Here is a 273,314-nt window from a genome sequence, read left to right as displayed (position 1 = left end):
GATAGGACGCACTCATTGGTTCCTGACCTGTGATTGACAAGTCATTAACCAATAGGTGAGCGCTTTCTGTTTGAGTGCCTCTGACGGCCCAAACCAACCACAGCTCACATTTATTATTGGGGGTCTAATAATGAAGTGGCGTGCTTCACTGGAAGGACAGAGACGCTGCTGAAGCAAAGCAGACACAGGACAGATGTTTGTGATAGGAAAGGCTTAGTGGGATGTCCACAGTCCACTGCTAACATTTGCTCGTGCAAAGAAGCTGCAGGTACACAAACTGTAAAATCCACCAAATCAGAGCGTGTTTGTTTTCAGCTGTTTAATGAGCTGCTCTCGTCGCTCTCAAAGCTCATTCCCTCGTCACTGATTTAATTCAGACCGTAATGCCTCAGAGCAAAGGTTTATGGGAAAAATGTGCACCCTGAGTAATTCATGTTTGTGTCTTTACTTTCATAAATCTCTTTGTCACTGGACATCAGCATAACTGATGCTCACTGACTGTCACTTTAATGAGCTCTCGCGGGAACACTCTGGCTCCCAGGTTGACTTTTCTGCACCTCATCATATCTAATATTGTCACAAATGAGAGTTATTATGACAAGGTTGTGTTTAAAGACATGCGACAGCACAGTTTCAGCTCCCAGCTCGTCACACGTCCACACGCCAGACGAGCGTCATTCATCAGTGTGGAGAGCGATTTGGACTCAAACCACAACCGCTGGTGAAACCTCACCAAGTGTCTTTCAGAGCAGTAAAGCAGCCACATGCTAGTTTGTAGCAGGACCCTTAGACTGAGCCTTTCAGTGCACAAACCTAACCAAGTAAATCTAAGAACATCAACCTCACCACTTCTGCATCCCTGCATAACACTTACCGAGTGCTCCTCAGTCCTTCAGTCCAACCACATCGCCTTCATTCATGGACTGTCAGGAAGCATCGCAATGATGCTCAATGACATCCAATCAAAATCCCAGAATTTCACTGTGCACCAAAACTGGAGGTCAGCCTTCTAGTACGATAACCTCCCGGCCAGAGCAGCAGACAGCTAACAGCTACAGCTGCCTGTGCCACCACGCACCTGCCAATCAAACAGGCCACACCCCTACAAATGCATTTAAACAGGTGAGTCCTGACTCACTGCTGGAGCTTCAGCTATGCGGCTGATTTTCTGTCAGCTGATGATGAATTTAATACGAGGCTCAGCAGAAATGCCTTGAAAAGCAGAAGTGAAGGTTAATAATCACACTCATCATGTTGAAAATAATTTTTCAAGTTCAAGGTTTTCTTCTCAGACGTGGAAGAAAATGAAGAAGAGTCTACTTAACATAAATACCGTCTTAAATTCATCTCCTCACCTGAAATGAAAAGCGCTTGAACTATTTAGAGGCCATTTTTTAAAATCACTTATTCACCGACTGCAGCGCATATACATCTGTAAATTTTAAAGAAAAAAACTTCCCGAGTGAAAGAAAACGAAGGGAACCCCGGCACCGCAGCAGGGATGGAGGGAGGCTGCTGAGGTTAGAGGTGCAGCTGCTGCAGAGTGGAAGCAAGTGAGCGCCAGGCAGCCAAAGGAGGGGGAGGAAGACAATCTGTGTGTTTGGGGACTTGAGATGATAGCGTGGGAGAAGGTGAAGGCTTGTTGTTCGCTGGGACCGAGGGAGAGGAGCGGGTGGGGTTGGGGGGGAGGTGAAGAGGAGGAGGAAGAAGAAAAGAATGAGCCGAGAGAGAGAAATGTATAAGGGAGGAGAGGTTGTATTGGTGGTGTACTGGGAGTAAGAAAGAGGAGGAATAACAAGCTTCAGCCTACTTATGTACAGTACAGAGTGTGTGTGTGTGTGTGTGTGTGTGTGTGTGTGTGTGTGTGTGTGTGTGTGTGTGAGATACTCGGGTCTTTGGAACAGGATGACAAATGTGCCAGACATGAAAGACCAGGGCACACACAAACCCACAGGGAGCCTCTTTACCTGCGCGCGCACGCACGCACACACACACACACACACACACACACACACACACACACACACACACACACACACACACACACACACACACACACAACAGTAGCTTCAGGGGATAAACACACACACACACACACAGTGTGTATTGCTGTGTTTGTAAGACTAGATTCGGCTCCTCATTGTTAAACCAGCACAGGGTTTTAAAATCACACCTCCCCTCGTTACTCCCCACAGTCATAGACAAAAATCTGTTAATCAATATTTCCTCAAACCGAAATCAGATTCATACCTGTGAGGTGACGCGTGCTGCTCACCGAGACAAATCCATGGAGATGTGTCACCTGATTCAGCAGGAAGTCCCCTCAGCTTAGGGGGGATTTTTTCATATTTACGATAAAAAGTTGTCAGTAAAATCGACACAAACACTGCACATTTACACTTTTACAATTAAATATAAAAATATGATATCCTGTAAGAATGTCTGTTGCACCTTATATTTCAGCTCAGTAAATATGCGATGGGTAATAATTTGGATACACAGTATTGTATTGCACATTTTTCATCACTAAATGTGTTACATCTTACTTTAGTGTTACTTAATTGCTAGCTGGACAAAGTCCTTCGTTACATTACTCGTTACATTACTTTCTCGGTAAAATGTCCTGAAACTTATTGTCTCTTAATCACCATTGAATGATATAAGCTGAGCCTACAGACCAGTGTTGCCAACTTAGCGACTTTATCGCTATATTTAGCGAGTTTTCAGACCCCCTTAGCGACTTTTTTTCTAAAAAGCGACTAGCGACAAATCTGGCGACTTTTTCTGGTATTATTGGAGACTTATTTACTGTATGACGACTTTTTGACGTGAAAACACGTATGGCTCTTACTCTCAACAGGCAGCGGTGCTGCCTTGGGCACCTCACCGGTGCCAAAGCACTCCTAGGCGGAGGATAGTCCTCCCCCAGCTGCTATCAGGGCATGAGACGTTCACACCAAACGGCAAATGAATCGCGCATGACTGTAACGCAGTCAGTTCTTTTGCTGTTATGCTGTTTCGTGGATCACAAGGTTTAAAACTACTTATAAACAAACACTCTCACACACAAAGTAACTCCACCAGAGTGCCAATTTCAGGTCACTTTTGCCGGTCCAGGCCCGGATAAAGGAGCAGGATTGGAATTGTGACATTAAAAAAACAATAATTGCTAAAAGAAATTTAATTTGTAGTTCTAAATAAATTCTAACTGCATTTAGGACGTTTTTTACTCACTTTATGTGTCTTCCATGATAGGTTACAATTACATTAGCATGACCAATTATGCAAATTAGACGATGACGTCATTTGGCGACTTCTAGCGACTTTTAGGACAGCCAATCCGATTATTAAGTGATGACGTGACGAATCCTACTTCCGGGCCTAAAGTAGTCTGCGTTTAATATGGCTTTTGTGTTGTTAACATGTTTAATGCTTTGAATTTTCTTCTATTTAATCTGAAAAAGCATCTAAAAAAAGTCAGTGATTACCGTTGACCATTTATTTAAGCTCAGTTTTTAAAACCTTAGGATGTAGCTACAGCCCAGCCCATGCAGCAGTATATGAATGACTAACCTCGTATTGTGGATGGATTATCTCAGTTGTTCTCCTGGCTGAAGTTTGGTCCTTTTACAGCATCCTGCCATGCGATTACATTTGTTCCTGACCACCGAGAACACTCACATTAACTTTTATCGAGTGGAAAAAAAGTTAGCTTGTTTATATTATGCTAACATTGCTGTGTCGCTAGCGGTCACGTAGCACATCATTAAATACCAGCTAGCCAAACTTCAGTAACCCTACAAACGTCACTGCTGTTTAGTTTTCTGTCTTCATTTATGTTGGAAGTGATAGCAGAGCTGTACGTTTGAATTTGTTTCGAAAACCCCACAGTCAGGACATGCTATATTGTATTTAGATAGAAGCTAGCGAGCTAACTTCTAAGTCTGTTAAATGTCATAAATTCCGTTTTCATGGATGCCTGGATGTTAAACTCAATTGTTACACCTGGTAGAGAAGAACGCTGATCATTTTATTAAAGATGAAGGACTTTAGACAGTGTTTTAACTCTCAGTAATGCCATAGTGACCGTTTGATATATGGACCTGCAGCAGAGTTTAGGCCCAGACACGGCTAGTGACGTCAGACTGAACAATCAGATAGCGATTTTCCTTACTGAGGAGTTGGCAACACTGCTACAGACCCACACACCGCACACATCCCCACCCTAACGAGGACACAGGTGATCCTTCTCTTAGCATTTAGGTGTGAACACAAAGAAAAGATGAAACCAGCACAAAGATGCCTCAAAGGCAGAATCATGGTGATTCTGCTGTAGCAGTCTGTTACCTGTTGACGTGCATGCTCTGGCTGCGGGGCTGGAGTCTGCGTATGCTCAGCTTTGACGTCACTCTGGGCTCTTAGCTAGTTAGCTACTTAGCGTTAGCATGCTGTGCATACAATGAGCCCACATTATCTTAGCAGCTGGGCTGCAGAGAACCAACGCTAGCAAGGACATAAGGTGTACAGCCTCACTCCAAAAATGAGTCCCCGAGAAACACGAAGCAATAAGTCTGAATAATAATAAATAATGTTAATAATAAAATGTTCACTGAAATATATGAAATCAAAGGTTTATTTATAGAAAAAATTAATCATCAAGTATAACCAGACTGGATTAAATGTAATGTTTTATTACATTTACAGACCAACGCAGAAACATTTCACGGAGAATTCATTTTTTTCAGTGCATAAAATATCACATAATTATCGAAGAAACAACCAAGTAACAATATCAGCCAGGGTTTTTAGCAGATGAAGTGATATTGATAAATGCTACAAACTATAGAATCAAAACATCAGTAACATGACAATTATATGTCTTTTTACATTACACCATTGTTCCCATGTTTGACCAAACTGTAAGATAAAGCGATGCTCACAGTGGGTATATTTTAATGAAAAAAAAAACCAGATGATAATATTCAGTCTTTCCTCTACACTCATCTAGGCAGGACACTCAGGTACAGTATATTTACAGCTAAACTATATTTGGTTATTCATTTTAGCTTTTCTCTGTTTTATTTTTTATTTGTTCAACACAGTCATCCTGTACTGGACAATCCCTGACTCTTATTTTGAAAGTTTACCCACTGAGAATCCCTTCAGTGTTTTCACACAGGCACGTGGACCAGGGCCACTCTGACTCTTACTGCTCCACGAGCCTCCCTGTTGAGACAGCTTTGCATAGAGCTGTGGTGTCTGGGGAAAAGCTCCTGACTGAGTCCTGCGAGACAAACTGGTCCAAGGAGAGGGGGCCGGACTGAGAGCAATCGGACAAGTCAGAGCTGGGAAACCTCAACAAAAAGCTGGAAGTTTCTGTCGCTCCTGTAGCCGGACCTGGGTGTGGATCTCCTGGGAGCAGAGCCTGAGACAGATCCAGAACTCGCTGGAGAGAATACATCTAATCTGATCCAGGATGGCCTCAAGACTCCCCCGGAAGAGCTGGACGAGGTGTCTGAGGAGGAGGAGGTCTGGAATACCTTCCGAGTGTACTGAAACCACAACCTCAGATAGGAAAAAAAGGATGGACGCGTGGATTGCAGATCCGGTATGTTAGAACGGCAGCGATGCTGTTCCTCGTGTTCCTCTTATTCGTGCAGTGCAAACAGGCCTTTACTCTGAGATCTGAAACCCAAAATACCAACAGATCCCACAAACACACATCCACACCTACGAAAACACACACTCACACGAGCAGTTTGCAAACAAAGTGACTACACGCAGCCATGACGACGGGTACGTACACAAACATGCTCAGAGGCACGTGCTGATGGAAATTCAAAAGCATCGGCGTGAGAACAAAAGCGTGGCAAGAGGGCATACATAAACATTACATGTGCATGCATTATGCAGACACATGCACACATCCCAGCACAAACACACAGCCCATTTACCTCACTCGCAGAGGTAAGAGCACGCATCATTTCACCCCCTCACTCCCTCTCTCCAGTCCCCAAATCTGTGGCATATGACCTTCTGTGGGACAGATAAAGAATGTGCTTATCAGTCATGCAAATGAGGCTGAATTCATTTTCCACAACAGATGGCCCCATAGATAATGATGATGGAGGAGAGAAAATTAAATGTCTCTCGCTCGGTGACCATGGCAACCGTGCCTCTGCGGCGTAATATCAATAATAAGTGTGCCGCATAATAAGGTTGTCAGTCCTGTGAATCAAAACCTCCCATGATGGGATAGGCTACAGGGGGTACGGTGGGGGGGGGTGAAGTGTCTTAGAAAGTTTGGCTGACTCCATAGGGCGCAGCGGGGGGCCGGGCTGAACCGCCGCCATGCTCACGTTAAAAGGAACCCCGACTATATCAGCTTGTTGGCTTTTGCTCGTATGTTAAAAATGCAAGATGCACACATCCTTAATCTCGCTGTGTGCAGTGCACTCTGGGTACATAAACTGGTTTCATACCAGTGCTACTGTTTCTAGCAGGCCTGAAACATGGCGTGCTTCCCGTGGACACGAGGAGGAGTAAGGAGCGAGACCTCCCACAGCCTCTCCATAAGAGCCGCGGCTCTTTTGTGAGCCCTCTCCCTGATGATGGAGATGGAGCAGCATTTGTAAAGCTTTAAACACTTTAGCTCACATCCATGACCAGTTGAGAACCAGTTTGTTTAGTGTTGGGAGATGATGATGGGTTGAATTCAGACGCAGCCTTTTACAGCCGCTGCTCAACCCTGGCTCACTGCGGTCCTTCCCGTAGTTTCTGTTTCCTTTGATGGTTGGTTGTCATAGTTTCATTCTGGCTGGACTCAGATTAAAGGTTCATTTATAAAGTGAACAGGCAGCTGTTTAACCATCAAGCAGCTAAGATGTTGCAGAGAGCGCGCAAACGTTAGCGCTGCTGGCATCATGATGTTTGAGTCACGTCCTGCTTGTGTCTTTGCCACACTGTCGGTGTTTCCTGTTGTTCCCGGACGTTTATGCTTTATTTGTGTGTTGACGTATTTTTGGATCATTCTCCTTACAGACACGATTGTTCCTGCAACTCCAGGCCTCGAGTGCCAGTGTCCTGGAGGTTTTAGATGTGTCCATGATCCATCACAGCTGATCTAAAGGGCTAAATGACTCCTCAGCATTTCTTGTAGTTCTCCAGAGGCCTGGTAATGAACTAATCATTTGATTCAGGTGTGTTAACCCAGGGTGCGATCTAAAACCTGCAGGACACCGGTACTCGAGGCCTGCAGTTGCCTACCCCTGTCGTAGTCTAAGGAGCTTGGAAAGAAAAGCGTCTGGACTTCTTTAAACTGCTTGGTGTCGTAAGCTTTGAACAAGGGTGGTGGCTTATGACACCAACTTTAGAGGAGTTTGCTGTCGTGTTTTTGCTCTGGAGCTGCTGTAACTCAGATCCTCTGCTGTGTTATATTTGAGCTTTATTGAACTTAAACATGACGAGTCTGAGCCACTTATAATTACTAATGATAATTCACAGGCCTGGCTGTAACTTGTGACTTTATTTTGGTGGTTTAAACCACATTGCCGTCACCGTGTGTCTGATTCTTTCATTTCTGAGCTCTCTAACATTCCAGCAGCACGTGTGCAGCATCTCTGTGGTTCACACATGTAATAAGCCGTCATTATTCACTCATTTTTGGTGACGTGAGCGTCGCTTTCTTACTGAAAGCTCATGAGTTCTCGAGTCTGTGCAGCCAGCAGGTCCTCAGATTAGCGTAGCTTAGCATAATGACTTGAAACAAAGGGAAACTGCTAGCCAGGCTGTGCTTCAAATCCAAACAAAGCACCTGTTTCAGCAGGCGTTACCTTTGCTTTTAGAGCTCCTCGAGTGCTCGTAAACTTTCGCCTGACTGCACAGACGTGCCATCTTCCTGCATCACAAAGTCTATGAACACTGCCTGTGATTGGCAGAGGTGGCCGTCGGTGTGTTGTCTGTTGCGATTCGAGCGTAAACCAGCAGCTCTGCTTGTGACATACACTCAACAAAAATATAAACGCAACACCTTTGTTACTGCTCCCATTCCCCATGGGATGGACGTAGAGACCTAAAATTCATTCCAGATACACAATATAACCATCCCTCCCAAACAGTGGTCACAAATCAGTCCAAATGTGTGGTAGTGGGCACATCTGCTATATTGAGATAATCCATCCCACCTCACAGGTGTGCCACATCAGGATGCTGATCTGACATCATGAGTAGTGCACAGGTGTACCTCAGACTGCCCACAACAAAAGGCCACCCTGGAATGTGCAGTTTTTTGCGCTATTGGGGGTCTGGGGACCCAGAACCGGTCAGTATCTGGTGTGACCACCATTTGCCTCATGCAGTGCAACACATCGTCGCATGGAGTCTATCAGATTGTCAATTGTGGCCTGTGGAATGTTGGTCCACTCCACTTCAATGGCTGTGCGAGGTTGTTGGATATTCGTGGGAACTGGTACACGCTGTCGTATACGCCGGTCAAGCACATCCCGAACATGCTCAATGGGTGACATGTCCGGTGAGTATGCTGGCCATGCAAGAACTGGGACATTCTCAGCTGCCATCTGCCCTGAACAATGTGAACCATGATTCATCCGTGAAGCGCACACCTCTCCAACGTGCCAGACGCCATCGAATGTGAGCATTTGCCCACACAAGTCTGTTACGGCGACGAGCTGGAGTCAGGTCAAGACCCCGATGAGGACGACGGGCATGCAGTCAAGCGTCCCTGAGACGGTTTCTGACAGTTTGTGCAGAAATTGTTTGGTTGTGCAAACCAATTGTTCCAGCAGCTGTCTGGGTGGCTGGTCTCAGACGATCTTGGAGGTGAACCTGCTGGATGTGGAGGTCCTGGGCTGGTGTGGTTACAAGAGGTCTGCGGTTGTGAGGCCGGTTGGATGTGCTGCCATATTCTCTGAAACGCCTGTGGAGACGGCTTATGGTTGAGAAATGAACATTCAATGCACGGGCGACAGATCTGGTTGACATTCCTGCTGTCAGCATGCCAATTGCACGCTCCCTCATTGCTTGTGGCATCTGTGGCATTTTGCTGTGAGACAAAACTGCACATTCCAGGGTGGCCTTTTGTTGTGGGCAGTCTGAGGTACACCTGTGCATTACTCATGATGTCAGATCAGCATCCTGATGTGGCACACCTGTGAGGTGGGATGGATTATCTCAATATAGCAGATGTGCCCACTACCACACATTTGGACTGATTTGTGACCACTGTTTGGGAGGGATGGTTATATTGTGTATCTGGAATGAATTTTAGGTCTCTACGTCCATCCCATGGGGAATGGGAGCAGTAACAAAGGTGTTGCGTTTATATTTTTGTTGAGTGTATATCAGCTGAAATTAGAACGACAGAGATTGGGCCTTGGACTTTTATAGTAAATGTCTGAAATATGAATTGATCCCAGCTCTCATTACTAAACTTAATAGCTACACACTCGTGTGAAAATTAAAAAATCTGAGCGATAAGGCTCTCAGATCAGCGTTTATCCTTTAGAGCAGATCAGATCCTCTTCAAGTATTCTGCATTTCTGTGCTCCGTGCTTCACTTTGCAGCTTTGTGCTCCACTTTTTAATTGAAACGCAGGTTTGACAGAGCCAGCGCTTATTTAACTTTAAACGTATGGAATTCAGACTAATGCTGCTGTTTCTGTGCCGTTGAGCAGGAGCAGAGATCTCGTGAAGAACGGCATTAAATCTGTGAAAAGCATCTCATTTTGCAGCACGTACGTTTGCAGAGAGACGTGGCGCTCGGCTCTCGTTTGCATCGCAGCTCGCCTAATTACAGATCTGATTTATTTGCTCCATTATTAAAACTCGAGCCTGAGCGTTCCCGATGAAAACAGAGATTATGGCTGAGTGTGGGACTGGATCTGGGATGGAAATGTCATTCCTGAGAAGTGGGAAAGACGGGAATTGTTCAAAACTGGTGCAGGGATCTTCAGAAACGATGTGATTCTGAATTTCCATGAAGTGACCTTGGGGGCTGCTTCCTACATCATCTTTCTTTATTGACCAGTTGCTCAATCACATATGGTTGAGTACTCCTGCTCCCCCTCGCTTCAGCAAACACCTGCTCGAAGCACAAATACCACACGCCTGCTCCACTGCACACGAGTGTGCCTCACACACAGCCAATGACCCACCGCTGCAGGACTGCTCCTCCTGGATGTCTCCATTCGACGTCTAACGTCTAAGACGGCGCATCAGGGAGCAAAACCCCCACAAACGCTCAAATTCACAAGAGAAAACGTCAGATTTTAAAGAAATAAACTCTGTGTTTTGTTGTTTAACAGTCTGGTTAGAAGATGATGTTCTTATAAGTTGAGCACTTCCGACCTAACTGTGAAAAGTAACATTACTCGTATTAAACTGCTGCCTTTTTGTGGTAAATGAGTTTTACTTCACAAACATCACTTCATCTGTTGCTTCACTGTTTTTCTCTCATACATTTTTTCATGTAAAGCTCTCAGTTTTTTCCTTCTGAATTTAACATTTTTATATTTATTCAAACTTTTAAATGTTAATCTGTGAAATTTAGAAATGCTTTTTCTCCCTAGAATCTCACCCCGCCTTACCCACTCCCTCGTCTCCTTTTTAACGCTCGTTGGTGAACAGCACGCTGCTGTGGGGTCAGTTTCCTGTGCTGATGTCACTCTGCAGTCTGAACTCTGAGGAATTTTTCAGTCGAAGAAAAAAAGCCTGCAGCTCTTAGAAGGGTGAAGGAGGTGGAAATGTGACTCTGTGAAGCCTGAAGGATGTTTAGATCTGCTGACCAGTGTTGGTCAAGTTACTTGAAAAAAGTAATCAGTAACTAATTACTGATTACTTCCCCCAAAAAGTAATCCCGTTACTTTACTGATTACTTATTTAATTAATTACTTATTTACTTAATTAAGTAATTAATTACTTAGCTACTTAGTTACTTTTTAAAAACATGATTTACAACCTGAATAGGTGATAAAGCGATAGATCTTTCAGCCCAATTCTACTTTTTCTACATAATCCATCATACACAATGTAATCAAATGGAAAATTCTCTTTTTTTAAACTTGTTTTATCAGTTTTAATCTTTTAACTTTATGCATTAAGACAAAATTTATTTATATGCAACATTCTCTGAGTTGAATAAATTAGTTTAACATGTAAACCTATTTTCTGCACATTCCAGCACATAAAATAAAATATTTTTTGTGTTTTCACTCACTCTTTCAAACAGATGTAAGTAAAACACAGCAGAAAATAAATAAAGTCAAAGACTCAGCGGTCCTGTTGCTCTATTTTCATCTGTAAAGCAGGAGTGGGTTAGGCGGAGGTTTACCCTGGTGCATGTGTGCTGCGGTCAGTTGAAGAATCCGCGAGTTTCTCTGTGAATTTCCCATTACGTCGTTGCGCACTTGGCGCTTGCTTGGAAGTTTAGGGGGTTTTTTCGCTGTAAAAAGAAGTTTTCTTCCCACGCACAACAGACGCTAATGTTTTTGTCACTTTTTATGGAATCAAACTCAAAGTAAGGTCAGTACTTCCACGCTTTAAACGCTGCACGCTCATACTCTCTCCCACAATCGATATATGATCCATTGTTGATCTGCACACAGCTGTTGTCACTAACGGCGCACTTGCTTACGTCATTGTCGTGAGATATTCTCGCAAAAAAATCACGGTTTTAGTAACGCAGTAACGCAGCGTTCCTACGGGAAAGTAACGGTAATCTAATTACCATTTTTGCAATAGTAATCCCTTACTTTACTCGTTACTTGAAAAAAGTAATCAGATTACGCGTTACTGCCCATCTCTGCTGCTGACCATCATGGAAGCCAGGTACAAGCTCATCACCATCACCATCATCATCCTGTAACGCTCATGTTTATCAAGCAGTGCATGAGCTCCTCTTTGTAATAAAACCACCAAACAACAAGTGTGATTCAGACCAGCATCATCTGTCTGATTAATCTGAACCCAGCCTCTGCTGTGCTGCCGGAGAAATTATTATTTAACCTTTATTTAACGAGGAAAACGACTCTTGAGATTAAAAATCTAATTTACAAGACTGTCCTGGCCGAGATATGCAGCGGTTCAATCAGCACTGGTCACAACGACACGAACATACACTGAGTAAGTGACAGAGCCACGACGACAAGAGCCGGAAAACATCTGGATTTTGATTCAAAGCTCGGGAGACTCAGAGTAGGTGAGCGCAGCCTGCAGGTCAAAGTGACGCTAGATTCATTCGGTGACAGAAACTAAAGGTTTGATGTGTTTTTCAGAGGATTCCCAGCTGATGATGGAAGGACACATCAGAGTAAAGGACCGAAAACAAAGACTGGAAAACAGAGGCAGAAGCAGAACAATTCAGTGGAGGGTAAGAGCGATAAGATTACTGATGAATGTCAGCGGTCCAGGGTGGACGGTAACAGGACAAACATCCAACATGTTCATAAAAGGTCTGTTTGTAGTTTGGTCTCAACTAGGGATGGGTATCGAAAACCGGTTCTTGTTGAGAACCGGTTCCCACTGTTTCAATTCCTTGGAATCATTTGCCACTTTTAAAAACGATTCCCTTATCGATTCCAGTCGCCCCGAATGACGTCATCACGTTGAGTAGCGTCTTTTACCCAGTAGGAAACACGGCGCCTGAGCGGCACAAACGCTCAAAAGTTTGGTTACACTTTATGAGAAAGGATGACAACAGGGCAACGTGCAATACTTGCAAAGTAGAGATTTCATCAAAGGGAGGAAACACTACGAATATGCAAAAGCATTTGCTCAAAAAACACGCGATTGCTTTCAACGAATGTCGTGTTTTTGATCCGCTCCGGACTAGCGAAGCTCAACCCAGCAGCAGCGGTAGCGTTTCCACGTCCTCTCCCGTTAATACTGCAGGTAACTAATCAATTAGCATTGCATATTATGTTAGCGCGATTTACCTTATTACAAAACCTGCCATTACTGTGCATTTAGATAACCATGATGAGAGAGACAGAGTCTGGCTGGCTCAGATGCTGGCAGTTCTCGCTGCAGTCTACCGGTAGCGTCTCCTTTCAGGCCAGGATAGACGAATGTCACCCAGCAGTGTCTAAGTTTGTGGTCAAAGGCTTGCACCCATTTGCCGCAGCAGATGCCCCCGATTTCACTTTGGTAAGTGAATGTGTTTAATTGTAGGCAGGGACATTACTGGATATTCTTGTGTAATTGCTGCAGAATAATTTATGTTAAACTTTGTTATTGCTACAGGAGAATATTTATTTTATTATTTTACATATACATTTTTTTTCCTGGGGACCCTGTGACACCCCATTGAAGAGCCGTAGGCTGTGAATCTCTTAAGATCTCACTGTTGGGTTTGTAAGGCCATGTTACTCCTAAATTTCTATCTTGTTCAAAGAGAAGATATAAAACACAGTTCTAAGCTAATCGACTTTAGTGTTCTCCTTTTAAAAAAAAAAAGAATCGATAAGAGAATCGATAAGGAATCGAATCGTTAAACAGAATCGAAAATGGAATCGGAATCGTTAAAATCTTATCAATACCCATCCCTAGTCTCAACTTTTTACCTCCTGCTGCTCAGTGTGAGGGTTTAAGAGCCCAAACATTTGAGCCTTTAGCTTTCCTGATGCAGGCGAGAGGGTCGGAGATTCTGATTGTGCACCTGCGAGCATCATCAGTTTACTTTTGTCGTTTGCAATCACACAGGTTACACAGGGGGCCGAGAGCCGGGACAGGAGCTGCACCAGCTCAGCCTCTGCTGTAGCACCACACCTGTCCTGGAGCACAGGTAATGTGCACGTCCCCCTTCTCTGGTTAAAGTACAGCTGTTGGTCTGAGACCCAGAACAACCAGCAGATATGCAGCTGTTTCATCCATGCGTTCATTGTTCGTGAATGCAGATGCATTTAAAACTATCATCAAGGATGGATCTCCATCCCAACAGCCTGCAGTCTGACTGCAAACAGGAGCCAGACAGTCCTTCCTGGAGATTCTTTACATTCATATACAGATTTGTGTTTACACAGATTACCGAGTGAAACTGAGCTGTGTGCAGGAAGCCTTTAAACAAATGCACATTACACCATTTAGTGGCCTCACTGCTGCCCTAAACTACACCCACCGTGATTTAAAGCTTAAGCCTTGTGCTCGTGCTGAGGCCCAGCAGTGCTTTCAGACTCTTTACGACCTTATAAAGGTGATAATACAGATTTTATTGTAGAGTTTTCAAAGATGTCTAAAGGTTCTGGTCTGGTCCAGTTCCCAGTCTGAGAGTTTGGTTTTGCACGTCCTCGTTTTTTCATCTTCCAGCTGTTGTAAGAGTTTGGCTGAAGAATCCGAGAGTCCGGCTGGTGGTCCTACAACTTTTGCTGGCAGATAAACAAAGAGCGTTGGGGACATTTTGATCTGTGACTGTCGTATGAAACACTCAGTCTTCGGCTCTCTGTCGGGACTTTGGTCTCCTCTGGCTTTTGTTTGAGTTCGCAGATGTTCAGGAGAGCTCAGCAATAAGAGAAAAATGAAAGGAGAGCTGGATTTGCTGCAATAGGACGAAGCCGGTTTTGTAATATGGCCTCAGTTGTATTCTGCCTGTGGCGAGGAGCGCTTGCAGTAATCAAACACAAACTTTCCAGCTAATGATTCACTTCAGCTGCTGCCATTACACACCCACCTCCATCTTTAATAGATACTCGGAGCTGGAGGCTTCTTTTTGTCTTCCTCCAAATATAAACCCAAGGATGGAGGGGAAAGATGGCATGACTCATCAGATGATTGTCTTTGCTCGGGGCTGCAGGTCTTCAGCTGGTTACACATCTCAGTGGTAGGACTTCAGACAGAAGCAGGAGTCAGAAAGCTAAGGCAGGAAACTGAAACTGATACCAGCACGCCTGCAATGATCCGGAAATTTGAGTCCTTTCAACCTGAGTTAGTGTTGCTTTCTGTTCCTCTTCACGTCGGTGTAAACTATGGCTGCGTCCTGCTTCAGCTCTGGCAGTGTAGTAGGGTGGGAACGTCACTGCAAACACGACATTTGAAACTCTGAAACTATAAAATGCATTTAAATGTGGGAACTTATCTATGAACATTTATTTATATGTAATAAAACCTCACTACAGCTTTAAGTAATTGAGCAATCTACCAATGTAATTATTATAATTTTGAAAATGTTATACAGTAAAATCATAGTAGTTACTTTGTGTCGTATCCTAACTGATGGATAATACAGTAAAGTTTGTAACAAAGAAAGAGCCAATTTTTAATAGACCACATTATTAGCATTTAATTTCTTCATTCATCTTCTGTTGCTTAGTCAGTGCTCACCCATCCATCCATTCATTAGCCTACTCCAGCTACCACATGCTGGAGAGGTCGCCATCCTGTTGCACTCACATTCACACCTATCGGCAATTTAGGATCACGTCACTGAGTCTTTATGTCTTTAAGACATTCCTGCAGTTTAACTAATTGGTGTGTGTTATCTGGCTTCATGGACAGATAGAGCTGGGTGTCATCTGCATAGCAGTGTAAATGTATAAGATAAGATAAGATAAGATAAGATAACCTTTATTAGTCCCACACGTGGGAAATTTGTTTTGTCACAGCAGGAAGTGGACAGTGCAAGAGTTATGACGCAAAAATTAGAATACAATAAGAATAAATACGGTACACAACTGTACAGAATAGAATAAAATAATATACTATATACAGTAGAATAAAATAGAATAAAAATATACAATAAGATAAAAATAGAATACGAATGCTATATACAACTGAGTAAAAATACAACGATGACAGAAAGGATTATTGCACTTAGTGTTATTGCACATGTGTGGATGTGTGTGTTTGTTCAGTTAAAGTCTTTGTTGTGGAGTCTGACAGCAGTGGGGAAGAAAGACCTGCGAAATCTCTCCGTCCCACACCGTGGGTGCCGCAGTCTCCCACTGAAGGAGCTGCTCAGTGCTGTCACAGTCTGCTGCATGGGGTGGGAGACGTTGTCCAACAGGGATGACAGCTTAGCCGCCATTCTCCTGTCACTCACCACCTCCACTGGGTCCAGAGGGCATCCTAGAACAGAGCTGGCCCTTCGGATCACCCTGTTCAGTCTCTTCCTGTCCCCAGCAGAGATGCTGCCGCCCCAGCAGACCACACCATAAAAGATAGCAGAAGCCACCACAGAGTCATAGAAGGTCTTCAGGAGTGGGCCCTCCACTCCAAACGACCTGAGTCTCCGCAGCAGGTACAGCCTGCTCTGCCCTTTCCTGTAGAGGGCGTCTGAGTTATGAGTCCAGTCCAGTCTGTTGTTCAGATGAACACCAAGGTACCTGTAGCTGTCCACAGCCTCAATGTCCATACCCTGGATGTTCAGTGGTTGCAGTGGAGAATGCTTGTGCCTGCGGAAGTCTACCACCAGCTCCTTGGTTTTACTGGCGTTGATCTGGAGGTAGTTCAGCTGGCACCAGTCCACAAAGTCTTGAGTCAGTCCTCTGTACTCCTTGTCGTCCCCATCAGTGATGAGGCCGACTATTGCAGAGTCATCAGAGAACTTCTGCAGGAAGCACTGGGTGGAATTGTGGGAGAAGTCTGCAGTGTAGATGGTGAAGAGGAACGGAGCCAGAACCGTTCCCTGTGGGGCCCCCGTACTGCAGACGACCCTGTCCGACACACAGCCCTGAGTCCTCACATACTGTGGTCGGTCGGTGAGGTAGTCCAAAATCCAGGTAGTGAGGTGATGGTCCACTCCAGAGTTCTCCAGCTTGTCCTTCAGAACCGAGGGAAGAATAGTGTTGAAGGCACTGGAGAAATCAAAGAACATGATTCTCACAGTGCTTCCAGCGGTCTCCAGGTGAGCGAGGGAACGATGTAGGAGGTGAATGACGGCATCATCCGCTCCAATGCCAGGCTGGTAGGCAAACTGAAGTGGGTCCAGTGATGAGCTTGTTAGGCGCCGAAGCTGAGCCAGGACCAACCGCTCCAGGGTCTTCATCAGGTGGGATGTCAGAGCCACCGGCCTGTAGCTGTTGAGGTCCTTGGGGCGTGAAGTCTTTGGCACTGGTACAACACAGGAGGTTTTCCAGAGCTGTGGGACTCTTCCCAACCTCAGGCTCAGGTTGAAGAGGTATGCTATGTCTTCTAATGATGCTGCCTAAGGGAAGCATGTATAAACAGAATTGGTCCTAGCACTGAACCCTGTGGAACTCCATAATTAACCTCAGTGTGTGAAGAGGACTCTCCATTTACATGCACAAACTGGAGTCTATTAGATAGATATGATACAAACCACTGCAGTGCAGTACCTGTAATACCTACAGCATGTTCTAATCGCTCTAATAGGATATTATGGTCGACAGTATCGAACGCTGCACTGAGGTCTAGCAGGACAAGCACAGAGATGAGTCCACTGTCAGAGGCCATAAGAAGATCATTTGTAACCTTCACTAAAGCTGTTTCTGTGCTGTGATGAGCTCTGAAACCTGACTGAAACTCTTCAATAAGCCATTCCTCTGCAGATGATCTGTTAGCTGTTTGTTTTAAAAATGTTTGAAATGAGTCTATAATGAGGTCAAACAGCTGGATCAAGTATGAGGCCAGGAACACAGACCAAGCAGTAGATTATCAGCCACTGTGATTGGTTGAAACACTGTCACTGACTTCAACAGACCAATCAACTTGCTGATCAAGATGCGTCTCACAAACCCACACGTATACGTTTATAGCGTGCCTAATGAAACGGCCGGCTCTGTGGCGGATCAGAGAACCTTTCTGGACTATTAAAGCAAAACAAGTTAAAGATGATGAAATGTTCCTCTGAGGTGATCAGAGCTGCAGAGTCAGATACCTGATTCAGGTTAAATGTAGTCATATTAAATCAATAGCTGCGATGCTGATATGCAGATATCGATTTGCGCCACTTTGAGCAGCCATTGATTCCCCTGAGCGTTTAATTTCTCTTCTGTGGTGGCATTTGGCCACATTTAGATTATTTCTCCTCTTTTCATTGTCTCGGATTGATCAGAAAACGTTTTATTGCGCCAGATGTAAAAGGCATTGATCGGTCGCATGTATGCATGTATGTTTGAGCTCCATTATCTAACCCGCTTTCTATCTTGGTCGCGCCTGCCCTCCATCCCTCTCTCCTCTGGCTTCATCGTGCACTCTCGCCCCCTCTTTTCCTCTGTGTCTACCAGCCAGACGCTCTCAATATAGCTCTGCTCATAAACACAGAGACAAAGAGAGAGAGAGAAAGGCTCCTGTGGCAGTCATAAAAATGAGTGAGGGGCAGGGGAGAGGGGGAGACTGGGGTGAATGAGTGGGAGGAGAGAAGGAGGGAGGAGAGGACATACTCATGTAGAGCAGCAGGAAGAGAGTGTGTGTGATGGAGAGAGCGAGGGGCAGAAGGAGATGAATCAAGCAAAGCAGAAAGATAAGTCAATGAGCGAGACAGTGGGGGTGAGGAGAGGGGGGAGGGAGGGAGGCAAGAAATGATGCAAGATAGCAGCAGAGAGAAAACGAGAGAGGAGAAAACAGGAAGGGGGAGACAGACGAGGAGATACCAGAGCTGATCGGTCAGTTTAGGCAGTCATGTAAGCAATAAATCCACAGCCTGGGGACCACACACACACACACACACACACACACACACACGCTAACATCACCTGACAGCACAATTACAAACACAGAACGCACTGCGATGCAGCGGACAGGTCATAAACCGAGCTGTGATTAATCCAAGATTCATGCGCCTCCAAGACCGCCTCATCAATATTTCCCACATCAACAATGAGACGAGGCGGCTGCGATAACGAAGCCGAGGAGGTTCATTCAGGCTTCGAGTCGGAGCAGATTTCATTAAAAAAAGCTGAAACTGTTTTTACAGAGAGACCAACACAGAGATGAAAGCTGGAGGACTTTTTCGTGCAATCAGCTGAAAGCACCAGCGGCTGCAGTACCTCTAACGTCCACTGTGCGTCGTGAGAGCAGGCACGTCGAGACATGTCGTCTCTCCAGCGTGTCCCGGGTCTGTCCCAGGGCCTCCGCCTCCTCTAAGGACGTACAGGAACACCTCACCCAACAGGTACCTGGGAGGCATCCTTTCCACCTGCCCAAACCAACTCAGCTACCTCCTTTCGATGTGGAGCAGCAGCAGCTCTGCATGCTTCACCGGAGCCTATCCCACCCTGACAGGGCCGACGCAGTATGGTCACAAACCCAAAACAACATGGCAGCAGCCACAAAGCCAAAGTCTGTGACTCAAAACTTCAGGAACAAATGCAGCTACTTCCACCTTTGACATGCAGCTTTTGTTCCCTCATTGTTGCCTCATTAACTCGCTTAATTATCTCATTACTACTAATATAACAACTTATTGATCTTGAAGCGTGCATTTTTCTCACCTACGTCACCCGACGGGGGCCACTGAGATGGTTTCTCCCAAACACTCTAAGAAACATCAGGCTCTTCAGCTGTAAAAGGCAGCAGTGACGATGAATGACACTTTCATCGTGCAGTACAGGAAAGGTTACGGCCAGTCGCATTGACCAATGAATAAAAGCCAGAGTCTGAAAAAGTTGGAATACTTTTTTATTAATGCGCATTTGTTGCAGGTACCTGTAGAGTCAGATCATCGCTTTTCTCCAGGTGTTACCATAAAGTTTAACATCCATGAAAAACAGAGTTTATGAGGCTGCGTTAGATGTAGCAGGAAGTTATCAGCTTCCATTGAAAGACTCACACCACGTTCTGACTGCAGGACCAAGAATGATGAGTGAGCTGAAGCCTCAGAGCAGAAACTTGCTTTTTTAACATGTATAACCAAAAACACAAAGAGGCATGTGACAGTCTGAAATCAAGTGTCCTGAATGTCTTTATTTAGCCTTCCCTTGCATTAACCTTGAGCACACGGGCATGTAAAGCAGGAAGGTGTGAATGGCTGCGAGCCTGAGAGCGAGAGAGGGAACACAACGTTGTAATTACCGGCTACACGCTGGCTGGCAATCATAGCCTCTCTGCTCCTCGCCTGTGCTTCCTCCCTCCATCCTCCTCTCATGCAGACCTCCGACATCTCTTCCTGCCTCTCTCTCTAACTGTCGCGCTCACAGGAGGGGTCCGAGCGGGCCGGTGCAGGTGGGGTGCAGCTCCAGCACGGCGGCCTGCTGGGCAGCTATCAAGGTAGATATTCACTTTAGCCATCAGACGTCTACTTACTGCTCTGGTGCATAAAATTGCAGACACTGAGGACGGCAGAGACTGAATAATTAGTATGCACATCTGTGCAGAGCTGCCCTCTGCAGGCCTGTGCATCATGTGAAGGTCCGTTCTGCACGTTTTATGTCTGCGATGGAGAAAAGGTGCAATATAAGAGACAAGGGGTTTTTGTATCGACCCGCAAAAAGTTTGCAGTCTATGTGAACTGACTCGCTGCTGGAGCCCCTGCTGGACGGTAGAGGAACTGCAGATTTTGGTGATAGCTTCATGTTTTAGGCCCGATTGGTCCCAAATCTCCTGTACGGGTTCAGCTGCAGAGAGACAACCTCCATCACAACAAAGGTAAGCACGCCCCTCACATTATAGAGCCACTGCATCTCCTCACTGTAAAGGTCAAGGGTTAATTTCTCCTTTGGTTTGCATGATTGGTCAACATTTTATACACAGTCTGTCATGTTGTCTATCATATTACATCCTCTACCAGAGTCCTCCTGTCAGGTAGCTCCTACAGGGGCTGCGTGGCATGGTTCAGCGAGTGTGGAGACGTATGTGTGCAGCTGCTCTGTGATGCTCACTCCGTCCTGCAGACAAAGCAGCGTGTTAGTGTGAGCAAGTCAAAGAAAGCAGTGCAGGGATGAGTCGGTGCAATCAGAATCGCACATTGGAGCTCACTACATGCTGAATGCTTCAGGTGGTGTGTTTAGTTGTAGTTGTAGCTACGCCTCACACACAGACACACCAAACCTTCAGCTCTGCAGCTCTTTACACACTCTCAAAATATTAATTACAGCCACTGCTGCGTTTAATGTCCGCACAGCAGCTCGAGTGAAGAATGAAAATACTCACAGCTGATCTGAGTTAACGTCCACGGAAACAAAATACACCGTCTATAAGGTGTCCATCATTTATATACAGTGTATGGTCATTCGGATGTTGCCTCCGTCGTCTGTTTTCTGCCCTTTGTCCAGGTCGGACTCTCGGGGGCGGGGGGACCACCTCCTGCATGCACATGAACACCAATCAGCTCAAAGAACAGATAAAGATTTAAATACAGAAACACAAACATGCTACTTCACACGCAACGGTGCGACTGCGTGGACATGGCGAGGGACAGAGGCGGGTTGCGTCCATCCTTGCCGAGAGTGGAGGGAGCAGCGACCTGTGGCTCTTCAGCTCAGGGTCACAGCTTTCAGATATGGGCTTCAAAGACGGCCACGCGGCGCAGGAGCTCTGACTCGACCTGAACTCTTCTTACTTTCATGAACCTGTGTGCTGAAGCTCGGGCTGCGCTCAGGTGTGAGCGTGTTTGAGGTGCATTGTGAGGCCGTGCTGCAGCAAACAGAAGTGAAGGCAGACCCGCAGCTCGGCCTCATACAGGAGCTACTCAGCTATTCATTAGCAGAGCAGCCTCCTGTTCCCTCTCACCGAGAGCGTGAGCTGAGACAGAAGGCTGGCGGGAGGAGGGTCGGACGCCGCTGCGCTTTCTGCTGCAGAGTTTGAAGGAAACGAAGGGCAAGTTTCCTCTTTGCAGCTGCGACGGAGGTTAGAGACGTCAGGTCTCTGTGTGGCGTTGGACACGATGAGCAGCGGGGATTTCTCCGAGGACAGATCAGGGGATCTGCAGCCCAGCGTGGGCGCGCACAGCAAACTGAGACTGCTAATGAGTTTATTGAACGTGGCCGTGTGTGAGCTCACGGTGCTGAGAGCTCTGTGGAAAGTTGGGGATTAAACTGTATTTTTTATGAAGCTGGGGGTCAGTGTGACCTGTGAGGGATGAGACGGGGTCCAGGTGAAGCACCTGGGCCCCGCTGATCCATTTATCGATTGAGGTTTTAATCCATTGAGTTATTGGATCGGTCCCAACTGCAAGGTCAAAGATGCTCAAGAGCACGAGTACGTACCAAACTTAAACCCAAGCATCGATATTTCACCTGGACACAATGCGCGCAGCACGTCACGTACACATCACGTACGCATTTGTGATATCACGAAAAAACCCCAAAATGCAGAGCAGGATTTCATCCACAGGCAGCGAAGAAGCAAGGAAGGGTTTCTGTCTCTGTTTGTTTACAAGCTGACTCTTTGTTCAGCCACCCAACGGCCATCTTTTATTTACAGCTGTAACGTGTGTCACCTCTCTGCGTGTGTGTGTCTGTGTGTGTTTGTGTGTGTGTGTGTCTGGGCCACAGACATGAGAGCCGATTGGCCAACTGTCCCCAGACATCTGACGAGGCATTCTGTCTGAGCGCGCTCACACACAGCGGGTCACCTCATTTCCATCGACACGTACACACAGAAATGAGAACACGCCAGCACATGTGGTCAAACACACACACACAGACACGCACACACACACACGCGTGCGGTAGAACATAAATCAGTGTCAGAGCTGCAGTTTTTCAGCTGCTCTGTAAATGGAAGCTTGTTGTTATTTACATCTCTGGGCTTGTTTACCTCTGCCATCGATCTCGGCTCTGCTGACTCGCAGCACATTCGGCACTTCACTCAGCGCCGCGTCCTCCAGCACGCTAACGTACAAGTAAAGCTGTTTTTTCAAGGAGCCGAATGTTTTGGGAAACAGAGAGGATCCAGATGTTCATTTTACAGCTGCTAACGTCCTCCTGAAGCCCACAAACACACGTGCTACAGGACTGTTCCACTTTACCTTTGCATGTTGGAGTGTCAGGTGAAGGTAGGCCGAGGAGCAGATGTGGGCGGGGCATTGGCGGTCACCTCAGTGGAAACACCTCAGAGCATCTCAGGACCTCCTCTCTGCTCGTTGCAGATCATGTTGCCCTCTGGCTTCATCAGTCGGTGACCTCCAGCTGCGGGGCATTAGCACCTGCAGCTCTGAGGCCATGGTTGGAAAAGGGTGGAGCACCAACTTAGAGCTGCAGTTATCTGGATAAAGGATGGATGTACTGGTTGGTCTGTTGAAGAGACAGAAGCTGTCGTCTTACTGGTAAAGTTGCACTTCTGCTCTGGGTGAGGAAGGAGCAGGAAGGAGCTTCCTCTGAAGGTGGAGGACACACGGGGAGGAGATCAGAGATCCGGTCATTCAGCTTCAGCTGCCCTCAACAGCATCATTTAGCTCCTCCTCCATGTCTGACTGGAGATTTGGAGTTTTTGTGCAAACCTGAAGAATTTACCTGAACGAACACAGATGCAGCTGGATGAACTGATGTGTTTGCACCAGCACCGTAACCATCGATGCTTCACTTCTTCTGGTTATTTGTTCCGTGAATTGCTTTGAATTATGGCGTGGAGTGAAATTCTTACCCGTCACAAAGTGTCTGCTCTGCTCAGAGAGGTGAGAAGGAGGCACAGGAGCACATTTCTGCAATATTTAAAGAAGCGATCGAGCTCTCACTGTGTCCAGAAACAAGAGAAGCTCTCTTCCTTTGCAGATTGGAGAAACTTGTAAACTCTATCACAGCTTCGTTACAGCTGGAAGTGCAGACGTTGTTGTTTTCTGTTCACTGTAAATCCAAATCGAAGACTTTACGGAATTTTCTCGTTTAACGACGGAATAATTAGGAATAATTTTGTGTCTGTGACGGTTTGGGGCGGGGCTTCAAACTGCAATATGTGCATGCTGGGAGATGTGGTGGGCTTGTATTAAAAAGTCAAGTGTGCGTGTGTGGGATGGCACCTCCGGCTCTGTGGTGTTGATTTTTAGGGGAAACTTTAGATTTTAGTTGCTGAGTTGTGTGTGTGTGTGGGTGGTGGACTTATTCAGCTTTTGTTTAGTTTTATGACTTTTTAGGTTTGAGGAGTGAAGCCGTGAGTAGGCAGTGGAGTCAGGGAAGGTTTCTGGTCTTCGAGCTGATTTTTGCTCGTGCGTACAGATCACACCGTCACTTCTGTCAGCTCTCTTGGCGTTCCTCAATTTGATCGTTTCAGCCCAACCAGGTACGAGCACGCACTCTCTCAGCCAATCGTCATCATGCTACTACAGGACGCCACAGGAAGTCCTGCTCCAGGTCAAATCCATCTCGCTCCACAGATGGAGATCAGTTCCAGGGAAAAATGTCTTTGCACAGTGCGACTGCAGGGTCATGTGAGGTCACTGCCAAACAATGATGAATGCTCAGCGTGGAAGCAGGAGCTCAAAGGACTCAGGGAGTTAACATTAACAATAATTATCTCACTGTTCATTCTTCTTACAGCATCTTCAGACTGAAATGGAAAAGGAAAAAAACGAGAAAGTGAGAACACAACAACACACACTGCACTGTGTGGCAGGAAAACCCAATTCACCAACAACATGCAAAAGCAACAGGGACGGCTGGGGAGGACTCAGGGACAGAGAGATGACAACCATGTGGACGTGGACACCAGGGAGAGGGGAAATAAGACACCGGTGAACCCAATACAACAGCAACAGAGAGGAAAAGGAAAGAACAGAGACACAGGTGAAAGCAACATGAGGAAATCACGGGATGGTAACACACAGGTGAACCAATCAGAACGATAACAATGGTGGTAAAGGAAGAGAGGAAAACAAGACACGTGGAAATAAAGGGTTAATAATCCCAAGTTAACACCATAAGAAGGAATAGAGGAGGAAAACGAGATGATGAAAATAAGAGTAAATAAATCAATATTAGGGTTCAGGTAGAGTCAGTCAACACCACCAGGTACAAGATACAGAAACACAAAGAGTACATAACAAGTTAAGATCACAGAAACATTGCACACTGAAGTGTGTTAAACGACATTTAAACACAATGAGACAAAGGCAGGAAATGGAAGGGAGGAAGTTAAAAAATGAAGTATTGACGTATAATGCTGTCGGTAACGGAACGATCCACAGGTAGACTCTTTGGCGTGTGTTGATGCGCTCAGCAACACTGAGGCCACGAGAAGTCAAAAATGAGGCATTGGGAGGATGCTCGTCAGGAAACTCTGGTCTGTGCACAGACAGCTTCGTGCTTTTCGCTTCACTGTGTTCAGTTTTCCCATGAAAAGCTGCTGAAGTTACTACGTGACAGGAGATCCTGAACAGCGCTGCGCTGTGACGAGCCGCGAGCGAGACTCGTTATTGTGAATCAAAGAAGAGATGCTAAACGGATGGGTGGTGCTCCGGCTCCGGTATCCGCCACCCTGTGAAAGAGAACGCGCTGGATTACAGTACACGGTCCGATGTTTACAAGAGATAAAATGCCTGATGGGACATCTGCAGCTGCTCGTGTTACCGAGAACTGCTGTCTTCAGACTGACTGCAGAGCGGCAGCGTGAGACGCTCTGACTCAGCCGCTTCACGGGACCTTTAGGATATTATCACGCTCTGAGTGCGTGATGAATTCTCAGCTCCGATCAGCTGGTCTCCTCAGATCTGTTAAAACCGCCCGTCTCATGTTGAATACCATCCAGACAGGTCTGACAAACCGAAGCAGGCCAGTGGGAGCGCCTCCAACTCTGATCCTGAGTTTCAGCAGGTCGTGCCTGTGTGTGGGGACAAGTTCTCCTTTTTATCTTCATCATGATGATGGCATTAACATTGTGATGCACCGAGTAACAGCAACAGCCAGAGGAATCTGCCACTCCCAGCTCATTACGTCTGCACCTCACCTTTGCCCCACATGTAAATGTACTGAATGTTGTGAAAGGACAGAAAGTTTTCTTAAATATAAACAAGTAGTTAACTTACATTTTAAATAAACCTAAAATGTAAGTTAAAATGACGCTCAATAGCTTCAGCTTCCTTAAAAATACATCATACTAACAGTGAGAAATAAAAGCAAAGTAAATTTAGCCTGGATAGATAAATATATGTACATATACACACATCGGTATCAGAAGAAGGCTTCATGACTGGAGAGTGTAGAGCAGCACCATCCTGAGACCTCATTGGACAGAAAGTTCCCAGCAGGATGATTCACGTCTTTGTCAACCACTCCAGCCTCCAAGTCCATTTTCTCCCCTCACTTTCTGTCCACTGAAATCAATCAGACAATAAATCCTGTCCCACGTCCAACTGTCCCCCCGCTGTGCAGACACCTCCATACCTGGTCAGCACCTGCTGGCCGATCAGTTTATTGGTGGCGTCTCAGGTTCTGTTTTGAATAGATCTGCAGATTAGCTCCTGTAATGTTTCCAGTGTTTGCTGCGATATTATGCATGCAGCGAGTTTCACTGTGCGCAGCGAACTGCTCCCCCACAGGTCAGGTGGCATTCTGCATTTGTTTGAATTATTTATGTTCTGCTTTATCGTTCTAAACGGCAAAATGTACAATTTCTGGGGGAGGACCGCTGGACTCCAGATGTAAATGGTCCGCCCCCAGAAAGCATGAATCACGATGCACATCAGCAGCGTTTCAGCACCTTATTTGTCTGCGTAGGTGTGCACGTCTGATTGACAGCGGGTGCGTGGAGATTCATCTTTCAGCCCAACACAGAAATAGGTTGGACTGTATGTTGGTGTGGAAACAGACGTATGTATCCATGCACACACACACACACACACACACACACACACACACCAGTATCTTGGCAACAGCAGTGGTCAGGTCATTGGCAGGGGTGCTAGACGGCTGCAGGGACTGACACACACACACACACACACACACACACACACACACACACACACACACTTGGCTGATTGTATAGCAGGGTCAGTTTTATAATGTGTGCACATGTATGTACATAGGAAGAGGGAGGGTGAGCGAGGTTGCATGAGGATAAAGTCATAAAGATTCCAGACACATACATGCAGAAGAAACAAGAGGCAGTGGAGTCAAAATAGAGTCAAATACAGTAAAACAGAGTCAAAATAGAGTAAAATGAACTCAAATAGACATTATTTAAGTCTCTAAATTCAATTAGAGTAAAAAACAAACAGTAGAGTCAAAATGGAATAAAAATACAGTAAAATTGGGTCAAAATAGAGTAAAATTCAGTAAAACAGATTCAAAATAGAATAACATTCATCAAAACAGAGTCAAATAGAGTAAGATAGAGTCGAAATAGAGTCAAATATAGTAAAACAGTAAAATAGAGTCAGATACAGTAAAATAGAATACAGTAAAGTTGGATTAAAAAAAAGAGTAAAATTCATCAAAATAGAGTCAAATACAGTAAAATAGAGTCAAATACAGTAAAATAGAGTCAAATATAGTAAAACAGTAAAATAGAGTCAGATACAGTAAAATAGAATACAGTAAAGTTGGGTTAAAAAAAGAGTAAAATTCATCAAAATAGAGTCAAATTCAGTAAAACAGATTGAAATAGAATACAATCAAATCGAGTCAAATAGAGGAATATCTAGTCAACTAGAGTAAAATAGAGTCAAAATATAGTTAAAATGCAGTAAAATAGAGCAAAATAAAGTCAAATAGAATTTATTTAACTCTGTAAATTCAAATAGGGTAAAATAGAGTAAAATAGAGTCAAAATAGAGTCACATAGGGTAAAATAGAGTCAAACAGAGTCCAAACAGACTCAAATAAAGTCAAATAGAATTTATTTAAGTCTCTAAATTCAAATAGAGTAAAATGCAGTAAAATAGAGCCCAAATAGAATACAGTAAAATAGAGTAAAATACACTAGAGTCAAAATAAAGTTAAAATACAGTCAAATAGAGTCAAAGTGTGACATGGACACAGTGCACAGGAGTGTCCAGCTTTGCCGTGATATCACGTTGCTGTGATTGTTGGAGATTAATTGAAAGTAGTTGCAAAGACCACCTGGTCAATCGGAGGTTGGACACGCAACACCGTCAACCTCTGGAAGACGCTTTCAATCACAGGAAGATTACGCCGGTCACCTGGTGGGAGGAACACGTCTCCAAACGGTCTGACTCAGACTGCAGCTGTTTGGAGACAGGTTTCCTCCCACCAGGTGATCGGTGCAGTCACCAGGTGATGGAAAGTGACCACCCAGAGGTCAAAGATGTTACATTTGAATCTCTGGGTAACCATCTGATTGCAGCTGTTTGCAATCAGTCTGAGACAGCAAAGCGAATCAACACAATCACAGATGTTTGCCGTTTGACTCGAGCTCTGTTCCCATCATCTTTAAGTTCTAACTTTGGGCTCTTAACTGCACTTTTCAGCCTAGCAGCTGGTTCTTCCAGCAAACAGGAAGCGATGTAGAAAATTTGAATGAATTCATTCAAATTCATTAACAGAAAAAATATTGGCAGTTTGAACAAACTTGAACTTCAGCTCGTTGAACTTATTTCACAGTCTTGGTATAATCTGCTCAGCAGAAACCAGCTGACTCCGACCTCGCTCCCTCGCTCAGATGATGCTGTGAGTTCGGGATTAGGAGCCGATCCGGCGCGCACGCTTACTGTAAACATCTCAGAAGTGATCTGTCACAGCGTTTATTTCATGTCCAGCTCTCAACCACCACATCCTCTCAGGCGCTCAGTGGTTTACCGGCCCTCCAGAGTGGGCTGCAAACAGAGACTCCAGCACTTCGTTTAGAGGCTTTGAGATTAGCACAATACGGCGGTGACGCCGAGAAATGGCAAACGTGTCGAGGATTAGAGGAGATTTCAGTTTCACTGCCGCTCCTCAGGAGAGACGCACAGCAACAGAAGTCAAATATGAAGTTTTGAATGGTGGAAATTTGGACAAATAACTGACATTTTCACGTGTGTGTGTGTGTGTGTGTGTGTGTGTGTGTGTGTGTGTGTGTGTGTGTGTGTGTGTGTGTGTGTGTGTGTGTGTGTGTGTGTGTGTGTGTGTTGTGCAGGGGAGAATTGTTGGTTGTGTGTGTTTGGTTGCGGCAGAAACACAGGTGCAAACATGCAAACCCCGTAATTTACAGTTTTCTTTCTGTCTCACTGTTTGCAGAGCACACACACTCACAGAGTCACAAACACACACACAGACTCACACACAAACAGCTCGACAAACACTCATTCCTAATTATGCGCACACACACTCATTTCTTGAAGGACAGCCAAACCACACAGAGAGGCTGCACAGTGGCAACTAGATCAGGGCTATACTGTGTGTGTGTGTGTGTGTGTGTGTGTGTGTGTGTGTGTGTGTGTGTGTGTGTGTGTGTGTGTGTGTGTGTGTGTGTGTGTTTTAAAGGGTGCCAGCTACCAAACCAGGGCAAAGCTATTTATATTTGGCTGATGCTGATGGCGTCTTCTCTAGCACCCCCCTCCTCTCCTCACACACACCCCGTTATCCACGCACACACTTCACACATTAACAGTGCGAGTTCCCCCCTTTAACCACGTGTCAGGGCTTCTCAGCCACAGCAGCAGCAGCGGCAGGTTTGGGCGGCGTCCAGAACGGAAAGATGTGAGTGTCTGTCGGGGGACGAGGCGGATTCTAACTGCTCGCTAATTAAGCGAGCGGCACTGTTTGCAGGGCTGATCGCAGGTGATGTGTTACACTGAATATAGTTTGTAGCACCTCCGGGTGTCAGTGACAGAGCGCGAGCATCCCTGATGGGTGTAAAGGTCCACGTGTGGCTAGGAGAAAGGTTCAGAGGAAGCCTCCAGAAGCTTCCCAGCCCCTTCTGATGACGTCTCTCAGTCCACAGCAGAAGCTCACTTTAGAGGAAAACAGCATTCTTCCAAACTTTACTTGCCGTCTCTGGTATTTTAATAATGACTGCGACATGTTCCTCCACAGAATATATTTGGTCTCCAACGTTCTCTATTCAAACCAGAAGCTGGCAGGGTCTTTTATTTTGAAAATCTATCCAGACATTTTCCATTCCTTGTCATTCCCAAACGAGCTGAGAGACATAATCCCTGCAGCGTGTCCCAGGACTCGCTGTGCCTGAAACACGTCACCGAGAAGGCACCAGCTCTACTCCGAGCGAGGAGATATCCATACGTAGTCGCACAAAAGCCCCGCCCTCTTGTGGTTTACACTGTATGAGGGGCAGCCAATCAGAAGAAGGTTGGCTTAAAAGCAGGAGGAGGGGCTTGTTTCAGTGAGAGTTTGAAGTGAGGGGCTGCACCGAGGCTCAGTATGAGACAAAGGATTATTATGAACTGTGAATCATGCAAAGCTGTTCTAGAAGAGTCAAAGAATAAAAATGTAAACCACAGAAATAATGAAGTCACCATAAAACACCAGTTTTCCTTTCATTTGTCGCCCGTCTGTAGTTCGTGTCGTGTGATCGTGATGCTGAATCTACATTATGGGATGTCAGTTGTTAACATTTGCACTAATTGGTGATGACAGTTCGTCAGGGAGGCCGATCGACCGGCCGTGTCTGCTGGAGCGCGGCGTGGCGGTGATGGATGCGTGCGCGATGGGGGATGGCCATGTTGAATTTGTTTAAAAATCCGTGGATTGACGCCGTCGCCCGTTTGAACAGCTGTTACTTTAGGGACGGAGAGCAGTGGAAGGCTCGATGTTTGCAGGCAGCAGGTCGAGCTGCCCTCACCTTCAGCTTCGCTGCCCCACTTGGATGGTGCTGGTGGGTAGAGGGTGGGGAGAGTAGATAAATGGCCTCTCCTCCCTCTGCTAGCTCTACCTCTTTCCAGAAGGTCAGCGAGTCGGAGGGAGGGGGGAGCACTCTCCTCTCCCACTTTGTCCTAAATAAGGTGTCCTGCTTAGTGCACTGCAGAGAGAGCACTACAGCGGAGACCTGAGCACCACCTCGCACAATAACACAACACACCGCTCGACAACCGAGTGCGCTTAAAGGATGATCAGTGTTATTTTCCAGCCTGGCTCTTTGTTTTTGTAGCTGGTGCAGATATGACATCAATGTTTCATCACTTACCTCACTGCACAGAGAGCATCACAACGAGCTCTGTCAGGACTCGTCCAGCTAATTAAACCGTCTGATGCCTTTTCTATCTACGAATCTCTACTGATAGGCAGGAGACTGTACATAAAAGATGGAAATTGAGCCAGCACCCGGGAGAATCGAGTGTTGTGTCGATTATTCCATCGATTAATCAAGTAATCAGATTACTAAAAAATATTTTTAATAATTTTTAAATTTAAAAAATGTTAAATTTAAAAAATATTTTTAATATTTTTTATTAATGAGCAAAAAAATAATCCAAAGTATGTCAAATAAAAGAGGCCACGCCCCTATAAGTACAAACACAAAGCCTTAATACAATTGAACCAGATGAGGCGTACAGCTTACTGACTCACTGCTGGCACCTCTGTTGGACATAAGAGGAACTGCAGGCTTGGATGTTAGGAAGTAAAAGTAAAGAACAATGAAACAAAAATACTGGGAAATATAGAATTTGAATCCTTTCTTGCTTTTGCTCTGAGGCGCGGGGGTAAAAATATCGACAAGTCGATGAATATCATCTACAGATATATTCGGTAAATGCAAAGGACATCCATAGAAATGTAAGTGGCCACTTGATTCGTCCATTTGGTTGACTTCTTTTGGAAAACCCGACTGTAAACAAGGAGCGAATATCACACCGTAAACAAAGCCCTACAGGAGTTTCCCCACCGGAAGTAGCACATGCTAAGGTGCCCATAGTCTATAATGAATATACACTTTTCCAAGGGTTAACATCCTGCAAATGTTTCAAAATAAAAGTCCTGTTTTAAGGAGTGAAGGGAACATCTCAAATGGCATTCTGTAGAGCTTTTAATTTGAAACATACACAGGAAATGTTGAGGTTATATTAACAACACACCTTAGCATTACTTTAAATGTTCTTATCAAACAGAAGGAATGAAAAATGTACCTTCAGTAGGAGATAAACGTCAAAGGTCACTGATCATGGGGGTGTCATTATGGCGCACCTGGGACGGTAAGTTTCTAACGTCAGCAGGGTGATGCTGTGTTTTTCCTATCCGAAGAGGAACGAGCGCACACACACACACACACACACACACACACAGTCCTCAGCTTGAGTCGTGAGGCGGCGCGTGCAGCTGGCTCGCCTTCCTCCTGACAGAAGCAGAGGAAGGCTAATTTCAGCCTGTCTCCAGTCTGCAGTGCAGCCACTGAGCCACAACACCAGCACGCCGCAGACACCACCTCACAGCAGCACGCCACCCCTCTCTCTGTGCAAGCCGGTCAACTCCAGCTCCACAACCATCATTAAAGCGTTCTGGCTGATCACACGCTTTAATTGGACCGTACCAGCCGCACGGGCAAAATGGCGCCTTGTTAGCTCAGCTGCAGAGCGCAGCGATCGCACAAACAAACAGGCAAACAAATGAGGATATAAACAAACCCAGCGGAAGCTCACTTGGAACGCCGAGCATGTTAGGAAGCGCGCACGAGGCTGACCTGCAAATACACGAGCTGACGAGTAGACGTGTAGTAAAACAGCGTCGGAGGATCAGGGGCTTTCCTCAACGCTGCTTTTATTTTGACGGGTTTCTCCTGGCACTGTGGAGCAATGCTCCCCGAGCAGTTTGTTTAAGAGAAGCCCCCGATATACACGACATGCTCGGCATTCAGAGGAAAATTAGCATCCAATAAGTAGCAGGCATTCATTAGCAGCACTGATGGCCCTGAGGGATTTCTAATGTGGGCAATAAAGCTGCGCTTTACCCACCGAAGGGATGTTTTCTTATTCCTAACGTTTCAGACATACAGCTTCCTCTAAGTATTCCACAGTTGTCCTCCTCCTCCTCCTCCTCGCGGCATTTAATTTGGAGGTGGAAGTGTGTGCATTGTAATATTTTCCCATTTAGCGCTGAGGGACTGGGAGAATTCGGCGGGTCGTTTCGCTTTCACGCTTTGCTGAAGAAAAAGCGAGGACCATCTGACAATAGTTGCTACGAGTCACCTTGGCGCTGCTTTTATCCCGACGTGGTGGCAGATAATTCAAGGTTGTTAATGCCACACAGGCGCTGCTAAATCAGGAGCTGGAGGGGCAGCGCGGCTCCTCTAATCACTGACGGCAGCGTGTTGCTGTTGTTGCTTCTCTGATTAAAACCATTACAGTGCTCGCAGTTTCTCCCTCGCATTACCGCACACGCCCATCTGCCCATGGGGCAAAGGTCATTGCAGAGGTATTAATGTGAAATCCTGACGGCCAACTTCCACAATTCTGCCCTTCATGAGACGCTTTTACACACGAAGGCATAGAAACAAGATCGGATCGTTTAACCCTACTGTAATCACTACTGTATGCTACAGTCACAGCGGGGAAAGCTGTGGTTGGAGGCCGCAGCACGGACAAAATTACTGCAACTGGGGGCAATAACCTGGCAATCTTGTTGCCTTTGAAATGGTTGCTCCGGGGACAGGGAGCAGCTCTGCAACCGCTCACAGTCCGCTGCTGTCTGTGAAACAGCTGTGACTGATGCCATCAGAGGTCTGACTCAGGTCAAACTGGCTCCTCCCACTAGGTGACCTGTGGCTGGTTGTGATTGAGACTGAGGCTGTTGCACGTGCAACCTCTGGAGTGCCGGTCGGTCACCTCAGCAACTCACAGTCCGCCTCACGCAGCATTCATTCATCGCAACCAGCGGCCGAGTGAGAACATCTGAGACAGAAACATCTTAGCAATGATTGCTTGTTTGTTACAATCAGACAGAAAAAAAAGAAACATTTTAAAAGTTCATTTTTATTTATGTGCAGTCCCTCCTGAATGTAAAATTCGACCTGTGTATGCAAAAGATTTATAATAATAAAATTATAAAGCTGCAGTCATTGGCTAACGACCTGTCACTCGCAAGCTGTTAGCCAATGAGCACAGATCCTCCTCTCGGAGAGGCCCGTCCTCGCTGCAGACGTTCACATCGACCACGTCATTTCACAGGATTCTTTTTTTTCAGCTCGATTTTTCTGTTTGTTCACATGCGGATAAACAGATCTGACCAATCAGACGGTTGCATTTGGCAACAAGCGCAGTGATCCTGAACGACCTGCGTCCCTCAGACTCACGGCTGTCTGCTGCTCCCTGATATGATTCCTCTGCCTCAGATGTGGAGCTCCGACCGTCCCGCTGACATCCTGAAGTACGAGCGAACGCGTCGACTCTGGAATCAACCAGGAAACTTTCCTGTCTCCGTCTTTCTTCTCACAGCTCATCGTCTCTTCACGTCCACTCTGTTTTTTAACAGTGTGTTCTTACGTTAAACCACAAACTCACATCTAAACTTTGTATTGTGCTGTTCGCTGTGTGACGGCTCCGTTTGTTCAACTCCAAATGAGGAGACCAGCACGGTGCTTGCAGAGGTCAGGGCCGTGGTGTCATGAGGTAAAGGAAAGAAAATGATTTGGATCCAGAAGCTTCGGTTTGTAAAAGTGTTTGTCTGAAAACATGACTGTACGAGGACTGACAATGAAATGGTTAAAAAGCACAATATTTGGGCCCACCTCGTGTACTTAGTGCAAGAACATTCACAGCATGAAGGTAACATTTTGATTTTTGGAGCGACATTTCTGAGAAAACGTCTCTTTTCACAGCGAAGGTTGCCGAGCCCTGCCGCGGGGCTTTGATACAGGTAATCGCTCCTCCTGTTTGCAGTCGTGGCAGAGCTGCCGCTGTAATCCACAGCCTCTGCTCTCTGCAAACACACATTCACAGGTTTTCCCTTCCCATCCCTCGCCAGTTTTCCAGGAAAACACAAAGCGACGTCTGCTCTGCAGAAGCCTCGTTATCTTCACATAAACCCTGAAATGTGTTTCTGCACAGATTTTGTCAACATCTCATACGGAGGAACCCACGCTGTGAAATTTGGTCAAATTACACGTAGCGACGTCCTCTGAGATGAAGCTGACTGTTAGTCTGTGACATGTGAAAAGCTGCCAGCCAATCATGTGACGGCAGAGCGATTTAAAAAGTTTAAAAGATTCAAATTCATCAGATCACGTCGTGGCTGCTCACCCACAGCATGAGCGCTGCATTATGAAATGCCCTCACATACACGTGCCATCTGAAGCTACAGTGTGTGTGTGTGTGTGTGTGTGTGTGTGTGTGTGTGTGTGTGTGTGTGTGTGGCGTTCGACCCCTGGCTCTCAGCAGATGCCAGCGTCTGTTGTGGAGCCCTCTAATGGACGCCCAGCTGGAGTCAGGCACATACAAGGGCAGCCAAGGTCACAGCCACGGCCTCTCAGGACCCCTCATTTGGCAGAGCCATGCAGCCTGTGTGTGTGTGTGTGTGTGTGTGTGTGTGTGTGTCCGCTTGGGTATGACGGGTGTTCTTGTGTGTGTTTGATTCGATTTTCTCGTGTTTGAGACGACGTAACAAAAGGGGCCGTCTCAGGTCGAGAGCCGCTCGCTCATCCTCTCACCTCTGAGCACGTGTGAGTTTATCGTCGCTCAAAGAGGAAACATCCCGAACGTTCTGCAGATCGTCTTTAATCCGTGTCCACACACTCGGTTTGCCGTGAGAAGTCAGTGCTGAGAGCTTGAGGGGAAGCTGATATATGCCGACCTGGTGGGTGTAGTGGGAGCCGTGGTTTTGATCAGCCGTGCGGGCTGCAGGAGTTGAAGGGCGGAGCATCAAACATAATGCCACAGATGGGCCCAGCTCCTCAGCGAGGGTTGAGCGTGGCGCTCAGAGCAGACCTGCTGATTTCTGTAGGTCAAACTTTCAGTTGCAGGATTTTGGGTTTCAACTAAAGACTAAAAGGAAACTCGTTCTTCACGTTTAGTTTAACGTCCGACTTCAGATTGGTGGATGCTGCCACTGCTCCTCCAGCCCAGAACATCACAGTGACCATGCAGCACGGTCCTCACAACAGCACAACCTGCTGCACGGACATCGCCTGCAGCCTGGTTCAGAAACGTGTCCTCGTTATTCTACAGAAAAGTTTACATTCACTGAATCTGCATTTCCAGGATTTACCGTCACATTTAGTCAGAGTACCGACAGCCGCGGGAGCCGTCTGTCATTATTAAAGGTCAGACAGTAATAACTGCACCAGCTGACTGGATGGCAGTGGCTGCTGCACCAAAAACCTCTCAGTGATTACTAGGGGTGCAACGATATTCGTATCGATATTGAACCGTTCGATACAGTGCTTTCGGTTCGGTACGCATATGTATCGAACAATACAACATTTGTAATTTATTTTATCAACTTTCCTTCTGACGATGCTGTCTGTGTCGACCGCTCAGTGAATCTGCGTTCGACTACTCCGCCTAGGCTGCACTGTCGAGCGCAGATCCGCTGAGCGCTCAACACTGACAGCATCATCAGAAGGAAGAGCACAGGGCAAGCTAGCGAGACAGAAGTTAAGCTCTCCATTTGCAACATGGCAAATTGAAACTCCCCCACCCTCATTCAGAGCTGGCGTTTGGAATTATTTTGGTTTTCATGTGACGTATGACCCTGAAGGTAAGCGAGTCATGGACTAAAGTAAAACAGTATGTTGGATGTGCCACGCAATGCTTAATTACATGGGTGGGAACTAGTGTGTTAGCGCAGTTAGCTCGTTAACGTGTTGGCCGTCTAGCCCCATGCACTGGGCGATCAGGGGTAGCTCGTTAACGGAGATTTGCCGTGTTGTGGCGTTAAGGTCATTTCAACGAGATTAACCTGAAAGCACTAGTGGGAACACAACGAATATGACTGCACATTTACGCCGACATCATCCTAGTGCAAAGACAAGTGGAAGCAGACAAAAACAACAAGCATGCATGCTACAAACTTTACCCGAGTCATTTAGACAGCCGTTAGCGCATGATTCTCCTTATGGGGACCTGATATGTTTAATATGCTGCTGAGAATATAGCCCAGAAGAAGCGGATAGTATAGCTTTTTATTTTGGAAAGAGACATTTCTCTGTAATAAACTCTCTTTTCCAAAGATGAGTGATTCCTCAATCAGATACAGGGCTCGCAATATCGCTAGCCCGACGTCCCGGGGCTAGCGATTTTTCCAGTCGGGCTACCAAAATCTATCTCTGCCCTGCCCGTCAGGCTATTGTAGGAAGGAAAAATATATGTCAATGCTTTTGCATTCTTTCGGAAATGTAGCTGGGTAATTATGTCATTGGCATCGGTGAGCCACTGTCAATATGTGACATATTGCAATCGCGTTTGAATTTGCGCTTGTTTTTTGCTTTCACTTTGCAATCGCGCGAACTATGTATAGAGAGCGACAGCACTGATTGGTGAGTGATGATAATTTGCGCACCAATTCCTCTGACATCGTCTTATCAATCGTTAGCTTACTACGCAAACACGACGAGTGAAATCTCCCGCAGCAAGCTTAAACGTGTAAGAGGATGCAGAGAATCGCTGAGCTTATGTGAGTGTGTGTGTAAAAGCAGCAGAATATATATTTTAGTTCTGCTGAGCCAAATAAGAGAGGTCAGGGTGAAGAAGTGACAGCCAAAGAAAAGCTTACCACAAAACATAAAAGTTATGACAAATCAGACTATAAGGCAAAAAGAAAGTGCAGCTTTATGGTTTCATGGACAAAATAATTTCTGTGGCTGCGATATGATGAGCTATATAACCGGGGCTGCACATAAGTGGTCCGCATTCGCTGTCAAAATAAAAAACACGCAAAGGGTTAGGGTTAAATTTAAAAACTTTAACTTTTGAGTTAAAATATATATTTATAATTTTAATAAATGACAAATTAAAAAGACATGAACATTTTTTTTGTATCGAAAAAATATCGAACCGTGACACCAAAGTATCGAACCGAACCGAACCGTGAATTTTGTGTATCGTTGCACCCCTAGTGATTACGTTGGTTACTAGTTGCTTTTAGTTTTCCCTGTTGTCTGCAAACACTGCTAGCTACTATCCTAGCTGGGGTAAAACTCGAGAAAGAGCGACAAAAATCAGAAATGTAGAAGGTTCGCCTTCAAAGTAAAAGTTGTGAAACAAGTAAAGCCTGAAATAATCAAACGCAATGATTCCCAAAGTGTACGCTGGGGTCCCCTTGTGGGCGATGAAGGTACTGCAGGGGTGCTGCTGTAATAACAGAAAATGTAGTTTGTGTACATGTACAGCTACAGACTTATTTAAATAAAAAGTTAATGTAAAACTGGTAACAGGAGATGTTCAGTTTGTGATATTCAACAGTTTGTGCTGTTCATGGTTTTTGCGTAAATTTGACAAAGAAATGCGTCACTCTCTTTGATTAGAGTGAAAATTTGGGAGGGATTTTCTGTTTTGAGTTTGAGTTTCTTTCATGAAAGAAATCAAGAAACGTTTTTACAAATACAGAAATTTGACAAGTACTTTCTGCAAACTCAAAGTGCTGCACAGATGTTTCTGTCATTATTGTTCTCATTTCCTCAACAGAAGATGATTTGTCTTTGAACGGACTATTAGCATAAATAAAATCAGTCTGCTGGATATCACCAGATTAGAAGAGACTCCATTTTTGAGCTAGCGTTAGCTTATCACTAAAAACCAAATGTCATACAGACTCGACCACAAACTACAAATATGTACAGGGCTCTCAAAATTTCAAAATCCCTGGTAGCCCTTCGGGCAGGGACTCTTCAGTTTTTGCTAGCCCAAAATAAATGTAAGTAGCCCGAATAAAAAAAGAGAGCAATTTTTTGATTGATGTTTTGTTTCCTTTACAATATTATACATTAAAGTATAATATTGTAAAGGAAACAAAACATTAATCAAAAAATTGTTGAAAAACAAATTACAACATTGTATAAAAATTACAATCATCAACTCAAATACTTGGTTCTAATTGAACAGAAATTTCTATGAATTTGTAAGAACTGTGTAGGACATGAATCAGTCTGTGTCAGATCCTGAATTTGAAATTTCCACCGAAGTCACGGGTAAGAGGCAAGTGGAACCAAGATCGAGGCCATTTGCTTTTTGAAGTTTGCAAAGACTGCTAAATGTTGCCAGTGGTAGTTCACTCTTTGCAACATAGTACGCTGTTCTAAACAGATTTTTCAGGTTTATTTTTAGTATGTTATTTGCAATTGGTGTTTGTTCTGGGAAAGATATTGCAGACTGAGCAATAATGCATTTCTTGCATTTCTCATGGGTTCTAATGGGGGCCTTTCTTAAAATGACTGGTCCCAGTAACAAAGGCGCTTGTCGACTCAGAAATCGAGAGAAAACCAACAACACACCCGGCAGAACATTATGTTATTTACACGGGTGCACATAAGTGGTCCGCATGTGCGCATTCGCTGTCAAAATAAAAGACGCGCACCAGATCAGAAGTTGCAACGCGTGTTTGCGTCCATATAAAAGGCAGTGTTTTTGTGCGCTAGAGTGGGATTTTCACGGCACATTCTGCACCACATCTCTGTGCGTTCATCATTTGTTTGAAGCCAGCTCACCTCCTGCAACCACTTTTCCGAGAATACGTGCTTCTTTTGTGGTTCGGACTCCTTCTGACATTTCTTTGGAGGTAGAGGAACACCAAAGTAATTGCTTAAAGGAGCTTCTTCGACATCTTTAAGAGTTCTAAACAAATGTCTGTCCTCCTCCAGAAAATCTTATGTATGCAAACACGCGTTTCAACTTCATATCTTGTGCGCGTTTTTTTTTTTTTTTTTGACAGCGAATGCGCACCTGCGGACCACTTATGTGCAGCCCCGGTTATATAGCTCATCATATCGCAGCCACAGAAATTCTTTTGTCCATGAAACCATAAAGTTGCACTTTCTTTTTGCCTTATAGTCTGATTTGTCATAACTTCTCCGTTTTGTGGTAAGCTTTTCTTTGGCTGTCACTTCTTCACCCTGACCTGTCTTATTTGGCTCAGCAGAACTAAAATATGTATCTTGCTGCTTTTACACACACACATAACGGTCAGCGATTCTCTGCGCGATCAACCTCTCATATGTTTAAGCTTGCTGCGGGAGATTTCACTTGTCATGTTTGCGTAGTAAGCTAACGATTGATAAGACGATGTCAGAGGAATTGGTGCACAAATTATCATCACTCACAGATCAGTGCTGTCGCTCTCTATACACAGTTCGTGCGATTGCAAAGTGAAAGCAAAAAACAAGCGCAAATTCAAACGCGATTGCAATATGTCACATATTGACAGTGGCTCACCGATGCCAATGACATAATTACCCAGCTACATTTCCGAAAGAATGCAAAAGCATTGACATATATTTTTCCTTCCTACAATAGCCCGACGGGCAGGGCAGAGATAGATTTTGGTAGCCCGACTGGAAAAATCGCTAGCCCCGGGACGTCGGGCTAGCGATTTTGCAAGCCCTGATGTACCAGAAAGGAAATTTAGTAACATCCACGCTCCGGGGCGCCAGATGAAATTATAAGCTGTAGCTAACAATTCGTCCACATTAGCAGGTGAAGTAACATTAGCTAACATTAGCCAGGAGCCAAAACTCTGGTGAGCATCAGCAGAACATTCTTTGAGTCAGGGTCAGATCTCCAACTCCAAACTGTCTGTTCAGTCTGTTGCCCGTTTGCAGAACATCCTGCCAGCGTAACAACCAGCACAGCTCGCCAGCTATCAGCTGACCGGGTGGTCGGGGCTCCCGATGCTCCTGCAGCTGTTCTCAAACTTTCTCTGACCTCTGAGTGAAGGTTAAAGGCAGAGTGAATCTTTACTCCCTGATAAATAAACGTGTTATAGCTGTTTTAAGAACTGGAATTAAAGTTTAAATTTGGGAGGAAGATGCAGAAACATGTGAACCAGCATGTTGACGGATCTCCAGAAATGAACAAATGATGTGTCTTAATATTTATTCAGCTGTATTCTAAACACCAGCTGTTTGTTAAAAGAAGACTCGTAGAATAAAAAGAAAATAACTTGAACATCTGACCTGTTTGTCTTTTGTTCAGTGAGCTCTGTACGTTATAAAGTTTATTGATTCAGTAAAGCCGCACACCACTCCGTATCACAGCCTTTCATTAATGATCAGAACATTGAGCAGATCAGTCCTGTGTTTACAGCAAGCTTTCAAACTTATTTCTCCTTAATGATCCTTTTCTAGCCGAACATCTTGTTAAAGGGCCTATAAATATTTTTTAGATGTTTTAATGAACGCAGGTGATTAACCATCTTATTTACCATCGTCAGTGTGAATCCACACTGACATTAATCACAGTAAAAATAAAAGGAAATGATGTCACCAGCTAACCCGATCCAAGACAGTGACTTACGTAGGGCTGGACCGCTAATCTGGCATAGCGGACATTTTCCCGGTGGGCTGACACACAAGCACTGACAGCAGCTCATTAATTACTGACACCGGATTGTCCAATCAGATCTCTCAATGTCACCGGCCCCTCCCCTACCTTTGCTATGCTCTCACGCAGCTCGTAGGTTTAGTGTGGAATAGTGATGGTAAATTTGATTCTTTTTACTGAATCGAGTTTTAATGAGTCACTCACCAAAGTGAATCGGGTTTTTTGAGTCATTTGATCCACTGAGTCAGTTGACCAGAGAGTGCAAAAAATTTACATTTTCACTCAAACTTAATTTGTTTCTCTTTTCATGTAAATCCCACTGCTAAGATGAATGATTCTAAAAAAACCCAACTATTTTATAGAGCAAAAAAGAGCAAAAACATTTCTAAAATTAAGCAATTTCCTATCAAAATTGCTTAATAAACATTTATTTTGTTTATTTTTATTTTATTAGTATTTTCCTTAAATGTGTTAAATATATATTTTCTCATCTAAATGTCCACTGACCTGTGAGCCGGGGGCGGTAATGCGCCTTAACATTGATTGCCAACCAAGAAGAAGAAGCTGTGAGCCAGGAGGGAGGGGGTTAGTGAGTCCTGAGTGATTTGCTTACGCTTACGATTCAACACAGGAAGGGAGGGGGTTGTCAATACCCGATCCGTACCCTGCATGCGCAAATCTTACGTCACTTCCTCTCTTTGCCAACATTGCGACATTCAATATATTTGAATGATACGGTTAGCGCCCAGTTAGCTCCCAGCATTTCTCAACAGCTCTGCCTCCTTTTCGACTACCGGGACATTTAAACAATGGATAATCCGTATCCGCAACAAATTTTTGCTTTTCTCCTCAAGAGAGAGCGTTCCCCGATTGAACAACAGCGCCGTAAAATAAGAAGAATGGCGCCTAATGACAGAGTTAATAATACAGACTTTATAATATGTCACACGAAGATTCAGCAGCCAGATTAAGTGTTTACTGGCAATTGACAGTGACAGCAGACATTATCATCACTATTCCAACAATCCTCTCCACACAGACAAGCATAAACACACTCGACTATCACTAAATCACATTTAACACACGTTTGTAATGACGCTAATTCAGTTTACAGTAGGGTTCATTCGCTCAGTCAGCAGGTGGCGGTATCCTCGTACACTGGGGAGTACACTGCCATTAAAATTCAGGCCAGATGAATGGCAGCGTTGAGCATGAGCCGCTGCTAACAGCTAAAGTTTAGCCTTTAATTATTCTAATCATTAATTATTTAATTATTGCTGCTACGAACCCAACAAACAACCGTAAAAACCTGATTAAAACCTGTTTCAATATCTATAATCAAACAAAATCCAATAAATACGTCACTGGGCTGGCTGGACCACAAAGGCCAGTCTCAGTGCAGCATTGGACAGTCTGCTGCAGAGACCCGCCGTCCCTCCCAGCTGCAGGTGTTGTCCTTTAGAAAACGTTATCGTGAGCACGGGATCATTTGCATGCAGAGTTTACGAGCTGTTTACAGACCAATGGACGGGAATGAGAGGTCGCGTCAGCCACAGCTGCCTCTGTGATGCAGCGCAACAGCATCAGCGCACTGACATGTAAACAGGCTGCTGCACTATATGAGTGTGTTAGCTGAAGTCCATCCATGCAGAAACGTGACCAAATACGCATGAATACGTGTGTGTGTGTGTGTGTGTGTGTGTACGGTGATCTGTGGCAGAGATAAGTGAGGTTTAGCTCACAGACCAGGACACACGTCTCTAACACGACCTCCTCATGAACGCAGCACCGTGACCACAGAAGCCCCGCCCACCTGTCTAATGTTCAAATTCGGTTTATGAAGAGCAGCCAATCAGAGGAAGGTTGCTGTGAAGGGTGTGATTAAATCACCAATGTCACATATCAAAATCCCATTTCCTCCAGTTCCTTTCACAATAAGAGTCCTTGACATATAAAGTTATAAAGTTACTGTTGTATATGAAAAGTTTAACAGACACAGCTGCAACATATCAAAGACGTGCTTTTGCATTTCTGTCTTCGTGCAAGTTTGCAGCAGTGCATCTGCACTTTTTCCACTCCGGCCCCCGATGTGTTGCTGCTAAAGGTGAGCCGACGGTCTGTGGTTAAAACTCTGAGTGGTTTAAATCACTTCCCCCTCAGATCCTGTGTACATCTTTCATGAAGCTGGTGGGCAGTTTGCTCCTAACTGCAGCAAAAACGTTCAAATGTTTTGCAGTCCTGATTCACCCTCGGCCTCCCTTCACGTCGCTACACGACGTTTTCAGGAGTTTAAAGAGGCGTGCAGGAAATCAAAGCTTTTATCAGGAACAGATTTGGTGCTGAAACACTGGATTTGATTATGAGGTCCATGGTTGACCAGTGTGTTTCATGAAAGTGTCTGCACGAGAGTTAAACCATGTTTTATGCTGAATTATTGCTGTACAGCAGGATGAAAGAGAGATCCTCAAATAACAGTGCAGAATATAAATGTAGTGAAAAGAAGCCATGATGCAGATCACAGCAGCACTTTGCAGTCAGAGCGCCGTCCTGCAGCAGCTACGTCACTGTTTTTGGTGTGATTTATCAATTTGTGTTTCATATCTGGGACTCTGACTATAAGCAACCTTTCACTGATTTATCACAAACAGATTGCAGCTAACTCCTGACTCGCCTCCATTCAGTTGCAGACAGCAGACTGCGAGTGCTCCCCGTCTCCAGTCCAGTCCACGGTTTTCCGAGTGTGACTGAGGAGATCCTCAAGGTTGCACAAAGACATCTGGCTACAAAAGGCCCCTCCCCTTTTTCTGTGACCTCAGCCAACTCTCTCCTGATGAGTTTATGATCTCGGCCGCAGCTTTCAGGTCGTGCTGAATAAGATAAGAAGCTGTTTGTAAATTTTGGTCAGTTCTGGAGTGAGAAAGGAGGCGTGGCCGTTATGTGACCATGAACACGCTCATGCTGAGGGTTCATCACTGATTACCAGGTGATGCTACGATGTGTGTCCATGTTTGGTGCTGCTTCCAGTGACAGCAGCAGCCTGTCGGTGACCGTGGATGCTGAATCTTCTCAGAAACTCGATGGTTAAATGATCTGGAGAAAGCTCTGCTCAGCTCGAGCTCCTCGCCGCAGCTTCGTGACCTGCGCTCGTTTAGCAGACGTACCGTGTGAGCAAACAAGCACGCAGCGATGTCGATGTCTTGTTACCGGCAATGGTGACATCATTCCTCACCTCCAGCAACTTCCAGGTCTAATTCTGTACATGTGATCCCAGTAGACCCGAGCTACCGCCGGGCTGCGTTTCTGTCACCGTCAGCACTCTCTTTCATGCAGCCCGTGGGCTTTGACACGCTCCCGTGTTCGTTTTTTTGGCTTTCCGCTGGAGCACAAACGCACCCGGAGCACATTTCATCGCCAGTGAGCTCTGATCAAACAACAGTTGGCACGCAGGTGAAAGGAACGCGAGTATGTGTGTGTGTGTGTGTGTGTGAGAAAAGTCAACATCGTCTTTCATGTCTGTTTGACGCCGCTCTGCGCCCGCCGTCCCTCTGATCTGCCGACTCTTCCTGTATATCTAGCACGGCTGCCGGCCGTGTGAGTAAATGCCAGGCTCGCCGCCCCCCGCCCTTTAACAAACACCCCGCTGGGACTGCAACCACACACGTCAGCGATTCCTCAACTTCACTTCTGCGTCCCAGACCACAGGAAACAGTCTTAATTCTAATTATTCAAGATCAAATTTACAGAAATGAGGTTGTCCGTCAGCAGGCTGGCGCTCCTCACTTCCTGTCACATTTCTGCAGTTCCTGTGCCCCCAGCGTCTGCGCAGAAATCCATGCTCTAAACACGCGTTTCTTTTTTTATGTCAAGCATAGTGGAAGCCCCACCCACCCGTTTACAAGGAGCAGCCAATCAGAAAAGAATTGGTTTAATAGTGTTAAGTTTTGTATTGTTCATTGTCATTTATGCTTAGAAATATTTAACCATATATGCTTAGAGGTGTATAATCATTTGAAGATTGAAAGAATGTCTCATCCTAGGAGGTCTGTAACAACTCTGTGTAGCATGAAGAGGGGAGTGCGTTCACTCCTCTACAGAGTGTTCTGGCATAGATCCGTATCTTCTCTTGTTGATATATGGCATAGCAAACACACGTATATCTGTCTAAGTATAAGAGCCTTTTGTTCAGATGGACCCGCTAGACACAGGGTCACATCTTGACCTCACACAAATCACACACACACACACACACACACACACACACACACACACACACACACACACACACAGTATTCTTTGTTCACATGTATACCTATGTAAGATGTTATATGTTAATGACCCTATATTCATGTAACCACAATAAAAGGAGTGCTATGGGGAACCTGGCTGAGAGTCTGACGGAGGTCAAGTGGTGGAACGACACTTGGCTCCAGGCAGGACTCCCTCATGCATGAGTAACATGAAGAACTTTGCCTACTTCGGGTCTTGCTTGCTGTGTAATTATATTGCCTTCAACGTTCCAACGAATAGGTTCAAGCTACAAACCTATCAAATAGGGCGGAGCTAAGAGGGCTTGTTTCAGACAGGATGAACTGCCAAGGACAAAAGGATTATTATGAACTGTGAATCATGCAAAGCTGATCTAGTACAGGAATAAAAACAAGTCTCCTTCTAGCTTCACAGATCAACGATTGGACGCTTTGTTAGTACAGTGACCTCACAGCAGCCATGTCATTGGTCAGCTAGCTGCTGTGGCCACCTGTGACATCATCCACCTGTCAGTCAAAGAGGCCACGCTCCCAGTAATGCAAACTTTAAACTTTTATATAACAACAGTTTTCATGAAGGGGGAAATTCTCCAGAGAAACCAGAACATGTTTCTGCGCCCATGTTTGTCCTGAAAAAGTTATTGATGAATAACTTGACATTCATGTTCCCCAAGTTGCAAACTCACCTGTGCACACTGCATGCGTCTCTCACTGCACAACGAAGTGTGCAGCTACTATGAGTCAGACCACATAGATGCTCCGTACTGAAGCTGCTTCACTGCTTTTCCAGAGACACAGTCGAGAGCGACGCTTTAACCCTTTAACACTAAGAGTTTCATATCTGACACGAGGTTTGTGAGACCTCTGCGTCATCGGTGGGATTTTATTAATCTGAAGAATTTGAATAAATTTCCAAAATTATTCAAATGCCAGAAGTTTAGATGTGAATGAAGCCAAAAACTAAAGAGCAGCAATGTTTGGAGTGCTGGTGACGTCCTCGCTGATACTGTGCTGATGAAACACGATCACAGGAGGATGGGGAACTGAGGTTAAACTGCTCTTATTAAAGGTTTTTGGGGAGACAAATGTCTGAACACAGAGAATCTGAGTTGATGCGTCCGCAGCACCAGTTCAGTCACTGCTGCCGTGAGAAATCCTGATCCTCAGCTTCACGCCCGCTCGTAGATGAGCTGTGCGCTCAGCTTTCCCAGCTCGCCGTCGTCCCGTGTTTACCTCCTCCATCCCTCTCTGTGACTCACAGTTTCAGTGTCCTCGTGTCCTTCAGACAGCATCGCTGTAACCTGCTCCCCTCCCCTGGGCCCGGCCTGCTCAGGCAAAGACAGTAACAGAGCACCATGAAATGAGAGCGTTTCCACTGTGGAGCACAGCGAGACACTCGGCTCAGCAACAGCAGCACCGCCAACAAACACCAACCCACTGAACTTGGTGCTGAATCTGTTATTAAAGAAAGGTTTGATCACGTTTGTATTGAGTGGGTTCTGTTCAGGTTTCGCATGGCGGGAGGTCACAAACACACAAAAAGCCTGCACTCATTATATTAGGGCAGCTTTTCAGCCTGGAAGCTGCAAAAAGCTCAAAAAGATTCACATGAAATGTGTCTCGTACTCATTAGAGGAAGAGCAAAGGCTCATGGGAGTGCGGCGGCTCGGGTTCGGTCGGGGAAGCTGTTTAACACGCCGGGATAACTTTCACTTATCTGGATCTTCTTAACCTCCTCAGCAAGCAGTCGAGCTACAGTGCTGAGCTGTGTTTCACAGATTAACCAGGTCACCTCACCTGTTTCTGGGGATCATCGCCATGGTAACTGATGAGCAGGTTGGGTTTGAGTAAGATCGGTACTCTCAGTCTGTGCCGTACCTCACAGATGTATTAAGAAATCCCCGATCAGGCGCGTTATCTGTGCGTACAACGCCATCAGCTGTGCGCCGTGCGAGGGTTACTGCTACCCCTCCCCACTGTCCTCACCTAAACCTGGGTGTAACACAGCAGACTGGCGCCCCTCAGCATCCTGCTGTAGCGCCGGTATCTCTTTGCAGCCCGTTCTTCCACAGCCGGCACGCCAACATGCGGACACCAGCGCGCAGCTTCTCCGTGAGATAAGATCTTAGAAATGAGCTGGATGCTGTTATGAACGTCGTTCTGGAGCTTTTCTGTTGATCTCGACGAGGCGACCTGCTCAGACAGCGATTTCTGACAGCGGCTCTCATCAGGCTGATTGATGCTGCTGAGGATGTGCTGGCACACCGATGCACTCTGCAGCATGTTCCTGCAGAACATGTGTGCGCATCCTTAAGCAGCTTGTCCTTCCTCATAAATCATTTGCAAAGATGATTTTGGAGAAGAGCTGCAGAGGTGATGGGACTTCTTTTCTCCGTCACCTGCAGTGTTACTACCACCTGTAGCTCACCTGCAGAGCGCCCTCCCCCCACGCTACAGCAGCATACATGTATGAGATAAACCAAAGCGGGACCCGCCCAGACACCAGCTCCACCGTCAGAGCCTTTAAAGTCGTTTTTAGTCACCACTTTTATCCAGTTTGTTCCCTGAGCACTAAGAAGTCGGAGGAAACTACTGAGGCACAAAAGGCCAAATGTGCCAATATATGTACGCACACCTCTCCACATGCTGAGGAGAAGCAAAGGAGACCGCCAACAAATAAATGAAAAGAATATTTTGCTTCTCCACATTGTTTTGTGTCACATGACTGACTTACCTTTGAGATCACTTTGCATCAGCAGTCATTCAAAGGAAATTCCTCTGCAGTACTTTGGTCTGATGCAGAACACATTCTCAGCTCTGTGGAAGTCACCATGTCACCAAACATACAGCTGAGGTAAAGGTCGGCTGTAAACTCAAAGGCTGCTCACACAGGGTCAACATGTCTGCCTATATTTGGTCCTCAGTGTTAGCTACAATTAGCTCAGGTGAAGCTTAGCACACAGCTAGCAGCTACAGCCACCTGTGTCATTCACCTGTCAGTCAAAGAGGCCACGCCCCTAATAATGCAGATTGTAAGTCCAACTAGCGATCAGCTGCTTGTGCCTTTCTAATTTCTTTTTTACAGAAATATCGCTGACATCTGCCGAGCTTCTACTTTGTGACCTGCATGTAAAAAACCTCAGTAAAGCGGCGCTAACCTGCTTCTATTTGCTCCCCGAGGCTGCAGGAAGAACTCACTTATCCGAGCAGATTGACTGTATACTCGCCTTGAGCTGCAATTAAAAAAGAGCATTTGGCCCCCTGATATTTTAAGAAGGATTGGGTTATGAGGAAGACTGACATTTTTTAAGCCAGCTAAGGGTTTTTTGTTTTTTTTAAAGGTGTTTTCTCAGCATACAAAGAGAGCAAACAGCATCAGGCACGATTTTCTGGTTTAAACGTGGACTTTTTAATAAAAAAATGACAATTTCTGGTTGTGATTTTGAGGTTAAACGGTAAGCAGGCAGGAAAGGACCAGATTTAAAATGAAAAAGTGACAGCTGGTGGTAAAAAAAAAAAGAGCTAACACAGTGAGGTGATGTGATCATATTTCTTGGTTGAGATATCAGGATGTAATGCTCTCGGTAAGCAGGCTCGCAGTGCTTTTTTTAAGGATACAGGACAGAAGAGAGCCATAAATAATGAGAAAAAGCAGGATGGAAATATGCCGCGGACACCAGACGGTGATGAAGAACATAGAGGAGGAGGGGAAGACAGGCATGGAAAAAGAAAAGGATGAGCGAGATGAAAGGAGGAAGAGGGAGCGAGGGAGAGGAAGCCGCTAATTCGGTGGCCAGGCAGGCAGGCGTGGAGGAAGGGATTTGGAATGAGCTCTGGTCCAGATCCCTGCCTGTTAGACTGACACAGCAACAACCCTGCCACGGGCCTAATCCTCCAAATCAGCCCTCCACCACGGGAGCAGAGACGAGCAAGGATTGGAGGGGAGGACTGCGAAGGGGAGAGGAAGTAAGGAACGAGGGGAGGATGAAACATGGGAAGAAGTGGAGGGAAAAGATAAAGGATGGAGGGACGAGAGCGGGGAGAAGTGAAAGGAGGAACGGGAAAACAACAGAGGGCCAATTTGGCTGAGAAGGATGGAGCGGGGAGAGACAGGCGAGAGGAGGAGAGGCGGGCGAGAGACACCAGGGGAGAATGGAGGAGAAGGGAAGAGAGAGAGGCTGTTTGAGCTGGCGTTTCAGCTCCATCCAACAGCAGGTCTGCCCGGCACTAATGAGTGTGGCTGCTGCATGTGTGTGTTGTGAGGGTGGGGAGGAGGAGTTGGTGGAGAAGCCTGGCACTGCCAACCACCTCCACCACTTCAATCCTTGTTTCTGCCCCCCCCCCCCCCCCTCGCTCATTAGTATGATTGAATGCCCCCCTCCCTCTCTCGTCTGCTATCTGCCAGGGTCAGTGTGCATGCACAGCTTCTCCAAACCCACCACCCATCTCTTGCTATCTCTCTCCCCACAAAGCAGGCACTGCCTCTGGGCGCTTCTTGCAGCTCGGCTGGCCTCGCTCCCAACATCCGAGGAGTTAGAGGTTGTGGCCTTGAGTCACTCCCGCCTCTTTCACCTCCTCCGGGGGAGAAAAGCAGCTTCTCACTTGAGATGGTTTCCTCATCAGCCTCCTCCAGTTCCCTGAAACCACGTCCATCATTGATTGGTTAAAGGTGTCAAAGGGCAACGAGGCCGCCTCGGTGAGCACGGAGACGGGGGCCAGGTCAAACTGACTTTAGATCCCGGGCCACAGATTTGATCTCACTGCTTAAAACACTTTTTTCTTCTGAACACACTCACATCCATAACACAATGACACATCTGAGATGAGCAGCTATGGGTTTATTTTTGGTGCTTTCAGAGGTGTCTGGCTTCCATGAACTCTAAAAAACAAGATCTGGATCTCGTTTCTTCTCTCGGGTTAGAAGTCAGCACCTTCCTCTCCCTTGCCGCAGGGTTTCTTCTCCCCTCTCTGGAGGCTCCGTCTCTGGTTGGTGAGGTCGTTGCAGCAGAAACAAAAGTCCTAAAGGTTCTGCAGATGAACCTGTTGAAGGATTGTGAGCAGTTGCAGCTGACTCCCTCCGGCTCTATGACGGGGTCTCACCTGTGCAGCTTTCCTGAGGATGAATGATGTGGATGCTGTAGCGGTTTGTTTCGGTAAAAAGGAAGCTGAGCCTGAAGGTCAAAGCTCCCATCCTCACTCGTGACCTTGAGCTGTGCGCAGAGGCTGAAACAGGCTGGGCTTTCCCTTAGAGACGGGGAGGAGCTGTTACTTCTCCACATGGCTGAGGTAGTTCAGCATGTGACCAGGATGAATCCTGGACGAGGTGTTTCAGGCTCGTAGAACAGGGAAAGTCCGAGCACTGCCCCTGCAGCCCACCCACAAAAGGATGGACGGATTAAATGTTCCTGTTCTGACGCTTTAAGTTTGAAGTTGGAGATTTCTGATGTGTCACATTTCACTTTTTCTGTCACAAACGTGGGGGTAGATTTGGTTTGAGCATGGAGGAGGGTCTGAAAGATGCTACCAGGACACTTTGGGAGTCAGACACTTCTTTCCTGTTTTTATGAGCTGATTTATGGTATCAATGAAATGAAGCACACTGACAACAAGGACAGGTGAGTCGCCGGCTCTCTTAGCTGTCTGTGTGTTAATAAAGATTTTGTGATGTGATATTTTCCTTATTTAAACTTCAGTCCTACTGCAGTAAACGGTCTGAGAGTAAAGCTATCCTTCTCTGCAGTTCTCACTATGAGCAGAGCCATCCAGCAGGCCGGATCGGACCCTTCGGTGGCCAGCTTTTAGTCCACACGCCACATGTTTGACAGCCGTACTGTGGAGACAGGATGATGGAAATGAAGCTCAGGTGTGGGGAGCATTTCTGTTGATGGAAAGAGAAAAGCAGGAGTGCAGTGTTGTGGGATGGTGCTCAGTATGGCGTTACACAGTCACACGGAGAGGCGCGCTACCCCCCCACCGAGGGCCCTCTTTAAAAATTCATTCAGTCAATAATGACCCTTCGCCCTCCCAGCCTCTCTGAGGAGCTCGCATGGCTGCCTCCTCCCACACCGCCACCCTCTTCCTCAGCCTCACACACACACACACACTCCTCTGTGTCTCACATTAACCGAGCCGCAGCAGCGCCATTAGCTCTGCTATCACGTACGGCTAACTGCTAGCTGCGCGCTGCAGTCACATCTCTCATGATTAACTGCTTCTTCTGCGTCTGACAGATGTTGGAGTCGATTTTCCCTCAAACGACACGAGCAAAGAGACACCTTCTGATTCGCCACTGGCTCAACAAATTAGCAATCTATGTGGCGGTGAAGCTAGGCGAGATAAGCGTCACGCCACGGTGAGGATGGGACTTTGATCCAGTCGGCCATGTTGCCGGCTCTCCTCTGAGATAATTCCCATTTATCTGATTACTCTCTGCTGCATCTTGGAGCAGGAGAAGACAGTAAATTATATGTTTCGGGGACGTTGGAGTGGCACCGGGACCTGGATGAGAAGCAACAAATTGGATGTAGTGAAAGTCTGGGCGGAGAGCCAAGCTGTTCCTCGCAGCGGTGTCACCGAGACTGAGCGCGAGCCATGTTTGAACTTCATTTGGCGGTTATGCAGAGTAGGACTTCTTCTCTTGTTTCCTCATTCACAGCCGATGAATAAAACGGACGTTTAATTGCCCGAGCGAAGCTAATACACTCTGCAGAAACAGGAAGTCCACTTCTATTTAAACTTCAAGGCCACAACCTTAAAAACAGCAGTCAATAAGAATAAAAACAGCCTACCATCACCTCAGCGAACATCCCAGAGCTGCCCACTGCGTCCTGCAGGGGGCGCTGTGGAGACGATTGTGATTTTACATCTCTCATTAAATGGATTCCTGTCAGCAACATTAAAGTAACTAATAAATTAAGAATAAATTGTGTTATGAGTAGAGATGGACCGATCCGATATTACGTATCGGTATCGGTCCGATACTGATCTAAATTACTGGATCGGATATCGGAGAAAAATAAAAAATGTAATCCGATCCATTAAATATCACGAAAGCACCTCACAAAACTTGCAACACGCCGTAACTCACCTCAGAACGTATGCATCACGTGATAGAGCGGCTGTGGCATGCGGGACCTGTCGGTGGTCTGGATAGCATGTGGAGCTTCGCTAGCAACCTGGCATTTCATCTCCGACAAAGTTATCCCCGAGAGAAGTAAAGCAAGTGTGTAAGTCCATCTCTGAATGTTTGTAAAGCATTCCTGCGTTAAGCTTAACAAGCGACTGCCTCTCGCTCTCCGGCTGCTACTTCAATCGTGAAACTGCTTAATGATCAGCTGATCGGCTTTTCTGTCGCGAGTCCGTCTCTCTTGTTTGTTTTTGGCCCACTTTGCACCAGAAAGAGGAAACCAGCGGCTGAACAACAGCAGCACGTTTAAGCTTGATAAGCTGTTGTTAGAATGTATTTAATATTACTTTCTACACCAGGATCTTTTTCTACAGCTGACGGCTGGTAACTGTGCAGGGGCGGATCTAGCAAAGTTTAGCCAGGGGGGCCGATAGGGCATTAACAAGGAAAAGGGGGCACAAAGACATACTTTTCTTTCTTATTCTCATTTAAAATGTCTAGCTTTTAATAAATAATTATCTGACACCCAAAGTTTTAATTTGATGTAAAATGAATAGAAGTCAATTACTGTATATAGTGACTATTAAGTCTAATATATATACCCTAGTAAGCTATAGTACTTTTTCCTTTGGGAAGGTACCATCTGTGCAGTCTGCAATTTTGTTGAAGAAAGATGTTGAATCTATTTAATATTTCTTGAAAAATAATTGATTTCTGTGCATTTTTTTTCACACTGCATCAAATTAAGGTTGATTACGTCGATTAAGCATCATGAGGTGGAGCGTGAGGGGTGGTTCCCTATTTTTTATTTATTTATTTTTGTTGTTGCTGGGAGTTGGAACCCTATTAGTTAGGTTGCTTAATATTTACGCTAAGTACTCTTTAAAATACCAGAATAGGGAGGATGGTGTAGGTCTAAGTTTATTAGATTGATCAGTATTGCTGAACTATGAAATATTTTTTTTGTATACAGGTATAACAGAATAGCTTTAGTGTAGTTGTTGTTTTAAACTTGAGTATGAACTTGCAGACTTGCAAAATGCAGCAAGATATTTTAAAAAACAGTTTTGTTGATTAAAAAACACTATATCGGATTCATATCGGTATCGGCAGATATCCAAATTTATGATATCGGAATCGGTATCGGACATAAAAAAGTGGTATCGTGCCATCTCTAGTTATGAGCAGTGTTGGGTAAGTTACTTTAAATTAGTAACTTAGTTACATTACTAGTTACTTCCATCAAAAGTAACTCAGTTACTTCAAGTTACTCGTTACTTTCAAAGTAACTAGTTACTAGGGAAAGTAGCTTTGGTTTTACTCAGAATTATCTTGTTAATGTGTTGCTTCTGTAACTGGATACCCAGCCAGATTGCCAGTCTTCTAGCTTGCTTACTTGCCACAGTGCACTGTGCCACCTACCAACAGACAGGAAAAGATAATGTTCATATTTCCACGAGAGAAATCCCACGCCTGTACCGTCGCTGACCACCGCCAAGATTCTAGCCTACGTCACAGCGTCATGTGCGCTTTTTACATCCAACACAAAAACTGCAGTCGTGGTGCTTTTGATTGTACTCAGAACTCAGAAATTCTGCCTTCTGAATAGGAAGATGTAGGCAACACCAGACTGCAGATGAGCTGCCCGGGCGTTTTGACTAGAGACCGGCCGCCATTATAGGAAAAATCATAAAGCCTTTGAATGAAAACAAACGCTGATGTGACAGTGATGTACACTGTTCTGATGGTATATATGCATCAATCTATAAATCGTTTGTTGTAAGACTCAGATAATTATTTATTAAGAGCGAGACATTTTAAATGAGAATAAGAAAGTATTTCTTTGTGCCCCCCTCTCCCTGTTAATGCCCTACATGCCCCCTGGCAACACTTTGCTAGACCCGCCCCTGCACAGTTACCAGCTGTCAGCTACATAAAAAAGGATCCTGGTGTTATTTGTCTCTCAGAAACAGTTCATAACTTCCCTTCAACTCATTCATGTTAACTAAAAGGTAAACCTGTTTCTCCATCACCTGTTCAGCTCTGATGATCCAGTAAGGACATCTCCTGGTTTCATCTTCATGTTTCCCTCTCACCACATAACCAAACCAATATCATGACCAGCAGGTTTACAGCTGTGGCTCCAGCAAACATCAGCTGATACTAGAAATTAATATTAAATAAATTCTAACAACAGCTGATCAAGCTTAAACATGCTGCTGTTGTTTAGCGCGACATCCGCTGGTTTCCTCTTTCTGGCGCAAAGTGAGCGATAAACACACAAGAGAGAAAAGCCGATCAGCTGATCATTGATCAGTTTCATGATTGAAGTAGAAACAGGAGAGGGAGGGGAGAGAATGAGAGAAGAAGAGGCAGCTGTGCAGCAAAGACACAGAATAACTCCAGCTTTGTATCTTTTTCATTGTAGCTGAAGTCCGGGACAAACTGTGTTTCTTTTCACCTCAACAGGAAACGTGTAATATTTTCTCTGAATACCAGACGATTCCGTTTTTTACAGGATGGTTGGCAACTCTACTAACTAACCTTATGAATAAAATAAAGTTCACTATCAGTAACATCATAGCACCCACCCAGCTGTATAGAAACTCCGTCATTTATTATTATTATTAACCTTTATTTAACCAGGAAGATCCCATTGAGATTAAAAACCTCTTTTTCAAGGGAGACCTGGCCAAGATAGGCAGCAGCAGATGTCTCACAGTTACAGAAATTACTGAAACACAGGCAGCAACAACACACATGCAACAATAAGTGAAAGAATACAAATAAAATAAAATTCAATAAAATTCTAATAAAATAAATAAATAAATAAAAAGGTCAGTTAAAATGACAATCTAATTGAAACAGTTGCATGTTATGGACTTGGCCTCAAGGATCCGTAGTTTAGATTTAAAAGCACTTAATGAAATTAATTCAGTCATTTTCCTTCTGCAGTTTGTTCCAAGCCGAGGGTGCTAAATGGACAAAAGCTCTTTTACCAAGTTCAGTTCGGGCAAATGGAACAGAAAGCAACAAGTAGCCATGCGGACGAAGAGAATACCGACCAGCATGTTTCATTACAAGCAGGGAACATAAATAAGAAGGCAGCAACCCAAGTATCGCCTTATATATAAAACTGTATAGATGAGAGTTCCTCCGACTTACCAAAGCAGGCCGTCCTACCTGAGAGTATAACTCACAGTGGTGAGTCTGAAATTTACAGTTAGTGATGAACCTCAGAGAAGCATGATACACAGAATCGACCATTTGAAGACATTGAGCAGAAGCATTCATATATAGAATATCACCATAATCCAGCACAGGCAAGAATGTTGCAGCAACAAGCTGCTTCTTTGTATCAACACACAACTTATTTTGAAAATAAAATCTCAGTTTTAACTTCAGGTTTTTTACAAGATTCTCTACATGTGGTTTGAAGGTAAGCGAGTCATCAATTAAGATTCCCAGATATTTATAGGTGTGAACCAACTCTATTTTATTACCTTCAAGAGTGGTTACTGATGGGATTGTTTGGGCTCGTCTGTTAGGATGCCTGGTTCGTTGACCCAGGGTTTTTGAGTTTATTATTTATTATTTCTAGTCTTTGGTTTCTTTGAATTCTGTCTTATGGTTTATGTCTCTGTCTTCTCTAGTTGCTCTGTCTCCCCTGTCAGCTGTATCCCCTTGTCTAGTTCCCGTCTCTGTGTATCCTTAGTTGCTATATCCCCGTGTCCAGTCAGTGTCTGTGTTTGCCCTGGTCCCACGTCTCTGTTCCCTCTGTTGTAGTGCGTGCATGTGAGTCTGTGTCTTTTGTTCAGTCTGTGTTATGGGTTTCCTGTTTTACTTTGAAAGTCCATGTCTGATGTTAATGTGTCTGGTTTTGCTTCCCCTTGTCTCGTTAGGCCTGATTTGCCCCAGCTGTGTTTCCCTCCTGTTACCCATTCCCTGATTGCTCCCTCTGTGTATTTGAGCCCTGTGTTTCTTTGTGGCTGTGTTGCGATCCACCGTTTACCTAGCTGTGTGTTCTGTCAGTCCTCCGGTGTAAGTTTATTTTGATTTTTTCCAGTTATGTTATATTTGAGTTTAACATTAAAGCTGTTTTGAGTTCACATCTGCAGACACACACCGGAGTCTGCACACAGCCTACACATAACATCATCTCCTTGATTTAGAAAACAACATGAGTTTTGTTTTGTCTGCATTGAGAACAAGTTTAAGCTGAAGTAATGAGTGCTGGACAGCAAAAAAGGCTTTCTGCAAGGAGTCAATGGCTTGGACAAGAGTTGAACCACAGCTGTAAATAACTGTATCATCAGCATAGAAGTACAAGTTTGCATCTGGCACATGTAGACTAAGATTGTTTACGTACAGTGGGGCAAAAAAGTATTTAGTCAGCCACCGATTGTGCAAGTTCCCCCACCTAAAATGATGACAGAGGTCAGTAATTTGCACCAGAGGTACACTTCAACTGTGAGAGACAGAATGTGAAAAAAAAAATCCATGAATCCACATGGTAGGATTTGTAAAGAATTTATTCGTAAATCAGGGTGGAAAATAAGTATTTGGTCAATAACAAAAATACAACTCAATACTTTGTAACATAACCTTTGTTGGCAATAACAGAGGTCAAACGTTTACTATAGGTCTTTACCAGGTTTGCACACACAGTAGCTGGTATTTTGGCCCATTCCTCCATGCAGATCTTCTCGAGAGCAGTGATGTTTTGGGGCTGTCGCCGAGCAACACGGACTTTCAACTCACGCCACAGATTTTCTATGGGGTTGAGGTCTGGAGACTGGCTAGGCCACTCCAGGACTTTCAAATGCTTCTTACGGAGCCACTCCTTTGTTGCCCGGGCGGTGTGTTTTGGATCATTGTCATGTTGGAAGACCCAGCCTCGTTTCATCTTCAAAGTTCTCACTGATGGAAGGAGGCTTTGGCTCAAAATCTCACGATACATGGCCCCATTCATTCTGTCCTTAACACGGATCAGTCGTCCTGTCCCCTTGGCAGAAAAACGGCCCCATAGCATGATGTTTCCACCCCCATGCTTCACAGTAGGTATGGTGTTCTTGGGATGCAACTCAGTATTCTTCTTCCTCCAAACACAACGAGTTGAGTTTATACCAAAAAGTTCTACTTTGGTTTCATCTGACCACATGACATTCTCCCAATCCTCTGCTGTATCATCCATGTGCTCTCTGGCAAACTTCAGACGGGCCTGGACATGCACTGGCTTCAGCAGCGGAACACGTCTGGCACTGCGGGATTTGATTCCCTGCCGTTGTAGTGTGTTACTGATGGTGACCTTTGTTACTTTGGTCCCAGCTCTCTGCAGGTCATTCACCAGGTCCCCCCGTGTGGTTCTGGGATCTTTGCTCACCGTTCTCATGATCATTTTGACCCCACGGGATGAGATCTTGCGTGGAGCCCCAGATCGAGGGAGATTATCAGTGGTCTTGTATGTCTTCCATTTTCTGATGATTGCTCCCACAGTTGATTTTTTCACACCAAGCTGCTTGCCTATTGTAGATTCACTCTTCCCAGTCTGGTGCAGGTCTACAATACTTTTCCTGGTATCCTTCGAAAGCTCTTTGGTCTTGGCCATGGCGGAGTTTGGAGTCTGACTGTTTGAGGCTGTGGACAGGTGTCTTTTATACAGATGATGAGTTCAAACAGGTGCCATTCATACAGGTAACGAGTGGGGAACAGAAAAGCTTCTTACAGAAGACGTTACAGGTCTGTGAGAGCCAGAGATTTTCCTTGTTTGAGGTGACCAAATACTTATTTTCCACCCTGATTTACGAATAAATTCTTTACAAATCCTACCATGTGAATTCATGGATTTTTTTTTCCACATTCTGTCTCTCACAGTTCAAGTGTACCTCTGGTGCAAATTACTGACCTCTGTCATCATTTTAAGTGGGGGAACTTGCACAATCGGTGGCTGACTAAATACTTTTTTGCCCCACTGTAAATGATAAATAGAAGGGGACCTAATACCGAACCCTGTGGCACTCCGTTGTGCACTGTAACAAAGTCAGAACATAGACCGTCAGATTTAATGCACTGAGTCCTGTTACTGAGGTAGTTTGAGAACCATGCCACTGCTCTCTCAGAGAGTCCTGACTGGAAGAGTCTACGTTTTAAAATGCAATGATCAACAGCGTCAAATGCTTTTGACAAATCAATAAAAAGGGATGCACAGTGTTGTTTTTTTATCAAGTGCAATAGTAATATCATTTACCACTAATTGCAGCTGTGATAGTACTGTGATTCTTCCTAAAGCCTTATTGATATTCAGATAAAATGGCATTGGTGTGTAAAAACTCCTTTAACTGCTCACACACAAGAGCTTCAAGAACTTTAGCCAGCACAGATTAGATATTGGTCTGTAATTAGTTAACACTGCTGGGTCGCCCCCTTTTAATAGTGGAATAACAAAAGCTGATTTCCATACTGAGGGAATTTTATTCGTATCCAGTGTGAGGTTGAAAAGTGTTGTGAGAGGCTCTGCCACAAAATCAGCTGCCAGTTTCAAGAAGTAAGGATGTAGTAAGTCTGGCCCTGGAGATATTCTAGGATCTAACAGTTTAAGAGCTTTACAGACCTCCTGCACAGAGAAAGGAACAAAGTTAAATGGCTGACCAGTGTACACCGGAAGGTTTGTGCCAGATTTTACAGAGACTGGGTTCAGAGAGTCAAACAAAGAGCCAGAAGATATAAAGTGCTTGTTAAAGCAATTCATAATCTCCTTCCTATCATAAACAGGAACAGAATCCTTAAAAACATAGGTGGGTAGAGCGTGGGAGCCTTTACTCACTAGCTAGAACGCAGTACAAGTTATTGTAAATGACTGTAAAAAGTCAGCACAGCTAAAATAAACTCCACCTAAACTTGGTTTATATCTGACCCAGATAGACTGCAGGTCATAACTTCTTACCTGAAGTTCAGTTCACCTGACACTCGGACCGGCGGCCGCCTCGGGTCTCTGCTCCTGCCTCCCCTTTCTCTCATCCACCTGCTGGCCTCCACCACTTGCGGAAGCTCCGCCATAGCCACCACCAAACAACTGAGTTATTTTTACACATCTGCCAGCATCTGGCTAATCCACCACCTCTCAGTGTTTATACCGTTACGGGAAAAAAGAAGAAAAAGAAAACACTGGCCCATCAAAACGAAAAATCACCATCGGCCCACTGAGTCCAGCTATGGCTGCATGTGTGTTTAGTAGTAATTGTTTTTTGTAGAGAGCTAGCAAAACAACCGTTTTCGAGGGCGTCGTCATATTGGAATCCCAACTTCTCTGACGAGGCTAACCAGAACGCCGTTTACTCGAGTGTGACATCATTCCCAGGTCCGTGTTCTGATTTCCGAGGTCAGTAACGAATAACGAGCCTAAATCTAAATCCCAGTAACGAGTTCCTAGTTTTGGTATAATAACTACTTACCATGCTCGTTACCACAATAATAATGTAGTTACTGTAACGCGTTACTTAATAACGTGTTAGTCCCAACACTGGTCATGAGTACTTTAAATTCTCTACTCTAAATTCTTTCAGCGCTTTTTAAAACATTTATTTATCATGAGCCAGGTTTAAACTCTTGTGTAACCACTTTCCCTGTAAAACCATCTGTATGAGGACACGGAGCCTCCAAATCACACCAGAATTTATTTTCTACACTCAATTTATATCTAAACTCATCTTCTGCCTTGCTGTGATATGTGGGGGCTTGTCTGGGATCTTTGGGACAGTTTGTGGACACGTCATCAGAGGCTGGCTGATGGTAGCATTATGTCCAGGGGCCCGTTCTTCGTACGTCGCTTACTACATCCAAGATCAAATGACACATCCAAGACCAAATCATCGCGCTAACCGTGAGCTCGCTAATCCGGTTCTCCGAACACACCTGCTGTTGACGATTAGTACAGCTGGATGAAGTAATGTGAGATCACTGGGTGTCGTAAAAGGGGCTACGCATCCATAGTAGAAACATTGATCGGCAACCCTCTGATTGGTCGGCGAAAATGTCGAAGGAGCGCGCTCGGTATTTTTCGGCAGCAGAGCAAGAACCCTTGAGTGAGGGATTTCAGGAGTTTAATCAGAACGCAAGGGAACACTGCAAAGGCTGCAAAGCAAGGAGAGAGGGCTGGCAGAAAGTTGCTGACAAATCAAACTCGTAAGTAATTTAATAATAACAATAATAATGGAGTGGATTTACATAGCGCTTTTCAAGGCACCCAAAGCGCTTTACAATGCCACTATTCAGTCACTCTCACATTCACACACTGGTGGAGGCAGCTACGGTTGTAGCCACAGCTGCCCTGGGGCAGACTGACAGAAGCCAGGCTGCCATATCGCGCCATCGGCCCCTCTGGCCAACACCAGTAGGCGGTAGGGTAAATTTATTATATTACACTATATTATCCAATATTATATTACATTATATTATATTATATTATATTATATTACATTATATCCTCTTTCACATTAGAGCCACAACAGGACCCACTAGAACATGGGAACAAGTAAAAGTGAAATATAAGAATATTCTACAGAATGGTAATATTTATCACTTATATTGCTTTTCGTCTCTTGGAAAGAGACCCTGGAATAATCTGTTTGTTTGTTTATAACAGCAACCAAGAAAAGGGCAGAGCAAAAAAAGATAGGTGGTGGTCCTGCACCCCCTCGTCAACAAGTTGGTTAAGTAAATAATACCCTCACGGGAATATCGATATCTCTCAATGAGCACACTGTCGCGCTGAGCTAAAGGATCCTGTCTGTCCCGCAATATACGCTGAATTCTGAGGACTCTCCTTATCAATCTTGCACCTTCCGCAATGGGTGGCTCGCGTATACGGACAGGACATGGCTGCGACAGGCTTCCCAAATCCACCTTCGCTTTTATAGCCGTGGTCTCCCATCTTGATTACACGAAGTAATTTACAATTACTACTCTGAAATATGAATTACATCTGTAATAATCACATACATGTAATAGAATGTTAATAGTACATTTCCCGTTTTTAGGAAATGACTTGTATGTATCTGTGTGAAATCAATAAAAGGATCAAGTGCTGCATTATCTTTAGTTACATTGATGTTATTTATTTATGGTGAAACAGTGGTGGAATATCGCTGTTGCTTTCGTATAAATGAAGCGGACATACCTGAGTGGCCGCGATCTAATCCTGTTTACATGAAGTAAGCCTGCTCCCAAGCAGGTTTACGCTTACGGCTCTGTTGCTATGACAGCAAGTCCCGGATGAGCTTCGGGGAACCGAACGATCCAAGATCACGCAAAATCGTCAACAATCAAATCCAGCTAACTTACTTAGCGAGGTACGAAGAACGGGCCCCTGGCCTTGGGTTTTCCAGCCAGTGTTTGAGTTGTGATCTCTTATTCTTAGTTTAGAATATTCTTTCTTTTGTATTCTTATTTTGGGTTTTTGTAAGTTTGAAGTTTGTTTTCTGTGTCTTCTTTGTTTCCCAGTCGTGTCTGTTTTTCTGTCTGTATGTCTCATTCTCAGTGTTAGTTTCCTGTTTTATTTTGATAGTCTCCTGTCTGCGTCACATTCAGTTTTGTTTTCCCTGTCATCAGTGACGTAGTTCACCTGTGTCTTGTTATTTTCCAGCTGTGTTCCATCTCCATAATTACCTCCTGTTTCCATCTGTTCTGTTTGGCGATGCTGCCAGCTCACGAGTTCAGCGTTTAAAGCTGACTCAAACCTGGTGCAGCAGTGTAGGCGAGGCTGGCTAGGCTCAATGCTGGTTTCTCCAACCTTATAAACAGTATGTTTACACAATGACCCAAAGAGTTTACTTCCATGACTGTTACTATGCAAAATGTGGTGACCATTGATCAGAGCTGAGGAGCGGCTGCAGGGAGCCAGACGTCTGTGATGGCTGGAGTTAGATTCCCACCCTGAGTCCTTTCTTCTGTTATACATAACAGAGCTCTCAGGGTCAAAATTACATGTTAAGATCATGTAGTTAGGGTTAAAACACAAATCGAGGGTCACAGGCAGTGTTGGGAAGGTTACTTTAAAAATGTAACCTACTACAGATTACAGATTACATGCCCCAAAATGTATTTTGTAACGTATTTGGTTACGTTACTTAATGAGAGTAACGTATTCTGAATACTTTGGATTACTTAATATATTATCATGGTTTTTACAACTACATGAATGTGATTTATTACTATTACTGAAGGTCCACGGCTCCGAACCGTAGTAAAGGGACCTCTGGCTAATACGTCGGGTTCGTGTCGGGCTCGTAGCTGAAAATTAGCTTTACTTTGTTGTCTGGGTCAACTTTGCTAGAGAGAGACAGAGAGAGGCGTTGAAAGGCTGCTGCAACGGAGCTTATTGTTTCAGAGGAAAACACGAACACGGTGTACAGTCGAGTCTTAGTAGCTTACTTATAGCTGGGCTCGTCAGGCACTCTTCTTGGCTGCAGTGGTTATTATTATATTTACATGCTTCCAGCTCCCGTTTCTGCTCGGTGACAGCTCGTACTTTTCCTTTTTCTCCCTCCTCGCTCACAGACACATAACGGGTATGGCAGTCCATTCTCCCTGCAACACGGACTACACTGCCCATGAGGCTACATTCTTTAGAGCTATGCTTGTAGCATTCTGCCTGTTAGCTTAGCACAACAACAACAACAACAACGAAAAGGCGCTCTCTCACCCAGGAAACACACAGTCCCAGAGCGCGTCACCCTGTAACCATGGCAACCGTAATGCTGCCGCCTGGAACAACAGAACAAACGAAACCCAAACAGTCCTGACCCGCGACAATATGAAACAGGAAAGTACCGCCGTGTAATCCATTTATTTCAACAAAGTAACTGTATTCTAAATACCACCTTATAAATCAGTAACTGTAACGGAATACAGTTACTCATATTTTGTATTTTAAATACGTAACGGCGGTACATGTATTTCGTTACTCCCCAACACTGGGCGCAGGTACATCATTAGGTGGGGTTAGTCCTTTTTGGGTGGAGGTGCTGCAGTCTTTGGGTGTTACCTGGGCTTACCTGTAGGAGGGGAGGCACTGCTTTCTGCCAGGCCCCATCAGGCTCCATTAGCTGTCCTTGTAGCTGAGATGATTAAATAATTTAAAATAAGACCAAAGTTCCTACAGACTCTGGTGGTACAGACAGACAGACCTCCTCTCAGCCTCTGAGACTGAAGACGTCACCTGGATGATGATGATGATGTTTCTCCCACTGACATCTAGATGATCAGCGTTTTGAGATTTCCTCACCTGGATGATTGAGCACGCATCACGACGAGTTGACTGAAACATATTCAATCATTGCCTTTTGGTCAGGCTCCCCAAACTAGAACATTAATTGGATAATCTCCCCGAGGCCACGCCTACACCTGTGCGCCGAAGGCAGAGACTGCAGATTCGTTGACCTCCTTTAAATGACACAAACCCACTGAACTCCAGTCTCAGAGCAGTTCTATATTTTAATGCACAGATATTTTTCTCTTTAAACCATATTCAGAAATAAAAGCACATTATTTAAAATCCTATGCACTGTGCCTTCTCTCATTCTTCCACTAAAAGCTTTGGGGAATGCCGACCTAAAGCAGCGGGATCACCTTTGACCCCACCTGTGTCCGCTCCCATTACATCCCATTACCACCATTCACGGCTCTGAGAGGAGGTCCCTGGTGGCAGCGTGTTCTCGCGATGCACTCCGGGGGGGGAGGGTTCAGCTTCTCCTCTCCATCACTTCGTCCCTCCATTCATCCATCATCAGCGGGCTGCTAAATGGAGCAGAGCGCCTCGCTTCTGACCCCTTTCAATGAGCCACGGGGTCTTCCAGGGGTGCCGCGCTCCCTGTGGTCCCGGGGGGTGCAATTTGGATCAAGCCGCTCACGTCGGTAATGTCCTGTTGCTTTCAGGCTACATTAAGCCTCTGGACATAGCCTCCATCTACTCCACGCAGACCTCTGCACCTCCGTCTGTCTGCATACAGACGTCCTTTCACTCGGCAGCCTCAGGTTTGGTTCACGAGAGGAGAAAGAAAGCAGAAGGAAAAGGGAAATAAATCTGTCTTAACTTAATGCATTCGAGGAGAAAGTCGCACATTTTAATTGTGACACAAATTTTCCTTGGAGAGCTGTAAATCCCAATCTTTCCATTATTCCCGAATCTCCGTGCATCTCTGCCTACCCGTACATACTCGCTCATCTACCACCTCTCTATCCCATCAACAAGTCCTCACGCTCCCCTCTCAACACTTCTCCTGCCACTCATCCATCCACTTGTCTCCCCCCATCCATCAGTGCATTTACTCCCTCTGTGCCTTTAGCACTTCCGCGCTCCCCCGTCCATTATTTCATCCCTCCCTTCTTATTTTCCTCGGACCATTCAGTCTCTCCATCCATCTATGCCAGCCTCCGTCCATTCCTCATTTCAACCATCCATCCTTTACTGCTGTCACCTTCTTCTTCGCTCAGAGGTCATTTCTGTCCAGCGGCAGTCTGCCTGTCAGAGCCCTTAAACCCCGGCGAGTGAAGAGAAGCTCATCAAAGATATCGAGATCTGAGCCGAGCAGCCTGAGCTCACGGGGATTACTGCACCCAGACCGAGCACATTATTAGGAAATACTGCCATGTTCAACATTCACCATAGGACATATATGACAGGAAGTGAAGACAAGTAGGATATTTAGACTGTGTACCTCAGTAGGAGTCGCTGGCATGTTGAAGAGACTGATCGAGGATGTGTCAGCTGCAGGTCTGAGGAGGGAAGCCTGTGAATCCCACAGACGTTTGCAGCTGGGAGCCACTGGATTCCTCCTGAGGTCAACGTCCTGTTTCAGGACGAAACACCTGATGATCCCACGGTCTGTCAGCTGTGGACTGGCTGGCGTGGGATCATCAGAAGACAGAAGAGCTCTGAGTGTCCTTCAAGAAGCCTGGAGAACTTTTCCTGAAGATACTTAACAAGATGATAGAAAAGCTGCTCACACCAAACAATTTTAAACTCACAAATGTATTAATTTATTATAAATGAATCGAGGGCCCACTGACATAGACTGTACGTAAAAGATGGACAGAGCCACCCAGCGAGTCTCGTTTTGAAGCCTCGAGCTCGAGTCATCTGTTGTGTCACCTGTGCTTGAACGGAAAGGAAGCTGCCACCAATCACATCAGTGTGTCCATCTTTTAGATACAGTCAGTGACGGCGGCACTTTCTTTACACTTTTTATATTTGATTCTTTGGTTTATTTGATGTTTTTTTTAAAGACTCGAGGGTTCGTCCTCGCTCATGTTTCAATTAAAACAAACGAATCCTCACATAAAATTCTGTCCATTACTTTCTGGAGCTTTTGATCCTTCCTCACAAAGAAGACATTGATCATTTTTGTGTTATTGGCCGACACTCAGCTCCAGATTATTGGATTTGTGACAATCATCCAAAAAGCATACGGAGGAAAATTAACATCCAGCCCGGGACCGCCGCGCAGTCACGGAGCCGGGTTTAGTTCAAATAATTCCCGGTGCGGAACAATCAGACCCACCTAAACACACTCATCTAACAAACACACAATCAGCCTGTTTTAGATGCAGCACCTGGATTCTCCCGCAAATCCCCTCGACGCACCGAGCAGCACAACGCAAAACAAAGAGTCGGCGTCGTCAGCCTGCGATTCAATCCTCCATTGTAATCCCCGAGTTTTTAATCAAGCCGTGTAATTACTGCCTATGATATAGCATTAGTTCTCGTAGCCTAAATTATGATTGCAGAGAAACTGTGATTATTTCTCTGGATCTAACTCTTCCTCCACTGGTGTCATTATGGCCATATTCGCTCTCAGCAATGGGATAACATCCACCCGCAGGTCAGCCCATTTTCTGCCTCGTTCCACGGGTGTCCACGCCGTTCTTAACAAATGTACCTCTGCAGCGCCTCACGGAGCGAGAATAGCTCCAGATGAATGAAGCAATCAGTGCTTGGTGGGTACCAAAGAGTCATAGAGGCTGATTGCACGGTGGGAGCCGCAGAGCGCAGCTCCTCAGACTCTCTCCATGCTCGGAATAACAAGCTCCATCGCCCACAGTGTGAAACAACAGACTGCTAATTGGAATCAGCACGCCTCTCCCCGAGTCTATTCTAATATCTGCCGGCTCCCTGCTTCATCTTATAGGTGAGGCCTGGGGGCGTGCTGACGCGTGTGGCGCAGACATCCGCCGTGGCGCATTTGGCAACGCGTCAAGCCAGAACGCCAGAAAGGGGATCCTACCGTACGCACGCACGCAGCGAGTCTGACCTCGGTTTGTCTCACACGGACCGTCGACGAAACACGCCCGCATCAGTCCCTGAGGCTAAGACAAGAGTCTGTGGACGCTTACGTTCAGCCGACCCCGTCGCCACGATCCAGTCTCACGCTACACGACCCCGACTGGCTGCACAGCTGCTCATAAACTGTGGAAACCGATGAATACACACATTTATTTACATACAGCAACATTATCAGCGGAGACGCTACATTTAAAGACTTCCTGGAGAGTTTCTGCAAACACTCGATGACTGCTCTGCAAACTGGAAACGTTCCCTTTCAAAGTAAAGGTTGTGCCTTCCTGCCAAAAACAACACGTGTCTCTGCAGCGAGCGTGTCTGCGTCAGTGTTTGAGTCGACACTGAGGATTTCATCCACAGAGATGTAGAGTCACATTCATGGTAATGAACATTTGAGCTGTAGTTTGGAATGACAGCTGAAGGACGTCGTTTGGGTGGAGCTGGACCTTGGTGGATGCGCCGCAGAACTCTCTCCTCCTGATCGCGGACGCTCGTCGTTCTCTCGTGTTTTCCAGCTGAATGCAGAGCAGCTGTTTCCGAGCCTACGCTCGATGTGCGTGTTCAACACAGCAGCTTTAAGATCAAACTGTTCCTGCAAACACAACCCACACAAACTCACAGCCGCACACGTGCAGGGCTTGTAGACATGCTCATACACATGCAAAACATGTACGAGCTGGAAGCGGAGCGAAGCCACGACTCACTGACTGCAGGGCTGCGTTACATTACAGCTGGGAAACATGCAGGCGGCTGCATGCCCAAATCCATCATCCATCTTCTTAACAACTTACCCAAAATCAGGGTGGGAGGGGCTGCACCCTGGACAGGACCAACACAGAGAGACACTCACTGGCCCTCTCACTGCCACAACTACAGTAACATCATAACTAAGCAGAAGTTTAATAAAAGGAAAATTAAGAAGTGATATGTGAGTCTCCCACACACAGGCTGCTGAACGTGTCCCCCTCCCTCCTCGAGCCAAACCCACACCAGTGTCAGAGGTCAACTGGAACATCTGGAGAAATCCCACACAGGCGTGTTCAGGTTAAACCACGGGGAGGTGAACCAAGAAAAACTCAGAAAACACGGGAACAGAGTGAAACTGAGAAAACAAGGGTGACTCTGATTGGTTAAAGACGTCACTGGGAGGTAAACTGGTGAGCTGACAGAGAAACGCTGAACAACACGAAGCAAAGATCGAGGACAGACACAGTGAAGCTGAGCTTGAAGGCTCTGCCTCCCATTCTACTTTTAAATACTCCAGGAACAACAAGCAGGCCTGCAGTGTGAGAGCGAAGTGCTCTAATAGGGTGATATGGTACTACAAGGTCATTAAGATAAGATGGGGCCTGATTACTGTACACAAGTACTGCCATTGCAGCATTTTGGATTAACTGAAGGCTTTTCAGGGAATTTTAGGACTTCCTGATAATAATGAATTACAGTCGTCCAGCCTTTCTCAGCGTCACTCTGAGACAGGATATTTCTAACTTTAGAGATGCTGATCAGATGACAGCGAGAGCAGTCGTACATATGTGTCTGATGTCGTGTTGGGCTGCAAGGTAACGCCACTGTGGGTTTATCACATCGGTCGGTCAGCGGAGAGGGAAACGTGAGCTGGAGCTCATCTTGCTCCAGGATGATGAATTACCTGGTTTGACGATGGTGGGTGGAGCCACTGTTCTCCATATCTTTACAGCTTAACAAGAGTTATCATACGCAGGAGCAGCGAGAGAGCGAGAGACAATGGTGGGTGGAGCCACTGTTTGTCGTGATCCTGGGCCATGTTGGCCCAGCATTCTTAGTTTTCGTGTGTTTTGTTCTTTATTTATGCCTTCGTTTCTAGGTTGCTCTGTTAAGATGTCCCTTATTTGATTACCCCCTGTGTGCGCCTTTGTGTATCTGTAGATCCTCGTTTTTTACCTCGTGTTTTATTTCATGCTTTCCCCAGCCCGTCATGTCGTGCACTCGCTCCTCCTGTCCGAACCTCTGTACTTCATGTTTTACTTTGCCCGTCTCCCGTCAGTGTTGCGTTCACTCCTGCCGTGTCTTGTTATGATTATCTGTGTCACCTGTGTTCCCCGTGTGCTCCCACTTCCCTCGTTAACCCTCTGTGTATTTATGTCTGCGTCTCCCTCAGTTCAGTGTCGCGTTCTCCCTCATGACTGTGTGCCCCTCTGTGTGTTTCCTTGTGAGTCAGTTCCTTAGTACTTCCCAGTTTAGTTTCATGTTATTTTGTATCGCCTTTATCCTCTGTCAGGAATAAAGCTGTATTTTGAGTTCAGTCTTGTTTTCCCGTGAGTTTGCGTTTGGGTCCTCTCCTGCCTGCACACAGCCTGATCATGACACTGTTCTTCATATCTTTACAGCTTAACAAGGGTTATCATACGCAGGAGCAGCGAGAGAGCGACGGCAAGGGTGGAGGCGTGCGTGTTTCCTCATCACACACACACACACCAGTGCCACCACAGTCTGCCATGTGCTGATCACCTGATATGTGGGCGGAGCTGAACTGGTGGCAGGAAGTAACAGTTCTGCAGTATCATTATAAATATTAAATATTGGGAAAAAACAGACATCAGAAAAAGGCAGAGGTGTGTGTGTGTGGGTGACGTTGTGCAGCCTGTAGCTCGAGGTGTGGAATATCTGCCACAGCTTCCACAGACTGTCACTCCAAGACGAACAGTGTGGGTTCTGTGGGTCTGCTCATGGTGCACCTGTCGCTTTAAGAAGTGATCGACCCATAAAAATAAAACTGATTTTAAACTAATTTTAAATTCAAGATCAGCCTCTCGTGCTTCAGAGCTCAAACATCACAGTATAGAGTTTCACGTGGAGGATCGTCTGTGGCTCGTTACAGTTTTTAGTTTTTAGTCTCAGTCTATGAATCCTCCTGATCGTGCTGATCTTCGCCAACATCCTGTGGGATCTGAACGCCGGCCTCTGGGGCAGATTATACGCTGTGTCCACACAGTCTCCAGACAAAACTACATGTAGCAGAGCTGGATTTTACTTATTTACTTTTCTGGGTTTGCTGACCGTTCAAAGAGCTTTAGAGTTTACTAACACATTCATCCAGAGCTTTATTCTCTAAATTAGGGAACCCTGCCAAACTGCACCTTTCCAGGATCTCATCTCATTTCAGAAGTGATGGGAAAAGCTGTCAGAGACCCGTCTCGAACACTGGGTCGGCTTTAAGAGTGAAGCCGTTCAGCTGGTGTGGTACAGACGGGGATTTCTCCGTGTCTGCTGGTCAGTGTTTCTCATCCTCTGCTTCCTTTTCTAGCGGTGTTCCTCAGGGTCCAGCCTCTGGGGGATGTTAGTAGGAGGTATAACATCGGTGTTCACTTCTACGCTGATGACCTACAGGTTTATCTTCCACTAACGTCTCAGGATACGCTGTTAAAGGCTGGATGACTAATGAACGATAATCTGTGGTTCAACCACACCTGCTGCCAGCTTCGTCTCACACAAAAGACCCGTGTGTTTGCTTCAACAAAGATATTTGTCACCAGCTAAGACTGGTGACAAACACATCCACGTCCCGACTGCTTTAACTCTCGTGTCTCTTTGAACGCGTTGGCCTTATTGCTTCCTGTTGTAGAACGCACCTGTTATATCACTGATTCATTTACGTTCAGCTCCCAGGTCTCTCTCCTCAAACTCAAAGCAGAGTTTGCTGCTGCATGATTGTGGAGTCAGAGCACCTGCTCTTTGCTTTCAACTCTAAAACTGAGCTTTACTCTGAGGCCTGACCGGCGCTGTCATTACGTGTCTGCTCATTGTCTTAATCCTGCACTCGGTGTGTCCACGTTTGACCTTTTTTAAATGTAACTGCATGTCTTCGTGCGCCTTCAGCATGGGTTTGCTTTATTGCAACGATCTGACTCGTGTGTTTCTGTAAGAGAGGACCTTTACAGTTTCTGCAGCTGCACCTTGACCCTCGGCAGGTGAGATAACATCCACGTTTCACCTGTGATTGCCGAGTTACTACGATCGCATCGATTCCTCATTAAAACTAAAAATACAGACCGAGGTGGCTGCCATCCACCTGAGGAGTGCAAACTCTGAGCTGAAAACCTGCACAGCTAAAAATATGAAAACACGCACCCACCTGCAATCGTACGCCACAAACACGTTCACACAGCATCCACCCTTTGTGTTACTGAGCGCGTGCAACCCTTCTTGTTTTTTCTTCCTTTTCCCACCCCTCCTCACCCCTTTTTAATTAAAGCATGCAGTAAGTGTGAAATTAACTCTCTCCTACACCAGGCCTGACAGCTCCAAGCGGGAGGAGGGAGAGTCAGACGCCTTTGTCTCGGCACATAATTAGTGAGATGGAGAGAAAGAGATGGGAAGAGCAAGGAAGAGAGGAGCAGTCGGTCAACCGGCAGCAAGAGATAAAGGAAAAGGAGGAGAGGAGGTGATAAAGTGGAGGGAGGAAGATAAAGTAAGATGGAGAGGGGCATCAAGAGGAGAAGAGATCTGGGGATAGGAGAGGTTAAAGAAAGAAAGAAGGTATGTGGGGGGTTTGTGAAGGGGTCATTACCACCTGCATTAAAAAAAAAGCTCACGGCGAGGATAATGTGGCGACGAGCTGCCGCGCTGCCTCGATCTGCAGAGAAGAAGGAGAAGGCAGAGGTAGCGGAGTCGTGCCCGACTTGATAGATGGCACAATTTGGAAAAGGAGAGAGGCAGGGAGTCTTATGAGTTTAAGAATTGATGAAGACAAAATGGGCCCGGGTAGCAGGGGTAATAACTTGTGGGCTGCGTGCTGCTCCTTATGGGCCGCGTCCCCGGCTCGGCCCGCCTCTGATAGACGGTTTCCCCACCTTCCTCCATCCGGCAGCGCCTCCCCTCTGCAGCTGGGATGAGAAAAGGGAGGAGTGTGATGCCGGGTTGCAGGAGGACGAGGCTGAGTGTGGTGGAAAGGTTGTGCTGCAGATCGGGCTGCGTTACCCATCTGTCTTCATGATTGGAGCTTTAGCTCAGAAGCTCCTGTGAGTCCGACTTCTCTGGTTTTAACCGAGGGCTGAAGCACGAGCGACGAGAAAATAACAACACACGACCAAGAAGTGCAGACTGGTTCAGAATACTTGATCTCACTGGTCAGTGAACTTGTGACAGCGGCTTAAAAATTAGAGACGATTTTTAGTTGCTGAGCTTCAGCTGAGCTGGAGCTTTGTAATCTCCTCATAACCGAGTGTTTGGGAACTCAAAGAGCCTGCAGAGCTCTCCCGGGATCACCGCCTCTCAGTGGTTTCCTACAGAGATGGATTTATAGACCACCTGATCGCATATTACTGTCGACGCAGTTTTTCCTGCGTCCACGCACAGCTGAGAACCAGTTACCTGTTTTATTCTGAACATGTTTAAATTGTTTAGAGTGCATGATTGTTTTCTGCTGTTCAGGCACAAACCATCAGTTTTCTCAAAGTTCCGTCATTTGGTTTTGCCCACTGAGCACAGATCAGTCAGCGCTTTGAATGCACGGGTTCCTTTCTCCTGTTTCTACAGCATGTTTCTATGGCCATTCAAGTCTTCACCAGGCGTCAAACCACCAACCTTCCAACTAGTAGAAGCCCTGCTCCAGCTCCTGACCACAGCCACGCGCCGCTGAGATATAAGTCTAGCACATCTGGAAGGCGCGTGCTCAGCATTCCTGAACCTGCGCGACGAATGACTGAGCAGTAAAACTGTTGTGGTGTGTGTGAAAGCGCACATGTGGCAGGATTGGTGCAACAAGTTACAAAGTAATGTGTTACTGTAATCACATTACACAGTAACTACATGTTGTTACCCTGAGGTTATCTGCACATTTACAAGAACTCAAACAAACACACACTGAACGTTTGTGTGCTGTGGAGGAAAATGGTGGAGAGGTCTCCACCTGACGAGGGGTGGAGATACAGACTTTATTTTAATTGCACAAAAGGATGAGAGTTCAACCTACAACTGGACAGAAACAGCTGCATGATGCTGCTAACACAACGTTGGCTCTTTGCTAACATCTGCACAGCATGCTAACAGTAAGCTAGCAGCTAATGTTAGAGCTGAGTGTACGCAGCCAGAGCCTGAACGCAACAGGTAACAATGGAGGATTTTCCAGGTGTGTGTGAGTGTGTGTGTGTGAGTGTGAGAGTGTGTGTTTGTGAGTGTGTGAGTGTGTGTGTGTGTGTGTGTGAGAGTGTGTGTGTGTCTGTGCGTGTGTGTGTGTGTATGCGTGTGTGTGTGTGAGTGTGTGTGTGTGTGTGAGAGTGTGTGTGTGTGAGTGTGTGTGTGTCTGTGTGTGTGTGTGTGTGTGTGTGCGTGCGTGTGCGTGCGTGCGCGTGTGCGTGTGCGTGTGTGTGTGAGTGTTGGGAATGATAAACTAATGTCAGTAGTTCAACATGCAGGATTTTATGAAGCTGCAGGTGTTTCACAGACTGACAGCAACAAACACAACTTCAGACGATATTCACAGGTGAGGCTGATTAATAACCTCTCACAGACAGGTGTGTGTCTGGGAGGTCTAACACGCGCACACACCCTGTAGTGCATTGTGTTTCCAGACCAGTGCTGGTGCTGAACAAGCCTCAGGATGCAAACAAGCACAGCCTGATACTCATTCAGTAATTATTGACTGGGAGACCTAATCCATTTAAAAGCACACAGGCTGTACACAGCTCTCTGTTCTGCTGTCCGCCGTGTGCGCGCCGCTTCTTTCTTTTTCTTCTCTTATTAAAGATGCTTTCACTCTGAGAGGCACAATCGTACCATCAGCACTCAGGGTTGGTCGAGGTCAGCCGAAGCTATTGTTGGATATTCAAACTCTCGCACTCGCCCCCACACACCGTTCTGATATTTGTATTTGAGATAAATGGGATCATTGAAGGTTTTATGCAGCCAGGCTGCAGGACTCTCGATTCAGGTGTTGTGACTGAATCACCGGTGTGTAAAGACGACCCAAAAGATAGAGGATAGGTCACGGAGTAACACGATTATTATAATCTAGACTGAAGAGAGGCACACCTTGCATTTGACACACAGTCACACACAGAGTGTTTTTCCAGCCGCTCTCCGGGTCGGCTGCGAGCTGAGAGCGTGAAGGATAAAAGTGGGAGGAATGGATGTCATGCGGTGGTGGGGAGAGAAACAGAGAGAGAGGCAGAGGATGTCAACAGTAATCCCGAGTGGATATCTCACCCCTGAGGGCATCCTGCCCTGCGGCGAGAGGGAGAGAGCGCGAGAGAGAGACCCTCGCGCTGCTCTGAGAGTCGAGTAACAACCAGCGAGCAGCTCAGCTGTTCGACACAATATTTTCTACCTGAAACTTGGAACAGAAACGACCTTAAGATTATCGAACCCTACAAAGACGAGACATCCCACACATAACTGCCGTTTCCACCGACACGCACACACTGAATGACAGACAGGCCACCGTTAGAGTCACATTGCTAGGCAACCCCACAAATTCTCATCTCTTCTTATAACACAACAGAAACGGATACGTGTAAACTCGCTCTGAAAAAGACGTCCCCGTAACCCTCAATCAGCCAAGCGCTTTCAGCCGCTAAACGAGTGGGCTCGTTAGATTTCACACAACAATCCTTTTTAACGTTCCCTTTATCTGTGGCACATACAGTGGGGCAAAAAAGTATTTAGTCAGCCACCGATTGTGCAAGTTCCCCCACTTAGGTCAGTAATTTGCACCAGAGGTACACTTCAACTGTGAGAGACAGAATGTGAAAAAAAAATCCATGAATTCACATGGTAGGATTTGTAAAGAATTTATTCGTAAATTAGGGTGGAAAATAAGTATTTGGTCACCTCAAACAAGGAAAATCTCTGGCTCTCACAGACCTGTAACGTCTTCTGTAAGAAGCTTTTCTGTCCCCCACTCGTTACCTGTATGAATGGCACCTATTTGAACTCATCATCTGTATAAAAGACACCTGTCCACAGCCTCAAACAGTCAGACTCCAAACGCCGCCATGGCCAAGACCAAAGAGCTTTCGAAGGACACCAGGAAAAGTATTGTAGACCTGCACCAGACTGGGAAGAGTGAATCTACAATAGGCAAGCAGCTTGGTGTGAAAAAATCAACTGTGGGAGCAATCATCAGAAAATGGAAGACATACAAGACCACTGATAATCTCCCTCGATCTGGGGCTCCACGCAAGATCTCATCCCGTGGGGTCAAAATGATCATGAGAACGGTGAGCAAAGATCCCAGAACCACACGGGGGGACCTGGTGAATGACCTGCAGAGAGCTGGGACCAAAGTAACAAAGGTCACCATCAGTAACACACTACAACGGCAGGGAATCAAATCCCGCAGTGCCAGACGTGTCCCGCTGCTGAAGCCAGTGCATGTCCAGGCCCGTCTGAAGTTTGCCAGAGAGCACATGGATGATACAGCAGAGGATTGGGAGAATGTCATGTGGTCAGATGAAACCAAAGTAGAACTTTTTGGTATAAACTCAACTCGTCGTGTTTGGAGGAAGAAGAATACTGAGTTGCATCCCAAGAACACCATACCTACTGTGAAGCATGGGGGTGGAAACATCATGCTATGGGGCTGTTTTTCTGCCAAGGGGACAGGACGACTGATCCGTGTTAAGGACAGAATGAATGGGGCCATGTATCGTGAGATTTTGAGCCAAAACCTCCTTCCATCAGTGAGAACTTTGAAGATGAAACGAGGCTGGGTCTTCCAATATGACAATGATCCACAACTCACCGCCCGGGCAACAAAGGAGTGGCTCCGTAAGAAGCATTTGAAAGTCCTGGAGTGGCCTAGCCAGTCTCCAGACCTCAACCCCATAGAAAATCTGTGGCGGGAGTTGAAAGTCCGTGTTGCTCGGCGACAGCTCCAAAACATCACTGCTCTCGAGAAGATCTGCATGGAGGAATGGGCCAAAATACCAGCTACTGTGTGTGCAAACCTGGTAAAGACCTATAGTAAACGTTTGACCTCTGTTATTGCCAACAAAGGTTATGTTACAAAGTATTGAGTTGTATTTTTGTTATTGACCAAATACTTATTTTCCACCCTGATTTACAAATAAATTCTTTACAAATCCTACCATGTGGATTCATGGATTTTTTTTTCACATTCTGTCTCTCACAGTTGAAGTGTACCTCTGGTGCAAATTACTGACCTCTGTCATCATTTTAGGTGGGGGAACTTGCACAATCGGTGGCTGACTAAATACTTTTTTGCCCCACTGTATCCTAGGACATCTCACGACATCATTGATTTTCAGTCATTTTTATGCAAGAAGTTAACCTGTCTCATCTCCATCGGCTGAGCCACTTTCATCGTCACTTTGGGCTTCAAGATTACAGTCAAAAATATTTCACTCAGCTCCGCCCCTCACTGTGTTGTGGTCCTGCGTCTTTGGACTTCATCATGAAATATCTTCGATTTGATTATCAGTTTGCTTATTTGGGAGGTTTTCACCTTCATGTAGCCCCTCAGAGTTTCCTGCCTTTTGCTTATGTGCCAATGTTTAGTTTATTTCTGCATCTGTTCACTTCCTGTTTTATTTTGGTATCACATTTAGTTTTACTTCCTGCTCTGCCTCGTTGAGGTGATTGTCTTCACTTGTGCTGGTTTGCCTCAGCTGTTTCCACTTCCTCCTCGGCCTCCCATGTTGTGCTTTGATCTTTGTTTCTTTGATTGTCAGACTCAGTTTTGGAGTTTTTAGCTCAGTGTTGTTTTTAAACTCCGTCTTTGGGTCCTGATTCCTCACAGTCCACATCACGCTTTAACCATGAAAAGTTGTAGATGTTCATTGACAAATTCCCAGAAGGAAACATTTTAATGATTGAAAATATTTTATGTGAGCGTGAAAGCTGTAGCTTTCTAAAGATGTGTTCAAAATGCTGGATTTGGAGCCACTGTGCACTTCGAGACCTCTAACTCTGAAAATAATTGTCGTATGAGCTATAAGAAATAAATAATAAAGTAATTGTACCAAAGGAAAGACTATCAGCTGATTCAGACTTCCTGGACGGTCTGTTAGTACAGTGACCTCACAGCAGCCATATTGTTGGTCACATGATGTCATTAAAAATGCTTCAGCAGTACAAACACGGTCCAGAGGTCCAGCTAGCAGACAGCTAGCTGCTATGACCGCCTGTGACATCATCCAGCTGTCGGTCAAAGAGGCCACGCCCCCAACAATGCATTAATGTGAGCTATAACCCCCCCCCCAAGCACGCACACACACACACACACACACACACACAGAACCCCATATGGTTGTTATAAAGGCGGAAACAATCGATACAGACTAAAGGAGGGTTTTTGTATCGGTTACGTTTTAACATGGGACTGACTCACTGCTGCCTCTGCTGGACATCAGAGGACCTGTGGCGTTTTTGCTCCCCAGAGTTTAAGTTTTCACTTCCTGTTTTTGCCACTTTTCTCCTCTTCATTTGCTGAATTTGTCTCCTTTGTTTTCCTTTGACCCATTTTTGTTCTCAGTGGTCATTTCCCAGCATTCCTCTTGTTCTTCGTCATGCATGCCTGTCTGTAATAGCTGATTTTACATATAAGACTTGTTTTGGGACTTTTGTGTCCTACAGTTAGGTCTTCTGACTTTCTCTGAAACTGTTACGGCCTCGCAGTCTTTCCCTCGATTTGGAAGATGGCTGAGACAGCTCAGTGCAGTTTGGTCGTACGTGGTCACGGCGGCGCTGAGCTCTGACTCTTAATAAAGAATGCCTCGCCGCTCTCAAACAGCCGCTGACTGGTTTAATGTTGCATCCACAGAAAACAAGCTGCCATTCATATTCAGCAGCTTCAACACTCGGCCGTAAATATGACAACTTGTTTGTATGGAAACGACTGTGAATGTATGTAATTACAGGGCAGACGGTTTTTAGGATGCATTTACTGTCTGGGGTTCATTTATTCAGGTTCTGTCAGTGTTTCCCAGTAATGGGAGCTCTGATCAACAACGCGTGTGATGGAACAAAAGCCCCGAAACGGCCCAACGTGAAGAAAACAGGAATATTGAGTTATGCACCACACAATGAATTTTGGTCAACTCTTCGATCGGCTCTCAGTCGACCACTTAAGCTGTCTGAAGTGTGAAAGGAGGGCTGTCAGAGCGCTGAGAGCAAAATCAGCTGGTGACGCGGCGCCGCTCTCCGCCATTGATCCCAGCGTCCATCTGTCCGGCCCTCACGCCACCCTCTCCTTCATGTTTACGACGTCCCAGCTCTCGGGGTCGGCATCGTCCCGGCCCGTCCAAGCCGTCTATCAAAACGCCTGCCCAGCCCCGCCCCCTTTCCCCTCCATTAGCTGCACACAAACCCCTGGCGGCTCCACGGGACCAGACAGCCCGCCTCTGGCCCTGGCTCCGCGTATCGATTGGTTCTTATGGTAATGGCCGTCTGTCTCCCTATAGTCTAATTGGCTAAGTGATGGGATTGATCCTCAAGATTGTTCACTAAGTTCATTTGCTGCGGCCACCATCGAGACCAGCGAGTGGACTGCATGCATGTTCAGAGCTGCTGCGAGGCATTCAGGGTAATGGCTCTGTAATTGATCAGCTGCGAGCGCAGGTGGGAGGGGCCGGTACATTAGTGCAGGAGGATGTTCGGAGAATGTTGATTAAGGCTCGTTATGGCCGTCATTATGTGATAATCGATTGAGGCGCGCGTGTTGTATACGGGCCGGTGCGCCCTCTTTTTGGAGCAAACCTTTTATGTGACGTCTGGTCTGCAGAGCGGCTGTAACCGAAGACGCCGTCGCGAGTCACGTCACGGCTCCTCGTTTCAAACCTGGTTATAGTCCTGTTTAAACAGCTACTTCCTCTCCGCTGTAACTCCAGAACTTTCTCACCACCTATTTACACAAATATTTAAGCGTCACGGCAGCGTGCACGTGCTCTTTTATTTTATCCGCAGCCAAAACAGCGAGTGCAGGCCGCCGCCAGCCTCCTGTCCCAGTAGTAATAACACGTACTTAATTCCATATCTGAGTCTCACCTTGCTACTCCCACACTCTTATTGTTCCTCTCTCTGCGTACACAGAGCGGGCAGCGAGCAGAAACAGACGCGTGCACGCCGCTCATTGATTATGACACCTCTGAGCACACGCACACACTCATGCACGCCACACGTGTGCGCTCACCGGCAGCGTGCACACCAGTCCGTGTTATCTCCCGCACATATGTTTACCTCAGGGCCGTCCCCGGTCCCTGTAATGAACTCAGTCAGTCTGAGCTGTGCTGGAGGGATTGTGGGATGTGTGTGTGTGTGTGTGTGGGGGGGGGGGGGTCGCCTGTCACTCTCCTATAAAACAATTAAATCTGAAATCCTACCCCACCCCGCCTCGCTGCAGTGGCCCGCAGTGACTGCGACAGACACACACCGCAGATCTGTGTGTGTGTGAATATGCATGACGCCGCGTTCAGCTTTATCAGCCTCATTATGACTCATCGACATGATGCGAAGCTTCATTCACATTCAGGTGAATGCTGCACGTCTCCGGTACGATCCCGTCGTGTCAAGAGCACACATACGGCGCCACTTGGAGGAGAGTTCAGCGCCCCGGCCCACGTCAGCCCTCCGGTCTCCTGTGCATGTCAGTCTGCTATCAGTAATGCTTGAGCCTGAAGGGTGAAGATTTCCTCGCAGCAGGAGAAGAGGAGCAAAATAGCGAGCGTGGGATGAGGCGGCAAAGGGAAGGAGAGATAAGATAGGAGAGGGAGGGGAAAGGAGGTGACACGGTGATGCACAGCGATATGTCGTCACAGAGGGAAAAAAGGTTAATCCGTTTAATGTGCTGCATATGATCCCAAAAGCTGAACGGCTGCGATGCTATCGCGCACACAGAACACACCCTTTAAAAATAAACATGAGAACAATTACCCTCCAGAGGACGTGGGGGGACGGTGGGGCTCCCACTGTCTCCATTTGTAATGAGAACATTTTGACAACAAGCAGGTCGCCGCTGAGGTCAAGACATCCTGAGACTGGGACAATTATAACGCCGGGGCAACGTGGACACATCGACTAGTCTGAAATACAGAAATTAGAGTTTCATTTGAAAAGAAAACGAATGTGGAGAAAAACAGAAACGTTAGTTACATGAAAGAAACAGGATGATGTTATTTGCATCATGGGTGACATGAAAATGTAGGAACATTTTAGTTGTTAAGCACCAAGATAAATATCACTAGCTGCTTACAAAGATGAGTTTTTATTGGCTTTTAAAAGGGACCACGAGGCTGCAGCTCAGTCTCAGAGAGAGAGACGTGTGGAGTTCACTGATGGAGGAGCTGTGTCTCCTTTAGGTAGCAGCCTCGTGCGCTGCACAACCAGCTCTGATCGCATGACCTCAGGGTCCTCCGGGAACATAAGGGTGTAAGTTCTCGGACATAAGCTGCTGCGTGTCCATGCAGCTCAAAAACCCAAAACCAGAATCTTCAAGGGAAGACTCTGCGTTCTGCACATGTTGCAAACAAGCTTCGCTAAGACAAGTGAACACTGAATGACCACGATGATGAAATGAGTGCACGAATAACAATCTCCAGTGACGTGACTCCACATGGCAGTATTTCTCAAGTGATCCAAACAGAAGCGAAGCATTCAGAGAGAGGATTCAGGCGACCAAGACTTCCCGTCACCTTTGACACAAATCTGTCAGGGACACAAACAACAACCTGTTTTCTCTTCATCAGTTTGGAGAAAACTGTCAGCCGTCCAGCTTCAGTAGAGTCTAAGCAGCTTTGCAGCATCTCCAGCTCAGGAACATCTCGAGACATACAACAAGATGTCGTTGGCATAGAAGCGAACAGAAATGTTCTTAAAACTGCTCAAAATGTGCTGATGAGGGAGCAGGAATGACAGAAACATTAAAGGTGTCACGGTTTGCAAGCCGTGTGAATTATTTAGGACCAGGACGCGGCAGCTCTGGTGCAGGTGAGTATTTATTAACAAAGGAAATACAAACAACAAAGGCACTGGGAACATGAAACTGGAACCTAAACTGGGTAAAACTAACAAAACAAACCAGAAACAAAGGTGCAGGGAGGTCCGGGGAACTACACATGGAGCGATGCAGGGAGACCGAGGGAAACCAACACAGATGAACCAGCAACTACTATGACAGAAGACACAACTTAAATACACTCAGAGAATACAGGGAGATTACACACAGGTGGGGAACACAGCTGGGAGTGATTAACGTGACGAGACTAGGGAGGCAAACTGAAAACACTCACATAAGACGCAGACCTTCACAATAAAACAGGAACTTACACATGAAAGGACACAAACTAAGAAACGCGGACTAGATACAGGAACACACGGGCAGAACAGAGTAACACTAAACAGAGGAAGAACAGAACCAAAATCGCAAGAAGAGAAAACACAAAACGCTGGGTCAAAAGGACCCAGGATCATGACAAAAGGCACTGAAAGAGAACCTTGTGGCACACCACAGAGAAGGATATGAAGCTCCACCCGATACACCCACCCAGTATCTATTAGCTAAGCATACTGGATAAACTCATGAATGAAATTCACTGGAAGTATACTCGGAGGTTATTAGATTAATTTAAGCTAGCTTAGATAAGGTTATAATCATTATTATGATATTAAAACTAAAGATAAACTGCGATACTTGATTAAAATTAGCGGTAAAATGATCTGAATGTACGACTGGTGGAAAGAGCTCGGACTGAATACAGCTGTTCATGTAAGTGATAAATCAAACTAGTGACTTAGACTGATGACACAGTCACCTCATAGGCACAGAGCAGCCGAGCTGGAATCAAAGCTAATCGTTAGCTTCTGAAAAGCGACACTGCAATACCCAAACAGACTGAACTCATGGCGACCTCTGACCTTTGTCAGCAAGTTCCTGCACCTGCTGCTGCAACCAAACTCAAAGTGTTGTAATAAAACCATATGTAATGAAAGCCATTATCGAGACTACTGTTATTTAAGGGTACAAGTTGTTGAAAGTGCAAAGTCGAAGCTGTAAGTGTCCACGACGTCCTGCAGTCGTTTGTGATTCATCGCCACAAATGAAGTGACTGTTTCTGCGTCCGTGTGGATCACCCTCCTGTTAGCATGTTAGCTACATGATAGCAAGAACAACATGCCGGCGACTACCCAGAATCCACTGCAATCCCTAAGTCCCATTAAACAGTTAGCTAAACGTACGGGTGAATAAAACTTTAAATAGATTATAAATAGAGAAATGGTAAACTGCAAGCTCATAGTATGGCTAAAGGTTTAAATTATTAACACAAAGTTGGTTTTTTAACAGTTTTTGTTTGCTAAAAGTTGAAGGTTTGAGCTAATAGTGAGCCAACAGTTGTGGATAAATGGTTGAGACACTTTGCTGCCATAAACGTTACCCTGAATATCCGATCTTACCCCGAGAGGCGATGTTGGTGACGGAGCGCCGCCATCCTGATGGAAAAGGTTGGAAACAGGTGAGTTTGGCCAAAGGAACGAAGTGTGATGAACGAAATTCCCTGCGATTGTTTAGGCTGACATGTGACTAACGGTCCTGATTAAGAGCAAAGTTAGAGCACGCAGGATTCACCAAGTGTGTGTTAATGGTGTCCAGCAGTGCATCAGTGTGTGCGTGCGTGTTCGATGGCCGGCACGCCAATTACAGACGGCAGCAATATCTATAGGTCATTACTGTGATACAGAGCGTGGCTGGTTCCTATGTATTTAATGGACACAGGGGTGTTTGGACCATTAGGCGGCTTCTCTGCAGCCATCTGGTCATCTGAAGAAACTCCTGTAACAACCCAACACTGCACATCATTACAGAGTGTGTGTGTGTGTGTGTGTGTGTGTGTGTGTGTGTGTGTGTGTGTGTGTGTGTGTGCGTGCGTCAGGAAACGGAGGTTAGCGCTCGGCCGATGATAGAATCAGCAAATGGACGCCACCTTTTGCAGCAGGAGGACAAGTCATTTTAGCAGCATAATGGAATTTCGCAGCACTGGAATACAGTGTGTAGAAGAAGATATCATCTGGTGCAATAGGAGGAGCTGTGTGCTGCGGGGAATTCTGATATTTCTATTTATTCACTCACAGTGGAAGATGAAACTTATTTCCAGGTGAGGTTAACACAGATGAGACTCGGCTGCGGGACTTAACCCTCGCTCTGAGAGGAAGCCGGCCTGCAGGTGGAGCGCGCGCTCGTTGGCTCAAAGGTAAATTTCAGGGGCGTTTACAGCTCGTCGAGCGCCACGTCTCGCTTTTTAATAAGCAAAGCGTGCAGCTGTAAATAACTGCCAGATTCACTCAATCATTAGCCACTAGCTGCTATGTTATCAAAGGGTTTGCAGGTGAGGTTTATGTGTGTTTATTGGCACTGTGAATTTTTAAGGAGGGCTTCGCTGAGGGCAGGAGATCAATAGCTTTTCTATATACAAGTTCTGCTCTAAATCATTTCGCACTGCGAATCAGGTTACAGCTCTGTGACATGCTGATGATGGAAGTTATGAGCAGCAGTATTGCTGCCAGAATAAAAAGCCAAGTACCATTACCAGGAGGGGGATAAACTTCACTTTGATGCAATTAAAATGTGCGGAGCTGCATAACTGTGGACGCTAACATAGCAGAGTGGGACTAATCACACACAGCACAGCCAGAGGTGGCTGTTCAATCTCTGCTTGGTTTTTGTTCGTGAACGGACCTTCAGCAGGAGGCAGCGCTGCTGAAAATCTAAAACTCCAGTTCTTCTTTGGCCCTCTAAACAAGGCCTGCTGATTGGTCCGGTCTTCCTCAGGTCATTTAGGTCTGCAGCATTCGTTCATGCACAGCTCTCTGAGCTCTGCAGCAGCTCCGTTCTTTCCTTTTTCAGCCGTTCTGTTGGATCTTTGTCCTGCTGATGACCCAGTTTGGTCCCAGCTTTATCTGTGGGACAGACGTCCTCACACTGACTCTGGGACAGTTCATCATCCCTCCTCCACGTGCTCACAGCTGTTGTCAGGTCTTTATGCACAAACATCTGCACTTTGGTCCGTTTGCTCCTGAACTCGTTGCTCTGTTCAGATGCAGCTTTGCAAAAATAAGCCATGTTCTTGTAGACAGACGAGGCTTTTTCCTTCCTAACTTTGACCTTTAACCTGTAGAGTCTGAGGTGTGACCTCGGGGTGAATTTCCTGGCCTGCCCACTCCTGTGGGATGTGCTAACACACCTGAATGCTGCAGACCCGCAAACTGTCCAAGCTCATTCAGCTGTGCTCACAGTGGTGACGATCACGGCGCTGCTGCAGGAGCAACTGTGAAAATAAATCACTGAAACAGCTGAAGTTAACTGACTCTTAAAGTGTGTCCTGCAGTCAGAACTGTTAGCATCCAGATAAACAGCTGCCGCACGCCGCTCTGCCTCGTCTTTATTTCTTCTTCTTTGGTATTGGGGTTGGTTGGAATCCTTTGCAGGCAGCACGAGCGATGACAGTCTGCTGAGGATGGGCACTTCGCACACTTGCTGCCAGAAACACGCTTCTTTACCAAAGTCTGCTAACCACTTCAGGTCGCCAAGAGCCGATCACTACAGCACCGAGACGTCCTTATCTCCTCAGCAGCACGCCGCTTTAGCCGGCCTTCAGAGGGGAGGAGACCGGCTGTGCATACAAAATATTCAGTCACAGATAAACAGAGGAGGGGAGATTTGTCTTTCTCCTCTTTCCTCCACGTCTCCTCTTACCCACGAGGCTGTGGGAGATGCGATGTTGGAACAGAAGGCGTGTGCAGCAAACCATGAGAAACACAACCAGTGTCACCCGTCGCCTAATTGCGGTGCTGCTAGCGTGAGGGCAGCGCCGCAGGAAACAAACTGCAAACAGTCGAATGAGATTTTATTCAAATGTGGCTCCTCTGGGGCGCCGCTGAGGTTCACCTGACCTCCGTTTTGGACCGCTTTCTGATTGTTGACATGTTTCACGCTGAAACTTCCTGTTTACTCCCCAAAGAGGAGTTTTTGTGTAAACTCCCTCAGCACCTTTGCACTTCCAATTTGCAGTATTAAGTCGATTTGAGCGATCATTCTATTAAGCTGTCAGGTCCCAGAGTCCCAGCACTAGTTTGGGAGGATGAGATATTTCCAGACCTGTAAACAGAGAAAAAAACTGCTTTTTACTTTGTGAGGAAGCAAAAAAATGGCTGCTTATGGTTTCATGTTATAGTAAAATCTGGGCTGATGCACTGACTACAGCTCTGAGAGAACTGGGGAAAAATATAGAATAATCAAACTGGCTGAGCCGGTCAGTGAGAGCACCTGAGAACCACATGAAAGGAAGCAATAAAAAGGAAAAAAGAGCTGAAAGATGAAGTAACCTCCACAGTGGCAAATGTGCGTTACAGCTTCTCCTCCAACAAATGATCGGCTGTTCCTGCCCTCTGTTTTCCATCCTTTAAAGTGACTCTATTTTGTATTCAGTGTGATCTTAAACTGAAGGCTGGGCCCATAAAATCACCTCCACCAGGAGCAGCTCAGCACGAAGCTCTCGGTTTGGAGGCGCACGTCAGCGCTCGCAAACGCCTCTGTGAAGGGGTCCTCTTCTTCTGAGCAGCAGCAGTCTGTGGACGCTCTGATCCACGGCTCACGGCCCTCAGTCTGGTCGGACAAAGAGCCACAGGCCACGCCCACGCAAGTGTCCCAGAGTAAGATACAGGGCAGCAAAGTCGGTGTTAGGAGTCAGGCTGGTGACAGTGCGAAAACAGGAGTTCGAGCCATCACACGTGAACCATTTCCTTTGATTTTTCCAGTTTCTTCCACAGATTGTTTGTCACTGTAACTGTTTCACAGGGACACAAGCGTCACCTGTGAGAACAGAGCAGCGTTAATAGGATTGTTACAGTTTTACATTAATAATCTGAATCAGTAAAAATAAAATCTGAAGCTTTAAAGCCGACGTGGTGAAGATGTGCGCCTGCACGCTGCAGTTTGCCACAAACAGACACGTGAGCTGAGCTCAGATGGTGACAAACTCAAACTTTCATTTCATGAAGGATTTTATTGTGAAAGTCCCGCCCACCCACGGCTGACCCTGATGTCGAACTTTCTGATTTTGACCCCGGGCGGATGTTTGAATACGAGGACATAAGAAGGCATATCGGCTGTAATCTACTGCTTTCACACCTTGTTGCAGGCGCGCTTACATGATTAAGATTTATAGATGCAGTAAATATTGCCTGCTGATGAAAATTAATTGCACATCTGTCCGTTTTTTATTATTATTATTTATTGAAACACCGACTGTAGGTTCCCGTCCCAAAGAGCCTGTGTTGTTGCTCCGTGAGTTGCTGTGAGACTCCAGGGTCTACAAGTTGTGCGGCGCTGAAACTTGTCCGACTCATCCATCATTGCCAGGGAGACTTCCCACCTCTGGTGGCACAGCTGTTTGGGCAGTGACACCGGCGTGCCCGCCGTGGCCCGTACATCTGCTGCCGGGTGGGCGCCGACAGAGTCATCGTGGTTTTTTGGAACACAACAGGCAGCGCGGCGCCGCCTGCAGCAGACGAACCGAGACACAAAAGACGGGGTCGGGGGGCTGGAAGTGATATTTTGGGTGGAATGAGTTTGAGATGGAAGCTGATCAAGAGGAAAATGGACTGAAAAGAAACGTAAAGGCTTCATTTTGGGGTTCTTTCTCCTTTCTTGGAGCTTCTTGAGGAAAATATTCACTCTGCTGATCAAAGTAATGAGGTGAACATTCAGTTACAGGAAAGTGAGCACCCAAGTGAAGCTTCACAGGTCATCTGTGCATGTTAAAGCGTGGTTTTAAACTTCAGCTGAGTCATGCTGACGTTTTCTTTTCTGTAAATTTTTATTTAATATTCATTTATTTTCACGTAATAATTGATTTAATATTTATTAAAGGCTCTGTCACTACGAGGCCTCCAGCAGAGTCGCGCTAACCTTTCACTGAGCAGGAATCCACATTTGGAGGCACAAACACGAGTGTGGCTAACGTTAGCAGCAGCCGCCTGTCCCTGCAGGTGAACACACCTGTGCTGAACGTGATGATGCGAGGGGTTCATCAGCATGGTTTCAAATCCTGTAGGTAACATGCATGTGCCTCTGTGGTGGGAAGGGCTTATAACGGCCAGCGAACAGTGATTGGTTGTTCCTTCTTCCTTCTTGTTCCTGCCTGCTGCAGCTCTCAGTCCTGTCGGTCCAGATGCTTGTGTTGTAGCTCTGCAGCAGCACTGCGCTGAAGCCCATCAAATATTCTGTCTTCCTCCAGGTCCTCTGAAACCTCGCTGACTCTCATCACGCTGTGTTAGCTTCACATCACGTTCCTCTTTTTACTCTGGGGTCACATTAGTGAGAGAAACCACCCACGCACCAACAGAACAGGTGGATTTTATAGCAATTTGAGGGCATCATTATGGGCATCATCAAGTACTTTATAGTTTATGCAGTTATGAAAGTTTGTGTTCATGAACAAACTACACACAAACGAAGCGAAAGTTAACTCAGAGAGGACGAGACGGAAAAGTTTCCAGAAGCTAAATTCATGTCTGTGGTGGAGATTTGAAAGCATCCTAATTTATATTAGCTGTCATGAGGCTTTTATTTTGATAGTCACACCTATCTATCAAAATAAAAGCCTCTGTCTATGCTGTGATCAACAGAAAAGTTAACTGAGGCTATTCTTTTAGAAAAATTATAGTCTTCCATCAGGAAACTGTGAGATCTACTTTGAAATGTGAGACATTTAAAACATCGATAAGTATCCCGCAGTTTTCAGCAGGGGCGCCTCTGTCTGACCGGATACAAGTAAGTAAACTTCTTCCTGGAGAGTTTATTCTTATTGAATAAAATATGATGCATGATGGGTAATATTTTCTCTGGGGGAGGGCTCTGAACACTCTGCTGGGTTACATGAGTTAAGTCAGTGTGGTTACTGCCATCTTTTATATACAGTTTATGGGCTAATTTTAGAGCAGTTTGGATATTTTTGGAGTCGTAAAAAACTTTTTAACTAAAACAAGAAATCAGCTCTGAGGCTGTCAGCGTTACCTCCGGTGCGGCGGTCGATCTTCTCACAGATGCACACAGGTGAAGCTCTCTTTTTGAGACTCTTGTAGCTCCTACTTTTTTATCCACAGACTGACGATTTCACACCAGGGATGGAAGGAGGGGGATGGTACGACTGGTATGTGGGTCCTTCATGGCAGATCATCAGAGTGTGGTCTGTTTGGCACCAGCAGGTTTGGAGCCACAAAGAACTGAAGGACGGCGACACTGCAGAGGCTCTTATCGTCAGGATGCCACAAAAAACTCGGCAGAAGGTAAAATCTCACATTTTCATGATTAAACCTGCAGTGCCACTAATGTCTCCTCTGCATCATATCGAGCATTCTCATTATCACTGTGTGGTTCCCAAAATGTATTTCTATAGTTCGCTTAATATCAGACGCAGCAAAACAAACTGCTCACCAATAAAAGATTAAAAACACAACATTCATTCCAACTAACATGTTAAAAATCAGCATTAAATATAATCGCTCATCAAACATCGATACAGCAAAGAGCACAGGTGAGACCTCAGCTGTGTGACGCCGTGGTCAGCTTCTTAAAGGGAACAAAAAACTCTCGCCAGTAACATAATCAAAAATCTGAGACCTGAAAATCTGCAAAAAAAAGCTGAAAACCATCCATCACATGTGCTGTGACGGTGTCACCTCCCTGACTGATACCTGCATTATTCAAACAGCTGAACCCAGAGCAGGTTCATTACTTTATTGTTATTAAGCTTTTTACTTTATACATACAGTTTACACACGGACCAACCAATGATGCTGAACCAGTGACATGAGGCCTGAGGAGCTACTGAAGAGATGCAGGGCTGAAACTATAAGCTGCCATCATGCAGATGCTGAATGCGACAGTGCTGTGCAGCTCAAACTGCATTACAAATACTCCACGCCTTTCATACGTCGGCACAGAGATCAGCCTGTAAACATGTTAATTTCTGCTTTAGAGCCTCCGGTGGACATTAGAGGAACTGCACGTATTGATGGCTCACCTGCATACCTACAGGAGCCCTTTGGGGACATTTCACTACAGCCTAGCGTGTATTTTATAGTTTTCTTCAATTCTTTCTGCGACTCTCTGACTCCATAATTTCCCAAATAACTTCATGTTTTCTTCAGTCAGACTTAAGTCAGCTGACGCGTAAACTCATCATCATCACTGAGCTTACAGATCAGCTGAGCAGGACGCTCACGTTCTCAGACTTCTATCCAATCAGACTTCAGAGGAGTCGCCCCCTGCTGGACTCTAGAAGGAGTGTAGGTTTCAGGGCCCGTGATGATAAAAACAAAGTCAAGAAGACATGTTTACGTTGCAGGCGTGTTTATGGTCGTATGCATATTTTGGTTGGAACGCAGCTGTCGGGAACACGATCGCTGAAACGAGACGCTGTTTTTTCCCTTTTGTCAGACATGAATGTCTAAACTGAAAGAGGAGGAGCCTCCAGTCAGCGTGATAAAGTGGTCAAAGAGGGGAAACAGACAGAGGGATGCTGTGAACACACTTGGAGGAGGAGGAGGAGGAAGGATGAAGTCATTTTAGAGTTCAAACCCACAAACAGCCTGAAGAGCTGAAGGGAGGCGAGCTGCTCCTCTCCTCAGCTGCTCCACCCCAGCGAGCTTCTCCTCGCACCTCCCCTGCTGAGAAGTCAGCTTTCATGTTCTTTTCAAAGTCTCAGGTAATATTACCCAGAGCAAGCCTGACAGAGCCCGGGGCAAAGGCAGCGCTCGCTCTCACCTGCAAGCACGCAGGCGCGCTCGCCACGCACGCACGCCATTACCCAGGCATCACCGCTGCGCCCTGCCTACCCACCCACACACTGCCTGCACGCACACACACGTACAATAACACACAACCACACACACTTTGATTGTCTCCACGCTGTGGCTGTCATTAAGACTCATTAAGGGGGATGGTTTTATTGAAGGCGGCCATGTTGAGGCATCCGCTGAATTATTCATTTCCACCATGCGCACACGCACACACACAGACGCACACACACAGACGCACACACGGTGGAGAGGCAGGAAGCTGGAGCAGACTGAAGAGAGAGAGAGATGCAGCCTATATAGGTCACTTCCTCCTCCACCCGCATCGCTCAGAGAAGTGGAACTGGAAGGCAGGAGGGAGGGAGATGGAGAGAGAGGCTTATTATAGCAGGCGCACACACAGAAACAGGGAGGCCGTGGAGATAAAGGAGGCGCACCTCAGAGAGTCGACTGTCACAGGCATGAATGAAGCTTCAGCGCAGCACTAATTCACAGAGGGAGACGGGAAACGGTGTTTAGAAAGGTTTCAGCGTTGAATAACCGTCTCTCCCGGTTACGATAAAAAATCACGTCATCATCTGCTGCGGGTCTTTGTTGGACGTCCTAACCAAAGGAAGTTTGTGTGCACGTGAGACGCTCCTGCTCAAGAAAACAGGAAAGATAAACATCTGTGCATGCGAAACACAGACTGTATATAAAAGATGGACGTGGTCACTGTGACATCACCTGGAAGCATTTTCACCATCGCCATCTTCAAACGCGATGAAGCCAGGGTGACTCTGACTGTGGAGAGGAGAGGATTACAGCCACTGCCCCCCCGCCCCCCACACCCACCTCACAGGAGCCTCACAGGAAGTTTTTCCTTCCTGCTGTTGCCGAGTGCTCGCTCATAGAGGTTAATCTCATTGGTGGGGTTTCTCTGTGTTATTGTAGGTCCTTACCTTACAGTATAAAGCACCTTGACGCAACTGTTGTTGTGAATTAGCGCTGTATAAGTGAATTTAACTGAATTAAGTTTATTGGGGCATGGTGGTTAGCACTGTCGCCTCACAGCAGGAAGGTCCTGGGTTTGAATCCTGGGCTTTTCTGTGTTTGATAAACAGGCAGCGAGTTTGCACGTTCCTCCTGCGTCTGCGTGGGTTCACTGCGCGTACTCCAGCCCCAAGTTAGGATCGGCTGACCTTAAGCTGCACATAGGTGTGAGTGTGAGCAGGAATGAGTGGCGACCTGTCCGGGGGGTTACCCTCCCCTCTCGTGTCATGGCTGCGGGGTCGTACATGTTTGTTGTGCAGACGGAGATGAATCCAGAAGTGAGGCTGGTGTTTTGGACTTGGTGGCATAGGCTACCACAGAGGGTCCACCTGGGCAAAACGTTATGAGTCTGGGACCGAGGAGCAGAAAACATTTTTGAGAAGAAAGATGAAAACGTTCCAGACATAGAAAGATGGAGATCTGCTGCTGATGCGACTGTTTTCACTTTTCCACCTCCGACACTGAATCTGACTTTAATGTTCGGGTCCAAATCAGAGCAGATTTCTGTCACAAGAGGAAGACGTGGAAAACTGGAGACTTTCTGCCTTTATTCCAACAGTAAGGTCGATGCTTCTTCTCTGTTTTCTGTGGATTTCCAGTTTTGCTGTTTTGCCTGGAGAAATGTTCTCCATGTTTGCTGGGTAGTGGAGGCTTAAAGGCAAAGGACAGACTCCACGGACCTGAAGGAAGTGATGATCATTTCTCCACCCCCTCCTGCACTAAACCCACAGTGTGAATGGAGCTGGGCACACGTTTACATTTAGTTTGATCAAATATTCATCACATACAATCAGGGCTAATATGACTCAGCACCACGTGGCTGCAGAAGGAGGAGCTGAGTGTTGGGGTAAATGCACACTGGAGGCTAAAATAATTACACTGTGGTGTTGATTATGGTTCCACAGTGTGGCTCTTATTTCTGTTTTTCCACTCCTGTTTCCAACGATGTGCTCGCACGTTTCTTTCTTAGCTTTAACGATGCAGAGCGTAATCCCACAGCGAGGCTGTGGAAACCAGAAAACAGACCACGAGAAATCTTGGAGTGAGAGTGCGTCCCGGATTCAATCATCCTTGTCTGAGGTGCCTTTTGGAGTGGATAGGGAGGAGCCGTTTCCTTGGGCCCTTTGTGTGATGCCACAGGTGGAGGAATAATCCTGGTGGTCCTCACACGCCATCGAGCGTCTGCGTTTCAGTCGTGTTTCTGCTGCTTCGTCTTCAGGCTGGTTTCTGTCTTTAGCCCACTTGTGTGGCGGCGGCGCTTTGAACTCTCGGGCCGTAAATCTGTGACGTTACCTGCACGGAGGCGCCGGCAGCTGAGAGATGACAGAGATCTGTTTGAAGAAGCAAACCCATGCTGAATGACAGGTGAAAAAATAACCCTGAGCCATGCTCTCGAGAGTCTCTGAGCAACGCACGCTGCACCAAACGAGGATGAGGAGGAGCTCCCGCCTCCTCCCGAGGAAGATCTGTGGTTTGGTGGCACGCAGCAGGTTCCTCACATCGAAACTTTCAGTCCCGGAGCAGAAAAATCATCGTGAAGAAAAGAGAAAAAGTGTGTTTTTTAAATATCAGAGCAGCCTGTGCTCTCACTGAGAGCACTCTGCAGCATGTAGTAATGAATGGCTCCATAATAAGGCTCAGCAATCAAGAGAAACCACTAAAGTTTGAAAATCCATCATTAATTCACCAGAGCTGAGCGTTCATGGAGCTCTGAGCCGGGCAAATGAGTTTTAATGGATTTCACGGGGCGCCGTGTGACTGACGAACACCTACGCCTTACCTGTTGGTCGCCGGCGAGTCTGCTGCCGAGGTGTACGTCGAGCCGAAACACAACGCCTAAAGAACATAAAGCGGCAGTCCTGACGTCAAAGTTTCTGGATTTCTATAGAAAATAAACTAAAAGTGAGGAAAAGTTTACGACGCTCCATTACGAAGCACCTGATCATGGGAAGAGTCAGAAAAGGGATCATCCAGGAAATTTGTTCGCCAATAAGCATTCCCGACAGGAGTGACCAATCCCGTAAACTCAGCAGGAACGTGTTTCCAGAGGCATGCCGTGTTCCCAACACCTCCTCTAACAGCAGAAGTCTTTTTGCACCCTCCTCGGTGACGGCGGTGCGTCTGTGGTGAGAAAGGTTAACAAGTAATGTGTGAAAGACCCCGGGGCCGCTGCGCTCTGAGGGCCGCTGTAGTGCCGGAAAGTGAATTCCAGTGTTTCCGTGTCAGTTTTAGGTCTAATATCTTTGAAATGACCCATGTTACCTCTGTGTTTTTGTGTCTGCAGCGCAGTTTAAATATCGTTATGGGGCTGTGATTGCTGTTGCTGCCCTGGTGATCCGAGCTCTCTGGAATCAGACTTTTTACGCGGATAAATAAAGGATCTATATTAAAGCTGTGCCCCGTGATACGGTTGTTCTTAGGGGCTCAGAACGACTCGATGGCGTTAAGGAGAGATATCTGACTTCATCACGTTACAGCAGTTTAAATGGAGGCGAAGAGTTTTTGGCACAGCATCAGAAACTTTGAGTTCCATAAATCCAGCATCACCTGTCAATAAGTCAAGTGGTTTAAAATCATCAACACTAACATTAATCTTACTTTTTATTCGACTCTAAATGTGCTCACCCGGCACATTCTTTACATGCATTGTTGCTTTTAAGAAAACAGGGCGTCCGTACAACCTGATCATCTGTGATCGAAGGATCAGTGACCAGAAAGAACTGGAATGAAAACCAAATCTAAAAGTAAACAAGTGTAAATGCACAAACCGGATGTAATGACAACATCCCGTCATCCACTTCCTGATTGGCTGTTCAAAGGAGGACAAATAACAAACACGCCTCTGAGTCAGGCCTCCAAAGCCACGAAAAAAAAGAGTGCCTCCATTCCTGACAGGCAAACACGGCGTGGAGACGAGCGTGAGCGTGTTCACGGGCTCACAGGGCCGATATCACAGCAAAGGTTCACTGCTTCTCTCCGTCACCTGGGCTCCTCTGTCCTCACCTGATGTCCTGTCAGAGACCCAAATGTCAAGTGTGTGTGTGTGTGTGTGTGTGTGTGTGTGTGTGTGTGTGTGTGTGTGGTCAACTGGGCAAAGAAGACAGATCTGGGTCAGGCGGCTCCCACGAGTGTGTCCGAGCGCTCTGCGGCAGATGACATGTCTGATATGAGCGAGTGAGCAAGGAGGAGAGAGAGAGCAGCATGACAGAGGAACAGCCGGGGGGGTCAGAGGAGGACACACACACACACACACACGCACGCACACACACACACACACACACACACACACACACACACACACACATGCACACACACGCACACACACGCACGCACGCACGCACGCACACACACACACACACAGCCCTGCTGCCTGGTAGCTCATCCACATGCATCAGTGCGTCAGCGCTATGACAGTCACGCAGCGGTGTGTGCGTGCAGCACAGACGAGGAGAAGCACTGAGAGCAGGTAACGTGCAGAATACAGTATGTTAGCTCACATGAGAAAAAGGTATCGCCAGATTTATTCACCTGAATAAACCAAAACAGGAGCCGAGGCTGAAGCGAAGGCTGGACAGGAAATGTCCGCAGTTCATTCATCAGAGCAGCGAGAAGAGTTTCAGTTTCAGGCCACGTGTGTTTAACATGAACAGGCTGCAGCTGCAGCGAGCTGAGGCTGGTGATGCTGCAACACCGTTTTCATACGGCGTTTTTGGAGGGCGCCATCCAGAAGACTCTGGGGTCATTTGTACAATATGTACATACTTGTTTGTGGGTCTGCAGTCATTCGAGCTCACGTTTTCCTGCCTGTTTGACCTCCTGCTGCGTGTCACGGGTCCAGACAGAGGTTGACCGGTGCAACACTTCAACAGTGCAGTGCAAACATCAGTGAACCCTCCTTGTGTTAGCCTTAAAAATGAAAGAAAACAGAGACTGAAGCTGGCTTTATTAGCCTCATATGTGACGGAGCAAATATGACATGTGGCTCATCAGCCTCCGGTTTCCCCTCCACTTGCCACGAAGCAGTGAAGGAGCGTGAGGGGAAAGGAGACGAGGCGGAAACTGGATCAGGAGAAAATAAAAGAGCACAAGACGTGATGCTGAGCTGCTGCTAGCTGTGGAAATGCAAACAGGAAAAAAGGAAGGAAGGTGTCTCCCATCTGGGAACACCTAGCTGTCCCCTGTGGACAGGTGGAGGTGAGGGTGTTGCTGCCCACCCCCGAGACCCTGGAGCTACAAAAACACAACAGATAGTTACAGGGCAGACATTCGGTCTCCTTTAGGACCAAACGCATCTGCAAACTCGACCTTTGCTTTAAAGTAGATCAAGTCTGCTCTAATTTGTCATTGGTGGACCAGAGCAGCTTTGTACGACTCACAGCTCACAATAATCCTTCTTTATCTGATTCTGGGCCTCAGTTCATGCTTCGTCTGAAACAAGCTCCTCCCTCCTTTAAGCCAACGTTCTGATTGCCCGGCCTTCATAATGGGTGGGGCTTCTGGGACAACCTTAATAGAGATATCCCCTCTCTGGGACGTCATACAGATCCATGAGTAGAAAAACTGTGATTCAGTGAGTGTTTGAAACCATCTGCAGCATGAACATCGAGCTCAGTGGAACAGGAAGCAGGAAATATGACAACATGTTTGTATATAATCCTGCTGTTTCTATCAAGATAGAAACGATTACACTTTCAAAGAGTCACCTGTGACATTTTTTCTTTTGTGTTCGCCCAAGTTTTGTACATTTGTTGGATTTTCTGATTTTCGACTTCCTGAGAGGCCTAACATTTCAAATCAAATCCGTATTTTTGTACCTGTCAGAGCTTTAACGATCAATAGACTGAGCTCTAAGTGAGGTGAAAGTTTTACCTTTTGGACAGGTAAATAAGTTACAGTCCAGAAGCAGCAGCACTTTATAGAAATAGTTTCTGAGTCAGAAGAATGTTACCGGGGGGGAATCAAAAGGAAGTCGGTCCATCAATCAGCCCATCCCCTCACTCGACAGAACAGCAGAATTATTTTGTAAGAGCAAAGGAAATGGAACAAAAAACACAGTTTTTAAAATCAGATCAGCCTGTATGGACTTGATGTTGAGCAATCCCTCACTGAGAGCGCTTTTCAACACATAATAATGAATGACACACCAGGTCGTGGAAATAATACTCAGCAATCAGCTCAAACCACCAAAGTTTTGAAAATCCATCATTAATTCACCATGGGCTGAGCGTTCATGGAGCTCTGAGCTGTGCAGCTCGGGCTAAATTGGTTTTAATGGATTTCATGGGGTGCCGTTCGAGGGCCGTTTGATTGACAAAGAGGTTTGAGAGTCGCCGTAGCCCCTGCTCTCGCTCTGTCCCCGAGCTATGCACCATTGATCAAACACATACAAACTGTCACTCTGTATTGCCGGGATGCCAGTGACGAACTCAGCAGTCACTTCAATCATTAGTCAATCAGCCTCACATCCAAAAGCTGAGGTCACAAAGGGAAGCACAAGGAGGATGTTGCGTGTATTTCTAGCTGGTTCAAGGCGAAAACAAAAATAATTAATTCATGTTATATGAAGAATTTTGGTTTGTTAAGATTTTTTTCTGGCATGTGATAAGAAAAAAGGGACAAAAGCATGTGGACACAGTATTTTTTAGCAATGAAGCAAACTAAGGTTCACCAAGTATGTTGGTATCAGACAGTTTTTCCATGTTAGTGGGGTTCCCTCGGGGCAAGCACGGCAGGCAGAGCATGCCCAGTGAAATCTAAAAATAGACATGAATTAAAAACTAACTGAATCTAATTTCTCTAACTGAAAATTCATTAAAGTTTCACTGAACATGGATGAAAATTCACTTTTACACACTCAATTATGATTGAAATAATACAGAAAGTGATGATCGACAGGAATCCAACAAATTAAACCTGATAGTCGCGTTTAATTGAATCAATGTTGAATTTTGAGATTTATCGTTTTTGCACCATGATTAACAGTGAAACACCACTGACATCATCACCAAGAAAATAGTATACTTTCTTATCTCCAGCCAGGATAAATGTTTTAGTGATGTTGAGTAAATATATTTAACCTATTAAACATTAGAATCTATCTAATGCAGGCGTGCCCAATCCCAGTCCACGAGGACCGGTGTCCCTGCAGGTTTTAGATGTGTCCCTGATCCATCACAGCCGATTTAAATTGATAAATGACCTCCTCAACCCTCATGGACTGGGATTGGGGACCCCTGATCTAATGTTTAAATAATAACAGACGGCTTGACATCTGTGAGGAAGTTGGGGTTCTGTCAGGGCAAGCAAGGCAGGCAGTGCTTGCCCAGTGAACTACAAAAGATTGAATCCTCCTGTCTCTGCTATTTGCCCTGACCGTCTCAGTTAATGGTACAGAATGGTACGGCTGCACCAGTCATAAAACTTGCCAGTACTTAAAATATTTGTGAAACCCTTCGGTGACAGTTGAAACATACTTTTATAAAGCATATGAACGTGTAAAGATTGTATGGTATTCATGTATTTTGTGTCAAAACAGTGTACATTCATTTAGCAGCCTCGATCACACAGTTTCTACAAACACAGTAAAGAAACACACTTTTTATTTGTAGTAAATAATTGAATCAATGACAGATGCTACAAACCAAAGCAGTTACAATCATTATGATGATTGTACCTCTTTGTCTCCAGCCAGGATAAATGTCTGGATGTGGATTAAAATATATTTAACCTTACTATTGAACATTAGGCTCAGTAGGTTCATTTATTTAATCAACATTATTAATAAGTTTAAAGCAAGGTTAGAAAAACTGACCTGTGCACGATGAGACGAATCACGGCAGATATAATGGACTCATAATGCCCCACAGGTAAGAAGGCGTCTTATGGCTGGTTTGACTTGATATCTGACAAAAAGTAATCCTTCTTTATGTTCAGTGACATTAACAATGGTATCTGTTAATGAGTGATTTTTGTGTGAGTGTGTGAAGTCGTGTTAAATGTGTTTGAAGTAACAGAGAACCTGCGTATGGACGTGAACTACAGCTGCAGAAACCTGCAGAGCTGCACGGCTCGTGGCGTGGACGTGTTTCGATCGGCAGACCGCAGATCACAAACAAATCACTTTAAAGATTAAAACCAGAAAAAAGAAGAAACAAACCAAACTTGGTGATTTCAACAGTTTACAGACCTCTGCCTGCACAGATGCACGTGCACAAGTCGAGGGAGAAAAAACAATCGTTTTATTGTAACATATGAACAAGCAGCTTCTCCTCTCCAACCTACCATCAAATAATCCAATCCAACATTCAACCTATGACCCGTGATGTCCTTCAACAGCAACCGCCTCTCAATCTCCATGGAGACACCACGAGGGCACAGGGGGGCGAGTGTCGGCACTGGACATGAGAAATGAGCGCAATTACGCCGTTTGAGAGGTAATTACATGTGCGTCGTGGTAGCGAGGCCCATAAATAACCCTGGATCTACTCTGTGTGCTTGTTCAATAATTGAAGAACAGCAAGGTGGGAGAAGGGAGGTGGGCGCACGCCGCAGCGCTATAGCTCATCATCCATTGTGGTCCCTTTCACCCCGGAAGAAAGGAGGGTCGGTCAGCCAGACAAAGCCGGACAATGACGAGCACCGAGGCTACGAGCCGGGCCGAGGGCGCTCCTGACAGCAGGCTGGAGGACAGAAGAGTCACAGAGACTGGAGAAACAGCTTCAGGCACTAATACGTGTCCCAACAAAAGGTCCATACAGTTTTAAAGTGCTGGGAAACCCACAGTGGGCCACAGTGGACTGTAAGGGCTTCCTTCTAAACCTAAATACAGACTCCTCCTGTAATTTTGATGGCTTAATAGTCTCAGTTCTAAAGCACTTTATCTCCTCCGGAAGCGATAGGATGGTAAATAAGTAGCTTACGGCACACACAGGAGCTTTTCCCCGACTACAGGGTGGTTGTCAGTGTTAAGTAGCTATCCTCGCACGCTCTGAGCTAACATCAAAAGTGATGGGACCGCGTTTCAGTGGCACTAAGAGCCTGAGAGTCCCAACAAAGAGCTCCCAGCAGCTGGGTGCAAGGAGGTTAGCGTCTAACAGATTTCTTCCCCTGTACAGAAAATCCCCGCACATTTCAAACCCTTTGTTTACTTTCAGTCGTCCAAAGGCTCATCTCTGGGTTTCGGGGGCGGGGGGCACCATCTTGAAAAATGATCATCCCCCTTCGCGTTGCTTTGCAGCGTGCGGCTCAGGATTCACAGCGAAGCGCTTTTAAAAGCACAAACGTAAAAGCGGGATCTGCACGAGTATCAGTGAGCTCGCCGTGAAGCCCCGGAGGACCACGCGTGGCCTCTCCTTCTTCTTCTGCGCACATAAATAATGGTGAACGTACGTTTGTCTGCTCCCGCGGGCGCCTTCCTCAGACCTCTGAAGTCTCTCCTGCTCTCCGTCGCTCTGTCTTCCTGCAGAGAGCGCCGTGTTTGTGCATAATTTTCATTTCGAGGGGTCACATAAATTCTCTTCCATGCAAATGAGTCGAACTCTCAGAGGTAATAATCACCTGAAAGCCCCGCTCGCGCTCACGCTCATAACACACACACAAACACCCCAGGTGGCTCCATATCGCATTGCTGACATGAATAAATAATTAAATGAAATCCCATTTTTTAAAATTTCATTTCCACAGCAGCCCAATCTAATTCCGCCTCCACCCTCGGAGGACGACGCCCGGGTGACCCTCAGGTACAATTACCTCCATTCAAGGCAAACACTTGTGTTTCAGGAGCATTTCCTGTGTAACACATGACACACGCAGCAGACGGCACGCGTGGTATTTGCAGGAGGAACAAAGACGTGCAGTCATCACGTCTCTGTGGCAGTTTCCTCCTCGGTTTGATTGCAGAAGCTTCAAAAACATACTTCTGTCATAGGTGCGGAGAAAACGGCATCCCGTTTCCCGGCGTCGTGAATATTTCAGCGGTTATCCCCGTCTCCTGAGTGACTGCACTAGCACGCATGAGGCTCCCGGCAGCCACAGCAATGCTGTCACGTTGCATCAGGGTCAAAAGGGTCGCGACCCGAGGAGGCCCAGGTGGCCGCCGCGTACAGCGCCTCGGTCACGTGACCTGCAGCACTCCATTCGTGTCGAGGAGCAGCTTCAGGATGGGAGACATCAGCTTCACACCAATAAGTGAACACAGCTGCCTTAATTCTCATTGGCTCAGATTCAACAAGCCTCTGGTCCATGATGTCATGACATCATCATGACATCATCACACATGCCGCATCCATCATGAGAATCTCAGGATCCACAGCCCAAAGGCGCTTAGATGGACAGACTGAACAGACTAATACACAGAGGTCACACAGAGGTCACACAGAGGTCACTCGGGGAGGCGGTGGAGTTGCAGTTTGGCTGTTTGAGCTTCGGTCGTCTTTGTCGTGAGGCGTGTGGATGTGGACACAGCGCAGTTAAATAACCAAGAACTAAGACGTCACTCTGCTGCAGGAGGCCGACATGGCAGAAACGCTCACAGGCAGGAAACAAAGAGCACGACGAGGAGCTGAGGCTGTGACGCACTGATATAACAGGAAACAAACAGAGCTGACGCTAATCATGGTGGACGAGACACAGGAAGTAAAAGTAAATATCTAAATGTCACCATCAACTTCCCCCTCTGGGAAAAAAGCCCTCTGAACGCCCTGAATCAGCGTCGTTCTCCGTTGGAAATCTCTGTGGACTCACCAGGATCTGCCTCCTTTCCTTCAGTGAACTCGTCCCCAGACCTGGAACGAGCTTCCATGTTCTCCTTGTGTCCTGTCTTTGCATCATCGGCTCTATAACTATTGGCTGAGCTGACCGTGACATCACCCTTCCAGTTTGAAAGACCTTCCCACTCTCGGGTAACAAGCATGGTTTCTGGTCTTCGGTGGAGGTCTTGGCTTTGTCCCGGTGCCTTTTTGTTCTTATATGAACCAAAGGATCCAGGGACGGCCTGTGTCCACGTCACGGCATTCTCAGGATTCGGTGGTTTTCCTTTTGAAGGATGGCTCGGTGTCTCTTTGTTGGTGATGTCATACTATGATCACATCGTGAGAATCTGACAGCCCCTCAGTCAGAAGACCTTTGGTGATCCTCGCTGATGCCCTCCAAACTGGTGCGGACGATGGTGGAGCAGGTGGAGCTGGATCTTGATGCTGGCAGAACAGCCACAGACTCTGGGTGGCGTTTGACTCGGAGGAGGCTCAGAGTTTGATTCTGGAAACAGAACCGCTCTGAAGAAGAGGATTAAGTGTGAGAAAGCACGTGAGCGGTTTGATGTTGGAGGGTAATGACAGATCCCTGCTTCACCCACCAGCTGACATCACGTGTTCTTGGCCGGGAAAACGCCGCAGGCTGTAAATAGCAGCCAAATATGATGCAGGTTATTCACGCTGTCAGCACGCATCCAGATCTCCACATCGACCATCGATGCATCACAGCTAATGTAATTTGTCGCAGGCATACTAAAAAGGTGCTGTCATCGATTGGCATGCAAACACTCAGCGGTTATTAGCAGGCGGATTGACTGATGGGTCAGAAAGCCGCATTCATAATTTCATACTGTGTCACACTCGCCCTCACACGTCTGCACGCGACAGGAAGGAGGCGACACTCACCGTCCCTCTGCATCTCCACCCTGATCCCTCTTCTTAATAATTGACTGCGGGGCAACGAGGCCTCCGAGTGTGTGTGTGAGCAGCCTCTGTGATTAGACAGATGCATACGTTGAGTATTCAGCCACAGCTCTGCTGGTGCTGACTGGCATACCTAATGAAGTGCACGGCTCCTCCTTCATTGTGTGTGTGGAGCTGTGATGGTTGGAGTCGAGCTGCAATTAAAAGGCCCGTCAGAGCCGTCTGAACTGTCGCCGCCATCGATCGGCTTCGGCACGCACTGTACGAATCCACAGAGAGGGGAGGACTACGGCGTGGGCGGCAGGGGAGCGAGGACCGAAGTTAGAGGAAGCGGAAATATTTCCTGTTCTGATGCTGGTGCGCTGATGGGCCAAAACCACAGACTGTATATAAAAGATGGAGGTAGCCACAGTGACATCACTGCTTAATGACATCGCATTGTTAAGACGTGTGGTGTGTTTTGTAACTTTTACACCTTTAATTAAACTGAGTCGAGTTTAGACTAAAGCTAGCTTACATGCTGAAATTATGACAAGAACTAAACAACACTTTTGTTAAAGATTTGTTGTCATGAAGAAAAGACGGCGCCGTCTCAGCCGTGTTTGGATCTGTAGCCCTGCGTACCTGTGACCCCGCCCACTGACGTCACAGCCAACGTTAAAGAAGCACACAAACACAAACTTCATCCAACGGCCAGTTTTTACTTCTAAGCAACACAGATATTTTTTACAGTGGTCAGCATCAACACAGCCTGTCACACACAGACACACACACACACACACACACAGGCAGCACGACCCCGCTCAGAGCAGGATGCGGTATTTGAGGGCGCGCGGGACTCTGTTGATGACGAGCCGTCCGTCATAACTGAGTGAAGCAAAGAGCCACGGGTCGGCCGATGACCACTCCGCCGCGTACACGCTGTCCTCGTGCTCCTCGTAGGTGGACACCACGCTGTCTTTCAGCGGCTCCTTACCCCTGCGGCGCACACACACACACACACACACACACACACACACACACACACACACACACACACACACACACACAGGTGAGCTGTGAAATACCAGGCAGCCTCATTTGTCTTATTTTCACTGAAAGGTTGACTTAGATAATGTTTCCAACACAATGATGGGCAGTATCCATAGAAACAAGCATCATGAGGTCAGCAGCAGCATCAGCACCACGAGTGCCGACAGAGACGCTGCTCTGAACGCTGGAGGAGCAAATCTGTCGCCATCAGTCAGAGCAAGGCACCTTTGACCTGCGAGGTTCGAACCCGCGACCGTTCTGATGTGAACCTCAGCGTTCCCGGCTTCATCGACTCAAACCTTCAGGGAACCTTAAACCTATTCAGAATTGGAGGAATCAGCATCCCGGCGTCGTTCACTCAGGTCGCCGTGTGACGTGAGCGTTCCTCCCTCCATCGCCTGTGTGTTTAATTCTTTTATCGACTCGTGTTCATGGTACGAACGCCTGTTTGTACCTAAATATAATAACACAGCAATAAAATCAATAATGCAGGAAAAATACGCACAACGCGACTTTATGGTCGTGAGCGCGCAGACGTTTGGAGATTCTCCCGACTTAAAAAAAGATGAGCTGCTGAGTGTCTGTGAGGTCACTTCCTGTCTCGACCTGAGATGATGGTGGCTGAGCTGTAAAGCAGCGCTCTCTTCCTGCCGCCGCACAGACTAAATCAGACTTCAGCGTTAGCGCCGTCCCCACTTCCTCCCGAGCCCGCTGCTGTTAGCGCTCCTGAGGGGAAATCCTGACATCATATTTCACGTTAACCGTTTCACGCCGGCTCGAGCGGCTCCCTCCGGGCTGTGCCCCGAAATAAAATCACTCCTCAGCTCATCACTCGTGCGGATCCATCAGGAGGAGAAACGGGGACGAGCGCGTCTGATAAATACTCAGCCCGGCGCCAGTTAGTCTAACGGACCAGAGGGTTTAGGTCTCGTGTCATTGGATGGACACCGCCGTGACATTTGACTGTTTCAGGGGAGCAGCAGGTACGCTGATGATGTCACCAGGCACGCCTCTGCAGCCTGCACGTGCACGCTCGTCAGGGTCTTTGTGGCCTGTGTTCATGTTTTCAGTCAGGCTGTGAGCTAAACGCTGCGCAGCAGACGGAGCGCCACGGCGATGAACGTAGCAGTCACAGCAGTCTGTCAGATCGTTGCGGTTGCAGGGAGGTCGCCGTCCTCTTTTTGGTCTAGTGTGACTGAAGCTCCCCAAGCCCCGCCCACAATCAAGCCTCTGTCATTATTATTATCTTTATGGTCGAGTCTAATTCCTGCACACGCCGTGAGGTTTGCCTTCACGGTTCGACAGTAAGACTGAACAGATCCTTTTCACCAGAAACAAAATGTACAGTCTGAAAAAAATACCCACAAACCCACGGGAGGAACTGTGGAGTGGACACGCAGCGCACAGACGAGAGGGTCAGCGGCTGCAGTGGGAGGGTTCAAACTGGAGCTGAGTGCTGGTGATTAGGAAGGAGAGCTGATAATTGTGGATGAGAGTCGGTCATTGACGATGAGAGGCGGCGGCCGAGGCTGAGAGGGGGACTGGGAGCGTAATGGATGGAGGACGGCGGCAGGTTTGGAACCATTACAGACGATCTCCCTGCTGTGTGGGAATCAGCTCTAAACGCCACGGAGAAAAACTCCTGAAGTGTTTGACAGCAACACATTTTTAATGTTTCCACTTTTATCACCGCGAGCGCCGCAGAGCCGGAGAGTTCAGCCCATCAGCTTTCATCTGAGAGGATGATTATCAAATAATGCGCTCAGAATATGCCGCGCTCGCGTCATCAGGCTCCTGATGGGCTCCTGACAGCGTGCCTTTACACAGAGCTGATGTGAAGGATAACATCGCAGCATCGGCACAGAGGTCAGAGTTCACGAGGGCCTGGGGAAAACTCAAAGATGTGAATCCAGAATAATAAAGTTGCACCTGATCATGTTTAAAGGAGGTGTGGAGAAGGAAATAACATGATAGCAGCGCCGATCAAACACCTTTAAACCCCGCCCACGCACGTACAGATCACCTGCAGCTGATGGCTGTTTGCACAGGTGTCCACCCTCCCTCCTCTCACACCAACAGAGGTCACGTGAGGAAATAATAGCGTGTTAATAAGAAGGCCGTCCAAAACCAAACGGACCCTGAGGGCGGCGGGAAGCGTGCCGTGCCCCCGACGGCTGCGTTAGGTTAGTCACAGTCACTCAGACGCCGCTGCAGGTACGGCGAGCTTTAAGCCTACGGCGGCTAACCTCTGACCCCTAACCCAAGGTTTTGCAGTGTTCCATCAAAGTCATGTGACCTGTCTGAAGTCAAAGGCAGTGTTCTCTCTTACTTGTCCTCCTGGTGAAGCTCCTCCCCCTCGCTGAGCTCCTCGTCATCCACCAGATGTCCAAATGGCTCCGAGGAGATGGACACCATGTTGGAGAGGATGAGGCGGCTGTCGCTGCTGGCCGTCAACACCAGCTGGTCGTGGCTGTGGTTGTAGCGGACGCTCCAAACCCTGAGGCCACACCCACACACACACACACACACCGAGGCGCTGGTTAGATTAAGAGTGGTGCTTTTTACGACCTCGCTGCACTTCCAAACAGGGTCTCCCAGAACCACCCGCCAGCAGGCCCCTCCCCTACAGCACAGGTAAGATCCAGGCGATCACCTGGATCAGTCACAGCCGCCTGCACGCACGTTTCCACTGTGACCGAGGCTCTGAGGGAGGCTGCTCTCATGTTATAATCGCTCACAGCTACACGCCCTGCAGCCGACTCACTCATGATGGAGCTTTAACAAGCCACACCCCCAGACCCACATCCATCTTTCAGACAGCTCACCGCAGACCAAATATGAAAACATGGCATCAGAGGCTCCGCCTCCGCTCCCAGTGAGTCTGGTGTGAAGTGTATTTCGGTCGCACTCACTACAGCTGCAGCCTGTAAACACTTACAGTTATTGTATATTCATAACATAACTTCATACAGCATACACTGTAACATACCTATGATCAGTGTTGGTCAAGTTACTTGAAAAAAGTAATCAGTAACTAATTACCAATTACTTCCCCCAAAAAGTAATCCCGTTACTTTACTGATTACTTATAATCAGTAATTAATTACTTAGTTACTTCTTAAAAACACGATTTACAACCTGAATAGGTGATAAAGTGATAGATCTTTCAGCCCAATTCTACTTTTTCTGCATAATCCATCATACAAAATGTAATCAAATGGAAAAGTCTCTTTTTAAAACTTGTTTTATTAGTTTTAATCTTTTAACTTTATACATCAAGCAAAAATTTAATTATATGCAACATTCTCTGACTGGAAGAAATTTGTTTAATACTTAAACCTATTTTCTGCACATTCCAGCACATAAAATAATTATTTTTTTGTGTTTACACTCAGTCTTTCAAATAGATGCAAGTAAAACACAGCAGAAATAAAATAAAGTCAAAGACTCAGCGGTCCTTTTGCTCTATTTTCATCTGTAAAGCAGGAGTGGGTAGGCGGAGGTTTACCCTGGTGCAGGTGTGCCGCGGCGGTCAGTGGAAGAATCCGCGAGTTTCTCTGTGAATTTCCCATTACGTGGTAGCTACTCGGTGCTTGCTTGGAAGTTTAGGGTTTTTTTCGCTGTAAAAAGTTTTCTTCCCACGCACAACGGACACTAATGTTTTTGCCACTTTTCAACTCAAAGTAAGGTCAGTACTTCCACGCTTTAAACGCTGCACGCTCATACTCTCTCCCGCACTCGATATATGATCCACTGTTGATCTGCACACAGCTGCTGTCACTAACGGCGCACTCGCTTACGTCACTGTCATGAGACACTCTCGCAATAAAATCACGGTTTTAGTAACGCAATAACACAGCGTTCCTACGGGAAAGTAACGGTAATCTAATTACCATTTTTGCAATAGTAATCCCTTACTTTACTCGTTACCTGAAAAAAGTAATCAGATTAATGCCCATCTCTGCCTATGATCCATATTCTGTAATATATCTGTATTATTGCTAAAGCACTTAAAGTAATCTGACGCATTTATTTGACTTTAAGCCCAAAGAGTCGATAAACTGAGACGCACTGATGAAGTGACTCCTCCTTATCTTATATTATCATCTCTCACAGCTGTGTGGTTTCACTCGCCCACACACCTGAGTCTGACCTCGGCACCATGTTGGGCTTTGAACCAGCAGGAGGTCCCCTTCAGTCTGAAATGAGCTAAGTTTTCCAGCAGCACCGGGGAGCCAGGCGGGCTTTAGAGGAGCGGCGCAGAGCTTCCCAGCAGTAACTGAGCTCGCCTTAGTGGGAAGGACATCATGGTGACAAAACCTGAGGACCAATCACTGGTGAACGTCTAACATTAGCCCCTCCCATCCCTGTGTTTTTGGTGTTTTTTTGTAGAGAGGGGCTCTGTGCCTGTATTTGTAAGAGCGCTGCGTGTGAGAGCCAAACGCTCGGACCAATCGTGCGTGAGGAGACCACACGAGAAGCTCCTGCATCCATCTCGTTCACGCACTCGCGCCCACACCCATCATGCGGTAAACACGGCGACTCCACAGTGTGTCTCTGCGAGCGTTCACGTGCCAGCAATGGGGATTCTGTTCCTCGCGGCCGACGTCTGAGCTTCTCATGAGCTGATGATATCATAAATGATGCTTTCTTTCTCTCCTCCCCACCTTTCCCCTCGCTCTCTCTGATTGGTCACTCCGACTCCCGCCTTGCTCTCTCTCTGCGAGCCCGGGGGTGCAGCTCAGAGTCCCAGTTCCCTCACAGGGAGGGATTGAGGGATAACCGAGGCTGTTGACAGAAAATCAGCCACGGCCACGCCGTTCCCCGCGCTCCCCTAATCCGCTTCCCTGCTAAAAAATAGTCCCTAATACCCCCAGCAGCCCTGAGGCCATATCCTGACTGCGCTCCGAAAAACGAGCACACACACACACACACACACAGACACACACATGCACTACACAAAAGATGCGTGAACATGCAGAAACCACACACAGAGATAAAAAGAAAACATGTCCAGAAAGACAGATTAGATGCTCACGCACGCACGCACGCACGCACGCACGCACGCACGCACGCACGCACACACACACACACACACACACACACACACCTACCTATATCTCGTATCACAAGAGATCCCATCTGCAGCCATGGATATGTTTGCCAACTCTACTTTGGTTTGGAGATAACGGCTGCTCTTGAGTGTGTGTCTCTGTGTGTGTGTGTGTGTGTGTATCAGGTAAGGGTTGGTGTGCTGCAGCAGTAGCCCAGTTTGGCTCTCAGACACACTGATCATCTATTCAGCTCACACACACACACACACACACACACACACACACACAGAGCGGACGACCCCGAGCAGGCTGGGTGGCGCTGCGCTCCGGTCCTCAGTGACAAAGCGAGTGGCTGCGTGTTTAATTAGTAATGAGGGCGTGACGAACTTTTTCTGCAGCGGGAGCGGTCAGGCCGTTTCATTAGCTGGGAGATAAAGGTGTTAATAAAAGCAGGAGCCAATGAGCAGCACGGCCATGTTTCTCCTCACTGCGGCTCAAGTGTCCTGCGACTAGGGATGGGTATCGTTTAAGTTTTATCCGATACCGGTGCCAAACCGGTACTTTTGAAACGGTGCCGGTGCTCAAACCGGTGCTTAAAGAATGGAGAACACAAAATTGGTCCAAAAACCTCTCATGTTCAGCTGGTTTTTGTAAAAAGATAACAATGTTAGCCTTTTCTGCAGCTATGGGGCATATATGGTATCACTCTTGGATGGAAGCAGTGCTTAAACAATGGAAAGAACACAAACTTTGTCCAAAAACCTCTCATGTTTAACTGTTTTCCACTTTTTTTTGGTCATTTTAGCCTTTTTGGCCAGGGTGAAGGGAGCATCTGCCATCAAACAAGAAGACAGCCGCATGTAACTACGACGGTGTTTGCTAGTTCACCTTACATGCATTGATGTAATAACGTGGTTAGCCTACTCAACGTAAATTACACACGAACAACATTAAGCTACTCACGCAGAGAAGAACGGCTGCTGCTGCATCATCATCCGTCATCATTTCTGCTACACTGGCAGGGCTAGGGGCCAGGACTCTCCTCTTCGGGTTTTTGGGGGATGTTGCTAACTCCGGGTCGATAACAGGCACCACACCCGCAGTAGATGTACTCGGTGTGAGGTCTCGCAGCACGCTATCAAATACGGCGCATTTCTGGGCTTTAAAAAAACCCACTATGCGTCGCCAGGTGTTTCATCGGATTTGAGGAGTTACCTCCTTTGACAGTATCACAGTATCAGCTTAAAGCACTTGTTGCAGGCTGCTGAGTTTGCATCTTTTGCTGTGAAGTACAGCCAGCCTTTGACCGCTTCGCTTTGGGCATTTTTAATCTGTAGCTCTGCTCTAAAAGAACGTACGTACCTGGCCCCGCCTACTATCCTCGGAAACGTAAAATGATTGGCTAGAAGTGTATCACAGCTCAGGAAAAAAAGCACCGAAATAAAGCACCGAAATGTGCGCTGCTTTTCGATCTGGTTACTACCGTTTATGTCAGAACCGGTGCCATGATGGCACCGGACACCGGTACCCATCCCTACCTGCGACCCTACAGTTGGTTCTGCAGATGAAGTCAGGAGAGGTTTGCACACGTGCACACAGGAAGCTTTAATGAAAGAATCACTGCTTCCTGTCAGAGCGTCTCAAATATTAAAGCTCATGTTTGCTTCCCGTCGCTGTCTGCATCTGTTTTATTTTGCCAGTGACTTTCTTTGCCTTCCACTTCCTGTCCTTGTCTGTGTTCCCACCTTTGTCATGTGCTGCCCCGCCCTCATCGTTCACCTCTGACTCTGGTTTTTCTGCTGAGCTTCATTAAAGCTCGTCTAAAGATAATGAAGCAAAGGCCAAACGTGACATTAACGCGGTGACACCACATCCTGAGCACAGGTCAGCACATCTCGCTGCTCGTTCTGGAGGCGGGTGGAAAACATCCCCCTCAGAATCAGCTGTTATATTTAATGAGGCCGTGCAGATGATCCTGCAGGTTACGAACACATGCTTCACCTGCTCTATCGTCTTCTGAGCAGACACCTCTGCCACAGGCTGAGGAGAGCCCTGAAAGTTTACCCAGAATGCACTTTGGGATCAAACATGAGGCACCAGCGCTGCTTCCTGCAGATATTAAACTGCTGCAGGTTATTCTCGGCCTTGGTGTAAATGTGATTGTTTTTTTAAAAAAGCTGAAATTAATTTTTAGCCCTGAAATGTTCACCTGGAGGTCTGCTGCAGGTGTGACGTCACGACTCCAAATGCTTAAATACTTACAGCTCCACATTTGTACTCCTGAAACTGTGAAAATAAAGACTGTTACAGCTCTGTGGCAGACTGGAGCTGGGGATGGAACCTCCTGAGCTGCAGCCACGTCGGGCTACATGAAGGTTAAAGGTCGCATGGCTACATTAAATAAACTGAAGTAACTGTATTTAAAGAAAACTACAATAACTTGGGGACTACTTTCAGATTTGAGCCCAAATTAAAGAAAAATCTGCAACACTTCACTTCATGGGCTCCAGCTGGAACTCCACCCACATATGGGCACGGTTCAGGTGTTGGACACCCGCCCTGACCTCTCTGCATCCACCCACCAGTGCGAGTGTTCCTCCAGCGTCTTCACGGGCTCCTGCACGCTGCGGACGTCCCAGAACTTGACCTTGCAGTCGTCCCCGCAGCTGGCCAGGTAGTACTGGCGGTTTGGGTTAAAGTCCAGGTCGCGCACCAGCTGACCGTGGGCGTTCTCTATACAGTAGATCTGACTGGATAGAGAGGGAGAGAGAGCGGTTAGAGGCATGAAGGCAAATGCACAAGAGCAGAAACGAGCAGGATGAGAGTGAGAGGAAGCAACGAATGAGAGGAACAGGAGGAGGCGTAACAACAAGAGCAGATATGAGGGAGAGGAAGCTTCACCGAGGCTTCCCGGGTAAATCAAAGCCTCTCTGTGTCGCCATCAGCGAAGGCCAGCCTCAATAAAGCGGCCAACACCGGTAGTGGTAAATTACAAAGGCGAGCCTCACAACGGCACAGCCTCGACTTCCTGCTAACAGACACGACAGCGCCTCCACCTCCTTTTATCTCCCTCAAACACACCTTTAAAAGAAAAACCGTCCCGCTCTCACACCCTTCCTCCTCTGACCTCAGAGCAGCGACTCCTCTGTGGTTACCGCTGTAAGAGGCGAATTCAGGCCGTCACCCGTGAAGCGCTGCCAACGTTCAGCTCGGTCAGCCGGAGCGCAGCGTGAGCACAATGACAGCAAACGCCGCGCTCTTAAAGATTCTCATTAGTGGAGCATCACCAGGGAAGAACCAGTGCTCCCAGAGCTCACGGGTGGAGGCTGAGGTTTTTACACCACCCTGAGAATGAATGCATTTAAAATGTTATTAAAAAGACAGCGCGCCCAACAAAAGCCTGGAGCTGCAACATTTAAAGCTGCTGTTCTTCACTGAAAAATACAACATCGATTAAATGGAACAGGTCGGGGTGGGTTCCAAAGCAGCTTGCAGAGAATAAAGCAGCTTAAACACTCTGAACTGTACATGATTTGTTACTCGCCTGCACCGGCAGGTATGAGCTGAGCCACAAGCTGATGTGGGTGGGGCCCGAGGTCAGCTGATCCATCAGGACCGCCTCTGCAGTGGCAGGTGGACTCAAAGAAGCTCATCTGAAGTGGGGAGGGGGTAGAAATCTGGTAAATGTACAGGCATCATTGTGCTTTTCTGCTCCATGTGACCCCACTGAAGCAGCCGGACATCGAACGCCCAACCTTCACGTCCAGGAAGATGACTCGTTAGATCAAAAGTTTCCTGACGGGCCCGACTCACAGAGAGACCACTGTTACACGGTTATCACTCAGTAACATGCTGCATTTGTCAAAACTCTAAGTTTAGTCCAGGAATGATCTCAGCGTTTGGTCTTTAGTGCCGGCTCCGTTCTTTCTGAGAGGCTGCAGAATTCAAAACGACGACTTAATTGAGACAAATGAAGACGACATTTATGGAACGTTTTACCTGCTGCTTGCTTTGGTTTGCTCCGGAGTCGGAGGTAATAGTTGGAGCAGACAATCACACTCTGCGTGCAGGCTACCGGCCAGCAGCCATCGCACGGCTTCTTTTGTTTCCGCCTCCAACCCAGACCTGGTCAGAGGGATCAGCCTGTGGTCTGGCTTCAGCTCTGGTCACTTCCTGTTTTATGTCTTTGTTTCTCTGAGCTTCTGTTCAGTGATTTTCCCTTTGTTTTCATTACTTTTTGCCTGTTGTGTCCACATTTCCACAAACGTGACACCCGAGCGTGCAAATTATGCACGAGTAGATGGAAACCTGCGTGAGTGAAGTGGTGGCGCCTCGGCCACAAATGCAGCGCAGTGTTGCAGAAACTGCAGGTTTTCTGCAGGCCGGCTTGGCCCGGCACGGCTCGGCTTTGTTCGTCTGCGTGGAAAGCCTCTGTGTTGTGGCGCAGCTGGATGCCAACAGCAGCTAGCCAGCTAGCTCGTCGCCCCACTGATTGCGATAGGCAATTAACATGCTAATTAAAAATCTCATTAAAATAAGGAAGGAATAAGAGAACGACCCGAGGCAGACCGTTGGGCTCCAATTAGGTCGAGACGGCTCGGGGACTGTGTGCGACTCAGGAAATGTCAAACAACGAGGAAGAAGTTGAAGCCCACAGAGAGCGAGGGGACGCACGGCCGGCGTGACCCCTCGCTCTGCTCACACCTGCAGATCTGAGTTGATGCCGGACATAGAGCCGTCACCCTGAAGGTCTGACGTGCGCCACGTCGGTCACGGCATGCTTCAAGTTTTTTATTATTTAGCATCATCACACATGACAGACTCACTGCTCCACCCACTGAAGCCACTCAAGCAGGAGAAGACGGAGGATGGACCAAACATGGCGCCTCTCATGTCTTCTCCTTGGACACTTGGCCTGGAGCCACGTGACCACGCCCACCCTTAGATGTATCTGGATGAAATGGTCGTTTCTGTTTTTTTCTACATGTCTGAATTATTTCTCCGATGGAGGCCACGAGCGTTGCTGATGTTCTGATGAGCTGACAGATGTTTTCCATCTCGCTGAAGATAAACAGGCTTCAGAGGGCCTGATGCTTTTATAAATGAGCGGCTCTCATTTCCTGTGTGATGTGATGCCATCAGTGTTTCTAACCATGAGGACACTCCTACTCCAGCTCGGTACGATTGGTGTCAATAACATGCGTCACCATGGTTACGTCTTTACGTGTCACTCCAACATAAAGACAGCACCATCAGTGAGGATAAGTCGTACCTGCCTTCGACGACAGCGTTCCTCCTGACCTGCCTGTGACATCACTTTCCTGGATGCTGATGCATGTGCGGGTCACGGGGATGTTGGGTCGCCGGTAGGAATAAATACGCCCGAGCTCGTCAAGCAGCAGCTTCCTGATCCGAGCTGACTCGGAACTTCTGGTGAACTCCCAAAATAGCAATTTCATGAGTAATTTCGAGTCGCAGCACATGATTTATTTACAGCGCCGCCTCCCTGTCCTGCGTACGACTCTGAGGTATAAGGCGTGACCTGGGGCTGTAGGGTGGCTGGTGTTCAACCCGGCCCGCTGTGGAATGGGACGCGCCCGCCGCGTGAAAAGGAAATGGAGCAGGAAATTGGGTTAGTTTCGCTCTTTCCCTCTCTGGTGTCTCTGAGCGATCCCCCCGCCAAGCACGCAGGCACACACCGGCACACGCAACCCTGCCCCCCCCCGGCCCGGCCTAATGGAGGAGGGACCTGGGACTGTGTGTGTGTGTGTCTGTGTGTTTATGTTTGCATGAGCAGGATTAGAGCTACAGTCGACCCATCAAACACGCTCAATCTTAAGTCATCCAACGAGTGTGTGTGATGGGGGGCTGACGAGGGGACGGGGACCTATTACACACACTGTTACACACACACGCAGATAAAAACATAAAACCGGGAAAACACACTCCCACAAATACCATTTATGTGTGTAAATACAGGCAGAGTGTGAGCAGGAAGCTACAAAGGTAGAGACGCACACACACACAGGCTTAGTCTGGGTGATAAATCTCTCTGCTGAGGGGATCGACAATCTCACACACACACACATACACACACATCCCTGTTTCCATGGCAACCACAGCAAGATGGGAGGGGGAAGAAAAGAAAAATCGAAAGAGGAGAGCAATCATTTCATCGCTGATCAAAATTAAAGCCTGGCTTTGAGATGGAGCTGGCAGAGAAAGAAAGATGGGAGCAGGAGAGGGAGGCAGGGAGGGGGGAGGAGGGGGAGGAGCCTGCAAACGAACAAAAAGTAAAGGATCGTGGCATCAAGCAGGCTAAACGATGGAGGAGAGCACAGAGGTTCGTGTGAAGCAAAGAGTCCAAACTTCCAACATAAACGAAGTTTAAACACCTGAAACCTGCGTTTGTTATACTGCCCAGCAGGGGGCGACGCCCCCGATCATAAACACAAAGGAGAAAATGAGCTCGCTGCTCACCTGATCTCTGAGCTCGCTGAACTCTTTCATGATGATTTTATGTTCTCAGGTCTTACTGAATAAAACATCTGACCGATCACGTGACTGCGGTGAGGTTACTGTCCCAACTGATAACCAATCAGTGCAGGAAACAAAGGCCAAAGAGTGCAAATATTCACCCAGTTTCCCCCTTTCTCCCTGTAACCTCCGTCCAGCGTGTGCTGCAGCAGGTGGAGCAGCTAAATAAGCACGGCGGTGGGGGTGTTAAACGTAAAGGTGTTCTCTGTAATTATTTCAAAGCCTGCATAAGGTCCCGACCCCTCCATTATGAGAGCTACAGCGGGATGTCTGGTTCGTGTCTTCCGAGGAAAAGCCCGGAGCGCGGGAAAAGGTCACGGATGATCGATCTGACAGCGGCAGGGTTCAAAAGGTCACCCTCAAATCAACAGTGGCATATGGAAGAGCACTATTTCAAAAACAGCTGACATCTTTTGCATAATGGCCCGTATTTGAATGTGAAATATGATACTTTGAACAGCCAACACTTTTTGCATAATAGAGCCAGATTTGAATATGTGAATAAAATATGCTAACCTCGGCTAACCTATCATCACGGCACGCCGAGGCGCTGATGGGTAGGTGGAATGGAAACGCTGGTTTTGGTCAGGCAGCGTTCGGGCTGATCCGGGCGAGGAGGTTTGACGATGTCCGCTCGTCGTCTTTGAACCAGCAGAGAGCCGGCGTTTAAAGAAGCAAATGGCACCGCCATCAATCATTTCGGCTTCTTTCGCTTTGCTCTACATATCTGCTCGTTCTGCACATGCTCACATACACACCACAGGGGAGATGTACAGGATCCATGCTTCACTGCAACACGGCACTGCTGTTCAGTATGCACCCTGCAGAGCATGGTATGGCTGCAGGCCTGACAGCTATTACACAGCTCAGTGTGCGTCTGTGTGTGTCTCACTGTGGACTGTGGGTCCAAAAGGGAACTCAGAGTCGATGCAGAGTAAGAACATCTCCAGTGACAGGCCTCTCTCCCTCACAGAGAGGCACAGCTACATGCCCAGTGGCGAGTACTACATGGCTGTTAGCTAGCCTAATATTATTCAAAGGCTTAAAGCCACCCGGTGGGCCCACAGTCAGATCCTCACAAACTAACAACTTGTTTTCATCTTTCCTCTTTAAAGACGTTTTTAACTTACAAACAGCAGTTACTGGTTGTCCAAAGTGGGAAGTTATTTTTAAAAAAAGTTATTTCTTTGTCTCTGGGAACAGTCCATTTACTCTCTGCAGTCAGCAAGACTTCACATCCGAGTTATTCCACATGGAAGTATGGTTTGTGCCTCTGTGGGGAGACGAGTTACCCGCACAAACAGGAAGCAGCTATGAGAAAGGAGGAAATGGGGCACTTTGAACCAATCCATGATTCCTATAGTGCGCCAAAGCATCCTCGTCACCCAGGCCTGCAGACCGGGGACAGACCAGACCAAAGAAAGTCTTCTTCTGCCTTGGAAACTTGGAAACTGAGAATGTTTGCCTTCAAAATAAAAGTTGACCTTACCAGTGCCACAAACATGCTTCAAAAGGCACTTATTTTGAAGGGCACCAAAGAAATCTCAAGCTTTTTGGTGTAGCATGTTCTTCGCCACTGAATTCAACCAATGACAGAAACGTGGGGGAACCGTTCACCAACCGGTTGGGTTGAATCCATGTTTTTCCCTGGTGACTGCAGGTCGCCCAGCAGTCTGCATGGCTGCGTGCCTGAGACGTAAATCTGTTTCATCACCTAAACCAGGGGTGGGGGAACTCCAGGTCTCAAGGGCCAGTGTCCTTGGTTAAAAGACCTCCTCAACAGTTCTCCAGAGGCCTGGTGATGAACTAAACATTTGATTCAGGTGTGTTGACCCAGGGTGAGATCTAAAACCTGCAGGGCTTGGCCCTCGAGGCCCGGAGTTCCCCACCTCTTACCTAAACTAACAGAGAAGTCTCGATGCATGAACACAGCCAAATAGTTTTACAGGTTAACCCGACCAAGAAATCCTGCTGCCTCTACCAACTGAGTAGCTGTGCTGCTTAAACCTAAACACACGTGGAGGATCACGCGACCTTTACACGAGTGGAACTGTACCGAAAACAAGTAAATACCAAACATCCTGACGAAACTGGTCCCAGTTCTTGAACTGGTTGGGAACATGACTCCAGCCCAGACATCTGGCAGTAGCTCCGATGGAGCTGTTGACTGACCAAGAAACACAGCGATTGGAAGAAGAAACCAAAGTAATGCAGACTGGATCCCGAATCACATACGTCGCTACATGCTTTTAGAAATACTGACAGTGTGGAGAGAGCCGCCTTTCTCAGAACAAACTGCGTGATTGGCTTGTCCAAAGAACACAATGAGTAGGCGGTCCTTCAAGGCGGCCCAGGACGCAGTGAACCGCCTCTGAATGAAGCCTCAGGCATCAGTGCAGCGTCACCCGAGCGCCTTCGGGGCGCCTTCGGAGCACTGCGTAGAGCGATCGGCGTCCTCTCACAGGTGCTGTGAGCAGGTCTCTGTGGGGTCATACGCTTTACATTTTTATGACCGGCTGCATGTTTCGGGTTGTCGTGTCACGCTGGATAAACCTGGAGTGAGCGACTGCAGATAAGTGCATGAGACTTTTGCATAGCTCTGCTGCCTGTTCTCAGTTTTTATGTCCTTCAGCACCAGCAACCATGGTTACACTCCAGCGCTGTGAGCCCTTTAATTAGAGACAATCACACTCTGAATTCTATTGTTGTAAACCGATGACTCTGACTTTATTGACGAGCTCCACATGGCTTTAGGAATCAAAAATGTGCGAGTAAAGCTGAATTACTGACATTTTAGTTATTCTGACATTGAGCTGGATCCTTTCTGGACTGTTTGTGTACACATCACCAGCTCCAATCTGCAGGATAATTAATCTGCTGTATATAATTATGTGATATTTGTTACAGCCCACATGCTCCACTCTGTGAGCTGATGCACATTTTGCACACATTGTTCATCTCTGCAACAATGCTGCCCAGCTCTCACTAACGACCTGTGGCACAACTGAAATAAGACCTTTTAAAAATACATTAATGAAACAGACCTGCCTAAAAAAAAAAATAAAAAAAAAAAATCACAACAGCAGCTCAGTACAGCAGGGATTACTCTGTGAATAATGTAAAAGCAAAGGTGCAGTGAGAACAGCCGGCTGAGGAGGAGTGAGAGTGTGTCAGGATTTTCCATTAAACACAGTTTTCTGTCCCCGTATCAGAGCCGAGTATTCCATAATTTACATAATGCTGCATATTACATCAGTACAAAGTGGAACAGGCATCATATATGTTTTATAAGCAGCACTATCTTTGCTTTTTTTTTTTTTTTTTAAAGAAAAAAGCTATGCATCTGGGAGGCAAGAGGGTGCTGTAGAGACCAAGCTCCTCTCCAGGGTGTTAGATAACCAGCTCGAGGCGTCTGCTGCTGGTGGAGCTGCACTCCCAGTCCTTATTTTAGAGAAGAGGAGAAAAAGAATGCTATAGTCACACCAGAGAACCACTGTTGACTGAATGCACAACCAAAATTATTGCCATCGTGCGCAATTAACTTGCAACCAGTTTAGAACTGGTCTGCATCTGGTCTGTAACTGGTCTGCATCCAGTCTGTAACCAGCCTGCATCCAGTCTGTAACCCGTCTGCATCCAGTCTGTAACCGGTATGCATCCAGTCAGTAACCGGTATGCATCCAGTCTGTAACCGGTATGCATCCAGTCTGTAACCAGCCTGCATCCAGTCTGTAACCCGTCTGCATCCAGTCTGTAACCGGTATGCATCCGGTATGCATCCAGTCTGTAACCAGCCTGCATCCAGTCTGTAACCCGTCTGCATCCAGTCTGTAATCGGTCTGTAACCAGCCTGCATCCAGTCTGTAACCGGTATGCATCCGGTATGCATCCAGTCTGTAACCAGCCTGCATCCAGTCTGTAACCGGTCTGTAACCAGCCTGCATCCAGTCCGTAACCGGTATGCATCCAGTCTGTAACCGGTATGCATCCAGTCTGTAACCGGTATGCATCCAGTCTGTAACCGGTATGCATCCAGTCTGTAACCGGTATGCATCCAGTCTGTAACCGGTCTGTAACAGGTCTGCATCCAGTCTGTAACCAGCCTGCATCCAGTCCGTAACCGGCCTGCATCCAGTCCGTAACCGGTATGCATCCAGTCTGTAACCAGCCTGCATCCAGTCCGTAACCGGCCTGCATCCAGTCCGTAACCGGTATGCATCCAGTCTGTAACCAGCCAGGAGAGTGTTGCACCATCATCTCAGCCTAAGAAAATACGAGCAGTCAGTCAGTGAATGGAAACAAATTCAAAGCAGTGAGAGGAAACCACCGATGGGTCGGTCTATTTTTACTCTGTGTGTCAGAGAGAAGTGGGGGGAGACACCTCAGAGGTCACCTGCAGAGGTAGTGGAGCATGATGATAGGCTGACACACACAGACACACACACGCGCACACAGACACAAAGACTGCTCTTTCACACTTGCAGCCACTTCACACATGCACAGACAGTGAAACACAAACACGACATGCTGTGACCTCGGTGTGTGTGTGTGTGTCTCTCTGTGTGTGTCTGTGTCTACTGAAGCATCTGAATGTTTTTTATTCTTTTACATTTTTAGATTTGTGTATCAATTTTGTGCCGTTAAAGCAGAGCTCAGAGAAAACAAACCATCACTGTTTGTGATCCAACAGGAAGAGTCACTGTTTTGACATGTCAGCATATCAGAGTGGCAGACATCGCTTCAATTTATATATACATTGTTGAAAAATTCGACCACGTGTGTCGGGGTCTCAGTTGGTCGTACAGACGTCAAACAGTAAGTAAATGATGTTTGTTTGTTTTGTTTTTTAAACACAAGCACTTTTTCTTTTTACTGATGAATGGTCAAGGTTTGGGTTTCTGCTCGTCTCTCAATGTAAGGTGATCTAACAAACACAGCTGTGACACACGCATGCTGATCTGACATGTAACACGGGCAAAAGGCTCGATCAGGAACTGCTGCACTTTCCAGTATTCGGCCCAAACCATCGTCCAGCAAACTCCTCGGCTACAGGAGCGGCATTTGTCATTAACAAATGAGTATTTGTCCGTTTGCAAAGTTACTAAACCACAAAACCTCAGACAGCAGGCGGTCTGACGTCTTCAGAAAAGACTGAAAAATGAAATCTGTGGTTTTTTCCATGTTCATTCAGAAGTTTGGAATTTTAAGGAAACAATAAAAATAAATGACAGTTTTGGACTGTAGTCGGGTTTTCAGATGATGTACATGTTATTTATTCTCTGTGCTTGTTTGCTGCATTAGTCCTTTTTTTGTTGGCACATCAAACATGTGCAGATGAGACTCTTTTTTTGTTTCCTTTGCAGAGTTAAAATGATTTTGTCTGTGCTGAGCTGATGGAGGACTGCTCTGAGATCAGCTACTAAAATACTTAATGATTATTTTTCTGTCAGTTTAATCTAATAAATGGATCACAGGTCTGGAGGGACAAACACAGGTCATGAGCTTCCTGGATCTCTGAATATGAGGCCACTCAGGTGTCGTCCTCCGGTCAGGTGGAGGTATAAATTCAAAGAGGAGAAGATTAGGTTTGACTTTAACTGTAACTGAAATGTGGTTTGTTAGTTTGATGTTTGGTTGTCTCTTGCCTCCACCCCGACCTCCTCTGTGCATCTCTTTACCTGCTGTTGGTTCAGACACTTTGGACCAAACGAATCAAACGAGGAGACAAATACGTCCTAATCCAAGAAAAAAAACAAATGTGCTGCAAGAGCTCCTCATTTCCAAGTTTCAGCTTATTTTTAAAAAAACATGAACCGCATACTTAAAATGAAAAAATGAATCAAAGTGCAGATTTTCAGTCCTGACAGCACTTGGATATATTCCTGCACAAACATCTTACTTTATTTAAACCAACGAAAAAGTCGATCGTCCTTATCGGACCATTTTATTGTTTTTCTTTAAAACGTCTGTCATGGTGCGCCCTCTGCTGGCTGCACGTGTCCCTGCAGACTATAATGGTGTGTTTTCACAGCGATATCAGGGATGAGGCTGCTCTCTGCTAACAAGCCCCGCTCCACCGCCCCCTCCTTCCCTTTGTGCCGATGGCTAAATCAGTACTGTTGCATCCTTCAAAACAGCACAGCGGGAGGAGAGCGGCCAAAACGGGGTGTGCAGGAGCTCTTTAATTTGTTATGGGGCTGACGGGGAGCGATATCAATGATTCAACTATCTTATCTGGCCCTGTGATACGCATCGTGTAAATACATTCTCACTCTCTCCTCCTCTCTCCTTCACCCGGCACCCCTCTCAGTCTCTTCAGCACTTTGCTGTTATCATGGCGATCGATGTCGAGGTGATTATTATTCCTGCAGCACAGCCCACACGTAAACACACGCTGACCTCACTCATCAAGTGCTGCAGAAACACACACACACACACACACACACACACACACACACACACACACACACACAGTGAGAGGTCGGGAGGTGGGCTGCTGATAACCTGCAGTTACAAGGTTAATGTGTGGTAGTACACATGCTCCATGTCACACAGGAACATTAGTGCTCAGCCGCCTCGCACTTCATCATCTGGCGAGCAGAAGAACGCGCTTGACTCGATTCACGGGCGTCCGCAGAGAGCCGACAGACACACCTGGATGCAAATACGAGCACAGACCGCTCAGGTTTGTGTGTTCGTCTTTGTTAGAGACACAAAGCTGACAGCTACGACAACAAGCTGCAGCCACAGCTCATAATAATCCCTCCATCCTTTGTCTGAAACAAGCTGTGTTAGCTCCGCCCCTTTCAGACAGCCTTCTTCTGATTGGCTGGCTGAACTACATGTGGGTGTGTCGTCTCCACTCAAGATGGACTACTAAAAGCTGCAAGCCACTTTACAACCCGCTCCTGAGCATACTGATTTAATCAGTGTCATCTCTGATGAATGCATAAACAGCTCCAGGCCAGGTGCTCACAGGCAGGTAACGGTTACTGTAGAGCCAACAGAGCTCCTCACTGTGGGTCAGGACTCCAGTTTTTCCTTTAATTCGAGCCAGCAGAACAACTAATCTCACTAATCGTGAATGAATTTGATTCGTGGAGCAGTTCTGGCTTTGGGTGGACAATGTAACATCTGATTCCCCTTAAGCCTCGTTTCATTGCCAGTCCTTTATTGACTTATGCATTATAAGAGTCCATGTGCTAATTAACTGCAGCCGAGTGCCGTGTTACCACTCCGCTGCCTGTAGTGTCGCAGGTTTCTAACTGCTTTATCACATCAGCAAAGCCTCTGATGTAACTGTGCAAAAAATATTATTTCATAATGTTGGAATCTGATAAAGACCCGCAGGCCACGATCGATGAGTGTTTAAACAGCAGTTGAAGGTTCGAAATATTACGGTTCTTTTTAAATAAAGGCACATTTATTTTTATGTACAATTACCTAAAAGTGATCAAAAATATTACAAAATACTCTTAATTGTTCATCATAAATCACTTTGATTTTTTATGAAACTCTATGGAGGCTTTTGTCCTGGTGGCACCTTCTTACCTGATGCAAGTTCATATGTAGTTTAATATTATATTTCAGTATATTTGTAATTAAACGCACTCATTGTCTTTGTCTTGGAAATACTTTCTTTGAAGATAAAACACAATTTCAATTTGAAAGAAAAGACAATGTGTAATAAAAAAAAAGTGAGGTCAGAGGTCAAATGTGACATACCGTAATTGTCGGGCTATAAGCCGCTACTTTTTGCACAAGCTTTGAACCCTGCGGCTTTTAGTCAGGTGCGGCTTTTCTATGGATTGTCCATGATTTTTGTCATATCGTAAGACGATTTGTTTTGTTTGTTCCGCTGTTGTACGGCACTACGTTGCCTGGCGGAAGGGCATGTGATCAGACACACAGTATCGGGGTTCAAGAGTGGTATGTTGGTCACATGTCCATCCGCCAGGCAACATAGTGCCGTACAAGTAGCGCGAAAAACAAACTTCAAATTAACGCTATGCGTTCAGCGGGAGTCGTCGATGACGAGCGGCGATAAACTTGTGAAAAGCAAGTTATGCTCAACTCCACCGGTGAAATCTGACAGCGTGGAAAAGTGTGAAAACATCCATGATCACCAACGGATTTCGAAGGGCTGGACTGCTGCATGATGGAGAGGAGGAGACCGCCACGGCCCTTCAGAGGGTGTTTGACTCTGACACTGACAACGAGGATTTGTTTGGTTTTGAAAGTGACAACGAAGGAAAGAAGCGGAGAGTGGATGACGAAGCCATCCTGAGCCTGTTCGTATCCGACACTGGAGGAGAGGACTTTGGTGGTTTTAGTGCGCAGGAAGAAGAGAAAGATGGTGGTGAATGACTGACTTTTCTTCTTGTTAAAGCCGTGTCACTGCACCTGAGCCTAAAAGGTAGTCTGAATCTATTTTTCTGGTGTGCTGTAGGTTATTGTTATGTACTACATTTGTTACTCATTTATGAAGCACAGTACATGTTTCGTACTTGTAATTACCAGTACTTGTACATATACCTAAAAAGTTATGCAAATATGTACCCATAACTTGTTTTTCAAAATATTAATAAAAGTGATGTCTCCAAACAGCCATCTCTTTCCTGACAATTCCCTTTGTGCATATTCTCTTACATATGATAAGTCAACATTGAAACACCTGCGGCTTTTAGTCAGGTGCGGCTAATGTATGTACAAAACAGGATTTTCCCCTGATTTTAGCTTGTGCGGCTAATATTCAGGTGCGCTTTGTAGTCCGGGAAATACGGTATATTTAATCTGTATGTTACTTTCTATATGCTATGCTAACGCTAAGCTAGCCAAGAGCTGAGTGTGTGCAGACTGCAGCCCTGCAGCCAGAGCCTGAACATCCACAGGTGACAGGCGTGTTTCTACAGCAGAATCACCATGACGACCGCTTTGAAGTGTCTGTGCTGGTTTCATCTTTGAGTAACAGCCCCAACACCAATCACAACAGAGCAGAAATATCTCCAACATGCACAAACATTTCACCTAAGCATGAATGAAGAGATGGCGGTGACTCTGACGCCAATGAGAACCCACTGAGAATCAGTGACATCGATATTGGACTCCCATCAGCACCGCTACAGAGTTCGATCAGAATTCATTCAAAACTTTTTCAGCAGTCGAGTTTTCAGACAGAATGAAAAACGGGATAAATGGTTTGCGACTATGATACGATATCCAGGCGGATACTCCGGACACTCGGCTAACCTGATGTATCGCTTCTTACGTCAGTATGACAGTTTTCAGCTTTGCTAGCATAATTAGCTCCCTACTCAAAATGATGACAAGTACATTAAAGCATATGATGGTTTGAGCAGAGCAAAAAGCCTGCACTGCAAACATCTCAAAGTCGGTTTAAAATGAAAGAAGAATCAAAATGCATACACAGAAAATAACTATTGTTTTACCGCCCGGCGAGCGAGCTGGCTCGGTGGAGGTTTGTGTTCTCGGAGGGCCTTTTATCACGATATCCAATAACGACTCAGTCATTAATCGCATTTATGACGCTGCTCGTTTCCAACGGTTACACAAAGTTTTCATCAGAACCAGAAAAAAATCTGCTCACAGCATGAGGAGATGATGTGAACCTGCTCTGAAGCTGTAATATGAAGACACGCATGTGTTTCCTGATGCACGGAGAGGCAGTCGTGACAAAACTCCCTCAGCATGATGAGTAATATTAAACACACAGCTCTGTGTAGTGCATTCAAATGTCTGCATGTAATGACATGCAAACACCCAGTAAAACCAGTAAGCCCAGAGTTTAACGTACACGACTCATTTCGGTCAGATTTACACAGACGGCAGCTCCTTTTAATCAGGTGCAAAGAAAAAAGCAGAGCATTAACGCTGACTGGCAAATAAGAATAAAAAAAAAAAAACACCAACCGTCAGTGACACCTCAGCTCAGCGGCTGCTGTGGGACTTATTCCATCAGATTCAGCGATCAATGCCGTGAAAAAGGAGGTGAAGTCTACACGTCACCTAAATAAAGCACCTAAAGGATCTCTCGGGCAGCGGCGCTCACCTCATGGTGCGGAGGTCCCAGCCTCGTATGGCCGTGTCGTTGGCTGTGGCGAGCTGGCTGCAGTTGTGGTGGGGGCTCCACTTGCCGGAGGTGAACTTCAGCTGACCTTTACCCTCGAGGGTGGCGGTGCTGGAGACCTGCGAAGGAACGGGGGCGCCTTTGTTAGCGGGGACGAGAATTCATCTGTACGTGTGTGACAGGTCGAGCGGAGCAGTTCATTAAATCAGCATAATGAGGCTTTATTAGGAGTCATTTTCTCTGCTGGCCGCTCTCAAAACTACAATCGCTCGCTAACAACTGTAGTAATATTTGGGGTATTAGTGGCACGCCAGCTGCCTGCATCACGCCGGCGTGTACACTCCTGCAAACACACCTCAACTCGTGCTGTTGGAGTTACACTGATTCACTATTCGTTTAAAGACTCTAATAATAATCATTTCACAGTATCTGCATATAAAGAAAGGCTGTGCAGTTTGATGGGGGCATGTCTGCGCACGGCTTTTTAGCCTCGTTTAGCTTCACATGGTCCCGTCATCAGTTATTAAGTCCGCTGTCCTGAGACGTGTGTCGGGAACAAGTTACAGATTTAATTTACTGGAAAAAAGAGGAAGCTGAGAGGGAGACAGACCACATGCACAGGAGGAGATCAGGGCAGAGTGGACACACGTGGGGACACAGCTGGACAGAATCTAACCAACATGATCACACACAAGAGGGACTGTCAAAATAAAACAGGAAGTGACTAACACAGAGACCAGACTAAGACATATGACCTTGACAAAACAACAGTGGAGACAGACACGGGGACATGAAGGAGAACCAACATCAAACAAGAACCGAGAACTAGAAAATAAAAGTGATAAAACTCCAGAAGTCCACAGGCGTCAATCTGGGCTTTGATATGTTGCTTTGTGATTCGAGCTTACGTTATTGCCCCCCAGCACAACAAACACACTGAAACAAAGTTCCTCACACCGCAGATCCAGATTTCTACTTTTTATGAAGAACACATTATGAGAAATATTAAAACGTTATAGATAATTACCAAAGCTTCTTTCCAAAAACAGTTGGATGTCGACCTCGTCTGTCAAATAACAAACACGTGTCTTTTCCAAAACTCTCTCCAGCTCCAGGAATTAGCATTTAAAAGCTGTTTGAAAGTATTGAAAAGCCTGATTCTTTCTCCCATCGTTGTTTCGCCTCCTCTGCATCGTCCTTGGTCAAAGTGATGCTATGATACAGTTTATGACGAATCTTTTGGTCCTAACAGAATCATGCACATCAGTGACGTTCTGTCGCGTCCACATCCTTAAACCTCTTTCAGAAATATAAAAGTCCTGCTTTCCAAACACAAACGTCTGAGTTCCTTCCACCATCCTGCATATGGAGTAAGGTTGGACAAATTTATCGACCATTGATGACAGACTGAGCCGTTCGCCGAATGGTTTTGCAAGAGGGACTTATGTATTTCCCGTCAGTAAGTTAGCTTCAACCAACATTATTAGAAAAAATAATCTGTTTTAAAGCACGCTCTTGCAGCTGCGAACACATGCACCCTCCTCAGAGTGCGCTGGCTGAAAAGCTTTTCCACAGCTTGTTGAGCTGCATGCAGCTGCAGGATTGCTCCACCCATCAAAAAGTCACCTGTGTGAATACAGTGGGGCAAAAAAGTATTTAGTCAGCCACCGATTGTGCAAGTTCCCCCACTTAAAATGATGACAGAGGTCAGTAATTTGCACCAGAGGTACACTTCAACTGTGAGAGACAGAATGTGGAAAAAAAAAAAATCCATGAATTCACATGGTAGGATTTGTAAAGAATTTATTCGTAAATTAGGGTGGAAAATGAGTATTTGGTCACCTCAAACATGGAAAATCTCTGGCTCTCACAGACCTGTAACGCTTTTCTGTCCCCCACTCGTTACCTGTATGAATGGCACCTGTTTGAACTCATCATCTGTATAAAAGACACCTGTCCACAGCCTCAAACAGTCAGACTCCAAACTCCGCCATGGCCAAGACCAAAGAGCTTTCGAAGGACACCAGGAAAAGTATTGTAGACCTGCACCAGACTGGGAAGAGTGAATCTACAATAGGCAAGCAGCTTGGTGTGAAAAAATCAACTGTGGGAGCAATCATCAGAAAATGGAAGACATACAAGACCACTGATAATCTCCCTCGATCTGGGGCTCCACGCAAGATCTCATCCCGTGGGGTCAAAATGATCATGAGAACGGTGAGCAAAGATCCCAGAACCACACGGGGGGACCTGGTGAATGACCTGCAGAGAGCTGGGACCAAAGTAACAAAGGTCACCATCAGTAACACACTACAACGGCAGGGAATCAAATCCCGCAGTGCCAGACGTGTTCGCTGCTGAAGCCAGTGCATGTCCAGGCCCGTCTGAAGTTTGCCAGAGAGCACATGGATGATACAGCAGAGGATTGGGAGAATGGTTTCATCTGACCACATGACAAAGTAGAACTTTTTGGTATAAACTCAACTCGTCGTGTTTGGAGGAAGAAGAATACTGAGTTGCATCCCAAGAACACCATACCTACTGTGAAGCATGGGGGTGGAAACATCATGCTATGGGGCTGTTTTTCTGCCAAGGGGACAGGACGACTGATCCGTGTTAAGGACAGAATGAATGGGGCCATGTATCGTGAGATTTTGAGCCAAAACCTCCTTCCATCAGTGAGAACTTTGAAGATGAAACGAGGCTGGGTCTTCCAACATGACAATGATCCAAAACACACCGCCCGGGCAACAAAGGAGTGGCTCCGTAAGAAGCATTTGAAAGTCCTGGAGTGGCCTAGCCAGTCTCCAGACCTCAACCCCATAGAAAATCTGTGGCGGGAGTTGAAAGTCTGTGTTGCTCGGCAACAGCCCCAAAACATCACTGCTCTCGAGAAGATCTGCATGGAGGAATGGGCCAAAATACCAGCTACTGTGTGTGCAAACCTGGTAAAGACCTATAGTAAACGTTTGACCTCTGTTATTGCCAACAAAGGTTATGTTACAAAGTATTGAGTTGTATTTTTGTTATTGACCAAATACTTATTTTCCACCCTGATTTACGAATAAATTCTTTACAAATCCCACCATGTGGATTCATGGATTTTTTTTCACATTCTGTCTCTCACAGTTGAAGTGTACCTCTAGTGCAAATTACTGACCTCTGTCATCATTTTAAGTGGGGAAACTTGCACAATCGGTGGCTGACTAAATACTTTTTTGCCCCACTGTATATCGCCCAACCTTAATATGGAACAGGTACCAAGTCCACAGCTGTCTTATAGCGCTGGTGCAGAGCCAGGGTGATTTGAGCAGATCTGTCCAGATGTTTAAAGAAGATTAATCCATTGTCTGGATGTCTCAAGTACTTTTATTAACACAGTCGAGCAGGGATTAGAGGGTCGAGCCCGAGAGTCTCGCAGAGTTTCTGTATTTGCAAAACTTCAAGTTTGATTTGAGGATATTTTCATCATAGAAGAAAACAGCCAGAAGACGCATTCCTCATCTTCGCACAGTGGTTTGTTCTGCTTACAACAACACTGAACACGCTTGGTTTGAATCTGAACGTCCAGAAACCGTCACCGGCATGACGAGAGCACGCCAAAGCTCGGGCAAAGCTGCGGCGATGAGCAGAGTAACGCTGATTAGCTCGAATGCTGCTCTCGATAGCGCAGCTCACCCATCAGTGTAAAATTTAAGACTGATAGCTGAAAGCCAAATCAAAGGGCTTTAAAGACTGCAATTGATTGCACCGTCTTTGGTTTTTAACACAAACACATTAAAGTGACAAAATGTCAGCGGAGAGGAGCTCAGCTGAAAGGTGGCAGGTTAAACTGCAGCCGGCGACGTATATTTATCAAACCTGCTGCACATACTTCACACGGCAACAATGAAGGTGAAATGAATCAAAGTCAAAATACTTCAAGGACTCTGAATTATAAAGCGTATCACTTCATCGGCTACTTTAAAAATGGAATCCAATTAATTCAGCGGGCCGCTTTGGAAATGATTATCTTTCCTTTAAACTGCGATGCATCCAACAATTCAAACAGCAGCTCTGCACCGCTTCATTTTTCTCTGCTCTATCTGCAGGTTTTATCCTCACCCCCTCCACCACCCCTGCCTGTTGGAGCAAGGATCATCGATCGGCCCGTCACCGCACAGCGCCGCGGTACACTCTCATTATTTCAGCTAGAGAGGATAAACAGAGGGAGGCAGAGGGAGGAAGGCCGGCTGAGCGGGGAGGTTTGAAGGAAGGAGACCAAAGTAGGCAGAAGGGGAGAAGAAAGGGAGGAAATCTAAAGACAGGAGCTGAGGAGGAGGGGAGGAAGAGAACAAAGAGGAGAGGAGCACGGCTTCCTCCGCGGCCTTGAAAAATATTTCCACGACTATTTCATGAATGTCCACTCGTAAACCTCGGCTTCTCAGTCTATGAAAAATATCATTTACACATTATTTGTAACCAGAGTTTCCACGCCGCAGCCGTGTCCATGCCGCAGCCGTGTCCACGCCAAATCCTCAGCCTCAAAAAGGAAAAGCTGGACACCGCCATCGTGACATCACTCGCCTTATGTCAGAGGCACCGGAAACAGACTGCAGATAAAACAGACACGCCTACAGTGACGTCATGCTGTAGGTGCTCAACGTTAGCATTTTGACCGACAACACTGATCATCGCCTCACCTGTCAGTGGGCGGGACCCGTCACAGAGCAGGTGAACATTTTGTCCTCAGAGTTTATGTCTGAAGCAACGTGAGGTGTCGTGAGGATTTGGCTGTGTGGGCGTTCCCGGTCGGCAGGGCTCAGCATCCATCAAAGACGGTCCAAAGGTCCAAGGAAAGAACGGCGGCGAGTCACGGCCGCGGGGAGCCGAGGCTGGCGCATGTGCAGACGAGCTGAAAAGGTTCATGCTGGTTCTGATGGACAGGTGTCAGGACACACTTACCTGGAGAACACCTGTCACCAGGATGCATTATGGGAAGAAGGCGAGCGGACGGGGGCAGTGTGATGCTTTGGTTGATGTTCTCCTGGGAAACTCCTTCCGTCCATGTGGATGTTTGACATGTAGCAAATACCTAAGCGTTCCTGCAGACCATGTACGCCCGCACACGGACACGGTGCTCCCTGATGACACTCTGCCATAAAGCAGAAATGTTTCAGGAATAGTTTCAGGCGTTGACTTGGTCTCCAGTGGAGCATCTGTGGGATGTGCTGATAAAGTGATGGGTGTATATCCAGCTGTATCACACAGACACCTGCTAATCAATAAGATCCACATAAAATCACTCAAACTGGAGCACAGCCTCTGGGAGGGTCTGTTAGTACAGTGACCTCACAGCAGCCATATTACTGGTCAGATGATGTCACCACAAACGCTCCGAAAGGCTCCAGCAGCACAAACACAGCGTTCCACGTAGCTTTTTTAGCGCTTGGCTTTCACAACAACGTAGCGTCGGAGGACGTGTTGCCAGCGCTCTTTAAACAAGCATGAAATAAAGTCTCCTTCTTCCTGCGAAGCGATTCCTCTCCCAAATGTGCAGACAGACTCTGAGCTCTTCAAAGAGCAGACGCGCTCCCCAACTCAAGACTCTGGAAACCCGTCCAGCAGCACAGCCGGGGCGCCGTGCATCCCAGGTTCCCAGCTTTATTAGCACACTAACCAAATTAGGGGCCCTAACAAGGCAGCACACACAACACTGGGGGACGCATTCATTTAGGATGCAAGCGGCACTAATGCAGAGCTATCTGTCAAAGCGGCGCGCAGCCGTGCCTCCTCTGCACGCCGAGAGAGCATTAGTGTGCGTTTGTGGAGCAGATGTGCAGGACAAGGTGTGTGTGAGTCAACCAAGATGTTTTCACTCAGTCCCACCAGCTGGGCTAATTGATGAGCGCCACACACACACACACACACACACACACACACACACACACACACACACACACACACACACACACAGTAATCTAGCACAGGCCCTGGAGACAGACATGGACGCTGCAGCTGGACATGCTGGAGATGAACACGCCACCATGTGACAGACAGGCACCGAAGGAATCCCTCTCTCCTCATCGGGCTTCTTTCCCGATCGCTGGTTCCATATTTGATTATTGTGTCTCTAATTCAGTTCCAGGTGACTTTAGGTGGATTAGTTTCCTTTAGTGTTCCCTTTAGTGTTCCCTTCCTCCTCCGTTTAGTTGTGTCGGGTTGTAAATGTATGTGTAGTTAACTTCCTGTTTTATTTTGATAGTCTTTGGTCTCTTGTGCTTTGAGATTACTTCCTTGTTCCTGCTCTGTATCCTCCCGTCTGCCTCTCATCATCATCATCTTATGAACACCTCAGTTGTCTCCTTGCCCTCTGCCGTGTCCTCCCTCTAGGTCGTGGTGTTCCGTGTTTTCCGACTGTTGAAACTTCCTGTCTGTGAAACACAAAGATGCAAACTCTACGCTGAACGTGTGGAATATGTGCCGCCCTTCATTTTTGATGTACAGGGAGCATCTTCCACTTATAGAGCATTAAACATTGACTTGAGCTGGTCTTGACCTCCAGACCTGGGAAACTGAGGTAGCCTGCAGATACGAACTTCCCCCCGGGACAGCATCCTGCAGGAGTCTGCAGGTCCTCCTGCGACGTGTCCTCCTGCGACGTGTCTGTGGAGGCCATCGGTAATCGGTGAGGATGATTTGAAGCATTTCTAACCTGATGGTAAATGGACTGGTTCTTATATAGCGCTTTTCTACTCTATCTGAGCACCAAACTTTATACAACTAATTCATTCACCGAATCAGGCCCTGGAGATGGACGCTGCAGCTGCAGCCAATCACACCCATTCATCCCACAAGCACTTCTTGTGTGCTTTAAGTGCTGAGTATCTAACATTCATACACATTCACACTCCGATGGATGCATCGGAGAGCAACATGGGGTTAGTATCTTGCCCAAGGATGTTTGGCATGCAGCCTGGAGCAGAACCACCGACCTTCTGGTTAGTAGCTGATCTTCTCTGCCACCTGAGCTACACCCCACACACACACACACACACACACACACACACACACACACACACACGCCCATGATAATGACGTGAACTGACTGTCCCGTCAAATCAAACACACTCACCTGCCACTTTATAAGGTACACCTGCTCAGCTTCTCATCAACTCAAACATCTAATCAGCCAATCACAGGGCAGAAACTCATGCTGAAGATGACCTGTTGCTCCTCTGCCCGGAGACCTGTCCCTACGTCTGATTGGTCAGCTGCTGGTGAATGCAGCTCGACTGATAAACCCTGGAACGACTTCTCCAACAGTGCAGCTCGTGAATGACCACACACACACACACACACACACACACACACACACACACACACACAAAAACACGTACAGGTGTGTGTGACCTGGTTGGCCTTTATGTGAATCACTAAACGAGTGCATGAATCACTAATGACTCATCTAGAATCATCGGATGGAACAACACACTCATGAAAGCCGGGGCCGACCCACGCCGCCGCTCTATTACTTCTTCCGCGCGCGCCCGACGCACGCCATTATTTCCAGGCTTTAAACACATAATGGGCCTTTTGAGGGCAAAGCTGGCAGGTTGGAAGACTGAGAGCTTACAGTGAAGAGCCTCTTCACCCTGCATTAGGAAGGTCCACGCACGATTCAGCCACACACTTGACGCTTTATTTTTACTGCAGTGAAAGTCTCGAGTGTGAGGCGTCTGCAGCGTAACAGGGGATCCTGGTCTGAAGTGGGTTCTCCCAGTTTGCACTGGTAGAACCAGAAGAGTCCAGGACTTCTCTCCTTCACAGAGCTCTTAACTCTGCCCCTCGTGCTTCACTACATCCGTGAATCTTCTCTGAGGTCTTCCTTCATCATGTTTTCTCCAATATAGCCAGTCTGACTGTGAGCATCGGCAGCTCGTCCACCTCTGCAGGCTCTCCTCACTGTAAACGCTTCTCTGATGAGTTCACGGACTTCAGGTCAAAGTTCTAAGTGTCAGAATGACGGATTATCTGAGGCATGGAATAAATATCTGAGTAAACTGTATATGAGACCGCAGACCGGCCTGTGCAGGCCTCTAACCTCTAACTTGCACGAGCTAACGGTCACTGCAGTGCATCACAGTGCAGAGACAGACGCCATCACAGGGCAGGAAGAAGACGCCAAAAATGGATCCAGGAGAAGGTGTGAGACGATCCACCCAGAGCACGAGGCCGGTCACTAATCTGCTGCTGCCTGGTTTGGATTACTGGCTGTGGAGAAGTCCTGATCCTCAGTTTCACATCCACGCTGAGTGGATTCTCTTATGAAGGTTTCAGAGCTGCAGGACGTTACAGGAAAACAGGCGCTTGAACCGCGACCGCGGTGGGTAAATGAATAAACGAGGGGATAAAGTTTATGCAACAATTCTGATTTCATCGTCTGTTAACACAAAACAACGACTAACTAAAGCGTCATTAACGAAAGTCGGTCTTACTGAAGCAGCAGAGCGGCGTCCGCGCGCGCTTCGAGAGACGCTGGGCTTCACGCGTGGTGTGTAATGTTCCTCACACATACATCAGGTTGTGTACTGCAGCGCCTGTAAGTGAAACTTAATGTATAACTGCAGCAGCTCTACTTCAGTGAACTGTGAAAGGAGATGGAGCGATTTCCCTCGTACGTATTAAACAAGACTATTACTGTCACAGCAGGAGCAGCTTGACCAGAATAATATTAAAGCAGCCACAGTGCACGTGTGTGTGTGTGTGTGTGTGTGTGTGTGTGTGTGTGTGTGTGTGTGTGTGTGTGTGTGTGTGTGTGTGTGTGTCAGGATGAATAGTGGACGCTGTGCTGTTGTCGCACACAGGGAGGATGTGTGCGTCTGATAACACCAGGACGATATGGCAGTTATCAAATAATGAGTTAGCTATTGTGCGATACGGCGTGCGTGCCTCTGGTTTACAGTTTCCTCACCGTGGCCTGTGTGGAGCTCTCCTGCAGGTCCCAGAGCAGCGCATGGTTATCAGCCAATGAAATCATGTGCTTGCCGTCCCCCATGGGCTCCCACAGCACGCTGTACATACACAAAAGACACACAAACACAGAAGCACAGGGCCACAGTCAAATCGAGCGCAAACATGCTGCAGACACACAGGGGGCGGGGTCTGTGACATCCGCAGCGATGGTCACACAGCTGTGTTCTGCATGTTTAAAGAAGATGAATGTGTTTCAAAATCATTTGTAGTAAAAAAATTTATAAGAAATCAGTTAAAATAATAAGGATTGACCTCGAAACCTGCAGTCCCTCTAGTGTCCAGCAGGGGCAGCAGGGGGTCGGTCCCCACAGACTCATGTTAAAACTTTAGAGCAGAAACAAACATGTTTACAGCCTGATGCACAAACTCTTTGGACTCTTAGATCATTTCCTCTTTCACAACAGCTGTTTAAGGCTTAAATCTTGCATTATTAGCGGCGTGGCCTCTTTGACTGACAGCTGCACGGCGACACAGGCAGCTGTCGGTTGCCATTGGATGTTGGTTGGACTTTTGTTTTATGCTGCCCTCCTTTTTACTTACAGTTAGTCATTTGTGTTTGAGTTCTTTCTTCTTTTCCCCCGACCGCCTGACTCACCTTTATTCTTCCCACCTATGTCTCGATTGCTAACTGACCCTCTGTGCACACCAGTCTGTTTACTTCCTGTGTCCATCACGTGTTTCTCTTCTTCTTATCTTTGTCACCATCTGACCATTCGGATCAATAATGCGGCTGCTGTGAGTTTACCTGTACCATCCATGAAGTGTCAGCTCATATTAGCACGTATCTCTGGCAGTGAAACCTCAAACATGCTATTGTTGGTGTGGATGACATCACAGTGGTTGCTTGTACTTCCAGCAAACAAAACCAACTTCAGGTTCTTTGAATCTGCGTTTAATGATGTCAGGAGTTTTGAGGAGCAGAGCAGAACCATCAGCGGTGATTTTCTGTGTAGCAGAGCTGCGATACGCCTCACTCCTCCGTGCCATGGAGCCCTGTTGTTGTCTAAACTATTGAAAACCCATCAGTGAGTCATTCTGTTGCACTGGGCTACACGCTCCTTTGTTAACATAAGCTCGCTGTAGTTTATTTTGAGCCAAATCCACACACGCTGTTCTGCTGCCACCAATACTCACCGGAGCGCCAAACTGGTATTGACCTACCCATTTACAGAAAAACCAAACACACCAAACAGAAACAAAAGAAAAATAATACCTTTAAAAAATGCCAAATCCTTTAATCCGCCTGTCGGGTACAAACAACCGGAGCCGGATGCTGGAGGCAGATTTTTAAATAAAGCTGGAGCGAGGCTGTAGTCACGCTTTAACACAATTTAGGGTGAACTCATAAACCAGCTGTTCCCAGCAGGTGGCACTATGACGACTGTGGTATTCCTGCCTCTCCGGACTCTCAGGTGCTCATGAAACATGAACGCCTCCAGCACAGCTTCAGTCAGGTAAAACCTTTGGTGCACTCTGCTTCCAGCATGATTAGCCTAAATAGATCGTGACAAGGTATCACGTGCTCTCCTACAGCAGCTTTGCATGATCCACAGGTCATAATAATCCTTCTGTATCTCACACTGATCCTCAGCACAGCCCCTCTGAAACAAGCAGCCTTAGCTCCTTCTTTAAAGACAACTCTCTTCTGATTGGCTGTCCCGGTATGCCAGCCGTACCCTCACGGTGACATCACGCAGTGTGTGTTTGATTGCTGAGCATACGCTCATCTCATTATTAGAAACCCTGGCCATGTTTAAACTCGTACAGGTGAAACTCCTCCCACAATTTAAGTTTGGACGCTCTCATCGTGCCACGCCCCTCTGGCCCCTCTGAAGCACGGCTGCTACTCTGACATCACTCACACGGCACACAAAGTTTGTGTTTGCGCGTCCATAAGGCCTCCTGAGTGCTCACGGTGCTTTGAACCGCTATGAGAAGGCACGCGCTGAACTTCAGATCCATCTCCTCTGAACGTCCCTCCGGTGTCTCAGGGCGTTACCGTGGATCCCCACGCCGACAAGTGCAGGGACCATCGGGACAAGTTAAAGATGGCAGCAGTGCCGAGACCAGTCCAGAGGTGCACGAGTAGGTGATCTGATCAAATCAGCATCAGGACTTTCTGATCACACTCATAAAAAGGAGAAAAAAGCCCATTAGTGCACTTTAAACGCTGCTCTGTGAGTGCTCTTAGTCACATTAGCAGCTTTCTGCACAACAGCCACGAGAGTGACAAAAGCACATAAGCTCAGCCCGGTGAGCACAGAGGACCCAGTTCTGTCAGTCTACTCTGCAGCAGTAAAGTACAGTAGAGCGTTTACTGCACGCTTTGATTCCTCCTGCGCACGCCCGTCTGCAGAGTATCGACCTTTTGCTGCAGCTTCTTTAGGCGAGCCTCTCCTCTGCGCTCTACTTAAACTCTGTATTCTGGAGAGACCTTGCACACCACACTAACTGTTGTTCATCATTCCCTGGATACTTGTTTGCTTTTGTTCCCTCCTCTTAGTTTGGATGGTTTAGCAGCTAAATCGAGACAGAAAGCGACCGCGTGGTCAAAGAAAGACGACAGCCCGAGCGAGAAAGCTCTGCTTTTAACCCGAGTCCTGCCAGCTCTAAAAGCAATGTGTCAGTGCAGTCAGAGACCTGGCAATAAGCTAAATACAACCTTGGCCGGGAAAAGCTGCTATATGCTCGTTAGGGTTTTGATTTAGTGTGACTTTTCAGCTGCGTCTAATCTGGGTTAGAGGATGTAAAATGTCAGCAGCGCGATGCAGACGTGGTCTGGCTGAAGATCTGGATGTCTGTCACGGCTAGAGAACCGCTGCGATTAGAGCTTTACTAAATGATGCCATTTATTTAAGGAGTTCATCAATTAGACAACTTCATTTCCTTGGACTCATCTGTCAGCGGCAGCAACAATGCCAGCGTTTGAAAAGGAGAGAGAGGAGGTGAGAGTGTTCAGGGGAGATAAAAGAAATGACAGGGGAAAGGAGGGGAAGTTAAAGTTTGCTTTTGGGCTTAATCCAGGCTTCAAATACGCACAGTGCTATTAGAAAAGGTGGAGCAGCGACGGAAGGAGGGAGGGGAGTTTATAAGGGCTGTGAAATCACAGCTGCTGAGGGCGGCTTTTACTGCCCTCCTGAGGAGCAGCGAGTCATGGACGCACTCACAGCACGCAGCCTTCGTTTTGTCATTTAGGAGCACTTCACACTGACTCACAGTCAGACCCTGCAGCCTGAAAGGGAAGATGGTTTTCTAAATCTCCCTTAATGCATTTCTCACACTCGGTGAAGAACCTGTGCAGCAGGCCACCTTCAAAGGCCGGACAACTAAATGTAGCCATAAACAAACTGCATCGCTAAACGGTAGGCTGAGCAGATTGCAACAAACTACAAGTGAAAACAAAGATGGGCCATAATCTGGAAACACTGCATTTTACAGGACAGCAGAGCACGAATATATCTGCATCCATCCACGGTGCAACAGCTCATCACATGATGCTCATCCTGGATTATTCTTAATCTTCACTGATAACACTTCACTGTCCGTCCACTGTTTAGAAACAGAGAATATGCACTGAGGTAGTAAATACCAGCAGCACGTATCACACCAAGTAATCTTTCCACATGAATAATCCTCCCAACCAAGTTCTTTAGTATGTTTAATCTCAATCTAAAAAAAACCAAAACGTAAAACTGAATTCACTATCCGGTCGTTAAGTCTGACGTCACTAGTAGAGATGGACCGATCCGATATTACGTATCAGTATCGGTCCGATACTGACCTAAATTACTGGATCGGATATCGGAGAAAAATAAAAAATGTAATCCGATCCATTAAATATCACGAAAGCACCTCACAAAACTTGCAACACGCCGTAACTCACCTCAGAACGTTAGCACGTCGGAGCAGTATGCATCACGTGATAGAGCGGCTGTGGCATGCGGGACCTGTCGGTGGTCTGGATAGCATTTGGAGCTTCGCTAGCAACCCGGCATTTCATCTCTGACAAAGTTATCCCGAGAGAAGTAAAGCAAGTGTGTAAGTCCATCTCTGAAAGTTTGTAAAGCTTTCCTGCATTTAGCTTAACAAACGATATATGGAGCGACTGCCTCTTCTTGCTGCTACTTCAATCATGAAACTGCTTAATGATCAGCTGATCGGCTTTTCTGTCGCGAGTCCGTCTCTCTGGTTTGTTTTTGGCCCACTTTGCACCAGAAAGAGGAAACCACGTTTAAGCTTGATCAGCTGTTGTTAGAATGTATTTATTATTACTTTCTACTCGAGGATCTTTTTCTACGTAGCTGACAGCTGGTAACTGTGCAGGGGTGGATCTAGCAAAGTTTAGCCAGGGGGGCCGATAGGGCATTAACAAGGAAAAGGGGGCACAAAGACATACTTTTCTTTCTTATTCTCATTTAAAATGTCTAGCTTTTAATAAATAATTATCTGACACCCAAAGTTTTAATTTGATGTAAAATGAATAGAAGTCAATTACTGTATATAGTGACTATTAAGTCTAATATATATACCCTAGTAAGCTATAGTACTTTTTCCTTTGGGAAGGTACCATCTGTGCAGTCTGCAATTCTGTTGAAGAAAGATGTTGAATCTATTTAATATTTCTTGAAAAATAATTGATTTCTGTGCATTTTTTTCCACACTGCATCAAATTAAGGTTGATTACGTCGATTAACCCTTTACAGCCGATCGGAGCGGGCACGCTCTGTTTTGCGTAACTATTTTTAAATCCCGGTAGCACTGCAACCACGTAAGCTAGCGCAAAAATTTTTTTTGCATATGAAACCGGAGGATTTGTACTTACATCTTATGCCATCAGCTTGTCCTAGGTCACGGTTTCCTTCCACATAAAGCTTTGCAAAATCTGCATAAAAAGCGCTTGCAGGAACAAAAACATAATATTCCAGAAACACGCTTTACCGATCCAATCAGCTGGTCATAACACTTCCTACGTTGGAATAGACGTCAGCGCGAACTTTTGCATTTCCGCCATTACCTGCCCGAAACCGGAAGTGACGTCGTTTTCGCGGAAATGTAGTCTTTTTTACTATCAGGGCCTCAGGGCCTATACTCGTCTTTTTAAAAGTTATCTTTGACTTTATGACTTTCTGTGTCGTTTCTGGGATGCTTAGGACTCATATTGCACTGCTGGAAATAGTTTATTTTGATGCATATGCTGCTGTTTTGCAAATTTGCAGTATAATATTTATTTTCGTTTTTCCTGCAGTGTATAAAAATTGGTGTATTTCAAAAATAAAACTATGAAGACACTCAAAATAAATTTCCTGTGGTGGGAAACTATTTTGTGCAACTTTTTTGTATTTATATTTTTGCGGGATTAGCCTCTTAAATTTCTCTAACTACAAATATATGTTAAAAAAGCGAAAACGATTTTCAATTTTTTTGTAGTTTATTGCACTTTTTTGCAATTTATGTAATTACTATGCACTTAATGAATACATATTATTAAAATCTGGGCTATAATGGTTGTATTGATGTATAGCAACTTGAAATGCTCCCAAAAATGGTTCCACAGCATGTAAAAATATAATATAAGCTCTGGCGGACTTGGTTCTATGGTAGGTCTTAAAGGGTTAAGCATCATGAGGTGGAGCGTGAGGGGTGGTTCCCTATTTTTTATTTATTTATTTTTGTTGTTGCTGGGAGTTGGAACCCTATTAGTTAGGTTGCTTAATATTTATGCTAAGTACTCTTTAAAATACCAGAATAGGGAGGATGGTGTAGGTTTGAGTTTATTAGATTGATCAGTATTGCTGAACTATGAAATTTTTTTTTTTTTTGCATACAGGTATAACAGAATAGCTTTAGTGTAGTTGTTGTTTTAAACTTGAGTATGAACTTATACAAAATGCAGCAAGATATTTTAAAAAACAGTTTTGTTGATTAAAACACACTATATCGGATTCATATCGGTATCGGCAGATATCCAAATTTATGATATCGGAATCGGTATCGGACATAAAAAAGTGGTATCGTGCCATCTCTAGTCACTAGCCATGTCTGGGCCTAAACTCTGCTGCAGGTCCATATATCAAACGAGTTGAAAAACTGTCTAAAGTCTTTCATCTTTAATAAAATGATCAGCGTTCTGCTCTACCAGGTGTAACAATTGAGTTTAACATCCAGGCATCCATGAAAACGGAATTTATGACATTTAACGGAGTTAGAAGTTAGCAGGGAGTTAGCTCGCTAGCTTCTATCTAAATACAATATAGCATGTCCTGATTGCGGGGTTTGGGAAACAAATTCAAACGTACAGCTCTGTTATCACTTCCAACATAAATGAAGACAGAAAACTAAACAGCAGTGACGTTTGTAGGGTTACTGAAGTTTGGCTAGCTGGTATATAATGATGTGCTACGTGACCGCTAGCGACACAGCTATGTTAGCATAATATAAACAAGATAACTTTTTTCCACTCGATAAAAGTTAACGTGAGTGTTCTCGGTGGTCAGGAACAAATGTAATCGCATGGCAGGATGCTGTAAAAGGACCAAACTTCAGCCAGGAGAACAACTGAGATAATCCATCCACAATACGAGGTTAGTCATTCATATACTGTTGCATGGGCTGGGCTGTAGTTACATCCTAAGGTTTTAAAAACCGAGCTTAAATAAATGATTAGTGGTAATAAAAGCCGAGGGAGGTCAACAGTGATCACTGACTGTTTTAGGAGCTTTTTGAGATCAAATAGAAGAAAATACAAAACATTAAACATGTTAACAACACAAAAGCCATATTAAACGCAGACTACTTTAGGCCCAGAAGTAGGATTCGTCACGTCATCACTTAACGACCGGATAAGATTAACTCAAGGGTAGACTTAAGCAAACCCCTACTCAAGCTAGCATAATCCAAAAACTCGTGAACCCAACTGTAACTGTTGGAAGCCAAACTAACAATCAAAGGTAACATCTGATCAATCGATTGATGCTTTGTGTCCCCAAAAGAAAGGCAAGTCCCCACAAAAGCCCTGTGAACACTCTGTCCCCTTAATGTAGCAAAACAAGTACACACACACACACTGAGGGCTCCACATAGACCTTGTCGATAGCGACTGCAGCATGTTCGATACCACCGCTCCTTCCTTCCTAAACACACACTTCAGCACACCACAGGACCAATTAAAACACACTCCGCTTTGGGATTCACAGCCCATCGTTCCCTGTAGGATCAATTAATTCATGCAATACTGAGAGGCAGACAGTTCGCCTCCCTCCATCTCTCTCTCTTATGAAACACTCCAAGTTATGTGCGTTTGACCTTGAGCTCTGCAACAAGCTGGCACGCTGTGTACTGGAATGTATGCTGGGAGAGCTTTTACAGCCCCATATATCCACGTCGAGCCATGCACTCTCTCTCTGCTCGCCCACTCTGCTGTGCTTTGCATCCATATGAGTTTAATCCCCCGTTACAGAGAAGCCAACACAAATACTCCCTGGTCCTTCTTGGGCATGAACACAGGGACAAACAGAGCATCTGGAGCTGCAGGACGGACGGACAAATGCAGTGTTGCTACGTACAAACTCGCCACATCTGCATCTCCACCACTTCACTTCCTGACATCACCAGTGGGACGATCTAAGCTACAACCTCCACCCAAACTGAAAAGAGTCAAGAATCTGGATATTTACATGCTATTACCATGACGCAGGCTCAAACCTGTTTCCTTTGTTTAGTGTAAAGCAGTCAGAACGCCGTCAGCACAGCTCAGACTTACAGACACACGTTACCCTGGAACTTAAAAGAAGACGTTTTCAGTCCTGCTTTTCCTTCACAGTAGAATCCCGAATGAAAAAAATAAAATAAATAGAAACCTCCACAATGAAAAACCTAAACTGTTCTGTTATTTAACGTTTATTTGGCTGTATGTCAGCAACAGGTGATTTTTTGTGACGGTCCCTGGGCCTTATGTTTAGACCCTCTGGGTCAGGACACCGCTTGATTTTAACATCTTCCACCTGTGGACTGTTTCCTGTGTGTCTTTGTGTCCTGGATGCTAGAAAGCTTCAGTTTTCAGCCCCAGAGGTTTCAGTCTGCTTTGCAGTGCCGACCGTGCAGGAGTCCCATAAACCACCCTGTGGAAAACAGCCAAACCCCACCTCCACCTGTAATGATACAGGTGGAGGTGGGGTTCACAATAAACTGGAATTACCATTTAAGGTAACTGCGAGCTCAGCCGCAGACAGATTATTTCTTTGTGCAGCAGCTGCCGTCACAGACGGGAAAAAAGCAGCAGAGCTACAAGCTTCAGCCCAGCGCCTGCACACACACACACACGCACACACACATACACGGCTGATAGTCCACATGACAGCCCACGTCGGGGGTCCAATTGATTGAGACGAGGCGACGCTCACAGTGAAAATAAGGCTCACAAAGACTCTTTGCATGACGGGGCTGGGACGCAGACAGAGAGCAGAGCCCATCGGGCCTTACAAACGACCACACAACAATAACACACATGGCTGCATCCGTGTGTGTGCGCACAAACACACACAATCACCCCATAAACACCTCCTACCCCCTCCTGTCACACCCCACTTTAGAAAATCAACCTCGCTGCCTTTTGCGCTTTACCGCTCCCTCCTAGGGCCGTGATTGGCTCAAATGGCTCCACGGGAATCGATGCACTCATCTGGCAAGGCTCCCAATCGAAACCAAGTGCAGGAAGAGGGGGGAAAAAAAACACAACATGATTTTTCCCGAGGTTTGTTTAGTCCCGTTATTTTTATTTTTTTGGGTGTGCTTTGCCGATATTTCCATTCAGAGCACGCTTCACGACGGGCAGAGGCTCGAATGTTTGCCCACCCAAACAATGAGGGGATTTGGGGAAGAAAAAAGTGTTATTGTTGCTGAGAGTGGAGTGACTTGCCGGCAACCGGAAAACGCACACATGAAGGATGCGGACACGCTACAGTGGACACACAAGCAGGTGAACAAACACACAAAACAGACAAAAGCCTCATAAGAACTCAGATCTCTTTACTCTTTGTCTTCTTACACACACAAACATGCATGGGTGGTGCAAGCTGCCAGCATTATCACTGTGTGTGTGTGTGTGTGTGTGTGTGTGTGTGTGTGTGTGTGTGTGTGTGTGTGTGTGTGTGTGTGTGTGTACTTGCGTTGCTATCTAACCGTGGACTGCTGTGTCATTACAAATCCACAGACACAGGACCGACAGTGAGGACATTCTTCCAGTCCTGTGTTGGTCCTGCTTTAAATGAGATTAAATGATTTTTAACAAATTCATTTTAGTAAATCAGGCACAGCTGTGATTGATGACTAAATATACAGTTAGAGAAAAGATTAATAATTACTGTGGGGCTGTACAGGGCGTGGCTAACAGTGACTTCCTGTATTTAAACTGCTGTAAATGACTTATCAAACATATCTCATGGATGATCCACAGAGAACAATCCTGCCACAAGCTGCAATCAGTTTTTATCTAAATCACTGTCAGAAGCTCTTTATTTGTCCAGAGGGCAGAAATTACAGCAATGTGTAATTTTCTATAGCGATATTTTAAATGGTCATAAAGATATATATTATTTACTGATGTATATCATTTATATATAGCCAATCCGTAACTGCTGTTGACTACAGTCTATGTACCAACACAAGCAGAGGCTCACCGTGGCAGAGTGGGGAGTGCGTGAGCGATGGAGGAGCAGTGGGCCATCAGATGGTTTCAGCTAATGTGATCTGAGCTTTGTCGTCTGTGACAAAATGATCCACATCATTTATAAAACTAATAAAGAGCCAAAATTAATCCCACATGCTCGTTTTGTCAAAATGTCCTTAAAATGACAAAAAAGTTAAAAACAACTTGTTGAAGAAATGACGTCTTTGCAATCCCTGCTGCTGTTAGCAGGACGGGGTCAAAACGAGCACTCCTGCAGGTTCTGCTGTTACACATCGCTGATGCAATGAACAACACCACGCACATACAAGATGTCACATTGCATGGCACACTGTGGCTAACAACAGCAGTGCTAGCAGCAGCAGCAACCTTCCTTCTGTCCTTGCAGGCTCCATGTAGCTGCTAGCCTGCAAGGAAGGAGAGCTTTCCACCAAGCTTTGTGACAGCTTCACATCACATGAGGACTACAGGCAGGTGGCGCTGTAACACAATCTGTGGAAGACTGATGGGTAAACATGGGCCGGGGTTGCTTTTGTTTTGGGGGTTTTTGTATTTGCAGTTATTTTGTATTTTTTTGATCTAAAATAAATTTTCCTTTTTACATTTTGTTTCTTAAAAATACTGGAAATACTGGTCCCCTCTTGACCAGTGCAGAATGACAGTCCACACTAGATAAGGTGTGTGTGTGTGTGGGTGTGTGTGTGTGTGTGTGTGTGTGTGTGTGTGTGTGTGTGTGTGTGTGTAGCAGAGAGATGGAGGAGGTGGGCAACAGACCAAAGCCATCCATCTAGAGAAGCCAATAGTGCACAGCATAGGCTACAGGCTTCACAGCATTGAATCCAGACTCCACAACACACACACACACAGTTTGGTGCCCTTGTGAGGGTTACAGCTCTCGGTGTGTTAAGATGGTGGAGCTCAGAGACATCAATCTCTACCCAGCAGCCTTGCTTGACCTGCCCTCTGACACACACACACACACTCACACACACAGACTCACACTCACACACAGAACTGCACAAATTCAATCTCCTCGGTCTCGTCTCCTTTCTTGAGCTACCCTCCATCTTTCTGTTTTCTTCACCTCCTCCATCTTTATCTCTCCCTCGCAGACACCTGCAGTATGCATCACACTAACTGATTGGTGCCTCTAAAAATGATCGCAATCATGAGGCGGACAATGAAGAGTGGAGTAAAGGCGGGGGGGTGGGGGGGCATTGATTTTGGCTCTCGTGGGGCTCTGAGTTATGGCGAGGAGCTCTGACAGTAAGACAAAAGGATCGGGCCGTGACTACAACCAGAGTGAAATGAAATGGACCGGGACTCATAGGGCGCCGCTCAGGCGGCCATTCGAAATTCTTTCTGCCACACACACACACACACACACACACACACACACACACACACACACACACACAGCATTTTAATCTGTAATTAAGGACTTTCTAACAGGCGGGAGGACACACACGTTAGAGGAACTGCAGCTTTTGGAGCTTCTCTGCTCAGCTGCAGAGGTTGCACCTTGGTGCTAACATACCAGTGTTAGCTTTATTGAGCCTCAACTTCATGTCAAGTATCTGCAGAAAGGCAAAAGCTACAAAATCCAAGGCTGACTCTTTGTTACAGTGTAATTATGACGACTTCCTGCCTCGCTCTCAAATATGTGATATCTAATAAAGCTTTGGGAGCATCAAATGAAGACACATAAATGATCACATTATTTATGACAGTGCAAACACCCGGAGAGACTTGAACCTGCAGCTCTACACTCACATTCCTGCTGGGTTAGGGGCCTAGTTGATCTTAGGCCTGACAGCGGCCTGCAGCCGCTCTGTTTCAAAGTCAGCCTCCTCCTTCATTAGAAAGCCTGCGTTGTGCTCCGTGCAGAGTTTTGCTCACAAGTGTGTCGTTTGATAGTAAAGTTTGCTGAAGATATTTTGAATTGAGAGAAAAGCTTTAAAGGAGTTTTGAAATCTGTTTTTTGTCGTTTATTTGACTCTCTGTGAGCTGCAGGTCGTCCTGGAGTCTATTATTAACACCCCGTCTTCTAATAAGCAGTCGAACACATTACTGCGGATCAAAGGAGCTCTTGCATCATTTGTGCCACGACTCTGAGCGGTTCCCCGGCAACACCTACCAGGCAGCGTTGCCGTGGGTGCTGTCGTCTAGGTGACAGAGCAGCTCCAGGGTTTGGGGGTTGTGGGCGGATTCGTCAGGTGACTCGTGGTTTCCTGTCTCCCAGTCAGAGGGCATCCGCCACACGGCCGCGCAGGACACCACCCTGCTGTCGCTAGCTGCACACACACACACACACACACACACACACACACACACACACACACACACAGTGTTAGGGAGGAGGGTGCTCTTGTTTTACTGATACTGTGGGGACAGTGGTCCGAGTCCCCGATATCTAAATCAGGATATTTTGAGACATTTTGCCAAACTTTCAACTTTGATTAAACTCTGGAAATAAAAAGTGTTGCATGAAAAACATAGTGCATAGAGTACATTCCAGGTGGATAAAGTAGTCCACCTCTAAGCGCTGCTAATGTTTGTTTTTTGAATTTCTATTTTTCCTCATTGTCACCCAGTTTCAAGCTGAATCACTGCTTAATAAATGAAACCGTTAACGATCCCCGGTGGCTTCTTAAGCAGGTTAAACCAGTGACTGGAGCATAAGGATAAGCTTTGTTAGTGTGTGCGTGAGATGTACAGGCACTAATGTGACTATACTCTCTTCCTAATCCACATAATAAACGAGTTATTTTGGCACATCCACGCCAGGGCTGGAGCTGCTAATTGGAACCAGAGGAGTAAATGTAGAGTAGAGTACAGTCATACGGTAATTGGACTAAAAGTTTGCGGGTGGAGAGCACGGGGAGAGAAAGACTCATTTCTTTTTGGTGTATGTATTGGCAGCGCGTGGGCAGGCGTGGGGCCTATTTGTCAAATTAAAAGCATGGCGACACGAGTCCACAGATTTCCTGAGTGGTTTTAGACGAGCCTGCGCTCGGACTAAGCGGCCGAGCAAACGCCGGGGCTCTGTGCAAGCCCTGCATTAATGCGCTGCAGTGTGCTGCCTGTTGTGTTTCTATATATTTGGGTTGCGCCGGTGTCGGTGTGGGCAGCGGCGCGTGGTGGGCCGTCCACCGTGGCTGTCATCCTGTGAACTCGAGCGTGCAGAACTCAGCTGACAGAAACACGGAGATGGAGGGGGGAGCGTGGAGACTACACCCAGTCCCAGAGCCATCCGCCCCGAGTCCCACCTGACACGGCTGTCTCCTCTCCGCCTTCTATCCTCCAGAGGAGCTCAAACTCCACCAGTCTAGCTTTATTAAAAGCCTTTATTTATCCAGGCGAACGTCTCGGGGAGACTCAAACGTTCGTTTTGAAGTGCGACCGAGACCAGAGGGCATCGGGCACCAACGAGCGAGCGACGCAACGTCTGGGTTCACGCAACAAACAAAAACCATCCTAAAAGATCGACGTAGTGTCCGGAAGTTAACGGCCACCAGGGGGCGACGGCTGTGTTACAAAAACATCTGCTGGATTCATGCACTCTTAGCTGTGGGTCACGTGATATTTATTATAGTGCTTAATATAAAGCTCACAACTCGTGTGTTAAAAATGTTTTTGATACTCACAGCGATGATGTGGTGTCTCAAATCTGACCAATTAGAGCACTGCATTTGGCAACAAGTGCGCTCACAGCTCAAAAACGCTCACTGGGACTGAAACATGCAACCTGTTTGACCTCAGACACATGGCTACGGGTCAGTCGGCTCTCTGGAGGGATTCCCGACTGCCCCGCGGACATCCTGAAGCATGCACGACTCTGGGATTGAACCAGCGACTCCTCCCTGCTGTGCCCGGTCCTGAGAAGACGAACCAGAATCTGCATTTCTTCTTTTTTGTCATTCAGGAACATCAGGATCAGCTCGTCACTGATTCTCGTCCACTCCGGTTTATTCACGGCGCATTCTCGCTTTCGGTGTGCGTACACCTCACGACGAATTTGACTCTGAAAAATTCTGAATTTCGTGTAGTTTTTTCGCTCACTGTGTAAAAAAGCCTTTTAGAGCGACGGCAGCTCACTGGGACGGTTCGCTGGTGGGAAACGCCCGTGCAACCTTTTATTGAAGGGGATCTTGGTCCTTCCAGTTTTCAGTTTAAAGCTGGGTCCGTGGGTTTTACCCGCTGTGTCGTGCTGCCTGAGGCGTCTGCTACATCTTTCCTTCTGTTTGTTGTCGGGTTTGTGGAGACATCGGTCTTCATCTTCTACTTCAGGTTTTTGTCTTTCTGAGCACAGATTTTTCTGATTCACGCCAAAGATGCTTCGTTTATCAGCTGTTTTCCTCATATAAGCTTCTACTAAATGCAAGTGAACGAGTCATTCAGTATATAGTTGATGGATAAAATACTCAAACATTATTCATCTTTATTATTGATTATTGATGAAGATTAGATGGTGCGTCCTGTGGTGACAGATTGTGATTGGGTGATCTGGGGTTTCTGCGTCGCCGTTCCTGGAGAATGCGAACAAACTGCGACCTGCTGAGCAGCTGCTACTTCGAGAAACGGGAATCTGCAGCAGTCGGTCTCCCAGACTCCTACAGATGTGCGTCATAGTGGAAACTTGCACTCATTTAAATAAAACAGCATTTCCTGTCACGAGAGCCGAGGCCCGCTCGGCTCCTTTCATTTTACCGGTTACCGGCGGGCCCGTGCGAGCAGACTCTCTGTAAATAAAGATCAACAAAACGTTTGTGTGACCTTCATCCTGCCACAGCGAGACTCACGTGGCTCCTCGTGTTCACAGATTAGTATCGATTCTATCAGAGTCTGATATATAACGCAGCTGCTGACGTTAGGCCTGTGAGGACAGCGCGGCTGCACAGGGTCATTAGACATAAGAAGTGGAAATAAAAAGAGGAGGATGTAATATATGCACACAGAAAAAAAAGAGGAACATAAAGAGGCAGCGAATGGAGCCACAGACAGAAGGAAACAGTGGGACTCACTTTTGTTATAGCAGGTGGTAAGCACAGCCTTATCTGCAGGACTGGCGCCGATGTGCCATATCTCCCCAGCTTGGTGCAGAAGGACGTTCTTATTAATGATGTTATTCTCATCATCAAAGTCAATGATGTGGATCTGAAAGAAAAGCAGAGATGTGCTGAGGATGAGGCTGAAAAACACCCGGTGCAACTCCCTCCACTCACACCGACTGCAGTTCAAAGCGCCTCTGATTCCTCCGAATGAAGAAGAAGAAAGTTCCTCTTTTATTTTAATGTGACAGTAAAAGTAATTTCAAGGCAGACGTCGCTTTGGTTCAGTTTTTTCTTTTTTTACCCCGTAAACTTCACACGGCTGAAGATCTTCATCTCGATTTGGCCTTCAAAGCAGCGATTAAGACACTGTGAGAGGAGCTGTTGGATTCACGCTGGAGACGTCGGGGAAGGAAAGCCAACCGATGAGGGCTCAGCGGCGTTGGCTCTCTTTACACAGCGCTACATGAGATGACACGTGTCATCCCTCTCATCCTTCTCCGTGGACACTGTGGACGTTTCAGGAGGCCTGTGACGCCATCTTCAGCACCTGAACTGTAAACTCTCCCATCTTCCTCAGGAAACTTCACAAAGTTTCTCCGAGCTCTGCTTACAAAAGCTTCATCTCACAGACTCTCTTTACTTAAACAGGCGGCGAGCGAACTTTATCAGACATGAAATGAAGACTTTAAAATCGTCTTAACAAATAAGAAAATATTGTTTCATTTTCCATTTATCAGCAGAAAGAATTTAAGGAAAATGATTCTGACCCAGAGCGAATCAGCGACAGCAGATTTTTATCTCTGAGGGTGGATGTTAAACTGATTTGGCTCCAACTTTAACAGACTTTATGTTTCCAGCCGCGAAGGCGTAACGTGGACGTATCCTGTTATGGAGCTACAATGGACCAAAAATGCTGGAAAAACTATCAAAAAGCACCAAATTTGGACCCACGTGTGTAATTCTGTAACAACTGATAGTTTGAAGGTAAAATGTGCCGCGGCTAAAGTTACTATGAAACCAGCTGATTCTGGGGGTAACGTGCTGCTGACCCTGCACTTTTCACCGTGAAATGAGAAGTGAATTCTTGCGTTTAACGTCCTTCAAATGTCCGCCTCCTTTCACCAGCTTTTGTGCCAGCGTGCAGCCGGCTCGGCGTCCCAGCGAGGCTCTCCGGCACGAGTCGCAGTGCCTTCGCTGTGAGCTGGAGTAATCGTGGAGCGCACTTGAAAACACCGCTGAGTGTTTTACAGCGCACGAGTTCAACAAACAAGCCAAAGTTTTATCCAGGAGAAGTTAATGGAAACTCCTCCTCGCTGCGCTCCTTTCATTAGATGGAAATCTATTCTGAGAGGGTCCTCGATTGAATGCGGTTCAGGGCCCGCGCCGCAGTAAAAAAGTGAGGGTCTCAAGGTTTGATCAGACAATTAATGGAGGTTTCTCCCATAAGAAAGACACTTACGGCACCTCGGGGGATCGTTAATGGGGTTGTGCTGGACAATAACTCCTTCCCGGCACTTCCACTCCCCTCGCCTGCACTACTTTTACAGGCTGAACAAGAGGATGAAAGCAGGAGGTGTGAGGAGGTGGAGGAGGAGTGGCAGCATCCTTCAGCCTCCTCAAAGTCAGCTCGGCGGCTATTAACCTTGAGTTGGACTGCGACGAGCAAAAAATTATTAGGCAAAGTTATAATTTTATGGCGGTGGGGGAGCAGTACAAATAAATTCAGGCCGGCGGGACAGGGTAATTGGAGGGCCCGGTAATAGGGTCTACCCCCCCCCTAATGAACCTAGGTGAGAGAGGAGACAGAAGTCCCGGCCCTCCTCCCCCAGGTGATTTATCCCCCGTTCTTCCTAGCCTGGAGAGTGACTCACAGCCTTCAGCCGCTCGGGCAGCCGGCCCAGCGCTTTTAATTATGTGCCAATGGAAGAGGAGGAGGAGCTGGTAAAATACAGGGGGGTGAGGGATGCACGAGCCTGGCTCGTGGACCCCGCGTCACGGGCTCCTGCAGCAAAGCTCTTTAGCCGCACTGATGACAGTAAGCAGGAGGAGCAGCGAGCGGGCGAGAGGTGCCAAGCTCGGGCGCTTTATCTCGTTAGCGGCCTTAAATGCCACGATCTGTCACCGCAGCGACTGGTCTCTGAGGGATCTGAGAGGGGCTCGGCGTGTGGAGATACTTCCACTCCGCATTACGCTTAATGGGAGGTGGAGAGGGCAGCGGGCTTACGGGTGTAGCACGAGCTGTCGGGGCTGAAATGGCAATCGGAAAAATGGTTTTCATGGGAGTTCAAAGCAAACCGAGCGAACCGGTGCTGACGACCACCGCGCTCCTGATTCAATGGTCCCCCCGAAACCCAGGAAACAAAGACTTTAGAACAAGGCCCGCAGCCCTGCAGCGCGACACACCAGTAAAACCAGCAGGATCACAAACTGCAGCCATCACCGACTCAAGGTTACACCAGTCAGTCTTTCCACCAGAATCAGCTGATCATTCATGAAGCCATGCAAGATTTTAGTGATGATTTAGTCTGACTGTGAAAACTGATCTGGTCGCAGTTTTGTTTCATGTCACGCGGAGATCTGCTGCATGTGTGTAGCCGGAGGTCCTGGAACATGTTCACGGTATGGCATCAGCTGACCGTCCTGTGATGTCATCGGGACTGACACGTCTCACCGTCGGCCTTTAAAGCAAACAGCCCGCTGAACAAACGAGCGGCACGACTGAAATCTGCAGCAGGTTTAGGAGGACGGCGCTCGGGCATGCAATAAGAAATCCCGCAGATCGACCGGGACGCGTTGTCACCGTTCCCGACGAGCTGCGCGTTAGCCTCGCTAAACAAGACTTGGACTGCAGCGCGTCTGCGCTCGGTGCCAGACTGTTTTCACACTGACGTCTGCCAGGAAACAGGCTCGCTTATTCAAGGCACAAATCTCTCCCTCGCTTTCACACAGCTAATTATTTCTCCCCCGTTTAGAGCCAACTGTTTCTGTCATCTGTCTCCGTAATGACCTCTGCAAGATGTGCATGCATGCTCTCATTCTTCCTGCACCACACACACGCACCACACACACACACACACACGTTTTCACAGAGAAAACACACAAACAGTTCAGACGTCCATGTGGAGAGGAGCTGATATTAATTCTAAATATAACCATTGAACACATAATTAATCATCAATATCTTTAAAGCTGAATATAGAGTCTATAACATGGTTACAAACTCATAAACCATGTGAATAAAAGCCTTCAGCTGCCTGTAACACAGCGTCTCTGAGGATGCTAACACAGAAAGTCCTGATTACTTTACATATCTGGCCTCTGACCCCTGGTTTGGAGGTCTGTAGAGACACTGAACTTTGATTTCCTGCGTCCTTTCCTTTGAACCTGCTGAGTGCTTTCAAACACATCAAACCAGGGATCCACCTCCAGTCCTGCAGCTTTCAGATGCATCCTTGATGGCAGGACAGCAGCTCTTGAGGACTGGAGTTGGACACCCCTGCATTAAACCTCATTAAACTTCATTTGAATGAATGTTTAAATTCTCATATGTATGTACAGGCACAGTTCAGAAGCATTGTTTCCAGGTGTCCTGTGAGACCCTAACAGAGGACAAAGGCACCCTGACAACACTGGGACACACACACCCCTCTGCACGGTAAGGTGGGGCTTCACGGAGGAGAAAGAAGCCGAGCAGGAACCAAAGGAACAAGACTGTGAACACAAGCAGGCAAAAGGAGCTTCCTCTGAAGGGCGGCTGCCTCTCCCTTAGAGATCAGGTGAGGAGTTCCGGAGCTCAGAGCAGAGCCGCTGCTCCTCCACACTGAGACCAGGACGTCTCCTGGGCGGGCCGTTTCATAAACATCCTACTGTGAGGAGCCCTGAGGCGGACCCAGACACCTCGGTGCTCCCCCAGATGAGTGGGAGGAGGTGGCTGGGGTCTGGACTTGAGATGACTCAGGGTCTAAAAGGTGTATTTCTTTGTTTTTACTAAAATAAACACACTCCTTATTTACATGGTTATGTGTGTAATCAGCTTTAAAGGCCCATTGTAAGCAGGAAACCCGTTAAAGTCGCAAAGTGGGAGGAAATTTAAATCTTAGCTGTGATTTAGTGATGAATAAAATTAATTTCTCCAAGTTTCTTTTTCCATCAGTTTGTGTCTTTGTCTGGTAGGAGTCTGGCTGCTGCTCAGTTAAGAAACTTCTATACTCAAAACATTAAAACTCAAAGAACCACTACAGCGAGGCCGTTTATCTTTATAAATGCTTATAAGTCAGAAACCAAAAAGGTGTAATCTCACAAGTATCCAAAAGTCTTCATTACTTCAACAAGCGTTCAATGAAGTCCATAAAGGAAAAAAGATGGGGGAAAGAGGGGTGCAGTGACCACAGAGGAAGAATGGCAACACATTTGTTTATTTCATTGGAAAACCAGGAATCACAGGTGTGGAAGGAAAGGTGTGCTGGAAAATTCCTGCCGTGTTTTATTACCCCAGCTCCAAAGGCGCACTATGATGATGGAGGCTCTGTGGCTCGGAGGCAGCACACCGCTACCATATATTTGGGGACTGTACGAATATTAAAAATTACTGGAGTGTTTTTGTTGTGATGTTTCCACGCCTCCCCCGGGTCCCTGTTTTTTAGTATTTACATGATTTCGCCTAATCCCGAGCTCCCCGTCACCTGTGGACAGGTGCTTCTCACCTGGTTGTCAAACTTGAGTGACTGCGTGCCCACGAGGAAGCGAACAGCGTCGGTCTCAGCTGTCTGCGCCGTCAGAGCTCGAGCCTGCGGAGTAACGAAGTACAGAGTAAGGATTACATACAAGATTCCAGCGCAGAGGCAGCTGACAGACAGCTCGACGGGAATGAATGGAGCCGCAGTGAAGCAGCAGCACCTGAAACTCGAGCCCGTAAATGACGGGAGCGTCGTCCTCCATTTGCGCTGCGTCCTCTGCGCGGTTTGATTCTTTTAATGAAAGGCTTCGCTCAGAAAGCGCCTCTGCGCTCCTTTCTGCTCCAAACACAACACAGCGCCTCACTTCCGCGATTTAAAACTGAAACGTACGGATAGCATGCGCAACGACGGCCGTGTGACGACACTTACGCTTTAAAAACAACGTTGAAGAAGATCCGGAATAGCAACCATGAAACGTGTCCTCTCTGACGCACCGTACTAGTAGCTGTACTGTGTGACGCATGCGTGTTACAGGCGCGTCTGTCAGGTTGCAGTACGGTAAGTAAACAGTCCGTCCTGCTTCTCTTCCTGGTCTTTTATGCGTTTGCGGCTGTTTGTGCGGTGATGTTAGCGGCAGCGGAGCAGCTGAAGACGCTCTGCGCTGTTTTAAAACACTGTTAGCGGCATTTGACGGTTAGCGGCTCGGCTGGCTAACCTGAGCTAGTTGGCTAAAGTAGCACTAGCATGACAGACAGACCCAATAACCGGTTTTACCGACTTGGTAATCCGAGTACCGGCTCCTGTGTAATCGTGAATAAAAGGCCGAGCAGCTCCGGTGCTGCAGCTCAGTGCTGACAGAGACGGAGATACCATACTGTGTTTACAGTTACAGGAAGCGACGAGACTACAGGAAGTGGGATTCATGCTGATTTAAGGTATCTGACATTCAAAATAAACCACACCAGAGGCTTCCTGGAGGCTGTTTAAAGAGCTGACGGGCAGAAACCAAGCTGTGCTGGCCCAGAGGTCACTGCAACCACACGTTTAACCACGGTTTAATCGAGGTAGCCTCAAACACCCTCAGAGGTTACAGATCCTACAGTCAAAATATCAGGACGCAGTAACTACTTTTAAATAAACACCTGCGGTGATCGGTCTGTGTCATCACTGTGGGCGAGCTTTGGCCCGCTCTTCTTTCAGTCGTTGAGGTTTGCAGCATTCGTTCATGCACAGCTCTTTGAGCAGCACTTTGGTCTCGTTTGTTCCAGAGGTCTTGTGTTTTGTTCAGATGCAGCTTTTTCTGGTTCCCTGAGCATCGCAGGGTCTGACCTCGGGGTGAATTTGCTGGGCCGTCCACTCCTGAGACGATTGTGTCATTGCGTGAACGCATCTTAGTGCTCCAGACCTCCAAACTTCTCGTTTCACAGAGGTGCTCACCCTGATGATGATCAGTTAATAAATGCATTTGATTAGCAATGTTTCCCTGCGTCTCATCCTCTTAATTCCTGTGGAAGCGGTGAGGGTGGAATTTTTTTCCCGCCGTTGGCACGCCTGCTTTGTAGTCCCAGCTCTCACTTTATTCTTTAAACATCTTTGAAAGTTTAAAGTTGTCCCAAAAATTTGGAGTCTTAATGACTGAATCTCTTTTGTTGTCTTTTACACCGTTTTGACAGTCAAACTTTCTGAAAGTTTAGTTTTACAGTTCACGTTACACCAACAGTGAGACGATGTCACCAACCCTAAAAACATCTTTCTACTTGTTTCCAGCTTGTAGTTTTCCTCTACAGGCATAAATTACACATCATAACTGGACATTTTTGTCCTCTTTCACCTGATGTTTCTGTCCCGTGACGCAGAGACCTGTAATAAAATTTGAAAACAATAAAGAATGACAGGAAATGAGTGTTCCTGCTTCACAGGAACGCCACACAACAATGAGAGGAATTGTTGGTTCATGTGTTTGTGTGTTTCTGTGTGCAGAGCAGTGAGATGGACAGCGGGGAAGCTCACGCCCAGCGGCCGGTCTCCTTGGACATCGCCGTAGAGGATGTAAACCAGGAAGTCTCGGCTCCGGCCCCTCCTGAGGCGACCACAGGTCAGACTCCGCCCACAGACGGTGGTCTGCCCCAGGAGGACAGCATCGATCTAGGTCGGGACTTTGCCACACCACAGGAGGACAGCAGCGCCACGCCCTCAGAGAGCCTCATGGACAAGCTCAACGACCAGATGATGGAGAGCGTCATGATTTCTGATTCGCCCAATAACAGCGAGGAGGATGACGTGGTGCCTATCGATTCCCTCCTGGATGGAGGCGAGGAGGAGGAGAACGCGGTGGAGGGAAACCAAGAGGAGCAGAGCGAGATCGGACAGAATACGACTGAGATTAAAGTTTCGGTGGAGGAGCAGGAGGACGGAGGCTCGCAGGAAAAACCAGAGGAAGTGGCGACCAGCGCCGTTTCCCCGGGTGACGTGAAGAGTCTGTCTGACAGTCGCAGCGAGGAAGCGGCGCCGGAGATCACCAGAGCGACCAAACCAAAGGACGAGCCTGTCCCCGTGTGCACCATATTCAGCCAGGGCACCCAGCCCAAGTCTTTAGTGCCCGACGGCTTCCAGCCCACCCTCATCAAGTCGCCCAGCTTCAGCATGGGTGGCGGCGAAGACACCGTGACGCCCAGTAAGATGGCGGGGGCGCTTGTGTGCCAGCCCAGCCCGAGCCTCAGCAAGTTCTTCACAGATAACGGACAGACCAACCCGGCGTCCGACTTCTTCGACTCCTTTACCGCCCCCTCCTCCTTCATCTCCGTGTCCAACCCCAATGCTGAGATCCCTCCAGGCTCCGCCGAAGCACCCGAGCACAAGCTCTCATCCACCTCCTCCTCTATCTCTACCCCCGGAGGGATCCTGGACTCTGGCGCTCCCACACCGAGCTCAGCGTTCGCCCCTGCTGAACCATCCCCCAAGCTCCAGCCACCCACACCTCAAACAGCCTCGGCTCCAGGCTCCGCCCCCACCTCAGCTCCAGCTGTCCCACCACAGCCCTTCAACCAGCTGTTTTCAGGCAGCGACGACGCGTTTGCGACGGCGCTGAGCCTGAACGAGGCAGACAGGCGCCACGATGCCTGGCTGCCGTGCGAGGAGACCAGGAAGGTGCTAATCTCCGTAGCAACGCAGCAGTACGGCCCCGCCTACTTGGAGAGCAGCAGACTGACCATGCCAGGACTCAAGTTTGACAACCTGCAGGTAGGAACTCTGATCCCTCAGCAGTAAACCCGCCCATGCTCGTGTTCAGGTGACTGCGAGGACGTTTCTGTCCTGTTGCTTTTGGATGATGTTGAATTTCTGTGTTTTTAAAAACAGGGCGACGCCGTCAAGGACCTAATGCTTCGTTTTCTGGGAGAGGCGGCGGCCGCGAAGCGTCAGGTCCTCACAGCCAACTTCGTGGATCAGTCCTTCAACGGCCTCAAACAGCTGATTGTGAGTTCTTTTAGTTTGTGAGCGGAGCATCGCTCGGCGTGAAACGGGACGTTTACGTGTGGGTGGAGCTGACGTTCTCCTCCACCTGCGTGGTGTCGTCTTCAACTCTGCACTAACCTGAGAAATTGTCACAGTTAATCTGCTGATTTCGTTGCTCTGATTTGTGCTGATTCTTTTCATTGTACACAAAGTTAATAGTTTCCTGTTTGAAACGGTGAAAAAGGTCGGCACCATCAGGTTGGAGGAGTGGGTGGAGCAGCAAATCATTTTGCTTGAAGTCATACACGTGGCAGACTTTCACGTTTTTATTTTTAGCATTTTTAAACACGTTATTAACTAAAACCAAGGAGTGCGGCTGAGTTTAGGAAAAGATCCTGATGAAGTCTTTGTTGTCTTGGTTTCCACGGTGACGTGCTAAGTGATTACTCGTGTCCATGAAGAGTTTTACACTTTGGCTCCACCCAAAGAGAGTCACCCACACGGTGATCACAGACTCAGGTGGGCCACTCGTGTTTACCTGCCTGATCACATGTGTGTATCTGCACACACGGGTCCATGAACACCGCACAGCGCAGAGGCACATCATAGAAATCTCAGAGAGCAGGAAGGTGACGTCTCCTGGGTCAGGTGACACTGGAGAGGATGATTTGAGGAGCTGGAGATGGTTTTACTTTTGTTGTTGTGCATAGGGCTGCACGATATTAGGAAAACCTGCGATGTGCGATAACTGTGATCAATACTGCGATAACGATATGACTTGCGATAAAATAAATAGCAAAAAAAAAACAAAAAACAAATACATAATTTCCGTTTTACTGCACAGTTTTATTTAATGAAAGCTGCTGTATTAGCAGTGTAACAACAAAGTGCAGTCAAACATTGAAACATTGCCCCCATAAAAAAATTTCTGAGGCTTGAATTCTGAAAGACATCCTTCCCGGTCTCTATAATTAGTTTTAAATAAACATAACTTAAATTATACTGCAAATTATCTCTATGCAGTTGTTCATCATTTTACCACTCACCAAGTAGTTATGATGCAAGTCAAAACTGGAGTGGAAACTTTACTAGATTAAACTATAGGTAAGAACTTGTCTGCTGTGGGAACACACCAAAGAACAATTGTCTACCTTTGTGGTCGTACTGGCCAAGACTAATATTATCAACAATTAAGAACAATGTAGGTAGTGTATTTTTGTAATTTTTTGAAAAAAAAAAAAGGTTTCTCTATCTTGCATTCATCCTTCCTGAGTGAATGTTTTTTATGGCAAGTTCTTGTTAAGGAAAACCAACATGTTTACTCTCCAAGGTTTTAAACATGTGCGCTGACATGTTACTATGTTTCCTGATGTACTAAAAAGTCTCTCTGAAGGTGAGCTACTTGCAGGTATGCAGAGATACTTCCTTGCAAGCTTGCTTAGCTGTGGGAATGTCATTTTGTGGAGTTTCCACCATGCCAAGGGGTCTTCCTCACTGTCTATGGCCGTGGATAGCAAGTAGCTGTTAAGCTCAGCTTCAACAGCTTGTGAGAGATGCATAAAAGAGGAGGTAGGGATTGGAGCTGCCTTGAAGAAACTGCCCAGGGACTTTTTTGCCTTCTTCAGGGGACGACTGGGTGGATCATCTGTCTGGGCCTCTGGTTCAGCGGAGCTTCTCTCCTGGAACAGAAAGCAGATTATAAGAAAAGTAAACATTTTGGACTAAATATGAATTGAAAGGTTTTATATATAAGCATGCATGAATACCTTCTGTGCCACTGCTTCCATTTCTGACATCACTCTGGTCTTGATGTCTGAGACTCGATCAGTGCTGGTGTAGCTGACTTTAAATCTGGGATCCATGAAGCACGCCATGTCCATAAGTTCCTGGGTAGCTGGATTTTCATATTTAGTAATCAGGTACTCGAGGATTTTCTTCTTAATTGATTTTGTCAAATCACTGTCTTCTTCCTTCTCTGCAAGCACCGACGTCTTCATCAGATGAAGGACTGGTTTTACATATGAAACACTAACGTAGCTCTCACCAGACAGGGCATCTGTAAAGTCTTGCAGGGGGTGTAATGCCTGGTTGACAGACTCCAGTACCTCAAGATCCTGCCAAGTAGGAATCAAGTGTCTTGATTTCTTGTCTGCTGAGATGACATCAGAAATGGCCCGCTGCTGCTCCAGGACTCTCTCAATCATCTTCTGCCTGGAACCCCACCTGGTTGGGCATTCTGTGATCAGTGTGTGCTCTGGGAGGTTGAGCTTCTGCTGTGCTTTTTTCAGAGCCATCTTTGCTTTCCAGCTGTGGCAAAAATGTCCAACTAACTTTTTGCAAAGTCCAATGGCTCGGGCAATGCGGGCATCATCTTTGATAGAATTTTCTGGAGAAATAAGAGGAAACAAAAAAACTGTCATGTTTAAAACCTTTTTTTTTAAAAAAAAAAAACTAATTGAAATTTATAACTAAAGTTGTCTAAAAAGGTAACATTATCCTTATCAATATCAATTTGATAATAATGTATAGCACATTTTCATTGCTAAAAAGATCTGCCTTGAATAAAACTTACCGATTGCAAGGTGCAGCCTGTGTCCAAAACACTGAAGTCTGACCCAGTTGTTTAGCTCCGTGGCTCTCACAACATTGGCACCGTTGTCTGTGGTGATGCACACTTGTCGATCTTCTTTAAGATCCCAGCTGGCTAACACCTCACGTAATACATGGGCTATATTTTCACTAGTGTGGGAGTCTGGAAAATACACAGTCTCTAGACACCGTGTTTTCAGTTCAAAGTCTTCGGTGAGGAAGTGCACTGTGAAACTCATATATGGTTCCGTTGTACGACTTGACCATAGGTCTGTAGTGCTTGCGTAGTTTTCAGCTTGGCTCAGTTCAAACATGACGGTCTTGCGGCATGTTTCATACATTTGTGGAATGGCGACATGTGAAAAGTAGTTTCGTGAGGGGATGCGGTATCTCTGGTCCACTTTATGTATCAGACTGGTGAAGCCCTCTCTGCTAACTGTATTTATAGGCATCATGTCTTTAGCCAAAAAATGTGTAATGGCCTCTGTTATTTCTTTGTACCGCTTCGACGTTTTCTCATAAGGAATTCCACTTGAAAAACTCTGATACAGAGACGGCTGTTGGACTGCTGCGCTCTTTGTCTTAACATTAGCAACCTTTGTTTGGCTAGCCCTATCTTTCTGGAACTCTTCAAACAGTTCTCTGTGGTTGTATTGAAGATGATGGTGGAGATTAGTCGTGTTTCCTCTGGTGGTTGCCACGAGTGTTCGGCAAGTTTTGCAGAGTACCTGTGTTTGGAGAACGTCGTCTTTATCAAATCCAAAGTACCTCCAAATAAGTGAGGTACTATTTTTTTTTTTTTTAGCCACGAGTTCAGTAGCATTCTCGTCACGCGTCTCGCTCTCAGCCATTACAACTCTGACTCGTTGCTGCAGCGTTGTTCGCGCCCGACCTGCGTAGGAGGCGGGCCTCTAATCCATTTGATTGGTTAATGCCGTGAAGGGCTCTATTCGACTGGTCAAATGTGTAAATGGATTTCTTTGATTGGTAAATTCTTTACAGCACGTGTGTAAACATTTTAAGGTACCCAATTATCGCAGTTTACGCCGTCTTTTGCGATGGGCCCATCGCGCAGGCTGATATCGCGATGACAATAAATTTTCGATTTATCGTGCAGCCCTAGTTGTGCATAATTTGAACAGTGTTTTAAGTTAAATTCATGGAGTTGTTTGAAAGCGTATCTGCAGCTCTGATTGTAACCAGAAGAGCTCAGGCAGCTTTTGCAGATGGTCTAGAAACAGGTCACTCTGCATTTGTAATTCTTGCACCAGGCTCCTCGGCGGCAGCTGGAAGGCTCTGAGAGCTCGTGCTGTCCTGCAGGAGCTTTCTGGAGGTAAACGAGTAAAGCGGCGCTCGGCGTCCCGCGGCGGCTGCAGCCTGTCTGACCTTCTGACAGTCGGTGTTTCTGCTGAAGCCGCTGGCTGCTTTCGGTCTCAGCTGACTGAAAACAGTGAATCATTCGCCTCCTTTCTCTTCATATCCTGTTTCTTCTCCTGCCAAGCATAAAAATGCGTGTGTGTGTCTTTGTGACCACGCAGTCTCACCTCATTCCCTCCGCTGCTGCCATCCATCTCTCGTCTACCTCTGCAGCCCTCGTGCATTCCCTCCATCATCATTTCTGACCCACAAACGACCCTGAGAGACGCTTGTTATTTAAAACATATGCACAGCAGCAGCAGTGATGGAGAGAGGTGGAGTGGAGAGATGGAGAGGTGGAGATCCACTCTGCTCACAAGTTCTCTCTCTTCCTGCTGTGCCCATGTATTATGCATAGGACTGCTGTGCATATTTCAAGGGCCTTCTGGACTTGGTGTACACACACACACACACACACACACACACACACACACACACTCAATATGGTGCTTTCAGCCTGCAGTCAGCTGCACTATATGGCGTAGGTGAGTGTGTGAGGATCATACGCCGTCTGCTGATTGGTGTGGGTGGCTCCCCGGAGCAGGAGAGATGGCGAGGCAGGAAGGTGACGCGGGCTCGCCGATGAATGACGAGCAGAGAGAGCGAGCATCAAAGCAGGCTTCGCCTGGACTCACAACTTTTACCCACAGAGCCCATTAAAGATGGATGCAGCCGCCCTGATGTCACAGGTGGCCTTCGTTTTCCTGGAGGTCGCTGCTCGCGCTCACCTCCTGCTGTGTTTGGACGTTAGATTATTGGAGGCGAGCTGATAACAATGTCTGTAAAACAACAACCTTGTTTATTGAACAGTTATATCATTATGTGAAAGACTGAAAGGTCCAAAGCTGCTCCTGCACGTGGAGCGCTCTGGGATCCCTGTGACTCCTCCTCCTGGCTGTTCTGATCGGACCCCATTGGCTGAGACCTGGAGCTCACCAGACCTGGGTCCAGGTCGGGGCCCTGCGGTCCCTGTTCTGGGTTGGAAGTTGTCATCCTCATACGAGGTTTTCACACACATGTAAATAACGTATATAATCCACAGAAAGAGCCTAAAAGTGTGGATGAGGCAAGCTGTACAAAGCTTGTATATGAAGCAGTCCATTTACCGTCTACATAAGACTAGAAACGTTGGTGAAAGAATGGCTTGCTCAGTGAATTCCAGCGTGGTATCGTAATAGGATGTCACCTGTGCTCAGAGGTCACCGACTTTCTGGAGAGTCAATCGCTGCAGACCTCAAAGCTCATGTGACCTTCAGATGAGCTCAAGAACAGTGCGCAGAGAGCTTCATGAAACAAGTTTCCATCTAAGACTACTGCATTTGGAAATAAGTGTAGCTCAGCGTGCACCGTTATTGAATATACAACAACAGTATTTCTGTATGACCTGTTAATGTGTGGTTTCGTGCCGTTTGCTTGGAGTAAAGGCCTTTAGAGCGACAACCTCCACCTTTCATTGGGGCGGTTCGCAGTTCAGTCGGCACCTGGAAGCTCAGAGCTGAAAGAGGGCAGAGCGCCCAGTCTGACCCGGGCTGCTCGACAGTGATGCGGACGCTGTACTGCTCTGTTGTGCAGAAGGCAAAGCTGCTGGTCGATCCGTGACCACAAGCCGTGGGCAGAGACCAAAAAACAAGCTCCAGGATAGACGCAGCAGAAATGAGCTGAACGATGTCTGAGCTCCGAGTTGACCGAGTCTGAGGAGGTGTGTCCTGTGCATGGCTGCAGAGATCTCTGTGTTTTTGCAGGAGATGCCGGTGAAGTTTTGTTGTTCTCAGAAGAGCTTGAGCAACACTGGATGTGTCAGAAGTCATGCAGTGGTGTCCTCAGTGGAGCTGCGTGACACAGAAGAGCTTCAGATCTTCTCTTTGCTGAATGTGCAGATGCTGTGACACGTCTCACTCTTATATCCTTCTCCTCCACATCAGCACGTCTCGGTGCCACAGACCTGGAAATCCCACATAACGTGATACTTGAGCGCCTCTTTTTTTCTCGGAGTTCAAAGGTCAGTGCGAGCTACAAGGCGGCTTTCTTTCCTTCTGCTGCCGCCTCAGATTCGGCGTCTTGCTTTTGTTCTGTGAGGCAGATGATTTCCAACACAGACTTGAACCCGCGGCCTCCGGCTGAAGGACGACATCTCTGCTCGCTGCATCCTGCTTAATAAGGAGCTTGTGTGGCGTTGCTGACATAATAATGGAGCACTGAGTCACTCCGGCTGATGAATGGATCCGACACCATCTGCCTCCTCCATCTACGACCATCTACTCGCATTCAGATGATTTACTTACCAATAAATTATGAAATTTTCAAACTTCCAAGATCAAACAAACTCGTAGATCAAAGCTGTCGTAGGCGATGTAGCTCGCTGAGCTGGGAGGGGAGGTTAAGATTCAGAAAACGAGAGGATGTGAACGCACGCAGGCGCACACGCACACACACGCACAGTTAGGGAAGTGCAAATGTCAGAAAGCTTTAGGCCATTAAAAGTGCAGCCTGCTGAAGAGTGATGCCTTTAAAGACAGCTGATCAGTCACGTAGAAACAGAGGATGGATGGATCGTGTGTGTGAAGCCTTTTGCTCGGCTGACACTCGTCGCTGAGCTTTATCCTGTCGTGCGGCGTCCTGTGTGATGCAGAGGCCGCTATGAGCTGGCAGAATGAGTCATGCTGCAGATCCAGAGTGTGACTTCACCCACTGCCACTGTTCATGCACACACACATGTGCAGCGAGGACACAAACACACACTGAACACACTCACCGGAGGGCCGAGAGTCTGCACTTCCTCTCTCTCTGACTCTTGGCGTCGGCCTCTCTGCCCTCAGCTGATGAATGAGGACATCGGAGCTGCTGTCACACACCACTGTGCTGTTATTCAGTAGTCTGATTACAGTTACTACTCTTCAGTTAGCTGCACAGCGGGGAATCGAAAAGTAAAAATAATTAGACATTCTTTTTTCCCTGAACACATCTGATTTCTGTTCGTGTGGAGGAGAAACGACAGCAGGTCGCTTTGGAGAGGAGACTTTATTTAAATTTTTATAAAACATAAAAAGAGCATCGCAGTAAAGATCACGCAAAAATACTTCAGCTTCTGGTGCGAGGGGAAAAAAATTCAGGATGTGCACCACTAGCTGACTAATCGTCGCTGTTGTCGCTCGTCGGTACCAGAATAAGGAGTCGTTTAATCTTATCTTAAAATCTTAAAATTTTAATGGATGACCAACGACGGTGAAGTGTTACGCAGCCTCCTGCCACCAGATGGAGCAGCGTCGTTGCGACGGCGCTTCATGTGTTTGGGAACATTATTACAATCAGATCGCAGATACGCGAGAGCAGCGGAAATGAGGTGGACGAGCTCTGCCGTGCGATACGGCGAGGAGTTAAGTTATGGAGGCGGCCAGGGAAGATCCGCTGCTCCTCCACATGGAAAGGAGACTGTCGCTACCCGATCTGTACTGGAAACCCGATCGGTACCCCGCATGCGTGAAAGGTGTCTACTTCCGGTCGAAGCGTTTTACGATACTTACGGGTCAGAGTATCTGTTAAGATGTTAAGAATAATAAGTATCTCCTAAAATGTTTCCAATAATGAAACATTTCAATATAATGTAGACAAAAACGAAAAAAAAAGATCTTTACGGATCAGGACTCCCCGATCCTTACTGCGCATGTGCAAAGTCGGACCGTACATATCGGCTGTATCCCAATTCAGGGTCTGCAGCCTTAAAGTACGCAGCCTCAACGGTCCTCAAGGGCCGCGTACTCAAAGACCGCTAAGGCCGGAAGTGCGAGGCTTGTGAAATGGGACGGTCTAGCCTCCGTTGCGCTGCCCAGGTTGCCTAGCAACCATGATACTAACAGCTGGAAACTTTTCAGCTTTGTTTGACAGAAATGAAGGAGAAAATCTTTTGTTCATTTGTTTGTTTCTACATAAGCTTTGATCATTCTCTGTAAGATTCAGCTCAGCTATTGAACGGCGTATATTTTAAAGTAAAGGCTTTAAAACCATGTTCGTACAAACGTCACTAATGTCACATAACTTTGCAGACATGTGGCCAACAGTAATGTTTTAATGTTCTTCGTTATTAAACATTTGCACATAAATAAGTGACATAATATTCAGTACTTAAAGTTTACTCTTCGGGCGCCCCTCATCCGCCGTTTTTTTTCGGCAAAATTATCCACACCCACCGCCGCGCTATGCATTCTGGGATATGTTGGGCCACGAAGTCTACACCGCCACGTCGTTAAAATTCAGGGAAATGAAGGACGCATTTCAGGGCTGTCACTACCCGATCCGTACCGGAAACCCGATCCGTACCCCGCATGCGCAAATCTTACGTCACTTCCTCTCTTTGCCAACATTGCGACATTCAATATATTTGAATGATACGGTTAGCGCCCAGTTAGCTCCTAGCATTTCTCAGCAGCTCTGCCTCCTTTTCGACTGCCCGGGACATTTAAACAATGGATAATCCGTATACAAAGAAATTCATGCTTTTCTCCTCAACAGAGAGCGTCCCCCGATTGAACAACAGCGCCGTAAAATAAGAAGAATGGCGCCAAATTACAGACTTATTAATATTGACTTAGCAATGTGTCACGTGAAGATTCATCAGCCAGATTAAGTGTTTACTGACAATTGACAGTGACAGCGGACATCATCATCACTATTCCAACAATCCTCTCCACACAGACAAGCATAAACACACTCGACTATCACTAAATCAAATTTAACACACGTTTGTAATGACGCTAATTCAGTTTACAATAGGGTTCATTCGCTCGGTCAGCAGGTGGCGGTATCCTGGTACACTGGGGAGTAAACTGCCATTAAACGAACAGAAGAAGAAGAAAACCCCTGCACATGCGCGGTACGGATCGGGTAGACCCGATTTGTACGGTCCGACTTTGCACATGCACAGTAAGGATCGGGAGTCCCGATCTGTCACTATCTTTTTATTTTTTTGTTTTTGTCTACATTATATTGAAATACTTCATTATTGGAAACATTTTAAGATATACTTATTATTCTTAACATCTTAACAGATACTCTGACCTGTAACTATCATAAAACGCTTCGACCGGAAGTAGACACCTTTCGCGCATGCGGGGTACCGATCGGGTTTCCGGTACGGATCGGGTAGTGACAAGGGCCGCATTTCGAGCAGCCTTTGAATTGGGACAGCCTTCGTCGCGTCGCTGTGACGTAATCGGCCTTAAAATGGTAAATGGACTGATTCTTATATAGCGCTTTTCTACTCTCCCGGAGTACTCAAAGCGCTCTATATAACATGCCTCATTCACCCATTCACACCCACTCGTACAAGCACTTCTATACACAAGTGCAAACTAACCTGCATTCACACGCATTCACACTCCGATGAACAGAGGGCAATTTGGGGTTAGTATCTTGCCCAAGGATACTTGACACGCAGACTGGGGAAGCCAAGGATCGAACCACCGACCTTCCGATCAGTAGCTGATCTGCTCTACCACCTGAGCCACAGCCACCTCTTTAAGGCTGCAGACCCCGAATTGGGATACAGCCATCGGGTCTACCCGATCCGTACCGCGCATGTGCAGGGGTTTTCTTCTTCTTCTGTTCGTTTAATGGCAGTTTACTCCCCAGTGTACGAGAATACCGCCACCTGCTGACTGAGCGAATGAACCCTATTGTAAACTGAATTAGCGTCATTACAAACGTGTGTTAAATTTGATTTAGTGATAATCGAGTGTGTTTATGCTTGTCTGTGAGGAGAGGATTGTTTGAATAGTGATGATGATGTCCACTATCACTGTCAATTGTCAGTAAACACTTAATCTGGTTGATGAATCTTCACGTGACACATTACAAAGTCTGTATTCTTAACAAACTTTATAAAGACGCAGCTTTTACTTTGAAGCTGAACGTTCTTTGTTTCCAGTTTGCATTTATATTTATACAGCAGCACAACTGTAACAACTGTTACAAGAACTGTTACTGTTACAACAGTAACAGTTCTTCTAACATAAAGGCCCTACAGTAATACTGAGACACCCCAACCATCACATGACCCCTGAACTTGGCGACAGTGAGAAGAAAAAACTCCCTTTAACAGGAAGACGCCGCTGGCAGAATCGGCTATCTGATTGGTTGGGGGTGAGGCAAGGAAGCTGGGACAGAGTGGACGACTGTTCTGTGAGTAATTGGCGAGTTTTTCAGACAGGTTTGCGTCTTCCATGCAGACTACAGGTTACCATGGCAATCTGAGGTTTACCATGGCTGAGGGTTCGGTGCAGCACCCTCCCCGTGACCAACGCCAGGTGATGTCCAGGCTGACCTAGACAACGTCACACGAGTGCTTTTCATGTTGCGTCCGATCAGCGGCGGTTGTAATAACCTGGTGTCGTCCTCCATGTTGGCAGCCCTGTGAGCTAGGCTGCACTTTCACAACAGGTGTGAGCGTACGGCTGCAGCTACATAAACACAGCAAGGTGAAAACAACTGGCAGGAAGGCTTAAACGTGCCCTTCAGCACCGCAGAAGCTGACGGTGCATTACTGCGAGCTCGGCGGCGCGGAGGTGTAATGACGGAGGAAATGACAGCTACGTAGAAAGGTTACGATAATGACAAGTAAAGGTTAGAGCAATGATATCAAAGCCGGCTGCAGCTGCCGGGTCGCTGCAGTGATTATAGGGGTGTGTCTGTCTGACCCGCCAAGGTAGGTTTAACACACACACACAGACACACACGGGCACACGCACGCTGGCCGTGGGCCCAGGCAGCTGCACAGTGAGGGAGGGGAGCGAGGTTAGAGTCTCCGGTGGGAAGCACGGAGGGAAGGAAGTAGGAGACAGAGATGAAGGAGATGGGGGAGGGGCGGGGGCGGCGATGCTAATGAGGGAGACGGATGAGGAGCAGCCCGGGGTGGTGCTGAGCTGGAGTCTAACTCTCTGCTGACCACAGCGGGGACGAGAGAGGAGACGGAGGTCACCGTGAAGAAGAGGAGAGCCAGCCGAGCTGAGCTCATAGATTATCCAGCCTCAGCCCTTCATCACCTCTGCAGAGGAGACAGAGCCGTGCGCTAGGCCGACTCTCACCTGTAAACCGCACTGTTTGCTCAGCTTAGTCGGTAACGTGTTGCCAAAGTTACATCAAAGTGCAGCCAGGTTTGCAGTCAATCAGAAGCATCGAAATTTGGCCGGTCACCTGTTCAGGGTCGTGTTCTCGTGCTGTTTTCAGAGCAACTCTTCTTTTTAGGTCTTTGATTTAGAGATTCAGCTGCTTCAGATACTCAGCATCCATCTTTGTGTTTAAACACTAATACAGTATTTTACTAACACTACTGGTGGGTGTACGTCCGTCTGTCGGGTAGGGCTGTCACGATTACGTCGACTATCAAAATTGTCGACGACAAATTTAATAGTCGACGCGTCATTTGAAGCTTTGTAAGATCCTGAAAGACGCAGGAATAAGTAGTAGGATTTAAGAGTGTAATAACGGACTGCAACAGAAGGTGGCAGCACTGCATGTACAAGGATGCCAGCTGCCGTTAAACCCCAAAGAAGAAGAAGCTGTATCCGGTATCATTGCTGTGTCCAAATTCAGGCCGCATCCTTCGGAGGCCGCATTTGAAGGCCGATTACGTTACAGGGACGTGAGGAAGGCTGTCCAAATTCGAAGACTTCTCTAAATGCAGCCGACAAATGCATCCTACTTTCCCCAGATTTAGCACGGCTCAGCCAATTCCAGTTTCCAACAATGGCAGCAGTTTTAATATTACTCTTATTATTCTTTCTGGGTCACAAAATAAACGTTTAACATATTTTCAGGCGAGAATGTAGCTGTGTAAACCTCAAATATCTGCTCAGTTTATCAAGACACCACATATTTTCAAAGCGCTTTTCGGAGACGTCTGTTACCCACTAGCTTGATAGCTAGCCGGGGGAAAGGCTCACTAGAGCCGGCGAGAGCAGCGGACTCCCGGCTTCAAACCCACCGCCGTCTTTCACTACTCAGGTTAAACATATATGAGTCACTTACAGTGTTGGGACTAACGCGTTATTAAGTAACGCGTTACAGTAACTCCGTTATTATTGTGGTAACGAGCACGGTAACTAGTTATTATGCCAAAATCAGGAACGCATTACTCGTTACTGGGATTTAGGCTCGTTATTCGTTAGTTCGTGTGGTGGCTATCGCGGAGCTTCCACAGATTCAATAACATTAGCAAGTGGTGGAGGCCAGCAGGTGGATGAGAGAAAGGGGACGCAGGAGGAGGAGAGACCCGAGGCGGCCGCCGGTCCAAGTGTGAACTGAACTTCAGGTAAGAAGTTATAACCTGCAGTCCAGCTGAGTCAGATATAAACCAAGTTTAGGTGGAGTTTATTTTCGTTGTGCTGACTTTTTCGTACTGCGTGCTAGCTAGCATGACGGGGTTTCTATACAGCTGGGTGGGTGCTGTGATGTTAATGATGTTGAACTTTATTTTGTTCATACGGTTAATTATTAGAGTTGCCAACCGTTCCCTAAAAAACAGAATCGTCTGGTATTCAGAGAAAAAATTACGCGTTTCGTGTTGAGGTGAAAAGGAACACAGTTTGTCCCGGACTTCAGCTACAATGAAAAAGACAAAGCTGGAGTTATTCTGTCTTTGCTGCACAGCTGCCTCTTCTCTCATTCTCTCCCCCTCCCTCTCCTGTTGCTACTTCAATCATGAAACTGATCAATGATCAGCTGATCGGCTTTTCTCTCTTGTTTGTTTATCACTTTGCGCCAGAAAGAGGAAACCAGCGGATGTCGCGGTAAACAACAGCAGCACGTTTGATCAGCTGTTGTTAGAATTTATTTAATATTAATTTCTAGTATCAGCTGATGTTTGCTGGAGCCACAGCTGTAAACCTGCTGGTCATGATGTCGGTTTGGATATGTGGTGAGAGGGAAACATGAAGATGAAACCAGGAGATGTCCTTACTGAATCATCAGAGCTGTGATGGAGAAACAGGTTTACCTTTTAGGTGACATGAATGAGTTGAAGTTATGAACTGTTTCTGAGAGACAAATAACCCCAGGATCCTTTTCTATGTAGCTGACAGCTGGTAACTGTGCAGGGGCGGGTCTAGCAAAGTGTTGCCAGGGGTCCATGTAGGGCATTAACAGGGAAAGGGGAGCACAAGGAAATACTTTCTTATTCTCATTTAAAATGTCTCGCTTTTAATAAATAATTATCTGAGTCTTACAACAAACGATTGATAGATTGATGCATATACAGTATACCATCAAGACAGTGTACATCACTGTCACAACAGTGTTTATGTTCATTCAAAGGCTTTATGATTTTTTCCTATAATGGTGGGCCGGTCTCTAGTCAAAATGCCCGGGACGATTTTTTTTGTCCCAGTCCAGCTCTGTATGCAGCTCATCTGCAGTCTGGTGTTGCCTACATCTTCCTATTCAGAAGGCAGAATTTCCGAGTTCTGAGTACAATCAAAGCACCACGACTGCAGTTTTTGTGTTGGATGTAAAAAGCGAACATGACACATCAACGACGGTCCAGGCGTGGGATTTCTCTCGTGGAAAATATGCACATTATCTTTTCCTTTGGTAGGTGGCACAGTGCACTTGTGGCAAATAAGCAAGCTAGAAGACTGGCAATCTGGCTGGGTATCCAGTTAGCAACACATTAACAAGAGAAGTCTGAGTAAAACCAAAGTTACTTTCCCTAGTAACTAGTTACTTTGAAAGTAACGAGTAACTTGAAGTAACTGAGTTACTTTTGGTGGAAGTAACTAGTAATGTAACTAAGTTACTAATTTAAAGTAACTTACCCAACACTGGTCACTTAGATAACTTAAAAATGTTATTGTTTGGCTTTTTTAGTATTTTATTTGTTCCTGAGTAAATCGGTTTGGCTGAGATTAAAGTTGTAGTTTTTACACAGCTGAATAAACGTCAAGCAGACAGCTGATTATCAGAAGTGTGAGATGCTCGAGAATTTACTCCGGTGTCCCGTTATATTTTAGATAGCAAGGAGTTTATTAAACTTCACCGAAACAATCTGCAAATTTCATTAAAATTTAATAAACTATCATCTTGTCTTTATTTTTAGTTAGCACAGACCTTAAACACTTAAAGCTGTAAGCTAATGATAGCTATATAAGAGCAGATGCTGCTGGTGCAATAAGCTGTACGTTTTATGTCCAATGGATGATGATTTGATTAGTCGACTATCAAAATAATCGTTTGTGGCGGCGCTACTGTCGGTCTGTGCAGCCTCTCAGGTGTCCTCATGCTCCCTGCAGCGACGCTGAGCCAGGCCAAGTGCAAAACTAGTGAAAAACAGAAAAGATGAGGAGGGAAAGTTTCCAGTGTCCTTCACCTGTGAAACATTCCTGTTTTGTGGTCGTCTCACTGTGTCCGCCTGTGGTTCATGTCATTAACACCAAAGCCCCCCTCTGCTACTGCACTGACCACATCAACACGGCAGAGGTTTAACGATGCTGGGAGTCTTTCCTGCTCAGTCAGTGCAGCTCCTGGAAGCAAAAACGATGTCAGTACCTCCCTTAGCTTTAGTAGAAGTCCTCTCGTCTCCCTTTGCTGGTTCTCCTCCAGTGTGTCAGAACAGCAGGAGACGGGTCGGTGACTCCATCCCATAATGTCTGAAATCCCAGTTCAGGTGTTTTCCTCCTGTTCTTCTCTCTGTCACGCCTCAGGATGTTCCAACACAGGTATGTCTCACCCTGTGAGGTGAAATAGATCATTAAGCTCGATAATGCAAAATACACAGAATAGAAATGTTTTATAAATGTAGTAAAGCAGTGACGTTCAGCATGGCAGGGCGGTGGGAGGGATTTAAACATGACTGGCCCGTTACATCGCGTGTCTGAGAGTTTCAATATCTGCTGCTCGCTGTGTTTAAAGCTTTGCTCCGACTTCCTCTGCCACCTCCATTAATGATTTGGGATTGGCACTACAGGGCCACCGTAGGGAGGACTGTGATGGCGCTGTGCAGTCAGTAAAGAGAAGCCGGAGGTTTCTTCCTGTTAAAAGGGAGTTTTTCCTTCCCACTGTCCCCAAAGTGCTTGTTCAGAGGGGCTCGTTTGATTGTTGGCGTTTCTGTATTAATGTAACCTTACGTTTAAAGTCGGGTCTGTGTGTTGTTTAGTTTTCTGTGCCCGGCTGTGAGACTCAGTCCATGAGCAGCTTTGCTAAAGTGTGACGTGCTCACAGCTTACACCTGCACTGCTGGCATGCACGTCGCTGCGAGCTACAGAAAGACATCAGTGTTTCCAGTATTCAGGTTGATTTTCATCTATGAAGACTGTGTGTGGAAGATTAATGATGCTTTGCCAGCCATGAGGCCTGTCAGGTCGTCAGCGGCGCTCTGGGGTGGCCGTGTGCTGTCCGTCGCTGCTTGTGCCTCAGACCTGATGCAGAGCTCTCTGATGCTCCTGCAGCATCGCCGGGGTAACAACTAAACCTTCAAACGCCGTCCGGCAGCGCGTTTGTCCATCAGTGGCTGATTTGACCCACAGGAGCGTCTCCGGGAGTGTCGGGCTGCATCCCGCCGCGTCTCTGTGAAGAGACAAAATGGCTGCTGCGTGAAGTTGAGTAACCAAACTCGACGTCCTTCAGCTCGAGGGCGGAAAGCGTCCCCTGGTTCGAGTGTCTGCAGACCAGCTACACAGGCATCAAAGCACCTTTTTCTCTTTTAGCATATCACGAATGTTTTTTTATTTCCCACCCCCTCTGTGTAATCCGACATGCAGGGGCTTAATTGAAGCAGTGCTGCAGCTGCGTTAAGCAAAGCCGGTGCGAGGAAGCCTTTTTATGTCTGCCTCGCCTGGAGGCTTCTGGGTCTTGCGAGAGAACGAGTGGGCGTTCGTTTGTTCATCAGGCTTTGTTATGCCGGATTTTTTAAAACTCACTAAAGGATGGGCGCAGTGAACTTCCGATCTTCAACGCAATTAAGGAGCCTCACCCCTTTTAAACTCGCGACGAGACTAATTATGAGTGTGTGTGAGGGGAGTGTGAGTAAGTGGGAGTTTGGGTGAGGCGTTGTAATGCTGCTGAAGTCAGAATCATTCATAATTAGAGTTAATAAAAGTGTTTTCATGTTATATTTGAAGCCACGATGTGCAGAGATGGCCTCATCAGTGCTGATGCAAACTGACACCAGAGCTCAGCCTCTTAAACGTTCTCTCCTTCATCCTCTTTCTTTGCTCTGATTTCTGCTGTAAGCACGTTTAAACGTGCCAAGCTGCAGTTCCTCTGACGTCCACTGGAGGCTCCAGAGGTGAGGCAGTCCCCACAGACGCTCGTGTCAAACCCACCGTGCAGGCGGGACGTCACACATCACTCAGGTCAAAGAAGCTGGACCACCGTTCAGTGTGTGACTGGTCTTTCCTCCATCGGCGGGGTCAGACCGACGTTTGCCGTGACTCCACTCCGCGACCTGCTCGCTCTCATCACGGCTTCGCTCTGGCATTCGGGCCAGTGACAGTGTCTGAGCATGAAGTTATAGTTATGTAAATCCTGAGGTTTGGCTCCTTGTAATGCATGTTTCTGCATTTTTGCTCCTCCCTCTCCTTCTGGCCCAGAAAGACCTGCACAGAGCAGAAAGACAAATATCACCAGAGTTTAGCTTAAAAGAGCCACAAAAACATTTATTTATCTGTTAAACCAAACATCCAAAACAGCGCTGTCAGCCGGGATTTAACACAAACAGGCGCTCACACCTCTATTAGCACGATGAACCCCACACTAGCCATGCTATTGGTCAGATAAGTAAGACCACGCCCCTAATTATCCAAACTTAATATGATATAAACAGGTGTTACAAAGGAGTGAATTCTCTATAGAGACCAACCAGTTTGTGTATCAGGCTGTAAAAATCTAACATGGGAGTCTACGGGGCTGACTCACTGCTGGCGCCCCAGCTGGACGATAGAGGAACTGCAGGTCCAGGGTTTGGTTTTTCACGCGCCATAAAGTGAAGAAAACATTGAAAAACAAACCCCTCCAATATGTGGGGCCACACTAAAGGTCATTTACTTCCTGCGGTCTCTTCCCCTCCTCACGCAGACACCGTCTTCCTCTCGCACCCCGTGGCGGTGAGCGGCGTGCTGTAGCGTGCTGCAGGAAGTGTGTGCGTGTGTGTGACTGACTGCAGCTGCTTTTGGCCATCCAGGCTGCCTCCTCGTTTTCAGCTTCATTTCCCGCCCTAATGAAGATTCAGAGGCAGCGCAGCGACTGGCACAGGAAGGAGAAGAGGAAGCGGTGACGGGAGGAGGAGGAGGGCAGGCAGGAGTGAGAGTCAGATGAAGGGGAAGGAGGCGAGGAGGAGAAGGGAAGTGGTGATGAAGGCTGTGATAAAGAGAGCAGCCCTCTCGCTGCCTCTCTCTCCTAATTAGCTCGCCGGCTGTGATGAATGGCGCAGCACTTAGGATCCAATCGGCGAGCCGACCTTGTCATGCGTGTTGATGGGGTGGGGTGACTCTGCGCCCCACCCCCTCCCAGCACATACTCTTACCTATTGTACCTCCTCCTGTGGAAGCAGATGCTGATATCTGGGCATGTGTGCACTCGTGTTCTCGGCCTTAATGACCCCCCCCCCCACACCCCACACACACACACACACACGCACACACACCTGAGCTCATATGGTCACTTTCACTCTGCAGTGTTAAAGTCACAGCAGGATCAGCTCAGGGTGACTCATGCAGTGTTTCAGTGTCTCTGCTGCAGGATGGAAAACATCCACAAGCGTCTTCTGGAGATGAGCTGATTTAACCTTTGACCTTTAAGGTCTTTGTCATGTCACATGAATTCAGAGGTGCAGTCATGAGTCGTCCTGCTGCTCAGCAACGCAGGTGGAGTCATGTTTAGGTATTTGACCTCCTGTCATCTTCACCAGGCTGACACTGAAACAATCTAAATGGCACTTTTAGAGGGAACAAGCACGTTTGGTGAACTGTGCCTTTAAAACAAAGTCTCCAACAGTCTCTGAGTACAAAAGGTCATCGAATCCTCTCGAGCCGCCCGGTCCTTCCAGAACCTTCTTGAAGTTCTTTGTTCTGAGCTGCATTATATTCTGTCTGATGTCGGTTCTCCTCCCTCAGCTTCCTCTCCCTGTTTTGTGCAACAGTTATTCTGACTTATTTCTGACGCCTCATGTCTCGTCACCCCTGCAGAGCAGTAAGAACTGGCGCGCCGCGGTGGATCTGACGGCCCGGATGCTGACGGCTCACGGTCAGGGATACGGCAAGGCCGGCCAGCCGACCTCCCACACCACCGACTCGCTGCAGGTAAGACGCCTCACTGGTTCCCGATGGCATGAATCCCGTGTTCGCTGACATCAGTCGAGTCTGCGTCAGTCTGAGATACTTTTGTTGTTTGCTTTGTCCTCATCTCATACGTTTTACTGCCATATTTTCCCCGTGTGTTTGTGGAGCTCCATCCAGAAGATGGATGGCTGCGCGAGCTCATTAAGAGGCCACCCTCGTGCTCGGCTCTGTGAATTAATTAGCCGTGTCGCTGCCTCATGCCACATATCACAGTTAGTTTTATGTTCTTAAACATCCGGCTCACTTTAGTGCAGGAGTTGGAGTCCTCGTGTTCCAGGGGTTTCTCACATGTTGTGTTGCATGGATGTGCACATGTTAGAAACATGGCAGCAACTGTTTTTCTGTTCATAGATCTGTGTGATGTCGCAAAGAGGGAATAGTCCCGCCCACCCTTATGTTTAAACCTCCTATCTGGTTGTTCAGTGATGACGTGACGAATCCTACTTCCGGGCCTAAAGTAGTCTGCGTTTAATATGGCTTTTGTGTTGTTAACATGTTTAATGTTATGTATTTTCTTCTATTTGATCTCAAAAAGCTCCTAAAACAGTCAGTGATCACTGTTGACCTCCCTCGGCTTTTATTACCACTAATCATTTATTTAAGCTCAGTTTTTAAAACCTTAGGATGTAACTACAGCCCAGCCCATGCAGCAGTATATGAATGACTAACCTCGTATTGTGGATGGATTATCTCAGTTGTTCTCCTGGCTGAAGTTTGGTCCTTTTACAGCATCCTGCCATGCGATTACATTTGTTCCTGACCACCGAGAACACTCACGTTAACTTTTATCGAGTGGAAAAAAGGTTAGCTTGTTTATATTATGCTAACATAGCTGTGTCGCTAGCGGTCACGTAGCACATCATTATATACCAGCTAGCCCAACTTCAGTAACCCTACAAACGTCACTGCTGTTTAGTTTTCTGTCTTCATTTATGTTGGAAGTGATAACAGAGCTTTGTTTCCAAAACCCCGCAGTCAGGACATGCTATATTGTATTTAGATAGAAGCTAGCGAGCTAACTCCCTGCTAACTTCTAACTCCGTTAAATGTCATAAATTCCGTTTTCATGGATGCCTGGATGTTAAACTCAATTGTTACACCTGGTAGAGCAGAACGCTGATCATTTTATTAAAGATGAAAGACTTTAGACAGTTTTTCAACTCTCAGTAATGCCATAGTGATTGTTTGATATATGGACCTGCAGCGGAGTTTAGACCCAGACACGGCTAGTGACGTCAGACTGAACAACCGGATAGCCAGTCGTCTTCAAAGGGGCGGGGCTACAATGACTTCTTTGACCTGTTGGCCTGCGCTAAGGCTTATTTTGAACTGTGAATCATGCAAAGCTCCTCAAGTTGAGTGGACAGCAGTCCTGTTTAAATGTGCTGCAGGTTCTAATAAAACACACGTGACCATCAACGCTGACAAAAGGTTCAGACGCTTTTCACGCGTTTGAGGGTTTTTTCATTTCCAAAATATGTAATACAGGTCACGCTGAAATGGTCCGACACAGAATTAGAGCCACAGGGAGAGAGCACACTGTGGGAGAACTGTCTTTTTAAAACAACGTTTTTAAGACTCCCTGAATAAAAATGGCCACAAAGGTCACAGTCTTCATCCCGAGGCCGCCGGTCCTTCCCGAAGTCTTCTTGAAGTTCTGAACAGTTGACCTCGTGCCACCGTCCTAACTCCAGCACGCCGCCTCAGCCGGGTCGAGAGGGAGCAGCGTGTCTGCAGGGGTTACACATGCCGCTCGCGACCTTCTGGATCTTTCCGTGGCGAGGCGGTCCATCTTCCAGCTCGAGCGGCTCAGGGTGCAGCATGAGCCCTGGCTTCTGTCCAGCAGCTGAGAGAATCCAGTGCCCTCCAGATGTGGAACAGCAGCCTCCACTCAGACTGCAGCCTGAGGTGGAAGCACTGATGTGTTGATGAAGTAAAATGCTGCATGTATTCATACATTCAAAAGGTTCTTGGTGAGCCTTTCACAATAAAAGCCCTCAACATACACATTGTGACAGCTGTGCAGAGGAAACTGTGGATAATCATAGAGGACATTATGTCTTAGTCGTGCCTGTAGTTTAACTCAGGAGTGTGGGTTTCATCTGCACAGCAGGACAGCTGAATGTCACAGTGTGGGTCTCTGTGTAATGTAGTTTACCAACTCACACAGTGTGTGTGTGTGTGTGTGTGTTGCAGCTCTGGTTTGTGCGGCTTGCTCTGCTCACCAAGCTGGGCCTTTTCCAAAATGCCGAGCTGGAGTTTGAACCCTTCGGCAACCTGGATCAGCCGGACCTCTACTACGAGTACTACCCCACTGTGTACCCAGGCAGGAAAGGTATGGACACACACACACAGCGTTGTATCCCGATGTTCCTCGTGGTGTTTTCTGGGTCATACAAGAAGAATAAATCTGACTAGACTTAAATATTTATTTAAAAAAGTCTGTAATCACACCGTCATGGAGTAAACACAGCTCCAACTTTCACACGTATGAAACTGGGTCGAGAAATGACGTCCGCAGCCCATCGCACAGACGTCGTTACCGCCTTTACGTGACAGCAGCCAACCAGGTGAGTCTGCGGTGACGCTCGCATTATTTCCGCTGCTGCTATTGATCATAGATCAGAGGCTCGAGCAGAGCCCGCTGCGTGTTGCGTATTCTGTCCGTGAGCTGCTCGCTGAGGCCTCTGAAGGCTGAACGGCAGTGTTCATGACGGCGCTGAGAGGCTGCTCTGCGAGCGTTGAATGCGTTATTAGGCTGCTGGCTGCTCTACGACAGAATTTAGCATTTTACCCACATTTTTTTTTTTTTTTTTTTGTAGGAATGCACCAGCGTATCCACCACTGTCCTATTAAATATTCAGAGGAAAGTTGGTGCCAGGAGCTTGATATCAGCCTGTATCATCGAGAAGCTCCAACAACTCCACTTGTCTCCAGCAGCTCTTTGGTTTTGTTTTTCCTCTTTTTACACTGCATGAATTGCTCTCTAATGTATTCCCATTACTTTGGATCTGCTTCGCCCCTCGGGCTACCGCAGTGTGAAGGCAGCACACATCACACAGACACACACACACCCTTACATAAAAAACACTTGAAGCTACACTGCACAGCTCTCTGAAGAGCACCGATTGACTTTCCATTGCTCAATATTAAACGCTTTGTGCCCTGCTAAGGTGCTCTCAGACAAACTGGCATGAGTTGTGTTGCCTGGCATCACAAGTCGAACAATTCTCCGCTTGCATCGACTATCTATTACCCGTGATCGTGCTCTTTGAAGGCCTTCAGAGACGCCCGGTCTGCGCAGCAGCGAGCGAGCGCTCGGGGAAGGAGCAGAGGTCCTCCGTTGGGTACGGGCGTGAAAAGCTGAGTCCAGTTTGGGCTGAGAGACATCGGAACCTGCACACAGTTACTGCAGCTGGTTCAGAAGGAGAGGTCCCACCTGACCCGCTCACAGTCAGCTGTTTGTGCTTTTTGTTATATTCATACTATGAATATTTTCAGACTAGCAGACCTCCAAGTGTGCAGGGCCCGGTTCAAATTTGGTGCTTTTTCAATTGTGTTATTTTTCCCCTCCCAGCGTTGGAGCTTTGAGAGACACAGTGAGACATTTAGCAGTCTAAAGGCGAACTCTGTGTTCTGATAATTCACTGAAGAAAAACGTCAAACTTCTGGCTTAAATTTTCATGGCTCGTATCGCCGTGCGGGACACAGAACACGTAGCAGTATTGCGCTTTTCAAAATAAAAGCATTAGGATTCCAGAGACATTGTTTCTTCTGAAGGCTTTTATTGTGATAGGATGTTTCTATCCTGTTTGTCTTCAGTTCTCGGGTCGTTGTCCTCAGCACCTTCAGCTGTCTTGCCTCGATGTTAGTTCCTACCTGCTCCTGCTCACCAGTACATGTCAACTCCACAGTGTTGGCACCTTGGCTGCTGCCATGTTGTGTTTTTGTTTCCAGAAGTGACCATATTTGGAAAGAGGCCGTATTATTGGTCAGATTAAAAAGGCTCTGACAGCACAAACACAGCCCAGAGGTTCAGCAAGCAGCTACAGACACCTTTGTTGCCATTCACCTACAAGTCAAAGAGGCCACGCCCCCTAATGATGTCTACTATCCTGACCAATCAGGCTGTTTATTTTAACATGGGCATCTCTGGGGACTGACTCACTGCTGCCTCTGCTGGATGTTAGAGGAACTGCAGGCTCTGGTTTAATCCTCATGCTCATATTTCCTTCATTATGAAGGATGCTGCTATTACTAATGAAAGTAAAAGCCATAAATTAAATCTGCTGAAAATGACTGACACCCCGGGAGACGAAGAATAATGAATCGCAGAGTCGTCGAGGTCCCGTCACCGTGACGATAAAACCCTATAACGCAGGGCGGGGGCAGAGCAGAGAGAGTGTCGAGTTGGAGCAGATAGACGAGGAGAGATGGAAGGTGAGATAGAGACGGGCAGCGATGGACCAGACTTTCACATCTGATGGCTGATATCAAAGAGGCGCTGATCAAAGCCCGTGGACTCACCTGAATATAGGCTCTTCCTCAGGGGCGCGTGTGTGTGTCTGTGTGTGTGTGTCTGTGTGTGTGATGTCGAGGCAGAGAGATGAGTGATGGAGCTGAGCAGCGCACAGAGAGAGCGAGATGAGAGGGTTTAATAAGCAGCCATACGTAGCTCGGTGCCATCTGTAGGTTCCTGCCTCCAGGGCTGTGTGCAGTCTGTGTGTGGGTGGATGGCTTTATATTCTCATCCTTCTCCCGCTCTCCTTCCTGCTCTGTCCTCATCCCACCTTGTTTCTTATTCCCTCTCTCCATCCTGTCCAGGCTCCATGGTGCCGTTTTCCATGCGGCTGCTGCACGCCGAGCTCCCACAGTACCTGGCTAAGCCCCAGGAGGCCCTGGACCGCCTGCACCACCTCAAAACCGTCTGCCTCACCGTTAGTGCTAACGCACGCACACACACACACACACACACACACACACACACACACACACACACACACACACTGTAGTATTCACACAATAAAAGCACACACCCACGCAGAAGCACATTAGCTGTACAAATCCTGAAGCCCACCTGTGTAAACACACAGGTATGGCAGGATTTTGGAGTTCTTGAATATGCAGATTGTAACACACAGAAGTGCTGGCACTCAACCAGATCTCACACACTCACACAGACACACACTCACACAGACACAGACACACACAGGCACACACAGACGCACAGACCATCCTGAAGTTTTAGCCCCTCCCCCCTGCTTCCTGTTCCTCACAGATTCTGGAGAACCTGGAGACGGGCTCAGCCGAGGACGGCAGCATGATCACCTTAATGCAGGAGAACAGACAAGGTAAGCTCACTGTGAGCTGGCCGCAGTCCCAGAATGCATCACACTGTGGGAGGAGAGTGAGGTCACGGGCCCCCACCGGTAACACACACACACACACACACACACACACACACACACACACACACACACACACACACACCTGGTGCAGGACTGCAGCATAGCTCAGCCTCTCAAACACACCGATGCGGCGCTCTGTAGGTGTTTCTGCCTGCGCTGAATACCAAACGGCTTCTTTCCCGGCCGCGTGGATCCATACCGATCACTCCCGACCAATCCACTCACACCTGCTCCGCCACGCCAGGGAGACGGGTGGAAACCCACGCCTGACTTAATGTGCACTCTGGTGTGTGTGTGTGGCTGTTTCAGGAAGTTTTCCAGTCTGAGCATGAGCAGTGGCGTTCGCCACGGCGTGTTTTTAAAAGCAGTCGCGTCCTCTGTCTCTCCTCTCCCCGCCCACGCCAACAGTCAATAACACCGGGCCTCGCCTTCGCACATGAGACCCCTGCTGAGTGATTAGCTCTTCTCCCCAACACACACACGCACACATACACACACACACACACCATGAATAGTAATAGGCACATGAGCTCTTCCACTCTGTGCCGCAGTGTGTTTGTCTTAAAATAAACCCCGCTGTATTGGGGGGGGGGGGGGGGGGGGGGGGTTATAGGGATGCCAACCCCCCCCCCCCCCCAAAAAAAAACCCTCTTCTTCTTCTCTCCCTGTTTGCAGCGTCTCTAAAGCTGTGGAGGTCTCGCCTCAGCCGGGTCATGTACTCAATGGCCAACTGCCTGCTGCTGATGAAGGTAGGTGCGTGTGCGCGTGTGCGTTTGTGCCAGAGATCTCTGATGCCAGCCTGCTGGAGGATTCACAGTGAAATCCCCTCAGACTGACCACTAATTGGATTCTTGGTCAGTGAGTGAGCGAGCGTGGGTGAGAGAGGTGGGGTAGAGACACAGTGCCATCTAGTGGTCGCAGCTCAGATTACACCACCCTGTTCAGATTACATTAGCTTAAATTTAAACACGCAGAGTTCCGACTCTGAATGAATAAAGATTTGATTTTATTCACGTTTAAGCTCCAACCAGGTCATGTGACATTCAGAGCCGGACATCAGCGTCATGAAGGCTTTGTTAACGAGGGCGCGGCGTTCATCAAGTTTAAGCCTTTAACGCTTATATCTGTTTATCTGACACTATTTTTGTGTATGTTCACGTCTTTCTGTATACAGTCGTCTTCTGCTGTGGGACACGCCGCGGCGAGTCATCTTCGTCACAGCTGTTCTCAGCACGCTGTCTCCGCCATGTTTGACAGTGTGATCTTGCAGACTGCTGTGTATCGATTTCAAACTTAATCCGTCTCCAGTTTTAAACTTTTGGTGATTTAGAAACGTGCTCATGAGCAGCACGCCGCCTCCGCAGGTCGTTTCCAGCACACGCCCTCCCCTCTCTGACCCCTCTGTTGCCCGCTCAGCGCTCCAGTCGCCACGTGAGCGATGTGGAGGTGGACGGAGGGTCACTCCGCCTGCTATTACTCCATATGTTTGATTAATGCTCTCTCTCTCCACACCTAAGCTCTGCTCTTTCTTTACCCTGCTCGCCCTCCACCTGTCTCCGCCACCCACCACTCCCCTACGTCACTCTGTGTCCTCTCTGTTCTGTCTGTCCTCAGGACTACGTTCTGGCTGTGGACACCTATCACTCAATCATCCAGTACCAACCCCAGCAGAGAGCACAGCTGCTCAGCGGCATCGGACGCATCTTCCTACAGGTCTGCACGTCTGTACTCCACCCTGCTACACCACCCTCTGTTACTCCAACCATTTAAAGGGGACATGTCACACATAAAGGTTCATTTACATCAGTGAGCTCAACAGCTGCAACTGTGAAGCTGGAGTTAAGAAGTTTTATAAAAACACACAGACACACACTCACACACACACACTCACTCACAGACACACTCACAGACACACACACACTCACTCACAGACACACTCACACTCACAGACACACACACACTCACTCACAGACACACTCACACTCACAGACACACACACACTCACAGACACACACACACACACACACACACTCACAGACACACTCACAGAGACTCACACACTCACTCACAGACACAGACACACTCACAGACACACACTCACAGACACACTCACAGAGACTCACACACACACTCACTCACAGACACACTCACACACACTCACAGACACACTCACACACACTCACTCACAGACACACTCACAGAGACTCACACACACACTCACTCACAGAGACTCACACACACACTCACTCACAGACACACTCACACACACTCACAGACACACTCACTCACTCACTCACAAACACACACTCACAGACACACTCACACACTCACAGACACACTCACACACTCACTCACTCACAGACACACACACACACTCTCACTCACTCACAGACACACACACACACAGGTCGGGGCTAACATGCTGTTCCTCTCGCACAGATCGGAGACGTTAAAACTGCAGAGCGATACTTCCAGGACGTGGAGAAGTGCGGCCCGGTGAAAGGCAGCCAGCAGGCTCTCGCCACATGCGTGTTAATGAACAGGTACCTGCATGCGTGTGTGTGTCTGTGTTTCATTTAGCGCCTCGTGCAGCGTGTGAACTTCATGCCTCAGCGGCGTGCGATTTCGAGGAGGTCGAACGTCTGTGCCGACCCGACTCCCTCGCACGCCGATGCTCGCCTCGCAGACCTGCAGAGCTGCTGTAAACTAGAGCGGTCTCGTACTTCCTGTGATCGTCTGCGTCCGTTTATTTATTTGGCAAATGACAAACTGAAGTCACATCACTTCCCCCGGGTTCGAGCATGCACACAGTCAGTATCTATAATTTGGCATCTTAATCAATATTAATCATATCGTGGTTCCTATTTTTCAGCTTTTTCACTTCTATCTTAGCATTGAAATATCATTTTGATCAATGGATGATTAATGAAAGGCCTTTTGTAATGTCTGTAGCGCCCCCTGGGGGTTGTTGCTGTTTAATCAGGCTGTGATGAGGCTGGTTGCTCTGAGAATAAATGTGATTGGTCCTGAACAGAGCCCCTCCCCTTTTTTATTTTCTTAATGATTTTCACTTTGGTGTCAAAACTTGTTGCAAGTTTCATTTTTTGAGGTGTTGAAAGAGTTTTGAAAAGCAGTGATTTTGTGGCAGCGGTTGGTTTAGTTGCTGCTGAGCTCGTCTGTGTTCAGGGATTCACCTGAACGCAGGTAAACCCGTTTAAACCTGTTTGAACGCTCGACGCAGGTTGGAAGGGTTTGAAATGTGTTTCCTGCTTTCAGGGCTTTCGTCCACCTCAGTCAGAACAACTACGCCGAAGCACACGCCTCCTTCATCGAAGTGCTAATGATCGACCCAAAGAACCCCGTGGTAGGTACCGCCGCCATCCTCCAAACGGTCCCCAGAGCAGTGCACAGAGTGGGTCAGGCCGCCTCTGTGGGCTCAAACTGTGCTCGTGAATATTTTGTACTTGTAAATCAAAGTTGAGAACTGAGTTTTGTAACCTTGTAACCCAAAATATCCGAATATTTTATGTTTGTGCATCTGTAGATGAGAGTGTGTGTTTAAAAAAAATATTTACACGAGTTACAAATTGTTTTATTAAAGTCTGCTGACAGGAAAAAAGCAAAACACTGCGTGTGAAACTCCCTGCTTCTGTGTGAGTTTCAGCTTACACTACGAATTCTTCCTTTCAGCTGATTGGTCAATGTCATGTCAATTACAGATGTAACAATCCAATCAGAGAACAGATGGGTTTGGCTGTTGGTGGGGTACTTTATTGACCAATCAGCTGAAAGGAAGAATTCGTAGTGTAAGCTGAAACTCACACAGAAGCAGGGAGTTTCACACGCAGTGTTTTGCTTTTTTCCTGTCAGCAGACTTTAATAAAACAATTTGTAACTCGTGTAAATATTTTTTTTAAACACACACTCTCATCTACAGATGCACAAACATAAAATATTCGGATATTTTGGGTTACGAGGTTACAAAATATTTATGAGCACAATTTGAGCCCATATTCCTCCACAGTGACGTCATCACATACACTGACTGCAGTCATTACAGTGGTGAGGTTACTTTTGCACACAGGCAGGCCGCTGTGGATCACTTTGTTTCTACGTCATCGTTTCAAACTGCACTTTGTCTTTACTCGGGTCACCTGAGACTTTAATATGTGTAATATTGAAGTTTGATGATCAGTGTGGCAGATATGTCACGTGTCACAAACATCGTCAGTGACGATGATGATGAAGATCAGTAATAAAATCACAGTAAAATGTCATTTTTTTGAGCTGCACTCATGTCCTTGTATCATAACCATCACTCTGTATTATTAGCTTATGATAAAGTGTCACCAGCAGAGGGCGCCAAACAACCACAGCCAAGCTGGTGACTGAGCAGGTTCCTGTAGGAACTAGTTTCTTCATACTGGCTGCATCCTGCAGCCGTATCACTCCTCAGGAGGAAGTGTGTGTCTACTCTGGCTCATGTGACAGGAAGGAAACATTAAATGTGTCGGCCACTAGAAACAAAATAGTTTTGTGCTGCTCAGAGCAGCCAGTCAGAAGACTTAAAGTGGGAGGAGCTAAAGTGTCTTGTCTCAGACTGTTACACCGGTGCGTGCACAGTTAAACCCTCCTCTTCCTCCGTGTGTTCGCAGGCCAACAACAACGCGGCGGTGTGCCTGCTCTACCTGGGCCGCCTGAAGGAGTCGCTGGGCCAGCTGGAGGGCCTGGTGCAGCAGGACCCGGCGCAGTACCTGCACGAGAGCGTCCTCTTCAACCTGACCACCATGTACGAGCTGGAGTCATCCCGCAGCACGCAGAAGAAGCAGGCGCTGCTGGAGGCTGTCGCCTGCCGGGAGGGCGACAGCTTCAACACGCAGTGCCTCAAGCTGGTCTGAGAGGAGGAGCAGCTTAGTTTGACCTCCCAGACACAAAACAGCGAGTTTTATTGTCACGAAACAGATGAAGGGCACCCAATCATCATCATCCTCACAATAACCCACAGGAGCAAAGCCTGCAGCAGCGTCCTCCAGCGCAGCACAACCGCAACCCGAAAATCGTGTCCTCATGCCCTCCCTCTGACTGCTGAATCACACCAGAGCCAGTCTGCGTCTCCAGGTTCAACACACAGCTGTTCAAAAACAACAGATCTGAGCTGCAGGAAGGAAGCTCGCTGGTTTCCATTTGTAGTCCATTTAACTGGACTACAAACTGGCCAACCATGTTTGAGTCGAGGGTTAAAGAGGGAACAAATTTACTGAAGCACAGACAGCAGAGACCCGCTCTTTTATTAGTCGGGGCAGGAAGAATTTTCAAAATAAAAGCCCCAGTGCAGAGCAAAGTCCAGGATAAAAGCCCACATCGGTGTTTCCCTGGTCAGACGGCAGGACGGCTTCATGTTTCACACATTTTAACTTAAACTGGGTCCAGTTTAATTCAGCTTTATCCCAGCTCGCCTTTTAATTTGTAGTAAAGTCTAAGCCCACTTTGTGTTTTGGGAGGAACAGACGGGATGCTGGAGGCGGGATGTCAGAGACTCCGGCGGGCATTATCCTGATTATCTGCAGACCGGACAGCTTCAGTGACTCGCCCCGCTCGTGTTCAACATATCAGCAGCAGGGTTTCCTTTGAGTTCACCAGGAATTATTATATTTAAGTGATTTGTGTTTACTTTCTGTGCTGATCATATTTATGTAAATGAAATAAAATGTGGTTTTAAGTGAAAGCGCAGCTCACTGTGTGTGTTTGATGTGGGAAAAAATGACAAACAGCAGCTTCATATTTATCCTTTAATCCAGAGACAGGAAGGCACTAACGAGCTGGATCCTGAATAATCACGAGAACCTTTAAAGAAGAGTTAAAGTCCTGATGAAGGAAGCTGTGCTACAACATTCAAACCACCCAGGACCTCTGTGTGGAGGGGCGGAGCCTCCAGGCTCACCGGGCAGGAGTTTTGCACGTCTTATCCAGGCGTCGGGCAGCAGTCTAAGAGTCACCTGACCTCTGCAGTCTCTCTCACGGCCAGCAGGGCAACGCTGCCCTCACGCCATGACCTGCTGATGGTCTCGTCCTGAGTCGTGAAGCACTCATGGTGATGTCATGTTCTGGTCTTAATGTTATGGCTGATTGTTCCTCACAGTAAAAACTACAATTTCTGTCTAAGAAGTAGAAACTGAAATTAAAATCTTCATGCTACATCGTCGTCCACATCATCGTTCTCTGCTCTGATTGGACAGCCTTTTTCTGCAGTGGGAATGGCGTCCGCGGCACTCTCAGGATCCCTGCATTGACGCCACGTATCGCTGACGGATCTCGAAGTTGTCAGCGGGGCGGTTGTAAGCCTTCCACACCGGCTCGCCCACAAACAGCCGCATGGCCTTCGTGTAGTTCTGCAGAAACAAACAGATCAGACAGTCAGGATTCAAACCAGCAACCAAATACGCACTGTACAGGCGCAAGGCGTGTTTTCGTACCATCTCGTCCAGCGTGAAGCGGTGGTAGATACCCGCCGGCAGCGTGATCAGGTCCCCTTTTCTCATGGCAATCCGGATCCACCGGTCCTCCTTGTCCCTGACATCAAAGTAGGCCTGGCCGTCCAGGATGTAGCGGATCTCGTCGTCCAGGTGGAGGTGCTCCTCGAAGAACATCTTCAGCTGCAGGAGAAACAGGAAACCTCTCACTCACTTCAAATAGAGCTCACATTCCAGTTTCAGCACCGCCGACGCTCGAGTGACCCGGGAATCTTTAACACCAGGATTAAATCTGGAGCGTCTCTGCGATACACGAGTCTGACTTGGTGCAACGATGGAGGCGGGAGGAGCCCTCAGCCTGCCTCCATCAGTGCACAGCTGGACTCAGAGGTGCTTCAGACTCCTCTGCATGCGATCATGCGCTGCCACAGTGAAGTCTGAGATGAAGAAGCTCAGAGGACTTTTCCCTCCCTGCAGTGAAAAACCTAAAAAAGGAAGTGTGGTGCTTTTCAAATTAAAAGCTCCGCAGACACAAACACGTGCTGGTACTTGCAGCTTTCAGAGCGCGTGGGTTACCTTCTCCTCGTAGTTGGGCAGAGTGTCCTTGTGGATCGTGATGATGTCCATGTAGGAGTAACCCCGGTCCTTACGGATCTGCTGCAGCTCCGGGTCGCTTTCATAGATGTCGGCGTTCAGCTGCAGGAAACAGGAAGCAGTCAAACCCTTACCTGATGTGTTTAGTGTAGCAGAAAAAGTAAAAAGCACATCAGTGGTTCCCGTATCAGTTACCATGACGATACACCCCAGCAGTGAGTGGACGCCCTTCTTGGTCAGAGTTACATGGATAAGGTGCGTCACAGTGCAGGTATCTGGACTTCACGTGCTCAGCACGTGACCTGTAACACCTGCTCTGTGTGCAGAAAACATGGGTGCTTGAGAGCAGCTTCAGCTCAGTGACCAACACTGATACCTGCTGTGTCTCAGCTGAACCCTCAGCACATAGTTTTACCTGCTTCAAACCCAAGAACTCTGAGCTGTTCGGGTCCAGCTGGGGATCAAGGGTCTGCACAAACTCCCACCCAGGAACCGCTGACCTTTAACCCGAAAACCTGCACACGTGAGCGGCCTTCTGCGGACTCACCTGCCAGTAAAACACTCCGAGCTCCTTCAGCTGCTCCAGGCTCACCGGCTGGTGCGGCTCCAGCCTGTGCGGCCTCCTCTGGTCCTCCTCGGACCCGTCCATGTACCAGGCCTCCAGACCCATGACGAAACACTTCACAGCTGGACCCGCGCGCTGTCAGACTTTCTTACTGCTGCACGGCTGTTTCGCGTGACTCCGGCAGCACTTCCGGTGTGCTGCTTTCATGTACCTGGAATGTAGCAGGAAAAATGACGACTGAGAGGTCTGCAGATCTGTGACTGATCATCAACATTCCAGCAGACACCAGCTCCCGTAAAAACATGACAGATTGGAGGGAAAACAAGTTACAGACAAAGAACAGTGAAAAACATTTAATGTTTCAAAACATTATAAATATATGACACCCAGTCTCACAAAGAATGACCCCTGAATGACCAGAGATGATGAGAGAAAACAGGAAAGGCAGACAGGAACACTGCCTCTGACATTTCCATTCAGCTGTATTTGTTCTATCATATTGGACTTTAATATATTTTTAACGTATTTTAAAGAAATTTTTACATTTAAAAATCGAATTTGAGTGACAATTTCTTTCATCGCTCAAATTAGAATGAAACGTTTTGTTTAATAGATAATTTAACAATAATAAATTAAAATATTATCTCACACAGGCATAATTTCATAGCGTCAAATAATTTATAGACCCTTTTTTTTTATCTGACTTAACAACAGAATTTAAAAGCTCATTTATTTTACATAAATCTGGGTCAAGTGTTTCTAGTGCGCAGGCGCAGTTGGTTTACCATAGCAACAGGAGGAGCCATCAGTTGCTGACATGGTGAATGTTTGTAGGTTCTTTTTGGGGGGCTCTTTGTGTTTTTTTAAGTTATTGTTATTTGTATTCCTTTGTTTATTAGCAAAGGAGAGAAAGATGGAGTCTCTTCTTCGACCCGCTGGAAACAGCGCTACGGCGGCTAACAGGCTAACTTTAACGAGTTCTTAGCTTGTTTGATTCGGCAACATTCGAGCGTTCGCGGGTTTAAACTTTTCCATGGTAACGGCGACCTGCACCAATCAAAGACGTCGCTTTAGTGTGTGATTGTGGGTAGAGCAGTTCTTATCCAGGAAATCGTGGGGGGAAAAGCGTTTTTGTCCAAAATAAATGAAATAACGGTTGATGAGGAGAGTTGTGGTTTCCATAGGAACAGATGGCACTGTTTCACAGGGTCGTAGTCAGGCTGCTTTCCATGTTTACAGCACTGTGGCTCAAAATCCCCTCCCTGTGGAGAATATGAGCGCCATGTGTACAGGATCAACAGCACAAACCACAAATATAAAACATACAATGAATTCATGTTGTTGTTGATTTAAAGATGGCTTTTATTCAGAGTTATTAACATGAACCAAAGCAGAGTGTAAACCCTGCCTGTCTGACTGTTTCCAGGCCAAAGCCACGACTGTGAGAGACGCGCTGGCCAAATGAGTGAGACACACACACACACACACAGTCTTTATTAAAGTCTGAGTAAGTTAACTTCAGATGCCTGCACTATGATTTGGGGAGGATTTTAATCAGGTAACCATGTTAACTGATACTATAGAACCAACCTGCTCTGGAGCAAATAATGTTCAAGATTAGAGATCCTCATGCGTGACATCCCTACGTACGGACCAATCAGGTCTTTGAAAAATAGCGTCACAGTTTGTGAAGATCCCTCAGAGCTCAGACAGTCTTTGTGTTTATGACGGAGCGTCGGGAAAACATTCGTGTAATGGAATAACGATCATAATCAAACAGAAGTTATATCCCACACAGACTCATTTATCTCCACCGGACAGACGATTGCACAGTTTATCTCAAAGTCTGTGCTCGTCTCTTTTGTTTCACACGCCATCACCACTTTCACTGCCACGGGACGGCGGTCAGACAATAACAGCGCACTTACAACAGTATGTACATGTATGTAATAATGTCTGTGTGTGTGTGTGTGTGTGCAGGAGAAGCAGTCAGGAGAGAAACTGAGCGAGGCAAAAGTCGTTAAACTATACGGTCAGATTCCTCCGATAGAGAAGATGGACTCGTCGCTGTCCACGCTGATGAACTGCGAGTGAGTCCTGCAGACGGACGGCGTCTCATCGACTCTCACAGACATCATTTGGGAGCCTAAGAGGGACTCAGACTCAGGAGTTTATAACACAACAGTCCATTAGAGCTGAAATAAAGCTTGCATGCACACGTCTGATTAAACATGTCAGGTGCACTTTTCTCACAGCCGATTGGTCAATTAAAGTGTTCGTGGCGTTTTCAGGCCCGTGTTGCCCGGCTCAGATTCTTAGCCCAGGTTCAGATGCTTCTGCAGGCACGACTCCGAGCAGCTCGACTCAAACGCTGAAACCTGAAGGAGACGCGTAACTACGACTCCCAGGGTGCATTTCACTCGATGAGTCTTTTTAATGGGTTTCAGTTTGAAGACGGTCCCTGAACACTCATCACGAAACACAGAAGCTCGCCGTCAGTGGCTCCACTCACCAATATACATTTAATCTCTGTTTCAAATGAATCAGTTCATTCGCCTCCGATCAGGCCTAAGTTGACAGGTTGCGTTGACGGATGAAGCGGCAGTGTGTGGAGTGTAAATGTTGAGTGAGCTTTATAGATCTGCCCACTCATATTAGACAGAACAGCCTTTAATGTCATTGTACATACACAACAGAGTCAGAGCTTCAGTTATTTACAGAACAGTGTGAGGGCCACATGGGAGCAGGAGCGTCAGTGTCTTTGACCTGTTGCTTCTTCCTCCACAGGCAACTGTCTCTGTCCACGAACTGCAAAGAGAAAATAACCAACCTCAACGGCCTGAGTGAGTGACACACACACACAGTCAGTGTGTAATGTGATGTTGTGTCCTTCCAGAGAACCTGAAGATCTTGTCTTTAGGGAGGAACAACATCAGACTGCTCACCGAGCTGGTAAGCCACGAATACGGAGGCTGAGAAGGTGGCCGGTGTGTGTCTGTAAAGCTGTGTGTGTGTGTGTGTGTGTGTGTGTGTGTAGGAGGCCGTAGGTGACACGCTGGAACAGCTGTGGGTCTCATAACCAGTTGGAGAAGCTGAATGGAATCCAGTGGCTGAAGAGCCTGAGAGTCCTGTACATGTCCAACAACCTGGTGAAAGACTGGAGTAAGTTCAAAAAGAACCGAGGCTTCAGGAATACTCACTCAAACCAATTTGTTTTTAAGTTTCTCCTTGTTGCTGATTGGTGGGATCTGGATGTGATGCGTGCAGGTGAGTTCATGAGGCTGGCGGAGCTGCCGCCTGTGGTTCGTCGCACCGCTGTTCGTCTTATAACGGACTTTCTCTTTTGTAACAGCAGCTCGGGACTGTGCTGCAGACGCTGGAGAATGCCTCGGCTTCTAACAGCTGTTTGCAGCTGGTCCAATGTTACAGCTTTAAGTGACTCAGAGTTCGTGTTCATACGTTGTGACGGTTCCTTTATGATTTTCAGTGATTCTGATCATTTAAATAAATACTTTTGATTTTTTTTAAGAATAATCACTGCTGGAAGGTTTCTCACAGTTGGCTTTAAGATCAGATGATTCAAATATATTGGACGTCTGTGACACGAGGAGCAGAAACGCTGCAGGAAACTACAACAGAGTGCATTCTGGGTAAACTTTCAGGTTTCAGCTGTGCGACTCCTTCAGGTTAGAGGAAGACTGACCAATCAGAAACGAGCTTTACTGTTTCTACTGGACTCTATCGGAGAGTTCTATCAGAGGGGGCCATGTTTGATGTTTCTGTCACAGGGCACTGTTATCAATAAAGTTTAGATAGAAACGAACACGAAAAAATAATAATGAACTTACGCCCCACCCACCGCCTCAGGATCTATCTTCTGATTGGTTACGACGAACATCAATCTGCGGCTTATTCCCTTCCTTGGTAACGGCCTCGGACCCGGAAGTAAACACGTTAGCCGCGAAATGCCAACAGACTGACGGCAGAGAGAACATCTGTCCAGCTGCTGCGATGAAGAGGAGCGCAGACGTGCACGTGAAGCAGGTGAAGCACGTGATCGCGGCTCTGTGCAGGCTGCTGGCGGCCGCGGGGCTGGACTCCGTGCCCCCCCCGGACTCCTTCCGACGGGCCAAGTTTGGAGACGCGGTCCAGGTGAGTCAGGAGCACGTCACCGGCCGCTTTATTAGGTACACCTGGTCAACCGCTCGTTTACATAAGTATCCAATTAGCCAATCACAGGACTGCACGTGATGGAGACGAGCTGCTGAAGCTCCAAGAGAAGAAGAAGAAAAGAGATTTAAGAGCTGGGTTTCTGAAATGTCAGAGGGGGGTGGACAGACGAGGAGAAGAGCATCTTTCCCCTCCAGTCAGTAAGAGCTGGTGCTGTGAACGTGGAGCGTGAACCAGCACCAGCTCGCTTCATTCACTCATCCACAGCTTGGCTGCAGTGACATCTGCAGGTGACATAGAGGCAGCAAAGGGCTCGATAATCACGCTGAGTTCGGGTTTGTGCGGATGATGCTGGAAGGTGTGCTCAGGGAAGCAGGTGCTGGGATGGTGGGGTGTGACGGGGTCACCACTGTTTTCAATACAATAGAACGGATTTTATTGTAACTATACACACATACAATGAGATTAAAAACAAATAAATAAGGGTTTGTATTTATTGTTATTGTTGTTGCTATTGCACAGCACTGATGGTAATTTGCATAGTCTGTGTACAGAGGGGAGTCGGGGGCTGGCGAGGTCAAACTGTATGGTCAGTGTGAGTTCAGGCTGGTTCAAAATTCAGCCTTCAAGAGATCTGGAGCTGCTAAATGTGTTCCTGAGGACTGACTGCAGTCTTTAGTTTTCCACTGGTGCTTGAACTCAGCGTACACGTCATGTGACGATCCAGGTGATCTTCACTTCAGTGAAAAGAAAGCCACAAATATTAAATGTGTGTAAAGCTTGGACATTTGAACACATCCACACATGTAGTAGTTTCAGGTGTGTGTGTGTGTGTGTGTGTGTGTGTGTGTGTCACATCGTGCACACTTCCTCCTCTTCCTGATTGGACTAACTCAGCGTCTCGCTGGATTTTCAGGAAGATCCGTTTTGGCAGCTGCTCGCCGACATCCTTCAGACCACCAGCGTCGTTTCCTGTGACAGCTCTGAGCCGACAGCAGGTCAGCACTTCTTCATCTCGCCCTAACTTTGCTCGTGCACACTGTAAGTGACGTTTGATTGGTGCTTTTCCTCAGAGCGCAGGAAGCTCGTGGCCGCCGGCTTGTGGCAGAGCGGCTTTCACGCTGACTGGATGTATGAGGGAGAAGGAGGAGGCGCAGCCTTCAGCCGGGAACTCCTCCTGGCGCTCGGCTGGCTGCTCGCCACCGGAGCGCTGGAGAGCGTGGTGATGAAGAGAGTGCAAAAGCTGGACAGGATGCTGCTCACGTGCACACCTGTGAGTACCACGGCAGCGTGCAGGTGAGCCTCCCCCATGTGTGCTTACCTGTGTTCTCCCTCTCTGTCAGGTGCTGCCACACCTTCCTGCTGACCTCCATGTAGACTCCGCCTCCCTGAGGAGACTCCAGTGGCTCATTGGCTGCCTGAGACATCAGAGACGGATGCTGCTGTCGATGCTACGAGAGCAAACCCGAGCTCTGCACGCTGTGAGGAAACCTCACCCTTTCATTCACGTGACATTAGAATAATCAGAAACAGCAGTTCCACTTTCAAACAAACTGAGTCAGACACATTTAGCTCAATGACGTGAAACACAATGTTCTATATTATATTATGAACACAACAAGCTCGAAACAGCTTCCCAATTTAGAAATACATCCCAGCACTGACGCTCCCAGTCAGAGCCGTGCTAACCTCCAGCTCACAGGGCTGCTGCGAGCCTGGACCATAAATCCACATTACTGTTTCCACTCATGCCAGGATTTCCACTTTTGTCACGGATATTCTCCACTTCATGTTCACTAAACCAAATTAAACCAACTGTGTGTTCAGGTTCTTTCTGCGAGCGTCACCCCGACGCCGTCCTCTGAGCAGAGCTCGGCTGCACTCGAGGAGGTACGTCTGAGTGTTTCACAAACTCTGTATATGAAAGATGGAGGCAGCTTCCAGCAGTGAGGTCTGTGAGGAAGTGAGCAGATCTCTGAGCTCAGACTAGCTTATGGTCTGTGCGTATTTGGAGATGACGTTGCCTTTAGCGTTACAAGGGAGCAGGAGGAGGGAGGGTTTAGGGCGGGGCTACCAGCTGCTGATTGAACAGTACTGATAAGTTTATAACAGGAGGAGCTGACAGGCGTGTCCTTCTGCTGCAGGACTGCGTTTCTCTGCAGCAGCTGTGCAGCCTCCTGGAGGCGTACCTGAAGTGGAAGCAGGTGGAGGATGTCTTCTGGACTTGGATGGTGCGTTTGTGGTTCTCACACCATGAAAATATGATGAATTTAAAAAAGTAATCAGCTTCACAGCAGAGTGGCTGAAACAGCAATGTTAGAGGAAGTGATGCTGTGTGTGTGTGTGACTGTAGGACAGCGTTGTGGACCTGAAAGATCCCATCACCGGGAGGCCCAAACATCTAACCAATGAGAACCCCAGAGTGTGTTATCATGGAAACAGCAGGCTGGAGAAGCTGGAGGCGGTGCTGCTGGGACTGCCTGCAGCTCAGGTGAGCAGCACGCAGAGGTCAGCCAACACAGGTCCTTACTTTTGTCCTAAATGGGACAGATTTCTCCTCATTAGAAAGCGTTCAGTCAGATGTAGGCACTGAAAACGTCTCGGTTAGGTGGAAATTTGCCCCTTTGTCACAGTGGATCTGTCCCACCCCACATTGACTGCGTCAGTTTCAGAGTGATGCTGATGCATGGAAAACCTGCAGACCGAACCGTGATGTTCCATAGATGTTTAAACTCAAATCGATGCTGTGCGGGCTTCGAGCATTTCCCATGATTCTTTGTTGTTCTGTGCTTTACTCAGATTGCAGGCAGTCGCCTTGACGACATCCAACATAACGGAGCCTAACTCCATTTCAATTTTTAGTTTGAGTTTTATTTATGAAGCACCAAAGCACAGCTGAAGGGTACGGACTCAGTATGCAGCGGCCCAACAATCACACGACCCGCTGTGAGCAGCAGTGGGGAGGAAGAATTCCTTTTTAACAGGAAGTAGCATGAACTAGTTTTTCTCTATCAGTCTTGCAAGAAAGAAGTCTTACATATGTGTTTAATATGTGCGTTGAATGACATGTCCTGGTCAACAATGACTCCAAGGTTCCTCACAGCGTTACTGGAGGCCAAGGTAATGCCATCCAGAGGAAGAATCTGCTTAGATACTATATTTCTAAGATTTTCAGGGCCGAGTACAATAACCTCAGTTTTATCTGAATTAAGAAGCAGAAAGTTAGCGGCCATCCAGGTCTTTATGTCTTTAAGACATTCCTGCAGTTTAACTCATTGGTGTGTGTTATCTGGCTTCATGGACAGATAGAGCTGGGTGTCATCTGCAGTGAAAATATGTGCAGTGTTTTCTAATCAGGCTACTTACATGGACGTTTATGGTGTTTATACTGATATTTGTGCTCCTGCAGGGAGGACAGAGGAGACAAGGAGGAGATGGTAAGGACAGAGAAGGAGGAGAGAGGTTTGGCGTCTCCTTGTCCCTCCCTCCTGTTCTCTCCTCCTTCCCATCCATGCCCTCCCTCTCACAAGTCTGCCGAGTGAGGCCTCAGCTGGAGGAGCCGAGGAGGCGCCCGGCCAGAGGCCCCGGTGGGCAGGCGGAGCCTCCAAACGAGCTCCCGGCGTCCGAGGCCGTGGCGCTGCTTCTTCATGCAGAGGCCGTGCTGATGAAGAGGAGGGACGAGCAGAGGCTGACCAACAGGACGAAGCTGCAGGAGACGATCGGCAGGCTGGAAGAGCTGGTGCTGATTCCACCGTGAGCGTCCAGTTTAAACTGGTGGAGCAGAAGCTGTGAGGACGTTATCGTCTCTGCAGAGACTGAAACAGCTGCTGCATACGAGTCACTCAGAGCATTTAATAACTGATAAACACACACCGTCATAACTGGATATTTTGGTCCGATACATGAAATGTTGTGAAGTCAAACATCATTTGCATATTTATTCATTCATCAAATTAAACACAAAGTTGTTTTCAGCAGAGCCAAAAGAGTCACTTTAAATTTAAACATTTTAGAAATTAAACAGATTCCAGCTTCTGATGTTTTCTGTCGTCGGGTAAATTTCTGGGACTTGTCGTCGGGTAAATTTCTGGCGACCGTGGAGACACGTCACGAATTCACCACCAGCAGTTTCTGCATGTACGAATTGAGCCACTTCTGCCTCTCCATGGAGGTGAGCAGCTTGCTCTTCTCCCTGAAAGCCGCGTCGTCGGCCACCACCAGGTTCCTCTTCGCCATCCCGGCTCCCGGAGACGACCATTCTGCAGGCCACGCCCCCTCCACACTACAGACAGAAAACAACACAGTGCACCACTGTTTAAATGGGAGAGTCAATTTTTCCCCGTTTAAGTTTGACTGTTTGTTAATTTCATAATAATAACAACAATAATAATAATAAACCAGTCTTTATTTTTCTATCCAATCAGACTGCTTTGTACAGATAGAAGAGTCTCCCCCTGCTGGACGCTAGAAAGAATGCAGGTTTAATGTTTTTCATCATTGTCCTTCTTTCATATACAGTCTATGATGTTTCATTATGAATTTATCAGTTTTGCCCAGCTGTACCTTGTCTCCGCCCCCTCTGGAGCAAATAGCCACCCCTCCCTCATCAGTCCTGCTTTGCTGTTGGCTGCTGCTCTAAGGCCGGGCGCTGACATCATTTGGATGCTCCAATCACGGAGAGAGATGGAAGGGTAGAGGACGTCCCAGTCGACTCGTTTGTGTTCCTCCGAATCTTCCAAACTTCTGCGATTGGACGAGATCACAGTGACATCACAACGTCATGTAAACATCATTCACACGGCACCCTCAGGCCTCCGTAGGAGGTGAAATCCTCTTTCCAATGTCCGGCAGAGTGTCTGGCTCATTCATTGGTTCGGAGCGTACCCACCTGAGAGGAAGGCGAGGCTGAGGGAAGCCAGACGTCAGCAAGATCATACCCAGAATGCAAAGCAGCGGGACGCACGTGCGGGGAAAAACAGGAAGCTGAGACATCCTAAAAACAAACAGAAGAAGAATTTTCAGTTTCATGAAGCTCGTTGTGATTTCACGTTGCAGCGCCTCCTCCGGAGAATGATGGTCACTGATGTAATTCCTAAACATTTTTATTCTGCATTGAGGACCAAAGTCTGGCTTCAGGTGTGCGCGTCACGTGTTTCAATCTGAGGCTGACAGAGCGGCTGTAAACCACGGCGCCCTGACCCCGAGGTCACCGCTCGCCTCTGGCTCGTTATTTCTCAGGCGACCGTGAAACAGCGAGTTTGAGCCCTAACGAGGAGCTTTTGGTGCCTGGAAGTTAATCGGGCTGAGCTGACCTTTAACCCCGGAGACACCTGTTTGGCATGGCTGTCGTCTCTCTGCAGCGGGCTGACATGGGCACGTTCTTAACATTGATTTTTTTTTTCATGATGGTGATGAAGGAGGCGGCGCCGTCACGTTATACTCAAACTGGGCTCATGTAATCCATTACTCTTTTCACAGGAAGTCGAGTGATGTCACCACTGTGGTGTTTTTTAAATGTAGCTTATTTGACTTATTCGCCTGTGCAGGCGGACACGGACGCTTTTTATACTCCAATCAAGTTAGTTCAGCAATCATGAAGACGTATTCTGATTGGAGCCGATGTGTGCCGTCACGCCTCCGCCAGTTTCACCCTGATCTGATGCCGGACTGAATTTGGCGCACTGTGAGGGACTAACCTGATCTCAAATTCAAATTTTATTTGTCACGTACACAGTCATACACAGTACGATATGCAGTGAAATGCTTGGACAACTGCTCGTGACCTAAAGAAAACAAAAAAGGAAAAGGCTATGAATAAGATAGGAAATAAATATGAAAAATTAAAAAGGGTAAATTTTACTAGGAAGGAATAAAATATAAATTAAGGTTAAAAATGAAATAACTGTACAACACAAATTAGAATGAAGGGTAAATTTAACTGGGAAAGAATAAGATAAAATATATAAATTAAAGTTGAAAATTAAATAACTGTACAACAAAATACACAATATAGAACTATATAAGAATGTATGAAGAAATATAAATAAATATATACACAATAACAGCAGCTGTACAAGTATTAACTGGAAATGAAGAATGTAGTGACCAGTGTTGTGCAATCCACATTATGTCTTATTTCAGTGCCAGTTTGGCACTTCTTACCTGCTGCTCAGGTGTCGCTGTGTCTCCTCGGAGCTGCTCGCGTCACTCGGGGAGAGAAACCAACCAGAAACTGAGCAGAGCTCCAGGCGACTCTGTCCCAGCCGCTCAGATTTCTGCTTCCTGTCAACACAATAAAGTTTGAATAGAAAGAATAGATCCTCACTCGTGCTTCTTGGTTGACGCTTCGCCCTGTGCAGATGAATGGTGGTCTTTCATACTTATATACAGCTTACTGTGGAGGGTCTGAGCCCCCCCCCACACACACGCGCACACACACACACACACACTGAAGCATGTACACCCCTCACCAGATCAATCCAGCTGTGGTTCAGTGCCGAGGACGCCGTTAGCTTGTTAGTGTCCCGTTTCAAAGACTGTTAGTCACGGTGCTGCTGCAGAGGGCCAGCGTCCTCATTACAGAGCGTGCGTGTGTGTGTGCATACGTGCAGGACTGTTCATTCGTGCCAAACAGAGAAGCTTTATAGGACGTGAGAAATGTTCTCTCTGGAATAACAAGAAAATAAATCATCATGAAAAACAGAAAACGCGTTCATAAATAGAGACACACACACCTGTCTGAGCTTCCTCCACACTGACAGGTTAACGAGGCGTCCTTATCCACGGTGAAGGCCACTAACACAAACTGTGGGCGATGTGAGCACAGACGTTTCCTGCGTGGCGCTGAAGCACCTCAGATCGTCAAACGTGTCCCAGGGATGATTCCTGCAGGACGTCCCAGAGTTACTGAGGACCACAGCGTCCACGTGCTGCTAGAGGACGGTGGCATCAAAGGTGTTTCAGGTCATTTTACCACAGAGGACCTGCTCCGCCCACCTTCAGTCCCACCTGTCTCCTTTCCCGATCAGCTCGCTGTTGCTGAAACTTCCCGCCCTCCAGTGTGCGGCTGGTGTTTCAACAAACCTTCATATTAATAGAATCTATATTTTATATCAGCGGCCCCCAACCCCCGGGTCACCGTCTGTGAGAGTTGAGGCTCGGGTGTGAAATGTATGTTTTTCAGGGTTTTATCGGTTTTTTAACGTTAACTCTGTTTCTCTGGGTCTGTTCCCGTGTGTTATGAATAATACTGGTTTTATTTGGTTGTATTCATCCGTGAACCTTTAAAGGCCGGTCTGTGAAAATATTGTCGGACATAAACCGGTCTGTGGCGCAAAAAAGGTTTGTGAGCGCCGATTTATATTATTGATCAAACTTAGGCAGAAAATTAAATGAGTCATGATGAGGGTTCCTGATGTGCTCACACTGAGCTTACCTGAGTTATGTGTTTGTGTCTGTGTGTGTTTGGTGGGTCATGAAGCACAAAGATAAAGGTGAAAACAGATTCTGACAGGAAGCTCGTCTCCTTTTAAGGAGCTCGTTATGGGCGCTGCTGGAAATAATGACCACAGACAGGAAGCAGGTGTCTAACACCCTCACAGGATAACGAGCAGCAGACGCCGAGCGTGAGCCTCCTCGCCGTGCCTGTGCTCATCAGAAATCCCCGTCGCCGGATTCTGCTGGAAATGATATTTAGGCACTGATCAGACTGGAGAGATGTAGGTGAATCAGGGCGTAGGTGAGTCCTGTTGACTCCATCGTGGACCAAACGCTGAGTGCCTCCTCTCAAAGCTGTCACATGTCACAGACTCTCTCCACCGTCCTGCACGTTTGAACTCTAATTCACTCACTGATAGCAGTGGTTACCATAATTCTGCACGCACACATTTTTATTTGAAGTCATTTATTCTTTAATTCTCTTATTTAGAAAATGGGGAAACTTGAGCTGTGAGAGCTGCAGCTCCTGTCTGTGGATCCTGTGCTGATTCATGTGACGCTGAATCTTCCCAGATATCAGCGGCTGCGAGGTTGTTGTACCGTCAGCATTTCTGCTGCTTCATCAGTGTTGGAGTTGTTTGGATGGAGCCTTCGGTCACTGACAGGTCGCCCCCTGGTGTCAGCAGTGCGCCTACAGGACTGGAAAGTGCAACAAAAACTTCAAAATAAGAGTTGTGTTACCAAAGCGGTAAAACTCTGAGGATCTTGTGACCCAGCGAGAAACATTACAGGACACAGCATTGGTAACAGGCGCTTTATTAACAGCAGGGACAGCGTGAGATGACTTTTGGAGTGTGGTTGGGTTTTGTTTGAGGACGAGACGTCAGAGTCTACCCGACCACAGAGGGATCGAGCGGGCCTCAGACAGTCACCCCTAACTCAGCCAATCACAATATCTCATTTTTACTAAATACTATTCCAGGTCTTAGAGAAAATGATTCGCATCGTTTCCAAAAACTTGACTTTCCCTTTCGGTTAAATTCGTTGCAGAGAGTAGCATCGTGTATCCAAAGGCCATAAACAGTACAAACATGATCATATATGTGCATGCTAGCATTACATGTGAGTCCTGCCGCAGTGGGCGGGGTTCCAGACCCCTGCCCGCTGTGAGCTCAGTTTGTCTTTGTTTTCTTGTGTTTTGTCGAGCTGCTTGTGTTTCGCCATGGCTGAACTTCCTGTTGTCCTGCGTGCTCTCGTCCACGTCAGGCTTCAAATGACACCTGAGGTGGAAACGCTTCATTTTTGCTTCCCTCCTCTCAGCATCTCCGCTGCTGCTGATGGGGGAGGAGCTACAAGCTGATCAGGCTCTCCTCCTTCACCCTGGGCTCCTCGGTGTCAGCGGGCGCCATGTCTGCAGGGATGAAGCATTCTGCAGGTGCAGCCGGCGGCGGGTCAAGGGGACAGGTGCGGCGGGGCGGGGCGTCGGTGGGTTGATCGGCGGGGTGATAGACGAAGCAGTAGGCTCCTGGCTGGCAGCCACTCTTCACGCTGAGGGCGAGCTCTGTTTGGGCCACGGGGTGATGGATGCCATCGATGTACACGCTGAGGGTGTAGGAGTCTGCAGAGGAGAAACACGAGTCACTTCCTGCTCAGACAGGAACCAACATGTCCAAACTGGTCGCAGCATGGCAGTAAAAACCAAACCAGAGAGGAACACATGGTGTCCTCCAACGCCTCACAAAGCAAGAAACAGCCAGCAGATTATTGCAAGAAAGCCAACGCAAAGTCGGCGAGGGAGCTGGAATACACGGGTCAGCAGACAGAACACAAGAGAGGTGGAGTGCAGGCAGGGTGGAGCGGGTGGAGGGGGTGGAGATGAGCGTGACACAAGGACAGCAGCAGGAGGGAAAGAAGGTTTAAAGGTGGAGACGGTGGAGCTGAAGGTGTTCACTGAGAGTGAGCAACAGGGGCCGCTCAGTCAGAGGGTCTGAGCATGTGCAGATGAGGGAGGGTGGAGGATGAAGATGGAACAGAGGAAGACCTCAGAGTAGGTTCATGGATGCAGAAGAAGGACATGCAGAGGAGGATGCTGGGATAGGAGGAGATGGATCAGGACCGGACGTCTGGAGCCTGGTTTGATTTTCTTACTCTTCTCTTGATTGATAATATTTTATTTCAAAAAGATGAACCTCCAGGTGATGCTGGAGTACATCGAGCAGGTCGGACGATGCCTCTGATTTTTATCTTAGAACTATCGTTAACCAAAACGACACAATAAGAAGAGACGATCTCAAAAACAAGGCTGCAGCCACCTGCCAGGAAAAAACTGATTGTTCAGAGGTTGCTTTGAATATTTTCACTTTTCCAACTGGAAGTAGTCGCAGTGACCTGGGGTCACCCGGAGGTTACGCATGTAGCTCCCTCTGAGTAACCCCCTGTCAATCACACGGTGACTGCACAGGTTGCCTCGTGGGTGCAAGCCTGTCTCCACTTAACTGCAGCCACCGTGACGCAGATAGGTGACCCCAGGTGGGCAGGGATAGCTCAGTAGGTAGAGTGGTGGCCCCATGATTGGAAGGTCGGGGGTTCGACTCCACTGAACGGCTACCCTGAGGTACCCCTGCTCCCCGGGCGCTGCACTGGTGGCTGCCTACTGCTTCACTGGGTGAATGGGTTAAATGCAGAGGAACTATTTCCCTATGGGGACTAACACGCACACTTTTACTTTTTTTAGGTGAGAGCTGGCAGTGCACCAACAGGAAAACCCAGAGAGCCAATCTGCTGTGTGTGAAGAGCTTCATCTGAGCAGATGTGTGCTGATGTTCACTGATTCTGACTGCCAGAGGAAGAAAGCTGCTTTGCGTTGTCCCCGCCGTGACGGCCGACGTGGGGTTACCTTGTTCGAAGCGTGCGGCGCACTGCTCAGAGAGCTGCTGGATGGTGGTCATGGGGAGGATGCCCAGAGTTTTGGGGTTGGCTCCGATCTCGGGGCAGCATATCGTCAGGAAGTCCTGCAGAGAAGCAGAGAGGTCTGAGCGCTCACTCGCCTGCATACGGTTTTTTGTAATGTACAGAGATTTGTTTCTGGATTCAGTTTTGGTTTTATCATTGCGTGTGTCCCTGAGTCTTCTGTTACTTTGAGTTTCCTATTTTACTTTGACTTTTAGTTTGACTTCCTGCCATGTGGTTATCTTCACCTGTGCTTTGTCTCAAATACGTCCGTTAACTAAATGAGTTTCAGGTTATTTTAAACTCTGAGTGTATTTTAGCTTCAGCATCGGATTTTCTGGTTTAAGTTTAGATTTTTTAACAGTTTGAAAACATTTTAATTTCATTTTTTAATAATAAAATTAATATTTTTTTAATTATTGTAACGTGGAGGATGTCTGCCAGAAACACAGTTTAGAAGTTCAGAGCAGATATTACAGTCCACACAAACCACAAACAGATTCACTAAAACCTCCAAACTGACCAAGACTAGAGCTACAGAACTCACGGAGTACCTCAGGGTTCCCTGCTGGGTCCCTTTCCTTTGTCTAACAGCCGTGTTTTTACCAGGCAGCGGTCGACTGTCTGAGAGATTCTGCCACAGTTGGAGATTCTTACAGTCTCGCATGCAGCTGCAACGTCTTTGCTTTGAGCGGAGAACATCTGTCTTCTTACGTAGTTTCTAAATCCTAAATTTAGTTACTTTACAAATGATTTCACCGAGATGCCGTTTGAGGTGACGTTGAATCTTATAACCTTGTTTAAGACCTTCCAGTAATAATTCTCACACTTAGACTTTTACTGTGCACACATGTGGCTCCTCCTCCTTGAATCGCTACCTTATCGTGGTGGAGGGGTTTGTGTGTCACAGGGATCCCAGGGGCTATGTTGTCTGGGGGCTTTTGCCCCCTGGTAGGGTCTCCCATGGCAAATTGGCCCTGGGTGAGGGACCAGACAAAGAGCGATTCATAAGACCCTTATGAAAAGGACACCGAGGGAACAGTTTACCCTGCCCGGGATAGGGTTACCGGGGCCTCGCCCTGGAGCCAGGCCCGGGGAGGGTGCCCGAGGGCGAGCGTCTGGTGGCCGGGCCTTAGTCCATGGGGCCCGGCCGGGCACAGCCCGAAGAGGAGACATGGGCCCATCCTCCCGCAGGCCCACCACCCGCAGGAGGCGCCATAGGGGTCGGGTGCATTGTGTGCTGGGTGGCGGCCAGGAGCGGAGGCCCTGGCGGACTGACCCCCGGCTGCCAAGACTGGCAATAGGGACATGGAATGTCACCTCTCTGGTGGGGAAGGAGCCTGAGTTAGTGCGTGAGGTTGAGAGGTACCGGCTAGATATAGTCGGGCTCACCTCTACACATGGCTTGGGCTCTGGAACCAGTCTCCTGGAGAGGGGCTGGACTCTGTCTCAGTCTGGAGTTGCCCTTGGTGAGAGGCGGCGGGCTGGGGTGGGTATCCTAATATCCCCTCGGCTTGCTGCCGGTACGTTGGGGTTTTTCCCGGTGGACGAGAGGGTTTGTTCCCTGCGCCTTAGGGTCGGGGAACAGGTCCTGACTGTCATCTGCGCTTATGCGCCGAGTGGCAGTTCAGAGTACCCAGCCTTCTTAGAGTCCCTGGGGGGGGGGGGAGACTCTGTTGTCCTGCTGGGAGACTTCAATGCTCACGTGGGTAACGACAGCGAGACCTGGAGGGGCGTGATTGGGAGGAACGGCCTCCCTGATCTGAACCCGAGCGGTGCTCTGTTATTGGACTTCTGTGCTAATCACAGTTTGGCCATAACGAACACCCTGTTCGAACATAAGAGTGTCCATAAGTGCACGTGGCACCAGGACGCTCTAGGCCGTAGGTCGATGATCGATTTTGTAATCGTATCAGCAGACCTGCGACAATATGTTCTGGACACTCGGGTAAAGAGAGGGGCTGAGCTGTCAACTGATCACCACCTGGTGGTGAGTTGGATCAGGTGGCGGGGGAAGACGCTGGACAGACCTGGTGCACCTAAACGCGTAGTGAGGGTGTGCTGGGAACGTCTAGCAGAGGCCCCAGTCCGCGAGATCTTCAACGCACACCTCCGGCAGAGCTTCAACAGCATTCCGAGGGAGACTGGGGACATTGAGTCCGAATGGACCATGTTCAGCGTCTCCATTGCCGAAGCTGCTGCATTGAGCTGCGGCCGCAAGGTGGTTGGTGCCTGCCGTGGTGGTAATCCCCGAACCAAATGGTGGATACCAGAGGTGAAGGGAGCCACTAGGCTGAAGAAGGAGTCCTATCGGGCTTGGTTAGCCTGTGGGACTCCGGAGGCAGCCGACAGGTATCGACAGGCCAAGCGGGCAGTGGCTGAAGCAAAAACTCGGGTGTGGGAGGAGTTCGGAGAGGCCATGGAAAAAGACTTTCGGACTGCCTCGAAGAGATTCTGGCAAACCGTCAGACGTCTCAGGAGGGGAAAGCGGTGCTCTACCTGCACTGTGTATAGTGCTGGCGGAGCGCTGCTGACGTCGACTGAGAAAATTGTCAGGCGGTGGAAGGAATACTTCGAGGACCTCCTTAATCCCACTGACACGTCTTCCGAGGAGGAAGCAGAGTCTGGGGATGAGGGGAATGACCCGCCAATTTCCGGGGGCGAGGTCACTGAGGCAGTTAAACAACTCCTTGGTGGCAGAGCCCCTGGTGTTGATGAGGTCCGCCCCGAGTTCCTGAAGGCTCTGGACGTTGTAGGGCTGTCCTGGTTGACACGCCTCTGCAATGTTGCGTGGAGATCAGGGGCAGTACCTGTGGACTGGCAGACCGGGGTGGTGGTCCCCATCTTTAAGAAAGGGGACCGGAGGGTGTGTTCCAACTACAGGGGGATCACACTCCTCAGCCTCCCTGGGAAAGTCTATGCCAGGGTGCTGGAACGGAGAGTTCGTCTGTTAGTCGAACCTCGGATACAGGAGGAACAATGCGGTTTCCGTCCTGGTCGCGGAACACTGGACCAGCTCTTTATCCTCTCCAGGATACTTGAGGGTGCATGGGAGTTTGCCCAACCAGTCTACATGTTTTTTGTGGACTTGGAGAAGGCATTCGACCGTGTCCCTCGGGGTGTCCTGTGGGAGGTGTTGCGGGAATATGGGGTGTCTGGCCCATTGCTACGGGCCATTCGATCCCTATACAACCGTTGCAAGAGCTTGGTTCGCATTGCCGGCAATAAGTCGGACTCGTTCCCGGTGGGTGATGGGCTCCGCCAGGGCTGCCCTTTGTCACCGGTTCTGTTCATAATTTTTATGGACAGGATTTCTAGGCGCAGCCAAGTGGCGGAGGGCTTTCGCTTTGGTGGCCTCAGAATCTCATCTCTGATTTTTGTGGATGATGTGGTTCTGTTGGCTTCATCGGGTGAGGGCCTCCAGCTCGCACTGGAACGGTTCGCAGCCGAGTGTGAAGCAGCGGGAATGAGGATCAGCACCTCCAAATCTGAGGCCATGGTTCTCAGCCGGAAAAGGGTGGAGTGCCCACTCCGGGTCGGGGATGAGTTCCTGCCCCAAGTGGAGGAGTTCAAGTATCTCGGGGTCTTGTTCGCGAGTGATGGGAGAAGGGAGCCGGAGATCGACAGACGGATTGGGGCTGCAGCTGCAGTAATGCGGACGCTGCACCGGTCCGTCGTGGTGAAGAGGGAGCTGACTGTAAAAGCAAAGCTCTCAATTTACCGGTCGGTCTACGTCCCTACCCTCACCTACGGCCACGAGCTGTGGGTAGTGACCGAAAGAACGAGATCGCGGATACAAGCGGCAGAAATGAGCTTCCTCCGAAGGGTGGCTGGCCTCTCCCTTAGAGATAGGGTGAGAAGTTCGGCCATCCGGGAGGGGCTCAGAGTAGAGCAGCTGCTGCTCCACATCGAAAGGAGCCAGCTGAGGTGGTTCGGGCATCTGACAAGGATGCCCCCTGGGCGCCTCCTGGGTGAGGTGTTCCAGGCATGTCCCACCGGGAGGAGGCCCCGGGGCAGACCCAGGACACGCTGGAGAGATTATATCTCTCGGCTGGCCTGGGAACGCCTTGGTATTCCCCCGGATAAGCTGGAGGAGGTGGATGGGGAGAGGGAGGTCTGGGCCTCTTTGCTTAGGCTGCTGCCCCCGCGACCCGGCCCCGGACAAAGCGGATGAGGATGGATGGATGGATGGACACATGTGGCTCCTCCCACCGTCCACAGACATGCAGTCAGCAGGTCTGAATGTGATTGGCTTGCCTTGGTGGGTACCAGAGGAAGGGGGTGCCTACTGGGGTCAGCGGGGGAGCTGGCCCTAGGGAGGGGCATCCTCCCCTCCCTCCTTTTCCTCCCCATCCCCGGCTACCTCCCTCTTCCCGCTCCACCACACTCACCCACACAGGTAGGGCCTTGGGGTGCGGGTGTCTCACCAGGGTGCAGGGGAGACATTCCCCCCCCCTCTGTCCCCTTCTGGCCACCTGTGCCTCAATTTTATCTCACAACTTAGACATCCACATTACTTACACTCTCATAACACACACATATATACAGTGGGGCAAAAAAGTATTTAGTCAGCCACCGATTGTGCAAGTTCCCCCACTTAAAATGATGACAGAGGTCAGTAATTTGCACCAGAGGTACACTTCAACTGTGAGAGACAGAATGTGAAAAAAAAATCCATGAATTCACATGGTAGGATTTGTAAAGAATTTATTCGTAAATTAGGGTGGAAAATAAGTATTTGGTCACCTCAAACAAGGAAAATCTCTGGCTCTCACAGACCTGTAACGTCTTCTGTAGGAAGCTTTTCTGTCCCCCACTCGTTACCTGTATGAATGGCACCTGTTTGAACTCATCATCTGTATAAAAGACACCTGTCCACAGCCTCAAACAGTCAGACTCCAAACTCCGCCATGGCCAAGACCAAAGAGCTTTCGAAGGACACCAGGAAAAGTATTGTAGACCTGCACCAGACTGGGAAGAGTGAATCTACAATAGGCAAGCAGCTTGGTGTGAAAAACTCAACTGTGGGAGCAATCATCAGAAAATGGAAGACATACAAGACCACTGATAATCTCCCTCGATCTGGGGCTCCACGCAAGATCTCATCCCGTGGGGTCAAAATGATCATGAGAACGGTGAGCAAAGATCCCAGAACCACACGGGGGGACCTGGTGAATGACCTGCAGAGAGCTGGGACCAAAGTAACAAAGGTCACCATCAGTAACACACTACAACGGCAGGGAATCAAATCCCGCAGTGCCAGACGTGTTCCGCTGCTGAAGCCAGTGCATGTCCAGGCCCGTCTGAAGTTTGCCAGAGAGCACATGGATGATACAGCAGAGGATTGGGAGAATGTCATGTGGTCAGATGAAACCAAAGTAGAACTTTTTGGTATAAACTCAACTCGTCGTGTTTGGAGGAAGAAGAATACTGAGTTGCATCCCAAGAACACCATACCTACTGTGAAGCATGGGGGTGGAAACATCATGCTATGGGGCTGTTTTTCTGCCAAGGGGACAGGACGACTGATCCGTGTTAACGACAGAATGAATGGGGCCATGTATCGTGAGATTTTGAGCCAAAACTCCTTCCATCAGTGAGAACTTTGAAGATGAAACGAGGCTGGGTCTTCCAACATGACAATGATCCAAAACACACCGCCCAGGCAACAAAGGAGTGGCTCCGTAAGAAGCATTTGAAAGTCCTGGAGTGGCCTAGCCAGTCTCCAGACCTCAACCCCATAGAAAATCTGTGGCGGGAGTTGAAAGTCCGTGTTGCTCGGCGACAGCCCAAAACATCACTGCTCTCGAGAAGATCTGCATGGAGGAATGGGCCAAAATACCAGCTACTGTGTGTGCAAACCTGGTAAAGACCTATAGTAAACGTTTGACCTCTGTTATTGCCAACAAAGGTTATGTTACAAAGTATTGAGTTGTATTTTTGTTATTGACCAAATACTTATTTTCCACCCTGATTTACGAATAAATTCTTTACAAATCCTACCATGTGAAGTCATGGATTTTTTTTTCACATTCTGTCTCTCACAGTTGAAGTGTACCTCTGGTGCAAATTAATGACCTCTGTCATCATTTTAGGTGGGGGAACTTGCACAATCGGTGGCTGACTAAATACTTTTTTGCCCCACTGTATAGGGCCTTGATGGCAGCTGAGAATGTCCCAGTTCTTGCATGGCCAGCATACTCACCGGACATGTCACCCATTGAGCATGTTCGGGATGTGCTTGACCGGTGTATACGACAGCGTGTACCAGTTCCCACGAATATCCAACAACCTCGCACAGCCATTGAAGTGGAGTGGACCAACATTCCACAGGCCACAATTGACAATCTGATAGACTCCATGCGACGATGTGTTGCACTGCATGAGGAAAATGGTAGTCACACCAGATACTGACTGGTTCTGGGTCCCCAGACCCCCAATAGCGCAAAAAACTGCACATTCCAGGGTGGCCTTTTGTTGTGGGCAGTCTGAGGTACACCTGTGCACTACTCATGATGTCAGATCAGCATCCTGATGTGGCACACCTGTGAGGTGGGATGGATTATCTCAATATAGCAGATGTGCCCACTACCACACATTTGGACTGATTTGTGACCACTGTTTGGGAGGGATGGTTATATTGTGTATCTGGAATGAATTTTAGGTCTCTACGTCCATCCCATGGGGAATGGGAGCAGTAACAAATATATTTTTGTTGAGTGTATGTTGCTTTGGTTTTTTTGCTTGTTTTCTATTCTTTCTCTCTCAACGGGTGATCCAGGAGATTTTATTTTATTTTATTATTATTTTTTTCCCTTTCTCACTGTCCCTCTCCCCTTCTGTTTTTCATTTCCTTCCTCTTTCTTTCTCCTTTTCCTATCTGTCACTCATGTCTGTCCCGTCTGTAACAACTGAAAATAAAATAAAATAAATAATAAAAACAAAGGTCGATCAAGTGGACCAATATGGCAATGCCACGATGATCCATTTGGCAAAATAAATCCATTGGGTATCCTTGTTGGTCCTCAGACAACAATTCTGACGGCTAAAGAACCAAATGGGACAGGCCAAAAAAAAAAAAGAATGTGATTGGCCGTCTGTCTCAGTGTGTTGGCTCAGTGATAGGCTGTCACGTGCTGTGTTTTATTTGAGTATTCTGATTACACAAACACAGTCGTATTTGCTTGATTAGAGTTCTTATAGATTTTTCACTTTTGTTTTCATTCTATTTACTTTTACTTTGTTTAAGACTTTAGTTTTTTTCGTTTTAGATGATTTCAATGAATATTGTATTTGTGAGGCAAGATTTAAGATATCAGTGCAAATATTACAATATGAACTTTTAGAAAGCAGAGTCAAGTTCATAAACGTCTCATCAGGCAGGAAACTTTACTTATTCAACAACAACAAAACGAAGGATAAGCCTCTATCATTTTATTTTATTTCAGTTTTTTAAAACTGAAATTTTCAGTTTGTGTAATTGTATTTTTTTTTAAAACAAATATTACTCTGTGTGTGTGTGTATACCCGTATTGATCCCTGAGACGTGCGCTCCTGGTTGAATGTGCGCCGTCTCTCCCAGCGGTGGATCGAGTCCTGGACCTCTCTGCTGAGCTGGCGCGTCGCTGACCTCTGCTGGTCAAATGTCTTAATGTGCTCCAGCGCCCCGTAGGTGGTGGTCAGGTAATAGGAACCTGCACACACACACTCAGTGATTTCAGTGACATGATCAGCACACAGATGAGTGTGTGTGAGTATTTTCGGCGTGGGTTGGCACCTTCTCCCAGCGTTAGCGACGGGTCCATCAGCTCCATCATGTACTCTACATCCAGCTGCAGGGCGCACAGGTTGGACCGGGCCAGGACGTACATCATCACAGGCAGGAAATCATCAGCGCCATGGGACCGCCCTGCAGGGACAAAGGGAAATCTAAACCTGCACTTTATTCTTACAGTCAGCAGGGGGCTACTCTGCTCTCCACAGCTGGTTCGCACTGATGCGCCTCAGTCGCATGTTTGTTACTCCACGCCTCGCTCACCAGGCTCAGTTTTGAAACAGAGCGATTGAGGCTCGATAACCGCAGGGTACATAACTATACGCTGACCTCCAGATATTTATTAATCTGCACTTTTTCCTGTACATGTAGTTTAATAATGTGGGGGCGGGGCTTAAAGCACAGCTGGCGATGCTGACCTGGACAGCTGATAGACATGGAGTCGTAGATGATCTTGCAGGCCTTCAACAGCTGCTCGATCTTCTTCTGAGGAGAATACTCCTGATGGAGGTTGTTTAGTTTGATGCTGATCTTCTCCATAGACGAGGCCTCAGGGACAGCCGTGGTAATTCCTAACGCCGTGGTGGTGCTGCCGAGGACTACAGACTGACACACAAGAACACAAACACCATCAGCATCGCAGAGGACGCTCCTGCTGCTGCGCAGGGACTGCAGCAGGCCTGCAGGTGCATGCATGAAGGATAAAAACAGGTGAAAAACTTTAAAAATTCAAAGAAAAGAGTGACGGTCGAGGTTTCATTTCATGGAGGCAGCTCGCTGCACCACCTGGTTCTGGGCCAGCTGTTTGAGGCCGCCGTTGCCCGTGTGCAGCTTCTCCAGCCTCTGATAGATGGACTCCTTCAAGGGCTTCAGGACACTCTTACACAGAGCAGCTTCCACAATGCTCTCTGCAGGCACAAGATCAGAGTTAAAGTAGAACGGCTGACGTCACCGTTTATTTCTTCGTAACCACAGAAACGATGACGTTGTGCGATGTTCGAGGAAATGACTGAGCTCAAACTTCCCCGTGTGACCTCCACATAATGCAGTCTAAAAATAAAAAGCTGTGAGTTACCGAGTTTGTCCTGCATGTACTGGTGCTGTGGCTCCAGCATGGCCTGCAGCTCCGTGCTCTGCAGCAGGTAGCTCTTCAGCTGAGTCATCATCTGTCGGATCTCCTGCAGCATCTCAGTGGAGGACGAGTGGCTCGACATCGTCTCCAGGGTGAAGGCGCGGTGCTCTTTCACCTAAACACACAGACTGGTCACATGACGTGGCATCCAGGCGGCGTGTGGCTGAGCTGAGGGTTTGGGTGGAAGGCTTCCGCCTCTGCGCACTCACCAAGTTGCCAAAGTAGCTGAAAGGGTCCCTGGCGAGTTCCACAATGCGCTGCGTGAGGCGGCGCTCGTGACTGATGAGCCCGGTGAGGACGGTTGACAAACGGTAGCGGGCTTTGTCCAACATCACAGTGGTGGAGGTTCGTCTGACGGCTGCTTTGGGGCTGCGACTCTCTGCCAGGCGGCTGGAAAGAAAGCAAAGCCTTTAGTTTGAGCTCACCGTATCTGTGCGACACCTGACGCTTGCATGAACAAACTTTCTGCACTTTACTGCGATTTCCTTTTGACCAGCATGATGGTGCAGCAGACTACGAGCTCCAGTCCTTACTGAGACATCCTGCACAGAGGAGTGGTGTTTATAGGTTTCCACACTGACCTCAGAAGCTTTGATGATGTCAGCTTTACAGAGAGGTGTGCAGCCTGAGAACCTGAGACCATGAGTCTGTCGGGGGGATCGGAAGTGTTTCAGAACGTGTTAAAAATGTCGCGTAAAGTCTGCTGTGGTCTGAAAGGAGCTGCACAAAATCTGAAACCACAGGATGACCAGCTGAGGAAGCCTCATCTCTCCACTCTATCACAACATTCTTGTAAATCTGTAGCTGCTGCAGCTGCATTTAAAGTGGATGTTTGTTGCTAATCTCGTTCTTCAGCCTGTTCAGAAGTATCTGCAGGTTTTTGTGCTTCGCTGATCAGATGTGGTGTGCAGCAGGGGTCTGCGCTGGGACCCTCTGCTTCCTGATGTTAGCTGTAAACATGCAGTCACCCGCCGTGCAGTCAGCAGAGGCTGCGCTGTGTGCAAAACCCAGATAGTAAATGACTGCAGTTTCATTTTGGCCTATTGAAGCTTGACTGCATGATGATAATAGTTGACCTTGGTGTTATCAGCCGAGTCCATGGACCCGGCTGGCCTAGCCTCTGGGTGTCTGGCTGTGCTGATATCAGCCACAGCCTGGTTACTGTCCGGTTTAAGACCCACTCTACATGGCAGTGGAATAAATCACAGCAGCATGTGGTTCTCATCCTGTTTGGACTTTGAACTTTAAGCTTAAACCAAACCAGCGCAATAAAAGCAAAGTTTTATTTTGACAGAGAACAGATTTATGATCCAAAACTTCCAGAACCATAAACTTGCAACATCTGGCACAGCCACCTGTCTGACCTCCTGATCTCCATGACCTGTGCATGTGCACAGGTGGATGTAGGCGGGGTCTGAGAAAGAGGCGGTAAATGATGGCCCAGAGGAACAGTTAGTGGTTAAACTCAAAATGCACGACAGAGTGAAACTGATTTGTTTTTAACGTTTGCTGTCTGCGGGGAAAATGCTTTCGTTTTTGTTGCAGTTCCATCAGTGACCAGTAGGAGGCATGCAGCCAGGCCCAGGTGATGGGCTCAGGCGTACCTGTGGTTTTGCTCCAGTTCCTGGTTCAGCTCTATGTCTTCTTCTGTGCTGCTGGTGGAGCTGGAGTCGGGCTGGGTTGCCAGAATAGCGCCCCCCTGTGGCGAGTACAGCGACACATCCGGCCGCCGTGCTGGGGATGGAAGGGGCACTTTGATTGGAGCGCTCTGATTGGCTCCTACGTGCTGGGACGCAGGTGAGTCGGGTGAGGTGGGTTTCCTCCTCGGTGGAGGTACTGGGCGGGACGGTTTCTTTCCCGGCGGGGGGCACGGTGGGCTGGCTCTCACTTTGTCCTCCTTCTCCTCCTCCTTGCCTTGTCCTTCTCCCTCCTTCTCCTCCTCCTCCGCCGCCGCTTGGTGCTGGTCCTTGCTGTCCTGCTCAAACAGCAGACCTGATTTACTTCTCCTTTTCTCCCCCTGCTCTCCTCCCTCCTCTCTGTCGGCTTTCTTTGCAGCATTTTGTCCCTTCTCTCTCTCTGTCCCTTCTCCAGCCTCTCGCTCAGAGCTTTTTCTGGAGGGAGAGGTGCGACAGAGAGGAGCAGGAGGCAGAGGGGGAGCAGCTCGGCCCTGCGGGGGGACGGGAGGCCTCGACGGGTGAGGTGATGTCAACGCTGACTTCCTCTCTTCTCTCTCCACTACTCCTCCCCTTCCTTCCTCTTTTCTCTCAGCTTCAGGAGTTGCAGAAGACAGCGGCTCAGGCGAGGGGGGAGGAGGGGAGAAGAGGAGGCCCATCCCGGCCCCTGAGCCCAGACTGGGGGGGCGGGGTGGGGGGCGCTTATATTTAAGCTCAAAACTTGTTATGGTTTGACCTTTGACCTGCGTGCTAGGCTTCTGTGAGGCTTCTCCGTTGTGCAGGGAGGAGGTGATGCTCTGATTGGTGCTGATGTTGTGTTTGGATGTGGAGGAGGAGGGGCTCAGGTCTTTGCTCGTGTCTCTGGGCCGCTCCTCCACAGGAACAGAGTTCACGTACAGATACATGTGGGTCTGATCCAACATCAGGTCCTGATTCTCAGCTCGCCGGTTCAGGTCAGACGTCCAGAAATCTGCAACGCGAAGAAGAGTTACTCCCATTTACATGATTTCATCACCATCATTATCATCACTTCCTCTTCCTGTTACAACACAGTGGTGTTTTTGTGTAGCATATCTAAAAGCTTCATTAAAAGCGTAGGAAAACTTATTTCTTGTGTAACACAATGCAAAACAATTTTTTTATACAGCACCAAATCACAGCAAGTTGCCTCAAGGTGCTGTATTATTGTAAGGTAGACCCTACAATAGTACATACAGAGAAAAACCCAACAATCATATGACCCCCTATGAGCAAGCACTTTGAAGGAAAAACTCCCTTTTAACAGGAAGAAACCTCCAGCAGAACCAGGCTCAGGGAGGGGCGGGGCCATCTGCTGTGATTGGTTGCGGTGAGAGGATTGTTTGCCGAGCGTTATCCAAAGCACACTCTCTTTTGATTCACCTGCTAATTTTATTAACAGTATTCACTCACTGTGTCTTTGGGGTCTTGCTAGCTTAGCTTAGCTCATAGCCGACTCGTTAGCACCAATGCTACTTCACCTGTCCCTCCTGCACTTTCTTGCTCATTGTGTCAGATGTTTAGTTACTCCTCGGCCTCCTTTAGCAGTAATGATACTTGTAATAAATGCAGCATATTTGCAGCTCTGGAGGCCAGGATTACTGAATTGGAGACCCGGCTTTGCACCCATCATTCACCCGTAGCTAGCCAGGCCCTTGTAGCTGGTGCAGCCGAAGATAGCGTAGGCCCTGCTAGCTGTTCCCCGGCAGACCCCAAGCAGCTGGGGAAAGGGGGCGGCTGGGTGACGGTGAGGAGGAAGCATAGTCTTAAACCATTTTTCCCCATTCTGCGACACACCCGCCGGGGGTCAAACTCTGGTAATTGGTGATTCTGTTCTCAGACATGTGAAGCTAGAGACACCAGCAACCATAGTCAATTGTCTTCCAGGGGCCAGAGCAGGCGACATTGAGGGAAATTTAAAACTGCTGGCTAAGGTTAAATATAAATTCAGTAAAATCATAATTCACGTTGGCAGTAATGACACCTGGTTACGTCAATCGGAGGTCACTAACATCAATATTGAATCCGTGTGCAACTTTGCCAAAACAATGTAGTTTTCTCTGGTCCCCTCCCCAATCAGACCAGGAGTGACATGTTTAGCCGCATGTTCTCCTTAAATTGCTGGCTGTCTGAGTGGTGTCCCAGAAACGATGTGGGCTTCATAGATAATTGGCAAACCTTCTGGAGGAAACCTGGTCTTGTTAGGAGAGACGGCATCCATCCCACTTTGGATGGAGCAGCTCTCATTTCTAGAAATATGGACAAATTTATTAAACCCCCCAAAATATGATTATCCTGAGTTGGGACTAGGAAGCAGAGTTGCAGTCTTACACGCCTCTCTGCAGCTTCTCTCCTCCTGCTACCCCCCCCCCCCCCCCCCCCCAAAACCCATCTCCATAGAGACTGTGTCAGCTCCCAAACAGACAAAAAACAAACTAAAAACCAGCAACAAACAACTTAAACATAAACACAAAGAAAGAACAATACAGTATCCACATCTGAACCAAAGAGTAAAACAGTGAAATGTGGATGATTAAATATTAGGTCTCTCTCCTCCAAGTCTCTGTTAGTACATGACTTAATAATTGATTTACTCTGCCTTACCGAAACCTGGTTGCAGCAGGATGATTATGTTAGTTTAAATGAATCAACACCCCCGAGTCATTCTAACTACCAGAAATCTCGAAGCCCAGGCCGAGGGGGCGGTGTGGCAGCAATTTTTCACACCAGCCTATTAATCAACCAAAGACCCAGACACTTTTTAATTCATTTGAAAGCTTGATGCTTCGCCTCGTCCACCCCAGCTGTAAACTCAGAAACCAGTCTTACTTGTTATCATCTATCGTCCACCTGGGCCTTACACAGAGTTTCTGTCTGATTTCTCAGACTTTTTATCTGATTTAGTTCTGAGCTCAGATAAAATAATTATTGTGGGTGATTTTAACATCCATGTAGATGCTAAAAATGACAGCCTCAACATGGCATTTAATCTGTTATTAGACTCAATTGGTTTCTCTCAAACTGTAAAAGAACCCACCCACCACTTTAATCACACTCTAGACCTTGTTTTAAGATATGGCATAGAAACTGAACATTTAACGGTGTTTCCTGAAAACCCTCTCCTGTCTGATCATTTCCTGATAACATTTACATTTACAATATTTGATTACACAGCAGTGAAAAGTAGACTTTATCACAGTAGATGTCTTTCTGAAAGTGCTGTAACTAAGTTTAAGAATATAATCCACCCACTGTTATCATCTTCAATGCCCTGTACCAACACAGAGCAGAGCAGCTATCTGAACGCTACTCCAACAGAGGTCGATCATCTTGTTAATAATTTCACCTCCTCACTACGTACGACTCTGGATACTGTAGCTCCTGTGAAAACTAAGGTCTCTAATCAGAAGTACCTGACTCCGTGGTATAATTCTCAAACACGTACCCTAAAGCAGATGACTCGTAATCTGGAGAGGAAATGGCGTGTCACAAATTTAGAGGATCATCATTTAGCCTGGAGAAATAGTTTGCTGCTTTATAAGAAAGCCCTCCGCAAAGCCAGAACATTTAAATACTATTCATCACTGATTGAAGAAAATAAGAACAACCCCAGGTTTCTCTTCAGCACTGTAGCCAGGCTGACAAAAAGTCAGAGCTCTTTTGAGCCAACAATCCCTTTAACGTTAACTATTAATGACTTCATGAACTTCTTCACAAATAAAATTTTTATCATTAGAGAAAAAAATGACCAATAATCATCCCACAGATGTAATATTATCTACAGCTACTCTTAGTACCATTGATGTTAAGTTAGACTCTCTATCTATCTCTAATAATAATACTACTACTAATAATAATAATCTCTAATAATCAGCTATGTACCACAGGCCTTCAAGCTGGCTGTAGTTAAACCTTTACTTAAAAAGCATCTCTAGACCCAGCAGTCTTAGCTAATTATAGGCCAATCTCCAACCTTCCTTTCATATCAAACATCCTTGAAAGAGTAGTTGTCAAACAGCTAACAGATCATCTGCAGAGGAATGGCTTATTTGAAGAGGTCAAAGGAGCTTGCAAAGAAAAGCGTCTGGACTTCTATAAGTTGCTTGAAGACGTTTCACCTCTCATCCGAGAAGCTTCTTCAGTTCTAAGGTCAAATGGTGGAGAGTCCCAGATATAAACCTAGTGGGAGTGACCCCCCACAGAGGGACAAAAGGACCCCCTGATGATCCTCTAATCGCCTGAGCCAAGGTGTGAAACTGGGCGTGGGTCCCAATCAGCCAGAGTTTCGGGTGAGCTCATTGTGAAACCTGGCCCCACCTTATCATGCGAATTCCTGAGGTCAGATGGCCCAGGATGTGAGTGGGCGTTAAGGCGTCTGGGAAGGGAACTCAAAACTGGATTATAGATGGCAGAGAGTTGGTGTCGTAAACCCCCGCCTCTGTTCAAAGATGGTCGCTCACAGTGGACATAGATGGCTTCTTTCACTCCTCTTTCAAACCATCTGTCCTCTCTGTCCAAAATGTGAACATTGGCATCCTCGAAAGAGTGACCTTTATCCTTTAGATGCAGATGGACTGCTGAGTCTTGTCCTGTGGAGGTGGCTCTTCTATGTTGTGCCATGCGCTTGTGAAGTGGCTGTTTGGTCTCTCCAATGTAGAGGTCTGGGCATTCCTCGCTGCACTGTACAGCATACACCACATTGTTAAGTTTGTGTTTTGGCGTTTTGTCTTTCGGGTGAACCAGTTTCTGTCTGAGCGTGTTGCTGGGTCTGAAATGCACCGGGATGTCATGCTTGGAGAAAACTCTCCTGAGTTTCTCTAATACACCGGCTACATAGGGGATGACAATGTTGTTGCGTCTGTCCTTCTTATCTTCCCTCGCTGGTGTCTGGTCTTCTTTTCTGTGCCTCTTTGCTGACTTTAAAGTCAGCAAAGAGGCACAGTCTTTGCTGACTTTAAAGTCAGCAAAGAGGCACAGAAAAGACATTGGAGAGACCAAACAGCCACTTCACAAGCGCATGGCACAACACAGAAGAGCCACCTCCACAGGACAAGACTCAGCAGTCCATCTGCATCTTAAGGATAAAGGACACTCTTTCGAGGATACCAATGTTCACATTTTGGACAGAGAGGACAGATGGTTTGAAAGAGGAGTGAAAGAAGCCATCTATGTCCACTGTGAGCGACCATCTTTGAACAGAGGCGGGGGTTTACGACACCAACTCTCTGCCATCTATAATCCAGTTTTGAGATCCCTTCCCAGACGCCTTAACGCCCACTCACATCCTGGGCCATCTGACCTCAGGAATTCGCATGATAAGGTGGGGCCAGGTTTCGCAATGAGCTCACCCGAAACTCTGGCTGATTGGGACCCACGCCCAGTTTCACACCTTGGCTCAGGCGATTAGAGGATCATCAGGGGGTCCTTTTGTCCCTCTGTGGGGGGTCACTCCCACTAGGTTTATATCTGGGACTCTCCACCATTTGACCTTAGAACTGAAGAAGCTTCTCGGATGAGAGGTGAAACGTCTTCAAGCAACTTATAGAAGTCCAGACGCTTTTCTTTGCAAGCTCCTTTGACTACAATGACCTGGATGACTGAGAACCTTCACAGACTTATTTGAAGAGTTTCAGTCAGGTTTCAGAGCTCATCACAGCACAGAAACAGCTTTAGTGAAGGTTACAAATGATCTTCTTATGGCCTCTGACAGTGGACTCATCTCTGTGCTTGTCCTGCTAGACCTCAGTGCAGCATTCGATACTGTCGACCATAATATCCTATTAGAGCGATTAGAACATGCTGTAGGTATTACAGGTACTGCACTGCAGTGGTTTGTATCATATCTATCTAATAGACTCCAATTTGTTCATGTAAATGGAGAGTCCTCTTCACACACTGAGGTTAATTATGGAGTTCCACAGGGTTCAGTGCTAGGACCAATTCTGTTTACATTATACATGCTTCCCTTAGGCAGCATCATCAGAAGACATAGCATAAATTTACACTGTATGGTGAATGCTGATGTTTGCCTCAGTGATAATTTGACAACTTTAATAACCTGATGAGTTAATTATTTTACCTGCACCCATAGCAGCAATGCTCTCCAGCTCCTCTCTCTTAGTTGCCGTGGTAATGGCCGTGGGTGACCTCAGCGGGACGGCCAGGATGTCCCTGATTTTTGGATCGAGTTGGGAGAAGGTTGAATGAAGCAGGTATTGAAAGAGTGTGCACATGTATGTGAATGTGAGTGTGTGGATACTGCGAGCACCGCAGGCTTGTTTTTACAGTGTGTGTGTTATGCGATGTCCTGCGTGCTGCTGCAGGTGTGTTTGTGTTACCTGCTGTGGAAGTAGAAGGAGATGAGTTTGAAGATGTCATCAAAGACCAGAGAGGAGCCCTCCAAGTGGACGACTGGGGGAGACAGAGAAGAATGAATGGCTTCCTCCTTTGTGTGAATGTGTGTACTTTCTGAAGCAGCACCTACACGTCTTGTGTTGTTGGATCTTCATGTCGCGTACGAGCGGCGCCCCCTGCTCGTCAGGCAGCCGTACCGATAGCGTCGCGACGTCGTTGTCCTCTGTGCTGCGCACCAGGAAAGCCTGCAGACACCAGCGAGTGTGGTTTTGAGTCTGAGGTCATGTGATGTACAATAAGAAGCTGCCTCCTCTTTTAGAAGCGCACAGCTGTATGACTCACAGCGCGAGCGTCAGCACAAGTCTGAGGACGCTCTCACATGTCAGCGTCTCACAAATTTAACAGGTCCCATAAAAACAAACATGCAGCTGTGATTCACCTGGATGTGAAGTCATTCCATCTCAAACCAACCACACAATCTTCTGCTCCACTGCTCAGATTTGCTATTTGATATATGCTAATTATTAAATATGTTTATAATAGATATTAGATGTTATCTCTACTGTGAAACGGTAGCTTTCAAGTGAATGAAAGATGGAAAATGGTAAATGGCCTGCATTTGTATAGCGCTTTACACTACATTCAGTCATCCACACATTCACACACTGACGCAGGTGTGGAAAATGAAGAAAGGTCCATATAACCAAATGATTTGTGAGTTATGATCAGAGCCTGGCTCCTGTAACCCGTCATATTTGCTCAATCCAGCACAAAAGCTAAATGCAAATCAGAGCTGGTCGAGCAGGAAATGAGATGGGTTGGCTGTATGTTCATGTCAGAGGGGATCTCCGAGGTTCCTCCAGCAACACCAGAAACTTCATTTCCTTCATTTGGTGAAGTTTTGAACCCGTCTGCAGATTTTCTGCATCAGTCTGTGATGTAAATGTCTTTATTTATTAAAGGGAAGAGGAAAATCAGGGAGCAGTCACCACTTCAGTGTCATTATTCCCAGCTCTAACACAACAATGACTTCCTGCTGAGTCGCCACGCGTGAAGACGTAAATTGCTCTTCGTAGGTTTGTTTGGTTTCCAGATGTGAGTCAGAGGTAAAGACTTTGTGATGGTGTCTGATATCAGGCCCTCGTTTCTGCGTTTTAACAGCTTTAAACCTGTTAAACATGTTTCACATTTCTGCTGTTGATTCAAACTTTCTGTGCATGCACGCGTCTACAGGTAAACGAAAAAAGGAGATGATGACGTATTTCCATCAGAGTAAAGGATATTTACCCTGTAAATAGGGCCCATTATAGAGGGGATACGTGTGTGTGTGTGTGTGTGTGTGTGTGTGTGTGTGTGTGTGTGTGTGTGTGTGTCTCACCCCGGCTGGCTCCTCCTCCAGTATCCTGGCGGTTTGCTCTCGGCTGAGTCCTTCGGGCCGCCACACGGAGGTGCTCCCGACCAGCCGGTCCACCGAGCTCAGCACCGGAGGAGCCGGTGAGGCTGGTGGGAACACAGGGGTGGGAGGGGGGGAGGAAGAAGAGGAGGGGGGTGGGAGTGTAGGAGATAAAGGAGCAGGAAGAGGGGGAGGAGAGAAAGTGGGCGTCAGATCAGAGGAGACAGAGGACAGCAGGGGAGGAGCAGGAGTGGGGACAGGGGAAGGTGAGAGAGGGGGAGGCAAAGATAAGGGAGGAGGTGCGTGGACCGGAGGGAGAGGGGGAGGGAGGGACGGAGGGGTGGCTGGAGGCAGAGGAGGTCGAGAGGGGAGATGGGAGTTCCTGACTGCAGAAGGTGGAGGTTTGGGCCGACATGGCCGGGGCGGCGGGTGGGAGGGCAGCGAGGGCGGAGGCAGGGGGGGGGGCGGGTCAAGTGGTCCTGTCACAGGGCTGCAAAGAGAAAAGGTCAAAGGTCAATAAACAGATTGACAGCTGGCCGGTGATGTTTCCTGTGATCAGCTGCTCGGACTTTAACCACACTGAGAGGATGGCCCACCCGCTGGGCCCAGGCCCCGCCTTTTAAAACACACCTGCTGCTGCTGCAGATTTCATAATGGCTGGCATCATCGCCGGCTTCAAAGGGGCGGAGTTAAACATCTGACTTAACACCAGTGCAGCCGACTCAGAAAGCATCCAGACGGCGGAGCGGGCCTCAAACACGAGCTGAACTATCACCGAGCGCCACGTGCTGCTGCTGGGACGACTCCTACCGCCCCTCTGTGATCCCTGACGGAGCTCCCAGGTCACGTGACCAGCTCCTGAGTCTGGTTTCATTTGTATTATAATTGTTTTATTTTTTCAGTGTCGTGTGCAGCACTTTGTGTCTGCCGTGGTTGATTTAAGGTGGTGATAAAGACACCTGAGGGACCCTGCAGGTATGTTGTTGAGGCCAGTTTACCCCAGGTAGGGTCTCCCTGCATGAGCGAGGGCTGGAACATGGATGGATGCTAACGCAAGCTGTGCTGGTGACCAGGTGGATGTTAGGAGGTGAAGTCTGATGTCAAGGTCGTGGTATCACTGACTCATCCTGTGCCTGTCAAGGCCCGGGGTGTGTTGTTGTCTGAGTCATGTGACCTAAGGTGTGAAGTCTTTGTGCGTCGCGTGGTGAGTTTCAGGTCCGCCTCCGAGGTGCCAACCACAGAAGGATGCTAGAGCTCATCAGGTGAGAGGTGAAGCATCCTCAGAAAGCTGAAAATGAGATCCCGTTGCTTCAGCTGAGGCGTTTAAGCCTTAGAGAGACGATAAAGACTAATTGAATCTAAGTCTTCTTCACTCGCCGCGGCTGCAGCGCTCAGAGCTCCTCGCTCGCAGCAGCCTGGAAACCACACAGATGTTAGCGGTGCATCAGAAACCGGAGCACAGGACAACAGCAGCTGATGAGAGCGGTCTCTGGGGTTTGTCAGGGCAAGTGATTTATTTACATTACATCATCTGACATTACAGCATGGCCTCTAGGGGTCACGGGGTCACCAGTTTGGCTTTTTAAGGCTATGAAATGGTAAAAGCTGGTCCAGCAGGAGCACAGGCGTGTTTGAGACGTCTCCTCCCCCAGCCTGACACACGGGCAGCAGGGCGCCGTGTGTCTGTGTGTCAGTGAGCTGCTCCTCATCATCACCTGGTGAACACAGTGAGTTAATAGCGCAATGCTGTTAGAGGAAGTCTGTGGTCAGTTCGTCTAGTCCTGTGGTTACCAAACAGAGAACAAAATAGCAGGTTGGTGTTGAAGGTAGTCCGCCACTGATGGCTGCACATCGTTTCCATCAGTTCTTCTGATCGTGTTGTGAGGTGAATGCACGGCCCGCCTGCAGTGTTTGCATCTACCCGGCTTTACCTGCCAGGTGAGTCCGACAGGTGCCGGACAGGTGGACGTTGGGTTTCCAGGTGTGTGTGTTGCTACCTGACAGGTGACTCACTCAGCGGTCCAGATGACACCAAAAAACATGAAAAGAAACACTTTCACAACACTTGTGTTGTTCCTCTTGCAGTTCGCCACATATAAGAAGAAGATCTGTTTCCTGTCGTTGACCCCCTGAGGGGTCAGGGTCACCTGGACCCTTCCCCCCTCCCCCCATCAGTCGGGGCCTCCTGTGTTGTTCTATTAAAATCCCAGCATGCACCTGCACGCTGCAGGCTGCAGCCTTTATTTACCTTTGCTGCAGTCTGAGTTACCTCTGCCTTATCAGTGGTCTGGTGGTTTGGCTTTAAATAGACGAGTACTTGCTAGCAGTATGTTACAGCACGGTCATGCTAACTTACGTTTGTCTCTGTAGCTAAGTTTGAAGTGCTGTTTGTGGCCCGTAGATAACAAAGGCTCTCAGCTGAGAGTGGCGCCATCAGCGAGCGTTAATATGTTTGCTTTATGGCTTCCTCTGCTCACTTCTCCCTCTGCAACGCAAAGAGTGCCGGTGATTGTAAATTACAGCAGATTGCTGACAGCAGAGTGACGTAAGGTGTTGTTCTTGAGCTCCTCGTGTTTGTGTTTAAAGCAGCTGTTACACACGGGGGTGGTCTTTAATTAGACCTGTTTGGTGCCCAAGTGTCACTTGAGGACGAGCTCATGGAGGTGCAGCGTGGATGAAAGTGTCTTTAGGGTTGTGGACCCTGAACCGGTCTGTGATCGTGCACAGCATGCAGGTGATGTAGCGGCCGACCTACGTTCCTTTGGGAATCTCGGGGAAAGCCGGGACACAGTGGAGAGATTGCGTCACTTAACTGTCTCCAGGAAAAGGGACGGCGTCTAAAAGGAGCTGCCGGGGCTTCGGTGCCATCCGTCTCTCAGCCAATGGCGTGTCCAGCGGGGTGGCCTGGGGGGGGGGGCACAGGCCACCCCCCAAACCAGACTGGCCACCCCAGGTGCCACCCCAAAGGCAAAACAATAAAATTCAATCAAATATCAAATGTCCGATTATGTTTTCACAGTGAAGCTCAGATATCCGAGTGTAAGTGAATGCAGCATCGGCTTCTGCGCTATGCTCATCACGTTAGCAAAGGTAGGAGAGCCAAGCGCGAAAGACGGCACTGCAGGAAACAATTTTTCGGTGAAAGAAAATGAGGACAGAATAAATGTCCCGGTAAGTAATATTAAGTTTGTTGAGTTTAGTAAACTTCGGTGAAATTAGAATACCAAGGAAAAAATAACACTTAAAGAATTATTGCAGCTGTGGAATATTTCAGACAGTATGCTACTGAGGGCAGCTAACATAAGAGTTATGAGTTATAAGATATAATCTAAGTCGTAACATTGCTGTATGGAGCTGCAGATTTGGTTGCAGGTTAACATAGCTGGACTGGCCATCGGGCATACCGGGCATATCCCCAGTGACTTATTTTTTATTTTTTTTGTAATGGCATGAACAATGAGAGGTGGTGGATTGGCCAGATGCAGGTCGATGTGTAGAAATAACTCCGTTGTTTGGTGGTGGCTATGACGGGGCTTCCACAGAGGCAACAGGTGGATGAGGGAAGGGGAGGCAGGAGGAGAGACCCGAAGCAGCCGCCAGTCCGAGTGTCAGGTGAACTGAACTTCAGGTAAGAAGTTATGACCTGCAGTCTATCTGGGTCAGATATAAACCAAGTTTAGGTGGAGTTTATTTTCATGTTGCTGACTTTTTACTGTCAGTTGCAATAACTCATACTGCGTTCTAGCCAGTTTGACGGAGTTTTTATACAGCTGGGTGGGTGCTATGATGTTACTGATAGTGAACTTTATTTTATTCATAAGGTTAGTTAGTAGAGTTGCCAACGGCTCCTTAAAAAATGGAATGGTCCCTCATTCAGAGAAAATATTACGTGTTTCATATTGAGCTGAGAAGAGACGCAGTTTGTCCCGGACTTTAGCTAGAATGGAAAAAAGACACAAAGCTGGATTTATTCTGTCCTTACGCTGCACAGCTGCCTCTTCTTCTCTCATTCTCTCCCCTCCCTCTCCTGTTGCTACTTCAATCATGAAACTGATCAATGATCAGCTGATCGGCTTTTCTCTCTTGTTTGTTTATCGCCCACTTTGCGCCAGAAAGAGGAAACCAGCGGATATTGCGCTAAACAACAGCAGCACGTTTAAGCTTGATCAGCTGTTGTTAGAATGTATTTAATATTAATTTCTAGTATCAGCTGATGTTTGCTGGAGCCACAGCTGTAAAGCTGCTGGTCATGATGTCTGTTTAGATATGTGGTGAGAGGGAAACATGAAGATGAAACCAGGAGATGTCCTTACTGAACCATCAGAGCTGAACAGGTGATGGAGAAACAGGTTTACCTTTTAGGTGACATGAATGAGTTGAAATTATGAACTGTTTCTGAGAGATAAATAACACCAGGATCCTTTTTTATGTAGCTGACAGCTGGTAACTGTGCAGGGGCGGGTCTAGCAAAGTTTTGCCAGGGGGCCAGGTAGGGCATTAACAGGGAAAGGGGGGCACAAAGAAATACTTTTCTTTCTTATTCTCATTTAAAATACCTAGTTTTTATTAAATAATTATCTAAATCTTACAACCAAAGTTTTTATCTGACGTAAAATGTATAGAAATCATACATATACCAACAAGACTGTACATCACTGTCACAACAGCATTTGTTTTCATTCAAAGGCTTTATGGCTTTAATACCTGGTGGGCCGGTCTGTAGTAAAAATGCCCAATTTTTTTGTCCCAGTCCAGCCCTGCAGGTTAATACTGGCAGTGTCACCATGCCAGCTGACTGTATTTTATCATCAGCCAGTGTTGTTCTTTATCAATATTACCAAAGTTTACCATAAGGCAGCATAGAAAGTATTTACTTGCTTTCAGGTTTTATTCAAATGTTAGTCTTTTCATTTGTTTCCCCACTTTTTTCCTGTTTCAAAATCAAACACCAGTTTGTGAGAAGATTATCTTCTTTTTTTAACAGGCAGATAAAGTTTTGCATTGGCATTGGCTAATTTGTCAATTGTTTGTTACAAATGTTCGTATTTTAATTTTCAAAAATGTTTTTGCCCAAAACATATGTGCACTATATGTCAGTAAAAATACTATGCAAATATTGCTGTCCTTGAATGCTGAGTAAGCACTGACAAAGCACTGATTGTATCTCTTGTACTTTATCAACGCAGTATCTAAAAACTTTGCACCGTAGTGGTTAAAATCTCATTCTAATAAGAGTTAAAAGTGCATTTGGTTATTAGGTTTATAGGATTATTGAATTATGGTTAAGGGTTGGTAGAATTTTTTTTTTAAACATTATCTGCCAATTAAATCTGCCACCCTTCTCCAAATCTGTGCCCCTACCTGGCCCCCCCAACAAAAATTTTCTAGACACGCCACTGCTCTCAGCTGTTCTTACAAAAAGAGCCAGTTGATTCCACTGAGACGTGTCTTCAGTGGATTTCAGGCTGATGAAATCATGTGACTAACCGATCCCAGTCCAACGGCCATAAGTGCCCGTCTGCTCACAGGAAGACAGGCTGCACAATAAATCGTTCAGTCAGCTGAATTTTCAAGCTGTGACCAGAAGCAGACATCCTGTGTTTGATTCATGTTTGCTGAGCTGCATGGAAACACCACGCACGCACATTTACTCCACCTTTGATTCCAGCGGAGGAGACGTTAGAAACGGCCTACACCCATCACGTCGCTGAGGTGCGTCTTTACCTGACACAGGTTTAAAGTCCACGCTCGGTCTGCTCTGACTCTATTAAACATGAAGCAGTGCCTTCACTCGTGCTTTGCTGTGGTTCACGTTGCAATGCAGTCTGGGTGGTGATGTCATACAAGTGGAATGGTTACGGTACCGATCTGTGCTCAACCTGTTCAAAGGAGGAACATTTGGGGGGCGTAGCAACACGAAAGCGATCACGGGGGTGAGGGTGTCCGTGTGGCGCTCCACGCCAACATCCGGTCGTCAGATGTTGGACGATTAAACACCACCAAGCAGGACTCCATCGGCACCTGTATCGGAGTGTCTGTGCTGTCTGAGCTGGACACGCTGAACTCAGCCTGACTGCACGGGAAGGTTGTCACTTCCTGCGCAACGCTTCACAGCCAGCAGGGCGGCCTCTGATACTTCCTGTCTTTCATGGTTGTTAGGCTGGTTCACATGTGCTGCCTCAGGATCATCAGGCTGAAAAGTGTTCGACCACTAAAGTCTGTCAATGAGTAAACGGGTGGGGCGGTAGTTCGATCCCTGGCTCCTCCAGTCTGCGTGCTGAAGTATCCTTGAGCAGGGCACTGACCCCTGAGCTGCATGAGAGTGTTGGTGTAGTTTGTGCTAATAAGGACCGGCCCGTACATAAATAATAAAAGCTTGTGAAGACGATGACAGGCATCTGTGACCTGCTCCTGCAGCCGCAGACGGATCAAATGCCAAGAAAGAAGAAACTATAACTCACTTATAAACTCACAGCTAAACGCTGTGTTGGTTATTTATGCTTGTTTAAAGATATGGACGTGCAGGTGATGGTGTAGGTCTGACAGCAGCCTGTCACTGCAGGTCAGGCCTTATAGATTGTTTCACTGACCAAAAACACGAAGACAAGAAAAGCAGCAAAAGAGGTCTGTGCCCCAGAGGGAGCCCCCTGCTGCCCCCACGACCAACGTAAGGAGAGGATGGACGGGTGGACTTAGACTTTTACAGTTACTGCATCAGTTTTTACTCCACTGCAGTTTTTGCTGAAATGAAGCAGTCACATGTGAGCTCTGCAGGTTTCAGTAACAGTCCTGTGATGTGTAAGCATCCACTTTTACATCTCATACATGAGTTATCTGGGCCTTTTATCCCCGAGGAGTTTTAAATGAAGAAGTGATACTGCAGCGTAGTAAAGCAGCACAATACTTCACCCGCCGCTGACTCTGCGGTGACTGAGCCTTCAGCACAACAACACTCGCGCTCCCTGCCGCCCTGCGGCCTCGATAACGTAGTGATTAGAGCAGGGCGATATGGCCAAAAATATTTATCACGATATATATTTGAAAATTTGCAATAACGATATAACCGACGATATAATTGATGCGAGACAAAATACAACTCCACAACATTACTAGCGCAAAAAGACAACCTTCCATTTATTTTCACTTAAGAAGCTGGTTTTTATGTACATTAAAGCTTTATAAAAATGTAACAGTGCAAATGCAAATTCCTTGCTGAAAGTTTAACCAAAAGGCATTTCCAGTAGAAATGGGCTGACATATCCTGAGCATAACCACGTATAATATGGTTATATGGTTAAAAAGAGGTGCTTTGCAACATTAAACTCCAGTGTGCAGTACGTATTTTTCGGACCATAAGGTGCACAGGATTATAAGGCACATTAAGCGAAACAAAGCAGTCAGATAAATCAAACTTTATTAAACTCATTCTTCTTGCTTCCTCCACTTCTGTACCATTGTTTCATTAATGTTGAATTCTCTGGCAGCTGCTCTATTCCCATGTTGTTGCAGTATATTAATGACTAACCTCGTATTGTGGATGGATTATCTCAGTTGTTCTCCTGACTGAAGTTTGGTCCGTTTACAGCATCCTGCCATGCGATTGCATTTGTCTCTAACCATGAAGAACCTTCACGTTAACTTTTATAAGTGGAAAAGTGTTAGTGTTCGTCCTCCAGCTTCACTGTTTATGTTATGCTAACATAGCTGTGTCGCTAGCGATCACGTAGCACATCATTATATACCAGCTAGCCCAACTTCAGTAACCCTACAAACGTCACTGCTGTTTAGTTTCCTGTCTTCATTTATGTTGGAAGTGATAGCAGAGCTGTACGTTTGATTTTTTTCAGAAATCTCTCCGTCAGAACATGCAATATCATGCTTAGGTAACTAGCGAAACTAGCGAGCTAACTTCCGCTAGCTTCCTGCTAACTTCTAACTCCGTTAAATGTAATAACTTTTGTTTTCATGGATGCCTGGAAGTTAAACTTTATAGTTACACCTGGTAAAGCAGCAATGCTGATCGTTTTATTAAAGATGAAAGAATTTAGACAGTTTTTAACTCTAAGTGATGCTGCAGTGTTGTTTGACCTGAAGTTTACGGAGTTTAGGACCCAGATTACTCCCAGATTTAAGAGCATATTAGTCCGACAAATACGACAATAACAACGGCCGCTTGCATGTTCTGCAAAAAATGTGCTTTGTTGTGTATCTGACGGACAAACACCAAACCAGTTCCACATCACGGAAGTTGCACCATTTTTACAAACCAATTCTGGTTCATCTGTTTCACTCAACAATCGGCCATGTGCGTATGAAAACAAAGGCACTGCGCATGTGCGTTTTACTCCCATTCTATCGCGATATTTCATTTTCCTATCATTGCCTAACATTATACCGGTATTACCGTGAACGGTATAATATGGCCCAGCCCTAGTAGTGATTTGGACACAGGCGAGCTGAGTGAGAAACGAATGCCACAGAGCAGGACACTCATTTACAATGACTTCTTTTCACAGCCAGAGAAGTCGCCCCCTGCTGGACATTACACAGAATGCGGGTTTAAACATAGCCTGTATATAAAAGATGGACATAGCCAGCCGTTGTTTTTGGACTCCTCAGTTTGAAAAATCATCTTTAGAAACGAGGGGGGAGTGCTGGCTGCCATGATTGTAGACTGTATGAGACCATCACACAGACTGATTACTATTTAGTGCTCTACAACATCCAATCAAAACCCTAGAACTTCACTGTGCACCACACCTGGAGCTCCGCCTTTGGGGACGGTCTGTTAGTACAGTAACCTCACAGCAGCCATATTATTGGTCAGATGATGTCATTAAAAATGCTCCAACAGCACAAACACGTTGCGAGGTCTAGTTAGCAGACCGCTAGCAGCTGCAGCCACCTGTGTCACCATCCACCTGTCAGTCAAAGAGGCCACACCCCCAATAATGCAAACTTTAAGCCTTCATACAAGTCAAATAGGAAGGAAGAGATCAAAACAGTTTTTCTTTCTTTCTGCTGTAAAGTTGGACGTTTTATCTCGGGAGCCTCTGCTGGAGCCTCTAGTGGGCGTTAGAAGAACTGCAGCTTTTGGTGCTTTCGACTTCCATCGTTTACACAAAGTCTTTGATTCTTTGACAAATTAAGCAAGCCAATTTAGAATCGGGAATAGGAGCAATAATCGTTCAATAATCAAGCAATAATCGTTCCTCTCAGTAAACCTCAGAAATGCTCCATGAGGGAAGGTTTTTGTCCTTACGCTCACTACTGAAGACTTTTTCATTTAAGTTAAATCCTGAAGCATTAAGCTGACATTCAGATGTGATAACAGTCAATGCGCCTTTTTGGAGCACTTCACATCAACTCAGGCCTCTCTAACTCTCCCCTGGAAGTATGGAAACAGACTCCAATCCTGCACAGAATCAGGATTTTCCCCGCTCTGGGAGGACACTGACCTAAATATGAGCGAGTGAGTCATCACATCTGTTTTTCCTGTCTGACTTTCGACCCCCGACTCCCTCCTCCACTCTGAAACCGCAGCACCATCCCCCTTACCCCTCACTCAAAAATGCCTCTCGCTGCTTTTTCCACCCGTACATATCATCGCAGACCCCCATTAGACTCACCCTGCGTCCTGGGGAACGACGCTGGCCTCCATCATAACGGCGGCGACTGACTGTTTGACTGCTCCGTCTCTCTCAGCTCCATCGAAAACCCCGCCTCCTCTTTGCCCCCTTCTTTCCTCCTCCTGTTGATCTGAGCAGGCCTGAATAAGGAGAAACTACAAGGCAAAGGGGAAAATGTGTTCCTGTGTCGGCCCTCCCCTGTGTTTAAGCCTCGACTTCCTGAGCCGTTCGTGAGGCAGGAAGAGGCCGAGCACTTTGGTCAGACTTCCCCTGCTCTGCCTCTTCTTAGCTTGTGACACACTCTCTTTGCTTCAGCGCTCTGCAGCTGATCCTGCTCTTTCTCAACTCGGCTGCTCAATCAGACCTTTGAATTTCTGCATTTTTACATCTTTTGGAAACACAACCCTGCCTCCTCCACGTCCCTTCTCCCCTCCCCTCTCTACTTTTAAACTTTTCCAGATGCTCTCCGCTCAAACTCTGGAATGCTGGACTTCATGTTTCCTGCAGGCGTCACTGTTTTGTTTTTTTTTGGGTTGTTGACCCCGTTCTCCTCCTCCTCCTCTTCCTCCTCCTACTCCCTGCTCACATTTACAATAGAAACTCTGCTTTTGCTTCTCTACACCTACTCCTGTCTGAGCTTATCTCTTCTCTCATGTATAATCTCTCCCTCTGAAGACATTCCTGCCCAAAGAAACTATTAAGATTGGACTGATAGCTCAAATTAAAGTGTGTGTGGCAGGAAGACTTCATGTTTGCAGTTTTGGGAGACAGAGCTGCAGAGTGAGCGTTGATGTTAATCAGAAACTCTGCAGCGTGTGCAGAAGCTACAGACGCTATAGGTCTAACCCCCCACTGCTGCTCTGATGGCTGCACTTACTGTAAAACTTTAAGGGTGCATGGTGGACATGCATATGTGGTCACACGCGCACACACACACACACACACACACACACACACACACACGTACATGGTGCATTCATGTGTGGTGAGTGTGCAGCTGCTTCCTGTGTGATCATTTTTCACTCCGACAGCCTCCACTACTCACATGAAAAACCAGGTGAGAAGCTGACTTCACACTACATCGTCAGCATCAGTGAGCATCCACCAGAGGGCGCTGCGGCCCACAACATTCACTTGGGATGAAACCAGGAAACCTCATTACAGAAACACCAAGAGTCACGCTCGGTCATTTTCAGCTGGCTGTTTTTATCCTCGGCTGCTCGAGCAGCAGGGAGCGGGGCTCATTAAGGCCCACTGTGACCACGGTAACGCTCGCCTTCACCACCGTTTAATCACGCTGCCGACGCCAAAACAGACCTGACCTCAGACTGAAGGCTGACCTGAACGATTTTACCGCCTCTCACTGATTTTTCTGGTGAGCTGCATGAAATGCGAACATTTAAAAAGTACAGATCAGCTCCGGAGACCAGCTATAAGCTCAGGGCCTCAAACCTTCTCTCTGTAACGCCCAGCAGGGGGCGCCTCCTCTGAAGTCTGATTGTATTGAGGTTTGTGAGAAAATGAGCGTCCTGATCAGCTGAGCTCAGACGGCTTTACGGTTGCTGGTTTCAGAACTGAACGTCCATCTTGCATTTACAGTCTGTGGAAAAATCACAGACTAAGTGAAAACTGATTAATGCTGCAGAGAAGATCCCTGATTGGAGCATCGAACGAGGCATGTGAGGGTCTTTCTGTGCATAAATTACTGCACATGCATTTCTCAGATCACCTCCTGTTCATCGAAGCTTGGACGTGCCATATATCATAATGGATGTAATGTGATATATTTTGTAAGACATTCATGCTGGCTCTTTGCTGTGCCTGGCTGTTCTCACAGTGAAAGCATGATTGTAGTATATGTGTCAGTTACAGGCCACCATATGCTGCCCCAGAGGCCTGCTGGGATGAGTCTGAATAGATTTCGAACCTCGTCTTTTATCTGTGTTCTGTTTCAGCTGAAATGGCAGCCAAGCGTTTGATTTAGGTGATTCATTTGTTTACTGGGAGCCGGCTGCAGGATTTGACGGCGTTTCAACATTTTCTACAGATGACGTGGAAGGAGTGAAAGAGTGAGAGGATCAGCTGTTTGTACAGCATGAGGTTTTTGTTCCAGACAGAGAAAGACGTGACTGACAGAGCGAATAAAGCACCGCTGGAATATGTAACATGACAAAGACTGTATCTAAAAGGTGCGTGCTGCTGTCTTTGGTTTCTGGAGCCTGATTTTTAAGATTCAGAGGTCGTGTTTTGGATGCTGCCGTGTTGTTTTTGTGTTTCAGGAAATGGCCATATTTGGATGTGAGGGTGGAGTTATCAGCTAATGCTCCCTGCTACTGCTGCCCTCACAGTTCCTCAGTTATGACTTTTGGGAGACTGACAACTTCACGCAAAGGTGTAGATCTGAATATAGAGAAGCACTAAGCTCCTCACACTTTGTGCCGGGGCTTCATGCTCTCACAGATGTTCCTCTTATGAAGCCCAGCTGTGCGGTGTGCACACAGATTTACAGGCTGCTCTCACACAGACGAATGTTTCTGTCCATCTTGTCTCAGCAGACACGCAGAGTCAACACCGCTCGAGCTCACATTGCAAGCCAGCATAATAATAAAGACGAGTGTGAGTCAGTCTGTGTGTCAATCACACGAGCGTCACAGAGACGACTGGCCCAGTTTTAATGAAATACGTTTTTAGAAAAGATTTTCCCTCCAGAGAATAAATGAAATCATTCTAATGTATGTTAACTACTGCCTCAGTGTTCGACTGTGCAGTGAGGGCTCTTGCTGGCTTTCAGAACCATCCACTGGCTAAATACTAAGTGAGCCTAAATAGCCTTGCTGCAGTAATGGATTCGGGAAAGTACTCCATCCATCCATCCATGCAGGGATGCTCAGGCCTCCGTCTCCCCACCCACTTCCTCCAGCTCTTCTAAAGGGGCAGTGAGGAGTTTTCAGCCAATATGGACACGAGGCATCAAGGAGACACCTGAACCTCCTCAGCTGGCTCCTTTGAGGAGTAGCGGTCTACTCTGAGCCCCTCCTCACCCTCTCTCTCAAAAGTTGAGACCAGAGGAAGCTTTTTGATCTTCTGATTGGCTCCCCCCTCACACAGCCAGAGTTGTGTGCTTTGGGTCACATGATCCTAACAGGTGAAGAGTGTATATTACTCAACCAGATGGTGAGTGATTGTTGGGTAGTATCAGTGGCACCAAAAACCTCCTTTGTGATGGTTTGGTAGCCCACAGTCAGTGTGGCAGACACTGACTTATCTGAAAACATTTGCTAATAACAGCCGAGCAGTCATGAAACTGTTTTCCATGAAAAATGACAAAAACCAGCTTCAGAGTAAAAGTTCTTACCCGACTGAAACAGCAAACTTCAAAAGAAACTTTTAAAAAAAGTTTTTAACTTTTAAATATTTTGTTATGCAGCGGTCACTATAATGTGGTTCACCTTTCACTGTTTCACAGATTTTTTTTTTCCAATTTGGTAGTGGTGCAGCGGATCGCGGTTGATCCGTAATCCGAACCGATCCCACTCCACGGTTCGGTACGCATGTGATCCGAGGATTCGAAAAAGAAGAAAAAAAAGTATGTTTATGGTGGCGTGGTGGGTCTGTCAAGCGATAGTTCTGGCCAGCGCTAGCGGTCCAAGTGCAGGAGCAGAGGAGTTTGCGGTATTTAAGCAGCCCTTTGCTGCCCAGTCCAACTGGCTAAAGCTATTACAGAAGCTGTTGGGGTGTTTAGCTGCAGACGGGAGGCCGTATTCTGTTGTGCAAAACAAGGGGTTTAAACTGTGATGAACGTGCTTGAGCCACGCTATGATATGTCGTTTGCGTCCACTTTAGTGGCAAGATCGTTCCAAGCATGTATGAGCGGGAAAAGTTTAAAGTTATGGCTGAACTGTCCCAGGCATCTTCTGTTGCTCTAACTACTACAAATGGGTGGAGCTGTCACGGTCAACAGAAAGCTACATGACCGTGACAGCTCATTGTATCACAGCGGAGTGCGATATAATGACCGGTGTGTATTATTGTAGGGTCTACCTTACAATATAAAGCACCTTGAGGCGACTGCTGTTGTGATTTGGTTCTTTATAAATAAAATTGAATTGAATTGATGATGTTTGGATGCTGATCCAAAAACTGATCCGAACCGTGACGTTTTTGATCCGTTGCACCACTGCAATTTAGCATGTTTTTTTTTGTTGTTGTTTTTTTTTACAGCACATTGTGTTCTGCGTCCTGATTGGCTGTAGACCATGGTCAATCAATCTCGTGCCGTGTTTCTGGACATGCTAAAGGAAGGTAGAAGTTACCGTCCATGCAAACTACAGAGACCTCTGGTTTTAGCCAATGATTTCACAGCAAACTCCAGCAACCACTCACCAACCAGTCGCCAACCAGTCAGGGAATAATAATGTTTCCCTGGTAACCGATGGTTCAAACCTCTATAGGCCTCCGTGATGACCATATTAACGACACGCCCCTTCTATGACATCATACAGATGGAAACAATGTTCCCTCTAAGCTGAGCGCGTGAGCAATCGCGCACTGCTGACACGGTCTCCCCACACATACAATCATCCAGCCTGAATTGGAATTAAAGTAAATACATGTATTTATTTTATTTTGCTGATTTTCTGTGCGGGGAGACTGTGTCAGCGGTGCTCACGTGCTCAGCTTCGAGGGAACAGTGGATGGAAGAGTCAAAACTCCCGCTTGCACTCGCAGCAATTTCATTATTTGAAATTATCCACATCTAATATGAACATCCAGCAGAGCAGCTTCCTGGGAGGAAAAGCTTTTACTAAAGTGGACTGTGGAGCCTTGGCAGTGGTTTTAAAGTGTGACTGCGGCGCGTTTCTGATCTCTTGAGCTCACTTGTCAATCAAAGCGCGTGGGTAGCATGCTGACATTTTCTTCTTTAGTGGAGGAAATTTGTGTTGCTGTGGGTGGCTCTTTTCCATTTATTAATGTGTGTTATTTAATTTTTATTTTGCCCAAACATGGTGAACATTTCCTGTTCTATTCATTCAGCATAAAATGGAACCAAACAGAGCGCGTGCAGAGCGCGTACCTGTCGTAGCACACAGGTGCAGGCGTGCATTATGTCTCCTGGTGGTAAAAAATAAACCCATCCACAGCAGTTTATGGTCAAACGCTGCCACTGATGACGATGCTTTTAAATTGCAGTGTACAGTAATGTGCGTACCCAATGTTGCTGTTTCTTTGTGTGTCGCTCTTACTCTCCCTGCCGCCTCCACACCGATGCGTGTTGTTGCATTAACGCGGAGGTGAAGAGTGGGAGGTAGAGGGCAAACTGAGAGGGCTACAAGAGGGATGGAGCGAGCCAGGGAAGAAAGAGAGTGTGGGAGTCCGAAGCATAGATACAGAACAGATAGATAGATAGATCTATTTGACTGTCCTTCTTTCTCCTTCGTTGCCTCATTTCTAAAACGTATAATGACGATGATTTCCCACGGGTAACCCACTCAGGTCAAACTAAATCTAGAAGGTAATGAGAGAAGGGGAGAGATAAAGAGTGATGATGAACGAGGGATGAGATGGAAAGGAAAGAGAGGCAGATGGAGAGGAGAAGTTGGTCTCTTTGCAGCTCCAAAGCTCGTAAAGCCCCGAAGCTGTGTGGAGTGCAAACGGGAGGGAGGGAGGCTGAGTCGAGGAGAAGAAAAGCTCGAAGGGAGAGAGAGTGAAAGGGAGAGGAGGAGGAGGAGGAGGGTTTGCGTTGGTGTGTTGGCTGGCAGAGAGAGCGCTTGTCAAAAAAACCTTCCACTGACAGAAGGCATGATTCACAGCAGAGAGAGAGAGAAACAGCAGAGATAAAGAGAGAGAGAGCGGCGACAGGGCAGAGATGCCAGTTAAGAAAAACAAACGAGGATGCTGATTTGAAGCGGGATGACAGCACGCCAGCAGGATGGGACTGAGATCGACGGAGTGGATTGACTGACTGTGACCACGCTGATAAGGTTTTGGCTTTTCTATTGATTGGTTTGAAAAATAGAGCAGGTGGCGGTGGCAGCGATGAAAGAGAGCAGGAGAGGGAGAGGATGCTTGAGAACGAAGGCTGAAAGAGCTAGAGAGACCTGGAATTATTCTCAACTATCAATAGGCTTCTTTGACGGCTGATGGAAATTAGACAGCTCCGAGTGCTCACCGCCGCGCTGGAGACGGGTATGAGTGCGAGGACTGTGAAAAGCTTTCTGAAGATGTTCAGAACACGAGTCAATCAGTTCTCTTCATGTGGAGATGACAAGTTCTCCACATTCAGTTTGTGAATCTGTAAATTGTGATTTGAACTTTTTTCGTCTGCTGTGGTTCTGAGGTTAGCACATCTCTCAGTTTGTGTGCTGGATGTCAACATTTCAACAGCCTTTTGCAGAAAATAAATTAGCTTCTTATACATTTACTGGTACAGTTTGTCCTCGGGACTGTACCCTCTCAGGTAACCGAGTCTTAATTTAACAAGGTGCAAAATCGGGTGCAGGAGGAGCTGTTCGTTTATTTTATGTAATTTTATTTTCATTCATCATCCACTTGGATGAGGGCCCGGTGGCGCCAGTGTCCGGCAGCCTCGCCTCTGTCAGTGCGCCCCAGGGTGGCTGTGGCTACAATGTAGCTTGCCATCACCAGTGTGTGAATGTGTGTTTGAATGGGTGGGTGACTGGATGCGTAAAGCGCTTTGGGGTCCTTAGGGACTAGTAAAGCACTATACAAATACAGGCTTAAAGCAGGCACCTTATACTGCTTACTAAGACACATTTGCCCTTTTGGCCCCTTGCAGGGCAGACATAGTTACCCTGAGTTTTAATAATTAGACCTGAACTCAATACATCCTGTTTGTGAAAGTCTATGACGTGCTAAAGAATGCTATGTGATGGACCACTTTAGTGCATTAAACCTTACACCAAAAATGGAAAATCAGCTCTGAAATTAAAATGGATAATTTGCAGGAATATTGAGGCCATTTTAAACTTATTTTCATCGAGCATTAAAGCAGCTGGTGCTGCATTAACATCAGTGTCCTGAAAGGACGTCTCACCTTTTAGGCTGTAAGAACTATACCTGTGTAAAATGTCCAAAGAGTTTAGCTAAACAGCCTTTTTGTAATAGCACCAGCAAGTGGCCAGGATGATGTTAGCACCTCTGTAATTGTGGATGTTGGTGCCGGTGAGTGTGCTAATGAGCCGGGTTTAAATATGCAACTCTCAGCTGTGACGCACGAGGTCAGGACTCGAGTTCCAAGCTTGCTTTTAGGCTCGACTTTCTTTATGTTACATTTGCTTCAGGCACGAAAAGCAGTGTCCAGAATGTTTAGGTAAAAAGCACTTGCTTAGGCCGAGGCACCAAAAATATTTGACTCCGTCTAGACTGAAAGTACTCGGTTACATGTAGACTAAAAACATACTCAGCTATGTTTAGGCTCAAGACATAGCTATGGTTAGCTAAACATAACTTTCATACTAGAGCAATAGTACTCATGTGAAGACAACAAAAGTACTTCATTAGGTTCAAGCTCCAAAAGTACTTGGTCGTATTTAGGCTAAAAAAAAATACTGGCTTAGCTTTAGGCCAGAAAGTACTTGGTTAGTTTTAGGCTAATAATACTCCTGGTTTAAGTACCACGAGTATGCGGTTACCTTTAGGCTCAATTATGCTAAGTTAGCTTCAGGGCAGGAAATACTTGGTTATGTTTAAGATCAAAAAGTACTCAGTTATGTTTAGGCTGAAAAGTACCAGGTTAGCTTTAGAGTAGGAGCTTTTTGTTTAAGCCCAACAATTGAATGATTTTCTAACCTAATGAGTTGATGAGTTATCTCAGCTTTGGTTAGGATTAAACTACAAAAAGTACTTTGATATCCTCAGGAAAAAACCTAATCTACTAGAGTAAAAGTACACAAATAGGTACAGGAGCCAAAAGTACCTGGTTGTATTTAGACAGGGTACAGGGTTAGTGTTAGACCCTTGGTCAGGCTTAAGCTCCAGCAGTGACCTATATTTTCAAACTTAATTGAATCACCTCAGCTTAGTTTGAATTATCTCAGTTTTGAGGGGAGTCATTGAAATGACTGCTCACAACAGTAAAATATGGCGCTGACTGACACATGACAGGAAGTTACATAGATTTTCATCCATCTTCTTCCACCTGAGCATTTTCCATCTGTCACAGGCTGGAGGTGGAATACACCTTGGACTGTTGCCGGACTTTAGCAGGTTACCTATCCAACCAAATCCTGGAACGTCCACTGGCTGCCCCCTGTCAGCCACTAAGTGATGCAGGACGAATGAATTTCTTTATATGTGGACGGGGTTTCATTTCTGCAGCACTCTGTAGGCTGGAGGACATGGTTCACTATGTTCTGGACAGCACACTGCTCCCCTGAGTTTGTCAAATGCTCTGCAGGCACTGTCAGAGGAAGGTTTTAGAGAAACGCTCTCAGTTTACGATTAAACTTGAAATCGAATTCAGACTTTAACTTCCTGAGAGTGGTCACGCTCCAGCATCAACACAAGCTAAATGCATCTTTCTGTAGAGGTTCCCTGCAAAGTAAAGGCCATATCCAGGCTAGTCTCAAGCCCAGTTAGGGTCATTTTTCTCTCAGGACTGTGTGCAGCACCACCAATGAAGGAATTTCTATTGTCAACTAACCTGAATGAGAGTCCCTGTAATTGTGTGTTCATTGCTATTATTACCTAATATCCTGCTCACTGACTTTGATACATACGGAGAGACTTTTTCAGGCTCTTTTCCATGCAAATTATTTTTATTTGCTTTCTCTCTCCACAGCCAGACGAAGCTAATCATCGAGTACGGCCAGAATGAGACGAGAGGCTTTGACTGGATTCAGTCGTCCATCCACCGTCGCTCTGTCTGACGGACTGCCGGTCTGCTGGATGAAGATTTAATTGGCTGCGAACAAACACAGAACAATAAACAGCCAGAATAAATACAAATGCAGGCACATCGGGGGGAGAGTGGGAGAGAAGATGAGCTAAAAACAGCAACTGTGTGGACATAAAAACTGGACCCGTTTCATCTTTTCTTGCTGTTTTCCGAAAGCTGTTTGGAATATTTCTCAGAGTCGGATTCCTCATGTTGTTTGCACCGTTGTTATGTCATGGATTATTTGACGGGACGGCCACTTTTTTGCAGGAGTGTCATACTTTGATCATCAGAGATGCTCCTGACTTCTCATTAAAACAGAGAGAACACACGTCAGGAACATGTTTTTGAATGTGACGTTTTATTCTGGCATGGCCGTCTCAAACCCAGTTGCCATGTGTCCTTCACTGCCTGAATTTTTCTTTTAGATTTAGTCAAATTAACGACTTCACAATTCGCTCTTCAAGCTTCACCCGTGACTCCCACCAACCCCTCCCACCCTCAGCCATCCAACCAATCATGGGCAAGCCTCTCAGCCGTCCCGGGTGTTTCAGGAAAAGCTCTTGCTGCCTGGAGAAACATGGAATTGGGGATTGTGGAGTGGGAGGGCGAGATGGGGGGATGGAGGGGGGATACGGGGATGGCTATGTACCCCAGCGATCCATTTATGACACTATGTGCATCAATCAGCAGATTGACAGCCATCACCACCACCACCCTGGAGGGTCCATACGGCGAGACGGTTGCGGCGAGGGCAGTTTTAGCTACTCTACGAGTGGCTCGCTCCGAGTCAGCAGAGCACCCCCCGACATGTTTGACTCGCAGCCACGGTCTTTAACGCCAAACCCCTCCTTTGTTCGGCGCTTGGATGAGCGAGCCATCTATGATTCGCTGAAGCTCGGCGGTCAGGACGGAGATGACGGTGGCTGTCATTCGCCGGGGCGGTTCACCCGATCGGTTTCTCCCTCTGTGTCTTCATTCTCAGCTCCGGGTGTGTCCTCCTCCTCCTCAAAGAAACACCACCATCACCACCACCATCACCATGGAGACAGCACAAAGAGCCGAGACGGTCGACATTCCTGGAAAGTCCTGACGCCTCCGAAGCACCTGGAGTGTCTGGAGCTGACTACATCTGAAATGATGGACAGAGGAGGTGGATATCTAAACCCGGGGCACTACCCTCCAGCTGGGGGGCAGTCCTCCTCCCTCACCTCCCCCCTTATTTCTCCCTTCTCTGGCTCCCCTCTCTCCTCGGGCTACCACACTCCGGTGTTCTTCTCCCCCGCCAAACCTCGACCCAGCCAGACTCAGAGTTTACGCTGTTCACCTCCCCACGTGATCCAGCCCAGGCATTACTCCCAAACCCAGAGCCTCAGGCTGTCACCCCCCCAAGAGCTGAGGAGATCCCCTTACCGCTCCCCGCTGGTCCAACTGTCTGCTCACGACCTGGAGCAGGACCTCAGGGATCGAGGAGGAGGAGGGGGAGGAGGAGGATGGGGACGCAGCGAGCGAGAAAGGGAGTGGGAGAGGGAGAGAGAGAGGGAGATGGAGCGAGGGTGGGCTCAGCGAGAATGGGAGAGAGAGAGGGAGAGGGGAAGGCTGGAGAGGGAGCGAGCACGGGAACGGGAGAGGAGGGAAACATCTTTCGCGACCTTCGGGTATGGCCGACCAGTTCCTCTGCGTTCGGACAGAGACTCTGTGTTTCTGGAGTCCGAACAGGGTCTCGACACAACGCCATTACTGCTCCCCCAGCCCTCTCCTTCACCCTCGCCCAGCGCTGCCCCCAGAATGGGCACTGGGGCGGTGGGTAGGAACAGAGCTGGGTCAAAGGTCGGCCCTGAAGGTGTGGGAGGGGTCATGGTTTCCAAATACGACAATGGAAGCGTGGGTTTGGTGTTGGTTGATAGTAAATCTGGGTGTGGGCCAAGGTTAGTGAGCGAGGTTGGGGGTAGAAATGTGATGGAGGCTGAAATGAGGGCAGGAATACAAGAACACCATCGTGCTGAGAGCTGGAGCAAGTATGACAATGGATCCAGGCCCAGCGTTAAAAACGAAACGAGGATGGGCTCCCAGGTAAAAACAAGACCAGGGGGGCGGGATTTGGAAGGAAAAGTGCAGTCTGGGGTGGGGAGGGAAAATATGGCTCCATCTGCAAACAAGGAGGTACACAGGGCAGGGTCATCAAAGAGTGGAGAAAGATCAGGAAGGGCTGTAGCGAAACCAGAACCAATCGCTGAAGCTACACCGTCAAATGTGACTGAGAGCAGGGATGAGCCTGGAGCTAGAGCAGATCCTGCAGCTGGATCTGGTCCAGGGATGAAGCCACAGGGAGGAGCAGAGGTAGAGACTAAGGCAACTTCAAAGAAGGTGGAGAGACAGAGTGAGGCAGAAGCTGAAGTAGCTAAAGTAAATAAGGAAGTTGTTGCCGCAGCGGAGTCCAGGATGGAGGAAAAACCTGAGACCGATGTTACAATTGCTCCTACATCTAAGCCTGAGGCAGCAGTAGAAGGTGGAGCTGGCAGTGAGACAGGAAATAAGACTAACAGTGAGCGCGGGGTTGACACTGAAGCCAACAGCACCAAGACCGCAGACAAGGGTCCTACCTGTGCTGCGGCCGAAGATAAAACCAAGCTTCCTGCTGCAGATCAACCTGAGAAAAAGACTTTCAACATTGATAAAACCGAATCCAGCCATGTGGAGAAAAGTTCACGATCCAAGAAGTCCAAATCCTCCAAGTCCAGCTCCAGGACTCGACCAGGCACCGCCACGGGCCTGCGGCCAGGTGTGGTCAGCCCACGGCAGAGCAGAGCGCTCGGAGACCTCGAATCAACAGGCCCAGCTGAAGGCATCGAGTCCACGTGGCCTCGCCGAATCATCGTGAGAAAGAGGACCGTTCGTCAAGGTGGAGCACTCCACAATCTCCCCATCCTCCCCCCCCTCCCCTCCGTCCTCTCTGCGCTGGAGAAGAGACGCCCACTCGGCCACCTCCGTGCAGGCCACTTCTCAGAGAACCCTTTATCAAATATAACAAACTCCACCAGTATTGTGGGACGATGCTCGCTCAAAGAGCCCTCGCATCAGGAGCCGGGGTTGGGGTCCAGTTTGGTGGGCAGGGCTTCGCTGAAGGAGCAGAACTTGGAGCACTGGAGGATCTGCAGAGAGCAGGAGGAGCCAAAGAGATCCAAGAGCAAAGAAATACAAGGGGACAAGACTGAGGAGGAGAGGAAAGGGAATGAAGAGCGGAAAGAAGAGAAAGACAGAAAGGAGGAGAAAGTGGAGATGGACAAAGAGAAGGGTGGGGTGGGGCTGGTGGAGGAAACAAAACAAGAAAGAGCAGAGATGGCAGTCGAATTGAAAGTCCAAGACAAAGCAAACAAGTACAAGGAAGCGAAAAAAGGCAGAGATATCGAGATAACTCCTGAAAAAGTGGAGGAGAAAAGTATGAAGATAAGGGATGAAACTGCTGGGCGAGGCTTGGAGGAGGAGGAGGAGGAGGTGGTGGTGACATTACAGAAAGAAGAAGGAGAGGCGGAGGGAGGAGAAGGAGGCACACTTGGCGAGGAAGGAGGGGTGGAGAGCTGGGACGCTGTCCTTGATATGGTCAACACTTTGTGGGATGACGGTTGGGATAAAGGAGGAGCAGGAGGAGGAGCAATAGGCGATGCAGACTCCCTCTCGGGCTCCCTGCAGCGCTGGCCTCTCCTCCGACCCCCCATCGGGTTCGGAGGGTCCCACCCTCCCTCCTCAGCAGCCTCGGAGCTCAGCCTGACGGAGCTGGAAAGGAGAGCCCGGGAGCTGGACTCTGACCTGGAGCACCTCGACCTGTCTCAGCCCCTCAATCAGGAATCGTACCCAGCGCTCCTGGAGCCTCAGAGGGAGCGAGCGGACATGTACCAAACTCACCCCGGGCCTCAGAGAGAGAAGGCTGGCCTGCACACAGGTAAACACCGCACACACCTGCAGGAACTCGCACTCGACACACGGACGTTCACGCCGCTTTAGAAATCACACCTGACAAACGTGCTGGCAGCCTGAAGCGTTAGATGATGAGTTAGACGATACAAACACAGGAGTCAGTGAAGCTTACTGACGAACACGAGGCAGGCAGGATGAAGGTGAACACCACCTCGTTAGCTGAGAGCTGATTGGGAACAAGACAGGTGGAGACAAAGGAACACGAGGTCCGAGGAGAAATGTGACTGTGACCCACCTGAGTGAATTTATAGTCCAAACACGGTGGATAAAAGTAATGAAACATCTGTCGTCGCAGTCACACACTGACTTCTTGTTCCAAATTAAAATGAATTTGGCTCCAATAAAACACAAACCAAATCGAGTCTGTCAGTCGGGGTAACATTTTCAGATTTTCTAGGCTGTATTTCTTTATTTCTGTTTTACAACAACAGGTGTTTAATCCCTTTAAACGAAGCCCGGAGAAAGATGCTTTTGTGCTCGCTGTTTGCGCTCCGCCGGTGCAATCACACTGCAAACGCTGAGCAGGTTTTGGATTTCAGTCGCTGTTCTGTATTGTTTGTGACTCAGAGTTTAGCTGTGATGCTGGCTGTGAATTATTGGACCAAAACAGGAGGTGGTGGTGAGCTGGTGCCAGAAGCCTGCTCCTCCAATCGATGTATTTATTCACAGAATTTAGAAGAAACAGCAGCAAAGCATTTAAAAGACATGAAAAGAGTGAAAAGAAGAAACACAAACAAAAGTCAATAATAGAGAAGATCAATCATCTATGAAAACTTTATAAAAGCTTCACAAAAGCCTGTTTATGAAGGAGGTTTTAACAGTTTGCAGTGAGGAGCTGAAAAACTGTTGGGAATGCTGCTGTGGGAGGCAAACCTGAGCCGAGCTGTTTCCCACTGCTGGAGCCCCTGCTGGACCGTAGAGGAACTGCAGGTTCAGGTGTGCAGCCACTTGCAGCAAAGTCGTGTGGATGAATGTTCCTGCATGTAAATGTAAAATATAAAAAGCAGTGATAATTGTTCAGCACAGCAGGGAGTGGTGTTACCTTCCCCCTCGTGGGGGCGGTTGAGTCAGAGCCAGGTGGAGATTTGGAAATGCTTCATGAACTGTAGCAGCAGTGACAGATTCACTGGTCCATAAAGGAAAAGTCAGGGCTTTAAAACAGGAGCGTTTCTGCTTGATTGTCATGTGAGCAGTGGCTTTCTTTGCTTAGATCCTTCCAGGAACCAAAGAAAGCCTCGGATACAAAACAGTGGGGAAGAAAAGGCAGGATGCACTGGTTATAACTGTTTCTCTGTTTAAAAAGGTAAATATGTGATGTTCTTTTCAGGGGTGGGCAGCAGGTCCCAGGTCAGCTTGGAGCTCAGTACTACAGCCTCACTGGCTACAGACGCTGACAGACCTCCCGGCTCCTGGTCAACCAAATCTGCCGGGACGTCCACCACTGGCACAAGGTAAGGAATCTAAAAGTGCAGGGCTCTAGACTAACTTTTTGCCATGTGCCAGTACACCTAACTTTTTAAAGTTAGGTGTACTGGCACAAAAGTTAGGCGCACACAAATTTTATAATAATTTATATAATATAATGTGTTTTTCTGGATACACTGTGCTTTTTCAGCATTCAAAGATTGATGACACCGTGTCAGAGCACTGGCTATGAATTTCAGAAGGATCAGGCCTTAACTTAACAGAAAAGTTAGCAATAGTTCTTTTCCTATTACAGCTACATCCACTTCTGTCGTGCCTAGGCTGCTCACTAGGGCTGGGTATCATCACTGATTTCTATAATCCATTCGATTCTGGTTTTCAAAGTCCCGATTCGATTCAACTTAGCCAGAAGAGTCAGAAATATTATAACTCTGATCATTTATCAGTACTGACTTCATCAGAATTGTGAACATCACAGCAGATGCCTTTGTGTGAAAGTAACTGAGAATAAAACACAGAAAAACATGAAGGAGATTTTCCCTGGTCTGGCTTTTTATAGCAGATAACCTTAAAAATATTCTACAATGTTCTGTATATAAAGTTTAAATTTCTTCAGTATTGAACAACAAAAAAATAGGCTTTCTTGTCCGAGGTCATTTAAGTGAAAAAAAGAAAAAGAAAAGAAAAAGACAGCAGTCACAGCGCTGTAAACAACGGTAGACTGGTGGGTAATAAGCGAATGAATAATACAGAAAACAGAGATTGGAGACGGGAAACTGTTCTTGAAGTACAGAGAGAGATAGAGAGAGAGCTAGCTGTGCATGAAGTGTGATTTTAATAGTCGTGGAAGCAAAACAGCAAAATTCATGACGACATTGATCAAATGTGAAGCGCAGTTTGCTGCTTCTTTTGCTGCTGGCTCGGTGAATTTTGGTTGGAGAGACAAAACCTGCAGCTCAGAATCAGCGCAAAAAGACGTAATCACAGCGCGGACCCGACACATCAGAATCGCTAAGCTCCGACAGCGTGTCCGTCTACGGGCCGTCGGGTGAGAAAGCCGAGAAAGACAAAGCTGATTCTGATGCGTTGGCTCTGTGTTTACGTCTTTGTGTGGAGTCCGTGTACCTGCTCTCATTTGCTGTTTGGTTGTTGTTGAAATGGTTTTGTGAGCTTTAATCTGAGAATCTGGCGTTTCTGGCAAAACACAGTTATATTTAAAAGTTGATTCATGATTTAATGAATTGATATCGCTTTATTCAAGCTACTCACCTCCCACTTCCACCTGCACTTTCAACTGGACCACGGCCAATCAGAGAGGTCCCGCCCCTTACTATCTCTGATTGGTTTAGTCCACGATAGGGGCAAAATGTGTGTCTGTTGTTGACCACAGGGAAGGTTGCAGATTTTTTATTTATTTATTTTTTTGCTACCGGAACAGTTGGTCGCACAGGTGCAACCAAAATTTTTTTTTTAGTCGGACCACTGAAAAGTTTGGTCGCATTTGCGACCAAATTGGTCGCACTCTAGAGCCCTGAAGTGTCACTGCAAGATGCCAGAATCCAGGATCAGCCATGTCTCCACCCCTCAAAGGCCTGTCCTGTGTCTCGTAAACTGAGGACAGATACAGGTGTGTTTGAATGTAATGGGATTACTGACGGGAACAGGAACCAGTGCAGAAACAGCACTGGCAGCTAAATGGGCAGAGCTGTTTCTCTAAACTGGAGACCAAAACGATGTGTCAAGGTGATCAGAAAAACTGATTTCCATGGATGAAAATACGTCATATTCTGATTTCATACTCAGAAACAGGGTGGTTTAATTACACACCAGGCTGATTTTGAGCCAGAATCACACTACAGTCAAAATGAGCAGGGGGCGACCGTGGTTCAGGGGGTTGGGAAGGTTGTCGGTTCGATCCCCAGCCCTGTCTGTCCTGGTCGTTGTGTCCTTGGGCAAGACACTTCACCTACCGCCTACTGGTGATGGCCAGAGGGGCCGATATGGCAGCCTCGCTTCTGCCCCAGGGCAGCTGTAGCTACAACTGTAGCTGCCTCCACCAGTGTGTGAATGTGAGAGTGAATGAATAGTGGTATTGTAAAGCGCTTTGAGGGTCTCGAAAAGCGCTATATAAATGCAATCCATTATTAAAATAATGATGACCGAAGTTACTGCAGCTGTGCAGTGAATCCAGTGATGTCACTGCCTTTGAAATGATCACATGTGAGAAACTGAAATTGAGGAACTGCAGCACAAACAGTGATGTACAGTATATACACTGAGCAATAAAAACATCAGACTGTCTGTTTAATGGACTCGAGCTGCTGTTTTATTCGCTGTTATTAGCTTTTGTGTGAACGTCCCAGAACAGAGCGAGCTGTACCTTGATGAGCTGAATCATTTAAGCTTAAATGTCATCCAACTAAATGATCTCTAATCATATTCTTCAAACTGAGCTTTGAGGGCTGGAGCTGCTGTAACTGTGTTTGTAATCAGCATTGTTATGAAATCATTCATATGAAGCTGTTGCAGGCGTCACACGTTTTATTAGAAACTGATTAAAAACTGCACAGTTAACTTTCCTGTCTCTACCTGATCATTCCTCATGGCTTACAAATAAAGACACAAACCAAACCGTGTCACAGCCGCAGCAAAATTTAGAAAGTGAATGTATTTGTAGTGATGTGTCCATCACCCGGGATATCTGTGCCGATGGCTTGGGGCTGTGCGGCTAAAACAAATCAATGGCCTTGATCTGAAAAGTGGGTTATCACTTTAAAGGCTTCGGGGGGGCTGAGCACACATGGGGATGCTTCACCACCTTCTGTCCTTTTCTTCTTTTCCAGCTCTGCTAAAGAGGACAGCTCTCCAGACTCCAACCTGACGCTGGAGTCCGACTCAAGCGGCGTTTTCCTCTCCTTATCCAATCAAAGCCAGGAGGAGGCTGGCTCTGACAGTGACCAGCCAATCAGTGGTTCCGACCTGGGCAGCAGCAGCACGTCACTGGAGAAAGATGGGGACGATGGAGGGTTAAAGGAGTGGGGGAGGGAGGAGAGCGCGGAGCTACAGTGGTGCTACCCGTCACTCCTCAACACGTGCTCGCAAGAAGACATCGAAGGCGAGAGGGAGGAGGCGGGGCGCGGAAACATGGAGGAGGATGAAGAGCGGGGAGAAGGCGAGGACAGAAGGAAGGATGGGAAGATGGGAATGGTTTCAGTCATCAAGAAGCCATTAGAGCAGAGCGTTATTAAGAGCTCCATGGCTCTGAGAATTGAGGACATGCCCCCCAGGAAAAAAGTCACCCTCATGGGAATAGACTCCCCTCTTCCTCTGTCTCCTTCAAAGCAGCCAATCAAACACTTTCTAGATCCCAACCAGAAGCCAATCAGAACATCAGGGCTGGACTGTGGTGACATAGATCCCTTCGTCCAGTCGGACAGCTTTGTTTACCTTGCTGTGTCTGCAAGACCTGCCTTCAAAGGTGAAGTCACCACGGTGACAGAAGCCCACAACGTGAAAAAGGACAGTATACACCACCACACACACGGCACGAAAACGCACGTGGATCCGCCTAACCCCAACTGGGACGCCAAGCCAACACAGCTCGCCCCACAGAAGCCAGAGGAGGGAGATTTCCTGTGCACCGACAGCTTCGTCTACCTGGCAGCTCCAGCCTGCCTCCTGCTGGGCCCTCCAGGAACTACAGCCTACAGCGGCAAGTGAGTATGCACTCGTCTACACTTCACCTCTCAGCTGAAAGAGATGTATTCATTTATAAAAACCATCCATCCGATCATCCGATCATCCATCCATCCAGTCATCCGATCATCCATCTAATCATCCATCCATCCATCTGATCATCCATCCATCCATACAATCATCCGATCATCCATTCAGTTTTGGTTTCTTGTGCAATCTTTTCACTGTCAGCTAATGTCTCAGTGACACTAGAGTAAAAATAGGTTGCCGGCCTCCTTACCACCAGGAGAAACTGGTGGTTGCTCAGTGATTGCATTGACTGTTTGGTGACCAACTGGCGACATTCTAGTTGCCCGAAGGTAATATCTTCCCCTGTGAGAGGCAACCTGTCTCCCATCACAGTCTGACTCAGACTGACTGCAATCACTCTGAGACAGATTGGTAAAGGTTTGAAATAATCAGTTTGATTTATAATCACACACAGATTACCAACATTCCAATCAATCACTCGCATCAGTCTGAATGAGCCTGCGCTGATGAGCACCAGGTTAAAAGCAGAGCTTTAGTGCTTTTAAAAAGCACAAATGATGAAGATACCAGAGGGGTACATCTGGCTTTCTCTTCTGTTTTTTAGGGAGTCCGATTCGGAGAGCTCAGGTTCGGGAGCTGCTGATGTGTCTGTGCTGGGTTGCGGTTCAGTGGCAGGGGACAGCGATTGGGACTCGGACCTGTCCGACTCCGATCCGAGCCGCTCGTCAAGGACCTCCGCCACTGGGAGCAAATCTGGCCGTCCGAAGCGGCTGCCCGCTGAACCTGACTGGGATTTATTCGGAGAAACCACTGAACCCGAAGTGCTGAGCGAGCTCTTCACGGAGCAAGACAGGAACAACAACGGCATAGCAGAGAGAGTTTCCGGGGTTACCACCAGCATGGCAGCAACACCGTCCGTCCCCATGGCAACTCAACCCGCCACTCCACCGTTGAAGAGGATGTCGACCGTGGAGCAGTCATTGACGAAGAAGGTGACGTGGCAGTTTAAACCTGCTCAGAGGTCGGTGTGCACGGGAAGCAAGAAGGACAAAGAGAGGGAGGCGATGTCGTCATTGGCGGGAAGGTTTACTGAACTCGGAGGTGGCGAGATGTACAGACCCACCCCTTCATCTTCATCGTCTTCATCGTCGTCACCATCGTCATCGTCATCCGGCTGATTTCTGAAAGAAAAGCTTGTTTGGAGAAGCTTTTGATGGGCTGAAGAAAGGTAGAGGCGAACTTTAGCTCCTGTAGACCTGCAGCTTTTGCCTGTCCGTTCCGAATTCTGTGTCTCGCTGCTGCCGTTGCCTTGGATGACCTTGTAAAGGCTGCGTTGCATTTTCTTCAGTTAGTCAACAAGTTATTGTTATTATCATATATCACTTTAAGTTGGGACGGTCTTCACAGAAACAGCACCGTTCCTGTACAGTTTTACTGACTGTCGGTTGTTTTTTTCACTCACACGTTACATCCACGTCTGTTAAAATAACAGATCCGAATAATTCTGTTGGAGTTTTATTCTGCTGAACGTACTCTGAGGGAGGATCCACCTTCAGACTGATTTCACATCTTATACTATTAGAGCCATGCTGGAATTAAATCACAGTGATCCGTAAAGTGATCTGAGTAGGAGAAAGTGGTTTCTGCTGCTCTCTGATTTTTACGGATGTAAGAGTGTAAACGTCTCGCCTGCTCCCCCACGTCTTTGAAGACGGACTTTTACAAACTGGCTGAGTTTGATCTCTACAGTCTATGGTGTGTTTTATAATCACAGCCAAGTTTACAGTGTATTTAACAGTGTGATAGTATATTTTGAACATGGAGATAATTATTGAGCAAAGTATTAATATATATATATGTGAGTGTGTGTGACGAGTGTGAACAACTAATTGAAGGATTTAACAATAGAGTTTAATTTAAATGGTTTATTTATCACTTAGACTGAAATTGTGAATGTTATAAATGAGCAATATGCTTACAGATACATGCTATATTCTATGTTTAACGCGCCTTCATTCAAAGGGAGTCAAATACGGCTGTTCTGTCAAACCTGCTGGTGTCTCACTGATACCTGTCAGGTGTCTTTTGGTGAGGGTCAAATTTGAAACAGCTGCCAAATTCACATGTAGAAGCAGGAGAGTTGGCAGTGATCAATAAAATTCTGCCGGCTGGTTTTATCCACCAAATACCGCGGTCATGTTTGGGTTAAAATATGTTTGCAACACGACACACTGAAAAGATGTTTCAGGATACTCGGCACGTGTGCAGTCAGTGCTTAATGTGCAGTTCCTCTAACGTCCAGCAGGGGCTCCAGCAGTGATAGACTCCCACGTTAAAACTTTACAGCAGAAATAAACACGTTTGCATTCACCCTACACCGGGGGGGGGGGGGTTAGGACCTCACTTGTTTAGATTATTGGGGGCGTGGCCTCTTTGACTGACAGGTGGATGGTGACACAGATTGCTCTAGCTGCTAGCTCTCTGCTAGCTTCACCTGAACTGGACATCTGGACTGTTTTTGAGCTGTTGAAGCATTTTATACGACATCATCCGATCAATAACATGGCTGCTGTGAGGTCACTCTACTAACAGACTGTCCATGAAGGCAGAGCGAGAGTTTGCTGGGATTTTATTATGTTATTTAGCGCTGATCATTAGGTATCTGTGTCTGTGCGATGCTCCCAGCCGCAGGTTGCTAACCTCGGTGGCTTCAACTGGCACAGGCTGGAGGGTGGTGCAATTAATGTAGCGCTATTAACAGCTAATGTGTGGCACAGATGGAACATGGAGTGCAGACATCTCAGCACACAGAGGCTGCAGAGACAGGCAGGGAGCATGTAGTGCTGGGAAATCACTGAATCACGACAAAGATTTATTTATTTACACTTTCTTCTACTGTTTGAGGCTCTTTTAATAAACAGCTACTTCAGCGTGTTTGATTTGGGGGAATCTTACTGTTCCTGACACAACCTCAAAGGGATATGTCTCTCCTCCCACGACTGAACCAGAAAGCTTTGATTCGTTAGGTGAATGTGGAAACACGATGGAGCCACTGCTTTTTCAGCTACATGTGAAAAATGACAATAACATACAGTCGCTAACTCAGGTTGTAGTATAGAAAAGAGTCTCGTTTTTAGGCCCAGCTGGGGCTCCGCTAAAATGCTCAATCGGAGGCTCCACATGGGGGCTTGTTAAACCAACTGTTAGTGCAGTGGTTGGGTCCATCTTTTATATACAGTCTGTGGTTTCTCTAACACCAGCGGTTTGACAGACGCCGTTATTTGACGCCCTGCCAGCGAGAGCGGGCTGGAGTGTTTAAATGTATAATAATGGCTGAGTTTGATTTTTATTTATGCAGCCAGATTTTGATTGTAAATGCAGTCTTAGACTCATGCAGAGGTTTTATGTGTAACATTTTTAATCATCAGGTAGTTCGGTTTTAAGTGCCATAAACAGCAAGACCACGGCTGAGATGATTGGTCGTCTTTGTCTCACACTGGGTTTATTTCTGCTCAGAGTACAGACTTCTTCTTTTGTAATCCTCCCCCTGCCATCTTTGGCTTTTCTGAGGAGGATAAACATGCTGGAGACGTTTTTCTCCTCGCTCCCCGCCGCCGTTTGTCACCGCTTCAGCTCTGTTTGTGCTGAAAAGCAAAGCAATCCAGGAGATTTCCCTCTGAATCCAAAGCGAAGTGCAGCCAGCGGGGAGGCAGGTGGAGCTGCCAGTCATCCCAGCAGTGGTTCTGCTGTTCAATCATTACATGATGAATGTGGTTATCATTCACTGAGCTAAAAAATGGGACAGGCAGCACCTTCCAAAGACATCGCAGACATGTCAGGTCACTGATGAGAGCGGCTGAAAGTCTGTTTTATGCACGATGTTGCTGATAAAGGTCTGACAGGCTAATCGTCCTCACATTTAGTCTTGTTGTTCTTAATGTAAAAGTGAAAATGAGGAACGAGGGCCAGATTTACTAACGGTTCATCACTTTTAGGCCTTTTTCTGGTTTTCATGAAGCTGCTGTTGACGAGATACTGTAATAAGGTCTTGGCCCCTCACACAGGGACCAATCAGTGACCTCCGGCAACCTGAGATTGCTAGGGACAAATGAGCATCTCCAACCAGTTTGCCAGAAACCCTTGAGTGAAATCAGCTGTAAAGAGGGCGCTGCCCCACAGATGTCTGTGATTGCTGACACGTCTGCAAACACTCACCAACCGCTGCTCAAACTCGCCTTCAGAATAAAAGTTGCATGTTTTGGTTGCCACAGTAGAGCAGAGCTTTTACGTTGGAGTCAGATTTTCTCTGGTTGGTGTTTTTCGGGTTGCATCGCCGCTCTACAAACAGAGAAATGGAAAACGTTTGACTCCACATGAGATGTTTTTCTTCTTTTGTGCGGACACTCAACGACTGCGGAAATCTGCTGCTCATCCAAATAATCTCATGGAGGTTTCAGATGCAGCACTGTAAACCTCCAGCAGCTTCCAGCAGCCAGTCAGCGACCAGGTCTCTGGGCCTGTGTGACGGAGGCCTGCTGGTGTTATTGAACTTGAATTCAGAGTGTTAAATTTAAGAGTATCAGAGAGCTCAGAGTGTGAAATGTCGTTTTAAGGAGCTCTGACCTGTGTTAGAGAAATGCCTGCAGCTTCTGGCTGCAGGGAGCAGTAACAGTAACCTCACTAACACTCGGATCGGTCAGGAAATGTTTGAGCATCCTTCAGGTCAGCTGTTCGTCAGCTGTTTGCGAGTTCAGGTTTAGATGGTAGAACTGATGTGAATCTGCAGATGCACTGCGTCACGTTTGTCATCGCTTATTTTTGACCTGCTTGGTGCTCTGTTGCTCAGTTGCCTGGTTGCGTTGCCTGTTACTGAACTAAACTGGCTGTGTCTTTGTGTAAATTTGGTGCACTGCTGGTGGATCACCTGCCGAATGCACCTGATTAGTAAATCTGGCCTCAGAGTTGCTCGTGATGTTTGAAATTCTGGATTTTTAGCCTTGCTGGGATAAGATGATGTTTTTTTTGCCATGAGCAGCTTGAAGCAAGCCGCACACAGAAAGGCTTCAGTGACGACGTTGATGATGATCTGTGTAAACCGACAGGATTTGGTCGGGCCTTAAACGCACCTGTCAGACTTCCCGGTACATCCACAGAGGATTGGAGTGTTTCATTAACATGCCTCTATTTTTAAAGCTGCAGCTTCTTGTTTGGACTGTCTGAATGTCTTTGAGGTGAATGTTAATCGGGACACAGTTAATGACTGATGAAGGCTTTTACCCCTCATGTTAGACTATTCCTGGATGGGGCTTTTTTTGCACAGCGTCACCTCTAATCCCCGTGAAAGTCATCATTTAACAGGAAAAGCAAAATGAAGCTGTGAGGAGACTCCCTGGGCCCCACTGACCTCCTCTAGCAGGAGAAATGAACACAAATACATGACTGCATCACTGCCATGATTAAGAAAAAACAAAGACTAAAGTTTGGTTTCAGCAGAAAATGAGACAAAATGGGCTGCAGGAAAACTACTCCACACTTTTATTACTTCCAGGCTGGACGACTGTAATTCATGATTATCAGGAAGTCCTAAAAACTCCTTGAAAAGCCTTCAGTTAATCCAAAATGCTGCAGCAAGAGTCCTGACAGGGTCTAGAAAGAGAGAGCAGATTTCTCCTGTTTTGGCTTCCCTTCATTGGCTTCCTGTTAAATCCAGAATTGAATTCAAAATCCTGCTCCTCACATACAAGGTCTTAAATAATCAGGCCCCATCTTATCTTAATGACCTTGTAGTACCATATCACCCTATTAGAGCACTTCGCTCTCGCTCTGCAGGCCTACTTGTTGTTCCTAGAGTATTTAAAAGTAGAATGGGAGGGAGAGCCTTCAGTTTTCAGGCCCCTCTTCTGTGGAACCAGCTTCCAGTTTGGATTCAGGAGATAGACACTATCTCTACTTTTAAGATTAGGCTTCAAACTTTCCTTTTGCTAAAGCATATAGTTAGGGCTGGACCAGGTGACCCTGGATCCTCCCTTAGTTATTCTGCTGATGGTTTGTGATGCTCTCACCGTGACTTTATGCTGCTGCATTAGCTCTGTCACAAACTTTATTCTGTCTCAGCAGATTCCCTCTCCGATCCTCATTCTGTTGGAAGTTTCTTCCTGTTAAAAGGGAGTTCTTCTTCCCCAGACTCATCGAGTCCTGCTTGTATAGTAGGGCCTTTCCTTACCATCTAAATCAGCCTGAGATAAACGTTGTGACGTGGTGTTACATGAACAAAAAGCAGCCCTGCTCAGACTGAAGTTGTCTAAAGCTCCGAGCGACAGCGGCAGAGGACGTTGTCATGGGAATGATTGCATCTCCAAACTGAGTCTGAATGTTTTTGTCTCTGACAAGCTGCAGCCTTGTTCTCCACCTTCATCCTGTCCTCGGTCTCCTCCACCATCCCCTGATACCATCTTTCACACAGTTTGATTTCAGCTTTTACTGCACAGCAGCACCGTGTCATCACGTTCCTGCACAACATTAACGTAATCTGCTCCAGCCGCCGTGACCACTTTCTCTGTAAACATTACATTTAGTCAAAGAGAGCAGAAACTTCCACTGACAGCGGTCACAGACTGTGTCGCTCGTTCTCTGTTTCACACGTCTGTGTCTCGTCCTCCTCCACGTTGCCTCGTTTCATTCTGCAGCCCCGCTCGCACTCGCCCTGCAGCTGTCGCTCAGACCTGCAAATTTTAATTACGTGATTATCTTTTCTGTTCAGACAAACGGTGCTCGCTCGGAGCTTTTTAGCTGAGACTCGCTCTTTCCTCCCAAAAAACACACGCGTGTGCACCAGCGTGCAGCTGCCAGACGATCAGAATCAGCAGTTCTCAGCTTCAGTCACCGTGAAAGTGATAGAGGTATTTGGAGAGGATTTGTCATAAATCAGTAAAGGAGTGCATGTTTTACTTGAAATCTTTAAATAATCAAAGCGTTCACATTTTGCTGCTTTAGCCTTTGCGGACACTGGGACGTCTGTAAAGTCGTGCCTGTTTCATCGATCCGAGGTCTCGTCACACAAAGTACAATCAGCGGGACTCCTTTCAGAGTCGCCTCCTTGTGCACCTCTGGACCACTTCCTGTTTCGATCATCACTGTACGTCTGGTCACTTTGCCTCTGAGCTGCACACCGCATTCTTTCCACTGACTCAAACTCTTCGCTGTAGAACCGGACATCCTGGGAAAGGTCCAGAGGTGCACACAGAGCTGAGCTTGAAGGAGAGACTGGCTGAATTTAAATAATTGCACCTTCTTTGCTCACTTTGTTTCTAACCCAGCTTCAAATCATGCAAAAGATCTGGGACACATCCCACCCACTTTTCACACCTGAGCAATATATAAACGTGGAGGGGTGGGCCGTGTGCGCTGCTGTGATCCTGGCCCTGTGATTCTATAAAAACGATGAGAAAACGGCTGCAGATCCAGTTTCCCCTGCAGCTCCACAGTCAGGCTTCGGGCAGCTTCTTGGTGATTTGCCGGCAGCTCCAGCTGAGCGGTTCTTTTGAAGCCGACTCTTTCTTCTTGCAGCGATGTGACGGGGCATGGTGAAACTATCTGTGTAGTGACCCACTCTGCATGTTTGTCCTGACCCTGTGTTCAGGCCGAAGACCGAGGCTGTTTATGTGACACTGTTCATTGATTAATTTTTTTTATTTCTGTATTAAACTATTGGCTCTTTGAAGTGTTTCAGCTGAAAACCTGCATCTCACTGGAACATTTTCTAACCTGCTGCTTCACAGTCTGATCGACGAACAAAAGCTCAATAACCGAACGGACGAGTCAGACGAACTTTATCGACCTTTGAATTTCTGTTGCATCAAACTGTGGCAAAACATCTAGTTTCACTGTGATGGATAAAAACCACATCCTCTGCTGACTTTTGTAAAATCAGGCCTGCGTGTAATACTTTGCTGTTCATATCGACGCTGCTCACTGGTAAAGCTTAGCGATTAAGACCTGAGACGGATTCTTAGCTGGAAAATGATTTATGTGAAATCTTTTCGTGTGCCATATTCCCAAGCCTTGTTGAAGTGCATTATTGTACAATAAAGACTAAAGTTGATGGTGGCTGTGACTCTGGCCTGGTTATTTGCAGAAGCAGTAGGTCAGAGATCGGACTGCGTGACAACACCGAAGGAAACGTGAACATTTTAGTGAAGTTTCACAGTTAGGAAGGGCTCATTTAGCTACTATGAAATGACAGATTTATGGCCATGAGCCCAATGTGTGTCCACCTCCTCGGGCAGATGAAATCTTCCTTTACATGATGCTGTCTCCGACCATCAGGACTGAACACAATTCAAAAATAGAACCTTTTCAAATCGTTAGGTGCTGTGGACCAGCCGTGACCTTTAACCTTTTGATTTAAGGCTGGGATGCAGAGGCAGCTGAGTCAGTGCAGAGCTATCCCGAGGTGATCTGCGGGCTTTTATTCAGACAAATGCTTCAGGAAGTCTTTAGACAACGTTTCTCTTTTCAGCAGGACGAAAGTCAGAAACATCCGGTCAAAGAAACCGAAGAGCTCCTCAGGGCTGAGAGGTCGATATCCTTCACCAGACTCGGTGTGAAGATCAGACAGCATCACAACAGAGAGCTGCAGATAACAGCATCTCTGATTCAGGCAGGTCTGCTCAATATTTTTACTTCACTTCTGCCCAATGTCATCGTAGCTAACTGAAATAAGCTCAAGTCTAAAACTAGACCTGAAAAAACATTTCAATTAACTAAAGTAAAATAAAACCGAGCTTTTAAAAACACATTACTGAACAGGGATAACCCCTGAAGGTGTGCTTCAGGGCTCCAGCTTCTTCAGTTCTAAAACTGAACTGAAGAAGCTTCTTGGATAAGAGCTGAAACACCTCCAAGAAACTCAACAGTCGCTTTCCATCCGAGCTCCTTAGACCACCATGGCCTGGCTCACTAGGAACCTACACAGACACTATATAAGGACCATTTACCATCTGGGGAATTTGGAGAACAAGTCAACACTTCACACTTGTGATTGGGCTCCTCAAATCCTTCCTGGACCACCTTTGCTTTGTGGCAGGGCACATTATCCTGCTGAAAGAGGCTGCAGCCATCAGAGAGTACCCCAAACAGGTTGATTGTGTTCATCTGGATGTTTTCAGTGGGAGAAACGTTTCATCCAACTGACTTCTTCAGTCTCAGCTGACTGCAGGTTTGCCCAACCTTATAAACCCCCATTGTTCATTCAGTGGGCTAGTTTCAGTCGTTGTGCAAATGTATTGTTTATAAGGTTAGTGACGAAACACTTCTCCCACTGAAAACATCCGGATGAACACAATCAACCTTTGGGATTTACTTACCTGAAGGATTGAGCCTGCATCAAGACCATCAGGGAGTACCGTTTCCATGACAGGGTGTGCCTGGACCGCTAAATAACGTCCACATGGATGGACATTATACAGATCATTGCCCAAAGCCACTGATGTTCAAATAAAGCCGAGACTTCAATGTCCAGCCTATTCGAATACTTCCTGCCAGTGAAAGAGTTCAGATAATGCAATGAAACAATAAGAAAGTTTGAACTGAAGACAAAGCGCTCAGCTGGAGTGTTTGTTGACATCTCGTTTCCAGGGTTAAGGAGGACATTCAAGCTTAACAAGATAATCTGGAAGTCCTGAGAGTCAAAAAAAAATGATGTTTTTCTAATTTTAGCCTGATTGAAACTGTTTCCTGTCCTGTGTTTGTGGATGAACTCGTCTGAGGTAAAGCACCATCACTAACTTAAGCCTGTTCCTTACCTTGACCTTTTATCTCCACCTACTCCTGTCCGTCCTATCACAGGAGCTCTTTGGTAATGTGACGAGATGTTCCTAAGAGAACCTGGCTGTGACCCAGTATGTAATCCATGACCGGCTGGTAAGTTGGTGTTTGTCTCTAAGCTAAAAAGTTGTAGAACCAACTCGTAGTTGCTTTGGTCACTGACAGGTTGCTGTGGTCACCCAGAGGTTTCAGGGAAGATGCTGAGCTGTCTGCAGGCACTCTTCTTTTGCTCTTCAAAGTAAAAGTTGTCCTACCGCTGAAAACAACATACTTTATAAGGCACAACTTTTACTTTGAAGGGGAACAGACTCTGTTTCTAGTTTGGTGAGTGTCTGCAGACAAGTCGGCCTCTTCCATGCTGGTGACTTTAGTCACTAAAGCAACAACCTGCTGCAACCATCCACCAACTGGGAGTCAGCAGGAGGTTACTGACTGTTTCTAGGCCTGTGTGGATGTGGCTTTAGCAACTACTCACACTCAGGTAACACACATCTTTTACTTGGTAACAGCGGGTCACCGACCACTCTGCACGCCCGGACCCTATGTCGTCGCTGGTTATGACCCCAAAGGGAGAAAGTCAGAAAGGTCAAATGTAACCAAGAAATTATTTTTTGTCCTCTGACTGAATGGATGCCAATGACAACCTGACACACAGCAAAAACTCCAGTGTTAAATTAACACTGGAGAGTGTCTATATGGGTCCACACCTCTGAGTGTTAAATACAACACTGTTGAGTTTTAAATTAACACTTTTGACAGTGTTATATGTTTAAAAGTAACCTAGTCAGTTTTGAAGATTAACAATGGCTAACACTGAGCAGTGCTGATTTTCTAACACTGGAATATAACTCAAAGTGTTAGAAATATTCCAGTGTTAGAAAACTTATCTCGGTCTCCCTGGTGAGCAGTGTGGTGTTTGCTGTCTTTGTTGACCTGTTTGTTTGTTCATTCCTTTTCTGGATGTCGGCCTACCCGCTGAATTTTCTCTTTTAATTGAATCATGCACATTTTGTGGAAAACTCGCCATTTTTACCCCCCTGCCATCTGTCTCCCTGGGCTTTCTCTAACAACTCGTTATGAAACTGGAATTCATTTAGTGCTGTATCTAAACAAGCGACGAAGCCAACCCCTGGTTGCAATTTAGGAAATGAAATTTTAATTAGAGGTGCAGCGATTTCATTGATATCAAATCAGCGGCATCAGGCTGGGTGATTAATCATTCCTGGGAAAACTGTGAGAGACTTGGAGACACACAGCCAGCCTGCAGAGCCATCTGTGTGTTAAATAGTACATGGTGCAGGAGGAGCTGTGTCAGTAATGTAGGTCTGTCCATCTATTTAAGGCTGATTAATTAGAGCACTTTGAATAAGGCCACGGAGAATGAGAGAGAGAAAGGGGAGAGAGACCACCGTGATGAATGGATAATCCATGTGCCATTTGCACAGCCGCCGCAGGGACTGTGGTGATTTACTGGGCCAGATGACACAGTCTGTTTGCCGTACAGTCTGAAAAAATATGCGAGCAGATTTCATCTGATTCTTGATCTAATTTGGAGAAACTTTTGAGGATCAGCGACAGTAAACACAGACAGGCGTCCTGCTCGCCACGCGGAGGCACGTAAAGCGGTCATGGCGCCTAGCTGACACAGCCAACGGGACAAAATCGGGATAAAGTTCCTCACGAGATTTCCTCCTGATCGTCAAATAAACACACTAAAGACGCTCTGATCTTCACGTAGGATGACGCTCTCGTCCACAGACCTGATTGGTCAGTTGGGGTATTTTTGGTACTCGCTGATCACCGATCAGGAGCAGGTCAGGTCTGCTGCGTCGGTTACCATGGTGAACGCCATTATAAAACACAGAGTGAGGCTCAAGTCCTCCTTCAAAGCGCAGTCGTCTGATTTTCAGTCGTCCTGTCAGCCACACAGTTGTTACTGTAACACGCTTCTGTTCCTATTAATGTGGCCACTTTGACCCGAGCCCCGTACTGCTTCTCCAGTCGCTGAGGCGTCTGTCCCGTCTGCTGCTCATTTCCTCCCCATCAGATCAAAATTAATTCGATGGCCTATGGTTTTTCAGCAGACAGCTCTCTCTCTGGCTTTCCTTAGGCTCTTTGATCTGCATGCTCAGCTCTGATTGGTCAGTTTAAGAGGAGACCAGAAAACCTTTGAACCAAAAAAGTTTCATGCTCAGCGCCTAAATCCTAAAATCGGATGGTCACCATAGCGATGCACCATCATGACGAAGATCTCTGTCTCACTGTTGAATTGTGGCTTTGCTGTCTCCTCTGTGCCGCGTCCTCACTGTCAGTCTGTTTTGTCATGATGAATGTTAGCGTGTTGGTCTGCTGTGACTGGTAAATGGTAAATGGCCTGTATTTATATAGCACTTTACTAGTCCCTAAGGACCCCAAAGTGCTTTACATATCCAGTCATCCACCCATTCACACACACATTCACACACAGGTGATGGCAAGCTACATTGTAGCCACAGCCACCCTGGGGCGCACTGACAGAGGCGAGGCTGCCGGACACTGGCGCCACTGGGCCCTCTGACCACCACCAGTAGGCAACGGGTGAAGTGTCTTGCCCAACGACACCGGCAACCTTCCGATTACAAGGCGAACTCCCAACTCTTGAGCCACGATCGCCTGCAGCGGTCATCATCTCCAACCTGTCCTCTGGATCACGGACCCAGCTGCAGATTAGTCATTGAAGAACAAAACGCATTCTGACCCACAGTGAGAAAGTCACCTAGCATCAGGTTTAACCTTGAAGGTGGTTCAGTTCTTGGTGAGGTACGCCACCAGACCCCGGGCATGCCAGAGAGACAGCTGAGTGTGAAGGTAAAGGTGATTTAGCAGTCGATCGATGTCCTTACCCTCAGCTGTCATCACGGGCAGCAGAAATGAGCTTCGTCTGAAGGGTGAGGAGGGTGAGGAGCTCAGCCACGAGCTGCTACTCCACATCGAAGGGAGTCAGCGGAGGTGGCTCCAGCAGCCCTGCTGGGTGAGGTGATTCTGGCATGAGGAGAGACCGGGGCTGTGGATGGACGGACAGACCAACACATGGGTGGATGCTCACTGCAGCACAAAAGGCCCTTAGCTTTTGAGTGTGTGTGTGTGTGTGTGTGTGTGTGTGTGTGTTCAGGGGTATGTATGTGCATGGATATGAGTGTGTGTGGGTGGCTGCTGGCTTTTGTCATGGTGTGTGTGTGAGTGTGAGCTGTGTGGGTGCTGGCTGTTTGTATGCACTGCATGTGTGAAGAGAGGCTGCTGTATCTCAGCAGAATCTAACACACAGACACACACACACAGAGGAATATAAAGAGGAGGGCATCAGGATTCAAGGCTGACTCTCAGGCCTGTGAGATAAAGAGCCACATACTGAAGCATCAACACCCTCAGATCCTCCAGTAATATTAATAACTCTCAGCACCATCGTGGATATTCACCAGCAGTCACCTGTGACGTTTACAAATGAGCAGCTCTTATAAGTCAGTGTGTGGGTTTTGGTATCTCCTCTATGCTGATGATATTCCACTTTAGCTCCCCCTCAGTCCCAACAAGTCCAGGTGGATAGCATCATCGTATCAATCAGGACATCAAGAACCGGATGGCTCAGAGCTTCCTTCGCCTGAATGAGGATAAGACAGGAACGCTCCTTTTCATCTCCTCTGACTCCATCAGAGGAGACATTCTGATCCGCTTGTCCACCGATGCCAAAAACCTCTGACCCCGGCTTTGACCTCAGGGTTTAAACAGAGCTTCTTTCACTGCCGCTCCATATCCGGGTCAGAGCTTCCTGTGAGAGATTGTGAAATTGTCGTTCATGCTCTCGTTTCCTGTCAGTTGTACACCTACACTGGTGTCAGTCGGGCCTCTCTGTCCCGCCTCCAGCTCTTCCACAATGCTGAGCTTCACTGCACCGGCTGCAGTCAGGTCTAGAAGCCCTCCACAGTCCGGGTCCTTCCCTCAGCATCCAGGTCCCTCCAGTCAGGTGCTCTGTGTTTGACCCAAACTGTGGAGTCTGCTCCCTCCACCGGCTCTGACTCCGTCTGATTTCTAGTTATTTCTTTTCCTTCACAGATCCTGGATTATTTCTTCAGGATTCAGGAATTAAACACTGAACAAGGATTATTTTCAGGCTCTCTGATGACTCCATGTGTTAGAACCTTTTGTTTTTATTCTTCACACGTATCCAGAAGGAAAACACTGGAAATTCGCAGCTGATTAAAAATATCGTCTGAAAAACTTCTTTAATAATGTTTCCATCATCTACCCGATCATCTGACATATTTCACAGAGGATAATAGTTTAGATTAACTTCTGAAAATACAAATATGAACATTCATGAATTCATATTTAATCTTTGTGCTGTGAAACTAAAGCGAACAAGGACACTAAAAGGTTTTAAACAGATTCTGTCTCAGTCGAGTTTCTGTCTTTGCTGTTTGTGGATGAATCACAGCCGTGGGCTTTTTCACAGCAGCAGGAAATAATTCCACTAATGGCGACTCCGATCCGGCGATCAGCGCGCTGTGCCTCGGTGATGTAATCAGCCTCACCTGCATTCAGACAGGTCAAAGTGATGCAGCAGGGGAGGATCACTCAACAATCTGCAGCACGTCCACGTGGCGTCTCCAAAGACAGAAATCCACCCGGTAACGATTCAGATCAATGATTTATTTACTCCAAAAGATCAATCAAAGCAGGCTGGGAGGAAGGAGAAGGAGGAAACCAGCCCGAAAGGACTCATTTCCTTACCATCTTAGCCCCTCCCACCAAAGATGCGAAGCAGGAGGTGAGGAAAGAGGGCGAAAAAGAGACATTGTTCCCTTTAAAGCATCATGTTTGACCAACTCTGCACTGACCCCTGATAAGAACACGAGCACAAACTAAAGAACGGCTCCTGTTTGAAGAGTCCTCCTCCTCGTGTGGTTTCCATATTCCAGCTGTGGCCACACCTCTTTCAGGAGAGACACACCTGTGCATACTCCTCTGTCTGTCTAATGCATTGCAGGATTTGAGAGGTCACCCGCAGGAGGTTAGACAGCGAGGCAAGCCAAGCAGCAAAAGTCCCAAAACCCCCTCAAAGCTCCGCGACACGAGGCTCCGCCCACTGTGCAGAGTGAAAAAAGGCTTTAGTTTGGCGGTGACTTTAACATACGTAATCTGATCTGTCCTCAGAGCCCTGGGGGTTGAGTTCAGTCAGCTGATGTAACCCTTCTGTGGGGTCTGTGGAGACACAGCCTGCACGAGCTGCAGTTCCTCCTACGTCCAGCAGAGGCAGCAGTGAGCAGTGCCCATAGACTCCCACGTTAAAACTTTACAGCAGAAACAAACATGCTTACAGGACGATACAGGAGCTGTTTCTGTGGATAATTTCCCCCTCATAACGTTTTTATAACTCACATTCAAGTCTGCGCTATTAGGGGCGTGGCCTCTTTAACCCAAAGCCTCCCTGTTTGTGCTGTCTGATCCTGTCGGAGCATCTTTAATGACATCGTGTGACCAAAAATATGGCCGCTGTGAGGTCACTGTGCCTACACAGCGTCCAGCCCGTCTCTGTTTCAGCGCTCGTGCATGCTGCGTAACGAGCCCAGCAGCCCGCAGTAAAGAGCGCACAGACGGAAGCTGTCACAGATAAACGGGCTCTTCAGTTTGTGTAGGAAGAGTAAAATGCAGGACCATTAGCGTACCGATCATCCTTTGTGCTCGCTGCATGTTTACCTCATAGGCAGAGCGCGATGAAGCACGATGAAGAGGAGGATTTTTAATGTCTGTCTGTGTGAGGGCAGACGGGCTACTTCTCTCTGACAGATTCATCCTGCTGCTTTTGTCAGAGAGAGTGAAAGAGATTCAGGCAGAAAAAGAATAGGATACAAGCTCCAGCATGAAGAGGAAGAGGAGATCAGGAGGTGCTGATTATATAAAACCCTCACAAATATCAGCTGAGCTATTTTAAACCCAGGCTCAGAGAAAGCAGCAGTGTGGGCTGATATGTTGGCCATCACAGCAAACCCAGCACTCGTGTGTGTGTGTGTGTGTGTGTGTGTGTGTGTGTGTGTGTGTGTGTGTGTGTGTGTGTGTGTGTGTGTGTGTGTGTGTGTGTGTGTGTGTGTTCCCTCCCTGCAGAAACCTGGCGGACTGGGACTTTAAAGCCAGGTTACATAATGTGTAACTGGAGCTTTTATCAGCGTAGAGCTCCTGCAGGTTCCTCCTGGTCGGAGCATGCCCAGTCCTGACTCAGAGAGGAGGCCCTACATCCGTGCGTGGAGGGCGTGCGGACGAGATGTCGGGAATGTTTTCATACGCATGTGAATCTGTCAGCAGGGATTTGGACAATGAAATCAAAGACAAAGTGTCTGCTATTTCTGAACGCTGAAAGCTTCGCACTAAATGCTCTGCACTTCCACGCCGCCTTTTAACCCGAACAGGGCTGTTTGGTGCTTTCTAACTCACACTCCGAGCTGCTGGCAGGATCCAATCAGACACAAAAATGTCTACCTTTGGTTTTCTGAGCTGAAATCACACCAGTGTGCGCTAAAAGAGCACCTCAACAATTCGTCTGAGTACCATTTTACATCTTTTGCTTTATATAAACCGACTGGCAAATAAAACTGGCCAAGCGGCGAGAACACGAGCTGTTCGCCACCTGTGAAGGGCTGCGTTTGCACTCAAACCACAACCAGACGTCAAATGAATCTGCAAATGAGCAAAACAAGAAACGCAGAAAGCTGAGAACCGAACGAGGTTCTCCAGGCTGAGGAACCCCGAACTGATGAACGCTGGGCGCCAAATAAAAGAGATGATCCCCCATCATACGTGGATGTTCACAGCTCAGGCGGGAGAATCCAACCTGGTGGAAAAATAAATGCACACCTGCACAGAAAATAATTAATAGTGATAATAATGGTGACGGAGGTTCTGCGACACAGGAAGTGCTCACGAGGTGGAGGTTCAGAGGTCAGCAGTACCCGAGCCTTCAGGTACGTGAAGCCTTGAGCCGTCTCTGGTACAGTTTAGGGTTTACAAACTGTGACCTGGCCCGTTTCCTCCACACCTCTCCCACCCGTGGGAGCGCAGAGTTCGCGTCACACGCTCACCTACATATATTTATAACCACAAACCGATGTTCCCTTTTCTCCGAGCTTTACAGGAAGCTGGAGCTCCTCAGAAAGCTGCCAGCTCTCGGCAGAGACCCAGATCTTTTGCTGCTCGGCCCCGTCCTCACACTCTGTGCCGTTCACGTCTGCAAACGGCGAATAGTGCCAGCTGATCTGACACAGCCGCGTGACGTCCTCCCTCCCCGCGGAGGCCAGGTGTCGGGTTCACCTTGAAATTCTCCCACGCAAACAAAAAGCGGCGTTTAGAGAGCGAAGCTGGATGCTGGTTAAACATGACTCACTCCTGCTCTCACAGCGCCTCAGTGATCCTGCCTCAGATAAAAGCAACAGAAGCCTCCAGGTGCAGCCAGGTGGAGCTCACAGCGCCCTCTGCTGGTGTAACTGTCGACACCCCACAGGCAGCTCCATCCACAACAAACGCGACACACAGGCAGATGCAGTTCGCACGTTTAATGATCTCAGACTTTGGCTCTGTTGTCACTGCCAATAAAAGTTTGTTGTACTTTGAAGTTCTGCTGAAATACTCTCGTTACTCGTTACATTACTGTCCCTGCTGTTAAACTTTTTATTATTTTTTAAATATATTTTTCACCTTTATTGCAGAGTTTCTGCCTCTCGTCATGAATGAGCACACGTGGAATCTGCCTCCACCTTCAGGTTTGTCCTGTGGTGGGCGCCTCCACACTCACTGACGGCTTCCTCACAAACGCGCGCGCGCGCGCACGGCCCGAGTGATCCCCACAATCTCCGCGCACACTTTTCTCGTGTTTTTCCTCAATCCCACAATGTCTGACCTCCGCGCGCCTCTTTCCTGGGGGTTGATGCGGGTACGCCGATATGACGAGGTGGCCGAGTGGTTAAGGCGATGGACTGCTAATCCATTGTGCTCTGCACGCGTGGGTTCGAATCCCATCCTCGTCGGTCAGAAGTTTTCCCGCTTTACTTCAGCGCGTGCACGACCCGCTGCTCATCTTCATCCAGAAAAACACGGGGGAACTTCCGGCACCAGCTTTCACAATAAAATCACGCCATTATCGTTCTCAAAATCAGCTTCTTCTAAAATCCACAAATTATTCAATTCTCACATTTCTGAGCTGATCTCCTGACACCAGGGAGAGCTCCCGGGAATGATCTGCAGGGGGCGCTGTCGCGCTGGTTTCTGTTTCATCACATTAATGCTCAGGTCAATGTGCAGATTTATTCATACTGGCTCATTATAAACGCACAAAAATATAAAATCTTCTTCAGATAAATTAAAGCCAGAAGTTTATGATCAAATAAAAATTCACGCCTCATACGTGACTTCGTCTCATTATTATTATTACTGTTGTAGTTCCCGACATTGACCACAGGGGGACAGTGTTCCCTCATGGTTCAGCTGTTTCTGCTTCATGTGCTGTGTGGGGTTATTTCCTGTTTGTGATTTTGTTTTTAAATCCTACTGCTAAGATTAGTGATTCTAAAAGAAAACAACTATTTTACAGAGCAAAAAAGAGCACAAAATTCTAAAGGGAACATTTATTTTGTTTATTTTTATTTTATTAGTATTTTCCTTAAATGTGTCAAATATACAGTATACTTTCTCATTTAAATGTCCACTGAGCTGTGAGCCACATTGGTTACCAACCAAGAAGAAGCTTTGAGCCAGGAGGGAGGGGGTGAGTAGCTCAAATGTGCTGTTAGCATGTTAGCAGAGCGATTTTGTTTTTTGTTTTTTTAAACTTTATTTACAAACAACAGTATAACATACACCGTCATTAATCTGATTATGTTACATCCTCGGTTGAGCATTATAGCAAGAAAAAAAAAACGAAAAAAACAAAACAAAAAAGCAATAAGCACAAAACTAAAAGAGTTAGTACAAAAAGAAAGAACAGTCACTGAAGGATTTGAACCAAAGGCAAAAAATAACATGAGCAAAAAGGGCAGTCATGATTATAAAATAGGGAGGGTTTTTTTTTTTAACATAGATTAAACTCTTTAAATAAAACAACAAGTTTATGGGCTTTCTTAGTATTCACGAGTTTCAGCGACTTAGCCCAGAGTTTAAAGTCATTCAGCCATCTGTTTATACATGGTTTAGCTTTAAAGTATCTGCATTTGTGAATAAAAACTTTTCCCATTAACAAAAACGTCCTAATCAACAGGTCAAAATCTGCATTCTCAGCAAGTATTCCAAATTTTATTACTGTCACCGTCAAATGTGGTAACTGAATTCTCCTGGACTGTAGCCAGCTCCACATGTCAGTCCAGAAGGAGTGCACTGATTCACAGTTGAAAAACAAGTGATCCAGACTTTCAATATCATTTTCACAAAATGTGCAGGCGTTCACTTTAAGTTAAATTTCCGTCTTAAGAATTCATTGGTTGGATAAACCTCATTAATGATTTTAAAGTGAACCTCTTTTACTTTAGGGGAAAGAGGAAGTGAGATATACTTTTTTCTTATCGCGTTAACCTCCATGGTCTCAAATTCTTTAAGGATATAATTTCTTTTAACCGGATTTGGGCAAATTTCGTTGATCAAAATATTCCTGATCACTTTGTTTGTAAACCTGCTGTCACCAAATTCAACTCCAGCTATGCAGAGCTGCCTCAGTCCAGGAGAAATTTTAGAGTGCACAATATCTTCTTTTATCCTTGATCTCAAAGGGACTGGGATGGCTTTCACTGGGGATTTATATCTCTTAACAGTACATCTTACATCAAATTTCTCACAAAACGTCTCATGTTTTAATAAGACCCCATTATCATCCATAAAATGAGCTACAGCCCAAATCCCTTTAGATCTCCATTCATCCACGTACACAGATTTCCTACACAAACGGATATACCTGTTGTTCCATATAGGGGTATTGTGAGGAGTAAAGTTATGTTTATAGATTAATTTCCAGTAGAGAAGGACCTGCTGATGGAAAGCTGAGAGTTTAACAGGTAACGAACTGCAATCAAAGTCACAACGTAACAAAAAGTCTATTCCACCCATTTTGCCAAAAATCACATTGGGAATAATGTTCCAAAATGAATGTTCCTAATGAAAGATCTTAACCATTTCAATTTTAGTACACCATTCATAACATCAAAGTCAATGGCATTAGCCCCACCCTCTTCATAATTCTTAATCATATCATTTTTCTTTATATAATGACATTTGTTCCTCCATATGAACCTAAAATTAAGATTATTTATAGATTTAATTAGTTTTGGAGATATGGGCAGAGAAAAGGCTGGATACATTAGTCTGGACAGACTGTCCATTTTGGTTAGCAAGATTCTCCCAAACAGAGTTATGTCCCTTTGCAGCCACCTGTTTAAAATTGACTTACACTTTTCTATATTGGTACAGATATTTTTATTTTCTGTTGATGTCTTATCCTTGCAAATTACAATGCCCAGATACTTCACCTCTTTTTTGATCTGTATATTATTTATTGCTTGCAGGGGACACTCATGCAGAGAGAGATTTTCGCATTTATTAATATTCAGCTGTAGGCCAGAAGCTTTGGAGAAGTGGTTGATCGCCTGTAAAGGAATCTGGTCCTCATTTCTTAGAAACAGGGTGGTATCATCTGCGAGCTGACCGATTATTATCTGTTCACCCATCACAGTTAACCCCTCACCGCCTTTGCCTCCGCGAACACATTGGACTACAAACACGCACATTACCAACTCCGGAAGACGATCAAAGCAGCCAAACGTGAGTACAGGGACAGGGTGGAGCAACAGTTTGACAACCCTCGGAGTATGTGGCAGGGACTAAACACGATCACAGACTTTAGAGGGAGACCCAGCACACCGCAGACCACGGCCTCTCTGTGTGAGAATCTAAACGTATTCTACGCTAGATTCGACACAGCGAACACCATGAGACCGGACAGTGTGCGCACCACGGATGACGTCAGTGCGCACACTGTGTCTGAGGAGGATGTGCGGAAGTGCTTCAGGAAGGTGAACGCACGCAAAGCTACTGGTCCGGACGGGATTCCCGGCCGCGTCCTCAAGTCATGCGCGGCTCAGCTGGCTGGAGTGTTCACGCACATCTTCAACCTTTCCCTCTCTCTGTCTGTAGTCCCAGCCTGCTTCAAAATGGCCACCATCGTCCCTGTACCCAAATCCTCCACCATCTCCTCATTGAACGACTGGCGACCTGTAGCCCTGACCCCCATCGTAAGCAAATGCTTCGAGAAGCTGGTCAGGGACTTCATCTGCTCTGCACTACCCGACTCACTGGACCCTCTACAGTTCGCATACCGCCACAACAGGTCCACTGATGATGCCATAGCCCTGACACTACACACTGCCCTGTCACACCTGGAGAAGAGAGACACGTATGTGAGGATGCTGTTTGTAGATTACAGCTCAGCATTCAATACCATCGTTCCCTCAAAGCTGGACAGGAAACTGCAGGATCTAGGACTGAGCAGCTCCCTCTGCAGCTGGATCCTTAGCTTCCTGTCTGACAGACGCCAAGTGGTCAGACTGGGCAGCATCACCTCATCCCCCATCACACTGAACACTGGTGCTCCACAGGGGTGTGTACTGAGCCCTCTCCTGTACTCACTCTACACCTACGACTGCACAGCCACTAACAACTCCAACATCATTGTGAAGTTTGCGGACGACACTACAGTGGTGGGTCTTATCACCAATGGTGATGAGACGGCTTACAGGGAGGAGGTCAGCGCCCTGACCCACTGGTGTCAAGACAACCATCTCACCCTCAACATTGCAAAGACAAAGGAGTTGATAGTGGACTTCCGGAGGTGCAGAGAAGTACACACCCCCATCACCATCAACGGCGCTGCTGTGGAGAGAGTGAGCAGCTTCCGGTTCCTTGGAGTACATCTGGCTGAGGATCTTACGTGGTCAGTACACACAAACAAAACAGTGAAGAAGGCGCAGCAGCGCCTCTTCTTTCTCAGGAGACTGAAAAGATTCGGCATGAGCCCCCGCATCCTCAGGACCTTCTATCACTGTGCCATTGAGAGCATCCTCACTGGATGCATCACCACCTGGTATGGCAACAGCACCGCCTACAACTGCAAAGCTCTCCAGCGAGTAGTGCGGTGCTCTGAACGGATAATTGGAGGTGAGCTTCCCTCCCTCCAAGACATCTACAGGAAGCGGTGCCTGAGGAAAGCGGGGAGGATCATCAAGGACTCCAGTCACCCCAGCCATAAACTGTTCAGACTGCTTCCATCAGGAAGGAGGTTCTGCAGCATCCGGTCCCGTACCAGCAGACTGAGAGACAGCTTTTTCCACCAGGCCATCAGACTGCTGAACACTTCATAGACACCTCAGCTTCACTACTGGAACTTCAACATTATGCACTCCATACTGTATATAAATGCCACTGTTTTGCACATATTCAACTCTGTATATTTTATATATTTTATTTATTGTTTACTCTATTTAATTTGTAAAATATGTGTACACACACACACACACACACGTAGAAAAATATTTAGTATACACATCCAGAAATGCATATACTATTATATATTGTACATATATTTATTAGTTTCAGATGTAGCCATTCTTGTATTTTGCTTGTTTACATTATTGTATTTGCACAACTCTGTTGCTTGTGAAGCTCGCACACAAGAATTTCACTCACATGTGCTGTACCAATGTACCTGCACATGTGATGTGACAATAAAAGTGATTTGATTTGATTTGATTTGTGACTGTTTTTAATCAAAATAGACAACAGCTCAGCAACCATGATGAACAGAAGTGGTGAGCTGTGAATTCATGGATTTTTTTTTCACATTCTGTCTCTCACAGTTGAAGTGTACCTCTGGTGCAAATTACTGACCTCTGTCATCATTTTAAGTGGGGGAACTTGCACAATCGGTGGCTGACTAAATACTTATTTGCCCCACTGTACATCCCTGCCTTATCCCTCTATTAACCTCAAACCCTGAACATGTACCATGTTCTAGCAAAACAGAGCTGTTAATGTCATTATATAGCATCTCTATAACACTGATAAATTCCTCTCCAAAACCAAAAGACTGCAGAGTTTTTAATATGAACGTATGTTCAACTGAGTCAAATGCTTTGTAAAAATCCAAGAACAGGATGTATCCTCTCTCTTGGATTAATTCACTGTATTCAAGGAGATCCAAAACCAGCCTAATATTGTTATGAATTAGTCTTCCTTTCAAAAAACCTGATTGTGTTTCACTGATAATGTTTGACATGCCTTTCTTTAGCCTCTCAGCTACAGCTCCAGACAGGATCTTATATGAATGTGAATTCTCCTGGACTGTAGCCAGCTCCACATGTCAGTCCAGATGTTAGCAGAGCGATGCTACTGTGAACCAAGGAGCTATTGTCTTGATGTGTACGGAGCCCCGCAGGGGACATGGGAGAAAAAAAATTAAGACGGACTTTTGCGAGATCTCGCAAAACAAACTCGGGATCTCGCAAAACTTTTTGAGATCTGGCAAAAGTTGAATTCCAACAATAGCAGCTACTTAGTTGTAATATTACTCTTTCTGGGTCACAAAATACACCTTTAAGATATTTTGAGGCGTGAATGTAGTTGTGTAAACGTCAGATATCTGCTCAGTTTACAAGACATCACATATTTGCAAAAGTGCTCCGACGTTTTCGGAGATGTATGAAACTTTTGTGAGATCTCGCAAAAGTCCGTCTTAATTTTTTTTTTCTCCCATGTCCCGTGCGGGGCTGCGTATGATGTGAGCTTCTACTCAGGGTTTTTTCTTCCAGTTCAGAGCAGAAATGTTTTTGTTAAGATACTGGATGTTGTGTTTTTCTCCACAATATTAATTATAAGCTAGATATATTTCTACTAATGAAATTAGTTTGCTAACAGCAACAGGGATGAGTCAGTGAGTCAGTTGGGCTTGTGAATCATGATTCATGGGTCAATAAAGTGATTCTCGAGTACTGAACGATTCATTCATGATTCGCGCATCACTACATATAAGTGCTGGCTCTGTGATGATGTCATCTTTACGGCTCAGAGCTGTTCATGAAAAGAAGCACATTTCATTGGTAGAAGTGTTTTTCCCACTGTTACGGCATGCTGCACTTTATTCGTGACTTTAAAACTGACCACAGACATTTTCTGTATGAAAACAAATTTTACTGGACGGTTTTTACATGTTTGGATCTTTTTGTTTGGGTAAAAACAAAAAGAGTCATATTCAGAGGGTAATAAGATCCTGTGTTTCGTCTTTAAATGGAGTTGAAAATTGTTTGAAAAGGGTTAACTTTGGTTTTTAGTGATTTCAGAGGAGGGGAACGACACCCAGGTAATCACATATCATTTATTTTAAAATTATTAAGAAAATAAGCGTGGATAGACCGTGTTCCATTAAGTTAAGTGTTTTACTTTGTGCTTGTGGAACAAAATTCCATGTAATCGAATTACTTAAAGCCCCCTAAGTCACAGCTCGATGTAAACAACTTCCTGTAGAACAAAAACAGCTGTTCTGATCCAGGTCGATGATTATCAGGACAGCTGGATTACTGCAGGCTTAAAACAGCCAGAAGCATCACAGCCTGTTCCATCAAAACCAGTGTGATAAACCAGAGTGGAAGACCCTCTGTTATAGAAGAGTACACACACACACCTTCCTCGCTGGCTGTTGGTGGAAAGAGTGAGATCACCAGGTGAGTCTCGGCCCGTACAGGTGGTGTTCGATGTCAGAGGCCACGCTGCAACTTTAGAGCTTCAGTTCATCAGACGCACTGTTGTGAGTGGCGTGCACGTGTTTGTTGGCGGTTAGGGTTGCCAACTCCCTGAAAAATAAATAAGGGACACCTCGTGGCCAGGGCCGGGCGACCCAGTTGTCTTCACCCTTCCCAGTGTGGTGAATTTTCTAGCTCTTTTTTTTGTGTGTGAAATTATTTTTTTAACCATTTGACTTGAATTTGATTTAAGCAGATGCATATTCTTTGTGATATGAACACATGTGAAACAAATGATCATTTAGCCATTTATTTTTAGCTCAAAATGACAACATTAACACAGTAAAACAGGTCTCCTTCTTAAACAGAAGCCTGTCATGCTTAACTTTTGAGAATATAAGTAAATCTTTCTTTAAAAGAACTCTGTCCTACTTAACTTAAAATAATAGAAAACAATAGAAAGAAAAACATTCTTGTAACAGTGCACATTTAGTGCATTTAGTACAATTGGCTTAATGCTAATCAGCTGCTCCTGTTTGTAAACCCGCTTGTTCCCATGATTACGCATCTTAACTCATCATCATTATTCATCTATGTATTACTTTTATGTATTAGTCATCTATTTGTTGTAATCATCTATCCTTACAGTTGTTTATTACACAAAATAAATTATATTATCACACTTCTGGCCACATAGCGCTGATATTCACTGCACATGCCCATATTAACTTTTTCCAGCCAGGTGTTTTCCTTTTCCCATTCTTCCCTTTCTCT

At 46.9% G+C, this 273,314-nt stretch overlaps 8 protein-coding genes and 1 non-coding gene across 12 annotated transcripts; 4 read left to right on the top strand and 5 right to left on the bottom strand.

The window, feature by feature from the left end:
* Positions 1–102,097: 102,097 nt before the first annotated feature.
* Positions 102,098–152,950, bottom strand: eipr1 (EARP complex and GARP complex interacting protein 1). Of its 2 annotated transcripts, XM_085256416.1 has the most exons (9): positions 152,774–152,944; positions 152,581–152,664; positions 147,848–147,980; positions 144,961–145,117; positions 133,080–133,179; positions 124,109–124,245; positions 110,085–110,252; positions 104,778–104,945; positions 102,098–102,394 (listed from the first exon to the last, which is right to left on the bottom strand). In XM_085256416.1, the coding sequence occupies exons 1-9, from the start codon at positions 152,813–152,815 to the stop codon at positions 102,220–102,222; spliced, it is 1,164 nt and encodes a 387-aa protein (XP_085112542.1). In that variant the 5' UTR covers positions 152,816–152,944; the 3' UTR covers positions 102,098–102,219. The 2 variants fall into 2 exon arrangements, with proteins under 2 accessions (XP_085112542.1, XP_085112543.1); XM_085256417.1 differs by lacking the exon at positions 110,085–110,252 and having other exon boundaries at positions 152,774–152,950.
* A 35-nt stretch (positions 152,951–152,985) lies between these two features.
* On the top strand, positions 152,986–185,465 carry trappc12 (trafficking protein particle complex subunit 12). Of its 2 annotated transcripts, none has more exons than XM_085256411.1 (12): positions 152,986–153,111; positions 154,534–155,793; positions 155,911–156,027; positions 174,180–174,293; positions 176,529–176,667; positions 179,157–179,269; positions 179,611–179,683; positions 180,416–180,489; positions 181,355–181,453; positions 182,180–182,283; positions 183,017–183,104; positions 184,396–185,465. In XM_085256411.1, the coding sequence occupies exons 2-12, from the start codon at positions 154,543–154,545 to the stop codon at positions 184,636–184,638; spliced, it is 2,415 nt and encodes an 804-aa protein (XP_085112537.1). In that variant the 5' UTR covers positions 152,986–153,111; positions 154,534–154,542; the 3' UTR covers positions 184,639–185,465. The 2 variants fall into 2 exon arrangements, with proteins under 2 accessions (XP_085112537.1, XP_085112538.1); XM_085256412.1 differs by lacking the exon at positions 152,986–153,111 and adding an exon at positions 153,174–153,488.
* Positions 156,633–159,700, bottom strand: LOC146551737 (E3 SUMO-protein ligase ZBED1-like). Its single transcript, XM_085256413.1, has 3 exons — positions 158,579–159,700; positions 157,773–158,392; positions 156,633–157,685 (listed from the first exon to the last, which is right to left on the bottom strand). Exons 1-3 carry the CDS (start codon positions 159,444–159,446, stop codon positions 157,290–157,292), a joined length of 1,884 nt encoding a protein of 627 aa, XP_085112539.1. The 5' UTR covers positions 159,447–159,700; the 3' UTR covers positions 156,633–157,289.
* Positions 185,466–185,521: 56 nt separating the features above from the next.
* adi1 (acireductone dioxygenase 1) lies at positions 185,522–188,525 on the bottom strand. Its single transcript, XM_085256420.1, has 5 exons — positions 188,155–188,525; positions 187,352–187,580; positions 186,787–186,906; positions 186,214–186,393; positions 185,522–186,129 (listed from the first exon to the last, which is right to left on the bottom strand). Exons 2-5 carry the CDS (start codon positions 187,472–187,474, stop codon positions 186,013–186,015), a joined length of 540 nt encoding a protein of 179 aa, XP_085112546.1. The 5' UTR covers positions 187,475–187,580; positions 188,155–188,525; the 3' UTR covers positions 185,522–186,012.
* Positions 188,526–190,405: 1,880 nt separating this feature from the next.
* On the top strand, positions 190,406–197,420 carry tedc1 (tubulin epsilon and delta complex 1). Its single transcript, XM_085256414.1, has 9 exons — positions 190,406–190,531; positions 191,237–191,521; positions 192,456–192,537; positions 192,613–192,812; positions 192,883–193,020; positions 193,367–193,429; positions 193,684–193,770; positions 193,893–194,030; positions 194,949–197,420. Exons 2-9 carry the CDS (start codon positions 191,381–191,383, stop codon positions 195,294–195,296), a joined length of 1,197 nt encoding a protein of 398 aa, XP_085112540.1. The 5' UTR covers positions 190,406–190,531; positions 191,237–191,380; the 3' UTR covers positions 195,297–197,420.
* On the bottom strand, positions 195,556–198,007 carry pth2 (parathyroid hormone 2). Of its 2 annotated transcripts, XM_085256419.1 has the most exons (4): positions 197,702–198,007; positions 196,428–196,532; positions 196,103–196,282; positions 195,556–195,821 (listed from the first exon to the last, which is right to left on the bottom strand). In XM_085256419.1, the coding sequence occupies exons 2-4, from the start codon at positions 196,529–196,531 to the stop codon at positions 195,647–195,649; spliced, it is 459 nt and encodes a 152-aa protein (XP_085112545.1). In that variant the 5' UTR covers position 196,532; positions 197,702–198,007; the 3' UTR covers positions 195,556–195,646. The 2 variants fall into 2 exon arrangements, with proteins under 2 accessions (XP_085112545.1, XP_085112544.1); XM_085256418.1 differs by lacking the exon at positions 197,702–198,007 and having other exon boundaries at positions 196,428–196,771.
* Positions 198,008–199,776: 1,769 nt separating this feature from the next.
* On the bottom strand, positions 199,777–230,299 carry rin3 (Ras and Rab interactor 3). Its single transcript, XM_085257366.1, has 14 exons — positions 229,899–230,299; positions 220,255–220,759; positions 219,007–219,121; positions 218,861–218,933; positions 218,602–218,693; positions 212,436–213,474; positions 211,041–211,221; positions 210,775–210,946; positions 210,486–210,607; positions 210,119–210,305; positions 209,703–209,834; positions 209,453–209,619; positions 201,873–201,987; positions 199,777–200,594 (listed from the first exon to the last, which is right to left on the bottom strand). The coding sequence occupies exons 1-14, from the start codon at positions 229,931–229,933 to the stop codon at positions 200,326–200,328; spliced, it is 3,204 nt and encodes a 1,067-aa protein (XP_085113492.1). The 5' UTR covers positions 229,934–230,299; the 3' UTR covers positions 199,777–200,325.
* A 4,960-nt stretch (positions 230,300–235,259) lies between these two features.
* LOC146551731 (uncharacterized) lies at positions 235,260–256,026 on the top strand. Its single transcript, XM_085256898.1, has 5 exons — positions 235,260–235,879; positions 238,699–242,734; positions 244,097–244,220; positions 247,038–247,910; positions 248,525–256,026. Exons 2-5 carry the CDS (start codon positions 239,314–239,316, stop codon positions 249,096–249,098), a joined length of 4,992 nt encoding a protein of 1,663 aa, XP_085113024.1. The 5' UTR covers positions 235,260–235,879; positions 238,699–239,313; the 3' UTR covers positions 249,099–256,026.
* Positions 256,027–265,714: 9,688 nt separating this feature from the next.
* On the top strand, positions 265,715–265,796 carry trnas-gcu (transfer RNA serine (anticodon GCU)). Its single transcript has one exon. It is a non-coding gene; the product is annotated as a tRNA-Ser (tRNA).
* Positions 265,797–273,314: the final 7,518 nt, after the last annotated feature.

This window comes from Mchenga conophoros, linkage group LG19 (genome assembly GCF_057382185.1).
Source record: "Mchenga conophoros isolate Kocher_MC1m ecotype Shallow Benthic linkage group LG19, M_conophoros_male_GT1.1, whole genome shotgun sequence".
NCBI classification, from domain to species: Eukaryota; Metazoa; Chordata; class Actinopteri; order Cichliformes; family Cichlidae; genus Mchenga; species Mchenga conophoros.
Note: the sequence above shows the minus strand (reverse complement) of the source record. Positions and strands in the feature narration are given on the sequence as shown.

Coding starts and splice junctions, on each gene's coding strand:
- LOC146551731 (XM_085256898.1), top strand. CDS start 239,314: ATGGGCAAGCCTCTCAGCCGTCCCGGGTGTTTCAGGAAAAGCTCTTGC. Junction 242,735..244,096: donor GAAGGCTGGCCTGCACACAG/GTAAACACCGCA, acceptor TGTTCTTTTCAG/GGGTGGGCAGCAGGTCCCAG. Junction 244,221..247,037: donor ACGTCCACCACTGGCACAAG/GTAAGGAATCTA, acceptor CTTCTTTTCCAG/CTCTGCTAAAGAGGACAGCT.
- trappc12 (XM_085256411.1), top strand. CDS start 154,543: ATGGACAGCGGGGAAGCTCACGCCCAGCGGCCGGTCTCCTTGGACATC. Junction 174,294..176,528: donor ACACCACCGACTCGCTGCAG/GTAAGACGCCTC, acceptor TGTGTGTTGCAG/CTCTGGTTTGTGCGGCTTGC. Junction 183,105..184,395: donor TCGACCCAAAGAACCCCGTG/GTAGGTACCGCC, acceptor GTGTGTTCGCAG/GCCAACAACAACGCGGCGGT.
- tedc1 (XM_085256414.1), top strand. CDS start 191,381: ATGAAGAGGAGCGCAGACGTGCACGTGAAGCAGGTGAAGCACGTGATC. Junction 193,021..193,366: donor AAACCCGAGCTCTGCACGCT/GTGAGGAAACCT, acceptor CTGTGTGTTCAG/GTTCTTTCTGCGAGCGTCAC. Junction 194,031..194,948: donor TGGGACTGCCTGCAGCTCAG/GTGAGCAGCACG, acceptor GTGCTCCTGCAG/GGAGGACAGAGGAGACAAGG.
- rin3 (XM_085257366.1), bottom strand. CDS start 229,933: ATGATGGAGGCCAGCGTCGTTCCCCAGGACGCAGG. Junction 213,475..218,601: donor CATTGCTGCTATGGGTGCAG/GTAAAATAATTA, acceptor TTCGCGTTGCAG/ATTTCTGGACGTCTGACCTG. Junction 210,947..211,040: donor TCAGCTACTTTGGCAACTTG/GTGAGTGCGCAG, acceptor CTGTGTGTTTAG/GTGAAAGAGCACCGCGCCTT.
- LOC146551737 (XM_085256413.1), bottom strand. CDS start 159,446: ATGGCTGAGAGCGAGACGCGTGACGAGAATGCTACTGAACTCGTGGCT. Junction 158,393..158,578: donor CAGGCTGCACCTTGCAATCG/GTAAGTTTTATT, acceptor TTATTTCTCCAG/AAAATTCTATCAAAGATGAT. Junction 157,686..157,772: donor TGGAAGCAGTGGCACAGAAG/GTATTCATGCAT, acceptor TTTCTGTTCCAG/GAGAGAAGCTCCGCTGAACC.
- eipr1 (XM_085256416.1), bottom strand. CDS start 152,815: ATGGAGGACGACGCTCCCGTCATTTACGGGCTCGAGTTTCAG. Junction 145,118..147,847: donor TACCACCTGCTATAACAAAA/GTGAGTCCCACT, acceptor GTGTGTGTGCAG/CTAGCGACAGCAGGGTGGTG. Junction 102,395..104,777: donor GAGCTTCACCAGGAGGACAA/GTAAGAGAGAAC, acceptor TGTGCGCCGCAG/GGGTAAGGAGCCGCTGAAAG.
- adi1 (XM_085256420.1), bottom strand. CDS start 187,474: ATGGGTCTGGAGGCCTGGTACATGGACGGGTCCGAGGAGGACCAGAGG. Junction 186,907..187,351: donor TCGGAGTGTTTTACTGGCAG/GTGAGTCCGCAG, acceptor TGTTTCCTGCAG/CTGAACGCCGACATCTATGA. Junction 186,394..186,786: donor TGCCCAACTACGAGGAGAAG/GTAACCCACGCG, acceptor TTTCTCCTGCAG/CTGAAGATGTTCTTCGAGGA.
- pth2 (XM_085256418.1), bottom strand. CDS start 196,639: ATGTTTAGGAATTACATCAGTGACCATCATTCTCCGGAGGAGGCGCTG. Junction 196,283..196,427: donor CAGCCTCGCCTTCCTCTCAG/GTGGGTACGCTC, acceptor GTCCAATCGCAG/AAGTTTGGAAGATTCGGAGG. Junction 195,822..196,102: donor CCAGAGGGGGCGGAGACAAG/GTACAGCTGGGC, acceptor TTCTGTCTGTAG/TGTGGAGGGGGCGTGGCCTG.